Source organism: Canis lupus, chromosome 1 (genome assembly GCF_003254725.2).
Source record: "Canis lupus dingo isolate Sandy chromosome 1, ASM325472v2, whole genome shotgun sequence".
In the NCBI taxonomy this organism is placed as follows: Eukaryota; Metazoa; Chordata; class Mammalia; order Carnivora; family Canidae; genus Canis; species Canis lupus.
In genome coordinates this window covers 18,001,257-18,289,614 of record NC_064243.1, presented here as the reverse complement: position 1 = coordinate 18,289,614, position 288,358 = coordinate 18,001,257, and the positions used below count along the sequence as shown (strand labels likewise).

The following is a 288,358-nucleotide window of genomic DNA, read 5'->3' as shown; positions in this document are numbered from 1 at the left end:
GTACTCTTCCAGTGGGTTTTATGGCAAAGGAAGTCCAGACGGGAGCATAAAAGTCCTCTTTCCCCCTCAAAACTGGCCTAAATACAATTAGAGACATTACTTTCCTAGAAAAATTGCCCAAGGTGAAAAATCAGTGCTCTCTAAGATCTGCTGTAAGGCCAATTCCAGAGCCATGGGCAGCTTCCAAAACCATTTTCTGCCCACAAGTACTCATGCCTGGCCACCACCCCTCAGCCGCTTCTCTCCCGGCTGGGTCTCAGCTTGCTCAGGTCCTACAGCGAGTCCAGCAGAGGGGAAAGGAGATCAAGAGAGTAGGTCTGTGGCGCTTCTACTCCACTCACAAGGCAGAGCAGAGCAGAAGACAAGATGCAGTGCCCTCCATGGAAGGACAGCTCATGGCCCACTGTTCCAGAAGCACAGCTGCTCTCCCTTCATTTTTTTAAAGATTTTATTTATTTATTTATTTATTTATTTATTTATTTATTTATGAGAGAGAGGGAGAGAGAGAGCGCAAGCAGAGGTAGTGGCAGGCAGATGGAGAGAGAGAAGCAGGCTCTCTGCAGAGCTGGGAGCCTGACGTGGGGCTCAATTCCAGGACCCCGGGATCATGACCTGAGTATGCTCAACCAACAGAGCCACCCAGGTGCCCCGCTGCTCTCCCTTCAGAGAAGTAGCTGTATCTTCCAGAATAAATTTAGCCATGTCGTCCTCGGGATCAAGTCATGCTTGGGGTCTAAGAAGCAAAGAACAAGTCTGTCCCTCCTGCATGCACAGTGGAATGGACAGTGGCCGCTATGGCATGTGACAGGGGAAGTGCTGACTGCTCTGACACCCCACCAGGGACTATGTAATCTTTCAGGTTAAATATTGCCCTCTTTGCCTCTTCATTTTTGTTTATTTACTTTTCCCGTAAAGCCAACCTCCTGCATACATGTTTTCATTCATTCCCTTTTATCCTTCATTTCTATACCAGTGGTTCTCAGCCGGGATGGTTTTCCCCACCAGGAGGCATTTCGCAATGTCTAACTGGGAAGGAGGTGCTATTGGCATCCAGTGGGGAGGCCAGGGATGTGGCTACACATCCTACAAGGTATGAGGCAGCCCTGCACAGACAAGAATCCTCCAGCCTCAGATGTCAGCAATGTCAAGAGGTGGACACTTCGCTCTGTTCCCGTAGCAACCCTACCCTAGCTTTGTGTGTGTGTGTGTTTGTTCATATAAAATGTGTATTGTTTGGTGCATGAATTTTTAATTTATGTAAACGATATTATATTAGAGCTCTCATTCTGTTTCTTATAGTTTTCATTCATCACTAAGTTTTCATTCATCACTCAGTTTTCATTCATCACTCAGTTTTCATTCATCACTCCATTTATGTTGCTGTGTATACTCACCCATTGCTCTAAATGCTATATGGTTACCCACATAGGGCATCACCACATTTTACCCATCCACCACCCCCCAAATTGCCTCCCACTCCCAGCCACCGTAAACACCACTACAGTGAACATTCTTGTGCACGGCCCCATACTGCCCATGTGAAAATGTCTGTAGGGTCAATACCAGGAGTGGAACTGCTGGCTATAAAATAGGTGGATAGTTCATTTGAGCAAGTATAGGCAGACTGCTCTCCAGAAAGACTACTCCAGTCTACACTCACACCAGCAGCATGTGAGTCTTCTTAGAGCACTTCCTTTGAAAGGTATTTTCTTTGGGACGCCTGGGTGGCTCAGTGGTTGGGAACCTGCCTTCAGCTCAGGGCATGATCCTGGAGTCTTGGGATCGAGTTCCACATCGGGCTCCCTGCATGAAGCCTGCTTCTCCCTCTGCCTATGCTTCTGCCTCTCTCTGTGTGTCTTTTGTGAAAAAATAAATAAAATATCTTTTTAATAAAAGGAAAGGCTTAAAACAAAAAGAGGAGATGGGGTACCCAAAGTTAGATTTCCACCCCAGGAGAATTTCCTTCACTCATGAATGTGCTACCATCCAGTTTTGGTGGGCTGTGGGGTATCTCCTTTTATTTAACTTGTTTTCTTAACTTTTAAGATAATTTTTTAAAGATTTTATTTATTTGAAAGACAGAGAAAGAGAAAGATAACAAGAGAAAGAGAGTATGAACAGGGGAGAAGTGAGGGGAGAGGAAGCAGCAGGCTCCCCACCGAGAAGGGAGCCTGACCCAGGGCTCTATCGCAGGACCCTGGCATCAGGACTGGAGCCAAAGGCAAACCCTCAACGAACTGAACCACCCAGATGTCCCTAAAATAATTTCAACTTGAAGGATGTTTCCTTTTTCCAAAAACAGCTTCAAGTATAAATCAAGAGAAGAGAAACAGAAGCACATCGGAGACCTGACTCTTCTGAGAGATGCTGGTGCTCCACTATGGTATTACTCATACTTAAGTCATTCAGCTTGCCCATGGGACGTGGGGATCAATAAAGTGATATAACCACAAATAATAGGTGCCTATCAGTGATATACAAGCAAAGAGTCTTTAAGGGCAACTTTTAAAGAAGATTCAAAAACATTCCACACTGAAGATGGCCATCTCCAACGTCCTGCAGCTGAAGTCCATTCCCACAGAGTTAGTGAGTGCTGGACAATGGGCCCTGGCAGTCAGGCAGATGGAACTAAGCAGCCCAGAAGGCCATCTAGGGATGTCAAAGGGGCTGGCCAGATAGTGGAGAGCCCCCGGAGAGGGTTAGGTTAGGCTCCCAATAGCAACGGGAGGGCCGTTTGAAGGCCAAATGTTCTTGGAGGTGGGTGGGACAAAGTCTTCTTTAGAATAATAGCCCTTTCAGGTCAGAAAAGGGATTTTGCAAAAACTCCAAGTCACTTCCTAGTGAGTTTTTTCTCTCAAAATAAGGGATAACCCCTATGCTATCCCTTATCATCCACTCCCATGTGTCTATAGGCAACTGAACTGAGCCCTGGAAATCCCAATGGGCATTGTTGCATAGGAGTCCAGGTCAGAGGCAGAGGATGGGCTCTCTGCCAGGCCCCATGTCTAATTAGCAAAAACTCACATACATAAACCACTCCAGCGGGCCTAGCACAGGACATAAGCTGTGTAAATGATGGCCATTATGACTGTTTATCCACATCTTCATCATCATTAATATTATATTCTGAAGATTCAGAAGTAAATAAGACAAAGTCCTTGCTTCTAGGGAGCTGATAGACTGATATCCTGGAGATATTTAATAAATCACTAAGCTAATGAGCATGTAGAGTAATAACAGCAAGTTTCAATAAGTGCAGTGGCAGAAACAGAGGGCCAGGAGAGATGATGCAGAGATAAGATATTGCGGGCTCCTGAAACAGGAGTTCAGCAGCGGAGAAGAGCTCTTTGACAGGGTGCTAAGGTCCTGTGGCAGGTTGGAACTGTGTCTACTTAGATCTTTATTCCCCAGAGTTTCCTTACCTGCCTAATTCCGGTGTAGCCTGAGCCATAAGAGACATTTTGCAGAAGATCTAGAAGCCAGATGTAAAGCGGTACACCCCACACCTTTTTTCTAACACTAGGAAGGTTGATGCAGGGCTCCAGCGCTGTTGTAGGTCAAATATGGGGTCACCACTCTGCTGACTCCTCGCTTGTGTGGGGCAGCAGCCCATCCTGTGGCTCCTGCTCCACATCTTCCTTCAGCGGCTCTAAATCAGCCAGCGACTAAGCTCCACGGTGAAGGGCATGAGCTCTTCCCACACCTTCATCATGGAAGTTGGTCTGGAGACAGTGAGGGACAGATGTGGACTCCAGCCCACCCCAGGGGTTCCAATCTATTTTCACTCCCCCCACTTTGCACATCCTCTTCTTTGATTGTGGTTTTGATGTCATATCTAAGAAACCATTTCCTAAACCAACGTCGTGGAGATTTACACCTGTGTTTTCTTCTTCTAAGTTTTACCATTTTAGTTCTTATGTGTAGGTCTCTGATCCACTTTGAGTTAATTTTTGTATGTGGAGTGAGGTAGGGGTCTAGCTTCATTCTTCTACATAATCTTCTGGCACCGTTTGTTAAAAATTATATCCTTTCCCCATCAACTGTCTTGGCAGCTGCCTCGCCTCACATTCTCACGATCAACAGTGCAGGTTCCAGTTTCTCAACACCATTATCAACATCTGTAATGGTCTGTTTCTTTGATCCTAGCCATCCTACTGGGTGTGGAGTCACATCTCCTGGTTTTGATTTGCAATTCCTTAATGACCAAGAATGTTGAGCATCTTCTCATATGCACATTAATTTTTTTAAATAAACTTAATTTTTTAGAACAGTTTTAGGTTCATAGAAAAATTGCCAACACAGTCCTTAGAGTTTCCCCATACTTCGTAACTGGTTTCCACTATTAGTATGGTACATTTGCTACAATTAACAGAATAATTAATTAATACATTTACATACAATTAATGAACTCTTAATTAAAGCCCATATTTTATTCAGATTTCCTTAGTTCTTGCCTAATATCCTTTTTCTGTCACAGGATACCATTACATTTAGGCATCATGTCTCCTTGAGCCCCTCTATGCTGAGACAGTTTCTCAGACTTACTCTATTTTTGATGATCTTAACAGTTTTGAGGAGTACTGGCCACACATTTCATACAGTTTCTCTTTTGGGATTTGTCTGGTTTTTTCTTTATGATTAGACTAGGATTAAGGGCTTGGGGAAGGAAAATCACAGAAGTAAAGTGCCATCCTCCTCACATCAAATCAAGGGTTTATACAGCCACCGCGACTCCCCCTGGCAGGCCACCGTGACTGCCAACTTCTGGCTTCAATCACCTGGCTGAGACAGTGTTGTCACTTTCCCCCTGCTGCTTCCGACCCCCTCCCACACCATCCTCCTTGGAAGGCAGTCACTGTGTGCAGCCACACTGAAGGAGTGGGGTGCCTTTCTTTGTATCCACTCCCTACCCCCAGTTTCCCAGCTTTTCAGAATTGCTAGCTCAGCAAAAATCTAGACTGAGGCTACGAGTTGTCTGCCGTGTGACAGTGTGACAGTGACAGCCCGCTCCCCTTCCACCCTCAGGCTTTCCAAGCTTGGGCCTGAGAGGAGCAGCCCTGCCTTGGTGAGTAGTTACCTGTGTCTATTGTCTCCTGGAGGAAACAGTCCCAGAGTTCCCAGCAAAGTTCCAATCTTAGCAGTTTCGTACAACATGCCCTAAATATGCTTTAGTCCTCAACATAGGAAAAAACAAACAAGCAAACAGAAAACAGTCATCGGATCAATAACACACACACACACACGCACTCACACACACACGCACACACTCGCGCGCACACACAGTACGTATGCAGAGCAGGCCTTCAGCAAAATTCTGAAGCAGATGCAATTTATCCTTGATGCCCTTTCTCTGCTTTTTCAGGCTTTTCCCAAAGGTCCCTGGGGTCCTCCTACTGAGAGCCGCACCCAGGCCTGCTCCCCACTGGCCCTAGATCTCTTGGTGCTCCCCTCCCTCCTAAGCCTGGACTCCATCGCAAACCGAGTAGTCACTGGGCTTGCAAAACTCTGGCCGGGACAGGAAGGGTGGATAGAGAGAGCAAACCTCCAGGGGAAGAGAGAGGCCAGGAAGAGTGGTTTGGCAAAAGCAATGATTTTTAAGCCATTTACCTGTCTTTTTTTTTTTTTTTTTTTTTTTTTGAGAACTTTGAAAGTTACCCACCTCTGTGCTTTCAACATGTAGAAAATACAGGCACCACTTAACAGTGAGAAATCGATTCTGCCTCCAGGTGTTTCGATTTCACAGGGGATCCAGGAGCAGCATCAGATTTGCAGATTTGCATTTCTATCATTCCCTCTCCCAGCTTGGGTCAGGTATCCGCGCCTCCCAATTGCCCCATTATTGCTCGAAACCACCTTTGGCTTCTGGCATTCCTAATCAAACTCCACTTTGGAACTACCAGTCATTTTTCAGAAACTTGGGAAACTTTCTACTTTCTCCCTGTGTGAAGTTTCGGGGAAAAGGTTTATTTTCCCCTCTAGGCTTATTTTTACTTAGCTGAAGTCATTGGAGGCAGCGTACATAGACTTTGCATTTTGATCAGACTTCTTTCAAATGTGCTGGCCCTGTAGTTGAATTTCAATGACTGCGTTCAGTGATTTGCAAGAGACAATATAAAAAATGCCCACTCCTGGAGATTTCCTGTTGGTAAAAGTGCAGACAGCACAATATTTACTGTCTATTTATTCTCACTCAAGTATGTTTGTCTCCTTATTCCTTTCACGGAGAATTATGAGCCCTCTTCATTTGGGCCCAAGCATCTATGTTAGCAACCACAGCACGCGTGACGTGTAAAATGATCCACTTTCCTTCAGAAGCTCAAAATCCAACCGAGAGTCAAGGTACGTACATAATATGGTTAAATAACATTATAAAGTAATGTGAATGTGTTTTAAATGAATACTCTAAGATGTACTAAGAGTTCTATGCCCAAATTCCAATGCAGGAGGGGTTCCCACACATCCAAAAGCAAGCAATTCTTGGATGCCAGCTGGGCATCCTACAATCCAACTCATTTCTGACACTATCTTCCCAGAGACAGCATCAGACCCCACAGGTTAACGGCTCAGTCCTATATGACTACCCTCCCTTCACATGCCATTTACCACCTGTGCTTTTTTTTTTTAAGATTTTATTCATCATTCATCATCTTTTTTAAGATTTTATTTATTTATTTATCATTCATTCACAGAAAGAGAGAGAAAGAGGGAGAGACACAGAGGGAGGGAGAAGCAGGCTCCATGCCAGGAACCTGATATAGGACTCGATCCTGGATCCTGGGATCATGGCCTGGGCCAAAGGCAGATGCTCAAACCACTGAGCCTTCCAAGCGTCCCACCACCTGTGCTTCTAACCAATCAGCCATCGACTGAAGTTCTCCAACCCCCTTCTCAGATTTGATTCATTTGCTAGAGTAGCTCACAGAACTCAGAGAAACTTTTTACTTACTGGACTCAGGAGCAGCCTGGTGGAAGAGGTGTGTAGGGCAAGGTTTGAGGAAACAGAGCGGAGCTTTCCTGCCCCCTCCGAGCATACCGCTCTCCCTGAATCTCCCCATGTCCAGCAGTGTGGGAACTCTCTGAACTCTCTCCTTTTGGGTTTTTCTGGAGGCTTCATTACACAGGCAGGATTGACTAAATCACTGTCCGCTGGTGGTTCAACTTAATCTCCAGCCCTTTTACCTCCCAGGAGATCCGAGAGTAGAAATGAAAGTTCCAACCCTCTATTCAAGATTGGTTCTTCTGGCAACTAACCCTTATCCTTAGGTGCTTGGCAGTAAGAGCTGAATTGTATTCGTTTTTGTATCACCAGCATCTTATCTTGTGCCTAGTGGGACATGAGATCTAGAGGCAAGTGGGAAATAAGGTTAGGAAGAGTCAGGCCCAGGGGGCTAGAGGAGCCAAGAGCCAACCAACAAAGCAAGAAACGTGAGGTCAAGAACTGAGTCTTAGCAGCACATGCATTAGCAGAGAACTGGTGGAAGTAGAAAGCAGGCATGAACAGTGCTCTTTGAGAAGCGGGGCCCGGTGTCTCCGGTTTGAGCCATGACGAGCCAGCTTCTGGGGATGCTGATACCACCCCGTGGCTCAGGCAAGTGCCGGCACCTGTACAGCAGCAGAACAAGGGCTCCACTCCCCATGGGAAGGCTGAGAAGTGCCCAGATACTATGGCCTCTGATGACCATGCTACTGAGAACATTCAGAACCTACAAGCCTGATGGAAGAGATAGATTAAGGCAGATTTACTTGGAGCTGGGAGCATGAGCCCTGAGCAGCCCACAGAGCCCTTGGCTTTTCTCCCCTTTCCTTATTTCCCAAGGAAATATAAAAGGAGCCTGTGAATTTCCCCATCAGATTTTCTAGAGTCTCAGTGAAAATTTGTTTCCTCTCTGTGCCCATCTCTTGAACGACGACACACACAATGGCCATGACAAGAGTCCCTCTCCCATGAACTCTCATTTCTCCATACCATCCCCTGTGAATGTTGATACAATATTTATTACGGCTTAAATAGTGCTGTTGAGTGCATGCGTTGATTTAGAATGATGGAGAGCATCCGCACAAAGAAAAGGAATTCAGCCGCAGAGTAGAGACCCCCCAAAGGACAAGGAGATACGTCATTAGCTAAGGACTCGAGCTAGCAAATGTTACCATCAGGGAAAAACAATTCTTTAACTAGGGCTTTCTTTACACCGATTGTTAACACCAATTTTTTCGTAAATATGTCTATTTTTTAAATATTCTAAGATAATACATGCATAGGAGTTAAAAATTCAAACAACATGGGCTGGCATTAAATGAAAAGTATAGCCACCTGTCTCACCCTTCCTGCCTCTACCCAAGTCCACACTTTGGAAGAAACCCCTGTTAACCTTTTGTCTTTCAATCTTCCAAATTAGTACCATAATTCTAAACAATATGCCCAGATCTCAATGTTTGGACTTCCCACTGGTAGATAATATCAAGTCTTTTCTGTTCCCTTTGAGAGAGGAAGAATTTAGCTTACAATTCCATTCTCTCCCTCTTCTGAGTTTTGTCAGTTATGATAGTTTGTTTATTTTCTCGATCAGTTGCCTTTACACTATTTTTTTAGATTTTATTTTTATTTGTTCATGATAGACATAGAGAGAGAGAGAGAGAGAGAGAGAGAGGGAGAAGCAGGCTCCATGCAGGGAGCTTGATGGGGGACTCGATTCCGGGGACTCCAGGATCACGCCCTGGGCCAAAGGCAGGCACCAAACCGCTGAGCCACCCAGGGATCCCCTGCCTTTACACTTTTAAACATACACTTTTATACATCATCCTCTCTGTTCCACCTTCCCTACGCAACACCTCTTGCCTCATCCCAAAGTAAAATGAGAAAAGCTGCACCCCTATACTCGCCTTCCCACCCCCTTGCTGCCAACTTGAACTCTGCCAACTGGAGCATTACCTTTACCATGTCAATTATCACATGTACATTCTTTTTTATAACATTAAAGTTCTGTGTTGATTATAAAAACTGAAACTAGTAACCATTTAATTATGACTATGTGAAGGTGATTATATGACTGTTAGTCACTGTAGAAATCGTGTGATTAGGGACACATGGGTGGCTTAGTCAGTTGGCATCTGACTCTTGATTTCAGCTAGGGTCAGAATCTCAGGTTTGTGAGATCAAGCCTCAGGTCGGGCTTCTCCTTGGGCATTGAGCCGCTTGGAATTTTCTCTCTTCCTCTCCCTCTCCCTTTGTCCTTCCTCCCCCCATCCCACCCTTGCACTCTCTTTCTAGGAAAAAAAGAGAAAGAAAGAAAGAAAAGAAAGAAAGAAAAGAAAAGAAAAGAAAAGAAAAGAAGAAAGAAAAGAAAAGAAAAGAAAAGAAAAGAAAAGAAAAGAAAAGAAAAGAAAGAAAGGAAGAAAAAGGAAGGAAGGAAGGAAGGAAGGAAGGAAGGAAGGAAGGAAGGAAGGAAGGAAGGAAAAGAAAGAAAAGAAAGAAACCGTTTGATGAGATCCATTGAAGAAGAAATCTGCTACTGATTTTTTCAAAGGAGAAGGTCCCAAGGATTACGGTCAAATGGCTCCTCTTCTATTCCATCAAGCACTCAAGATCAGGCCACACTTTTGCTAATTTGTGTTTGAACCAAAAGTTTCTTCCCACGGGGCACCTGGGTGTCTCAGTCGGTTAAGCATCTGCCTTCAGCCTAGATCATGATCCCAGGGTCCTGGGATCAAACCTCATGTCAGATTCCCTGCTCAGTGGGGAGCCTGCTTCTCCCTCTGCCTATGTCTCTGTCTCTCATGAATAAATAAATAAATAAAATATTTTCTTAAAAAAAAAGTTTCTTCTTTAGTTTTTCAATAATTTTCTTGGCATTTCTAATTGTGCTTCTTTTCTCTTGCTGAGAGTAAAAAAAAACAGCCACATTAAGAAAGTTAAAAGTTATTTAGATATTTCACATTATTTTTCTCATACTAAGCCTTTGAAATCTAGTGTATGTTTTATAGTCACGCTGCACCTCAATCTAGACTAGTTCCATTTCAAGCGCTCGATAGCCACACGTTGTACCTGGCTACTCCACTTGACAATGGAGGTCTAGAACTTTCTCTTTATCTTTGTGCTGTATTGCTTCACCTATAGATGTGAGTGTTTTTTCACTTTCCTGCTCAGAAATTAGTATGACTTATAAATTTCAAAACTTGTGTTTTTCATTGTTAGATGCTCACACTATAACCTATGTCATCATTTCCTCTCTCCTCTTCTTTTTTTCTGGACCTCTCCTTACTCGAATGCTAGAACTCTTGTACAGATATTTTATGTCGAATTTTCCTCTCATAATTTTCTCCTTTTTTCTATTTTTTAAAATAAATTTTATTTGTTTATTTGAGAGGGCAGTGAGGAGGGGCAGAGGGAGAAGTACAAGCAGACTCTGTGCTGAGCGTGGAGCCCAATGTGGGGCTCAATCCCACGACCTTGAGATCATGACCTATGCAGATACCAAGAGGTGAACACTTAACCACTGAGCCACCCAGGCACCCCTTCCTCTCATATTTTTCATCATTTCCCCATTTTACTCTGCTCTGAGAGAGTTCGTAAATTTCCTCTTCAGCCATCTTGCTCGATTTTTATGCTGGTGGTCATATTTTTCATTTCCAATAATTCTTTTTACTTTCTATAGGCTTTTTTCACAGCAGCCTGTTCTTTCTTTATGGGTAGGAGATCTTGGATCTCTCTGAAAACTCTTATCAGATTGTTAAAACCTCTTTCATCAATTATACCTCAGTAAAAAAAAACAAACAAACAAAAAAAAACCTTTTCAGTCCTGAGGTTTTTTTTGAAATTTGGGTTTCATTTTTCACATCAGTCTTCTCTCTGCATACTGCCTGTCTCCTTCACTGTCTTGGATTCCCCGTTTGTATTTACTCATGAAACAGGGGACTAACACAGGCAGCCATGATGGGTTCCCTCCAAAAAGGTGTACATTTCCACACATGACCTGGGCTCTCACCTGAATGAGGGCAATGTTAGTAGTTGACGGTGAACTCTTGAGAACTGGCGTCTCCCTATACCCCTCCCTTCACTCACTGCCCAAGTTTTGGGGTTTTTAAAAAGATTTATTTGTTTGTTTGAGAGAGAGACAGAGTGTGTGTGCAGGGAGTGGGACAGAACCCTTCAAGCAGACTCCCTGCTGAGCAGGGAGCCCAATGCAAGTCCCATAACCCATGAGATCATGACATGAGCTGAAACCAAGAGCCCAACGATTCAACTGACTAAGCCACCCAGGCACCCCACATGGCCAAAGTCTTTAGAAGGTCTTATTATAAGGCCTCAGCATACATGTGAAGAGCCCTAGCCTTCTCCAGATATCTCTCACATCATTTTTGGATATATCTCTGTTTTGGTTTATTAATTGAATCTCTTACAGAAATCAGAATCTCTGGGCTGCAAGTGCAGCCACTTCCATTCTTGGTGCTGTTACGGATTTATTCATTTGTGGGTGTCTTCACTGTCATTACACTGGGATGTTGTGTTCATCTGCCATCTTGAATCCAAAGACCAATTATCTTGAAGGGAAATGTCCCTCCTCTTCTAAAGCCATCATTGCCCAAAAGATAATGAGCGAACTTTTGATTTTTGAATTTGATCTTCATGGTGGAACTTCTGTTAGCCAAGGCACAGGTTTTTCACACTGACAAATGATGATCTGACTCAATGGAACTTTAAACAGAGCCCAAGCACATGCCTTCCAATTTCCTCTCCAAAGTTCTTAAGTTGAAACATTTTTATGGGGTGTTTATGGGGCAGTATAGAGACACTGCCAACTCTTCCCCCCTCCTTCTCTAACAATGAGTGCTTTAGGAGAACTGAGGACCAAGTGCTTGTCTGTGTTTTGTCATCTAGTGTGAGATATGGTGTGAGAACACTGGCCTCATGGTGAAGGGACAGGGATCTCAGTCTCTGTGTGGTCCCTTTCAGCCCTAACACTTCTGAGCCTCCGCTGCCTCAGCTGTAAAGAGGCATAGACATCATTCTTGCATGTCTCATGGGGTTGATACAAGGAGGAGAAAAACTGACGTACTGACACATATGCTATCCTCAAGAAATTCTGCTGGATGATTAAATGAAGGTTTCAAAGCACGTGTCTTATCTTAAGGTCCTGAACACTAAAGGCCAAGAGGAGTGACCGACACCCCTGCCAGCATCCAGGCCGGCATGCGGAGTAGAGCAGGAACTTTCCAGAATGACCAGAGAATTTTCCAGAATGACTTTGATGATCACCACAAAAGCAAAGGAGGCACAGAAAGCTCTGGTCACAGCCTTCATGAGCCAACAGCTTCCCAGGTATAAAGTACTCATATGCCACCAGAAGACTGGCAAGAGGACAGGGGGCCTATGGGAAAGGGCTGGGAATTATGAAAGGGACATTAGATCTCACACTCTCCTTTTAGAGATGAGGGACCCCAGTGGCCCTGAATGGAAATAGGACCTGCCCAGTTTTAGTGACAGAGCCAAGACTAGAGTTTCTCATACAATTGTCACATGACACATCACCCAGAACCACACCCTAACCTATGAAAGTCTGATTTTGAGACACTTCTTGGAGGCAACTGCCTCTCTTCAACGATGCCAAGCTGGGTTTGGGGAAACTGGCCTAAACCTCAAGCCCAAGAAGGCTTTGAACCCCAAATCCATGCAAGCACTTTCTGGGACTCAGTGCTTTTAAGAGATGTCTTTGGGGGGCCAGTTGCACTTGTCCAGGGCCCAGGCCATCCTCCTTCCTGGTGACATCCAGCGTCCATTCGGCAGCGTCCCCAACTGGCAGGAGCGTGCACGTCCACACTCTGGGCCAAAGCCCCAAAGTGGCCGGCATATTGCAGACTTGCACCATCTCCAAGGGGCCCTAGGGCCCTGCCAGAGAAGGGTAATGGCAGGAAGCCATAATATATTAAAACAGTAGATTAAAACAAACAAGGGCATTTTGGATCGTATTACACATCACTTTCCTCACGTCTGACAACAGAAAAAAATCAAAGGCGGTAAAAGACAATCGTAGACCATAATGGTCTAATAACTTGGTGATAAAAGTGCTTGTGGGAGCAGCGTGGGAGTCGTCTGCTCCTGGTGCAGGAATCAAAGCTCTCCTCCAAATCCACAGTGGCGTGCTCAGAGGCATTACTGCTTAAGTGCTCGGTTAAGACTTCCTCCAAAATGCAGCACTCTCACTGGAGAATCATAATTAGGCCTCAATTGTGGCCCATATTCACACGTTGTGCATCATCCTTAAAAATGACAGAAAAAAAAATTACCCAGGGCCATGCGGAGGGGATATTAGCTCTTTCACCATTGTCCTCCTTGAAAAAAAATTAATAATACCCTGTCTAGACTCACAGCTTTCTGAATACTGAGCACCATGACTGCTTTGTATTGAAACGGAAGAGGAAACGTGGGGGCAGCAGGAGGGCAGGGAACCTGAAACCTGCGCTGTGGGGATGGGCGTGATCAAATCCACAAGCAAGTGAGGGTGTCGGAGATTTTCCATTCCTGGAGCACTGTCAAACCCAAGAGAGACACACAGTCCAGAAAACCCACAGATCAGGTCCATCAGGAGTGCTCCAGCCCAGAGCTGATTAAGCACCTGGAACACAGGATGTTTGGAAGACCCCTCTCAACTGAGAGTTTGTATGACGAGCTGAAGTGATGCAAAAATGTCCAGCCATTTGTCCATCACTCCTTCTTTTCTGCCCAAACCTCCCCACAAACCCACTCCCGTCCCTAAGTTTCTGCTCCTGGGGAACAGCTTCCTTTTGGAGATTGGAGAATCTGCCCGTGGCTCAGTGTGTCCGCGCGAGCCTGGGTCCCCGGCGTGTGGCTGCCTCCCCCACCCCCACCCCCACCCCCACTCCCACCCCACCTCCCCCAGGTAGGCCTGTTCTCGTTCAGAAGAAGCCCAGTCATTCCATCTGCTGCCATTTCTTCATGCCCTTCTCTTTTGTTGGTTATTTGAGGGGTTTCTTGGTTGTTTGTTCCTACTTCCCAACACCAGGAGCACTTACAATTCCCACCGGCTCTTCTGTGACCCCACCTGGACCTGGGCCGTGTATCGCCTTAGTTCCCTTGGCTTTTCCAGGAGCTAGCCCGCCTTCCTTGAGCAGGTGTCTCTCACCAAGCCCCAGAGCAGTGCTGGCGGCAGCTCCTCGGTCCATCCTGGCGTTGTTGACCCATCCGTTGAATCCAGCCAGTTGTCATCTGGAGACCCGGGGCACGTGGACAATGAAATCTCTAGACAATGCCTGAATTTAATTTCCGCTGTTCATTTTTTCTTGTACCGTAACCTCCCACCCTTTCTCTCCCCATCTTTACAAGACTTGGGTGCCTGGGTGGCTCAGTTGGTGAAGCGTCTGCCTTTGGCTCAGGTCATGATCTCAGGATCCTGGGATCAAGCCCCACATCGGGCCCCCTGCTCAGCGGGGAGTCTCCTTCTCCCTCTCCCTCTGCCCTTACCCCTGCTTGTGCTCTCTCACTCTCTATGTCAAATAAATAAATTTTAAAAAAAAATTTTAAAGACTTGAGAGAAAAACAGCCCACCTTTTCTTCTCCTGGCTTTGGCAAGATGTGAATATGAGCCAAGAGAGACACAACTATGAAACAGGAAAATACAAAAGGCCTTATAATCCTCACAGTGGTTCAAACCCTCAGTAATCAATAGCTGCCTGGCCATTCTCCTGTGTGTTTTCTGTACAGAAACGGTGGGCACTTTGGCATCTACATTTGCTTTGTCTTTCTTTACTTTTGTGAGCCACCAAAGCATTTGTAGAATGTTTCAGAATTTGCGAAACCCCTTCACATAGATTTGTCTCATTCGATTTTCACGACAACGCTCGGTGCTCAGTAACAGGTTATTATTTCCACCTTGCGCTTCTCAAATCTGCATTTTAATAAGAGTCTCATAGCGAATAAAGGAGGTATCACAAGTCAGTGAAAAAGGGATATATTGTTCAAATGTGATTTTAGGAAAATTGGCTCTCCAGTGGCAGGAAACATCTAATTCCTCATTTCACATGACAAAATAAAATAAATTCCAGCCACGCCAAAATTACAAGACCCCAAAATTACTTTAAAAACTCTAAGAAAATGTAGGTAAATATTTATTTATCTGATCTCTGCATTGAAAGCATTTTCCAAGCACAAAACAATGCAGGGAGTCACAGGGAGAAAGACTAACAGATTGTGTCACACAAAGATTTTAAGTGTCCAGATATAAAAGATAAAAGCAAACAATAAACTGAAAAAATATAAGCCCTACACATCGCAGGGAAAAGGTTAATATTCTTACTACATAAGACATCTGAACAAATCAATAAGAAACCAAAATTTAAAAATGGGTAAAAGTTATGAATAGACAATTTACAAAAGAGAAAACACAAATGTCTGCCAAATCCACATAAGAAAAGCTATTCAGCCATAAAAAAGTAATCAAAGAAATTAAAAACAGTCACCAGATACAGCTCCTTGCTTATCAAATTGGCAAAAACAAGAGAAAGATTGATAGCACCAGATGCTGCAGGGGTGAAGTGAGAGAGGAATATAAATTATATGACCTTTCTGGAAGGTGGTTTGGCAACGTGTATCCAGAACCTTGAACATAATCAAACTCCCTGCCCTGGTAACTCCTCTTTAAGGACTCAATCCTAAAAAGTCATCAGAAATGTGGGCTGAAATGTCTGTAAAAGACGTTTTTAGAGAGTAATTTACAAAAAGAAAATACGGAAACGATGTCCTCCAAGAGGAGAGTGGTTTTAGTTATGACATGTCTACGGAACGGCGTATTGTAAAGACATTAATATTGTGGAATAATTTCAGTGGCAAGGAAGGCACTTACCGTAGAGCCAGAAAGAAAATAATAATTGAGATAAGCTTTAGTGTTTTTCATGAAAAAGTGTCAAAAATGCAAATGGCACAATGGAGCGCAACCTCTGGTCGCAGGATTCCACGTCCACCGTTCTGTCTACTCATCATGCTTTCTCATTTCATGGAGGAGAAAAGACCCTACACAACTGCAAAGCACACCATACTCTAAAATCATTCCAAGTTGGTGAATACACATAGTTGTAATTACATAGTTGTTAGTAACTAGTCCTCATTAGTGCTTCTGTGCCCTGCCTTTTCTGTTTAATATTAATTAATATTTCAGTTCCCATATGTCAGCAGAGTCCATGTGCAGTCATTGTGGTGTGTTCACCAAACCCTATCACCATTACTGTCTGGGCGTGTAGGGACACCACATTTCCCAGCCTCCCTTGCAGGTAGGTGTGGCCAGATGACTACACTCCGGCCACTAGAGTGTGGATAGTCCTAATGCTGCCCTCAGAACTCCAAATCTGGTCCGTGAATTCTCCCTTGGGGTTCTCTGTTGTCCCTCCTTCCCCCATGCACCTGCCAGATACAGGGAGAAAATGATGGCGCCAGTAAGTGGCAGGAACCGGGTCCCTGAGTGACTGCGTGGAGTAGACTCGACTGACCAAGGTGGACTGTGACGTGGGCAAGAAAGAAACATTTGCTGTGATAAGCCACCCAGGTCTGATGATGCTTGTTGAAACAGTTGCTCTGTCCTGACCCCAGACTTGGCTACTGTCCTTAGCTATTATCTTAACAGATCTAGCTGCTTAACTACTGTCCTGTCTTGGGTGTTTTCACTGTTGCTAAATAATGCCATGTTATTATCTTTGAACACATTTTGGTTTCTCGTTTGCTCCTTCTGGCTTATACTCATGGAGCGTATTCCCCAGAAAGGATTACCAGGGGACAATAGCAACGCACTGCCAGGACCAACCATCTCCCAGCTCCCGTGGCGCCAGGGTGCTCTCTAGAAATCCTGGAGCATATGAGTGCCACGTCGGCAACCCGTTGTTTCCCCACATCCTCGGTTGTACTGGGTTTTATTATTTTTATCTGTGTTTGTTAATTCCTTAGCCTCTATTTGAAAGTGCTTTTCGAGAGCTTTTACTGGAGTCATTTACACTCGCAACACTAATGGGAGCTCCTCTCTACACCGTACGAGGCAGATAGTGTTTTGCTGTACCAAAGCCACCCGGTTCCTCACCCCTTGGCCTGCCCTCTGGCACCGGCCACCACAGGGACCTTCACAGGCCCTGCCTTAGAAGTGATGACACTGCAAAACGCCGTAAGGAATCCAGCTTTCGCTTCTACGTTACAAAATAGGCTTTTGGAAACTCACAGCAGAGACTGGAGTTTTAAGGGGCGGGGGGAGCTTTATGTGTTTCAAAGCGTGGCTTTTGAGTGTAAGAAGCCTCGGGCCCGAAGGACTCTGGGCATACGGTTGAGGCATAAATAATAGATTTGGAACAATATGTGATCTGTGACAGCCAGACAGCTCTGCCCCAGGCTGGATAAAGTTTCTCTGGGCTGAGGCAGCAGAGAGGTAGAGGGGATGGGGGGGCTTCTACGGCGGGTGCCAAAGCAGAGGTGTGGGCTGCAGCCGGAGGGCAGGTCACAGCCAAGATCCTTCATTCAGCGAGTGTTGGGGCACACACACTGCTCCGAGCACGGGGGGTCCTAAGAGGCCAAGGCCCCAACCTCCCGGAGCCGGCACCCTAATGAGGGAAGGACAAGAAACAAAACTATAAGCCCCGTACCCACACGTGTTCACACATCTGTCATGTCGGTGGTGATAAGTGCTCTGAAGACAAAACAGGACAGACAGTGATAGATGGTGGTGTGATTTTACATCGAGCGTCAGGGAAGGCCCCTCTGAAAATGTTTAAACAGTGGGGTGGAAAGGGAACCGGGAGCGTATTTGGGCACCAAGCGTTCTAGAAAGTGAGAATGGCAAACGCAAAGGCCCTGAGGCAGGAGCGTGTCTTGGCCTAGACGGTTCTGCAAGGAGGCCACTGTGGGGGAGAGAGAGAAAGAGAGAGAGGGAGGGAGAGGGGGGCGGATGGTGGGAGAGAGAACTAGCAGGAAGCGGGGTGCAATCAGCCCCTCTGCATAGACAGGACGGAGGCAGCCTTACTCAACAGACGGCCTCTCTCCTCCTCTCCTGGAGTAGAGGTATCTAAGTTTCTGGCTATGAAGAGCCAAGGCGATGAGGATGGGGTGACACAAGAGGGCATGTCTTGGCTGCAGTCACACCGGCTGTGAGCGACGTCCCCAAGGCCCCCTCGGTACCCTCCTGGCTCCTCCCTGCCGGGCCCGCGCCCCCTGGCCTCCCCCCACCGCGAGACCTTCGCCAGCACGTGGAAGGCAGCTGCCCCCACCGCAACCGAGCCCTGCGCACGGCCCCTGGCGGGATGCCGGGCGCCCTCCTGGCCACGCTGCCGCAGGCCTGGCCGGCCAGGTGTAAGCACCAGTTCCGAGATCCCCACCCCATCCCGGAACTCCTTAGGCATTCGGGCCACAGCAAGCTCCGTGAAGAAACACCACGTACACCAAAATGGACATGGAAGGAGAGCATTTGGGTTGGGTTTTTCGGGTTCGTTTGGCGTGTGTGTGTGTTTTAGCAGTTTGTTACCTATTTTTCCACTAGGGCAGTTGGGTGTGCACGCACATGCACACCTGCATCCTCTAGAGAAACAGGGCTGGGGATCTGGCCCCCGCAGTCGACAGATTGCCACTCCTGCTCTAAATGAACTGCCCGCCTGGGCCTCCTTTTCATCTCAAAGGCCACTTGGCATAGGCCCATTCATCTGCACGGACTGTCAAATTCTCTCTCCCGGACTTCTCCTGTGACCTTCATTTTATTCTCTGCTCATGCCTGAGTGTGGCGGCTGAACCGGATTGATTAAAGTTTTAGCCCTGTCTTGTTTTAATTCAAGAGCTAAGCGGAGCATTTAAATGAACCCGTAGCCGGATCCACTGTCAGGATTCTGAAACCTGGTTAACATTCCCCCCTTGGATGCACCCCTTCCCCCCGCCCCCCCACTATCCCTGCTCTGTCTCCAGGTTGGCTTCTGGGTGATGTTCACGGTTGGTTAAAAATGACATCATCGGAGTGGCTGAGAGTAGATTAATGTTCATTTCCATCTATCCATCCATCACCGGAGTTCCTGGGTTCATTAAGGGTGCTCCAGTCAGGATTTCCGTCCATTTCCCATAATTCATCGAGGGGTCTAATGAACTAGCATGGAGTTTGTCAGTTTCCCCCAGTTCGGAGCAGAAGGGACAACGGTTCTTTGATGCCAAGCATCCTTCATCCTGGGGAGAGACTGTGAGGGGGAGAGGAGAGAAAGGCCTGGCACGGGGACGTAAACACACAGCATGCTCATCCATCATTGCCACTTGCAAACACCGTGACGGGCTCCCGCGTGGTCGGGGAGGCGCGGCTCACACCTACTTCTCCCGCCCTGGGTCTTCAGTCTGATTGCTCCTCTTCAGAGAGTCACCTGGCCCCTCCATTCTGCAATCCCGCAGTAATTGCCTACAGGTTCCTAGGACAGAGGCAAGAGCATGGGAGACGTAAGCCAGGCGTCCATCCCCTCGGGCTGGATCCTGCACAGGATGTCACAGCCCGGTCCCCACTGAATCCTCAAGGCTCTGCTCATGCACCCACCCACTTATGCCATTCAGCAAATATTTATCATTGGCCTTCTACGTGACAGGCCCTGTGCCAGGTGCCGAGGTGTTCTAAAATGAACCGAGGATCTTGGTTTTAGCCCGGCTTGCTGAGACCAACAGACCAGGCAACAAGCACCACCGAAGAGAGAGCTTGCTAGATTCCACCCGAGAGCCCGATAGGTCCCAGCCTGATGGGGGGGGGGGGGCACCACACAGCAACAACGACAACAACAAAAAACAAGCTATAAACACTTGCAGAAGCAGGGATGAGTCTCAGAGAACAATGACGAGCGTAAGAAGCCGGATGCAAAGGAGTTAGCTTTGTGCAAAGTTCAAGAACGTCTAAAACTCACAGAAGTCAAATAGATAGATAGATAATAAGTAAGTAAATAAATAAATAAATAAATAAATAAATAAATAAGTAAATAAAACTCACAGAAGTTCCAGAAGAGTGGTTACCCTTGGGTGGGTGGGTACTGACTTAGAAGGGGTACAAGGGACCCCTCGGGCATCCCAAATACATTATATAAGGCGCCTGCCTGCCTCTTACATGGGGGGATACAAACATAGGGGGGAAAAAAGGAAAAGAGAGTTCGTTATTTATAGCTGCTAAGAGGAGAGGGCACAGCAGGCCACATCACGCAGGGCCACGCAGAGAAGCACGGGCACCGGTCAGGAGACAGAAGGAGCAACTGGGAAGTCATGGGCAAAAGCCTTCATTGTGGTTTTCGTGGGAAGGAATGGGCGAGGCGGGGTAAGCAGCTGAGCGAGCTTGAGGTTGGACAGTTTCAAGAATTTCAGCAGGCTCTTGGCTTGGGTGGCTCCCGGTGGTCCCGTCGCTGGCCCTGGGGCGGATGATCTGGGGCAGGAGGATAGTGTCCTGGTGGAAGGAGGTGGTTGGAGTACGTGGACCTAGGATTGGTTGGTTTGCATATCAAAGGCGTGCCTGCAGATACATTATTTGTTATCTCTGGGAATTAGCTAACCCTGGGAGGGGTAGTCCTTCCAGGGTCTGCAAGGACTCAAGACATCAGAGCATCATAAAATGTAGGAAATTAAAAATATGATTAAAACCCTGGGGTCTCCAAAAATGACGGTCCCCTGCCCTTCAAGAGCTCACAGACCTCAAAACGAACAGTTGTAGTAAAGTTTGATACCATAATGGCACAAGGAGATGTCCCGGTCACCTTCGGGGACGTCTGTCTGCCCAGCTCACAACCTCCCACTCTTAGGAAACACACCCCAAACCTAAAGGAGTAGCAATAGCCAGGCTTGTAATTCATGCCTTCACCCTCTCCCTGCACCCACTGGCCATTGGCTAATTGGACCAAACTAGATAACTGGTCGCACGTTTAGCCAATCCGGGGTCCTCTCCCACTAATTTGGAATTGACAGGGCCGCCTGGGTGGCTCAGCGGTTGAGCGTCTGCCTTTGGCTCAGGTCATGATCCTGGGGTCCGGGGATCGAGTCCCCCATCAGGCTCATCAGGATCCGTGCAGGTGGGCCCAAGGGTCGGGGCCCCTGTTCCCAGGCTGACTCTCGCACACACTCCTCAAAACTGAACTCGCTGCACCCTCGGCCCCCCGAGAGCACCTCGGGGTACGGGTGACAAGGGACTGTGCTGGCATTTGCGTGGATATCTGAGGACTCACGGGACACTGCCAGTGGGGAAGCAGGGCGGCTGTGCCATCACTGTTCTCCCCCTAGGCGTCTCATAAAACGAACGTCCATTGGAGTAAGGTGCGTGGTGCACCCAAGAAGTCAATACGGCAATTAACCGAGAAAAGTCTTTAGAGAAGGGGACGAACGGGAGGAGAGATGAAGCCCCTGCTCTGGAGGAGTCGCTGACTGAGCTGCCGAGAGGCTGAACCGAGTCCATGCACACGCAGGGCGTGTGCAGCCTGCTGGGTGTGAGCAGGACTCGGAGCATCATACACACTGAGCACGCTCCACGCAATCAGCAAAGGAAGATCGCCCTGACACGGCTGGTCCAGGAAGACTTCCCGGAGGCGGGGGCATTTAACCTGGGCTTTTGAGTCCTCTGCCTCTCTCTCTGTGTCTCTCATGAATAAATAAATAAAATCCTAAAAAAAAAAAAGAAAGAAAAAGAAAGAAAAAAGAAAGAAAGAAAAGAAAAGAAAGAAAGAAAAGAAAAGAAAGAAAGCAGGACCTGCCAGAAAGTGCTCTTTGGCTCCTCCCCAACTGGCTCAAACGGATTGTCCGGTGATCATTAAGCTCTTGCAGCCTCAGACTTTCCCCTTTCCCATCAAACCGACCAGAAAACCTCCAGCATTTAAACTGCCACCAGCCCAGATCCAAGAAAGCCCAAGGACCCAAGTGCGGCCCCCTGACCTCTGGGAGAGCAGGTGTAGTGGGACGGGGCAGGTGACCCCAGGAGAGAGGAGACCGAGCGAGGGCTCACCCCTGGGCAGATGCCACCTTTCAAAACCACAGGTGCATCAAACACTTGGCACTCGGAGTCCCCGCCTTCAGATTAGCTCCTGGGAGACGCAGAAACAGACAGACCTTTTATTCCAGCGGCTCGGCTCTTCCCAGGAACTAATCCCAAGTGCTGGGGCCTGGAGTGAGTAGAACACCGAGGCGTTGCCAAAGAAAATGACTCCATCCCACATGCACTTTGCAAAGGCCTCTGCAGCCTGAGAACCAGCTACCCTGGTGAGAGCCATCTTCCCTCCCGGGCTCTCATTTCCCTCCCGCTGCACCCCTGCCCTCCGTCCTCCCTCGCCTCTCCCCTGCCTGGACCCCTCGCCCCCTGGCAGCAGCCCATTCTCAAGAATTTAGCCCCAAACTCTCAAATATGTGCCCGGGTTTCTAAGGACTTCAAACCCACAGCCTCCGTCTGAGTTTCAGATTGGGGGGTGTCCCCTTTCCGTGCCCTTGGTGGGGGGAGCTCAGATTTCTACACACCCTTAAAAAAAAGCCCTCCTTCCCTCTGCTCAGTTTGGGCATGAGAATAACATCTGGGGACAGATGTCTCTGGACCACCTTTGTCACGGGGCTCGGTTTCCCACTCCGTGCAACCCAGAGCGGACCCTGACCTCTCTCCAAGGACGACCCCTCCCCCTGCTCCTGATCCTGTTTATGGGCTTTTTTCCACGATGGCAGCTTATTTGCAGCTCTAGGCTTTCAGCCGCGCTCAGCTCTGCTCCTTTCTGCTGCTGTAGAACATTTCCCATGCCACTGGGGAGCGAAAATGCTCCTCACATGCATTTTTGAAAGACCTCGGAAACCTCTGCATAAATCAGTAGAAGTTCATTTATGGTTTTAGAATATTCTGGATAATTTATTTGGTGTCAAGGAACCCGAGCCCGAGCCTCCACTCTTCACCCCGCGCCCTGCAGGGCTCCGCTGCATTTCCCTTGCATGTTTGTTTTGGTTTGCCCTGAAATGCTAGCCAGCCACAAGGAGACCTTTATCATTATTCCAAATAGATTTTTCCCCTTTCTAATGACATACTCTTTGGAGGTTTGACACTGAGCCAGTGCTTCTTCCCCTTTTAAAAAAAACCAACAGCTAATCTAGAGCTCTTCCTTCCAAGCCACGCAGGCCGCGGCTCTCAGATTTCAGCCTGTCCTTCCTGAGAGTCTGAAGGCGCACAGACCCCCTCCCGGTGACTCCCTGCTGCCCTCGTTGCTGGCCAGGGTGGACGGCAGACCGAAAAGCGACCCAGATTGTGGTGACACAGTTGGAAAATGACATCTTACCCCAACAGTCTGCAGATGTGGCTTGCTCGACGTTCTCGGAGCTGTCCTACCAGAAATGGCCTGGAGAAACACGCAGTGGACACTTTTAGCAATTTGCACAATGTCTATCCCCCCTCCAGCCCCCCCCCCCCGAAGGCTTTTTCACATCCTTCCAGGCTATGGATTGACGTTCAGATGTCCGTGTTCCCTGCTTTTTGCTCTCTCAGTATTTCCTCTACCCCAAGTCATGTGATCAAGCCCTAAACTCCTGTCCTCGGAGGACAATCAGAATGACACCTTTAGTGTTTGCGCTTGATTTTATGGCCTCATGATCCTGTGCCCTTTGGAGTTCAAAGGTCATATCAGGCAGCAGGCAGGGAGGTTTTTGATGTAACCTCTGAACCCCAGAAAACAAAAGCACAGAGGCCCAGAGAGACAATCCATCTAAAAATGGTCATATAAAGAATGCAACTCAATCAGCCCAGAGCATGCAAATCACCCAACATTTTTATGGAGCACCCTGCTAAATTCAAACTGATGGTTGGAAGAAGGGACACAAACCCCGTGATCCCAACGCATAAATCAAAGCTTGAGAATAGCAAAGAAATTAGTTTACAACCGGTTCAGAGTGGAAGGATTTGCCAGATGTGATTTATAAATTGTTTTCCTGTCCTCCCCCCCTCACTGCCTCCATACGCGCACACGCGCACTCACAGATGCACACACGCGCACACTGGTCAATACCACGCCACTTTTTGAAAATCAAGCATTTTCTTTTCTGAAGGTTTGCCCGCTGCTAAGCTGGAAAAATGAGTGCGAGCCACCAAAGGCTAAGAGCCTTCTCCTTGGCCACCAGAACCATCCTCAGAAGCAGTCTCAAAGTCAGCAAAGCAGGCAGCCGTTAGGAAAGATGAGGACTTGTCACGTTCTGTAGAACAGCTGTCACCTCCCGTCCTACACACTGTGTCCTTCGGCGGTGCCTAATCCCTGGCACACATGCCCCCGGGCAAAGGTCAGACCCTTTTTTAATTGACGAGAAATTCTATCCATATAGTTAGGCTGTTGAGCAGGAGGGCCTCCTGTTTTTCACGACTCTTAAAGTCTTACTTCTCTAAAAAATAAGTCCCTACATGTGCCGTATCTAGCTTGGCGGGTAAGATGCGGACACTGGGAAACAGACCTGTAGAACTTTGCCAAGTGAGTCTGTATGAGTGAAGGTTGTGCTTAGAGACCAGACCGCGGGGCGAAAGGAACTAGATGTGCCTTACCCTTTAAAACAAAGATTTGAGGGGCGCCTGGGGGGCTCAGTCGGTTAAGCGTCTGCCTTCGGCTCAAGTCATGATCTCAGGGTCCTGGGATCGAGCCCCACGTCGGGCTCCCTGCTCAGTGGGGAGTCTGCTTCTCCCTCTGCCTCTGCTGCTCCCCTGGTTGTGCTCTCTCTCTCTCTCTCTCTCTCTGTGTCAAATAAATAAATAAAATATTTAAACAAAGACTTGGTTTGCAAATAAAATGCGTGTCCTCTTCCACAGCAAAACTGAAGACGTAGACAGAAGCACCCAGATTCCCGTCACAGGTCTTCCACTTGGAAGAAGTTCTCTCCACTGTCTCCTCCAGGCTCCTCCTTCGCTTCTACCTTTGCGTCAGATTGGAATTTCCCTGGGAGAAGGGAATATATTTTTGATTATATCTCAACAGTAGCACAGCTGTGTCTGATAAAGATGTGTCCCAAACACTGGAACCCAAAAGCAACGCCAGACGGAATAAGAATCCCAGAAAGAAGTCTAGAAAGGAAGAGGCCTGGTCCTACAGTTGGAAGTCCTCACCCAGGCCACTCGCTCTCCCTGAGCTTCCATTTCTTCCTCCGTGAGTTCAAATCATGCTCTTTCCAGCAGGCTGCTCAGCACGGGCCCTGCCCATGTGCTGGGACAGCGCGATTTCTGTCACCATTTTTCTGGTTCTGGACACTCTTAGCTGGGCACAGGAGAGCAGACTGTAACCCTATCCTTTCCCTCAGGGCTTCCATGAATTATTTCCTCCTCAGGGAAGAGAACTACAACCCACTGAAACCGTTTTCCAAGTGATAGCTCAGCAGCCAGTACTATCGCTAAGTGTCTGCAAAGGCCTCCAGGCTATTCTAGAAGTCCGGCCCAAGGAGTGTCTGTGAACTGGATGAGAGCTGGTGCACGCTGAGTTGCCCAAACCTCAGACTTCTGGACAGGGTCTGCCTGACCGAGGGCCCCAGGCCGCTGTGGCTGCAAAGGCCTTCGTTGGATCACCGCCTTTCCATACAGTCTGTAGACGCTCGGGCACCTTACCTGTCCCAAGGGGGCCCACAGGAGGCCACGTGGCTAGCTGGGAACAGTCTGGAAGCCAGGTCTCTCTATTCCCAGTCCATAGTGATGCCATGGTAGCAAGTGGTCACTCTGGTCCAGAGCATGTGCTTGTCACACGCCACGTCGGCTTGCCTCTATGACGACGTCACTCTCCTGGTCTCAGACATGAGGAACCAGAGTCCTGAGAGCTTTGACTGCTTGCCCAGGTCTCACACCTGGTACCCGGGGCACCAGGATTGGGTTCCAGGTTCTGTTGGATTCCAGGCCTGTGCTTGTCACCACCCACCTCAGCCCTGAGACCCCCTTTCCTTGCTCTGACCATGCAACGCTGCCTCATAAGGGGGAGATGTGAACCCAGCAGATCCTAAGGAGTGTGGGGGAGTGCTTTCTGGGACTGGCAAGAAGGGGGTACGGGGGGCATTGAATGGTGTCCCCCGGAAAGACATGTCTGTGTCCTAACCCCCAGAACCTGTGATGTGACCGATTTGGGGGAAAGAGTCTTTGCAGATTCAACTCAGGATCTCAAGATGAGAGCATCCTGGATCGTCTGGGTGAGCCCTAAATCCAACCACAAGCTTCCTTGTAAAAGACGGAAGACACCGGAGAGGGCCACGTGAAGACGAGGCAGCGGCTGAAGTGATGCAGGCACAAGCCAGGGGCACCTGGACCCGTGGGAAGCTGGGAGAGGCCAGGCAGGGGTCACCCAGAGCCTTCGGAGGGAGCGCAGCCCTGCCCACGCCCGGACTTTGCATTTCTGGCCTTTGGAACTGGAGAGGGCTCCCTTCTGGAATTTTTTTTAAAGCCACTCAGTCAGTAGTACTTTGTCACGGGGAACTCAGCCCCAAGGAAGGAAGACGGCGTTCCTGTCGGCAGGGCTGCCACGTCAGAGGCCACAGCAGAAAGTTCTGTCCGCAGGAAATCGTCCTTCCAGGGAGCGTGAGAGCTAGAAGGCCCTTAGGTAAATCAGCGCCAACCCCAGCCCAGGCCCGATGTGCTGTCCTCAGGCCCTTTACATCGTAAAGCTGCCAGGAATGGCTTTTTGGACTATCACTCCATGCACTTTTTGCTTGACGGCACCCAGTTTCTTTCTCTGGGTAAGACTTGGCAACTGCCCCCGGACGCCTCCTGGCCTGAGTCAAGACCCTAGATTTCCAAGGGAGCCAAAGGGCGGGTGGGTGTGGGAGGAAGGTTCCTTACTCCCCACAAGGGTTCCTTCAGATTCCAATCCCTCCCAAACACCTGAGAAGTGTCACTAGATTTGCAAAACTCCCCTACCCGTGCAAATTTTTAGGATAACGCCTCTAACATGAAGCGTGGTCCGCGGTGATGATGGCCCGCCTGTTCCTGCTGAACACTCAGGTCATGGGGCCAAGGGCAGAGGCCCGCACTTCCGGGGACACAGCTCTGGTCCCCGCTGCTGGACGGAAGCAGCCCTCCCTGTACCTGTGCTGCTCACCTGGATACTGGGAGGACCGTCTACCCCAAACGAGGGCGGGTGAGAAGAGATGGCACAGCTGACCCCTGCCACTGTGCCCTTGGACACGAGGCTCATTTGATTGTCGCCCCTTCAGACTTTCTTTCAGGTGATTCCCAACCTGTTCCGGATAGAATGCAGGCCAGATCCTGCTTTGCTGGCGCTGTTCTGGGCGGCCAGACGCAACAGGCCTGGGTGTCAGGCCACCTGAGGCCATACCTGGCCACCCTAACAGTGGGGGGGGGGGGGGGGGAGTAAGCAACCAGGACCCTGAGAAACCTGCCCAAACACACTAGCCCTGAGGATCTGCCTTGCAAAGCTTATTTTTTTTGCATGTATATATTTAATAAACCCAATTTTTAAAAAAGTGATAGACTTCCAGTCCTCAGAAGCAAATCTTAAGAAATACGGAAATATTTAAAGATGCCTCCCAAGCAGACAAAATGAGAGTAGAGGTTTTTTTCAAATAGAAGCTTACACCAAGGGTTTTGATAAAATGAGATATCCCCCACCCCATGCAAAAAAAAAAAAAAAAAAGAGATTCCCATGATAAAAAATTCCTCTGGGACTCTACTCCTACCTGTGACTCACGCCCAGAGTGAACCACCTCGCCTTGGATGCTGCAAAATCCTTGTGGACGTGTAGTTTGGGGAACATAGAAAAGCCCCACTTCCTTCCACTTTCAGAACGGAGACCCCCTTCCTTCCCGCCCCGACCCTCCCAGCCTTCGGGTGCACACACAGGCACTCGCACACTCACGCGTGCGCACCCACACACACACCCACCCACACACACACACACACACAATGAACCAAGAAAGGAAAGAAAAAGAGATCAGTAATGAGAGAGCCCACTAATGGATTGGCTTAAGTATAGAACAACATCCCATCACTGTTCTAGAAAATAATCAATCAAGCACTTAATTTTAAACATAAAAGTAAGCTGCCAGGAGACTGTTAATAGATAACCAAATAAATTAACAGTTGTAGGTGGGATTTGAAACCAGGTCAGCTTTTCCTCGCCCCCACGCTCGGAGCCCGTGCATATAAAGGGTTTCCGCAGCGTGGCACCTGATCGCACGCTGTTTCAAAGCGAAATCTCCTTTTAGCCAACATCCCCTCTCCGCGGGCTCGTCACTTCAGGGAATTGTCCTTTGTGCGTCTTCCATAAATTTCATAACACCGCTACTTTAAAATATTGATGGGCAACTTGGCCTTGGCCCAGCCCCGCAGTGGGCCGGGGTGGACGTGAAAACCTCCAGGACCGTAGAAGCGGGAAGGAACACCCCCCACCCGCCGACCTCTCCTAAAGGGACAATTGTGTCCATGTGGCCCATACCTGAGCTGGAGGCCTGCCCGGCTTTGAAGGCCGGTTCTGCCCCCCGGGAGCCTGGCTCAGAGCCACGCGGGGCCCGGGCCGTGCGGGACACGCGCAGGCAATGCTCGGGCACCTGCGGACCCGGAGAGGGTAAGTGAAGCCCACCCCACAAGCCCCCAGGTCATTTTAGCCCGAGACCTGACTTTTCTCTCAACATTCAAACTCTTGAGAAAGTTATCGATGAGTGGGCAGCCCGGGTGGCTCAGCGGTTTGGAACCTGCCTTCAGTCCAGGGCCTGATCCTGGGGTCCCGGGATCGAGTCCCAAGTCGGGCTCCCTGCATGGAGCCTGCTTCTCCCTCGGCCTGTGTCTCTGCCTCTCTCTCTCTCTCTCTCTCTCTCTGTGTCTCAAATAAAAATAAATAATAATAAATAAATAAATAAATAAATAAATAATAAATAAATAAATAAATAGAATCTTAAAAAAAAGGATTAAAAAAAAAGTTATCGATGAGTAAGGATTGACAGCTTTCCAGCCTGTCTCTTCTCCCTCTCCTCGTGACCTTCTCAGGGCAAGTGACCAAAAGCAAATGCAACAAAGAACATCAAAGGGAAGACTGGAGAATTGATCCCTGATTCCTGGAGGCTCTGGGAGCGCTCTGAACTTCTGGAATAACATCACGCTCTCTTCATGATGCCCCCGAACAACAGCACGGTAAACTTGCACCTCCTAGAATAAAGTCACCACTGAGAGCAGTACAGCGATAGTCTGCTAATCAAATGAATGACACAATGGTAGCTGGCGTTTAGGGGGCCTTTCTCACACACACACACACACGCACACATGCTGAGCATCACGCTCTACTAAATACGCTGTGCATGTGATCTCATTGAACCCTTTCCTAAAAAATCTGCAGAAAATATCCCTTGACTCAGAATGCCCGCATCTAGGAATTCTTCCCATGGAAGTCACTGAGGAGACACCCAAAGATTTTATCTATAAGGATGTTGATCAAAAATAAGCAAAAAATGAAAATAAGATAGAGTTGCAGTAATGGAGACGTGGCAAAAGAGCTATGTTATAGCCCATACAATATAATTCCGTGTGGCCACTTGACACCGCGTTGCGAGAGAATGCGTACTGACCCATAAAATACGTCTAGGAGATAGAATTCGGTAAACGGTCAAAGAGGAGGAACAGTGGGAATATTTCTAAGAAATCACAGTGTGTAAAACGTACGTGCATAAAGTGTGTGATGAAATTCATCAAAGCGTCCTAAGCTTCTGGGTGATTTTTCTTCTTCGTTGTATTTCTCTTGCTTTCTCATCTTTTAGGATTTCAAACAGGAGAAACATTTTTAAAAATCACGACCGAGGTACTACATCCCAACGTCGTAGAGCCTCACTAGCTTAGTCGTCGCCCACCCCGCAAAGCCCCCTCCAGCCTGCGATGTGGTTTGGCCGCAGGGTCTCGGCTGACGCTCACAGCAACACTTCCAGGTGGGCCGAGAGGTTCTGGAACTCCAGAGATTTTCAAACACACACACACACACACACACACACACACACACGCATGTGAAAGACAACGGTAAGAAGCAGCCGGCGCGTCCTCTCGCCCGCAGGCAGGCAGCACGCGCTCGGGCGGGGCAGGGCCTCGGCCGCTCGGGCCTGTCCACCGCGGGCAGCGCCGCGCCGCCTGCTGCGCCTGGGGCTCTCCACGCAACCTGCCTCGGGCCTCCTTTGGCTTCCCCGACCCCTCCCCTGCCGGGGCTCGGGTCCTCCAGCATTCTGCTCAGCTCAGGGGCCGGGGAACATTCCAGAACACTCCAGAACACCTGGGAAGCAGACTCTCTGGCCAGGATGAGAGGCAGCCGGGCCCGGGAGCTGCCTCTTACCCCCTTAGGAAAGCCAGTTACTGGCATCTCTTGCCAAGTCTGCCATCGGTGACATCGCAAAGGTGGCCTGGGACGGGCCGCGGTGGGAGTCTGTACAGCCTGGAGCTGAGCACCCTGGAAGCCAGGGCGTCTTCCTCCTCCCCAGGGAGCCGGGAGGGCAACACCTCCGGCCCGCTGAGACTGCTGGCGGGTCTCAGAAATCAGAATCCATCTGTAGCAGCGAAGGTCCGCCTCCCCACACCCCTGCTCCCAACAGGACTGCACGGGCAGACACCAAAGCAGGACGTGAACGCCGTTTTGTTTCGTTTTTTAGATTTTATTTATTCATGAGAGACACAGACAGAGAGAGGGGCAGAGGGAGAATCAGGCTCCATGCAGGGAGCCCGACGTGGGACTCGATCCCGGGTCTCCAGGATCACATCCTGAGCTGAAGGCAGACACAACCACTGAGCCACCCGGGCGTCCCTCATTTTGTTTTTAGATTTTATTCATGAGAGACACAGAGAGGCAGAGACACAGGCAGAGGGAGAAGCAGGCCCCATGCGGGGAGCCCGACGCAGGACTCGATCCCGGGACCCCGAAGGCAGACACTCAACCACTGAGCCACCCGGGCGCCCCAGCACCACTGCCGATCTTAAGACAGAGCAGGTCACGTTCCCTGAACAAGTCCCAAGTGCTGTGCGTGGCCCTCACTGGTGACAGCTCTTGGGGGCGGGGAGGGGAGCCGCGGAGCCAAGCCCTCCTCTTGAGACCCCCCCCCCCGCCCCCGACTGCAACTGCCTGGGAGAGCCACGCGTCCACTTTCCAGGGATGCTGGTGGGCTCGGGGAATTTTGTTGGACACCACTAGAAAGCCTACGACAAAGATAAAATTCCTACTCACCATGGGGTGGCCTCCACTCGGAACAGACTGCGACGGAGGGGACCGTCTAGGGGCCGTGTGTCCGAGGACAAGTACGCAGTCCACGGGGGGCATTCCCATCGCCCCCAAAAAGTTCCTTTCCGGGCACTAGTGTTTTGGTAAACGGTGGCCAAGCAGGCCTGTGGAACCATCACCTACGCGTCTGCGTGTGAGCGAAGGTTCACTGTGGACGTCAGCAGTGCGCCGCAGGTCAGGCACGCTTCGTACGAGTAGTGATAGACCACCGGCCACTCTTCACTGTAGGGTCCATCGCACCAGCTGCTCCTCAAGAAAGCGTTTTGTTGATTTTTACCAAGCTCCTGCCTCTGCAGCCAGCCCCTGGTTGCAATGGGTCCACAGGTAGAGTTCTGACAGGAGTGTCGACTTGTTTGTTTTTGTTGGACGTAACACACGTCAAACAACTTCTGTGTATGTCGAAACCTCACTTAGGTGAATCGGATAACAGTTTTTAAACAGTGGAAGGGTATTTCAAGTTTTGGGGCTATTCACAGTGTGGCTTTTCATCCGCATCACTAATATTTTTTCATCACTTTCTCAGGTCTAGATAATAATCAGCAAAACAGTCAAGACCTAATTTATAGTATTTGCTGATTTCACAGTCAAGTCCTAATTTATAGTGTTTGCTGACTTCCACGGTGGAAACAGCCCCATCACAGCCAATTGTGAGCCTACCATGACGTCACTGAACCAGCTTGGAAAGAGAAACGCGGTAACTCATCGTATACAGCATTTCCACGATACGGGCACGTTAAACGTAAATGATCGCGACCACAAACATAATAAAATGTGGCAAAAGAATTGAGAAGTGATGAATTTTGAATATTTGTTACTTTTGTTTTTAATATGGTTTAAGAAAAAAAATAATATGATTTAAGATCTAGAATTTTTAACAACTGCTGTTTAACAACCTGACATTTTAACAATTGGCCTGCGCACCCCTGCTTATATGCTTGTGCAGTCAATTCTGTGTGTGTGTATATACACTTTATACTTTGTACACTACATACTGTATATACACTATCTACACTATCTACCACAGAAAGGTAAAAATACAGACATCTTCACAAATTCTCAGGGTAAAATCTATTGCTTTTTTTTTTTTTAAAGATTTTATTTACTTATTCATAGAGACGCAGAGAGAGAGGCAGAGAGACCCAGGCAGAGGGAGAAGCAGGCTCCCTGCAGGAAGCCCGATGCGGAACTTGATTCCAGGACCCTGGGATCACGCCCTGAGCCGAAGGCAGATGCTCAAGCGCCGACTCATCCAGGTGCCCCAAAATCTATTGCTTCTTAACCTGCCAGGCAAGCTTTGACCCACAGGGGGAACCGCAAGGAGAAAGGCTGACCCGTGTGTTCCCACACCGGGAGCGGCAGGCGGAGTGTGCACCAGGCACGTCGGAGTGACAGCTGTCCGGCAACCAGAAACAGGACCTGATTCCTGCCCAAGGGCTTAGGACAAAGGCTCCAACCAGGCTTTTTTCCAAAAATGTTTTTAATTCCAACATCCATCTTAATGGCTTACTGTAGACTAATTTAGCCGGTAGTTTGTTATGCTAAAAATGGAAGCTAATGATTTCAGCTAAAAACAAGTAAGCCAGTACCATCAAAGTGTGTCGTAAGAAATGGATTATCACCGGCTACATTTGTTTTCCACATCCTTCCCCGGGTAGAGAGGCTTAATAAGATTCCCACAGCAAAAGCAAAAGGCTTTCTTCCCCCCTGGGGACCCTAGGTTACGACTGTGTTCCCCAGAGGGCACCTACCCCCCCACCCCAGGCCTCTCTGAAGACTCTTGTCACGCAGGGAGCGCCGCACGGCCCACTACTGCTGGTCATATTAGGGCCACGCGGCAAATACGATGTCACCTTATTTTTTTTCGAGCACCCACCTGTCCCCACGACTCAGGTGGGTGCCTATAGGTCGGCACGCTTTATCCTTTCCAAAGTAAGGGGGATTCTGGGGATCCCTGGGTGGCGCAGCGGTTTAGTGCCTGCCTTTGGCCCAGGGCACGATCCTGGAGACCCGGGATCGAATCCCACGTCAGGCTCCCGGTGCATGGAGCCTGCTTCTCCCTCTGCCTGTGTCTCTGCCTCTCTCTCTCTCTCTCTCTGTGTGTGCCTATCATAAATAAATAAAATTAAAAAAAAAAAAAAAAAGTAAGGGGGATTCTGAAAAGAGGCACGACTTTTAAGGCAAAGATCGGACGACGGTCATACCACACAGCTGTCTGGCTGGAAGAAATCTAGCAACAAAACAAAACAATCAAAAGTTTTCAGGTGCCACTATTCGAATTAACCAGGAACTCATCATGATTAAATATTTTAACGTGCTCCCCTCGAGTGTGACCCTTACCCATTTTGGTTAAATATATTACGACATGATTAAATATTTTAATTGGCAGCGATTCAGGCATAATGCAGGTTTCTTGATTCAGATTCAACCCATTTGATGTATGCGCTCTGAAACCTTAGGACACTAGTTTCTATAAAACGAAGCGTGGCGCAAAAAGCCACCTGGACTGGGACGCTGCGGAAGGGGCTTGTTACAAAGGAATCTCAATTATTAGGCAATTAGGACAAAACTTCTGAGAATATTTACAAAGCCTTTCTGGGGCATGACCCTGACGACGTGTTTTTAATTTTATAATTTTTAGAAATAAGCAAAGGAACGGTCAGCTCTTGTTTTCCTCTGAGGAGTCCCCATATTGCTACTGAGACTGAGAATCTGGATGGTTTTATAATTCGGGGCCCTAGTTTTAGCAGCCGTTCAGAATTTTATTTTCCAGCTTGTGACAGCTCAACCAATTTCCCATTTCCACCTAGTGTCGGGAAGCTTGTTCCTTTGCCATCTTCAGGATCCTGACCTTGAAGGGGTTTCTCAGGCTAGGCTAAGAGCCTAAAGACAAGGTACTCAACACGTGTCCCGAGGCCCCCGGCCTAATGCACCTGCACCCACGCCTGCGCATACCGACGTGCGTTCTTGCTACGGCTGCCAGCTTTCATTGCCGCCCGCCAGCTACAGCCATGCAAGCTGGCCCCTTCCCCCCAGGCCCTCCCACCCCCAGAGCGGAGGAATGAGCACAGCAGAGTTCTAGGACTGTAGACCCATGCGGTTCCCTATATTCTGGGACAGGAGCAGGTCTTACCACTGCCCCTCCTCGGTGGTGTGGCTCACCCTCATGGTTTAATAATGTATTTTGGATAAACACGGTGGCATCTGATGGAGCATATGGCCTCTCTTACACACCTTAGAGTTTCTTGGATTAAATACCCAATTGATGAGAACAGATGAGCCAAGGGGCGGAAAAATGCAACTAAGAAACTCATCCTACCAAATCAGTGTATTTTTCTCAAAGAGAAATTAAGAGGAAAACCATCTGTTTTCAAGATCAGCTTGAATCTGTAAATTACCTAATACGACTCTAGGGTTGTGGAGAGAATGCACCTTCTGACAGGCTTAATTTGGGCAACTTGGAGCAGGAAATCCACTTTCTCTTCCTATCTACATAGTCATCGTCTATAGGATTTCAGTCATAAAGAAAAACTTAACGGAATCCTAGAGAAATGTAACATTCTCTTCATGGGCTTCCTGAGCAAGGATGTGTACTCTGGGGTACCAGCGGACGTCAGGAGGGCTCACCGTGGGTCAGCACCAAAAAGTGACTGATGGGCATGTGAAGGGCTTTTAACAAGGAGTTCCATGTCTCCTGAAGCAGAAAGCCTTGAGTGCAAACATTTCTGTTAGCTTTAAGAAAGGTAAGTCGTGGGACGCCTGGGCGGCTCAGTGGTTGAGCGTCTGCCTTCTGCTCAGGTCATGATCCCAAGGTCCTGGGATCGAGTCCCGCGTCGGGCTCCCTGCATGGAGCCTGCTTCTCCTTCTGCCTGTGTCTCTGCCTCTCTCTCTGTGCCTCTCATGAATAAATAAATAAAATCTTTAAAAAAAAAGCTAAGTCGTTCAGGAATGCAGATTCCTGAGGAGCATTCCTTCCTCCTGGGCTATACCTGCAGGGAGCTGGGCCTCTAAGGACCCCTGGCAGGCTGCACTGCCTCCTTGTCACACGCCGGCCAGTCTCCTCTATAGCTTGATTCCTCAGTTAAAGCCAGGGTGTCGGTAGGCGCAGCTTGAAGGCACTGCCAGCGGCACACTGGATAATCACCAGGGCAAACGCTTGGATTTCAAAGTGGACAAGTAGCATCCACCGGTCTCCTACCACCTGCCCCCCTCGAGCCCTCGAGTGTGACCCTTACCCATCTTTGGTTAATAAGCCACAGGTGACCCTCCCCAGAACAACACATGCCATGAGCGGGGATCCCAGTACCACCCCCTTTGCTTCTCACTACAAGGGCCGCTCTGGTCCTGCTCAGAATCACGGATTTATTCCAGACAGCCCACTCACAGTTGAGTCAGAAGCTTCCTTAGCAAACGAGGGATTTCAGATATCCTAGCAAGAGCTCTTGGAGTTTTCTGTAACATCTGCATCATAACATGTGTTGTACCATGAAGCAGTGGCAGCAGACATGAGGACACATGGAGAACGGCTGCAAGCACATGCTGCCCTCTGGGGCCATCCACTAACCCAGAGCATTCACTTCACCGTGGGACAGTCACTCAATCTACTGCTTAAATCTAATCCCCCCGAAGCTGATGGTAACAGCCCACTACCTATGCCTTGTACCTCTCTCCGGAAACACAATCTACGAATAGGAAGACCAATTTGGAAAAAAAATGCACACCTTACTCAAATTTCAGAGCTGTTATCAGTGTGGGAAAATTATTAACTAAAACAGATGGCCTGTTTCTTTTCTTGCATCCCAAAGTAAATTCCCCCTATTTAATAATTTTGATTATTAATTGACTTGCATTAGTTTTCACTTCACAGAGAGCATGAATCAAATGGTTAAAATCTTAACGATGTGATAATATTTATTAATATAGTAAATCCCAAATATAGGAGATCTATGGCTCCTCTAATACTTCCACTTTATGAACCGGCTTTACAAACATCAAAGACACGCTCTTTTGAAGAACAAAGTTTTAGAGCCTAGAGGAAAGAGAAGGTAATCATTACAAATTCATTACGGATCCATCAGAGATTTTTTTAATCCATTTAAATCCAAGTATAGGAGATCAGATTCTGATCTCACATTATTTCTACATTTTTAGAGCAACCCTTCACTCACAAATTCAAGGTTAAAACGGCATTAAAAATATCCACAGGAAAAGACTGCCATAAGATATAATAATATGATTAGTAGCTGTTGCATTAGAGTGGTTATTTCTCTTTTCTCTATTTTTCAAACTTCCAATAGGAGGGTTATATAATTTTATGATAAAAACTATAAGAATTCAAGATTACAAAACATAGCTGACTTTATAAAAATAAGGCTTCACACAAATAGGCAGAAAGAAGACATTCAACCAAAATAAAGAAGATGCTCCATGGCAAGGTTCACTCGGGTCCTGGGATGAGCTATAAAGATGAAGCCCAATGTCAGCACATCCTGGGATCACTGGCCTTGCAGACAGGAAGCAGTGGGACCCAAGATCCTCACCAAGGCATGGATGGCAAATGCTGGGTTTCTACATTTTATCAGCCTTGTATGCCTGGGGACTCTCAGACCACTTTTGGAGTCTGCACCTGATTGGTTTTAGGGTGAAGAAAGTGAGGCTCACATGTGAGTACCCAAATGGCCAACTAACGGTGACATCACTGGCAAAAGCAGCCACTACAGGCAACCACACCACCTCACCGGCATTCTGGAACCCGTGGGCCGAGGGAAAGGTCGGGTAACAGTTCTCTTTCAAATTATATTTCCTTTACTTAACTACGTTCCCTTCAAAAACAAGGACAGCTCTATGCACAAGATTGTAAACAGATCGCATTCACACTGACAGCCCAGAGAGGGGACTCTCTATACCCTGGCAGGTTTTTTTGGGCAATAAAACCAAAATCTCTATTTAAAATATGGGTGCATCTATTAAGAGAAATTTTTAAAACTCCTTTTTAAAATAACCCAGTGGACATTCCCAACTGGTACCTTTACACGCAGAGGGGGCATACAAATGCTTACTGCATTGGTATAGAAAAACAGAAAACCCTAGTAAGGATTTCAGAGTCTGCTCCTCAAGAAATCACACAATTTGTGCCCAAAGGCTGTGCAGATCCCGATGTAACTGTCTTCCTTGGCCCCTAAATACAGCTCCTCCACAACAGGGGCATCTGGGGGTTGGGCATTTGCCTAATCCCGCGGGGTCCTCGGGCGGGGGTCACAGCTGCTGGCTGGTGAAGAAGGATTTAGTCTCCCTGCAGACAGGATTTACACAGAGCGGACAGCTCAGAGTCAACTGCTTGGAGCACAGCTCGTTTGACTGGATGTGTGAGAGCACCAGATCGGCCAGGGCCTGGAAGACGGGCGACAAGAAGCAGAGATTCCTCAGAAGCAAAACGTCTGCGGTCTCCCCATGCGTCTCCCCCTCCCATCGGCCCCAATAACCACGGGTGGCGGAGGGCAGCTTTTCATCTGAATTATGATTGCTTTGAACTGGAGTCTCTAATATCTTCATTTGCTCAGGATCCCCAGCTTAGAGGAAAGTTAAAATAGAGATTTTAGAGAAGAACATCCTCTTACCCCACCTGCTAAGGCTTGCCCCGGAAAGGCAGGTCTTAAATTAGACATAGTCAGAGGTGGGAGGAATCAGAAAATTGGGGCTATCTAAAGGAAAAAGGAGCAAGAGTATAAGGAATTCGATTTTATTTTTGTAATTAATTGGAACTCAAAATGTTCTAATATGTGAGAAAACCAATATTCTGTAAGAGTTTCTCAGAGGATTTCTCTCCGATATGTTCTACTAAAGTGGTTGTAACACTATAGATACCTTGGAGAACAATGGATTTCCATTAAGAGACTCTGCTCTTCTGATGTTTTCAACTCCACACTGAATCAGATGAGAAAAAAGAAGGAAAAACACATCCATGTTTTAGTTTCCTTTTTTTTTTTTTTTTTAAAGAAACCGCTATGACAAAATAAATAAATGAACTTAGATACATACCCAGCTTAAAGTCTGATTTCCAAAGTGTTCCCAGATGACTCAGAAATGAAAACCGTCCCGGGCTCAGACACGGATGTAGATTTTCACCTCCGTTATCATAAAATTGCTCTCAATTTCTCTTCCTTCCCCCCACCCTGTTATCTTCCCATAGGTTTTCAGTTTCCAAGTCGTTTTTGAGGCTGTATTTGACAGAACTCTCAAGTAATCCAAATCTGCTTATGATTCTTTTTTTAATTCCACCTTTCTAATGCACACTTTTACAGACTCTACCTAAGCACAATGTTGCCTTAATTAAATAAATCTTTATGCCTGTTTTGATTCCAACTGCCCAAAAGAGGTAGATGCATTTCATGTATATTGAACCTAGATGGGATCCAATGCAGAGTGGGGTTTTTAAATATATTCGTACGTAGAAAAATCCAAAATAAAGCCTGAGGACTGTTTTACTATCACCTTTGCTAATACGCAGTTGATTATTCCCCAAATAATTAAGGAGCACCTAATTATTGTTCACTCAGATAGTTAAGATCTTCTCTTTCCCTTTCTGAAATGCTGTGGCTTTTAGATTCATCTTTTAAGTTAGCTTTAACTGGCATGGGGAAAATGCAGAGATTCACCAAACACAGAGTTCTCAACCTAAAAAGAAACTGTATGCGGGGTGCCTGGGTGGCTCACTTGGTTAAGCGACCGACTCCCGATTTCAGCTCAGGTCATGATCTCAGGGTTGTGAGACCGAGCCCCATGTGAGGCTCCACGCTGACTGTGGAATCTGCTTAAGATTCTCTCTCCTTCTTGACGGGATGAACACTGGGTGTTATACTGTATGTTGGCAAATTGAATTTAAATTAAAAAAATTTTTAATTCTCTCTCCTTCTGCCTCCGCCCCACCCCCCTGCACACTGACTCTCAAATAAATAAATAAACAAACCTTTAAAACAAAAGAAAAAAAAACTGTATTCTAAAACTCCAGGTAGAAGTCAGTGACAGCAGGACAAGCAATGCTGGCAACATTCCTGAACACCGCAGGCGGGAGAGTTAAAGGATACAACTCTGTAGGGCAATCCAGTAAAATCTCTACCAATATTTAAATTCCATTTCTAGGAATTTTCCCTAAGAAAACAACTGGAAAAAGGAAAAGAAGATGATGCTTATTACAAAACAGTTCAGGAAAGTAAAAAATTGGAGACAGCTTAAACATATACTGATCAAGGATTTGTTAAAAATAATTATGTACATCTAATTACATTTATTGATTTAGAGCCATAAGATATTTTTAAGGGAGAACAGGTTATAAAATAATATGAATAAAATGCCATTTTTGTTAAACATGTAGAAGAATGCCATTTTTATTAAGGTACACACATATATTTAGAGAAAAAAGGGGACTTATTTTTATCAAAATATTAACTATCTCTCAGGGGTAAGATTCCTTTTTTTTGAAAGACAGAGAGAGTGGGAGGCAGGGGAGGAGCAGAGGGCGAAGAAGAGAGAATCCTAAGCAGGCTCCATGCCCAGCACACAGCTGGACACCGGGCTGGATCTCATGACCCTGACATCAGGACCTGAGCTGAAATCGAGAGTCAGACATGCAACCAACTGAGCCACCCCGGCCCCTCTCAGGGGTAAGATTCTGAGTGAGCTCTACTCTCTATGTGATCCTTCTCTGAATTGTCTGAGCTCTTTAGTATTTTTATTTTCGAAAAGCAGTAACTTCATCTTGGGAAAAAATTCAAACTACCTTTTAAAGAAAGTCATTTTAAACATATTCTCCCATCGAAACAATGAAGTAAACTGTAGCTACGTAGTTTTCTTTATTCTCTCTGTGGACTAATTTATTAGTCACCATTAACCCATTTGATTACTAAGGAATAAACTCATTTTAGTGATATTAATGAGTGTGAATTATTGTTCAATACAAACAAAACCTTATTTTCCAAACACACTGGTATGAACTATATCTGCACGTGAAGTCTTTTTAGGAAGTTCATGCGCAGCCAGAGTCAGGGTAGGCTTTGGAAGGCACCATTACATGAAATCCACGGACAACCCTGCAACCTCACTTTAGCCGATCACAACTGTGCCGTAATTCTGTATCAGAATTACTGACAAGTAATTTAGGCACCCTCTAACTTCCTCACCGTTTGATTGATGACCAGCTTGCATAAACAAAAACCTGTGGGCTTGGGTGCTGGCTAAAGCTCTCCCCAACCCACTCTCACCCTGCCCTGCACCTGCCACCCAGTCCCGGAGAGGGTGAAGCATCCTTTGAGGCCAGGCCTCCATCAATCACGCATGGGGGTGACCAGGATCGGGAGTTCTGGCAGAGGATGGGGCCAGACGGGCTCTTGGGTCCCAAGATTCCCAGGGTAACAATGCTATACACTGGATTCGGGTTTCAGGCCGGCCCTCCGAAGCCATAAGAAGGGTGAACAGTAAGTTTTTCTCCACTGTGAATGATAATTCACATCCATCTTACATTACAAGACACTAAGGATGGTATTTGCTATTTCGATAATCAGATTGATCACAACACCGCAGCTAATTGAGTGAGTATATGAAGCAGGTCAAGGGAATTACAACACACACCGCTTCAGTGTGGATTCTACGGTCTTCTCTTTCATGACAATGACTCTTCTACGCCTCAAAAGCCAGCAAGAAACTGTGTAAAAGCCCCAAATAAAGGGCACTATTGGGCCAAGAAAAGGAATGATAGCACAATACAGTTCTTTTCCTCCAAATTGGTGGAAAGTACAATTATTTTTTCTTAAGAAAGCACAGGGTTTTTTTGTTGCTTTTTTTTTTTTTTTATCACTTCCATGTAGTACAGGAACTCAAACTAGACAAAATGATGTTGCTCGCAGTGATGCCTGGGCATCTGGTTTCACAAAGGCACAAAAGTGCTTCCTGCTGACATGGAATTAACCTGATGTGCTCGGATTAACTCAGGTTAAGTATTATTCAGAACAGTGAGGCCATGTTACATGCAAACATATATATCGAACGATATGTTGTTTTTAATCCTTTCAAAATATTTTTTTAATTCCAGTATTGTTAACATACTGTGTTATATTAGTTTCAGATGTACAATATAGTGACCCCACAATTCTGCCTATTATTCAGGGCTCATCAAGACAGGTCGTACCCTTAAATCCTCTCTACCTGCTTCACTGATCCCCCACCCACCTCCCCTCTGCTAACCACTGACCGGTGTTTTTGAATGATACGATTACATCCTTGCAGAGCAAGTTTCCTCTCAAAACAAATCACAGTTTATTAGCGGGACTAATAATCACACTCACCTCGTTAGCTAGAACTTGAGAGTACTCGATGTCCAGTTCATACAGGGTCTCAATGTGATCGCTGGTAAATGCTATTGGAACCAAAAGGATGTTCTTCCTCCCCCTCTCACAAAGCCCTTTGATAGTCTCGTCTGTCTGAGGCCCCAGCCAGGGCATTGGACCAACCTGTGGGAAAGCAGGATGGAATGCACACAGGGACCCACTTCTCCCCCTGAGCCTCCGACACACCACAGCCCACTGCCCTGGACACACACACGCCTCCCGGTGGGAGGGAGGGCCACGCTTTACATCTGCTCTACTGGGCTTTGCTGTTTCTATATTAAGCTTGAATCCTTCTAGAAGTTGGCATAATATAAAGAAAAGATCATTTCTGTCCATACAACTAAAAATAATACATTGAGTCAATGACATTCAACTAGTCACTTGACTTCCCCTCCATTTTACCTGCTTGCAGAGTTCTTTCTGCTCATGGTGAGCCACCAGGTTATAGAACATTCTGCGTATATGAAAGAGCCGAATCTATCATTTTATAACAAAGTCCTAAAATAAATGTGCTCAGAATTGCTGACTGCTGGCAAACGAGCAGAAGCCACCTACCTTAGACTGCCAAACCAGCCGGTAAGGGTTGGAGTAACCCAGCTTATCCATGACTCTCTGCACAGTGGCGCCCACCTCCTGAGGATAGGGGTCCCCTCTGTTGACCACCTGCAGCAGAGACACACAGGTGTTCAGTCACCAACACTGCAAAGGGTTCCAAGAGCGTCAGACTGCGCAGTGAGGTGGCGTGAGCCGGGGACCGGAGTCCCCCCTTCTGTCTTCTACACTAATGATGATACAATCTGAGCTCAATCACCTTACTTGCTTGGATCTGTTTCCTCAAAGGCCAAAGGAGAACAATGCACTCACTCACCTCTAAGTACCTATGAATATGTCAAATTCTACGTCTATGTTATTCATGGGAGATTGACAATATCTAATGAGGGAGGAGGGGTCTCTCGGTTCCCCCACCTGAAATAGGGAAGGCAGGAATTGAGAGTATTGTATGGATGGCTCATGGACCTGCGGAGTCCATGGAGCCAGCTCAACACAGGGGCAAATGCTGGTGGAGTAAGATGGAGGGGAGAAGCAGCACATGGGTTCAGACTTGAGGCTCCTCGAGAATACCACCTGTGACTCCTGATCCCTGTCCTCCCCCCATGGGCCCCACAGCAACGGACTATAAGGTGAGTGCTCTGTGCACAGTGAATGTCTGATGGCTGATCCTGACCCAACAGCTTGTTGATACTCGTAAAAATGTTCAACAGGAATTTTATTTTCACTGCTTTAACATTTAGCTGTGTACTGACTCCCCAACTTCTCACACTGCTTTATTGCTTCTCATACCACCTGTGGCCTCCTAACACACCATACTATCTTCTCCTGTAGTGTGTTCATTATCTGTTTCCCACCCCCACTCTCTGGGGCAAAGACTTCTGTCTATGTTGTTCATTCCCATATGACAGAGGAGGGAACAGTGCTTAGAATATAGTAGATACAACAGTGCTCAATAATTATTGTTGAAGTGAAATATTGATAAACTATTTTATGATATTACTAAAAGTTAGTTTAAAAAACCATTAGAGGGCAGCCCAGGTGGCGCAGCGGTTTGGCGCCGCCTGCAGCCTGGGGTGTGATCCTGGGGTTCCAGGATCGAGTCCCACATCAGGCTCCTGGTGCATGGAGCCTGCTTCTCCCTCTGCCTGTGTCTCTGCCTCTTTCTCTCTGTGTCTATGAATAAATAAAATTAAAAAAAAAACAAAAACATTAGAAACCTAAATACAGAATGAATGAGGGAAATATAAAGTCGCCATTAGAACCACACAGAAATAATTTCTACCAGCGAGATATACTGAAGGCGTATATACTAAAATTAGTGGGCACAAGTCTAGGAACAAGACATTTGCATAGTCTCAAAGTATCTCACCTAAGATATTTTTTTTTTTTTAAAGATTTTATTTATTTACTCATGAGAGACACAGAGACAAAGGTAGAGACACAGGCAGAGAGAGAAGCAGGCTCCTCATGGGGAGCCCAACATAGGACTCGATCCCAAGACCCCAGGGACCACGACCTGAACCAAAGGCAGGCGCTCAACCACTGAGCCACCCAGGTGTCCATCACCTAAGATATTTTAAATTACAAAGAGAAAAATGGTAACTTTACAATATACAAATCCAGCAGATACCACCTTAGACAAATGACCAAGGATCACGTCCCCAGCAGAGAACATGTTGTCATCATGCAACCCAATATCATGCACTGAGACGGACGGATCACTCTGGGCTGTGCCTCCCAAGTACTACATAACCTCAACCTAATCGTGGCAAAATACCGACAAATTTCCATGGAGGAGCCTGCTACAAAATAGCAGACAGTCCACTAAATCACTCTTCAAAAACCTCAAGGTCACTGACAACAAGGAAAGCATGAGAACTGTCACAGATTGAGGGAGACTGAGAAGATACGTGGGACACTGGACTGGATCCCAGACAGAAAAGGAAAATTGTGGAAGAAGTGGTGAAATCTAATAAAGCCTGGCCTTAGGCTCACAGCACTGCATGCTGTTAGCCTCCTGCTCTGGGTCACTGTACTACGGTTACGGAGAGGTCAGCGCGGAGAAGCTAAGGGAAGGGCATATATATATAAGATATATATATATATTATATATCTTATATATATATAAACTCTCTGTACTATTTTTACAACTTTGCCTTAAGTCTAAAATTACTTCCAAATAATAAATCTTTAAAAAGTCACTAAGGGGCACCTGGGTGGCTCAGTGGTTGAGCGTCTGCCTTTGGCTCAGGGCATGATCCTGGGGTCCCCGGATCAAGTCCCACATCCAGCTCCCTGCAGGGAGCCTGCTTCTCCCTCTGCCTGTGTCTGTGCCTCTCTCTGTGTGTCTCTCATGAATAAATAAAATCTTAAAAAAATAAAAAATTACTAAGGAGGAAAAAGTCACTAGAAGCAAGTGCAGGGGAAAGAAAAGCCTAGAACAGTTGTCTTCCCTTCTCTGATTTGACTTATTTCACTCAGCATAATACCATCCAGTTCCATCGGAGAAGGACAAACATTATATGGTCTCATTCATTTGGGGAATATAAATAATAGTGAAAGGGAATAGAAGGGAAGGGAGAAGAAATGTGTGGGAAATATCAGAAAGGGAGACAGAACATAAAGACTCCTAACTCTGGGAAACGAACTAGGGGTGGTGGAAGGGGAGGAGGGCGGGGGGTGGAGGTGAATGGGTGATGGGCACTGAGGGGGGCACTTGACGGGATGAGCACTGGGTGTTATTCTGTATGTTGGCAAATTGAACACCAATAAAAAAGAAATTTATTATTAAAAAAAAAAAAGAAAAAGAGACCAGTCGTCTTCCCTGACTGTCCTGCTGTCTTCCCGGCCCTTCTCAGCCCTGCATGGCCCCTGCGCGGCAAAGAAACCTGGCAGTGGCATGCTGGGTCCCTGCGGGGAAGAAAGGAAGTGCAGCGGGTGGGGAGGGAAGGGAAGGCAGCACCTGGAATCGTTCATGTGCAAAAATGTGTTTCCTCGTCTCCCAGTTCAAGAGCTTCCCTTCTGGCACTTCAGACACGGCCTCATCACACCTAGGACAGCTATGAAAAGGATGCGGGTGGAGCAGCAGGATGGACATGTGAAGCGGATGTGCACGATCCCACAAGGGAGAATACGAACTTGTTAAAATAAACTCGGCAGGTTTCCAGCAGAGAGAGACTGGTCTCCCCGGGCTGCCTACTGCCTACAGCTGATGCAGCACCTGCTGGGTGGCGGTGGCCCAGCAGAGAAGCTGTAAGGGCTCGACCCCGGTGACCAGCAGGTGGCAGTAAAGACCCAGGAGGAGGAGGAGGAGGAGGAGGAGGAGAAGAGTGGCCCCAGCCATGCAGGTTAACTCCATTAATTCTGGAGTCAAACTCTTCCTGACACCTCCGAAGGCGTAATTCTCCACCTCTCTGGCTTTGAAAGCAAGGTTTTTAGGCCCAGGGATAGTTCTGAGCTGCTGAACCTGGCCGCTGACTCCAAGCACCTCATGTACCGCACAGCCCGATCATTCTCGTTGGCAAATATGCAGCAAGCTACGGCTCGGAGGTGGTATTTTAGTGAACACATAGTGTCACGGGAAGAACGCAGGAGCACCCAGGTCACACTCCACAGCCCCTTGCTAAATTAAAATGTGGGCTCAAGGCCTAGGAAATTAAACACTGTAATCATTTCCTGGAATTCAAACAGCCCCTGTTGGGTCTTGACAAGGAGTGGGACAGGAGGTGGCCTGGTGCGATAGGAGGCCCTTCAGTGCCAGGCGTGGACCGAAACAGCAGGTGAGCTCCTTCAACGGGGCAGCCAAAGGCAGCCTTCCTTTCCCTGTCCCACTTCCTGAAAACTCCTGTATGTGAACACACCTTCAAGTTATTTTAAAGGGGTTTATTAAGACAATATTTATTCACAATATTATTATTTGAACTCTTATTAGGTTTCAAGAAATGAGTCTAGTTAAATTAGCATGTACATAAGTCAGAGATGTTAGACCTCGTCCTTGCACTGGGCTCAGGGCACTCTAGAAGCTGGTTCCCATTGGCACATTCAGAAATCCTCTACCACTAGGTCATCCGACAAAATGCTCTTACTTACAGACATCGGCAGCGAGTGAGCAGAAAACAGAATGACCACCTCACTTCTCTTCTCAAGTGGAAAGTGGTCCAGCTCTTTCACTATGTGGTCTGCAAAGCACTGCGGGAATGGCAAGAAAGGAGGATTAGAAGGAGGTGGGAAGAAAGAAATGGAAGGAAATGAAAATATTTTTAAAATGAGAGCTGCGAAAAAAATCTCCTGGCAACCCTCAAAAACTTGGAACTCTCTTTAAAAAAAAAAAAAAAAAAAAACAAACTGCAAACAGTAGAGTCTCTTCTTGCTTTGGTTCATCATCAAAATGGCTCATAACGGTTTCAGGGGCCTAGGGAATTTGATGGGAAACTTCTAAAGCTCGCTAATGGCTCGCTGAAAATGAACGCTCTGGATCTGCTTCCCCTCGGGAGGAACAGGGCACACTTCCAGATGGAAAGAAGACACAGATGGGAAGGAGAAGTTGTTTTAAGACCTCTCATTTGCTCGGTTAGCAGGAAAACAGCTTACAGGCTCTTTCTAAATCTTCCTCAGTTTGGCTTTTAGGCCTATCACGTTAAAACACATTAGACACAAATAGTAGAGGAATAAGAAAATACTATTCTATTTTTACGACCTTTTCCTTCTGAGCCCAGTATCCTCCCTGAGTCGATCTTTGTAACAACCTTCATCACAACAGATGAGAGGTTGTACCACTCTCATTAAATTCACAGAGGGGGGATGAGCGGCCGACGTGGGGGCCCATTCAGTCACATCTGCGGGACCTGGGCTGCCAGGCAGGCCCTGCCTCCACCTCCAAAGCTCTGTCCACCAGACCAGTTAATTCCCTCCGTCTAGTTGGCTCTTTCCGATTTACATCAATAGGTGCTGAAATACCCGATCTGAAGAGGCTTTCTTTCATCTTACACTTTAATCATTCTTCGTCACTTAACTCAGAAAGCAAATGCTACAAAGGACATTAATGGGTCAATTGACAGAATTGGAATATGAATGTAGATTAGATGAATTTAAGTATCCATGTTAAATTTACTGAAGTTGAATATTGTACCATGGTCAAGGCAGAGAAGATCCCTGCCATTTAGGTGTTAAGGGTGATTTTGTAGGTAGAAGTTATTCTCAAAAGGTTCAGGAAAAAAAAATGTATACACACAGACATCTACACACAAATAATGCAAATGTGTGGAATAAATGCAAATAAATGCAAATAATATGTGAATCTAGGCAGTTGAGTTCCTATACGATTCTCAGTCTTGCAACTTTTCTGCATGTTTAAACTTATTCCCAAATAAGAAGGCTTTTTAAGGAATCATAAAGGATGATTTACCAGAACCACATACATCTGCGCTTCTTGGGATTTTGATACATCAGTGTTTGATACTATAAGAAGAGCAAATAATTCCCTAATCAGCACTGAGATATTATTGTTTCCAAACCCTCAAAATTTGGTGAATAAATGCACTAAGGCACAAGACGGTGCCTAGAGAGTTTCCTTTCCAAAATTTATAATTCATTTTCAGAGTAAATGTGGTAAGATTAGACATAAACAAAACCAGTATTTTCTGGTGGTCTTTGCAGTGCTTGGAAACTAAGGATGCTCAGGGAGGGCTGCATTTGGTCGGACAAGAGAGCGGCTAAGGAGGCCTGCTATCAAGTTCACAGAGGAGCCTGGAGCCTACGTTTACTCCAATTACCCTGGCAGCTCAAGAAGTAGCAGTACTTGGGTGGACGGTAGTAAAATAACGGTTTTGAGCAACCACTACCTGTAACCAGGAGAAAAGGCGCAGTAAAATGATATTTTTGGTGTTCGTTTTCAACTGTGTTTTTAGTTTCTGTTTAGGGTTTGACGTGTCTCTCTTTAAATTTCTGCTAGATAGCAAACCTCCTCACGTCAGCTACATGATGTGAAGAATAAAGCCTATCCGTAAATGTTTGTTTCCAGAGAATTTTAGCATTTTTCCTTTTCTCATCTCAACAAAAGTACGAGCAGAAACACAATTTGCTACGGCTTACGGCAGACGCTAAGCCGCCGTCAAAACTGAGGAGTCACAGGCGAGTAGAAGTGCTACTTAGATCATCCACAATCGGTCTGCGGTATTTTCTGTGTGCAATCTCTGTGCGGAATGAAAGGGGCAGGCGGCTCTCAGAGCCTTCAATCACGCCATCTAGAAGGGCAGATAAATGCCTCTAAAATGCCCTTTCATTTTGTGAACGGAGACTTCCTCAGTTAAGAGACCTTTCCATCTTTCTGCTTCCCCCCTTTTCAAAGGGCTGAATTTTAATGCAAATCTAATTACTCACTGGATCAGGGCAGGCAGATGCTGTGCAGATCCCTCGGTTCCCTGCTACCACATGTCAGTGCTGACCTGAAGCCCCAGGCTCCCGGGCCCAGGCGGCCCGGAGCAGAGCAGTGGGGGCACGCTGGGGCTCCCACAGGGCTAACGGCAGCACAGCCAAGGGGAGCGCGGCCCAGAGGGCAGAGCCCTAAGGGAAGGCACCTCCTTGTCATTTTCACTGAAGCCTGTGTTTCCACCCAAGTGTTAACCCACCCCCCCACCCCCGCCCCATCACCTCTGCGCCTAAGGAGCATCGCCTGCCCCGGGGAGGGGTGTGGGGGAGAGTCTGCGTTTAACGATGTCTAGCCCCACCTAGTGGTCAGAGGCTCTAAGTGACTCCAGGCTTAAAAAAAAAAAAATGTTCCAATTGGTATTTTGCCATAGAATGTCCACAGAATGAAACATAAACTGGATGAGTCCTAAATCACGTCCTATGTCCCCTACCTCAACTAGGAGCCCCCTCTGGCAGAACAAAACTATATGTGTATATTTTAGGGCAATTACCAATCCTACTCTCATGTAGAAATGGCAAAAGAGTCTATGTGACACCCATCCAAAACTATTGGCTTTTGAATTGTATTTTTAACAGATTCTCCAAAAATCAAGCATCTCTTAATGGAAATATTATAAGTATAATATAATATGGGGAAAATCTGAAATTTCTTATAATATGGCTTTCTCAACTGAAACATTAAATCTATTTTCATGTCACAACACATAGATTTGTCCATCCTTAGGATTCATAAAATACAGGATTCGTCAGTCATTCATTACATAAATGTAAAGTAATGGAAACATGCTGTGTAACCTTTCCCATCCTGGATATCGGGAAACACAAAACTCAAGATATAATTCTGCTATACTTTGTAACTAGCAGTGTTAATCCAAAGAAAGGAAAGACTCTCACCTTTCACCTTTAAATTTATTTTCTCTTGTCATAACAAGTTGAGTCTCTAATGACCTTTCCTTTTTTCAAATCCCAGCACACAATTTAAGCGAAGAGGAGGGTCAGGCGCGGAAGGCCAGCACCAACTAGGCAGGGACTAGAAGCTGACCCACTCCAGATGCTGGGCCAACAGAGCCTGCCGGCAGCCACTAGCTTACCTGAATGAGGAGGGGGTGTGTGGGCCACCTGTCAATGGTGCTCCACTTCATCGCAGGCTTCTTTCCCACCTTGTTATAGTATCTGTAAATGGCATTCAAGCTGCTCCCTGAAATATACAGGGGATCACTTAGTAGACGTGTGTTGATTATAATGAAAATGAAAAACAGACTAGTAAAGGCAGTAAGTGCGAAATAGGTAACTGCTTCCGTACTCAATCGGTCTAATTACAATCATTTCAACGCTCTAAAATGCAGATGGATTTAACTACCCTGCAAATGAAGATCACTAAAAAGCAATCAATTGCAATGGCCTTTCAAAGACTAGTGAGGCCATTTCTAGTGAGAAACACGATGGCAGAGGATTTATGAAATATAAGCTGCAGTGATTTGCAGGAACCTCGTCTCACATCTGAAAGCAGGTTAATTTTTTCCCCCATTATGAAGGTAATCAACCCCAGCAGAAAATGTAGAGGGTGGGGAAGAAAGAAAAAAAGAAACTGGCCATGATCCAGGATGCTATTACAGCCACCATTCGACTCTAGCATAGCTCTTTCCTATTATTTTCCTGTATGGCTGCTTTGTTTCACAAAGTTGTAATTTTAGCATGGGTGCAATTTTGTATCCTAAGTACTTGGGATATTTTTATTTAATAGTATGAGGTGCATATTTTCTCCCTTACAATAAAAGCTTTATAACCATGTTTTTAAATGACTTGTTGATAAGAAGACTAGTTTATTTAGGTCTGCATGAGTATTCTCTATTTTTATCTGCTTCTACAAGGTTATCATCGTTCCCCAGAATAAGTTAAATGGGTAACAAATTCTTACAAGTAATCTAACAAAACTTTTATTTTTAACCAGGAGGTCAAAATCACGAAAATTCAAAGATTGAAGGTAGGCAGATGATGCCAACCAAATGCAACTTCTTCCTGCCTAGGGGAGCTGGCATCCAGGCCAAGGCTAATCCTATGCAACTAAGCCTAACTCGGAGCCTCTTCCTCAATCTTAACATAGGGCAAATGTTCCAAAATATTTCCCTGCTTCCCAACACCAATCCACCGGTTTCTGTATCGATGAGGACTGCTTATCTGATATGTCCCCAGATTAAAATAAGAGCCCGGATACAGCCCATAGTTAAATCAAATGTATACTTAGCCTAAAACTTAATTTTCAAAAAGATAAATAAGTTCCATTCCGGAATACAATGAGTCAGATAAATCCAAATGGAGTCCACTGTGGGCTTGACAACAATCTCTCCAGAAATCACACAGTCACAGGCATATTCATACTGCAAGCCACACTGTACAGGCAATTATCATCTTCAGGACTTCTGAAGCCACAGAAGGACTTCCGGAAGCCACGTTAGTTCTTCTGGGTCACTTAGAAACATCTGATAAACTACCAGAAACAGTAATTAAGGGGAAAATAGAAATAAAAAATTACGTGTTAAAAAAAATTGCGTGTTATTGATACACAGGATATACCGGCTCTACCACAACAAAGTGTGCCCAAATGGTACAGCAGGGAAACAACACTCTCGTGGCCTCAAAGAAAGAATGTGCTTTCCAAAGGCTTTTGCATCCTTGAGTGAAGATGTACCTGCCCTTTCACGTGAGATGTACCAGGGAAAAGCCACACAGACAATGACACCTGAAACCCACTGGTAGAGTCAGTTGTGAAATGAAATCCACAGTCAATCCTCTGTCGTACCAATAACCATCTTCTTAACTTGTCTAATGTTGACAATAGATATCTACATTTGAGGTATCTTTTAAGATTTTATTTATTTATTTGAGAGAGAAAGAGAGTACGGGGGTAGGAGGGGGCAGCAGCAGCAGGAGAGGGACAAGCAGACTCCATGCTGAGCACAAGCCCGACACAGGGCTCAATCCCATGACCCTGAGACCATGACCTGAGCTGAAATCAAGAGTCAGACACTCAGCCAACTGAGCCATCCCCAAGTACCCCGACATTTGAGAAGTATTTTTTAAAGCAAGCAAAAGTATGCTTAAAAACTTATAAAATCTGATTTCTTCCCCAATAACATTATTAGCAGACATCTTGTGTTACAGAGATCCATTTCCAAAGGAAGTCACAACTCAAACTCTTGAGATGTCTGAGAACTCAGGCATTTTCATAGGAGCTCTGAACAAGCATTTAAGGCACACAACAGGGTTTGAACATTTCCTCCAACAACCTTTTATTTCTCTTGATAATTATAGAAATAATATGCCCTAACATCCAAAAGCAATTTGGAAGTCAAAATGTGCTGACTCCAATCCCTGAAATAGAACACAATGAAATGTATTTGTGGGCAACAGTAGAAGCTTTACCTATTACCAATGACATAGAGAGGGCAAACATGATTATTCTCCTGCTCCAGTTAAATCTATAGGAACAACACACAGTAATAATCTTCCAAAATCTAGAACACTGAGAGAAGTTTACAAAGGGAACCTCCAGCTGACTTTTGGTTTAACCAGTAAGCCAGCCCATAAATGAAGCATCACAAAAAAACATACCAATATTTCTCATGCTACCTGGGCACCTCTGCTTTCCAAGCGGAAACAGCTATCACCTTTGCTACATTACTAAGAATGTTACAGTTGCCATAAAAATAACGTTTATTACGCAAACAAAGGACGAGGCTTCAGGTTCATCACGGATCCATCACATAACTACATTAAGGTACCGAGCGCTAGCGACAACCACCTTCCACCCACCATTTGTAATTCGTGGCCGACTGGCCCATAACTCAAGGGACAGATGAACCATGAGATTTCAAATAGACTGACCTGAACCCTCATGTTTAAAGCAGCCAGGCTGGATTTGCCATTCAAATTGAAGATGATTTATCCTGTCCTTCCGCACTCAGGTTCCCTGGTGACTGCGGCTGGGGCCAGGCATTCCTCCCACCCCCACCCTCACTGTCAAGGTGAAGCCTCACCTGTGGTGGAGCAGCTGTACTGCGGATACTGCGTGAAGGCGATGGCCCTTTCGATCCCATCTCTCTCCATGTCTTCAATCGCTTCTTCTGTTAAAGGATGGACATACCGGAATCCAATATAGTATTTGTGAGGGGCTATTAGGAAGCATGTGTGGAAAGGAGAAAGTATTAATCTTTATATAGATCTCTCAGAGTCACCAAACATAAGGCAAAGCCCAGAACAAAGAACAGTTAACACAATTTCCTGTGAGGCTGATAATGTGGGTTAAGTTAAGAATATTCCTCGGATCTTATCCAGTCAGTGGATGGACATTTAACCACTATTTTCCGAGATCGACCTCCCCCCACAATCCTCCCCCTACCCACACACACACATTTGCTAAGCACAGTGGTTTTTAAAACTCAAACTTCTGTTCCGTATTCTCTGCCCTTGGCTGAGATAAGAGAGACTCAAAGGAAGGAAGGAAAGAAAGAACTAGCAATTATTCTTGAAGTGTAACCTCCTCTAACGTACCAGATACCACAGTGGACACTTTGCTTGTATTTCTTCTTTCATTGAAACCCCATTTTGGAGCACCTGGGTGGTGTAGTCAGTTAAGTGTTTGCCTTTGCTCAGGTCATGATCCCAGGGTTCTGGGATCAAGTCCCACATTCAGCTCCCCACTCATCAGGGAGTCTTCCTTTTTTTTTTTTTTAAAGATTTTATTTATTTATTCATGAGAGACAGAGAGAGAGAGAGAGGCAGAGACACAGGCAGAGGGAGAAGCAGGCTCCATACAGAGAGCCTGATGTGGGACTCGATTTCGGGTCCCCAGGATCATGCCCTGAGCTGAAGGCGGCGTTAAACTGCTGAGCCACCGGGGCTGCCCATCAGGGAGTCTTCTCACTCTCTCTCTCTCCCCTTCTGCCCCTCCTCCCTGCTTGTTCTCTCTCTTTCAAATAAATAAATAAAATCTTTAAAAAAAATAAATCCCATTTTTCAGGTAAAGAAACTGAAACCCTCAAAGGCTAATGAACCTGCCCAAAGTCACACCTAGCAGACAGTCAAGCTGAAGTGTCACATGGGTCTCACCACTCCTCAGCCCATGCCCCCTCCTGGACCCCCAACTACCGGGGTTCCCTCCTGTTCCCTCAGACCCCAAGTCACCAGCATAAGCTCTGGGATACTCAACAACCATCCATCAATAACCATCAACTGAAATGATTCTCCTCATTTAATAGATGAAAGAAACCCAATAAGCTTGAAGGACGCCTGGGTGGCTCAGTGGTTGTGCATCTATCTGCCTTTGGCTCAGGGCGTGATCCAAGGTGTGGATCGAGTCCCACATCAGGCTCCCTGCTTCTCCCTCTTCCTGTGTCTCTGCCTCTCTCTGTGAGTCTCTCATGAATAAATAAATAAAATTTTTATAAAAAGGAAAGAGAGAAAGCAAGCAAGCACGCTTGAATTGAATTGGAAGCACCAATTCAGATCGGAAGTAACAGCCCAAGTCGGCATATGCCCTTGTCTTCCCTCCCCGTGTGTTCCCTACACACCTCTTCTCCTATCCCTCCTTTGTCCTTCACCTGTTTGTCCTGGATCTTAAAAGCATGCACCACAACACAACTTCTTAAGCATTTCTAAAATCATAAAACTGAAAGTTTCCTGTCATTTCGTAGGAGAAGCCTGACTCCCACTCAGGGATGACGTTGAGAACCCGCTACATCAATGATAAGTCAGAGCAGAACCAAGATGATGCAGCTGCCGGGGCCTTAGCAGGGGCTGCCACTAAGTACAGACACAAGACAGCCATGAGAAACATTCGGTGAAAGGGAAGGAAAAGGTGACGTGTTTACCGGTTGTACATCTGTATGGAACGTTCTTCAGGGATGGGACATAGGGGATGGGCAGTCAGTGCACATATTCCCAAGGACGGGTGCGGACCAGGGCAAGGACAGAGGAGCGTGTGTGTGTGGGAAGGATGGGCTGCTCTGATACTCTCTGGTTGGGGACCCTGAAAAGAGTAAGGAAGGGGCACGCAGGGAGTCATTTTCAGCACTCTGTTCCTCCTCGACCATCAATTTTACGTTCTTCTGCGTAAAATGATGAACTGCAGTTAAAGTGGACCAAAGGGCATGATGCAGTAAGCAAACTCCAAACCGACTGAAGATTTTGAGGGTCATCTGAAAACTGTCAATTGTCATACTACCAAGTCCCTGCCTCAGGAGCTCCAGGGGACCCAGGCTGAAGAGGAATTTCTCTTCTAATCTATTCTGAGACAATTCTTCCACTAGATTGCTATGGGAAGGTCCTCCAAAGCTGCAGGCTAACCAGCTTCTGGCATTTTCTTTTCACCTTTGAAAAGCTGCAGCCTAAATGCCTGGGGCCTGGGAGTTCCTCAAACACTGCAGACAAGAGAGGTAGAGTGGCTGCCCCTGCAGATAAAGGCTGGGTGGTGACCTCACTTTGAAGTGAGGGAGGGTAAAACACTCTGGAAGGAACAGATAAGACTTGGTAAACTGTTCGATTAAAGGTGGCCCGCATAAACAGACTGCAGGAGAATAGCAACGTGCTCGGTCTCCAATCGGGCCTCGCCTGAAGAAAGAATAAACATTTCCCTGGAGGCCGCTCACCCTCCCGCCCTGTAGGGTTGGGGTGTCACACCGCAGGTGGCTGTCACCGGCAGGAGCCTGCTGATGTTAACCCATACCACAGCCGGCAGGCAGCACCTCTGCCGGGAGGACCGCAAAACACACAAGTCGCAGCCTCGCCTAGTCTACCCTTGGAGCCCCCGCAGCCCAGCCAAAAGTCTTCGGTGGCAACCAGGAAAAGAAGAAAAAAAGGAACTCAGAGTTGGATTTTTGAGCAGAGAAACTTCATGAGTTGCTAGCTCATTCATTTAGCTTGTACGACAGCTCAAATGTCTGATTTGTACATGACTCTGAGGGAAAGGTGTGAGGTATATAGCATAATGCTTTTTGAGGTGCATCACATCGTGAGCCCTAGGCCAACGGTGAGTAATAATAAACTCTCACATTTACTGAATTTTTATCATGCACCATGCACCAGGCTGATGCTTTTTGTGATTATCTTCTGTATTATTCACAATGATCCTAGAAGTGGGGTGCTGTTATCACCCCCATTTTCAAGATGAGGCTTAGTGTAGTAACTCATCTGCCTGAAGTCCTACAATCAGGACTGGGGAGACCAGCTCCATCTGAACAGAGCCCAGGTCCTCCCCACTCTGCCTCCTGTAAAGAACAACTGAGTTACTCGATGGAGTGGCACGCACTTACAGCTTCGTGAAAAGCTGTTCGTCGACATAATTAAACAATCATTTTTTAAATGCATTTTAGATTGAGACTCTCATGAAATGACTCATCCATTTCCTTCTGTATTCCCTCAATTCCTGTAATGGGGTGTGGCCATATGAAACCAATTCCAAGGTATATTCCCTCGTAAAACTGACCAGACGAGTTAATAGTCGATTCTACACAAAGCCAGTGCCAGCTGAAATTTCTATACGAGCTACTAAGCAACAACTACGTCCCTAAAAAATGAGAGTTTGGAACATTTCTGTTTGTAATCATCATACTCTAATGCCTAAAGAGAACTTTTTCCCAAAAGAAATAGACAAATGGTCTAAAAGTACACTTTATGGTTTGGGGTGAAAGTATGAGAAGGGAAGAAGGAGAAAGAAAAGAATGGAGGGAGGGACTGAGAAAGCAGGAAGAAAAAGCCACACCAAGAGGGTGTGGCACCTGGATCTTCATGTCTGGGTTTCAGGCCCATTCTGTGAAGCGTTAACTAGCAGGACAAGGAACCTTTTTCTAGGTAATGGGACGAGCCCCTAGCAGAGCCACAGAGCCACACCTGATAATCTTGGTTTGCAGCACAAAGCTCCCCCAAAGCACTTTCCAAACCTTGAGGCTATTTTATTTTTCCTCCATCGGCATTCTGTGTGATCACTGGTCCTCATACTCGTTTTGTATAGCATCTCTCCGGTAAGTCTTAAAAGATTTCCTTTCTGCCCCACAAGCAGACTAGGCTGCAAAAGCAGGTCCCACTGGACTGGAAGCTTCTCGTAAGTAGAAACCACGTCTTTTGACTTTGAAAAGCAGTATCGAACAGTGCAGGCCACTCAATGCACCACTGAGGAATGAATGAGTGGACAGTCTTGGCCTTTATCAAGCACCCATGCCATACCCACCAGAGCAGGTCTGCCAAAACCGATAGGTGGCCATCAACCAAGCAGGGTAGCAATTATTCAACTTGCCTGCTCAGAGGGTCCCAAGTGTGGCCACAGAGGACAGTGATAGGTCATCAGTACCAAAGCCCTCCCAAGACCAGACCCAGGACAAGCTTCCCAGATGCAGAGAAACTAAACGTAGCCCCTAAGACTATTTACTGCCTGCCTTCAGGAAACTCCAATCCATGAAGGTAAGGGTGTGACTTATTCACTACTTAGCCCTCGTCACTATACTGTACCTGACCTGTGGTCAGTGCTTATAAATACCTGGTGGTTGGCTGGACAGAAGTGGGAATTAATGCATGAAAGAGTAGGTATGTGAGGGATCAAATGGGCCAGTGAATGGAGTGAGAAAGGAGGAAAGTTGATATTTTGTTTAAATTGAGACTACTTCTCAATAATCAATAGTAATGATTTAGTGACTAGACAGGCAAACCACTGAGCTGATGGTGCTTTGGGGATACCCTAAACTTATCCCCAAAGTTATAGTGAAGAATAATAGACTTTGTTTTTTCATAAGTCTCTATAAAATAGAATGCTTATTAACTGATTTTTAAAAATCACTTCCAATTTGGACTATGAAAACATTTAATGGATATTACTATTCGTTGGTCCCTCAAAGCAGGGAATCTAGATGATGTAACTTCCTTTGTATTAGATGGCCACAGATTAAAATAATCAGATGGTTGATAGTAAGGGATTTAAATCTAGTTCATTCCATGGGACTCTCCAGGCCAACCCAGGAGGCTGAGGCCATAGCTGGCCCGTCTGATGAGACAACCCAGCAGCCTCACCATGGAGAGAGGGGAGGTAGGAAGGATGCCCTCCATCTGTATTCTTTTTTCAAAGTCTAACCTCTGCTGGGATCCTTTTTCTTTTTTCTTTTTTTTTTAAAGATTTTATTTATTTATTTGAGAGACAGACAGCAAGAGAGAGCACGAGCAGTGGGGAGAAGCAGACTCCCCGCTGGGCAGGGAGCCCAATCCCAGGACCCTGGGATCATGACCTGAGCCCAAGGCAGACATTTCACCAAATCAGCCACCCAGGTGGCCCTCTGCTGGGATCATTGATGGTGATGGGTATTGTACTACCAATGTCAACAGAAAAAAAATGGCATCTTGCCACCTCCCTTTTTCACCGAAGACAGCAACTGGAGATCTGATTCACACTAAACCTTTTATCATGATAAACTGTGAATGACTAGACGGTTTGTCCTCTCTCAAGCAGGTGTGAGTAGGGCACGGCCAAGTTTCCCCCCCTAACATTTTCAAGATATATTGTGGTACGAAGGCCTGAACTGTGTAAGAAATGTCCTTCAGGGATCCCTGGGTGGCGCAGCGGTTTAGCGCCTGCCTTTGGCCCAGGGTGCGATCCTGGAGACCCGGGATCGAATCCCACGTCGGGCTCCTGGTGCATGGAGCCTGCTTCTCCCTCTCCCTGTGTCTCTGCCTCTCTCTCTCTCTCTCTCTCTGTGTGTGACTATCATAAATAAATAAAAATTTTTAAAAAAATGTCCTTGAGCCACAGGCAAAGGCAGGAAGCTAACCCAATATTCAGAAGCATGACTGAACAATTTTCCAAGTGAGATGAGCTGAGCCAGAGCCTTTGTGCCTGTATGAGACAGGAAATGGTAGCTTCTGAGAACAGCTTGAGGTGACACTCAATGGTATTTTCTCAGAAAGGAGTGAAATGCTTTTGGTCCTGCCTGCAGGGGCTACTGCCCTGGGTGCCCGCTGTGTCACACTCCTCTCCTGACTCTGAAGCCCCAAAATGCATCTGCAATGAATGTATTTCATGTGCCTCACGTGCATATTTCTGGGTTTAACATTTCTCATATTGGTCCACGTCTACCGTCTTAAAATTACCTGGCGGAGTTTCTTGTTTAGCACATGTAAGAATAAGGGTGTGTCCTGCAATCTTGAACGTGTCTTGAACACAGTTAAATACAGCACTTACAATTCATTCGTGTAGTTAGTGCTCAATTCTGCACATTATTCTGCATATAATCCACATTATTATTCTGCATTAGAGGTTCTCAGAGGACGGTTACCAGCTGCACACAATCCTCTTTACGGCTGCACACTAGCCAGTATTGCTGACCGCGGAGAACAGTTGCTGAAAGTTGTTCACCACCCAATGGTTGCCGGGACAGCTAGCTAATTCTGCTGTGTTCTCTAATTAGCTTTCCACACAGAAAGAAAAGGCACTAACAGCACCCCCAATCCATTTCCCAAAGATTTCTTTCTGGGACAATGTGATCTGCATCTTTTATTCATGGTATGTGGCCTCTTCTTTATAATTTAGCTCAGTTTAACACACACCTCAAGCTTCCTCTTGAAACTAATGTTCCAAATCTCTAGCTCTTTCATCTGTAACATAAGGAAGTAACAGAGCACATGGCCAAGGACAAAGGATAATGCATCAAGAACAGAGTTAAGGGACCATGCATCATATAGGAACCCCCACAGATCAAGGGCGGCGGGTACTCAGAACTGCATCTGTGTTGAGACTTTCTATCTCCCTTGAAAGAACAAGCCAAGAGAGATGCTGATTAAGAAGCACTGTACCTGTGTGTGGGGACAACTCATCCAGCAGCTTCACCATGCCTTCTCCTTGCTTGGAGGTCCACATCTTGATGGGAGACCCGCCTCCAATCCTGCGGTACTGCTCCTGAATTTTGGGGGTTCGGCGTTTGGCGATGATTGGTGCCAGCTTGCTAAATCATTTAACAGGTAGGTTAAGTGGATTTTATTCCACTTTAGCAACCTCAGAAACTACTCAATAGAAAAGATGAGCAAAATTGTAAGAAAATCCTACCAAGATCAAGCCTTTAAAAACAGTAGCTTTGAGTGACAACAGTTAACTGTTTTGGCCTCAATTAGAGAGAGAAAACTAAAGCCACTGCTGCCCCCCATGTTATTCTAGCAACACACCCTGAAGATTCAGGACACTAAACACCCATGCACAGATCCTAGAGGTGTGCTAGTCACTCCTGTAACACTTCCTGATCCTACACCTATAGGAACTAGGATATAGAAGAAATTAGCAAGCATATATCCCTCTTACTTTAAGAAAATGCTTATTAATCACAGATATATTTGCATATGTGAGCAGAGATGTACACAAACCACATGAGTGTTCATTATAACATGTAAACAATCTATATGTCTACCAGTGAGCCACTGATTAAATAAATTAAGGTTTGACCAGACAATGCAATTCTATAGTCATGGAAAAAAAAAAAATAAACCAGATCTATCTTATCTGCTATGGAACAATCTCCAAGATACATTGTTAAGTTTAAAAAGAAAACAACAACAAAGTGTTAAATAATGTACATATTCACATTTGTGTTGAAAAGGAGGGAGGTATATACATATGTGCATATATACCTACATCTCTATAAAGATACATATATGCCTGCACATGCATGAAACTATTTCTGAATGTAACCAGAAATACATGTGTACAATTACAGATTTCTCTGTTTCTGGTTACATCTGTAACCTCCCAGGCAAGTGTTGGAGCCCAAAAAGTGGGACACTTGATTTTTACAGAACATTTTTTCTGCTATCTGCACTTTTTATCATAAGCATGTATAAATTTTTCATTACAAGAACCTATTTTAGAAGAGAAGGAAGGAGGGAGGGAGGGATAAAAGGAAAGAGCCACAGTCCATATTTACAGTACAAATGAATCGTAACCAATGTTTCCCTATTAATCAGCTGCTGAGTGCCAAGTACAAATATATGTGTAACAATCTTTAAAGGGACTACAGCTGTGTCAAGGCAACTGCAATTTGCCTTCCCAGAGCTCTGGGAAGGAAAGGGCTCAAAGAGAACCCTCCCCCCGCCCCCCAAAAAAAAGAAAAAGAAACCCCCCAACTTGCTTTCTCTCTCCCTCACAATTCTTTCATTATCACATCCTTCTTATACCTAATGGAAAATAATAATGCTGCTCTAACCAGTATCAGATATGCATTAAAACCATTTAGTTATTGGACTGAGGTTCAGGCAAGATGCGAGGCACAAGTTAGGAATAAGCGCAGGTGTTTATACGTGTCTTACTCCTGAATAGGAAGTGTCATGAGGTCTCGGTCCAAGAAGAGCCTCAGAAGGAAGTCGTGAACATCTCCCACGGTTTCAGGGCCTCCCATGTTTAGCATCAATATTCCCGTTTTCGGCTTCCTACAGAAAATAAAAAGCAATGGTTGATTTGTAACTTTCTTTCTCCTCCAGGTTACAATCTTGGTTCAGCTAGCAAACTCACATCCAATCTGTTCAAAGCAAAGGTACAAACCTACACAGCTGCTTGCTGGCATCACAGGGCTACCTATCTGGGAAAGTATCAGGCTTCTGATTCTGTACAGTCCCAGCTCTGACTCTGACCTCAGTCCCCTGGCACCATCGGTGACGCTGGTCTTCTCTGGGCTCCGTTAAATCATCAGGCCTGAACAAAGATCCCCTTCTTTAGGGACTGAGAGCCAAGGTGTAAATCTATAATTGTCCAGAGGCTGGAGCAACTGTTCATGTCAATGCCTTATGAATACACAAATTACTCGGTGTTTCCAAACTTTGGTTTCCTCATCTATAAAACTGAGTCCACCAACTATCTCAAAAGGTTGTTTTGAGAATTAAATAGTGTGCTTAGTTATTTAGCATGATCCAGAACATATACTTTCTATCACACACCAAGAAGCCGTGGGTTTCCCAAAGTTTAAACTTCCAGAGTATAATACCAGCCCACGTCTAATTCTTTCATTTGCTCCCTTCTCTTTAGTTAATTATTAAATTAAATTTTTACTGACAAATTATTTCTTGCTACTCTCCTTCCTTCTCCAGAGCCTGCCTTTACTACTTCTTCAGTGTCTCCTGGTACAATAAAGTACACTTCTCACTTGGCACTCACCTCTCCATCCTCCATGTAGAGCCACTGCTTAGGGGACTCCTGCAAGAAATTGCTCTAACTTATTCAGATAGGTCCCAGGCTGAAGAATCAAGCACTGAACCAGCAAGAAGAAGAGAAAAAAAAAAAAAAAAAAAAAAAAAAAAACAAGCAGTTTTGGGGAAGTTAAATAAACAAAAGGACTGTGCAAACCATAAACCTCTAACATCCAGAGTGACTCTGGAGCCTGCAGGCTAAGGAGAGCCAGGCCAAGATGAGTCTTCCATTCCTCAACACCTTCCAGGTGCAAGGTGGAGCCAGAGTGGGGCCAAGAGCCTCCCTCATGCTTCCTTGCCTACCAGAAGCTCAAGACTGGAGGCCTGGAACGATGAGGTCACAGCCAGAGATGAGACCCTGGAAAACTGGAGGCCTGTGTGCTCCCATGAACAGCAGCCCTGTGACGGCAGTGAAAATGTCTGTGGCGGGGCGGGTGGGGGGGGGGGGCACACACTAAAGGACAAGGAGTGTTTCTTCCATTCATGCTTTTTTTTTTGTATTTGTAAGAATTTAGATATAATTTACATACCATAAAATCTACTTTAAACAATTCAGTGGTTCCTAACATATGCACAAAATTATGTGACCATGACAACTATCTAGTTCCTAAGCATCTTCATTGCCCTGAAAGAACATTCTCACACACTAGAGCCATTCCCCTTCCTCCCTTCTGCTCACTCCTGGCAACCACTAATCTGCTTTCTGGGTCTATGGATCTGCTATTCGTAGAAATAGAATCACATACGTGACCCTTTGTGTCTGGCTTCTTTCACTTAGCATAAAATTTTCAAGGTTCATCCATGTGATAGCATGAATCAGTACTACTTTCCTTTTATGGCTGAATAATATTCCACTGTATCTATGGATGGATGTACTCTTTATTCATTCTTGATGAAGCAGCTGAAGAATAATCAGCCTGAGGTCAATTTAAAACACCATTATTGGGGCGCCTGGGTGGCTCAGCCAGTTAAGTGTCTGCCTTCGGTTCAGGTCATGATCCCAGGGTCCTGGGATCGAGTCCCACATTGGGGCTCCCTGCTCAGCTGGGAAGCCTGCTTCTCCCTCTCCCTCTGCCCTTCCCCCTCAACTTATGCTCTCTCTCTCAAGTAGATTCTCAAATACAAAAAAATAAAACACCATCATTACAAATACCGAGAGGCCCCACTTTCTTATTTATTTATTTATTTATTTATTTATTTATTTATTTATGATAGTCACAGAGAGAGAGAGAGGCAGAGACACAGGCAGAGGGAGAAGCAGGCTTCATGCACCGGGAGCCCGATGTGGGACTCGATCCCGGGTCTCCAGGATCGCGCCCTGGGCCAAAGGCAGGCGCCAAACCGCTGCGCCACCCAGGGATTCCTAAGGCCCCACTTTCTAACCGTCTTACATCAAGACCACCTCTAACTGCTGCAGTGACTGAGCCGATCCTGCCCAGATGGCTCTTGTTTGGAAGACCATTCCTAATCTAAAGCCAATGCGATCACAATGACATTTTAATTGCAATTTTTAAACAAACGCTAACAACATTTGGTGTAATGTGAGGCAGCAGAGTGTGTCAAATTTATACAGCCTTGAAAACTGTTTCCTTGAGCAAATACAGTACAGGTGAATGAGGAAGAAATCTGAATTCTCAGCCTAACTCTCAAAATAAAAACCAATTCCTGGGGTAAAGGGAATGTTGCATCCCGGTGAAGTGAGGGCTTCCAACGCAGACCCCATTATAAGGATGAACCAAGTTCCCTTTTCACATCATTGTCTTGGACCGGCATTTCTCTCCCTCGGCACTACTGACATTTGGGGCTGGCTGATCCTTTGCTGTGGAGGGCTGTGTGGTGCATTGCAGGGTTGCAGTAGCATCCTGGCCTCTACTTGCTAGATGGCAACAGCACACAACTCACCCTGAGTTGTGACAACCAAAAATGTCTCCGGACATTGCCAAATACATCTGGGGGATCTGAGGGGAAGCTACCCCCCTCCCTCTACTGAGAACCACAGATGGGGGTTTAATCTCCCTTTTACTAAACCAAGCAACTATATGTCCTTGTCCTACAACTTTTCCACTTCCTCTGACTAAAAGTCCTAGCAATGAATTTATAAGCTGATATTCAGTTTTCTTTTCTTGATACCTGAAAATTCCAGATTCATTATATTGCAAAATTGTAATACTCCCTTAATCTTTCTACTTAGACCACCAGTGTTCTGGGATCTTGTCTCTCACCCTCAAAATCTGTGACTCACAATAAATTAAGCGCATTTTTCCATGGACTGCTGCCAGTTAATAGATTACTGGTTAAGAAACCCCAAGCTAAGAGACTTACCTAAGCCACAGAGGGTATCAATGTGCAAACGAGATTTAGAACTGTTTTTCGTCTATGACACCTGAGCTCCAAACAAGAGTGGCTTTAAATTGGATGTTACTCTGCCCTGCAAACCCATGTTTTGTAAACCATGCTGATCTTACACATGAAAGAGATGCACACAATTTGAAAATACCTAAATACACATGCACTTAATTCAAAACTGTGTTGTGCATGATGAATGGCGCATTAGCTGTCCGAGTCTGACACCCTCTATTCGAGAATGTGAAGTGTAAAGCTTTAGCCAGTCTCTTGTCTCTCCTCCTCTCCAGACAGAGCCCACCTGAGACCAAGCTCTGAACGTCAATTTCCCTTTGTTTGAATGTAAAAGTGTAAATAGCATAACATATTTAAAATTTCTCACTTGAAATGGTTTCAACATTTTGCCATTTTTATATTCTGGGACTCTCCAAATATGAGCCTTTTCCTTTTAACTACTAATTATTCATAAACTTAAGATCATCAATTAATAAACAAACAGCTTCATTCTGTTACACTGTATAGAGTCAGCATAAAGATACATAAAGATAAAGAAACAAAATCTACCTCTTCGTGAAACCTCCAAGATGTAATCAGCCTGAGGATCTGTGCTGCTTCTAGACAAGGTTTGGCAAACTACAGCCGGTGAGTCAAATCACCCTGTTTTGGTAAATAAAGTTTTATTGGCAGCTCCACCCATTATTTCACAGATTCTCTATGGGCCACTCTCACATTATAACAGCAGAGTTAAATGGCAGCAAAGAGATTGAATGGCCCACTATGGAGCCCTTTGCAGACAAGCCTGCTGACCCCTGGTCTAGTGGAGGGTTAGTGCACCGTCTCGTCCACTCTCATCTGAGCACTAAGCAGCACAGGCCTTCATAACGTCTGGGACCAGAATGATACACAGAAACATTCATCATTTCTATTATTTCAACACCAGAAATAAGTGCCGTGTAACGTGGGAATGGATAAATTATGATCCAATAAAATACTCTTAAGAGGCGCCTGGGTGGCCCAGTTGGTTAAGCATCTGTCTTCAGCTCAAGTCATGATCTCAGGGTCCTGGGATCGAGCCCCATGTCGGGCTCCCTGCTCAGTGGGGAGTCTGCTTCGCCGTTTCTCCCCAACCCTTTCTGCAATCTGTCTCAAATAAATACAATCTTTAAAAAACAAAAAGTAAGAAATTAAATACTCTTAAGCTATTAAAGTAATGGTGAACATCTATATTTACATGGTGGATATTTATTAAATTTAAAAAGAAATTATAAAAACAGTATGTGCAGGATTGTCACATTTTGGTAAACATACACTGAATAAATATCATTAGTTATAGAGACAAAAATACTAGGTGGTAAAATTCTCAATCAGTGATTTTTTTTTATTTTATTTTATTTTTTTTTGCCTGTCTATAGTTCCTAAAATGAACTCATTTCTTTTGGGTAAATGTGATGTAAAGTTACTTAATGGAATTTATGTATTTTTTAGATTTTTATTTAATTTAATTTTAATGATTTTAATATTAAGGCTATTTATAAGGCTGCTGCTACTGGCATAAAACAGTAATGAAATAATGTTTCTCCCAGGATGCCACACTGCATCAAGTTCTTCAGGTTATACCAAATATTCACGCTAAACCCTAAGTACTTAAAGTACTTTGTACTTTGTATCATGGCTGAAGTGAGACAAAAGGCGCCAAGGAGGTATGGGGGAAATGGTGTCCATGTCAGCAGGACAGAAACAGCAACTGTGCTTTCTGTTTTCCTCACCAGATTCGATCATTTAGGAGGCCAGAGAGTTGAAAAGAGATGATCTGTGGCCCCACCCCTAAGGCTCTATCCCATCCAAAACCTCGGTTTACCCAGTATTCAATCAACGTACCCAGGATCACACAATAAAAAATAATAAACACGAAATAAGACTATTTATTTTCATAGCTGTATCGCTTCCATGGAACTTCTGGTCTAGAAGAAAGGCCAAGGAGTTAAGAGTTCACAGCTACCTTTCTTCTTCCGCTCTGCTAGTGCTGAAGAGTGCTACTGCTGTGTACTCATCTAAATGACCGCCTTTTAGAATCTTGTGTTGCTTCTGAACCAAGGAAGACTTAAGGAGCGCCGAGGCTCCTGTTATGGAAGGGGACACCCAACAACAACGCCATGCCTGCTGACATCCACCAGCAAACAGCAGGGGCAAAGTATGAAGCAGGTTTTCATTTCTTTAACAAATCACAAATCATATTACGTCATTTCTAATTACGTTCACTGTGTTAACAGTGAAAAACAATGGGTGGAGTTTACTACATAAATTCTTGACAGATTAGTTATTCTTTATCCTATACAGGACATACATTTCATAGGTGTAATTATGTTAGGTTCTTAAGTACATTTCCAGCAAACGTACAATTTGTGTTCCATGACATATTCCAGAACTAAATTGCTACATGATCTGCAGACTGTTCTGAGCTATGCGTCCTTTAACAAAAGCCTTGTGGGATTTTCATTTGTCAATCACACCTCAATAAAGCCAGAAAAAAAAAAAAGTTTTTTTTTTAAAAATGTTTAAATCTGTATAAACTTCCAAAAAAAATTTAAAATCTTAGGAGTGTATGAGTGTGTGTGTGTGTGTGTGTGTGAAATCTGTAGTCTTCTAGCTATTGAAAGAAAGCCAAGAATATAACACCCCATTCCTTATCTACTGGCATTCCCGGGCAGCTTTCCTCCTAAGGCAGCTTGTATCCACTCTCTCATTGTGTTTGCATCAACAATGAAGTTCTTATTAGTACCTAAAATTAGATTCATACCTCTTCCCCGGTTGAACTTGAGGTTTCAGGCTTCTGGCACGTTGGGCTGTTTCTGTGGCAGCCACTGCCGTGGCTCCAATCGACTGGCACCTCCATGGCTGGTGGGCCCTTGAGCCGCCATGCATCACTGTGACAAAATTAAAGTAGCAGCATGAAATCTAGCTGGGAAGTAATTTCTTTGGAAGAGGTCCTCAGGGTATCGGTCCTGGATTTCAAATTTAAAGAGATGCTGTAGCACAGGTGATTTTCCCAGCATTTCTCTGCATGTGGGTAAAAGCACTTAAGACTTGGGGGGGGCACCCCCTAGGGTGTTTCTCAGGACCCGCACCAGCCTTTTTAGAAACACACCTCACTTGGCCTTGGCAGATTTCGACAAGATCCCTCATGGGAATCACTGCACCTTTCTGGAAGTTACTGGCAGCAGCATGCTGCTCATATGAAAGGCGACAAGCCTGCAGGACAGGCTGAGAGCCACTGACTTGGGACTGGCAGTTGCATACACCTCATCTGTGTATAAGCCTTCTCCCAAAAAGCACCTGTCCTGAGAACCCCAGCACTGCCCTTGGACCCTGACGAGGGGTGAGAGCTCTACTTTAGAGGGCCCATTTGGCCCTCCTCCTGCTGCAGCTCCCCCCATGGAGTATGCAGCCAAGGATTCACAGACCCCGGAGTCCACGACCCACATTCCTGACCGGTCTCCCAGGACCCAGAACGCCAGAACTGCCTGTCCCCAGAGCCCCATACCCACTGCCAGGGTCTGCATAGGCCTCCCTCCTAGATCTAGCCTCCTGAGGTCTGACTGTGCCATCAGCACTAGCAATCCTTGACCAGAGGGGAAGCTGTTTGCAGGGGCAAGAACAGAGCCTAAACACACAGACTGGAGCGTCCACTCTGGTGTACGTGCAAGACCCTTCACTACACAGGGTGGAGCCGGCAGTGGAAAGAGAAGCAGGGAAGCCTACAAGCCAGGGGCAACCCTCCCCAGGCCGTGACGTTTCCGTAAGAACCCTGAAGTGCACCCTGCCAGGTGGTGAGGAAGGTCTAGTTGCCAGTAGTGGAGAATAAAACACATCTCACAGGTCGTCAGCTTGTTATCCCCACATATGGTACGTGGCTCTCCATGTGCATCTTGTCCTGGCCCCTCCGAGTTAGGTGTGGGCCTGGAGAACCCTCCTGAACTGGGGAGTCCGTGGCCATCCTTAGCTGCAGCATGAAGAATAGTCATCCTTAAACCACATTCAGCGAAATTAAACTGAACCTATGCAGGTATTCAAGATGGCAATGCGGGACAGTGGTGCCCGCTGGGCCCCACAAGGTACACATGCCCTCCCTTCCCCGTTCTCAAACCAGCTGCTTTGAAACCAGCTCGAGGTCAGACCCCTTCCACATATGAGTCAGAGGAGTCCTGGGGAGGAACGAGGGCTGTGGATCAGCAGATCTGACTGCATCCAGCTCTGCCACTTTCTAGTAATGTGACTGGGGCCAGGCTATACTCTGAGCTTTAGTTTCCCAGTAAAATGATGACACCTCACTATCAGGATCCATGTGATGATCACAACAGATAAGACCAGTGATGCACTCTGCACAGCACCTGCCACATAGGATTAGTGCTGGCAGTGGTTTCATTTGTAAGTGTCTAGAGCACAGGGACTACACCTGGTCCGATTCTTTTTCACCTGCTCTGTCTACATGATATAGGAGAATGGTATCTCCAGGCCCCTTAGATTTCCAACTATCCATATTGTGCACATTCCCAACAGAGCCAATTACGTGAACTTGTGCTGAATAGTCCTTATTAGCTCAAAGTGGAAGTGCAAAGATTGACATAAGGAAGTTCAATTCCGCTCAAATGAAGTCTCAAACCAACTCATATCCCCTTATTTTAGACAAGTTCAATTCTGAACTGCATGGGATTTAACCAGGTTCTCAATCATGCCCAAATGTCTGCAATGCCTTATATGAATGAGATTACACTGGACTCCATGGGGCATCGGAATAGAATTCGGGCATTACATGATTTGACTGCTCGTAATAAGATTTCCTCCTGTGATTCTCAAAAAGGAAGTGGTAAAAGGGAATCGGGGTGAGTTGACTAGAGTCGTCAACTAGTACTTTAGTATTCCCTAGTCCAATCTGGGAGCTGGTAACTTTTCAAGTTGCTGAACTATTGCCATGCCCTACACTTACAAAATCCTCTGTGGTTGGACAGATTCTCAGGGTAACGCTGCTAATAATGGGTCCTCTGTGCTCAGGACTTAGGGCTCACACAACCACCTCTCAAGAACTTCTCTATACCACTCCTCTCCCCTAATGATCTGAAGTTCCCAGAGAAACAAAGAGTAGTTTCTGACCAAACGATTAGTACACATGTAGCTAAAGGAGTTTAAAGTACTTATTCAGAGGGCCAACTGAGACTCTTGAATATACTCTGCTCACAGCTTAAGAGAAATCCAAAGGCAGGGGCCTTTGGGTGGCTCAGTTGATTAAGCATCTGACTTTGGCTCAGGTGTTGATGTCAGGATCCTGGGCTTCTCACTCAGCTGGAGTCTGCTTCTCCCTCTGCCCCTCCCCCAGCTCATGCTGTCTCTCTCTCTCTCAAATAAATAAATAAAATCTTTAAAGAAGGAAAAAAAAAAAAAAAAGAGGGACGCCTGGGTGGCTCAGCGGTTGGGCATCTGCCTTCAGCTCAGGGTGTGATCCCGAAGTCCCAGGATTGAGTCCCACATTGGGCTCCCTGCAGGGAGCCTGCTTCTCCCTCTGCCTGTGTGTCTCTCTCTGTGTGTCTCTTATGAATAAATAAATAAAACCTTTAAAAAAAAGAGAGAGAGAGAGGAAATCCAAAGGCACACACAGCACTGTGTGGCATAGAGTGTACTTTTTCCAGAGCCAGACAGATCAAGTGGAGATCCTGGATACAACCAAACAGGCTATACATGGGCAACTCAAAGAACTACTCCAAGCCTCACTTTTCTCATCTGTAAAATGGTGACAAGGCCAACCCTAAGGGCTGTCATAAAGATTAGGAAAAATGTTTAAATCTATGTCCAGCCCCAAGAACAATGCCTGGCACACTGCATGTAGTTAAACAAGACGTAAGAATACTCAATAGCAGGGACTTGCCCACTTATGACCCAAGACCAGGTACTCTAGTCCTACCTATGAAATGAACTTCTAGCCTACCTTTGGAAGGCCTACAAACCACAAAGGCGGTAAAATGAGGAGAATGCAGAAGAGAATGTAAAGAAAGCAGAACTTTGTAACTCCTGGACAAACTCAAAAGGTAAAGCATTCAAAAGTATATCTGTAACTTAAGTGCATGGGTAACAACTGTTTCTCCAAAACCAAATTATTTAATATTTTGGATGCTTAGAAGTGGGGCAGGGAGGGTATAAGGCAAGGCACACTAGTACTTAAATACATAATAGAGCCCTTTTCTATCACATAAGAGCTGAGGCTTATTTCAAAAGTTACTTATAAAAATACTTACCATTTTCAAAATTAACAGAAATAACATCCTACAGTGTGACTATTAGTAAACGCTTGTAGAGAGGAGGCTTGAAAAAAATAATTATTTCCTGGCATGGCACGAAGATGTTCTATTGTCCTTAATTTAAAACACGGATACAAAAAAATATAAATAAAAAAATAAAACACGGATACTCTTCTTTATTATTCCAGAAAATTTTTTCTAATTATGAAAGAGATATATGCTTAGTGTAGAAGATTTGAAAAGGCAAAAAGAAAAAACAATTCATTGATCTACCAATTTTCTAATTTAATAAAATATGTAGCATACATAGTATGGGGCCCACCCCAAGGAGCTTCTTATTGATTCTGTAATATGCTAAAAATATAGTGTAAAACTTTGCACTTTTACTCTCAGAATTCATTTCCAAACTACTACTCAATTTTTCTTAACCCAGATGTTAATTCCTTCTTCCCAACAAGATGATTAGAGTATTATAACCACATCTTAAAATCAGAGTCCATAATTCAACTGGACTTCAGATCCACTTTTGCTATGGTTTCTGAATCCTTCCGCTTACTTATTTATAACCTGGACAACAAATCTTTTAAAGTTTCTCAAATTGTTCTATGACCTCAAATATAGAACCTGTCAGACTTTGCCACAGAAAGAAAAGGCCAAAGAAAGAAAACACTAATTCAATTCATCTTTCAGCCCCATTATTGGCACGGCACTTTGTCTTCTTAGAAGATAATGCCTCTCGCTTCCAAAACCCTTAGTAATCTGACCCGCGATATAAACTGGGTCCTGGGACGCCTGGGTGGCTCAGTGGTTGAGCATCTGCCTTTGGCTCAGGGTGTGATCCCGGAGTCCTGGGATCGAGTCCCACATCAGGCTTCCTGCATGGAGCCTGCTTCTCCCTCTGCCTGTGTCTCTGCCTCTCTCTCTGTCTCTTGTGAATAAATAAATAAATAAACTTAAAAAAAATAAAAAATAAAAATAAATCTTTAAAAAAAATTAAAAAAATAAACTGGGTCCTTATTATTTTCCTCACAAAGGCACCTTGGTAATAAATATAATAATAATAAATACAATAAAACCATAGGCACCTGCAATAAGACATGGAAATTCAAAGTGGATTCTCTCAGTAGGTGCCAGAATAATGAATTAGGGAACTTCTTGGAAAAATAAGTCAAGGGATGCCTGGGTGGCTCAGTGGTAGAGCATCTGCCTTTGGGTTATGTTGTGATCCCAGGGTCCTGGGATCGAGTCCTACATCGGGCTCCCTGCATGGAGCCTGCTTCTCCCTCTGCTTGTGTCTCTGCCCCTCTCTCTGGGTCTCTCATGAATACATAAAATCTTAAAAAAAAAAAAAAAAAGCCAAATCTGTGTCCCGTCACCATTCAGATGCATTAATTAAGCATCTAGGTATGCCCCAGCCTTCCACCTAATAAAAATAAACACTTAGAGGGTCTCAATATTTCTCCTGGATGACAGGCACTGTGCTTTACCTGTATCCAGCTAACCTTCATGGCAAGCCTGTGAAGTATTAACCTTTCTCCTTTTACCTTTACCAAAGCTCAAAGCAGGTGAGTGCCCTGTTCAAGGGATCACAGTTAAAAATGCTGCAGAGCTAGTGTCCCAACCAGGTATTTCTTTTTTTTTTTTTTTTTTTAAGATTTCAATTATTTATTTGACAGAGAGAGAGAGAGAGCATAAGCAGGGGGAGCGGCAGGCAGAGGCAGAGGGAGAAGCAGATTCCCCCCAATGGGGGGTTCGACCCCAGAGCCCTGGGATAACGACCCCAGCCAGGGCAGACGCTCAACTAACTGAGCCACCCCGGCCGCCCCCAACCAGGTTATTTCTCCCGCAAACTCTCCTGGGCTCATCCTGCACACACCCTACACTCAAGATGTGCACCAGACACGGGTTGGGTGGGGCAGGTGGGTGGCTCAGGTCCTGATCTCAGGGCGGGATCGCGCTGGGTGGGGGAGGGCGGGGGGCTCCCTAGCCCAGCAGGGAGGCGGCTTCTCCCTTTCTCTGCTCTCTCTCTCTCTCTCTCTCTGTCTCTCTGTCTGTCTCAGATAAAGAAAAGAGGGCAGCGCGGGTGGCTCAGCGGTTTGGCGCCGCCTTCAGCCCCGGGTGTGATGCTGGGGACCCGGGGTCGAGTCCCGCGTCGGGCTCCCTGCGTGGAGCCTGCGTCTCCCTCTGCCTGGGTCTCTGCCCCTCTCTGTGTCTATATGAATAAATAAGTAAGATCTTTTGAATAAAGCAAGCAAGCAGGCCTGTTGGGTATCCAGTGCATCAATCAATGAAACAAACCAGCGTGTCGGTGGCCGGGGAGTCTGCCTTCTTCTCGAGAATCCCTAAGACAGCCGCGCACTCCGCCGGGCGGCGGCAGGTGAGGGCCGAGGCCCGAGGTGGGCGGGGCCTGGGCGCCGGGGCTGCGGACCTCGGCGGCGGTGCTGACACCCCTGCGGACACCCCTGCGGACACCCTGCGGACACCCCGGAGGACACCCCTGCGGACACCCCGCCCTCCAGCCACGCTCCCGGCGGCGCCGGACCCCCGCGGGCTCTGCCGGGAAGACTGCGGCGCTGAGGAACTCGGGCACGGCCCAGGCCCCCGCCGCCCCGCCGCCCCGCGCCCGAGCGCCCCGGGACCCGCGCGGCCCCTCTCCCGCCCCTGCCCCGCCGCGCGGAGGCGCTCCCGGAAGCCCCAGGCCGCGGCGGGGCGGGGGCCGGGGGGGACCGCGGGGGGCGGGGGGGGCCGCGGAGCGGCGGGGGCACGGGCTGCCCGCTGCGCCACCTCGTCCCGGGATCCCCGCGGGCGCGGCCGCCGCCGCCTCACTTACGCCGCTCGCGGAGCCAGGCGCCCGCAGCTCGCAGGCCCGCAGCCATGTTGGTGCCGCCTGACAGCACTCCCGGGGCGGCCTCGGCCCGGGGCTCCTCCCGCCGCCGCGCGACCGGGGTCGGCCGCCAACGCCGCGAGCTGCTGGCACCGCCACCCGCCGCCGCCGCCGCCGGGCCTCGCGTCGCCGCCCCCGGAGCCCGCGCGCGCGCCTGCTCATTCGCCGGCCGCGGGGGCGGAGCCGGGGGCCGGAGCCGGGGGCCGGGCGGGGGCGGGGCCTGGGCGGGGGCGGGGCCTTGGCCTCGGGGACGGAGCCCTAGGCTCGGGGGCGGGCCCTTGGCCTCGGGGGCGGGGCCTTGGCCTCGGGGGCGGGGCCTTGGCCTCGGGGGCGGAGCTCTTGCCTCGGGGGCGGGGCCTTGGCCTCGGGGGCGGGGCCAGAGAAAGACACGCCCCGCAGGAGCGCGCCCCGAGGGGAGGGGAGGGGCCCGCGCACCGCGCACCGCGCTACTGCGGCGCCCCAGCTCCCTGCAGTTCCCGGCACCGGAGCCCCCCACCCCCCGCCCCCGATCTCCCTGAACCAAGGCCGCGGCTGCATCTCCCAACCTAACCAAGGCAGGCACCGCAGTCACCACTCCGCAAAGGACTTGCCGGACATTTTTTCCCCACTCTTACTGAGCTTACGAGGATGCTTTTGCCTCAATTCTCCCGTTTGCTTTTGCGTCGTTACAAACTGTGCCAGGGGGATCCCTGGGTGGCGCAGCGGTTTAGCGCCTGCCTTTGGCACAAGGTGTGATCCTGGAGTCCCGGGATTGAGTCCCACGTGGGGCTCCCGGCATGGAGCCTGCTTCTCCCTCCTCCTGTGTCTCTGCCTCTCTCTATGTCTATCATTCATAAAATAAATAAATCTTTAAAAAAAAAAAACTGTGCCGACCCAGTTTTATATGCTCGGCTTTCCGAATAGGAAAAGGAACTGTTTTATAGGAGGCAGTCACGAATGACACATTCTTCTTCTTCTTTTTTTTTTTTCATATTCTTCAATTGCTCTGTAAACCTCTCTCTATGGCACAGTTTGACAAGGTGGGACCAGGAAGCAAACATTACATTGCTAAGATGAGAAGAAGGAAACTTAAGGGAAACTGTCTGGCAAATGCGTTTCTAGGAGGGATGGCGTGGTGAATTTTGCAGGTATATCTGCGCCCCGTTGCAAGGTAGCCCTCTGGCCCCAATCCCGGAGGGCAATGGGCACCTCATTTCTAGCCATCCCTGCATTCCCACACCTCCACCTGCCCACCCTGCCCCTTGCTCTGTGCATCTTGGAGTACAAGACCAACCTTGGAACAGGAAGGTCTCAGGCATTATTCATCCATTGAGCAACCATTGACCACCTACTGTGTGCCCTGGAAAGACAGTAGTGGACAAAGCAGGCAAGGGGGCCTACATGGGGGTAGACAAAATAATCAGAATATGTATTATTTTGGATGATGATGAGCATTAGAAAGAAGGAAGCAACATGAGGGAGATGGGAGAAGGGACGGACACCAGTGCCATTTGAAACTGATGGGTCAGAGATCTCACTGACATCTGGACAAAGGCCTGATGGAAGGAAGGGGACAAGCTTTGAGGAATATTGGAATCTAGATTGAGTTAAAAATCACTTATCTGTAGCATAAAATTTATGTTTCTGATTGAATTAGTTTATTATTGAAGTTGGTCCAGCTTATGGTTATAAGCTAAATGTAAAATGTCATATTAAATAGATTATCTTTCATATTACCTACATGATCTCCAGATCCAAGCAGGAGACATTCCCTGAGAAATGAACAGTAAAACTTGCTCCAAGTACCAACTGCTTTCCTATATATTTTAACTCTCTTCTCTCGTGATGAAAATTACATGCATTTAATTTTCCCTTTAGAGGTGATCTTTATAATCTACTTCTCTACCCAAAGCTTAAATCCATTTCTTTTAAGCAAGCTGCACAAAAAAACAAACAAGAAAAAACCAAAAAACAAAAAACACCTCCACATTTTGAACTGCTGTGCTGGACAAAGTGTAGACAGATCTAGGTAAGGCTGAGGGTGTTAGATATCTGATATGCATGGGCTCTTCTCAGCTACTCTGGAAGGCTCTGGATAAGTCACCCTTCCATACCCAGGGCTGTGCCCTTTCTGCTAGATGGAGATAACAGGGTTCTTCTTGCCCCTCCTAGAGAAATGCTGATGATTAGTGGCAATGCACCAAGGTGCCAAAATCTCACATAATCAACAGCTGGGACAGGTATCTGACCAGAGAGGAACTAGCAACACATGCTTTATTAAATATGTCAACTTAAGAACATTTTAAAGAATTAATTAGCACTGTTTCAAATACTGTATTTACATCTTTTATTTTCATTTTTACTAACTTGAAAAAAACTCATTCAAAATATCTCATATATAAAACCCCCTGATCCACATATTAAGACTCAAGGTCCAAAAATTAAAATGTAAATAAATAAATAAATAAATAAATAAATAAATATTCATGGGTCATAGATGGAAACAAATTCATTATTTTTCCAGAACATCGTAAAAAAAAAAAAACAGAACATCATAAAAATTATTTTTCCTTTTTTTTTACAGATTTTATTTATTTATTCATGAGAGACACAGAGAGAGAGGCAGAGACACAGGCAGAGGGAGAATCAGGCTCCATGCAGGGAGCCCGATGTGGGACTTGATCCCAGGACCCGGGGATCACGCCCTGAGCCAAAGGCAGACGCTCAACAGCTGAGCCACCCAGGTGTCTCATAAAAATTATTTCTAATCTATGGCTTATTTCTTACAAACATCAAATATAATAGCTTTCCAAAAAGTAAATGCTTATGTTTTTATGAAATGAAAGCAGATAAAATGTATTTTATGAAGGTCCTTTTAAAAACTAGAAAACACAGCTCTGGGCAGCCCAGGTAGCTCAGTGGTTTAGTCCCACCTTCAGCCTAGGGCGTGATCCTGGGGTCCAGGGATCCAGTCCCACATCGGGGTCCCTGCATGGAGCCTGCTTCTCCCTCTGTCTGTGTCTCAATCTCTCTCTCTGAATCATAAATAAATAAAATCTTTAAAAAGAAAGAAAACCCACAGCTCTTAACCCAGAAATGGTGAATTATAAATATTTATGTATTTATTTCAGAGACAGAGAGAGAGAAAGCACATGCACGTGCATGCATGTGAGCAGAGTGGGAGGTGAGCTTAGAGAGAGGGAGAGAGAATCTCAAGCAGACTCTAAGCTGAGCATGGAGCCTGATGTGGGGCTTGATCTCACAACCCAGAGGTCAGGACCTGAGCCAAAGCCAAGAGGTGGACGCTTAAGTGACTATGTCACCTGGAAGTTATGAATTCTAAATGTGGGTTTACTAAGAAAACCAGAAAAGTCCTTAAAGGGCTAAAGAAATGTATAAAATTATATGAGATTTATATGTGTGCATATGCATATGTGTATATATAAATGCCTATTTTCTGGCTTACATGTTTGTAACAAAGGTATAGACCACTTCCATTAGCAAGCAGAAGGCCAAAGGCAGAGTCTCTGGGCCACCTCGATAAGCCGCACCCCCACCAGCCGGAGAGGGTTTGTCCAAGCCCGGTGACTTAATTAGTGAAGAAAGCACTCGCCTGTCACAGACAACACTGTGAGTTCAGCCTTTGGTCCTAAAGCAAATGAACTTGTTGGTTTCAGCTCGATGCTTCGGGGAAGGGCAGGGGGATCACCTAATTCATTATTTGTCATGATTGGCACCTCTGAGCTGCACACACTAAATTTAGATTACTCAATTCTGTCTCCTAATCAGAGAAACAACAGGGCAAGGAGGAGTGCTGTGCAGTACAAGGGAAACAGTGGCTGTGTGAGGCAGACAAATGGTGAGCTATAATGATCACTCAGAGAAATCGGATCGATTGTCCCCACAATCGTTTTACAGCAAAGAGGCCACCAAATCCAGGCCAAATCCAGGCCACCAAATCCAGGTGTGCATTTTGACTTCCACGCTTCACCACGCAGAGTTGAGGCCCACGAGTGATGATGGGGTTATTAGCCCATCTACACATAGTTCCTGAGTCCACGATAAGCAGAGCGTTGTATCCGGCAACAGGAAGGCTAGGAAAGCAAAGGGTAAATTGTACTCTCAAGGAGCTCATGCATTTATGAAACAGGTAGGCATGGGGAGCTTGCCTCGTCTCCACTTCCAGGGAACTTACGTTTTTGAAGGCAAAGAAGACGACAATAAAGCAGAGGTATGCAATATAATGTCGGGTAGGACTAGGGACCATGAGGAAAAATAAAAGAGCCAAAGGAGTGGTGAGAGGCAGGACCTGCTGGTTTCGGTCGTGCAATCAGACATGGCCTCTGTGCACAGGTGGCATCTGAGCCAGCAATCCTGGGTGTTCCTTGGTTCGAAGCTGCATCGCTGATCTCTGCATCCGTCATCACATGACTTTGTGTATCAAAGGGGAAAGGGGAACCACTTTCCCCTTTTCAAGGACACCAGTCATGTGGGACTAAGGTCCTACCTTATTGACCTCAACTTAATTACATCCTCAGAGACCCTATTTCCAAATAAGGCCACATTTGCAAGGAGCAGAGGTGAAGATTTCAACATATCTTTTTAGGGGCACGATTCCCAACAAGACCTTTGAGGAACAGTAAGGAGACCCATGGGTCTTGAGCAGAGTGTGTGAGGCGAGTAGCAAGAAACTTGAGCCAACTGATGCAGGACTTTGTAGGTGATGAAAGATTGTTCTATGGGGTGATCTCCCTCTAGCAGAGTGATCCAGGCTTACGCTTCAGAGGTTCACTGTGTCGTGAGGAAAAGAAACCGCAGCTCCTGAGCCAGTGTTAAGACACTGCATGACCAAATGTGTTCATTTTCTCCTATGGGTTCGTTCATTTTCTCCTGTGGGTATTTTTTTTTTTTTTTAAGTTCATACTGGGCAAAGAGTGTTTTTTTTCCAGAGTTCTCTGCTCCCTGGGTGGTAGAAGGATCCCTAAGAGCCTTTCTGGTTGGCCTCTGCCCGGATCCAGGGATCCCACCGGTCGGTCATATATGGGGTTGGTGTTCTTTTATCAGCTTGGTTGTCCTTCCTTGCAGGTGTGTAAGAACCAGAGGAGTTGACTCTTTCCAGGAAGCTTTCATGCCCTATGCAGAGCCCTGGACAGATGGCAGGCTTCCTGGACCTTCCTTGGCCAATTTTCTAGGTCTCATATCACAGAGGAGCCAGCCCTCTGAGGCCCCACTTCATGCAAGCAGGGGTCTGGCCCTTTCTCTGCCTTTTTGTTCGGGGATAGGCATTCTAGGAGCTGGGTACAGGATGCATTCACTTTGTGGAAATTCATGGATTTGCATGCTTAAGATGTATGCCCTTTCCTGTATGAGTGTTAAAATTTTAATGCAACTTTTTAAAAAGTGCCTTCCCTGGGGCGCCTGGGTGGCTCAGTCGGTTAAGCATCTGCCTTCTGCTCAGGTCATAATCACAGATTTCTGAGATAGAGCCCCGAGTTGGGCTCTCTGCTCAGCAAGGAGTCTGCTCCTCCCTAACCCCCTTCCCAGCTCATGCTCTCTCTCACTAGCTTTCTCTCTCTCAAATAAGTAAAAATCTTAAAAAAAAATTAAAAAAAAAAAGTGTATTCCCTGCATCATCTGGGCTCAATTCTCACTGTGACCCTCAACCCTGACCTAACCGCCCTGGCTTTGAGAACCTCGGACCTCCCTGCCCTCCAATTTTGATGCCCCCTGTGCACCAGTGGCTGGCTGGAGGCGAGGGTACTGGGAGGCCACACAGGGCTCTGGGCCCAACGCATCAGGTGCAGGGCAAAGCAGGTGCACATCTCCCACCCACACACGCGGCAGGTAACTAAACACTACCCGCCAACTGAGGAAAGCCTCTAACAGGTGAAACACAGACCCAGTCACGCAGAAGACAACGTGAAGGAATCAGGGAAGACGCAGGAAGAAAAGCTGGATAAGAGATCATAAAGATGGAACTTTCTGAGCCCAAAATAAAAATTAAAAAAAAAATTTCCCCTTCATCTGCTAAGAGATGAAAAAGCAAAGGATTGGGGGAAAAGTTGAGGAAAACTCCCAAAAACTAGCAAGAAAAAAACAGGGGTCAGGGCACCTGCGTGGCTCAGTGGTTGAGCGTCTGCCTTTGGCTCAGGTCCTGATCTCGAGGTCCTGGGATGGAGTCCTGCATGGGGTTTCCCGCAGGGAGCCTGCTCCCCACCCCACCCCCGCCTCTGTCTCTCTGTGTGTCTCTCATGAATAAATAAATTTTTTTTTAAGGAAAGAAACCAAATCATTTAATTCACCAACGATGACCAAATTGTACAGTAATTGATTGTAATTGTACAGTATTTGCACATCGTGACATTGTTTTTTTCCCTAGAAGGGCTGAATGAAATATACTGATTCTAAGTTTAAAGTAGTTCAAGATTTAGAGTTGAGGGATCCCTGAGTGGCGCAGCGGTTTGGTGCCTGCCTTTGGCCCAGGGCGCGATCCTGAAGACCCGGGATCGAATCCCATGTCGGGCTCCCGGTGCATGGAGCCTGCTTCTCCCTCTGCCTATGTCTCTGCCTCTCTCTCTTCTCTCTCTGTGACTATCATAAATAAAAAAATTAAAAAAAAAATTAAAAAAAAAGATTTAGAGTTGAAAACTTTATTCCACTACTTACTAACTGTGCAGCTTTGGGCACCTTTCTTGGGGGTGAGGGGCGGGGGGGGGGGTGGAGCAGAGGGAGACTCTCAGACACCAAGCCCAATGTAGACTCGATCTCAAGACTCTGAGATCGTGACCTGAGTCAAAATCAAGAGCCAGATAGTTAACCAACCGAGCTACCCAGGAGCCCCATTTGGGCCTGCTTCTTGACCTTTCTCAGCCATTATGTCAAGGTCAACAGGGCCAACAGAGATCATCCCAGGTTATCATGAGGATTAAAGCACAGGATAGGGCATGGCCTGACACAAAGCACTCCTGCATTAGTGGCAGCTGTTGTAACTTTGAGAACTTCTCAATATGCCTTGAGAGCTAAATGGAAGGAAACACATGGGGTTTTTGTAGCCCTTGGTCGATATTGAACAGGTTTCACCTTGCCCAAAGTTTCCCGTTTCAACGACAGTGATTAATGGGAAATAAATGAGGACCTGCAGTGATAATAAGAGAGGTTTAAGGTTGAGTTTTTTTTTTTTTTAAAGATTTTATTTATTTACTCATTCAGAGAGAGCGAGAGAGAGGCAGAGACACAGGCAGAGGGAGAAGCAGGCTCCATGCAGGAAGCCCGACATGGGACTCGATCCCGGGTCTCCAGGATCACACCCCAGGCCGCAGGCGGCGCCAAACCACTGCGACATCAGGGCTGCCCTTAAGGTTGAGTTTAGAAGTAGCAGGGAGCTACTCAGTGATGGTCAACCTAGCTCTGCAAAAGCCTCCTGTGGGGAGCTTCTAAAAAAACATCATGAGCCCGTCCCTGAAAAGTGGATTCAAATTGGCCCGGGAAAAGACCCAGACAGTAGTATTTTAAGGTCCGCAAGTGATTCCAATGTGTTGGAAGGTTGCTTCTGATACAGTTGAACTGCTCTATACACTAAAGAAGAAATTATTAGGAAATGCTAGAGACAAGCAGGTGCGGGGAGGCGGGGGAGCAGGGGAGGCGGCAGTGCTGAGTACAAGGTGAAAGCCTGGGTGGCTGAAAGTGGTGGCAGGACCCTTAGGAAGAGGGAGTTAATACCCAAGTCATTCAATTTGCTGAAGTATTAGCCTCCCATGTGTCTCCAAAACGTCCAGCAGATCGGCTATATGAGTAGCAAAGGTAAAGGGAATTTTGGCGTGAGAATCAATTTTAAAGAGCCACATCAGGAAAGAGCTGTGGGGCAGCCCTGGTGGTGCAGCGGTTTAGTGCCGCCTGCAGCCCAGGGCGTGATCCTGGTTGAGTCCCACATCAGGCTCTCTGGGTGGAGCCTGCTTCTCCCTCTGCCTGTGTCTCGGCCTCTCATTCTCTCTCTGTGTCTCTATGAGTAAATAAATAAAATCTTTAAAAAAAAAAAAAACAAAAAAAAAAGGAAAGAGCTGTGAGGGGAAAGTTCCATAGGAGCAGGAACTCGGAACCGGGGTATCTGTGGCTGGACACATGCGGGGGCCACAGGACAGGGCCGTGACCAGCAACTACACAGTCAAGGGGGAAACACATTCCCTGCATCATGTCATCACCACCCAGGTGCTCTCATCCCCACCTAATTCCACAGCTCTCCCTCCATATTTACAACTTTTGATTCATTTACACAATTAAAATTTTGGCTAATTGAGTCCCATCTCTTCCTTAAATTCTGATCACATGAACTGGCTAGAGGAATCCAATTAGAGCTCATTCACATTCTTACAAGTTTTTGTTTTTTTTTAAGATTTTATTTATTTGTGAGAGACAGAGAAAGAGGCAGAGACACAGGCAGAGGGAGAAGCAGGCTTCCCACAGGGAGCCCGATGTGGGACTCGATCCTGGGACCCCGGGATCACGCCCTGAGCCAAAGGCAGATGCTCAACCACTGAGCCAACCACGCATCCCCTTACAAGTATTTTTTATTTAAAGATACAGACCAAATATGCTATAAATGCCCCATTTCCATTGGTCATTTCACTTAATTGAAAAATAGGATATAATTTGATGTGTCCAAAAACTCACACAAAAGGTTACAAGATGTGACTAGAACCCACACCTAATTTTAAAAAAATTATTCCTTTCCATTACCACGTGTTTTTAGTAATACCTGCTAAATTCAGTAATATCTAACTTTGCATATTACATCATGAAAAATGAAAAGATTTAAAAACTGCAAAACGCATGAACCAATGTAACACTGAGATGTTCAGCTTTAGAAAAATTAAAGCCAGCAAACAGTTTTCATGTGTGTCCATTTATTGATTGCTGGGAATACAGCCTATTGAGAACACATGACATGCATTTGGGGCGAGAAATGTACCAAATCTGAAATGAAGCCATTCCTGCTAGGAGTTAATATGGTAGCACAGATTAGATCTAGAGTCACAGTGTGGGGAGACTCAAACGGCCACATACAGTTGTCATTAAGATTCCAGCTGCAAATTCTTTTGGAACTTATTTATTCTTAATTACTTAGACACTATCAGGAAAGCGAGAAGATCACTCTGCCTCTTTAACTTAAACTAAAGCAAGGAACAACAACAAAAAGAATTTGCTGTTATTTCAAATTGTTTAACGCAAAATCCTCATTTTTTACAGCTTCCTCCACATCAATTTGTATGTTTTAGAACTATAAGCAGCTCTACAGATTAGAAAAGATTAATAACCAATGCAAAACTGTCTTTGATTCCAGTATCAATGAATTATAGTGTTCTAATATCAGCAGATTTCTACACATTACCAGTTTTTCCTCAAGATCTTTGTTCTAACTCACTCATACAACAAAATCATATAAAGAATTCCAGTTACACTTAACAGGACGGAAAGATTAAGTTACTGGAATGTCTTAAACCATAATTAAAATCTCTTTAATTATATATGAGGCAAAAATTAAATCCCATAATTGGATAAAAGGATGATATGGACTTACAACTGTAGTGTAACATGGCATGTACATATTTCCCCCAAGCTTTGTGATGGATAGTGTTTCTTAAAATGAGAACACCGATGTCATTTGACAGTCACATGATTTTGACTGCTTTTTGTGGGAAAAAAAAGAGATGGATATACATACAGCAGTGGAATAAAAAAGGGAAGATTTTGGCTTTCGTTTTTTGTTTTTTAAGAGGCAGTCTGTTCCTTTCATAAACTATCTTCTTTCCTTAATGCTTCTGGAGGAATCAGTTATGGCTTGCAACGCTGGACAAATCTTGGGTATAAGCATACATCTCGGATGTGATACCTATTCAGAATCCAGGTCAAGAATCGTTCCAAGCCCAAGCCATATCCTCCATGAGGACATGTGCCATATTTTCTCTGTTTAAAAAAAAGAGAAAGAAGAATAGATGTTTAAAATTTTGTCTAAAATATTTAAAATTTTCTACTGTGAAATGAGTTAGTTTATTGTGGTTAAGAACTCAACCCTTAATGTATATGTTTTCAGGGGCACCTGGGTGCCTCAGTAGGCTAAATGTCTGCCTTAGGCTCACATCATGATCCCAGGGTCCTGGGATCCAGCCCCATGTCAGGCTCCCTGCCCAGCAGGGAGTCTGCTTCTCGCTCTGCACCAGCCCCCCTCAACCACTCATTCTCTTTCTCTCTCTTTCTTGCTCTCTCCCTGACTGAAATAAAAAAATAAATCTTTTTTTTTAAAAAAAATCTATTATGTGAGGTGTCTGGGTGGCTCAGTTGGTTGAGTGTCTGCCTTCAACTCAGGTCGTAATTGTCAGGTCCTGAGATTGGCCCCTCAGCAGGCTCTCTGCTCAGCCAGGGGCCTGCTTCTCCCTCTACCTGTCCCCCTGCTCGTGCTAGCAAATAAATAAATAAAAATCTTAAAAAAAAATCGATATGCTTTCATGAACCACATATATTGAAATGATTTTATATGAAAAATAAATCAGGGAATAGGTGTCACCCTGGAATGAAGTCTATGTCTCTATCAGAGGAAAATGCAAAATAGCACTAGATATTGGTAGGATCTAATAAAATTTTTTTTTAAAGATTTTACTTATTTATTCATGAGCGACACAGAGAGGGGCAGAGACACACGTAGAGGGAAAAGCAGACTCCCTGTGGGGAGCCTGATGCGGGACTTGATCCCAGGACCCCAGGATCAGGACCTGAGCCAAAGGCAGATGCTCAATTCCTGAGCCACCCAGGCATCCCTTAACAGCAAATTTTTAAAAACTCAGTAGCATTGAGCAACGCCAGCAGCTAAGTACTTTTCAAATGAAGTTAACATGTTATTAAGATAAAGAGAAAACTAGCAATAGTCACATGCCACATTATAACCATGAAACTGAATATACAGCTCATTCAAACTCCAAAGTCCCGCACTGAACTCTCTTTTAAAAATTCTAATTTATACAGATTATAATGAAAAAATTTTAAAGAGTGTTAAAAAAAAAACAAAACAGTTTTTACCTGATCTGTGTACCAGTAATAGGGAGTGGGGTCAATTCCTTCCCTTTTATAACCTGCCAGTATTTCCTCACTATCCCAGATACGCATTGAGCCTCCCACAATCTCACCAACATTGGGCATCAACACGTCAACCTTTAAAAACAAGTAAATAAAATGCAGTTACTACCAGGCTACCAGGCATGGCACAGCTCTAGTTTCAAGGAAAATCACAATTAAACTCTTAGCTAAAGGAGCACTATGGTTGGTTATATAATATTCAAATCTTCAAATCTTGTTATTTAACAGAGTATTAAATACTCTGTTAATACTTCTGACTGGTCAGAAGACAAAAGCCACTTCTTTAAATACTGCTGTTCTAGATGTATAATGAAATGGTTGCTGTGAGCTTTATCTTACTCCACTGGCAGCCCCCACCCCCTTTGAAAGCAAAATTACTGATACTATTTGAATCACAAACTGACAGATTCTGTAAGGCGGGAATCCTCGGGACAGCGTTGCATATAGAAGGACTTGATCTCTACAGGAAATCGACAGAGCAAGATGGGCTCATTAATGGAGTCCGTCATCAGTCTCTCAGGAGCTTCTGGGATGTCCTGAGGTTAAACAAGACTTCATTAACATTTACAACTGGAAGGCAACAAGACAGAAGCAGCTCTCACCCCTAGCAGCCCCTCATCTTATTAATGTAACAAAGCAGAGAATACACACCCATCCACAACCCATACATATGGGTGGAAGTAACAATTTCTTCCAAAAACAGTAAAGATATTTTTAAAACTCACAAGCAGTTATTAATTAAACCAAGGGCAAAAAGATCTACTTCCTTCTACAGTAGATCTCAGGGGCCTGCTGCTGAAGGAATGAAACCTCCCCCCCCCCAAAAAAACACTCAAGCCATTATCACCAGGGCTAGATACTGCGTAGCTATTTTTTTTTCAGTGGCCAGTTTTATCTAGCTCTGAAGCAAGCATGGTCCACTTGGTCCCATAAGGCATAAGATAATCAGTGAATGCTCCAGAACATCATTGATCTATGCACAGAATATGTTATTAATAACACCAATCTTTAAACTCTCCTGTTATCTGTACTTCTTTCTTGTTAGAGTAAATCATTATGGCTTCAATGATAGTAAGACAGATTCATAAGACAAATAACCAGTGTGCAATTTGTTAAGTGTAACCACCCCTGGAATACTTAGCTAAGAAATGTTAGATGATAATGAACCAAGTTATTCTGCTTCTATCTCAAAACATCCTTCAGTAAACCACACATACCTTCAACTGAAAACTGAAAACTGTTGTCCCAGTACAAACCGATTGAGAGAAGTTGACAAGACTCATTGATTTGTTTAATCGAGGAACCAAAATAGAGCTTAGCAATCACATGGCACAGCTGTCATCAAGCCCCAGTCCCCAGAGGACTGTGCTCTCTCAAGCAAAGGAAGGAAATGGGAGATGAACGGGATAGTTCTGGTCTCTTAGCTTTTATCTGCTTCACCTACTAGAGCAAGATCTAACTGGCAGAAAAAGTCTTACTACACATTCCAAAAAGTCAGAAGACCACTTATCTACTCTGGTATTCACACGTGCATGCAATGACATCAACACACAGTGTATGTGGACCTGCATCCAGGGCTTCCTGAACGGTGTACCCTGCTAAGAATTTATTTAGCTTTGGGTCCTCACAACTTTGCAAAGCCGACGTTACCTCCAAGGTGGAGATAAGAAAGCAGAAGGAGGGGTCACTGGCCTTCCATTATTCGGCAGTAAGGACACAGGTGGGAGCTAAGCTGCCCAGGGGGGCTTCTTACTCTGAAGATTGTGCTCCTTCTGCTCCATCACACTACTTTGCCAAATTTTAGGTAATGACAATTCTTAAATTTTTAATACAAAATTGTGTTATTTTACACCACCAAATGAATTTATGAGATGGTCAGAATAATTTATATAGGCCTAATATACTGTTTGTTCTCTCTGTAAATTCCTTCTAGAAATAAAAACTACAGTTAGCAGTAGTTGCTCCTATTTTACCTATAAAATGGATTTGCAAATACTATGTAAGAAATGGTTAAATGCACAGAGAAGAGGGCTTGAAAGTGCTAACAACCCACACTTCCAGATATATCCGCTCAGTGTATCTGGGACACGAGACCACCTTCCCCAGCAAGGTCTTCTCTCTAGGTTTTGCATTTTAACCAATAGCTATTTTATTCTTTGACTCTTCTCCATGTGAAGGAGTTTTAATACACTCCTTTGGGGGGAAGCATCCTTTTTGAAAGAACCAGATATTTTCTCCAGACCAATAAAATGAATATATACACATCAACATTCTGCATAGAATTTTCAAATGTACAGCTTTCTGAAGCATCCTGCCAGCCCAGAGAATTGCCACTAGAGTAAGTCAAGAGCATGGATTGATCGTGGAAGAAGAAAAAGGTAAAAGACGAGCTGTGAAGGCTAACACAGAGCTAATATTTACCGAACACTACAGAAACGTACTGTTCTGAGGCTGACTACGTCTATTGACTCAGTGAATCCTCAGACAACCCCAAGGAGGAGGTTCTGATGTTACCATTTATTTGACAATAAGCAGCTTCCTCCTGCATTACCAGTTCATTAACCAAAGTAGCAACCCACTTAATAAGCACAATGCTACCCTGGAAACAACAAGCAATGCATACCTCTCCAAATTCATAGAAGGTTCCATCTTCTTTCTTTATATTGTGTTCTTTCAGCCACACAATAGCATCTGAATAGTTCATCCGCTTAAAAGGTCGTTTGGGAGGCTTGAAGTTCTACAATAGAAAGAAAAAAATGTATATAAAGAAACCGTAACACTAAAATTTCCATTTTAAGGAAAACTATTCGTCATTACTATAAAATGCTTTTCAAAAAAATAATAAATAAAATAAATAAAATGTTATTTCAGTCTAGAACACAAACAGGACATTCCTAAAAATGGAAAGTATACATGACCTCTTCCTATGTAAATTAAAATATAAAATTATTGGCAATGACTGGTGTCAAATTTTACTCTTAAAAATGAGTAAAGGTGGTCAAAAGGTACAAACTTCCAGTTATAAAATAAGCCAATTGTAAGGAATATAATGTGCAGCAAGGTGACTACAGCTAACAATACTCTAAGAATTTGAAAGCTGCTAAGATAGTAGATCTTAGGAGGGTGCATTTAAGAAAGAACAAATATATCAATGTCGGGTAATGGAGTTTTTTTTTTTTTTTTTTTTTAAGTATATGTGCTGCTGAAGCAAGTACGGATTTTTTTTTTTAAAGATTTTATTTATTTATTCATAAGAGACACAGAGAGAGGCAGAGACACAGGCAGAGGGAGAAGCAGGCTCCCTGCAGGAGCCCGATGTGGGACTCGATCCCAAGACCCCAGGATCATGCCCTAAGCCAAAGGCAGATGGTCAACCGCTGAGCCACCCAGGTGTCCCTAGTAATGATGTTAACTAGACTTATTATGATAATCATTTCATAATATATACAATCATCAAATCATTATGCTGTATACCTGAAACATGCTACTATATATCCATTTTATTTAAAAAATCAAAATGTGTATGTACACACATACATATATATATGCACGTATATATATTAGTTCCTTATTTCAAAACTTGTCAAGCTACTAAATCTACAAAAATTGAGGGTGAAGACATCATTTCCTTCCAAAAAAAAAAAAAATCATGATTTTGCATTTCCATAAAACAGTACACCTACCGGGTTGAGGTCACGCACTATGCTTCCTGCAGGTGATTTCAAGACTCTATCCACCACGTCACAAACCAAGTCCTCCAATCGGTTCAGAAGCTCCTCAAAGGTCAGGAAAGGGCACTCTGCTTCCACATGAGTGTATCTGAAGAACAGGACACTAGCTGGGAGGCACTCTACTTTTCCACCAAGTTTCTCTCAAGCAAGGATTTTAACATTGCAAAACTGCCCAGAAATGTAAAATTGCAGCGCCGCCAACCAACTCCCAAGTCGGCAAATTAGTTTTACAGCCCCTACCTTTCCCTCTTGAATAGTCATTTCTTGTTTATTCCTTAACACATGAAGGATCAAGGCAAGTGAAATAAGAGACCATTGCTCCCTAGGAGGCAAGACTTCATACACGGCCTTCATTAATTTGTTCAACTGCCCTCCCTCTACATGCCTTCTTAGTATACCAAGTTTTTTTTTTTTTAAATGTAGTCATCATCTGTCTACATAAAGATTGCTTCTCTAAGCATATTTTCTTAAAAATTATTTTTTTAATAAAAATAAGAAGACAATTCCATACTCAGCCAGGTGCCTTCGTGTTCTAGATTGTTCTGCCCTGTATGACTGTGCGATACAAAACACATCTCCCAGAGCTGGAATGCAGGTCTCCAGGTACAGCTGCGAGGACTGAGTCAAAAATGCCTCTTCCCCAAAATAGTCAAGCTTGAAGAGTGTAGCACCTCCTTCTACTTGTGTTTGCACTAACGTTGGAGGAGTAACCTGTTCAAATGCAGAGGAGGAGTAAACAAAGGCCAATTGTGAGGGCCACTATTCCAGTTTAAAAATGCCAGAAGGTATCAACCGTTTGCAAATGATGATGGATATACACTTACTTCATAGTACCCCCTATCAAAGAAGTGATCTCTAAAGCACCGGGTGACCACAGAACGTGCTTTCAGGATCTTGGACATGTTTTCTCCCCGGATCATCATGTGTCGGTTGTTGAGCTGGACATCCACGTCGGACTCCTCGTTAATCAAGTTATCAGCTCCTCCAGCAGGGGCAAGCCCAATCAGTTCCCAGAAGTCACAGCTCAGCTCATGGCCCCCGGGGGCCTACATTTTACAAGGCGGGAGAAGGCAGCGGGGAGAAAGGAGGAGACAAAAAAACTAACATTACTGGAGATTCTAATTTATGTCAAACTTGTTGGTAAGTTATTTTTAGACTTGACCATTATTAGCCTACCCTTTGAAACACTAAGCCCCAAAAATCCGATTTGGTATTTAATCTTCCTTTCAGAGTAAATGCACACAAATTTTTAAACAAAAGAAAAGCACAGACTAGAAAATAAATGATAATCTCACAAATTGGAGTAACTACTAACCACGGTTATCATTCCATGTATCTTCCTAGTCTTTGCCTGATAATTTAAAATGACATTTTATTGACACTGAAAATCCTTAAATGCAAAGGTTTTACTGAAAGTTGTTTCTCTTTGGAACAGATATATGAGAGAAATTCAAATTCTCCCAGTAATTCCATTAAAGCAATTCATTTTAGAGGCTACACAGCACAGAATATACAATTATCTTGGTGCCAAACCCTGGATAGCAAGTAACACATTGTGACAACTAAATTTTGCAAATCACATTACTTCCGTGAACTTGAATCAGATATTCATACTTAATGTAGGTTCCTTTCCATGAATTCTGGGAGACTCTCCAATGTTGGTATTTCTAATCTATTAGGAAGACTCTAAGGGCTCCCTCTGGTGGTTAATATGTCACATTTGTTTTTCTTTCCCAGCCAACAAATATAACCACAGTAATTATTTGAACAGTAATTACCAACAAGTAACTGTTGGCTAGAAAAGAAACAGCTCTCTGAATATCAGAATTATATTTACCTTTTTCTAAAAGAGACTTTCAAATTCTATTCAGAAAATTTCAGATTTAGATTACACTTCTCTCCTGAAATTTTTTGGATAGATTGTTTTACTTCAATTTACTGGCTGAAAAATGATTCATGCATTCACAGCAAAGCGGCTATACTATGGCCCATGAAGATTACTTGAGGAATTCCATAAGGTTGGAAATCTCTGAATTTGTATCATATGAGTTGTACAGTGTACATTTTTTCCACTGGAAAAGGCATACTAAACTTAGCAATTATATCACATCTGTGTATTAATTTGCCAAATACCAGAAGTTTAAATAAAAACACTGGAGAACAAAGAAACATTTACCCAGTAAGAAATTCAACCTACTAAAAAAAAAAAAAAAAAAAAAAAAAAAAAAAAGAATTTCAACCTACTTACCTGCTTGCCCTTTGGGGTCAGATTTAGAGTCCCGTACACTGCAACACTGCTCTCAGTGGCCAAGACAACTCCATTGTAACACTGACACTATAAAAAGATTAAAGTTCAGATTTACTTACATTGACATTAAAAATGTATGTTCTGCTGTACAGAAAGCTAAGTGGATTACTTACATGCAAGTTCCCTGGTATAAAACTAGTAAAACAAGATAGCCATCAATTTTTTAGTATTAATAAAGAATAGCTACTTTTGGGATCCCTGGGTGGCGCAGCAGTTTGGCGCCTGCCTTTGGCCCAGGGCGCGATCCTGGAGACCCGGGATCGAATCCCACGTCGGGCTCCCGGTGCATGGAGCCTGCTTCTCCCTCTGCCTGTGTCTCTGCCTCTCTCTCTCTCTCTCTCTCTGTGACTATCATGAATAAATAAATAAAAATTAAAAAAAAAAAAAAAAAAAGAATAGCTACTTTTGTGGAAGAAGGATTCATCAACAGAAAAATATGTATGTAAACAGATATTTTACGTAAATACATATGCAAAAATTACAGTAGCCCACATCTCTTAAAAATATCTGAGCAGCTCATTTTATTTTAAAATTTAGACAGTTGGGCAGCCCGGGTGGCTCAGCGGTTTAGCACTGCCTTCAACCCAGGGCCTGATCCTGGAGACCTGGATCAAGTCCCACGTAGGGCTCCCCGCATGGAGCCTACTTTTCCCTCTGTCTCTCTGTGTCTCTCATGAATAAATGAATAAAAATCTTTAAAAAAATAAAAATAAAATAAAATTCAGACGGTTAGGGTAGCCCGTGGCTCAGCGGTTTAGCGCCATCTTCAGCCCAGGGGCCTGATCCTGGAGACCTGGGATAGAGTCCCACGTCGGGCTCCCTGCATGGAGCCTGCCTCTCCCTCTGCCTGTCTCTGCTTCTCTCTCTCCATGTCTCTCATGAATAAATAAATAAAATATTTAAAAAATAAAATAAAATTCAGACGGTTAAAAAAAAATCAGACAGTTAAAATAATAAACCATCCACCTAGACTATGATCCTCAACACTTGCTAAAATCATTAGGATTAAAGTCATGAGTAACTTTATAATGGAGGGACCACTTATCGGCACTTTAACCGACTATCAAAAAATCATAAGAAAAAGAAAAGAGAACATTATGTGGCCTTGATGTGAGGCAATGAGAAGTACATAGCTTTGCCCAGGAAGTAGTTGTGCCAAAAAAATCAAACCAAACTAAATTAAAAAACAAACAAACAAACAAACAAAAAAAAAACCCCAAACCTGAATTTGATAAGCTTATAAGAAATACAGAGGATAGAGGAATGTGTTAGATGACCCCTCAGCATGCAACCACGGAAGTAGCTATTCTTTTTTTTTTTTAAAGATTTTATTCATCCATTCATGAGAGACACACACACACACACAGAGAGAGAGAGAGAGAGGCAGAGACACAGGCAGAGGGAGAAGCAGGCTCCACGCAGGGAGCCCGATGCGGGACTTGATCCTGGGTCCTCAGGATCATGCCCCGGGCTGAAGGCAGGCGCCAAACCGCTGAGCCACCCTGGGATCCCCACGAAGTAGCTATTCTTTATTTGATACCCTGGAATGGAGGAGTCCCAATGGACAACCAACTAGGTTTTTTCATACAAATTGCTATGGGGGGGTGGGCGGGAGGGAGTGGAAAAAAGACGTAGCAGCTCAATGCCATAATGCAGATCTGGTTTGGGTTCTCATTCAAACCAAACAACTGTAAAAAGACATGATGAATAAAGTGGGAGAATCTGACTGGATACTTGGAGGAGCTGTCTTCATCTGCGGAGAGTGTGATTCACATGGGCATGGTTATATTAAAGCTATTTTTTCTTGGAGATGCATATGTAAGTATATTTATACGAGATGATATGATGTCTAGAGGGTCAAAGCGGTGAGCAGTCAAACAGAATTGGCCAGTACATCAGCTGTTACTTGTTAGGGACTTGATGTTTTTATCCCTTCAAAATCCTTCTGTTGAAATCCTATGCCCCACTGTGCCCATATGAGGAAGTGGGCCCCTGGAGAGGTGATTAGGATGAGATGAGGTGGTGGGATTAGTGCCTTTAATAAGAGGTACGAGGGGTTGCTCCCCCTCTCTGCCCTCTGCCATGAGAATATGCTCTAGGAAGCTGGCAGTGTGCAGCCTGGAAGAGGACCCTCACCAGAACATGACCATGCGGACACTCTGCGCTCGACTTCTGGCCTGGAGAACCATGAAAGATAAACGTTCTGTTGTTTACAAGCCACCCAGTCTATGGTACTTTATTATAGCAGCTAAAACTAAGACCTCACCGAAGCTGGGTGATGAGCACACAAGGTTTCTTTATATTGAATAATTTGGGGATTAGGGATGACCATCTAAAATCCATGCATAACTTGAGTCTCCCACAACTTAATAGCCTAGTTAACATATATTTCATACATTATGTGTATTATACTATATTCTTAAAGTAAGCTAGAGAAAAGCAAACGTTATTAAGAAAGCCACAACAAAGACAGAATTCACGTACAGTACTGTAAAAACAATCCCCACACAAGCAGACCCATGTAGCTCAAGCCCATGTTGCTCAAGGGTCAACTTGCACCGTTCTATTTTTTACGTGTTGGAAATTTTCTATAGTAACAGTTTAAAGTATATATACAGATCCTAAAGTTCCCAAAACTAACAATAAAGGAACTTGGGGGGGGGGGGGGGAGGAACTTTCAGCTACAGGTAAGAAAAAATATTTACCAAATCATCTGACAAGACACACTGAAGATAGCCTGTACCATCCCGCAACACCAGAAACATTAAATTCTTTCCTAAAAATGAGAAAGAAAAATTTAGCCTGACTGTTCTCAAGGCACTTACAGTACTTTCTCATAATTTAATCTTGTAACAGGTAACTCCACAGTTAGATGTTAAGAGTTCAAACCTCCCTGAGTGACCCCTTCCTCTCGAGTGACCATCAGAAACATTACTACTCAGTATCTGTAGATACTTCCAAATCCTGTGTGAGCTTCATGGTCCATATGATAATGGGGAAGCAAAACCATTATTAACATGAGACGAGGGATTACATCTCATCCACCACTGAATCCTCTGCAATGCCTAGCATAGTACTGTGAGCTCAGTGGGAGATGCATAAATATTGCTGCACAGAATCACTTTTTATTTATGCCCCATCTCTTTTTATGAAGGATGTGATAACTACATACAATAAAATACAGGTAATAAAAATAGTAAGAGAAAGCAAAAATTCAGGACTGAGAGAAACAGAATACAAACACACTAATTATAAAAGCCAACACCACTGCCATAAATAAATCAGATTTGACTCTGCACTTCCTGTAATACATCCCCTGCTTTTCATTAAATAATTAAATTCAACTAGACAAATATTTACTGGATACTCCTGATTTCTGTGATTGCTTACAGTTAAATATTTTAATAATTCTTTAAACCTATAATAGTCATATAAGAACAAATTTAGGATATAATCCACTATCTTCTTTTAAAAACTAGCATCGCAAACGAAAATATTCCCCACCCAAGTAAATGTTTTTATGTCCTTCATCTAGCCCAGGGATGTTTAAAATTAGAGAGAGAAAAGAAAAGCTATACCATTTACCTTGCCTACGCAGCCTGTGGACCCAGCCAAACACCTTTACTCTTTGGCCTCTGTACTCTTCTAGTGCATGAATCTTCACCTGTGAAATTGAAATCATTGAAATGAAAACAAGTGACCAATCACGTAATTTATCACATACCAACTTCTCCACTAATACTAGATGGATGGTAGTTAAGTGTTAAAAATTTACAAATGATGCAAAACTGCAGTCTTCTACAAAGGTTTACCATATTGGAGGGGTTAAAAAAAACCAAACAAGTCTTCTTTCTCTTACTGCAAAACTGATGATACTGAGAACCATCTGGAATTTCAGATACTGCTATATAAAATCAATGAATAAACAAATTCATAATAGCAAAAACACGATTCTGCTCAGAGCCCTTCGACCCTCACAGTCCCTCCCGACACCATATGGTAGAAGCTAACCAAGGCTAGCTATTGGATTGGAGGAGTAAGGACACGGGAGAGGAGTACAGGACGGGGAGGGTGAAGGCAGCTAAGACAACTTCATCACTAAGGACACAGGAAAAAGATGACAATATATCAGCAGTAAGAACTATTTGAAATCTAAGCATGGGGCACCTGGGTGGCTCAGTAGGTTAGGTGTCTGCCTTTGGCTCAGATCATGATCCTAGGGTCCTGGGATCGAGACCTACAGTGGGTTCCCCGCTCAGCGAGGAGTCTGTTTCTCCCTCTCCTTCTGCCCCTCCTCCCCAGCTCGTGCTCTCTTTTTCTCTCAAATAAATAAAATCTTAAAAACAAACAAACAAACAACTAAGCATGTCCACTCGCAGCCCAGCATCTGTTCTAGAAAAAATACAGTGGAATCCAATTCACAAAGCCACAAAACATTTTATCTTTTTTTTAAAAAAATCATGAAAATCATGGATTTTGACCTCTTCATTTTACGGTGAGGAAATGGACAGATAGAGAGGGAGGACACTTAACTTTTAGGCAGGACAGGAATCACTCAACACCTCATTATTAAACTCTTTAATAAAATAAACCCCTGAAAGGACTAGCCTCATGGGATGCCTGGGTGGCTCAGCAGTTGAGCACCTGCCTTCAGCCCAGGGCCTGGTCCTGGAGTCCCGGGATCAAGTCCCACATCAGGCTCCCTGCATGGAGCCTGCTTCTCCCTCTGCCTATTTCTTTGCCACTCTCTCTGGTCTTTCATGAGTAAATAAATAAAATCTTAAAAAAAAAAAAAAGAACCAGCCTCATAACTCTAAAATGTTATTTGTCTCTATCCCTTCTAAAAGAAAAAGCAGGGAGAACAGTGCGAAGGTGCAAGCCACACGGCACGGCCCTCAAATACAGAACTGACAGTCCAACGGGGCACATCTGCGATATTTGGGGCAGTATGTAGTATCACACTCACACATTTTGGCTCTGGGAGACTTGGATCATTTTTAATGGTAATCTTCTTTGCTTCTTCCAGGTTCTTTTCTCTTCGCAAATTATCTTCTGCCTAATTTTAACAATAAAGCAACGTGTTAACGTGGTTTCTAGTATTCTATCTTAAAAAACATTCCACAATGGCAAAGTCATTGCTCACCTCTTTCTTTTCCCGGGATTCACTCTTCATTTGTTCCCTATGCCACATTTTTTTTATGTTCTTCATCTGTGATTTAGAAATAACATCCCACCTCTAGAGAAAAAAACAGGTGTTTAATTTTTTTCAAGAAACTATGTTCTGATGAAAATTTATTTACAAAATATAATTCTGTAGAGTTTTTGACTCATCCTACCTCATTTTCTTTCTGGGAATCTATGTAAATGGTGGGAAACGGTTCTTTTCCCACTGTCATCAAAGCCTTGGGTAGGAAGGGAGAAAGAGAAAATTTAACATTGTACAGTATTTGAAATCAAAAGAACATCCCAATTATGAGGGAACTTTAACCACCTAGAACGTATCAAGAGGCAAGAAGAAAAACATACTGACCCCAACAGCCAAAAGTGGATGTTGAAAAAATGACTGTTTGGACATACTAAGAATATTTTGCTTAAAGTAAAAGCCCTCAGGTCTTTTCACAAACAATTCTAGCAAGTGCAGCTACACAATACAGTTGATCCCTGAACACGGGTTTAAACTGCGTGGGTCCACTTACACACAGATTTTTTCCCCCCATGGATATATTACAGTGCTATAAAGGTATTTTCTCTTTCTTATAATTTTTAACATTCACTGTTTTCTAATTAACTTTTTTGTAAAAATATAGCATAGAATACATACAACATTCAGAATATGTGTTGACTGCTTATGTTACTGGTATGTTATTAGGAAGTCAGAAGCCATACACAGATTTTTGACTCTGCAGGGGTCAGTGCCTCTAATCCTGTGTTGTTCAAGGGCCAACTGTATACAGTTTCCCAAGACAAGCACTAGAAGCAATAGATGTTAAGTGACTGTGGGAACAGTAGAAGCCAATTACAGATCTCATCTAAATGGTTAATCTTCACTATGAAATCAGGGAAGTTGTTTCTGAAACTCTTTCAGAAACAAAAATAATGGTTAAGAACATAAAAGGCTAAGCATCATTTAATTTGAAAAATTCCTGTATCTAGAATACCTCTCTTCATAAATCAGAGAACATGGCAGGTACTGCTGTGCCACATATACCATACAGTTTGCATTACTTGATTAAGTCAGCCAAGAACCCTAACAGTTGTAGGATCTGAAGCTTACGGAAACTAAAGGTCTAGTTTCTGGACCTGGAAAATACTTTTCACTTGTTTTAACACTAATGCCAATTCAATGATCACTGCAGAGGAGGGAACCTGGATCTTTTAAACACATCTAAGAGAGTTCTTCTTTTTAATAATTAGGCTTTGGACAGATGTTTATAAATCATTAGGAATTTGCTCCTGACACACTCTATTGATCTCTCCTTTTTTATCACTGAAATTTAAAGTTTCAAGCCAAACTGTAATTCCCTAAGTCAGAATGGCACACATTTACTAATAGTGACATTCTGCAAACATTCACCTACCAGTGTTGTCAGTTCTCAACTGGAAATGAGAGGGAGAGGAAAAAGGTAAGACCCAGCTTCCCCTAGTCCCACTAAGTTCATGACCAGATTTCTTCCAAACGGACTCCTAAGGGGCCTCTTAGTGAATTTAGCACTGGAATCCAGATGTGATCCTGAGCCTTGACCTGAGTCTTGAGACTCAATGACCTAATTGGGATCAGTGCAGTAAGAATGGACCCATTTTTCAGAGCAGACACTTGTAACTTGTGAGCCCGGAGCTTAAACATAGAATGCTAATTTACTAATATACTATTGTTTCTCAGGATCTAAAATTCTCAAGTGAGTTTAGCCTATCGTCTCTTAGCATAGTAAGAAAGGAAATATGACACCTTTTAAAAGTGCTCGAATATAAGTTTAGACTTGTTCATCCAATACTCTTAAAGCTACATAGCTGTATACGTTCCTCATTTTTGCTTTCCTGAAAATACTCTTCAAAATCTAGTCCTTGAAATAAAGTTACTGACAAGCCAAATAACAATAGACACGAGTCACTAATACATGTAGTCATTTTCCTAATGAGAAGAGACACTACCTTTAGGCCTGTTTTAAAAGGCTTCTCCTTGGTTCCATCACCTGTAGCATCATTTCCCTCTCGATCCGAGACATACAGCTCTGCTGTTTTACAAAAGGAGAATAAGTTACTCGTTTGGACAGTAATTATTAGTCACTTCACACTGCAACTACTTCATTCACTGTTTATCTTTTATTTTTCTTTTTAAGATTTTATTTATTTACTCATGAGAGACACAGAGAGAGAGAGAGGCAGAGACACAGGCAGAGGGAGAAGCAGGCCCCATGTAGGGAGCCTGACGTGGGACTCAATCCCGGGTCGCCAGGACCATGCCCTGGGCCAAAGGCAGGTGCTAAACCACTGAGCCACCCAGGGATCCCCAACTCTTTATCTTTGTGAATAGAACACACATCTGATTAGTAAAAATGACCACAGTACAAAAGAAATCATAATTACTTTCCCACACCTCTATTTTAGTGACATCTATCAAGCGACATGTATCACATAAAAATACTGTAGTTACAAACTCAGCTTTTCAAGATAACCTTGATGATTTTAATTTGTGATACTGTTTGTATATCTGCTTGATAAGGGCTCTGAAGTTGGCCAGACCAGACTGCAATGTTGGATGTCCTTGTACCTTAAAAGCCAGGTTGACCCTAGGGAATTCACTTAACCTGTCGTTACTGTACAAAATGAGTGGGGGAGGGAAAAAAACTATACCCGTCTTGAAGGGTGGTACTGAGGTCGAGGTAAAATAACACATACAAACTAGATATCCCAGTGAGAGTGCGCTGATGCCAAATAAACATCAGGTCTTTCTGATCTCTACTTTTTTTTTCCTAAAAAAAAGATCTTATTTATTTATTCATGAGAGACAGAGAGAGAGAGAGAGAGAGAGAGAGGCAGAGACACAGGCAGAGGGAGAAGCAGGCTCCACGCAGGAGCCCGACGTGGGACTCGATCCCAGGACCCGGGGTCACGCCCTGGGCCGACCGCAGTCGCTCAACCGCTGAGCCACCTGCAAACATTCTGCAAACATTCACCAACCATTGAAGGTAGGTGAAGGGGTTCCCTTCATTTCCTTTAAAGATCAGAAGGAAGGGCAGCCCGGCTGGCTCAGCGGTTGAGCACCTGCCTTGGGCCCAGGGCGTGACCCCGGAGACCCAGGATGGAGTCCCACATCAGGCTCCCTGCATGGAGCCTACTTCTCCCTCTGCCTGTGTCTCTGCCTCTCTGTGCATCTCATGAGTAAATAAATAAGATCTTTAAAAAATAAAAATAAAAAAAATAAGCTCTGGGCCTGGCAAACCGCAGAAGGCCTCGCGCCTACTGTGAACAGTGACATCAATCTGGGGCCCCTCTCCCTTTGCAGCCGCAGCAGGCGGCCTCCCCGGAAGCCTCCGTGGACACGAGCATGTGTGGGAGCGGGTCCTCCGCGGACGGCCGCTCGGAAGAGGTGACGTGTCTGGGGGACACTCTGACGTCACGTCGCGGCCGGCGCGGCCGGCAGCCCAGGCCGGGGCCGGGGACCGGGCGGCGCACAGCGAGGGGCCCCTCCCCTCCATTCCCCTCTCCCTCCCCCCTCCCCCGCCAATGTTTCCCCATAACCAGCGGGGGGACCCCCCCCCCCCCGGGGGCCAGGCGGCCGGCCGCAGCTCGGCTCCCGCCCCGCGTCGCGCCCCCACAGCCCGGGGTCCCCGAGCCTCGCTCACCGAGTACCATCCCCGCGGTAGGCCCGGTCGCCTCCAAGGACATCGTCCGCCACACTCTGCCGCCTTGTCACCGCAACGTGCACCGGCGGCTTCCTCGACTAGGACGTTGCATCAGAACGTCATGCATCGGTCGCCCCAGTGAGTCACCCGAGCGCCGCCGCGCCATTGGTCACAAGAGGACGCGACAGGCGGGCAGGCGTCGCCGCTGCCGCCATCTTTGCGCCGGGCAGAGGCAACTTCCGGGTCTGGCGCCCCGCCCCCCACGCCCCCCGGGCTGCCTGGCCGCCTACGCCGGGAGGGGCTGCGCGCTGCTCCGCGCTCCCTGCTGAAAGCTTCGGTTCCGCCCCAGCTGTCGGTGCCCTGGCGCCTTTTTGGAAACCAGATGAAAAATTTCCTTCCAGGGACGCGTGGATGGCTCAGCGATCTGCTTGGAGCTCAGGGCGTGATGCTGGGGTCCTGCGATCGAGTCCCGAGTGGGGCTCCTTGCAGGGAGCCTGCTGCTCCCTCTGCCTGTGACTCTGCCTCTCTCTGTGTCTCCCATGAATAAATAAATAAAATCTTTTTTAAAAAGTTCATTCCACATCCCCCAGTGTTGGAACGCTGTTGGAATTAATGTCCTCATTAAATGTATTAAGCAACAACCACAAGGGGTGGGGGTGGGGGTGGGGGTTCGGGGCACGGGGATAGGCCTATCTCACCTGCAGTGCCTGTTCTGAACCGTGAAGGTGATTTAACTTCGTAACTTAAATGTATGAGCGTGCAGTGCTTCTGTATTGAGCATTTGGATTATTAGTATTTTTATTTAAAGTTCTAAGAATCGCTAATAGGGAGGCCACCATGATGCTGTTGGAAAGAATTAGGGGTTCAAACCTGGTTGGAAATCTGGCTCTGCCTTTTACTAACTGCTTGGGGATAAATTACCTAACCTAAGCTTCCAATTCCCCTATTTGTGGAGGAGGATGTAAGTTCATGGCCCAGCACCTAATAGATAATTAATAAAGGGTAACTAACACCATTCTTCAGTTAAGTGGAATACCAGAGTTTGTCCTTCAGTCAAAGGAAAACTGAATTGTGTTATGAAAGAAAATAAACGTAACTCCATGCATAGGTTCCGACTCTAGGAGAATATGAGCCAAACACTTTTCTTCAAGAGCATTTCGCCCAATTTCATGGACTTCCCCTTTTCCCTCTTTGCTGACGTTTTGTGTTTGCCCGCACACATACTCGTTATCTGTTGCTGCAAAGCAAATTGCCCCAAACCTTTGGAGCTTAAAGCAAACAAACATTCACTACTTCACAAAGCTTCTGAAAGTCAGGAACCCAAGGGTGGCTTTGCTGGGGATCCGGTCTCAGTGTCTCCTAAATCACGCTGGGGGCAGGGACTGCGGTCTTCAAGTTTGGCTAGGTGAGCATCTGCTGCCAGGCTCACTCACAGGACTATTGGCAGAAGGCCTAGGTTATTTGCGGGACAGGCTCCCCATGGCGCTTCTAATGACAGGACAGCTGACACCTCCCAAAGCAAGTGATCAAAGAGCGAGAAAGCTGTATTAGTTACCTATCTTTGTATAATAAATTACCCTCAAACTTCAAAGAACATTTGGCTTCTCATGTTGTCTGTGGACCAGGAATCTGGGGCCTCCAGCTCTGGGTCTCTCAAAAGGCTGCAATCCAGGTGTCAGCTGGGACTGCAGGCATCATAATTTAAGATTCTTAAGTGTCACCTGCGGTGGATCCTCTTCCACACTCACTCAGTTGAGTGTTGGCCTCGGTTCTTTGCCATGGTGAGCCTCTCCATCAGCAGCTTGCTTCATCAGAGCAAGCGAGCAAGAGGGAAGTCACAGTCATTTGTAGCTTACTCTCAGAAGTGACATCCTTAACTTTGGCCATATTCTGTTTGTTAAAATCTGGTCACCTGGTGCAGGCTACACTCAAAGAAAGGGTTTTATATCAGGGCATGACTATTAGGAGGTGAGGATTGAGGTGGCCATCCTAGAAAGCTGCCTTCCATGGCAACCAACACCCAAGCTGCAGTGCCTCTTTTTTTTTCTTTCTTTCTTTTTTTTTTTTTTTTAATTCATGAGCGACACAGAGAGAGGCAGAGTCAGGCAGAGGGAGAAGCAGGTTCCCTGCAGGGAGCCTGATGCAGGACTCGACCCCAGGACCCTGGGATCACATCCTGAGCCAAAGGCAGATGCTCAACTGCTGAGTCCCTCAGGCGCCCCTGCAGTGCCTCTTGTGACCTGATTAGCGAGATAACATTTCATCATTTCTACTTATTCTGTGGGTCACACAGACCAACCCTAGTACACCAGGGAAGAGGACTACCCCAGGGGGTGAGCACCAGGAGATGGAGCTCGGTGGGGACCATCTTGGAGTGCCTGCCGCAGTCCAGCCAGGTGAATTCCTCTTCTTCACCCGCCCTGCCTGGGCCCCCAGAGGCTGACGAATGCTCTCTGCCTTCTGATCCGTACAGCAGGCGAGGAGCAAAGGCAGGAGAGCAAAGGGAGATAGTAAGGTTGCCCTACTTATTCTCGCAGCCCCCTCGCTGCAGGCTGGCTGTACCTGGCTCCGGTCAGGCGGCACCAAGAAACTATCGACCGGATGCCCTTCGTGCACTAAGTGGCCCACGGCCTCCCTTAGTCCAGCCTCCCTCCAGAAGCAGAACTTTCCTTGCAGGATCGCTGTAAGGGTCACTCCCAAGAATAAGCAATGAATGCAATGCAATGCTCCTCTGTGTCCTCATCCGCCTCTGGCCAGCTGGGGCGCCCCCCATCTCCTGGTCCTCGATGGTTCCACCACTGCACCCACTCAGGGTTGTCCCACTCTGGGTTGACACCCCTTTCACTCCAGCGGGCTCCAGCTGCGAGTTGCTATCCGACACCCTAATGGCCCTCAGGGGCCACCGTAGCCGACTGCCCGTTTGAACTCAGGGCCCGCGACGCCGGCGCCGCCATGTCGTCTTGGGGCATTTCCGCCGTGGGCTCGCCGGGTCCCGCCCTCAGGCTCCGCCCATCAGCTGCACGTGCGACGGAAGCTCCCGGGCGGCCCGGCCCTGGTGTCTGTAGTGGTGTCTCATGCTCCTAGCGATGTGCTCCTCAAAGCCGACTCCGGAGAGAGAAGAGGTGGACGTCCCTATAAGCGCCCCCAGGTTCCTTTACCCCCATCCCGGGGCGGGGAGCGGGGAGCGGAGGTCCAGGCATCTCAGCCCTGTATAAAACCATTTTTGGGGGGCAGCCTGGGTGGCTCAGCGGTTTAGCGCCGCCTGCAGCCCAGGACGTGACCCCGGGACCCCGGGATCGAGTCCCGCGCAGGGAGCCTGCTGGTCCCTCTGGTCCCTCTGCCTCTCTTTCTCTCTCTGTGTCTCTCATGAATAAATAAATCTTAAAAAAAAAAAAAAAGTTTTTGAAAATGCAAACAGAAAGTGGAGTCCGCATTACAGTGAAACTCTGCAGTTTAAGGAATCGTAAACGTAGCTTCCCTTTCCGTTGTAAAGTTGAAGCACGCAGGTCTGCTCGTTAATTTCAGTGATTTCCAGGCTCCTTCATGTTTGTGAACTGCCTGTTTATGAGCACGTAGTATATACTGTCTCCTAAAAAAAAAAAAAAAAAAAAGGAAAGAAAAAAGAAAGAAAGTGAAGTCATTCTGAAGCCCTGCTGATGCTTCCTGGTAAGGAGGTAGATGAGGCTGCAAAGCCACCCAGGTACATAGGAGGCCAGACTTCTGCCTCCCTGACCCTCACCAGGTTTCTTCTCCTCTGTGAGCCGCAGAGTTCTCCACTGTAAAATGATCATCTTTTGGAAAGGTTGTGGGGTTTAGGTGAACAAAAATGCCTGCTCTATGCTTGGCATCCTGTAAGTCTTCTGAGTTAGGGTGCCACGGGCATCAGTAGTCATTGTTAATTAATCTCCTGTTTCATGATTCAGCCCAGATCAAATCCTCAGGCTTTTGACCCGACTGCTGAGGGATGTCGGTGGACCTGCCCCATTTCCACGTTCACCCACCTCCTCTCTTCACCTCCCGAAGGTCTCAGGAATTCAGCACTCAAAGGTCTGGGAATCTGCAGATCCCTCTCACTGCCCCACCTCTCAGTATGTGCCCTGTTTCAAGCTGTTAAATAAGAGCTCTCTGCTAGTCCTCCCTTACAGCCCTCTAACTGCCCTGTGCTCTCTCTCTAGGACCCTTCAAGTCGTATCCTCTGTCCTGCCAACCCCTCTGTCGATCTCCTGGATCCCCCCTAGCTCTCCAGTCTACTCTCCATTCTGGCTCCGGAGAACACTTAAAAAACATAAACCTAACCATTTCATTCTCTAGTTGGGAACCTTCCGTGATTACATTTTGCCCTCTGGAGGCACCCCAGTGCCGGTACAGACTTACCAGGCTGTGTATGCTCCAGCCTGCCTTTTCTTTCTAAAATTTTAAAAAGTTTGTATTTATTTATTTATTTATTTATTTATTTATTTATTTATTTATGACACAAAGAGAGAGAGAGAGAGGCAGAGATACAGGCAGAGGGAGAAGCAGGCCCCACACAGGGAGACTGATGTGGGACTTGATCCCAGGTCTCCAGGATCACACCCTGGACCAAAGGCAGGGACTCAACCACTGAGCCACTCAGGTGTCCCTACCCTTTTCTTTCTAAAAGCACAGTGAGCATCAGCTTGGGCTAGTTTCTTCACTTAATTGTCTTGGGTATGATGGGAACTTGGGAGAGCCTTTCAGAAAGGTGAAGACAGTAAAATGGAGAGAAGGTGCTGGGTGCACAAGCAGAATCGTGTCCTCGGGAAAACAACCGCTCTATCAGTTCAGCAGAAGTTGAGGTCCTAGTGAGTCTCCAACGGGTCTCAGCTGGTGATTTCTTAGTTTATCAGGCAGGGTTTCTTGTTCTTTTGATTTGGTTTGGTTTGTTTGTTTTTGTTTTTTGCCTGTAGGAGCAGGTCATGAAAGTATTTTCACCCCAAGGAATCCTGAGAAATATCCAAGTCTTACACAAATCCAGTCAATCTAAAAAAAAAAAAAAGGACCTTCTGGGTCTATATTTTTCTTTAAAGATTTATTTATTTATTTATGATAGACACACACAGAGAGAGAGAGGGGCAGAGACACAGGCAGGCTCCATGCCAGGAGCCCGACCCAGGACTCGATCCCAGGACTCTAGGATCGTGCCCTGGGCCAAAGGCAAGCACCAAACCGCTGAGCCACCCAGGGATCCCCTTTTGGGTCTATATTTATTCAAAGTGTTTGCTGGGATGGAATCTTGATTCAAATTTTCCAGAAACTTAAACCAAAACTTTCCCTTTATTTTTATTTTTATTTATTTATTTATTTATTTATTTATTTATTTTTAAACTTTCCCTTTAAAAAGGGCCCGTTTTGTTACCTTTATTAAACTCTTCAATAAGTATACATTTTTGTGGGGGGTCACACAAAATTTAAATAAGGAAGCTGAAGGTAGGTGGGAGTTCCCAAAGCTGATGGTAACTGGAAACCTCCTATAGGATTTCCATACATGGGCTTATTCATTCCACAGTTGGCTAAGCAGAACCATTTTATAATGAAAGTGCAAGGCAATTCCCAGTTGGCAAATTGACCGGAAACAAAGCTGGGACCCCTATTTGGCCTCTGGTCAGTTTCTATTGTTCAGAGAGCCCAAGAACCTAATTCATTGTCCTTCTTCTTTGGGGACTACAAAGAGGCCCCAGGGGATCTTTCACCTGCTAGGGGAGAGGGTCTGGGCCCCACTGGGGCAGCTGGATGCAATCCCTTTGTGGCTGCAACAGTGTCCCTGCGCCAAGTCAGTTTCCAGTGTCCTGGGGTTCCCACTACTCTCCTTCAGGCAGTGATTTTTCCCTTTCCTTCCCAATTCCCTTTCCTCCTCCTCTAACCTCCCTGCTCTTTTCCATACTCCTTTCCCTCCTTCTTATACTTTGTGGGGCCACTACCAGACAGCTACGGCTTAGCTCCTCTCAGCCTGCCTCCAACGGAGCAGACCTTGGTGGAACCGGCTCCCCCTGATAGGGACCAAGTGAACTTGGTGGAGGTATGCATCTGATAGTCACAGAAAGCTATTATTTTCTCTTGCTCCTCTTGTTCTGTGGTTCTGAGTTGCCTGAACAGGCGCCTCCCCCAGCCTGATCCACCCATGGGCAGTGGGCAGAGTGCCTCCCGCAGCCCCTGCTTGGTTTCCTTCTTCTCTTCTCCAGTTCCTGCTTCCAGCTCCCTCCTTCACCCACTCCCACTTTCAACCTCAAGACTCCCTGTTTTGTCTTTAAAACTCCTGGCTGCTTCTCCATCCTCTGTCCCTGTCTGTGGGGACAGGATCTGTGCCAGTTTCTTCGTTGCCTTGCCAGTCAAGAATTTGTCACCAGATTAGATCTCGTTGTCCTCTGAAGATGGCCTAAATAATACACGGGCACAGGTGTTCTCTGACCCTAAAATCTGTTTGCTCTCTTTCTGCCTGTCTGGTTAGCCATTTTATTATTTTTCAGCCCAAAGAAAGTTCAGGTTAAGATTGAGCAGGATGGGACACCTGGGTGGCTCAGCAGTTGAGCATCTGCCTTCATCTCAGGGCATGATACCAGAGTCCTGGGATCAAGTCCCACATTAGGCTCTTTTCGTGGAGCCTGCTTTTCCCTCTGCCTGTGTCTCTGCCTCTCTCTCTCTCTCTGTCATGAATAAATAAATAAAATCTTAAAAAAAAAAAAAAAGATTGAGCAGGACATGGACTTGGTGTGAGATTGAGGAACTCGAGGAGGTTGCTGGGACACATTTCAGAACTGTGGGACCCTCTGTACTTGCTTGTCTCTCTCTCTTCTCCACAGCCTTTATTCCCATAGTAACTGGGCCTGGGAGTAGGCATGTATCCCGAAGATGCTCAATCTTGGAAGCCCTAATCCAGTGTACTTCCTTGATAGTAGCACACCAGAAAATTACTTGTGAATATAAGAAATGCTCAGAGGATTCCAAAAGACTTCCCCTTGGGTTGCATGCTTAATAATTGGACCAATTCAAATTAGATGGCTCGAAGAAAAAGAAATTAGTTTTCTAGCTGGGCCTGGCCCCAGTACACTTTGGGTAATCAAAAAAAAAAAAAAAAAAAAAAGCCACTAAATGGATCCCTTAATTTTTTTTCAATTGCATCTGCTTGGTAAATGGTTTCAAAAGTGGGGAGAAATCCCTTATGTGCAGGCCTTTATGAAACGGTACTGAGACCCTGGCTGGCAGGACTCCTGGGGTATATGTGTGGCCTCCATTTCTACCCCACCCCCAAAGGATTTGAGCCAGATTTGCTCATGGATCTTCCAGCTACTTCCAAACCATCTCCATTCAGAATCTCCTTTTCAGGTCCCAGTGGGCTCCCCTCAGCCTCCTGTTCCAACACCCCCTTCAATCCCTAAGCCTGTACCTTATCCTAGTTAGGTTCCTAAAGCACCAGAACCCCCCACACTGGAGCACTATCCTTGATGGGATTCTAGGAAGACTCCAAGCTGGTTCACTCCTTTACCTTGCCACCACCCCAGGGTCTTTCTCCCCTTTGGGAGGTGGTTGATGAGGATGGGGCAATTACTGGAGTGCATGTCCCTTTTTCTGTGAGACACCTAGGGATGTGCAAAGAAAGGCATGGTAGATTTTCAGAAAATCCTGATAAGTTTAGGGATGAGTTTGTCAGACAGGCTGGTGTTCTTGCTGACCTGGCAGGCATCAGTGTCATTCTGGCACAGTTGCACCCCTGATGAAAGAGGTCGCGTGAGGAGAAAGGCCAGAGAGTGTGCAGATGGTCCAGTAACCGCTAATCCTTACCACCAAGTCTGCTGGGTAGGCAGTGAAGTGGTCCCTGAAAAAGACCCTTCTGGGATGCTGTGAACAATATTGACCAAACTAGAATGAGGCATTATACTGTTTGTCCAAAACTTGCAAATTAGGATAAGTTTAGAAAGATTACTCATGGGAAGGATGAAAACCTGGTAGTCTTTGAGTTGGGTAAGAGAGATATTCAGAAGAAGGCAGACCCAGACCTGGAGTGTGTGGACAAAGGGCATTGCTGGCATGCATTTGTTTTGTTTTGTTTTTTAATTTTTATTTATTTATGATAGTCACATACACAGAGAGAGAGAGAGAGAGAGAGAGAGAGGCAGAGACATAGGCAGAGGGAGAAGCAGGCCCCATGCACTGGGAGCCTGACGTGGGACTCGATCCCGGGTCTCCAGGATTGCGCCGCTGGCATGCATTTGTTACCCAGTCTGCTCCAAACGTTAGGAGAAAATTATAAAAGTGGGAGGTTGGCCCTTGGATTCCACTGTCAAATTTGGTGGAGGAGGCCTTCAAGGTCTATGATATAGTAACAGAGGCAGAGTCTGGTGGGAGTACTCCACAGAATGGTTCTAGGTCCAAAAACACCCCATTTACAGAGACCACAAATCTCATACGAACCCAGTCTCTGCATCCACCCAAGACCCGTTAACATGACCACAACAAACTGTTTTAATCCATCAGCCCTGACCTGGTAAACCAATGTAGATCCCAGGTTACCCCCACATAATACCTCTTGTGCTTCTTGTAGGACCCTCATCTATAGCCAGATTACAAGAGGAACCTGCCCACCAAAAGGTATAGTTAACCCTACCCCGGATCCCTTTCCTCCTTTATGTACAATATTACCATCTGTAGTTCCGACACCTTGTGAGATCCAGAAGATATGGCCGTGGTGGTGTAGTTACCTGGGCTGTTACACAGGGCCACGGATGTGCTGGACTGCCAACACTGAAAACCAATGAGACAATGACAAATAGTCCTTGTGACTGCCCCTAATGCTCATCCCTGGGTCCTTCAGAACCACCGCCACCCAGGACTCTTAGGTTTAGCTAAAGGAATAATGTTCCTACAAATGGTAAATGGGAAGGGAATAGTGGTTCAGTACCTTGATACTAATCATAGTAGAGGTGATGGGACTGTGGGGTATATTGCACTCCCTGCCCTGAGGATATTAAGGTATTCTCCAATAACCCCTATACAAATCCGCTATCACCAAAGGGATCCAGACAAACAGTGGGTCTACTGATTACCAAAATAATCATCTTGGTTGGTTCCTTGATAGGACTAGGTAGGGAATTAATTTACAACATCTCATACAAAAGGTCATAGCCACTGTGTCCATGATATTAGCCAAAACTGGACAGGATTTTATTATTTTTATTTTTTTAAAGATTTTTAAAAAATTTATTCATGAGAGACACAAAGAGAGAGAGGCAGAGATACAGGCAGAGGGAGAAGCAGGCCCCATGCAGGGAGCCCGACGCAGGACTCGATCCCTGGGTCTCCAGGATCACACCCTGGGCCGAAGGTGGTGCTCAGCCACCTGGGCTGCCCCAGGACAGGATTTTAAACTTCTACAAAAATCATTAGATTCTCTGACTTCAAGGGTCTTAGATCACCAATTAGCCTTGGATTATGTACTGGCTGAACAAGGAGAAATAGGTACTGTCACAAATACATCTTGTTGCTTCAGCAGTGCTTCTGGAAAGGTGGAACAAAAGGCTGACATCATCCTCCAACAGGCTACACAGATTTAACAACCCCACTGCCCAAGCCACCTGGGACTCCATTAGAGGGTACCTACCAAATGTTACTTGGTTCTTGCCTTTCCTTGGACGCTTAGTGACATTTTTATTGCTGTTACTCTTTGGGTCCTGGGTTTTTAACCTCCTGGAAAACTTTGTGTCTTCCAGCCTTCAGTAATTCCAAGTCAAGCTAGCAGTGGTGCAAGGATTCCAACCTACACCACTACAGGAGGATCTGAGTCCTTATAAATCATTAGAACAGTCAGTGAGACCCCTCCATGGTAGGGTAGGGACAATATCCCTGACCCAGCAGGAAGCAGGTTTTGAAGATGAGTCCTTCAGCCCCTTCTTCATAGGAATAAGGAGGGTCACAACACTCAGAGTGGTAATGATGAGGAAGGACTGGACTGGGGTCCCCTGACCACAAAATCCAGCGTTGCTTGACTGCCTCCATAAGGGGGGTGGGGGAAAGAAAGTGAAAACTCCGCGCCTCTTGAATAGTATATCCTGCGGGAATGTGGAGGGAAGTTGTTTACTACAAAAGCTGTCAAAGACCAGCCCAAACCAGTCTACACCAAGAGGGACCTGACTTTCTCATTATAATAAAAATCCTGCCCAAGGGTAGAGATTTAATTTGCTAATTAGACATACCCTGCCTGAAGAAGTGAGACCTTTAAGTGCAGAGCTGCAGATTCTCCACCTCTGCATGTTCAGATATCACCCTTTTCCTGCCTACGGCTCTTTAAATATCTTTTTTTTTTAACTTTTATTTATTTATGATAGTCAGAGAGAGAGAGAGAGAGAGAGAGAGGCAGAGACACAGGCAGAGGGAGGAGCAGGCTCCATGCACCGGGAGCCCAATGTGGGACTCGATCCCAGGTCTCCAGGATCGCGCCCATGGGCCAAAGGCAGGCGCCAAACCGCTGCACCACCCAGGGATCCCCCTACGGCTCTTTAAAAGCTCTCTCTGACCTGTCTCCAGGGAACCAGCCTGAAAAACCTAAGGACTCTTCCCTCCGTGCTGCTGTTTCCCTGGTGCTGGAGCAGAAGCCCCAGTAAAGCCTTGTGGGAACTCCCATTTGGCTGCTTGTCAGTTTCTATTGTCAAGAGCAAGCCCAAGGGCCCCCTCCGGTGTCAGGCCTCTTGTTTTCAAGGTTGAGTTTCAGGACCTGGGAGAATGGATTCCTGATGGGAAATACTCAGGAGTAAAGAACCCTCCCATGTTGGCTTCGCAAGCCACATCCGAGATCTTTCATCCTCTAGTGAAAAAGAAACAGGGAGGCATTCCAGGGCTGTGACCACATTTCCAGAAAGGCTGCTGTTGCTTAATAGAATCAGGAGCCAAAAGAGCATTGATAATCACCCCCAGCTGGAGATCATGAGCAGGTTACCTGGAGTGAGTGACTTACATCCTGAATTTGGCAGGAGCACCCTGGGTTTTTAACCACAAAGCTTGGTCAGGAGGTTGGATTTCTCTCCACAGGCAGATCCTCTTCCTCTAATATTTATTGTCAACAGCTGCATCCTAATGTTACTCACGTTTTGAGGCCAAATTCCTGATGATTGGAAAACTGAGTTATTTCTTCCCAAGCATCTTACTTACTGAGGTCATCTTAGCTGATGATTGAATAGTGTAGAGACAAACCTACACTGGTCTTAGGTGTTGTTTGATTTTTTTTAAATATACAAACTATATTCAGTTTCAAATTATTTGCTGTGTATAATATATATTTACTGGTCTTTGAATCTGGCACATTCTTATAAATTCTATTGGAGCTTCTGCTTATTTGCCTGTCCTTAGGATGTTATCCAGACTCCTCTGTGGGCAGAGAAAACATTTGCATATAAATGACCTAACAAAACACACCTCTTAGTCCTTAACATTGAACAGGAAACTACCTGTCTGTCATCCAGGAGGAATAAAGAGCTCAGGATTGCTGGTCTAATGGGAAATGTGTATGCTGGGGAGACTCTCTTTTTGAGAGGATTTGTAGCTTAAGCAGGAAAAATATGAACTCCAACCACCTTTCCTTGGCTTGAAAAGAATGTTGATTTTTAGTTTCATTTTTGGAGTAGATAAAATATTCATATGGTTCAAAGACAAACTTTTTAAAATGAAAAGATAATTCCATTTTTAAATGTCACTTCCTAATTTCCTTTTTTTTTAATTTAAATTCAAGTTGGTTTACGTTTAATGTAGTGGTTTCAGGAGTAGAATTTAATGATTCATCACTTACATATGACACTCAGGGCTCATCCCAACTCCTTGATTTTTTAAAAACAGCTTCTTTTGAAGTATAACTGATATATAACAAACCGCACATATTTAAAATGTTTTGTATATTTTAACATATTTGGTATATTTTAACATATTTATATGCCTGCCAAACCATCACCACAGTCATGATAGGATATCCATCACCCCAAACAATTTTCTCATGTTCCTTTGTATTGGTCCTCATGCATTTCCCTAATGACTAATAATGTTGAGCATCTCTTCATGTGTTATTTTGCCATACGTATATCTTCATTTTTTATAGTTTTGTTGAGTTATGATTGATGTACAGCAGTGTATAAGTGAATGATTAACATGTTTTGTGAAACGATTACCACAATAAGTTAACATCCATCATTTCATATAGACACAAAATTTTAAAAATCATTTTTCTATAATGAGAACTCTTAGAATTTCCTCTCTAAACACTTTCATATATTTTATACAGCAGTGTAAATTGTGGTCTCCATTTGTACATGACATCCCTTGTACTTACTTGTACCTGGAAGTTTGTATCTTTACACATCCTTCATCCAGCTCCCCCACCTCTCCATATCCACCTGTGGTAACCACAAATTTGGCTTATTTTTCTATGATTTTGGGTTTTTTGTTTGTTATTAGATTCCACGTATAAGTGAGATCATACACTTTTGTCTTTCTTTGCCTGACTTAATTCATTTAGTATGATGCCCTCAAGGTCTATCCACATTATTGCAAATGGAAGGATTTCCACATTTTTTATGGATGAATATTATTCCATTGTGTATATATACATACACACAATACACCACAACTTTTTTTTTTTAAGATTTTTATTTATTCATGAGAGACAGAGAGAGAGAGGCAGAGACACAGGCAGAGGGAGAAGCAGGTTCCATGCAGGGAGCCTGATGTGTGACTCGATCGCAGGTCTCCAGGATCATGACCTGAGCGGAAGGCAGACACTCAACCACTGAGCCACCCAGGTGTCCCACACCACAACTTCTTTATCCATTCATCTAACAATGGACACCTAGATTATTTCTATGTCTTGGCTATTATAAATAATGCTGTTATGAACATGTGGGTACAGGTATGTCTTTGATGTAGAGCTTTTATTTCCCTCAGGTATATACTTAGAAGTAGAATGTGAGATCACATGGTAGTTCTACTTTAATTTTTTGAGGATCCTCAATATTGTTTTCCATAGTGACTGCATCATTTCACAATCCTACCATCATTTACCAACCTTACCAGTGCACAAGGGTTCCCTTTTCTTCATGTATACACCAGCATTTGTTATCTCTTGTCTTTTTGATGGTAGTCATTATAATAGGTGAGAGGAGATACCTCATTGTGATTTTATGGATTTTTTTTTTAAGATTTTAAAAATTTATTCATGAGAGACAGAAAGCAAGAGAGGCGGAGACATAGGCAGAGGAAGAAGTAGGCTCTTCGCAGGAGCCCAATGTGGGACTCGATCCCAGATCCCTGGATCACGACCTGAGCCGAAGGCAGTGGCCCAACCTCTGAGCCACCCAGGCATCCCCTTCCTTGTGATTTTAAAATACATTTCCCTGATTAGTGATGTTGAGCATCTTTTAATGTATCTGTTGGCCATTTGTATGTCTTCATTTGACAAATGTCTGTTTACTCAGGTCCTTTGCCCATTATGAAATTACATTATTCATTTTTTTATTATCAAGTTATATGAATCCTCTGTATATTTTGGGTATTAACCCCTTATCAGATACATATATGATTTGCCTTTTGATTTTTTTTAATTTTTATTTATTTATGATAGTCACACACACACAGAGAGAGAGGCAGAGACATAGGCAGAGGGAGAAGCAGGCCCCATGCACCGGGAGCCCGACGTGGGATTCGATCTCGGGTCTCCAGGATCACGCCCTGGGCCAAAGGCAGGCGCCAAACCACTGCACCACCCAGGGATCCCTGATTTGCCTTTTGATTCTGCAAATTATCTTTTAATTTTTTTTGATTTTATTTATTTGGCAACTTGGGGTCTTTTGTGGTTCCCTATAAATTTTAGAATTGTTTTTTTCTACATCTATAAAAATTGCCATTGGAATCTTGATAGTGATTGCATTGAATCTACACATAGCTTTTGGTAGTGTAGACATTTAAAAAATATTAATTTCTCCAATTCATGAGCACAGGATACCTTTCCATTTATTGGTGTCTTCTTTGATTTCTTTCATCAATGTCTTGTGGTTTCCAGAGTAGAGATCTTTTACCGCCTCGGTTAAATTTATGCCTAAGTATTTATCGGTTAAATTTATGCCTAAGTATTGTGTTTGATGCTATTGTAATGGGGTGGTTTTCTTTATTTCTTTTTTTGGGTTATTTGTTGTTAATATATAGAAATGCTACTTTTAAAAAATGCTATTTTGTATTTTGCAACTTTACTGAATTTGTTGATCTAACAGTTTTTTTTGTGGAGTCTTTAGGACTTTCTCTGTATAAAATCATGTCATCTGCAAAGGGAGACAACTTTACATCTTCTTTTCCAATTCTGGATGCCTTTTACTTCTTTTTTCTTGCCTGGTTATTCTGGGCAGAACTTCCGATACTGTGTTGAACAGAAATTTTAAGAGTGGGCACCCTTGTCTTGTTCCTGTTCTTGGAACAAGGAAAAGCTTTCTTTCAACTTTCACCATTGAGTATATTAGCTGTGGGTCTGTTTTGTATATGGCCTTTATTATGTTGAAATTCATTCCTTCTACACCTAATTTTTAAGCTTTTATCATTAATGGATGTTGAATTTTGTCAAATGCTTTTTTTGTGTCTCTGGATATGATCATATGATTTATTCTTTCATTTTATTAATGCAATGTATCACAATGATTGGTTAGCATATGCTGAGCCATCCTTGCTCCCAGGGATAAATCTCATTTGATCACAGTGAATGATATTTTTAATGTCCTGCAGAATTTGATTTGCTAGTATTTTGAGAATTTTATGTCTGTCTTTGTTAGGAATATTGACCTGTAGTTCTCCTCCTCCTCCTCCTCCTCCTCCTCCTCCTCCTCCTCCTCTTCCTCCTCCTCCTCCTCCTCCTTCTTCCTTTCTTTTTTCTTGTGGTGTCCTTTCCTGGCTCTCCTGTCAAGGTAGTGTTGGCTTTATAAGATAAATTGGAGATGTTCCTTCCCTTTCAGTTTATTGGAAGAGTCTGAGAAGGATTGGCATTAATCTTTCTTTAAGTGTTGGTAAAATTCATCAGTGAAACCATTTGATGTTGGGCTGTTCTTTGCTGGGAGATTTTTGATTACTAAGTCAATCTCCTTACAAGTCATCAGTCTGTTTGGAGTTTCTATTTCTCCTTGATTCATAATTAGTAGACTGCATATTTCTAAGAAGTTTTCCATTTCTTCTAGGTTGTCCAGTTTTTTGGCATAGGTTGTAGTAGGTTCTAATGATCCTCTGTATTTCTGTGTTATTGGTTGCAATATTTCCTTTTTCATTTACAGTTTTGTTGACTTGAGTCCTTTTATCTTCTCAAAGAACCAACTCTTTATTTTATTAACCTTTTCTATTTTTCTTCTGTCCTCTGTTTATTTTTCTCTTTTTGAAGATTTTATTTTATTTTATATTTGAGAGAGAGAAAGAGAGGGAGAGAACGAGCACAGAGGGAGAGGGAGAAACAGAATCCCTGCTGAGTAGAGATCCTGATGTTGGGCTTGATCCCAGGACACTGAGATCTTGACCTGAGCTGAAGGCAGATACTTAACTGACTGAGCCACCCCGGTGCCCCTGTTTGGTTTACTTCTGCTATAATTTTTTATTATTTCATTTTTGGCTCAGTTTGTTCTTTTTCTTTTTCCTTATGGCTTAGAGTTAATTTGTTTATCAGGGATTTTTTTTATAATTACTGTAGGCACTTAATATTATGAAGTTCCCTCTTAGAACTGCTTTTGCAGCATCCCATAAGTTTTAGTATGTTGCGTTTCCACTTTCATTTGTCTCAAGATACTTTTTAAATTTTTCCTTTAATTTCTTTTTTGATTTGTTGGTTGTAAAAGAGAGTGTGTTTAAATTCCAAATATTTGTGAATTTTTCAGTTTTCTTTCTGTTATTGATTTCTAGTTCCATACTACAATGGTCAGAGAAAATATTTTGTATGACTTTAGTCTTCTTGAACTTGCTGAGACTTATTTTGTGGCATAATATACAGTCTATCCTAAGAAATGTTCCATGTGCACCTGAACTTTGTGTGTTCTGTTGTTGGATAGAATGTTCTGTATGTCTGTTAAGTCCATTTCAAATCTGTTTCCTTATTGATTTTGTATCTAGAAAATCTATCCATTGTTGAGAGCGGGATCTTAGAGTCCCCCAACTGTTACTATATAGCTGTTTATTTCTCCTTTTAGCTTTCTTAGTTTTTGCTTTGTATATTTAGGTGCTCTGATATAGGGTGCATGAATATTTATAATTGTTATGGCTTCTTGATGGATTGACCCCTTTGTCATTGTATAATGACCTTCTTGGTCTCTAATTACCATTTTTAGTTTGAAGTTTATTTTGTCTGATACATACATAGCTACTTCTGTTTTGGAATGTTTTGAGGAGTTGCTTTTTGATTACTATTTTCTTGAAATACTGTGTTTTATTCCTGCACTTTTAGTCTTGTGTATCTTTAAGGGTAATCTTTTTTTTTTAATTTTTATTTATTTATGATAGTCACAGAGAGAGAGAGAGAGAGGTGGAGACATAGGCAGAGGGAGAAGCAGGCTCCATGCACCAGGAGCCTGACATGGGATTTGATCCCGGGTCTCCAGGATCGCGCCCTGGGCCAAAGGCAGGCACTAAACCGCTGCGCCACCCAGGGATCCCTCTTTAAGGGTAATCTAAGTCCCTTTTATGCAACATATCTTTGGGTCTATCATTGGTCTTGTTTTTTGTTTTTATTTTTTAAATAAATTCAATCTATGACTTTTATTTGGAGAATTTGATTCATTTACATTTAAGATATTATTGATAAGTAAAGACTTGCCATTTTGTTCATTGTTTTCTGGCTGTTTTATAGATCCATTGTTCCTTTTTTCTTATCCTACTGTATTTTTTTGTGTTTAATATCTTTTGGTATCAGTATGCTTTGACTTCATTATCATGTTCTTCCCTTGTGGTTACAATGAGGCTTAAAAAATTATCTTAAAATTATATCACCCATTTTCAAGTTGAGAAGAACTTCCATAGCATTCCTAAACTTTACACTTTTACTTCTCCTCCCCCTCACAATTTAGGTCATGATGCTAAGGTGTACATCTTTTTTTTTTTTTAATATATTGTGTAACCAATAACAGATTATTGTAGTTAAGGAAATTTTTTACTATTTTCTAAAAGATTTTATTTATTTATTCATGAGAGACACAGAGAGGGAGGCAGAGACATAGGCAGAGGGAGAAGCAGGCTCCCTTTGGGGAGCCTGATGTGGGACTCGATCTCAGGACCCTGGGATCATGACCTGTGCTAAAGGCAGGTGCTCAACCATTGAGCCCCCCAGATGCCCTTACTATGTTTTATAACTTTTAATCTAGAGTTGTAAGTGAACTAAAAACCTCTTTACCATATTATAGAAGCTAACTTTGACTATATATTTACCATTACCAGCAAATTTTATGTTACCTTCTTATGTTTTTATTATTTTTATTCATGTCTTTTTTACTTCTACTCAAAGAACTCCCTTTAGTATTTTTTTTTTTTTTTTGTAAGACAGGTACAGTGGTGATGAGTTTCCTGAGCTCTTGTTGGAGACAAGAGCTTTATCTCCTTCATTTCTGAAGGACAGCTTTGCTGGGTATAAAATTCTTGATTGACATACTTTTCTTTCCACATTTTTGAATATGTTATCCCACTTTTTTCCTAGCCCAAAAAGTTTCTGTTGAAAAATCCAACAATCGTCTTATGGAGATTTTCTTGTATGAAACTTCCCTATTTTCCCACTGCCTTTAGAATTCTTTTTCTGTCTTTGACATTTGACAATTATAATTTATCTCAATGTAGCTCTATTCATGTTCAACTTATTTGGGGTCTTTTGGACCCCATGGATCTGGATGTCCCATTTCTCTACAGAAGTTTGAGAAATTTTTAGCATTATTGCTTTAACTATGTTTTCTATCCCTTTCTCTAATTCTTCTCCTGGCATTTTCATAATACAGATATTGTGAAGGTGTTTTAATTGTGTTCTGTAAGTACTGTAGGCTTTCTTTATTTTTTTCATTCTTTTATCCTTTTGCTTCTCTGATTTCAAATGTCCTCTTTTCTAAATTAGTGATTCTTTTGCATTTCTTTAGGTTGAGTCTACTTTTGAAACTATTAAATTCTTTGGTCATTGCATTTTTCAGCTCTAGGATTTATGTTATGGGTTTTTTTTTGAGGCTTTCTATTAGTGTACTTCATTGTCTTCCTAATTTTGTTTTGTTGTGTTCTTTCTGTGTGTTCTTATAGTTCACTGAACTCTAAGAGGACTCCTAAATTATTTTTCTGACAGCTCATAGATCTCCAATTCTTTAGGATTAGTTATCAGAGCTTTATTGGTTTCCTTTGTTAGTATCATATTTACCTGATTTTTCATCATCCTTGATTCCTTATATTTGCATGTGTGGATTTGAGTGAGCAGTTTTCTCTTCTAGACTTTATAGGTTCACTTTAGTAGGGATAGTTCTTTACCAGTCAGCTTAATGTAGGTTACTGGACATGCCTGCTGATAACATCATGGGGCAGATGGGACCTGCTATCAGGGTATGTTCTTTGTTCGAGGCCACTGCCCAAGCTTTGAGGCTGGGGTGGTGGGATACCCAGGCTCTACATTTGTCCTGGGTTTTCTGGTCAGGACTGGGTACTATACTCAGCAATATATAGAACTATGAATTAGCTTCTCTGCCCTGGTGGAGCAGCAGGATGGGCCCCAGGTGCTACGCAGCTCATTGTTTGTGAACCTTAATCAGGCAAGACTGCACTGAATTCCTGGCCCCATCACTGATTTTGCTCTACAGATGGGGAAAGCCACGGGTGCGAAGGCCAAGAAAATTAAAGCCATTCCACCTTAAGTTCAGTGTTAGCACAAGTACAGCCATCTCAGGCTCCTGTGAATAAGAGCTGAACTTTACCTTACTTCAGTTAAGCCCCCTATTAGAATGAGAACAGAGCTTAATGCTCTTGAAAGCCCCATATCAGAATATAAACAGAACTTGAGAAATTCCTCCACCCCTTCTGAAGGTCCCCTAGACCAGCCCATAAAACTAAGCTGGAACCCACCTCGGAGTCCAAGCCCCTGCTCTGCTGTGTCGAGCTTGGACCCAAGCTCGAGCTTGTTAATAAGCCCTCCTGTACTTGCATCAGTGTCAGCTCCTCGGTGGTTTCTCGGATTCAGCAATCTTGGGCACAACAATGGGCTGTGCACTCTGTTTAAAAGCCACTGTAAGCAGGGCTGTTTGGGAGCTGTGTGGGTTCCTGTGTGCAGTGGTTGGGTTCTCCGGTTGGGCAGGCTGAAGGCTATTCAGCAATGGGCAGGGTTATGACTTCTGCCCAGGCTAGTTCCAAACAGCGTCATAGGTGAACCAGATCAGGCTTCCTGATCTGGAAGAACCAGGAGTTACAGCCAACTGTGTGTCAGGCTGTGACTCATTCATCTGCCTGTGTGGGACAGGGCTTCCAAAGGTCCTTGTTTGAGGACCCTACCATCAGGCAGACCTGTATCCTTTTGAGTTCCCTGGTCAGATGGTGCTACTAGCTTGGCTCTGCACAAGCAAAAACCACTGATTGGGATTGCTCCGTGGATGCTGCGGGTAGGAATTTGATCTAACAAGATCTGAGTGCTGGTGGTTGCACGCCACTCCCCATTCTTTGTTGCAGATCTCCAGTAGTTGAGCCTTCTATTTTTTTTTTTAATATTTTTTTCTTCCAGTCCATAAGCTCGGAATGTCTTTTTTTTTTTAAATATTGTATTTATTTATTAATGAGACACACACACACACACAGAGGCAGAGACACAGGCAGAGGGAGAAGCAGGCTCCATGCAGGGAGCCTGATGTGGGACACAATCCCGGGTCTCCAGGATCAGGCCCTGGACTGAAGGCAGCGCTAAACTGCTGAGCCACCGGGGCTGCCCTAGTTGAGCCTTCTAGATTCCTCTGTGATCCCTGTTGGGTTAGTCCAATTAGAGGCTCCCAGGAGGCAGCCCCAATGCTGGGGAGCTAGGTGTCCACCCTGAGCTCTCTCTTCCCCCTGGAGGAACTAGAGGCTCAGTAGAGACCTCTCAGCCTGTTGCTGTGCCAGCCATGGGGAAAGGTAATGAGGTCAGTGTGTAACTCTCCTTTTACCCTTTTAATGAGGTCTGTTTTAGCCTCTATGTTGCAGGGAGTGCTTTAGCCTCTCTCTAGGATTCTAGGATTCTCTCAGTGGTATCTTGTTTATGAATAGTGTTAGTTGATTTCCTTGTGAAGGAGGAGTAGAGTCAAGAACAGACATTGTTGCCATCTTGATGACATCATTCTTATATCTTCTTTGTTTTTAGTATATGTGCTGCCAAAGTGAGCACTATCTTCTTTGTTGAAGTGTCTGCTCAAGTCTTTTGCCTGTATGAGGTATGGATCTAAGTTTTGTGGGAGGTTTTGTTTAGGGTTTGTTTGTTTTTTGTTTTTTGTTTTTGCATATGAGTATCCAAATGTTCCAGCATGATTTGTTGACAAGTCTGTCCTTTCTCCACTTCACTACCTTTGTACCTTTGTCAAAAATTGATTTTTTCATATATGTGTGGGTTTGTTTCTGGACTTTTAATTTTGTCACATTAATCTATTTGCTATCTTTAGGCCTATACCATGCTGTTTTGATAAAAATAACTTTATGGTAATTCTTGAGATCAAGTAGTATTAGCCCCTCCAACTTTATTCTGCTTTCTCATTTTAGTTATTTTAAATCCTTTGCATTTCCATTTGAATCTTAGCTTGTCAGTTGAATTGAAATTGAATCAGGTTGTCAATTTTTATCAAAAAATCTTGTGGAATTTTGATTGGGATTGCATTAAAACTGATTGGGATTGCATTTCTTTAGTATAAGTTTATTTTTTTTTTTTATTTTAAAGTAAGCTCTACATCCGAAATGAGGCTTGAACTCATGACCCCAAGATCAAGAGTTGCATGCTTCACTGACTAAGCCAGCCAGGCACCCCTCGTACAGGTAAGTTTAAACATCTTTTCACATATTTAGGAGCCATTCTTTTTCTGTGATTTTTTTTTTTTAATTCATGTACTTTGCCCATTTTTTTTCTATTGGATTATCAGAATCTTTCAGTTCCAAAGAAGTGTTTATGTATTAGGGAGATTAGCCCTTTGATTTGAGCTGCAAATATTTTTTCCCATTTTGCTGTTTGACGTTGTTTATATCTTTTTTTTTTTATTTCCATAAGGAATGTTTTCATCCTTATACATTTGAAATCATTAGCCTTTCCTTGGAGGCTTTGGATTTTTTTTTAAGATTTTATTTATTTATTTGAGAGAGAGCGAGAGCGAGAGAGAGAGAGCGAGCATGAGCAGGGGGAGGGGCAGAAGGAGAGGGAGAAGCAGATTCTTCCCACTGAGCCTGAAGCCCCAGGCAAGGCCAATCACAGGACCATGATATGGTGACCTGAGCTGAAGGAAGATGCTTAACTGAGTCACTGAGATGCCCCCAGGCTTTTTTTTTTTTTTTAAGATTTTATTTATTTATTCATGAGACACACAGAGAGAAAGAGAGTCAGAGACACAGGCAGAGGGAGAAGCAGGCTCCATGCAGGAAGCCTGATGTGGGACTTGATCAGGCTTTGGGGTTTTAATCTTAATTAGAAAGGCTTTCTCTTAGTCTATATTTGAATTTCTAATGTTTTTCTTCCAGTACTTTTTTGAGTTGTTTTTCTTGTTTACATTTAAATCTTTTATTTGGAGTTTATTCTACTACCTTGTATGATAACCAGTTTGTTTTCTTATGGTTCCAACACCCTGTATTAAAGTCTGTCTTTACCCCCACTGATCTTTGATACCACCTTTATGTGTAGTGAGCTCCTATGTGTTTGGGTCTATTTCTGGGCTTTCTGTTCTGTTCCATGGACGGTATAATCATGCATCAGAATCACACTGTTTAAACTACTTTTTAGGGATGCCTGGGTGGCTCAGTGGTTGGGCGTCTGCCTTTGGCTTAGGGCCTGATCCCAGATTCTCAGGATCGAGTCCCACATTGGGCTCCTTGCATGGAACCTGCTTCTCCTCCCTCTGCCTGTGTCTCTGTGTCTCTCATGAATAAATAAATAAAATCAAAAAAAGTAACACAAACTACTTTTTAAATATGATTTATTATCTGGTAGGGTAGTCTCCTCTTGTCTTTTATCAGTTTTCTGGCTCTTATTAGTTTTTCTGTATAAACTTTACAATCAGCCTATGAGAGGAAACTGTTGTCATTTTTATGGGGATGATATTCCACTTATAAATTAGGGAGAATTGACTCTATGTGGCATAAGATCTTGGAAAAGAACATAACATGCCTTTCATTTGCTCACCTCTCCTGAATATGCTACTGTTTTAAAATTGTTCACATAGGTCTTATAATGTTTATCCCTAAGTAATTTGTCTTTTTAATTGCAGTTATGATCTTTTCCCCATCATGTCTTCTGTTTGTTGTTTGTAAGATTGCAAGCTATCTTTGTATTTATTTTGTTTCTACTATCTTGTTGAATTATTACTGTACTGTTTTTTTAGTTGAATTGCTTAGATTTTTCCAAGAATACCACCATATCCCCTTCAAAAATGATAGATTTGTTTCCTTCCTTGTGATTTTTATGTCTCTAATTTATATGAGGGTTTTTTGGGGGTCTTTTTTTGTCTAATTGTTTTCAAATTATTTTCCCTCTTTAAATCTCTTGTTTTTCTTGGATTTGCTTCTTTTTCCATGCATTGTATCATTTAGAATTGCTTTCAGCCACAAATACCAGAAAACCTAACACAGTTCAAACCAATAAGACTTTATTTTTCTCACATAGAAGTAACCTGGAGGTAGGAAGTCAGAAGTTCAGTCACGTCAGTAACCTAATTTTTTTTCCCTCTGCTATCTTAGCAGGATGGCTTCTTGCCTCATGATCACAATATGGCTGCCAGACCTCTGGGCATCACATTCGTATCCAGTGGAAGAAGTGAGGTGAGGTAAGATGTGGTCAAAGGCATAGTAAAGTAAGTCTTCCTATCACACTTCTCCTTTTGTTTCATTGGCTAGAAGTAGGTCATGTAGCAATCCCTAGCTACAAGGGAGTTTGGGAAAGCAGGTATTTACACTTCCGGCCTGTAGTGGAGGACAGGCAACAAAGAAGGGGGTTGGAAATGGGCAGTGAGTTATCCACCCATGTCTGTTGGAGGTATCATTACTTCTTCTTGTTTATATGTAGGAGTAAAGAAAGATCTTTGAAGTGATCCTAAATAATCACTATAATCTTGAAGGTTTACATGGTTTTTGCATTGTTATTATTTTGTACAAAGAGAAAATCAAGTGTTCTAGTAGTTTATGTGACATAAGATTAACCATTTTAAAGTGTACAACTCAGTGGCATTTAGTACATTCACAGTGTTGTGCAACCATCACATCTATCAAATTCTGAAACGTTTTTATCCCCCCTCACACACAAAAAAAACCCCTTACAATTGTGATGGTTAATTTTATGTGTCAACTTGGTAGGCTATGGTGCTGAATTCTTTGGTCAAATACAAATCTAGGGGTTGCTATGCAGGTATTATTAATATTTGAATCAATAGAATTATTTATTTATTTGTGAGAGACACAGAAGAGGCAGAGACATAGGCAGAGGGAGAAGCAGGCTCCCTGTGGGGAGCCTGATGTGGCACTTGATCCCAGGACCCTGGGATCACGACCTGAACCAAAGGCGGATGCTCAACCACTGACCTACCCAGATGCCCCGAATCAATAGACTTTGACTAAAGCAGATTACCCTCTATAATGTGGGCAGGTCTTATCCAGTTGAAGGTCTTAAGAGGAAAGACTGAAGTCCCCCAAGGAAAAAGGAATTTGGCCTCCACACTACAGCATAAAAATTCAGCATTGGTTCCCAGCATTTCGACTCAAAACTGAAACATCAGCCTCTTTTGGAATTTTAGCGTGTCAGGCTCCTGCCCTGCACATTTCAGACTTGGAACCCCCACAATGGTGTGGGGTTAACCAATTAACCAGTCTCTCTCTGCTCACCCACCCTTCCCCACTGCACGTACATGCATATGTACATCCTTCCTTTGGGCACTGTTTCTTCTCTGGGGAACCCTGACCAACAGACCCATTAAATTCACTCCCTGCCTCTGTTGTGTGATGATCTCAGCCTATAACCAGTGTTATGGTTGGATCTACTCTTGTAGTTCTTATTATGATTATAAACTATGCATCAGAAAACTGAAAAAAAAATTATTATCTACAGGACCTGGAAATTATACAGCATACCTGGGGCTACACAGCAAGGGGTTCTGCTTCTATTGGGGTGTAGAGTTGGGGGTGGTCTATGATTTCATAGGCTCCCACTGCTGGCAAATTTAATATAGAAGCATGTGAATTTAAAGTGTGGAAGGAAAAAAACAAGTGTGGAAAGAGAAAAAGTGAGTGGCTCCAATGTTTATTTATCAAAATCAACCAAGATCTCTCAAACAAAAGAGCCTAAGTTGAGATAGGCTCGTTTTTTTGTTTTTTGTTTTTTGTTTTTTTAAGCTATAGCTAGTCGGGGATCCCTGGGTGGCTCAGCGGTTTGGCGCCTACCTTTGGCCCAGGGCATGATCCTGGGGTCCCAGGATGGGGTCCCAGGATCGAGTCCCACATCGGGCTCCCTGCATGGAGCCTGCTTCTTCCTCTGCCTGTGTCTCTGCCTCTCTCTCTCTCTCCATGTCTATCATGAATAAATAAATAAATAAATCTTAAAAAAAAAAAAAAGCTATAGCTGGCCATGTGTTTATTTGAGATCTCTTCTTGAAGTGAATGATGTCTGGGGCAACTGAAGCTCAAGTCAGGTGTTTGCATTACAAAAACAATAGCAAAAAACTGTCAAGGCTTATACTATAATTCCCTTTTACCCTTAGCCACTGACTACCATATAATAGCTGTCTCTATACGTTTAACTATTCTGGGTATTTCAGAGAAATGGAATCATAAATATGTAAACTCGAATCTAGTATCTTTCATTTATTTATTTTTTTTAAATTTTATTTATTTATGATAGTCATCACAGAGAGAGAGAGAGGCAGAGACATAGGCAGAGGGAGAAGCAGGCTCCATGCAGGGAGCCTGACGTGGGATTCGATCCTGGGTCTCCAGGATCGTGCCCTGGGCCAAAGGCAGGTGCTAAACCGCTGCGCCACCCAGGGATCCCTCTTTCATTTAGTATAATGTGCTGGAACTTCTCCCACCATACAGCATGTACTAGAGCTTTAGTTCTTTTTTTTTTTTTAGATTTATTTATTTATGAGAGAGAAAAAAAGCGCACGTACATGCTTACACATAGGGAGAAGCAGAGGGAGAAGGAGAGAGAATCTCAAGCAGACTGCACTGAGCACAGAGCTCTGCTCGGCTCTTGATCTCAGGATCCCAAGATCATGACATGAGCTGAAACCAAGAGTCAGCTGCCTAACTGAACTGATTCCCCTAGGAGCCCCAGCACTTTATTCCTTCTTAAAAATAATTTTTTTTATCGATGTAAGTGACATATTGGTTTCAGGTTTACAACATAAAAATTTGATATTAGTATATATAGTGAAATGATTACAAGTCTAGTTAACATCCATCACCACACATACTTACAAATATTTTTTCTTAGGACAAGAACTTTTTTTTTTCAAGATTTTATTTATTTAATTGAGAGAGAGAGAGCAAGAGAGAGAGCACAAGCAGGGGCAAGTGGTAGAAGCAGGCTCTCTACTGAGCAGGGTGCCGGATGTGGGGCTTGATCCCAGGACCCTGGGATCAGGACCTGAGATGAAGGCAGATGCTCAACCAACTGAGCCCTATGATAAGAACTTTTAAGATTTACTGTCTTAGCAATTTTTAAATATACAATATAGTAGTAACTATAGAACAAATAGACATTTTGTTCATATTATATCCCCATGACTTATTTTATAGCTGGAAGTTTGTGCTTTTTAACCCCCTTTATCTTTCATTCTCTACCCTTCATCCTTTGCCAACCACCAGTCTATTCTCAGTATCCACGAGGTCCAGGGTTTTTTTTGTTTTTTTGTTTTGTTTTGTTTTAGTTTTTAAAATTTTTTTAAGATTTATTTATTTATGAGAGAGAGAGAGAAAGAGAGAGGCAGAGACACAGGAGGAGAGAGAAGCAGGCTCCATGTCAGGAGCCCGACGTGGGACTTGATCCCAGGACTCCAGGATCATGCTCTGGGCCAAAGGCAGGCGCTAAACCGCTGAGCCACCCAGGGATCCCCTGTTTTTTGTTTTTTGTTTTTTGTTTTTTTTTTTTGCTTTTAGCCTCCAAATATAAGTGAGATCATATTATATTTGTCTTTCTCTGACTCATTTCCCTTAGCTTAATGCCTCAAGGGCCATCCATGCTGTTGTAAATGTCAAGGTTTTATTTTGGTGTGGTCCCAATAGTTTATTTTTATTTTTGTTTCCCTTGCCAAAGGTGACATATCTAGAAAAACGTTTCTATAGCTGATGTCACAGAGCTTATTTCGTATGTTTTCTTCTAGGAATTTTACGGTTTCAGATCTCACATTTAGGTCTTTAATCCATTTTGAGTTTATTTTTGTGTATGATGTAAGAAAATGGTCCAGTTTCATTCTTTTGCATGTAGCTCCAGTTTGCCCAGCACCATCTGTTGAAGAGACTTTTTCCCATTGTATATTCTTGCCTCCTTTGTTGTAGATGAATTTACCATATAAGCATGGGTTTATTTCTGGGTTTACTATTCTGTTCCATGGATCATTGTGTCTATTTTTGTGCCAGTACTGTATTATTTTGATAATTACAGCTTTGTAGTATGTCTTGAAATTGGAGATTGTGATACTATCACTTTTGTTCTTATTTTTCAAGATTGCTTTGGCTAGTTGGATTCTTTTGTAGTTCCATACAAATTTTAGGATTATTTGCTCTACTTCTGTGGAAAATGATGTTGATGGTTTGATAGGGATTGCATTAAATCTGTAGAGTGCTTTGGGTAGTATAGACATGTTAACCAAATTGATTCTTTCAATCTTTGAGTATGGAATGTCTTTCCACTGGTTTGTATCATCTTTAATTTCTTTCATCATTATTTTATAGTTTTTGGTGTACCAGTCTTTCATCTTCTTAAGTTAATTCTTAGGTACTTTTAAAATTTTTGGTGCAATTGTAAATGGGATTGTTTTCTTAATTTTTCTTTCTGCTACTTCATTATTAGTGTAGAGAAATGGATTTGATTTCTGTATATCAATTTTGTATCCTGTGACCTTACTGAATTATTTATCAGTTCAAGTGGTTTTTTTGGTGGAGTCTTTAAGGCTTTCTAAATATAGAATCATGTCATCTGGAAGTAATGAAAGTTTTACTTCTTCCTTACCGATTTGGATTCCTTTTATTTCTTTTCCTAGTCTGATTGCTGTGGCTAGGACTTCCAATACTATGTTGAATAAGAGTGGTGAAAGTGAATATCCTTGTCTTGTTCCTGATCTTAGGGAAGAGCTCTCAGGTTTTTCACCATTGAGTATGATGTTAGTTGTAGATTTTTCATATATGGCCTTTATTATGTTGAGGTATATTCCCTCTAAACATACTTTGTTGAGGTTTTTATCATGAATGGATGTCTGGATGTCATACTTTGTCAACTGCTTTTTCTGCATTTGAAATGAAGCAGAAGTGATCATATGATTTTTGTCCTTTGTCTTGTTGATGTGATGTATCACACTGATTGATTTGCAAATGTTGAACCACCTTTGTATCTCTGGCGTTTTGTTTTTCTTTTTGTTTTTCATGTATTGTTGGAATCAATTTGCTAACATCTTGTTAAGAAATTTTGCATCTATGTTGGTCAGAGATACTGGCATGTAGTTCTCTTTTTTTTTTTTAAGATCTTATTTATTTATTCATGATAGTCACACAGAGAGAGACAGAGAGGCAGAGACACAGGCAGAGGGAGAAGCAGGCTCCATGCACCGGGAGCCCGATGTGGGATTCGATCCCGGGTCTCCAGGATCACGCCCCGGGCCAAAGGCAGGCGCCAAACCGCTGCGCCACCCAGGGATCCCTGTAGTTCTCTTTTTTAATAGTGTCTTTATCTGATTTTGCTATCAGGGCAATGCTGGCCTCTTAGACTGAATATGGAAGTTTTCCTTCCTCTTCTATATTTTGGAATTGTTTGAGAATTATTATTATTAACTCTACTCTTATGCGTTTGGTAAAATTCACCTGTGAAGCCATCTGGTCTGGAATTTTATGCGTTGATAACTTTTGGATTATTGACTCAATTTTACTGCTAGTAATTTATCTGTTCAAATTAGGTTTATATGTAATATTCTGTACATATAGCAGTCTATATTAGGCTGATGGTTACTTAAGTTTGAATCCATTCTAAAAGCAATAAATTTTTATCCCCTCCCCCACACACAAACACACATTTTATGTATATGATATCACCACACTTTACATGCTTTTATTTTGTGGATCCCTTGACTAATTTTTATAGATATCATTGATTTTACTATTTTTGTGCATTAATCTCCATATTGGTTTTGTAAGTGATTGATTTATTACTTTTATTATAATAAAAGTTTGTATGTACCTGTGAATTTTTTCCTTTACTAATTTTCTTACTTGTGATTGTGGCATTTCCTTTCCACTCAAAGAAGTCCTAACATTTTTTTTTTTAAGATCTTATTTATTTATTTTACAGAGAGAGTATATATGCCAGTGGGGGGAGGGACAAGCAGGTTCTGCACTGAGCATGGAGTCCGATGTGGGTTTTGACCCCACAACCCTAAGATCATGAGCCAAGCCAAAGTCAAGAGTTGGCTGCCCACCTGAATGAGCCATCCAGGTGGCCCTCTAACATTACTTGTAAGGGTCTTTTAGTGATGATTAATTCCTTTCAGTTTTGTTTGTCTGAGAAACTCTTTATCCCTTCTTCTATTCTGAATGATAGTCTTGCTGGATAGAGTATTCTTGGTTTTGTTTTGTTTTTTTTTTTCCCTTTTAGCACAAATCAGCACCTTCTTCTGGCCTGCAAAGTTTCTGCTGAAAACTAAGCTCACAGCCTTAGGGGGTTTCTCTTGTATGCAACTCTTTTCTTTTTTCTTGCTGTTTTAAAAAATTCTCTCTTAATCACTACTTGTTGCTATTTTAATTATTATGTGTCTTGGCGTGACCTTCCTCAGATTGATTTTGTTGTAGACTCTCTATGCTTCCTACATATGGATTTTTGTTTCCTTCCCCACATTAAGGAAGTTTTCAGCTATTATCTCTTCAAATAAATATTCTGCCCCCTTTTCTCTCTCTTCTCCACCTGGGATCCTTGTAATGCAACTATTATTACACTTGTTGGTGTCACTGAGTTCCCTTAACCAATTCTCATTTTTTATTATTTTTTCTTTTTTCCTGTTGTTTGGTTGCTTTCCATTACTCTGTCTTCCAGGTCACTGATCTGTTATTCTGCTTTCTCTAGTCTAGTATTTATTCCTTGAGGTGTATTTCTAATTTTAGTTACTGAGTCCTTCACCTCTGATCTTTTTAAAAATATTTTTTCCTGTCTCTTTGCTAATGGTCTCCTTGAGATTCTCCACTCCTTTATTAATCCAGTAAGTGTCTTTATGACCATTACTTTGAATTCTCTATCAGGCACATTGCTTATCTCTGTTTCTCCACCCGCCCCCCCCCCCCTTTCTTTTAGCACTTTGCCATGATTTTTGTCCTGATCTTTCATTTGGGAGATATTCTGATGTCTCCTAATTTTTTTCTGACTTTTAGGGAAGTTTGTTAGAAATCTCAGAAGGTTCTAAAGCACATGCCTAAATAAGATCATAGATCATTTTAAACTTAATATTTAATTATTTATTCAAACAAGGTGGCAACAAAAGATTCCAAAGGCAAATACATAGGGTTATGTAGTTGTTAGCAAAACTTAACTCCTTTAATGTTGAGAAGATTTCATTTTCTTAAGTAATCAGGGACCTGATAAAAACAAATATAAAAACCTTGTTCTTTTTTTCTGGGCAGATAAAGGATAAAAAAAATTGGTTTATAATTTATCAAGAGCAGACCAACAATCCAGGAAAACTTTGCTTTTTTAAGAGAAAGAAAAACCAAATTTAGTCTCATATTAGTGTACTTTTGAGACTCATTCATCCCAGTCTTAGTCTTGGGCACTCATAATATTTTTTTTCTAAAGATTCCCCTTCACAAACCTACAATTTTCTTTTCCATTCAGATTTTGTCCTAAGTTTTTTTCTCTCTAAGCAACCAGTGTCATCTCAGGACTGAATGACCTTCTTTTCCCTCAACAAAAATGTATTTTTATCCCTTATACTCTATCTTACCAAAAACATATCTGTAACTTTTCCTACATACAGAGATATTTTCCTTATTATTTCCAGTATATATATATATATATATATATACACATATGACTACTGGACTACATATATACATATATATGTATATATGGTTGTATATATATGTATATATATACATATATCAGTATTTTTAATGCTTAGAAACCTTAATTTGTGGTAGAAACTAAGTAGTAAGCAATTGAGAAGCTGTTATACCCACATTCTTTAGATTGGCACATTTATAAATACATTTCATAATTTCTAAAAACGTGTTTCTTCATAGTACAGTCTTTTAATAAAGCACAAAACATATTTACTAAGAAACCCAGATTATCTTTAGTTTTCCTGTAAGACAAAAGTAGGTAAACCTATGTTTAGTATTTAATGTTTTATTATTTTATCTTATTTGGAAAAGACTTAGGTATCCAATGAGTTTAAACCAATTTATCATTTTATCTAGCAAAACTTCAAAGTTTTAAACTACCAAAGATATTGAAAGCTGTAAACCTTTTAATATATTTAACCTACTTGTTCTTCTGAATTACCCATGTAAACTTCATGTGACAAAATCAATCATCATTTAAAGTCATTATTGTTGACAAATCACAACAGATACAACACAAATTTAGCTAATGAATTAAGGTAGAATAAAAGCAGGTTATCTGTATTAATATTTGATGTTGACAACTCTAAAAGACATGTCTATTTTAACTAAATGAGCAACCTTGAAATAGTTTTAATATTGAATATGTTGCACCTGGTTTACTAAAAAGTCGATCTGGGCACCTAGCTGGCTTAGTCAGTAGAGCATGCGACTTGATCTCCAGGCTGTGAGTTCAAGCCCCACATTGGTGTAGAGATTACTTAAAACTAAGATCTTTTTTAAAAATGTCAATCAATTTGTTCCCCACCGTCAATTTTGTCTGGAGCTGTTGTGGGGAAATCTGAGGTGGGCCATTTAAGGTCAGGGGAGCCTTTGGGCCCCTCATGCCACTTTTGGAGGTGCTCCAGTTTGAGCTTCATCAGGGGTATCCTGCCAGCCTGCAGTGCCTTTTGCTCCTTGATAGTAGGGGTAGGAGGAGCAGGAGCTGATGCTGGAGGCACCGAGGATTGTATAGGAGCAGCCCAGGTGCTGGAACAGGAGGAGGAGGAAGAGATGGAGGGAGGGAGAGGTGCCAGGGGAAGCCCTGGCAAGGCCAGAGGCAGATTCAGAGTTTGGACCAAAGTCTTTCTGTTTCCTATCTCTCCCTCCTGTGAAACAGGCATTTTTTTCCCCCTGGCTGCTTTTCAGCCCTTCTGGCGAGGCAGAGGAGCAGGCAGCGGGTTGGACATTGGTTCTGATGCTTGTGCTTGGGTGGTGGATTTAGGGTTTCCAATGTCTGCCTGTCTTCCTTCTCCTCCTCTTCTAAGTGCTGGGAAGGGGGTCAGGTGTCTTAGATTTTTGTCCATACTTCCCTCTCTGGTCCATCAATTGGGTTCCTTCCCTGGAGGCCCTGGAGGCATCTTTATTACGGAGACACATCAAAGCTTGTGGTGCCGCTTTGAATGGACTCCCACTGAGTGGGGCAGTTGGATGGGGCAGTCCCCAGGAGAATGCAGGGGCAGGATGTGGTGTGAGCACGCTAGGTGGCAAGAGCTCACGTTGGTTCCCATAGTAATCCTGTATCTAGGCTGGGGTAAGGGGAGAGAAACGGTGCCCAGCAGCTCTTTTATATCTTTAGGGGGAGTCTCTGAAAGATCTCTGCCCGCCCAGTGCATGTTTTGAGATTAGTAAATGAACCTTCTCCCCAGGGTCTCCTGACATTTTTCAAACTGCTGCTTCTGCTGTATTTCTGAGGGGTTGTTTATTCTCTCTCTTTAAGAACAGAGACTTTCCTATGGCCCTTGTCTTCTGACTCTCCCACAGCCAGCCTGCTGATTTTTCAAGTCCCCGGTGTTAAGCGCCTTCAGATTTTCCAAGGCAGATGTTATGGGGATTTGTCTTCCCAGAGCAGGTCCTTTCTGGGGGGTCTGGTGTGGGGTCTGTTCTCCCTTTGTGCTTGTGATGCCCCAAACCCACCAGTCGCAGGGGTGGGTTTGGTTTCTGATCGTCTCTACCCTTTCTACCATGTTTGAGGTAGCCTCCTCTCTCCAGTTACCTCTGGAGAGCCATTTTGCCAGTCCTTGGGTCACTTTCTGGCTTAGTTGCACGAATGTGGATGATGTATCTGTGGGACAAGATGAGCTTCGAATTCTACTCCACCATCTTCCTTGGAGTTTGTGTGTATTGTGTAACATAGGGGTCCAGCTTCATTCCTCCGCATATGGCTGTCCAATTTTCCCAACACCATTTATTCATTTTATTTATTTATCCATGAGAGACACACACGGAGAGAGGCAGAAACACAGGCAGAGGGAGAAGCAGGCTCCATGCAGGGAGCCCCATGTGGGACTCGATCCCAGAACCCCAGGATCACAACCTGAGCCGAAGGGAGATGCTCCACCACTGAGCCACCCAGGCACCCCAGCCCCAACACCATTCATTGAAGAGACTGTTCTTTCCCCATTATATATTCTTGGCTCTTTTTCTGTAAATTAATTGGCCATTTATATGTGGATTTATTTATTTATTTCCCTGTTCTATTCCATTGATCTATGTATCTGTTTTTAGGCCAATATCATTCTGTTTTGATTATTGTAGCTTTGTAACCTTGCTACAAATCAGAGAGCATTGGGAAACCTGGGTGGCTCAGCAGTTGAGCCTGCCTTTGGCCCAGGGTGTGATCCTGGAGTCCCTGGATCAAATCCCACATCAGGCTCTCTGCAGGGAACCTGCTTCTCCCTCGTCTGTGTCTCTGCCTCTCTCTCTTTGTGTCTTTCATAAATAAATAAAATCTTATATTAAAAAAAAAAAAGAAACGGGGAGTATGATTCCACTAGCTTTGTTTTTTGTTCCTCAAGATTGGTTTGGATATTCAGGGTCTTTTGTGGTTACATACAAATTTTAGGATTGTTTGATCTGTTGCTGTGAAAAATACCGCTGAAATTTTTATTGGGATTTCATTAAATTTATAGATTGCTTTGGATAGTATGGACATTTAAGCAATACTAATTTTTCCATTCCAGGAGCACATAATACCTTTTCCATTTATTTGTGGTATCTTCAATTGCATTTTTCAGTGTTTTATAGCTTTTAGTGCACAAGTCTCTCAACTCCTTGGTTAAATTTATTCCTAGGTATTGTATTCTTTGTGATGCAGTTGTCAATATGATTTTTTTAAAGTTTTTATTTATTTATTCATGAGACACACACACACACACACACAGAGGGGCAGAGACACAGGCAGAGGGAGAAGCAGGCTCCAGGCAGGGAGCCCGATGTGGGACTGGATCCCGGGTTTCCAGGATCACACCCTGGGCTGAAGGCGGCGCTAAACCGCTGAACCACCCAGGCTGCCTGTCAATATGATTGTTTTCTTAATTTTTCTTCTGCTACTCTGTTATTAGTGTAGAGATATGCAACAGATTTTTCCGTATTGCTTTAATACCCTGCAACTTCACTGACTTTTTTAAAAAAGGCTTTTTTAATGATGTCTTTAGGATTTTCTATATATAATGTCATGTCATCTGCAAATAGTTACAGTTTTACTTTTTCTTTCTTGATTTGAATGCCTTTTATTTCTCTTTCTTGCTTGATTTTTCTGGCTAACATTTCCAACACTGTATTGAGTAAAAGTGGAGAGAGTAGTGGGCATCTGTCTTGTTCAGATATTAGAGGAAAAGCTTTCAACTTTTTATCATTAGGTATTATGTTACTTGTGGGTCCATATATGGTTTTTATTATGTTGAGGTACATTCCTTCTATACCCACTTTGTTGAGAGTTTTTATCATAAATGAAGATTGAATTTTATCAAATGCTTTTTTTCCCCATCTATTGAGTTGATTGTATGATTTTCATCATTTATTTTGTTAGTGTGCTATATTAAATTGACTTGTGGGTGTTTTACCATCTTTGCATCCCTGGAATAAATCCCACTTGATCATAGTGTATGGTCCTTTTATTATATTGCTGAATTTTGTTTTTTTTGTTTTGTTTTTTGTTTTTAAATATTTTATTTATTCATGAGAGACACACAGAGAGAGAGGGGCAGAGACACAGGCAGAGGGAGAAGCAGGCTCTATGCAGGGAGCCTGATGTGCGGGACTCCATCCCAGGACTCCAGGATCACGCCTTGGGCCGAAGGCAGATGCTCAACTGCTGAGCCACCCAGGCATCCCTTGTTGCTGAATTTTGTTTGCCTATATATATATATTTTTTGTTTGTTTGCCTATATTTTATTGAGGATTTTTGCATCTACATTCATTAAGTATATTGCCTATAATTTTCTTTTTTTGTAGTATATTCATTTGTTTTGCTAACAGGGTAATGCTGGCCTCATAAAATGAATTTGGAAGTTTTCTTTTTCTTCTGTTTTTTGGAAGTGTTTTAAAGGATTGGCATTATTTGGTAGAAATGACCAATGAAGCTCTCTTGTCCTGGACTTTTGTTTGTTGGGAGGTTTTTGATTACTGCTTCAGTCTTCTTATTAGAAGATTAGATTTTCTTTTTCTTTATGATTCAGTCTTGTAGTTTGTAGGTTTCTAGGAATTTACCCATTTCTTTTGGATTGTTCAATTTGTTGGAGTATAATTTTCATAGTATTCTGTTATGATCAGTGGTGCCACTTCCTTTTGGTGTGTCTAAAGATTTGTAAATTTTATCTTTTCAAAAATCAGCTTTGTTTTGTTGACCTTTTGCTATTGCTTTTTTAGTCTATATTTCATTTATCTTTGCTTTGATCTTTGTTACTTTTTTCTTCTACTAAATTTGAGCTCAGTTTTTCTTTTTCTGGTTCTTTGATGTGTAAAGTTAGATTGGGTTTTTTTTGTTGTTTGTTTGTTTTTGAGATTTTTCTTGTTTCTTGAGGTAAGCATTTATTGTGCACTTCCCTCCTAGAACTACTTTTGCTGCATCCCATAAGTATTGGTATGTTGTATTTTCATTTGTTTCAAGGCATTTTTTATTTCTCTTGATATTTTTTTGACTATTGGTTGTTCAGTAGCATGTTGTGTAACATGTACATATTTGTGAATTTTCCGATTTTCTTGTAATTTCTCGTTTCATTCATTGTGGTCAGGAAAGATGCTTGATTTGGTTTAAGTCTTCTTAAATTATTAAGACTTGTTTTGTGGCCTAAAACATAATCCGTCCTGGATAATGTTCTTTGTACATTTGAGAAGAATGTGTATTCTCTTGTTTTTGGATGGATTGTTATATATATATATATATATACATCTGGTCTAATGTATTTTTAAGAGCCAGTGTTTCCTTATTGATTTTCTGTCTGGATGATCTATCCATTGATGAAACTGGGGTATTAAAATATTGTAGTTATTATTGTATTGCTGGTTATTTCTCTCATTATGTCTGTTAGTATGTCCTTTATATATTTTGTTGGTACTATTTTTGGGTGCATAAATATTTACAAATGCTATATCCCCTTGGAGGGTGACCCTTTCATCATTATGTAATGACCTTCCTTGTCTCTTATTACAGCCCTTGTTTTTAAGTCTATACTGTCTGATATAACTGTAGCCACGCAGCTTTCCTTTGTTTTCCATTTGAATGGACTATCTTTTCCTATCCCTTTACTCTCTGTCTGTGTGTGTCCTTATATCTCAAGTGAATCTGTTGTAGGTAGCATATCGATGGGTCTTTTATTCATTCAGACACTCAGTGTCTTTTGATTAAAGAATTTAGTTCTTTTACATTTAAAGTAGTTCTCAATATGCATATACTTACTGTCATCTTGTTAATTGTCCTTTGGTTGTTTTGAAGTTCTTCTGTTCTTTTTATTCTTTATTCCTTTATTCTCTTCCCTTGTGATTTGGTGATTTTCTGTAGTGGTACACTTGATTCTCCTCCTCTATATATTTTGTATATGGACTCTAGGTTTTTGCTTTGTGGTTACCATGAAGCTTACATGTAACAACTTAGAACAATGTATTTTAAGTTTATCATGACTTATATTTGAATACCTTCTAAAGCTCTACACTTTTAACCACCGCCCCTATTACCAGTTTTATGTTTTTGTTCACAGGTTAAGTCTTTTTATTTTGTGTATCTGTCACTAAAATATTATAGTTACAGTTATTTTCACTATGTCTCTACTTCTGTGTTTTAGCTCTCACACAAGCTTTTTATGCAACTAATCTACCACCTTTACATTCGATTCTTTTTTTTTTAAAGATTTTATTTATTGATTCATGAGAGACACAGAGAGAGAGACAGAGACAGAGACACAGGCAGAGGGAGAAGAAGGCTCCATACAGGGAGCTCAATGTGGGCTGAGCCAAAGGCAGAAGCTCAACCACTGAGCCACCCTGGCGTCCCTTTACATTAGATTCTGATTTCACTATATATTTATTTTCACTAGTTAGATTTATACTTCTGTGGTTTCCTGATACTAATTAGCACCCTTCCATTTAAGCTTGTAGAAGTCCCTTTCAGATTCCTTCTAAGGCCTGTGTAATGGTGATGAATTCATTTTTGCTTTTGCTTGTCTGGAAAACTCTTGATCACTCCTTAAATTCTGTATGAAAACACTGGCAGGCACCATATTCTTGGATGAAAGTTTGGAAGATGTTTTTCTTCCAGCACTTTGAATACATCCTGACACTCCCTTCTGGTCTGCAAAGTTTCTCCTGAAAAATCTGCTTATTGTATTATGGGGGGAAATCTCTTTTACACAACAGATTGTTTTTCTCTTGATGCTTTTAAAATTTTTTCCTTATCTTTAACTTCTGACCTTTTAATTATAATGTGTCTTGGTTTGAGTCTTTCAGTTCTTATTTAGAACTCTCAGGGCTTCCTGGATCTGGATGTCTGTTTTCTTCCCCAAGTTAGAGAAAATTTCAGCTAGCTGTTCTTTCTTCAAACGAGCTTTCTGCCACCTTTCTTTTTTCTCTTTCTTCTGGAACTTTGTAATGCAAGTTTTGGTGGTTTATAACCAATATAGTGATGTTGTTTCATAAGTCCTATAAGCTATCTACTTTTTACATTGTTTCATTTCTTTTCTTTTTTTCTGCTCTGATTGGGTGAGTTCTACTGCCCTATATCTGAGTTTACTCATCCTTTCTTCTTCTTCATCTAGTTTACTGTTGAACCCCTCTGGTTATTTTTCAGTTCATTGATTATATTCTTTGGCTGTCTCATAGAGGAGAATCTAAGTCAGTACCTAGATTCAGGCAGATTGTAAGTCAGACCCCTCAGACAGCAGCTTTTGAACCATAGAAATATATATAGTCCTATAGGACTGTAAGCAGTAAGTCCACTGGCTACTTATACTGGGCATCGTAGTAGTGTCCCCTGAGTGTCAGTCACAAAAATTGGGGTGCCAGACAACTATATGAGCTCCTTTCTGGGAGATACCAGTAATCTGAAGCAAGGCAGATGGAATGCATAGGATGGCATCTCCTGACTTTTGTCCCAGTACAGAATCTTAGTAGGTCCCTAGATATATGTCAAACCAGAAGCCTACCCCTCAGGCCAAAGCTTCAGGACAAGCAAATAGTCCTTTATCACAAAAAACCTGGGGGAAGAGGGATGTTTAGCCTTATATCTGTATTGTATCCTGGAGTTTGTAGCAGGCCAAAGATGGCCTCCCCATTTGTTAGAGTCTTATGGAATACAAGAATGCAGAGCCTGCTGGCCATCAGAGCTAGGCAGTGAAGGGCCATCTATAGATGGTAAGCCATAGAAAAACCGGGCTCCTTGGACTGCTGCCTCTTGCTGTGCTCTGGAAATGGTAGACATTTTAAAACTCTTTCTCTGTTGGTTACAGTCCTATGTGACCTGTGATAGGCAATCTAGAAGTGTTACCTCATTGCACCTGCAAAAACCTGGGCACCAGATGAGGGTACAAACTCCTTTCTGGGAGATACCAATAAGCTGGAGGGAGGCAGAGAAAGAGGGTAAACATGACGTTCACCAGCCTCCCTGCCCTGAGAATCCCTCTAGATGTGTGCCATGCCAGAGGCCTGCCCTTCAGGCCAAAGCTCCGGGACAAGTACATAGTCCTTTATCACATAAAGACTAGGCCTATATTTTAATCTGCTATCTGAGCAGTCCTCTGGTGGTGGTGGCAGGCCATGAACTTGTCTCTGCAATGGTTACAGTCCTGTGGGTCCCCAGCATGCAGGCTCTGCTGGCTTCCAGAGACAGGTGATCAAGAGACATCCACTGGGTGGTCAGTTGTAAAAACTGGGGCGCCAGGTATAAAAACGGTACCCCATGCATGTAAAACCTCCCTTAGGGAGATACTGGTGCTTTGGAGTGCAGCAGGGGGCATGCGGAAAGATGGTGCCTAGATTAAAAAGTGTCCACTGGCCTCCATCCTTGGTGGGTACCCCAGCCGGCCCCAGATGTGTGTTAACTTAGATGCCTGCCTCTTAGGTGGATGGTTTAAGAGAAGTACGCCTCTTTGACATCAAGTCTGCTGCTTCTGCCCCAGGGCTCTGGTGTGCAGGGGAGGCCCAGGGCCCGATCCCGTTCTGAGCCATTTCTTAGCTTGCACACTAGCCCTCCTGGCCTCATGGATACAAACCCTGCTGGCTTTAAAAGCTGCAAGTTTTAGGGGTTTATCTCTCAGGGGTAGGCCTTAAAAGTTGGGGTTCCCAACATGCCGTTCAAGCTCCTCACTCCTGACGGAGAGGCTCTGGATTTTGAATGCTGGAGGTGGGGTTTTCAGAAAGGTTGCATCTCTGTCTTGCCTACCCACCTCCGTGTGGGCTGTTTGCCCCACATTATGGGTCCCTCCGCATTTGTTTTCGTTTTCAGAGGAAATTGTTCTGTATGTAGCTGTAGATCTGGTATGTCCATGGGAGGAGGTGAGTTCAGGATCTTCCAAAGTCTCCATCTTGAACTGCCCTTATTCCTTTTTATGGCTAAATTATATTCCATTATATGTATATACCACATTTTGTGTATCCACTCAGCTGTGGATGGGATATTTAGGTTGTTCCTACCTTTTGGCTGTTGTGAGTCAGGCTGCTGTGAACATTCACGTATAAGTATTTGAGTACCTGTTTTCAGGGGTTTGTGGTATAGACTTTAGAGTATTGCTGTTTATATAGCAATTCTATTTAACTTATAGAGGAACTGCCAAACTCTTTCAACAGTGGGCGTAGCATTTGACATTCCCACCAGCAATGGATGAAGGTTCCAGTTTCTCCACAGTGTCCTTGCCAACACTTATTTCCTTTTTTTTTTTTTTAAGTTCTACACCCCATGTGGGGCTTGAACTCACAACCCTGAGAACAGGAGTCATACACTCTACTGAGCTACGTAGGCGCCCTTCCTTTTTTATTTATCTGTGATGTGGTATCCCATTGTGGTTTTGATTGCATTTTTTGATTTGCATTTCCCTGATGACTAATGTTGAAGATTTTTTTTTTATATACTTGCTGGCCACTTAATATATCTTCTTTGAAGAAATGTCAATTTAACTCAAGAAAGTCATTTTTACAGTGGTTTTTTTTTTTTTTTTTTGGCAGGCCTTTTTGTAAAAATGCACCAGAAGTTTTATTGTAACCAGAACTTCCTAGTTAATTTTGATGGGACTTTTAGAAGCTGTCTTACAATTTTCCCAGATTTCATTCACATCACATGAAGGCAACAGTTGCTGAAACAGAGTCCATTGGGGTGCATTTGGTTTTGCTATCACATTGGAGTTTTTTTTTGTGTGTGTGTTTTTTTTACATTGGAGTGTTTTAAGAACTATTTTATCCCCATTGGATATCATTACTGAACAGTTTCTGGTACTGATCATCAGTAAGAACCTTTAGGTGGTGCTCTTTGATTAAAAACATATATTTCTCAACCACTGTAAATATAGTAGGACATCCTAGAGGAAAGAGTGGCCTCTTTCTTCTTTCTTTTCTTTCTTCCTTTTTTTTTTTTCTCTTTTCTTTCTTCTTTCTTTCTTTTCTTTTTTTCTTTTTTTCTTTTCTTTTCTTTTCTTTTCTTTCTTTTCTTTTCTTTCTGGGACTTTCAGGTCTGCTCAGAACTTTTTCTCAATTTCTCTGGCAGAGTCTAATCTGTCCTTTGTCCTTTCACCCCATTTCCAAAGGATTGCCCTGATATAGATAGACCTGTCTGAATTACTGCTGTGGAAGCCAACTGTCAGTTGGGAATAGCAGAGGGAGGTCCTAATTTCCCACCTTATAAAGCACCCCCGCCCCCCAGGCTGTGACTCTCTCATCATCTGCTGGCAATTATACCTCCCAAACAAGTCCCCCACTGATGTCCTTCTACAGAGAAACTCCATCTCTGAGGCAAAGTCCTGGGGCACCTGAGTGGCTCAGTGGGTTAGGCATCTGACTCAATTTTGGCTCAGGTCATGATCCCAGGATCCTGGGATCAAGCCCTATATCAACTCTGCACTGAGCACTGAGTTTGCTTAAGATTCTCTCTCTCCCTCTTTTTCTACCTCTCCTCCCCAACACATGTTCTCTCTCTCTAAAAAAAAGTCTGTGGCATAGTTCCATTTCTTTAGTGAGGTCATGGCATACTGTTGGGGCGCTGACTGGCCTGTCCGGCAGCCGGCTCATCACACTCAGCCCTCCCCCAGCCTCAAGTCTCAGGTACCGCTCTTCTTCTCATCAGTTCTCCTGCTCTTCAACATCCTAGTTTCCCTTTGATCATTTGCTCACTTCCCAGCCCCTACTTTTGTTCAAAGGTTACCTTTGCTTTTATTCTACCCTCAGAATTGAGTTCTAAAATTGTGCCTTATCTAAGTATCTGAAGATGCACCCTCCCTGGACACAACTGCTCTTGCCACCTATAGATCCATACCCTCTACCTTTCAAAGTCTGCTGGCCTTTTCTCACTCACTCCTCCCCTGATACATAGTATCCTGCCCCTGACTTTTATTTCTCACCACCAGGGGACCCCTTTTCTTTAAAAACCTTGCAGGCCTAGCTTCTGCCATATATCCTACTTAAAAGATACTTTCCAAAGATTTTACTAAAGCATTTATTTTTTAAACAAAAATATACATTAAATCTCAGATTTACAGAGTATAGAAATAATTTATCCAAAGCAATTTGCATTTTAAAATTGTTAATATTGCACCCAACAGTGTAAGTCTTTGACACATTTGAATTGTCGACCTTTCCCACAATTCACAAAACAGGAGAGAAAACTGAAATTATACAAGCAAACTTTGCTTTACCAAAAAAATAAAATAAAATAAAATAAAAAGAGAGAGAGAGAGAGAGAGAGAGGGAGAGAGAAAAGAAAAGAAAAAACAATTTAGTTTTTTTTATTTACAAGATAAAGTTGTAAACTTCCAGAAATTTACTTCCATAGAAAAAAGAGCCATACATTCTTTTATCATACCTAGAATATGAACTATGTACATGTTGTGATTTTCTCATAAGAATTCAAAGGGACAGATACTGTGAACATTCACAACCTAATGGTAAAGAACAGAATTATTGAAAACACTTCTGTATCTTCACTAGAATATGGAAACTGGTATGTGAAAAACACAGAAGAAAGCCTCTAGAAAAAAAACTTTTGCCTCTTTGAGGATAGTTTCCATAATCGCTTAAAATTATTTTCAATTATAAAGGATACAGTGTTAGGTCTTCAGAGAAAAGGCTGTTGGCAGCCACATTTCTAAGACTAAGATGAGTGAAAACGTGAGGCCTCTGTTTAAGTCCCTTTTTTTTTTTTTTTGTTCAAGTCCCTTATAAAATATACATAGGCAGGCACAGAGTTTGCTTTTCAAAAGAAAGCTTTACCAAGAAAAAAAAAATCACAATTTATCACTGATGTCCTTAGTTTAAGAACTTTTTTTAAAAAGCCCATAAATATTTCAACACATCTTTTAAAAATGGAAGTAGGGAAGGAAGCGGCTAAAATAGTATGCAAAGTAAGAATAAACCCACATGATGCACACTTTTAACCTGGTAGTAAACCGAGCAGATGGAAACCTTGTACTGATGAAATGTGAAGTAATGTATGAGAAGAGGAAACCCTGCAGCTCATTATCAACTCTGAAAAAGTTATTGGACCACTTAGCTTCCAGGTGATGAACTTTCATGCATGTTTTTGTCCTTGCCCTTATAAATAAAAGATCTTTGTTAATAAGGTAGCCTATGGGGAAGAAAGCAACCTCTGGGAAATTCATGTTGAAGATCCCAGGTAGGAATGATCTAAATGTAATTTTACGGTGAGTACCATTTGAATTGAAATATAAGACATTTTGTGATTCTGTCGTCCTGGGTGGAGACTGATTTAAAACGTTCCCTTTGAATCAAAATGAACACAATCAGTTGAAGAATAGGACTTCTGAAAAGGTCTTCTTCGCTGTTGCAACAGTCCAGCCAGCCCAAGTAGCTTGCTTATAAAGCTAGTGTTTTTTTTTAACATCCTCGTGACAAATTCAGTTTGTTTGTTTTAAAGTCCTGAGAGTCTTTCATAAAAAAATAGACATTTGTGTGTGTGTGACTGTTTTGCGGCAGCCACGGGGCAGGTGCATCAGCTCTCCACTGTGCGCCTGTACTCCGCGGTCCCGTCGGCTATGATCGCATCCAGGGGAGAGCGCTTCTTGCGGATGCTGCGCCCCGAGGAGATGAGGTCCGCGTAGCCCCGCTGGTGGGAGAAGGCGTAGGCCGAGCGCCTGGACGACACCCCCCGGCGGAACACCTGCCGCCGCTTCCACTGCTCTTCTGCTTTCAACCGCTTGCGGTGCTTCTGGATCTACAGAGGGGACAGAGGGGACAGGGTGATGGTGACACTGAAGGTCTGTGATGGGGGAGCAGAGAACTGGCAAGGTGGAGGTGGGCAGGTGCTAACATGCAGGGGTTACCTGTCCCAAATGTCTCATTTAATTAAGGGGCATCACTAGCCTGCTTAGTAGATGGGGCAACACAGAGAGGTGATGGAGCTCTTCCACTGACAAGTTAGAGGGGTACAGGTTCCAGAGAACCCTTATTGCCACTGCATCGTGTCAGTGGAAAAACATGATCTAGGGGACGCTCCTTCCTGATGAAAACACAGTTAAGTACCCCCTTTCCTGCATTCAGCCTCGTGCCTCCTGGGATGTGGATGGCACTTCCAGGAGTGGGACTGGTGGTCCTGCCTTGCTCAGCACAGTCTAGGAGCTGCCGTGGGAGCTCAGCTGGCTCAGGAGGCCTGCGAGAAGTGGGCCCAGCCCTCCCATGCGCAGTTCCCCAGCTCCTAAGAGAAAGCTCCTGTCTGGGGATCCCTGGGTGGCTCAGCGGTTTAACGCCTGCCTTTGGCCCAGGGCGCGATCCTGGAATCCCGGGATAGAGTCCTGCGTCAGGCTCCTGGCATGGAGCCTGCTTCTCTCTCTGCCTGTGTCTCTGCCTCTCTTTCTCTCTATCATGAATAAATAAATAATCTTTAAAAAAAAAGAAAGAAAGAAAAGAAAGAAAAGAAAGAAAAGAAAGAAAAGAAAGAAAAGAAAGGAGGAAGGAGGAAGGAAGGAAGGAAGGAAGGAAGGAAGGAAGGAAGGAAAGAAAAGAAGAAAAGAAAGAAAGAAAGAAAGAAAGAAGAAAAGAAAGAGAAAGAAAGAAAAGAAAGAAGAAAGAAAGAAGAAAGAAGAAAAGAAAGAAAGAAAGAAATAAAGAAAGAAAGAAAGAAAGAAAGAAAGAAAAGAAGAAAGCAAGCTCCTGTCCTCCCCAGGACAGTCCTGTGTTGGGAGGAGATGCCTAGAACTGCAAGCTGACCCCCAGCTCCAAGGTGAAGCTATGAGACTAGCAGATGAAAGAATCCCAGTTCTTTTTGACGATTAAGGTCTTAGTCACTGAAGCCTACTAATCAGTATGCAGTTGAAGTGATACATTATCATCTGCACAACTTATAGCCCAGAGGATCCTGCCAGAAGTAACATTCTTCTTTAAATGAAGAAAAACCTCAACCTCTTTGTAGGGAAAAATGTTAATATTATAAGTTGAGAGTATAGATCTATAAGGAGTCATTATATCATTCTCCTTTTCATAATGTTTAAAATAAAAAGCACACAATAAATTAAATAAAAAAATTAAAAGCACGTAGACAAAAATCCCAGTCCCAAAGGACTTATTTGCAAGATGGAGTTAAAGTAGTATTAAAAAACATTCATGCCAAACTTGCCATGAACTTAGAATTTTGCAGGAAAGCTGCCTTGGGGACATGCTTTGCTTTCAGTGAGGGGCACTCAGAATGAGGAGAATACTATTTTTTTCTATACCTTATCACTTTCTGATGGCCAAATGGTCATAGACAAGAAACGTATGGCAACGACGGGCAGCAGGCACACTGCAACAGTCAGGATGATGGTCAGCCAAATGTAGGGCTGTCTCAGGGCATTTGACGCTGTGCCTGTAAAAACATGGAGAATAAATCACAGGGGTCCTTCATCCTAAGGGCGGAGTGAATATTCCATGATTATCTATGGTCAAGTTTCACAGATTGGCCTCCCCAAAACATCCCATCACTGCTGAAGGAATGAGCATTTAAAAATAGGGCTAAGCAAAGCAGAATTAGGAAGGCATATGTACATTATTGAACAACCAGAAAAGGGAAAAGAAAGTGTCAACATTGCATTAGGAAAAAATACAAAATTAGGCAATTTATACTAATAAATTTTTCTATGAATTCACTTTACAATTTATAGTTTTAATTTGAAATTCCAAATAACAGTAGCAACTAGCCCTGCCATTAGTTTGACAGACCTTATGCTAGGTGTTTTATACAGGTCATGCCGTTTAATTAGCTCTGAGGCATGAATAGTATCCTCCTTGCCACACAAGGAAATTGAGTTGTGGAGAAGTAAAAAGATTTTCCCAGGGTAACAGAACTAGCCATAGCAAATCCTGAATTAAAACCCATATCCATCTGATTAGAACCATGCTTTTCCACTGCAGGTCAGCAGCTAGTTTAGGTCAGAGGAAGTAATAATTCATACAACCAGGTAATCAATCGTATATAACTACCCAATTTTAAAATATTTACAATTAACATCCCCTAGAGCCAAATCTATCACAGTGTTTTCTGTACTTACATTATAAGTTTATAAAAATAATGGCCTTTAATATCGAACTCCAATAAAAAAATATACAAAAAAAAATAATGGCCTTTATTTTTAAATGTGCTTTCACAGTGCTAAATGTGTGTTTAAAAAACCCAGTCCCTTTGGGAATATTCTAAGTAACTGGGTACAAAGTTTTTTAAAACACAGAGTCAGTAAAGAAAAACAATCATCAAAAAAATGAACTCAATCCCAAGAAAACGGTTACCATAACAACTGTCTTTTACAACTGGTTGTAAAAAACACACACAAACAAACAAACAAAAAAAAACCCAAACTAATTTTTTACAGGGAAACTAGTTTATGGGGACTTTTTTCCCCATTGTGAATCCAAGCTACTCTATTTAATAAACTAAGAAATTTGTAAATTCCAATTCGTGATATTTTAAAATTTATAGTATGTATGAAATAGTTCAAATTCATTGTAGCATTTATCATTTGTCTGATTTTATATAGCTGTAAACTATTTCTGTAAATTTACTTATTGCTCTGCATACAGTTTTCTAAAGATGTGACAAGTTTTCCACTTTTGAATTCTAGAATTTCATCACATGGGACTCATACCTTGATTAGCTAATATAATGTTATTATTATGTCTTTGAATTATTTCCATTTTTAAACAATTAGAAGTGTTGTGGTAGTATAATCTTTGTACAAATTGACTTTTCCAAAAATTGGTATGTTTTATTTTTAGGTGTTTTCTCTAAGTGGAAATCCTGGGTCTAAATGTATGAGAAGTTTTATAGTTTGTTACATATTTCCAGATAGTGCTTTGGAAAAATTATAGTGCTACCAGCAATACACGTATACTCAATTTCCCAATAATCTACCATATTAGATTTTGTGTGTGTGTGTGTGGGTGGGGTGGGGGGGTGGGTACTATCTAACTAAACAGATACACGTTGTAACAAAGTTTTTAATTTTCCTTTCTTCCTGTCACATTATCCCACTTCCAGCCTACCACTGTCATTCAGTTGCCAGTCAGGACATTAATTTTCACTAACAATAATTTACACTTTGTGTTTTTACTTAGAGGTTATGTCAGAATCTAAACTAGTAACATTTTTCTATACCTTTATTTATGGAATTTAGAAAATACCAACCTGTAAATTGAAATGCAGATGGAAAGAGAACATGTATTCCAGCACTATGAAAGTCAAACATGATGCCAAAATAAAGTGCAATGCTTCCAAAAATTGAAAAAGCATTCACAAAAGTCCAGTAAGAAGTATCCAAGCCAATCTGTTGGGAAACCAGAGAAAAACAGAACACTCATTTTGGGGAGTTACCAAGAAATAAAGGATCTCAGGGTTCTGAAAATAGAATTCAAATTCAACAATTTAGACATGATTTGGCTTGATTACTCAACATTCAGAAACTACCCTTGGCTCAGGCGAGAAGTAGGAAATGTGCTTGGTGTAAGGGGTGAAGATAGCATTCATATTTTATAAGATGGCAGAGGCTCGATTGGACAGAGAGTGGGAGCCAGGTGGATGCACACACTGCTCTGTGTACAGAAAACAGATAACTAACAGATACTGAAAACAGTTGACAAAAGCCATGTACCTGGAAATTGACTGTTATTATAAGGGCAGAAGCAATTGTCACAGCAAAAGATTGGTAGTCTGAAGGTGCCTCTCCATCCTGTCCCACAGTTTGTAGATAAGCTCCAAGAGGTATAAAGAAGAGGATCATCGATGTTAAAATTCCATGCACCAAGCTTACGAAGAACTTCTTATAGTTGAATAGTAAGTCTCTTTGTCCTACTACATACAACCCGGGGAAGCGGAGGCTCAGTTTGTCACTCACATCCTTTAAGGGAAAACACAATTAGTTGTGTACCATCCAGAATCTAAGAACTCCAAGATGTATTCCAATTTAGATCTCACGAAGAGTTTCAACTTAGTTTTAGGAAAGCAAAAACTCAACAAGATAAGTCCTGAGCAGTTTCGGCGTGGAGATCAACCTCTTTACTTTAGTCCACCAATATTTGATATCTAATTAAGAAAGGGACTAGATACATTGGAAGTTACAGATACATTGCTGCTTGTAGAAAGAGAGCAAAGAGTGATGTCAACAAAGTGTAGGGAGGCTTTTTTACCTCCTGGGAGAATATATTCTAATTTTTTCTGTAAGGTATTTTTACGTACAAGTTGATGGGTTAATTCCAAATTATTTTTAATCATTAACGTACTTTCTCTAAGAATTGCTACTAGATAGAATGTGGACTAATTTGGGAATGAAACATCTAAGTTTAGAGAAATATTAAAATAATTTTAAAGTAAGTTATTATTACATAGACATACTAAACTGTCAGGTGTCTTAACAGGAAACTCCTAGTGTCCGAAAGGAAGACAAGAAAACTTTTTGGCAATGAATTCAACCCAGGCACAGAAATCCTCTTTTGTTACTATAATACAAGAAGCACAGCAGTTAACTCTGGTTGAGCCTAACAGGACAATAATAGGGTTTTCTCAGGAAGAAGTAAAAACTGAAAAGAATGCATTGAAATAACTGCTTTTAACTTCTCAGACAGGTGCTCCGTGTGTCCCACGGTGACATGAGGCGCCTACCTGGTCAAGCAGCCCCATGAGGAGCACGGGCAGACTGGAGTACAGCACGTTGTAGAGCGTGATGAACCAGTCTTCGTACGCCGTCTGCGGGGAGATTACAGAGTCTCATAAACCAAGATGTACTGCCAGCCTCGTCAACATGCATTCATCTCTCTCAAAGTGGGGAAGGCCCCAGGATGTGTGGGACTCCTGCCAGAGTAAACACCCCTTGTCTACATCTGCAGAAGATGTGAGTTGGGTTCAGTGGAATGGGTGGAATCAAAGACCGTTCCACAGAAACAAACCTTCCTTCAAAACGGAGAACAGACACCAAAAAATGTTTTGGAGAAGGAGTCCATTCAGTTTGAATAGTGCTGGAAAACACATTGGTGCTGAGCCTTTTTATATCCCTTTATTAATGAATTAGAATACATAAAACAAAACTGGTTCCAAAAGCCCTTAAGGTATCATTCACATTTTTTTTTACTTTGCAGGTCCTGCATTTCCATGTAAACGTTTTGTGAGGCAGAATTTGAATATTAAAAATATGCTTCTGAAAGGGATAAGCAGGGTTGTGCGCACATCAGTCCTTAGGGTGGCAGAGAGGGAATAAGCTTATCACCACCAGTTCTACACAGTCCTACGCGGGAGCAGAAGGAAGGCCCTTGGTCTCTGAGGCTCCTCTGATACCATCTGTCTGTGACAAAGCACCAGAAGTTTGGACAACCACAAGCACTGACTTAGGTTCAGTTTTACTAATGATATTTTTCTGCTCTATCATGATTTCAACACTCCCATTTCAGCAATAACTCAAACAAAAATCAACAGATTAAGATAACAGATCTGTCTTGATGGGATGAGCACTGGGTGTTATGCTATATGTTGGCAAATTGAACTCCAATAAAAAAAAAATAACAGATCTGTGATCAACCAAAATTTATATAATCCCTTTAGCCTTGGTCACAATATCTCTTTATACATTCAATGCCGAATAATTTGTCCCCCTCCCCTTTTTTATTGTTGTTGTTGTTACTCTTAATGGCAAGGTAACTTAGGAAAAAAATCTAGAGTGAAGGCAAAGACACATAACAAAAGCCAGAAGACCAGAAACAAAATCCCAACTTCTTAAAGGCAAAATAAAGTATTTTTAAAGCACCAGAAACCTTTTAGATGAGTCATCTATAATCTCAACCTGTGCCTCAACTATTAAGAGATAGAGCATCAAAACTGCAAGTATGTGGGGCAGCCTGGGTGGCTCAGTGGTTTAGCACCGCCTTCAGTCCAGGGTGTGACCCCGGAGACCCAGGATCGAGTCCTCTCTCTCTTTCATTCTCTCTCTCTCTATGAATAAATAAATAAAATCTTAAAAAAACCCTGCAAGTATGGAGGGGAAATGTTTTTTTCAGAAATAGGGTTTTACTTATGTAAGATTTTGTTTTAAAAGATTTCATTCATTTATTCACAAGAGACACACAGAGAGAGGCAGAGACACAGGCAGAGAGAGAAGCAGGCTCCATACAGGGAACCCGATGTGGAACTCGATCCCAGGACCCCAAGATCACTCCCTGGGCCGAAGGGAGGCGCTCAACCGCTGAGCCACCCAGGTGTCCCATTATGTAAGATTTCTTCTACTCATCAGATAATAATAATTATTATTCTATTACCTGTGCAGAGTACCCATTGAAGAAGGAGTACCAGAAATGAACCAAAGTAAATGCAAAGTTTTTGTAAAAGAAGTATCGTAGGAACTTGCACATCCTTATGTAAGACCACCGGCCATGCACCAACAGCAATCTCTGCAAGTATCTGAATTGGGCAAAGGAGTAGTCACTTGACATGACAGCTTGCATGCCTTCTTGTCCACTTATTCCAACACCGATGTGGGCCGCTGTGGGGCAGAGGAGAAGACGTTGAGAATCATAAGCTAATTTTAAGGCAAAACCCCAAGGTGATAAAAATGTTTCCACAACAAAACAAACCATTCATGGAGCAATACATGTGAAAACTCTCACTCACCACCCCCACCCAGCTTCTGAACTCAACTTAATGTCAGAGATAGAAGTTGCTAAAAAGAGCACATGATGGGGCCTCATAAAAGTACTTATGGAAGATCTCAGGTAGGTGTTTAGTCCACCTGGATTATCGGCCCAGCTCATAAGCTATCCTTCCCACCCATGTAGTGAACCCAAGGAGTCCATGCATGCTGTGTGGCCCTGCCTCCCCGGCCACAGCTCAGTCAGCTGTGGGCAGATATGTCCTCAGTAGTAGATACTACAAATTGGCTCTGTCAACCTTCATTCCACCCTTGTTCTATTGGAAGGGTGGGAAAGCAAATAAAAACCTTATATTGCTCAGACTCCCTTGCAGCTAGGTTCTGTTAGTGAATTGGGTTCTGTTGTTCTGAGCCACTGGAAGTGGAAATCAAAGCAAGCACTGGAGCCCAGCACCCCTTCCCTTCTTGGCATTTCTGCAGCAGAGTTCATATCCTCTCTCCAGCTGCCTGGATGTTGATAGACAAAAGCTTCTCAACTCAAAAGCCCTTCAAAGGAGTCTCAAAGCTAGAAGTTCCTCTGGTGAGTGACTAGGGTGTTAGAGACTCAAGCTAGCACCTACTTCTTCGATCCATCCAGAGTTTTTATGAGTACCTAGTCCCTTGTGTTAATCACTTCCTCCTTAAAGTACCCAGTGGTGTCTGTTTCTTCTACTATCCTTGACTAAAAACCCAAGCTGGGGCAATTAGAATCCCTTTCACATTTTGGAATTAAGATTCGGGTATATTTGTGTTTGGAATTTTAACCTATACATTTTTGAGTTGTGGGATGGATGTATATTTTTTTTCTTTTTTTTAATTTTTAAAAATTTATTTATGATAGTCACACACACACACACACAACACACACACACACACACACACACACACAGAGGCAGAGACACAGGCAGAGGGAGAAACAGGCTCCATGCACTGGGAGCCCGACACGGAATTCGATCCCGGGTCTCCAGGATCGCGCCCTGGGCCAAAGGCAGGCGCTAAACCGCTGCGCCACCCAGGGATCCCTTTTTTTTTTTTTTTTCCTGAGGGGCAGAGAAGTAAAGTAGTATAGATAGAGGGAGAAACCAGGAACTGGATTCTTGGTGCAGCTTCAAGTCCTGGTTCCAGCATCTTCCTGAGGCCTGGCTGCTTGGGAGGCGCAAAACATCATCTTTTTTTTGTTTTTTGTTTTTTTATAATTTGGGAGAGAGAGAGAGAGAGAGCAGGAGCAGAGGGGAGAGGCAGAGGGAGAAGCAGGCTGCTTGCTGAACAGGGAGACCAACATGGGGCTGGATCCCAGGATCCTGGGATCGTGACCTGAGCTGAAGGCAGACACTTAACTAACTGAACCACACAGGCACCCCCATCTTTATATATTTTAAAATAAATATCTTTTTGTCTTAAGCTTACTTTATTATTACTTTAGTTCTCTAATATTCGCAATCAAAAGTGTCTTAACTGGGATACTATTAAACTTGTAGCATTTAATCATGGCCCACCATGACCTTAACTGGCACAATTTTTTGTTGTTGTTGTTGGGAAAGGTTCCAGAAGGGATAAAAATGAAAGTCACAATTTTATCCATCCTTCCAATAGTCATGTAGTCAGTTTCAACTTAGAGAATTACGAATTTTACCTAGGTCTTTAAAGGCATAGAAGTAAAGACCTACTGAGATCAGTTAGAGAACGTGTGTTGGAGAACACAACCTATTATTACTTAGACCCAGGGAGTGACTGCCAACTCAGCAAGGTTTTCAACTAAAAGAAGCCATAGTGGTAGGATCCAAGGTCTGGCAAATACAAAGCGACACAGTGACTTGGCCAAACCTAAGTTTTCAGCAACATTTTGCAATTCTAAAAAAATAGAATAAATTGCATGTCTCATTCAATATTTACGACTTCTTTCAAAACACATAAATAATTCTTATGACTAGTCACAGCTGCCAAACTGCTCTTTCCTACCAAACCGTGGCCTTCTTTCCTGAACAAGCAACAAAGGGAAATGTTGAGATTCTCTTGGAGCCCAGGAGAAGGAACCCCTGCCACAGGCCCTGACGTCCAGCCCAGCAGAGCACACCAGGGACAGTATGTGAAGTGAACACTGCCACAGCTCGCAGGGGATTCAAGGCAACTAAATAGATGTACTTCATAAGGCCACACTTTTTTTCCCCTATTATCTAAATATAGACACCTGGATTTTCCTAAAGCTTCAAAATTGTGGTTTCAGATGCTTCACTGGTAGGCTCCGTCATGGTTGCTTAACAAACCCATCATTTCCTCAAGTCAGTTCTGCCTCTGTCTCCTTGTTCATTCTTAGCATGTTAGACCAAGGAAAAACACCCACCAGCCAACAGACATCTTCAGACCTAAGAGAGGGAGAGAGGGCAGGCAGTCCAAGAGGGTCCCTGGATCCTTGCTAGCACAAAAACATGGCGGGTTGTAATTCCCTCAACTTGTAATGGGCTACAGTACTAAACATGGAACATGCTAACAAACGGACAGAATTTTGGACACTTAAATTTCATTCTACTTCTTTATAAACAAATATAATTTCTGTATATTGTCTCTTATGCAGATGAAAGTGATGCCAGTCTTTCTAAAAGGCACTATCAATACTTGGATAAAGCTACTGACTTCCAAGGAGACCTGCGTTTCTTTGATTTTCATCCCAAATGGATGTTCCCTGTTGTATTTTTTTTTTAAGATTTATTTATTTATTAATGAGAGACACAGACTGAGAGAGAGAGAGGCAGAGACATGGGCAGAGGGAGAAGCAGGCTCCTCACAGGGAGCGTGATGTGGGACTCGATCCCAGATCCGGGGATCACAACCTGAGCTGAAGGCAGGCGCCCAACCACTGAGCCACCCAGGCGTCCCTTCCCTGTTTATATTAAAGACCTGACATATAACAGAGCTTAATAAAATTCTTGGAAAAACTTCAGAAAACAAGTCTCTATAAGGTTACTTATGTTGACTCTTTGTGATCCTTCTCATTATCAATTGGTAAATTCAGAGGAACAAAAAAATGTTCAAGTCTAAGTCACATAGTCACATGGTAAATCTGCAAGGTAACCTCTCTCTCTCCAACATCTAGAAGTCTACATTGTCACTTTATATAATTTTATAAAAATAATGTTTGAGTTACTTGCCCTTTTGGAACAACTATCTGTGTCAAGGGTATACAATGGAAAATAACCTAGAACTGGCTGTGAAGAAATTGATGTATTAAGAAATGTTAGCCCTATGGTAGGGTGAGCACATGCACAGCACTAGAGAGGAATTAAACTGGCAGCGACCACAGACATACACATGATAAAGAAGCAAGAAGACATACGTCATATAGCTGACTCCCGCTGAGGAAGATAAAGTTGGAATATTCTTAGTATAGATCAAGGAGGAGGAGGAAGAGACGCTAAGAAAAGAAAGAGACACATGAATTACAAAATAGGCTGAATGAACTCTGGTTATACATTATACAGTTAAGGTACTCAGCATAGCAGGACACGTGTGGTCATGTGACGGTTCATCTTAATAATATCACAAAACTGGAGATGACATCAAAGATAATATTCTTGTTTTCAGATAAGAAAGCTGAGGCCTGAGCATGAGCCCAATGTGACACAGCATGTTGGCAACAGAACGAAGTATTCAGGTCTCACTAGTTGGGGCCTTTTCATTACAAGATTCTCCTGGACAGTTATACCAGGAGGAAAAAACAACAAAAATCCAGGATTCAGACATGTTGATGAGGATTTGGTTCTGCATGCTTTAATTCTAGCACAGTGTATTTCTGCACAATGGGACTGAATTCTTCACCTTGAGAAGACCTAGGATCCTCCAACCAGGGAAAAGACCCTTCACGGTCTTCTAGGAAGGTAGGAGGATGGTGAGACCATGTTGAAGCTTTGTTTCAATGCCACATGTATTACCCTGAGCTCATACTAGGTCCCCCAATTTACCAAGGGCAAGAAGAAAGCCCCAGAAAAAGATGCTTAAATGAAAGAAAAATACTCTCCAACAGATACCAAAGAGAATTCAGCAATTTAAGCTGAGCAGAGATTTTTGCAAAACTTATTAAATAGCAGAATTTTTTTTATACACCTTAAGGAAATAAGGAGGAGAAACAGCAAGAAAGGGAAAACAAACCAAATCACATGTACATAAAAGAGGGAAACAAAGAAGGCCAAGTCACCCATATGAAACTCGACTTCTATTTGGCATTCTCCAGTGGCACTGACCAACCTGCTCTCTCCTAGTGGGTAGCCTGAGCTTCCTGAGGGCAGGGTAACAGGTGTCGTCATCATGGGTAAGTGCCTTTGTCAGACATCGGCTTTATGAAAGCCTAAGCAGTGACATTTGCAAAAACTACCCCCCAAACACCCCTGCCATTTCTTCTCTCTGGTAATTCCAGGGGCATTGGCCGTGGGCAAGACTCACTTTTGATCATGTTGACATCATTGGCCCCGTCTCCAATTGCCAGCGTGATGGCCTTCTTGTACCTCTTCACCAGGTCCACCACCATTGCCTTCTGCTTGGGGGTGACCCGGCAGCAGATGACTGCACTGCACTCACAGGCCAGGTCGACAAAGTTCTTCTGTCGCTGCTCTTTCCTAGCTTCCAGACGCCTTTTACTTTGCGTCCGCATCCGTCTTTCTTCTTCTGTCCTTGGGAACTTCAGCTTCAGAATCTTACTTCTCTTGGTCTTTTTCTCCAGAAGAATTTCATTCTGTGAAATGAGAGGATTACAACCATTTTAGTTTTTATATGAAGAGTACCATTCCCTCGGGGCACCTGGGTGGCTCAGTTGGTTAAGCATCTGCCTTCAGCTCAAGTCATGATCCCATGATCAAGTCATGATCCCAAGTCCTGGAATCAAGCCCCACATCAGGCTCCCTGCTCAGCATGGAGTCTGATTCTCCCTCTTCCTCCTTCCTATCCCTTTGTGTGCTCAAATTCTCTCTCTTTCAAATCAATCAATCAATCAGTCTTAATAAAAGCACCATTCCCAAGACCTTAATCATGTGAAGGATGGTTCTTGGGTTATATCATTGATGATACTGTTTGTTTATAAAACCTATTTACTGTAAAATTCAGAAAATACAAAAATGTACAAAGAAGAAAATTTTAAATTATCCACTGATTGACAAACCACGGATAACCACTGTTACCAGTCTGATACAATTCCTTTCATAGATCATATAATATTAAGTCTCACACTTGGGAAATTGCCTGTTTATTTATAGGCTAAGAGATTTTTAAGCTGCCAGTTAATATGGGAAAACCATCTAAAATCAGTCCACGGTGAACTGCTTTAGTTTAAGCCAAAGGCACAGACAGAGTAATAATACGCACCAACCAAGAACCAGTGATTATTAAGGCACGGTTTTCACAAGATGGAAAGAAAGGTTCGTGCACCGGGGGTGCAAATTTTGCATAGACTCCACCTCTATTCCTTTGGTTTTCCATCCTTGTGTGAAGAAGAGCACTGGGGGAAAGATATTTAAGTGTTTAAGCATACAAGACTATAAATAGGCCCTTTATTGTGAGATACTTTTGATATTATAATATCTTTTTTTAGTTGTGGTTAAAAAAACATAAAATTTCTATTAAACTTAATTTCTAAAGTAAGTATTTCTAAGTGTACACTTCAATAGTATTAAGAATATTGACACTGTTTTGTAACCAATCTCCAGACCTTCTTCATGTTTCAAAACTGAAACTATGGTGATTTTATTTAAATTCCCCTTATCCCATTTCCCCGGACCCCTAGTCCGTGGTAACTACTACTTTATTTTCTGTTTCTATGAATTTGACCACTCTAGATAACTCCTATAAGTGGAATCACACAGTATTTGTTTTTTTGTGATTGGCTTAGTTCACTGTCCTCAAGATTCATTCCTATTATAGCACATTTCAGAACTTCCTTCCTCTTGAATAATATTTCATTGTATGAATATACTACATTTTGTTTATCTATTCATCCATCCGTCAACGGACATTTGGGTTACTTCCACTTCTTGGGTATTGTGAATAGTGCTGCTATGGACATGGGTGTGCAAATCCCTCTTTGAATTCTGGCTTTCAATTCTTTGGGATATATATCCACAAGTAGAATTGCTGGATATGGTAATTCTATTTTTAATTTTTTTGAGGAACCACCATACTGTCTTCCACAGTAGCTGCACCATTTTATCTCCTACCAAAAATGCACAAGAGTTCCAATTTTCACATGCTTGCCCATACTTGTTATTTTCTGGGTTCTTTTTATTTGTTTTTTGGGGTTTATTTGTTGTTGTTGTTGTTCTTGTTGTTTTATAAGAGCCATCCTAAAAAGGTATAAGGTGATATCTTATTGTGGCTTTAATTTGCATTTCCCTAATTTTTAGTGATGGTGAGCATCATTGCATATGCTTATTGGCTATTGGTAGATTTCTTCAGAGAAAAGTCTGTTCAAGTCTTTAGCCCATTTTTAAACCAGATGACATAATTTTATTAAGTTTAATTCCTCTCCCATAGGATACCATGTTTTTGGTGCTTCATTATTTGCCAAAGACAGCTAAAGGAAGATACAGTTGAAAATGTGTTCATGAGCAACAGAAGGAAGGCAATTTTGATCTGAATTTTAACACCTGGCACGAACTCCCAGTATATTATAAACAGTGGCTACTATTTGGCAAAAATAAGATTACTCCTACATAAAGTTATGTTTGCTTTTGAGAAATTCTCAGTACTATCTATATATCAACAAATAATTGAGAAGACCGTATATATCACATTCGTGTGATAGAAAAATGAGTCATGGAATTTTGGAGTAGAAGGGTCCATAAATATCTCATCTAAACTCTTCATGTTACAAATAAGAAATTCAAGTCCAAGGGAGATGATGTGATTGCCTGCACCAAGATGATGGGAAAATGGCAATGAAAACTCAGGTCTCCTTACTCTTAGCCTAGAGCTTTCCTTGTTACACACACACAGCCACTATTCTCCACCTTAGTACTACTGATGTCTCGGGCCAGGTACTTCTTTGTTGTATATGGCTGTCCATTGTATTGTAGGGTGTTTAGCAGCATCCCTGGCCTCTACCTACTAGAAGCCAGTAGTAACCTGCCTCCACTATTATGACAACTAAAGATGTCTCCAGATATTGTCAAATGTTCCCTGTAAGGCAAAGTCATCCCTGGTTGAGAACCACTGCATGGGGAATCGCTGGGTGGCTCAACAGTTTAGCGCCTGCCTTTGGCCCAGAGCATGATCCTGGACACCCGGGATCAAGTCCCACGTCGGGCTCCTTGCATGGAGCCTGCTTCTCTCTCTCTCTCTCTCTCTCTGTGTGTGTCTCTCATGAATAAATAAATAAAATCTTAAAAAAAAAGAGAACCACTGCACTAGAGGATTAGGCATCTAGTATTCTTTTTCTACATTAATTGCTCATTTTCAATAATGAAAATAAGCTTGAAAATAAGGAGTGATCGAGACAAATCACTAAAAGGCTGGAAGAGAAAAAATAGAAAGTTACCAATTCAAACCATTCTATAGGAATCATCCTTTCAGGAACCATCTAGAAAGATGGATGGAATCATTCAGCCCTCTAGAAAGGTAAATCTAGCCAAGAGCATGATCATAAAATTTGCTACTTGCATAAATTTTACCTTTTAATTTAGCTCAGGGCCCAATTTTCAACACTTTAGAAAGAGAGACCAGAACCTATTAAGGCCCTCCATCTACAGGAAATAAAACCATCTGGCAATTAGCCAAGTCACTTGAAACCAAGAAACTATTTAAGTAAACACATTAGTATTTATTTGTCTAAAGCTAAAAGCAAAAAGGGTCATGGTTTATGCAGTCAAACAGAACTGATCTATTCAGATGTTAGAGCTACTGATTTTGTTTGTCTAACTTAGCCAAGTGCCTAATGTATTGGAACAACTCACAAAAGCTCCATCACCATCATTAGAAAGAAGACTAACAACCACTTTCAACTCCCTCATCATCTTATCACTTCTCAGCCTTTGGGCTAAGATCAAGTGTAACTCCCTCATCATCCCACCAGCTTTGGGCCTTTAGGATAGCCTGGGGGAGGTGTTGTAAGGAAAAGACTTGAGAAATAAATAGAACAGCCTGGTCAAGATAGCACAGCCTGGTAACTTGTGCAACACACATCTAGCTTTATAATAGGACAGAGCTCTTCCTTATACGTGTCCAGGTCCACTGTGACTCGGCTCTGGAGTGTTTCAGGATAGGCTACGCCTTGAAATATCCCGCCCCATCCAGACAAGACCAGAAGTGCATCCCATCCAAATGTTTCCTTCCAAGCAAAATCGTGAGGTTCTTTCCTTCTATGTTTCTTTCAAAATTACAATTTCTAGAAAAGGCAGCACATGGATAGAATTCATATTAATTGGCTAGTGATGTGCTGGTCTCACTTTTTTAGTCAGCAGGCAAGCACTTAGGACTCTGTAAGAACTGTGGAGAAATGGCCCCTGAACGAGCAAATGAAGGCCCCTAACACTAAAATCAGCTCAAAATAAGGTCAAACCATGATAACTTGGAACTACCTGGGGTTCCTTTGCTTCATTTAAATGTGAGGAAAACTGTCTGAGGTAAAGTCTAGCTCCCATTTCTCCACATCTGCTGTGTCTACTGCATCGAGTTTGCCTTTACTTACTTTATATCCTCCCCATAGCAAATAGTGGTGTCTTCAGTCAGAAGTTCACAAGCAAATCCTATATTTTCAGCAGTTTCTACAACAGAAAAACATGAAGTGTTGTCGCTATTGATAAATAATTGACTTTGCTAGTCATGAGCATTTTTTTCAAGTCATGAAATAGCTAGATTCAAACAAATACGCTGTATTTTTCCGTAACATTATAGAAATCACAAAGCGGGGAAAAAAGTCCTTTCTCTGTGGCAGAATAAGTAGAAATCAAAATCTGGTTTGAGATGTTTTCAATTATAAAAAGTACTATATTATCAAATACATGAACTGGTTATTTAATAAATCAATATTTATTGAAATATTAAGCACAGTCGGTTCCTGTGGTTTCATCATTCTGTTATGGAAAAAAAAAAACGATAACTGCTTCCATAAACCTTCACATGGGGCCCCTACTGGAGATTTTTTTCCCCTTTTTCCATCACCACCCATTGTTATTTGTTTAAGGTCAGGACTTCCCTTGGCTTATCAGAGTATGTAACCCATTAACCAGGTCAAAGTAAGAGAAATGATCTGGTTTTCCATGGGAGGCTTGTAGGGTGAGGCAGCAATGCCAAACAACTCCTTGTAGAGCTCTAAATTTAAAAATTAAGATCATCCCTTGGGTATAAAATTTAATTTATAGTTTCCAAGCAATAAAATAGGCAAGAAAACAAAAGTTGATGGTCAGCATTCTGTATTGTTCCATTCTGCATCCAACAAACGGCAAAGTGCTGGGGAGGACAGAAGGGGCAAAAGGGGTCCTTTCACGAGAGGAGCCCACGCCTGGCTGGAGAGAGAGGACTGGTCACAGTCAGCATGGCACAACCAGGACCTCAATTATAAGACATAAAGTCTTGTTACTGAGAGGACTTCCAGAAGGATACTGTCAGTAAGAGCTGGAATAATGGAGAAGGTTTTCTTAAGAAAGCATCTCTGTCTCAAAGAAATGGTCAGTATTTGTGTAGGATGCAAAGTCTGAGAGTGTCATCTGGGGCAGGGGAAATAGGAGCTATGAATATTTAAGGAGTTAACAGATATGCTTCCCCACAAATTGAATTACCCTTTTTATCTCCAGTGAGCACCCAGATCTTAATGTCAGCTTTTGCGAGTTTTGAAATGGTTTCTGGGACTCCATCCTGTAGCTTGTCTTCAATTGCTGTTGCTCCCAATAACTGGAATGTACATTAAAAAAAAAAAAAAAGGATTTAGCAAATAAGCTCAAAATGTTCTGTAATTGCAGTTTGCCAACCTGTAAACAGAAGAAGGGCTAATTATCCACCCCCTTTGGTACTCTACTGGGGCTGCTGGCCAGCACTGACAGGGAAGGCTGCTGTGTTTCACACTCACCAAAAACCAAAGCATTCAAAAACTTTTTTCTTAAGGTAGTTTACCAAGACAAAAATGTAAGTACAAAATTAAGGACGTTAAAAATGTACTTTAATTGTATACATACTACTTGGACACAAGTGGCTTGGACACAAGCCACTTCCTTTCACTAAAGGTTGATACTAGCTAGTTGTTGAACATTTCTGTCTAATCTAAACTCTACGGGCAATATGTATTTAATTTTGAGAAATTTCATTTATAAACTATCTTATTTCAAAGTTTGCAAAATAAAAATCATTTTGGTGATTCTCAAAATGTAATATGTAGTTTGTTATGTAAAAATTATAACGCATTTTAATGAGTGATATAAAAGTAATAGAATTGGGTTAGAATCTCAATGTTTTCTGTCTTTTGGTTTCTCATAATGGCAAGTTCTATTTTGCTTGCCGAACAAAAGAAATTCAAATGACGGAGTTCCATTGTACCAATTTGAAATGCTGAAGTTGGAATGATCTTTCAAGCATAAGATTAAAAATATAACAAAACTTAATAAAACTTCCAGTTCTGTTAGAATACCACGTTATGAAGGTGAAAACTCACAATTAAGTCTTTTTCAATCTCTTCATACACTTTATCCAGAGCTTCATCCCGGTTGGTGGAGGCTATACTGGCAGCCATAAACTTTTTATTCCATTCTTCATATTCTTTTTCTTCAATTTCCTTGTAGCAAAGGCACAGAGTTCTAAGAGTCTCACTTGCAAAGATCTATTTAAAAGATAATCCATCCAACAAACAACAGTTAATTTTATGTAATTCAAGATCAAGTTTGAAATCTTTCTTTGAGGTAATACAATAAGAGAATTTAAAAGAGTCATGAAAGATACTGAATTCTGAATAAATACATTCTGTGGAGGAGATTAACCAATACTTTGTCTAAGTATTCTCAGAATCCTATTTGTAGTTCCCAAATTAGAGAAAAAAGTATACATTTCTTCTAAATCAAGTCACTAGAATGAAGAAAACTTTTTCTCATGATGACTCAGAAAATAACAGACAAGGGAGCTGCCTTGGGGTGTAATGATGTAAACACAGACCTGTGTTTACACAGGTAAAGTTAAAAACACAACTTTATAACTTGTTCCCACAAACTGTTACGAGACCAATCAACTATGAACTCTCAACCAAGCATTATTTCCTCAAACCAATTCTGAAATACCTGAGCCACTGTTAAAGCTAAGATAAAACATTTTACTGGAAAAGAGCATCTGGAAAATTTAATCATGCTGAGCAGATTTAAGCTATTTTAAAGAGCTGAAGTTTGAGCCAATAAAAATGGTTTATTACTTCACAGCTGCATCTTGTCTAGCCAAGATGGCAGAACTAGTTCACCCAACTGAGTATGTGCTTTCAAAGATTCTTTGGAAGGTTCTGCATCTGTTTGATTAAATTGCCATTGTTCATATGCTTAAGAGAAATTATCCACTGTAACTGCTTCAACAACATATCTAAACTTAAAATGCAACCCCAAGAAGTAAACATCATATACAGCCTTCTTCCTGAAGGACCTTTGGCTAGCCCCAAAACTCAACCATACCCTTAAAATGAAGGGAAAAAATTACCCTTTACTAAATGCTGGGAATCGTGCAAAAATGCTTTCCCTTGTAACAACCTTCTAGGTGGGATGTACCCACTTCCTCTTCCTCTTTTACATGAGCAGTTAACGCTTCAGTTTCCCCCAAGGACACAAAACAAATAAAAAGGCAGAACTGGAATACCAGGTCTGATGGATATTCTCCATACTTCATGAACCAAAGCAATATAAGGATTAGTAGGCAACTCCAAGAGAGAAATTTCCAGAAGCATTCTGAATGACTGCAAATTATCACTGGACTAAGTTTACACTCCCCTCAGATAACAAATTTGTAGTGCAGACCAAACTGATTCACTGACAAAGGCATCAGAACTCAATTATCCACCGCATTGCTTTGTCATTCCCCATCATACACGAATGCTTTCTTTCCTTCATTGTACACTAGGAGGTCGGTGAGATTCTTGGAGGCCACGCAGCTATGGTTCTGTAGCTTGTTCAAGGTCGCTGAAGAGAGACCAATCAATACCCTGGGCCTGTCCTACAGATGCTGTTAACCTGGATGCTAGAAAGGACACCATGGTCATGTCCTAGGAGGTCAGCAGCAGGAGCAGAACCAGAACCAGCCTGCTGTATTCCTACATTCACGCCCTTTCCACACAACTACACCGAGACAAGGAAGGGTCAACAGTTCATACAGAGCTTTCATTTGAGCTTACAAGATAGTTTCAAAAAGGAAGTTCGTAATCTGCGGCAGAAAGAATAAGAATGACACTTACATCCAGGGCGTCCTGTGTCTCTTGTTTTGTTGGACTCATCTGATGTAACCGTTCATAAATCACTGTGTCAGCACCTTTACAATAAAGCCTGATGTTGCCTTCTGGGGTTCTTACTGGTAGCAAGGGGAGGAAAAGCAAATAATAAAGGTAGGTTTGATTTCTCAATAGAAAACTACATTTATAAAGTTAATTTGAAGTGTTGCTCTGCTAGTAATTCACCCTTAGTTTAAAATCATGAATGCTCCTAGAAAGATTTCACTCTCAACAAAGTCGGTAGGCTTACCATTTACATATAATGTAACAGTGAAATAAATATGAAAAGATTTCTTTAGTCAGCTGAGTTTTTCATATTCTTACTTGTTCTTACAGCCTCATTGACTGATTTCTTACTGTGTGCTATGCCCTGGGCTAGTTCCTTCCATAATGCCTTCTTTGTCTATGTCATAGGAATCTTACCTATAAATCTGTTAACACTTACTACCTTTAATACTCAGACCATAACATGACTCCCATGGCCATTTTTTTTCTTAGGTTTTGGGATCTGTGTGGTCATGTAATAATAGCATGTGCCTCGTAGCTAACTCGATTTTGAATTCTTCAAGGTAAATGCCGGGCATGATAATCAGCCTACATCAGGGCTAGGCAGAGAAAGCACTCAGCAAAATGTGCCTACTCAGAGTTCAGCAGACAGTTGAACCCATATATTTTCACTGGTTAAAAATTCAATCTCAGAGTAGAGAAAGCTCGTCAACACTTTCTGCGTGATCGAAGCTCACATCACTAATAATCACGTGGCCTCCAGATGTGATAGGCTGGGAAGGACGCAGCACCAATCCACGTACTCCTCCTGCCAACAACGTATAACGTGAATTCAATCATGAGGGGATATCAGACAAATCCAAATCGAGAGACTTTTGACAAAATAATGGGCCTGTGCTTTTCAAAAATGTCAATGTATGAAAGAAAACAATTGGGAAACTGTTCTAAATTAAAGGAGAGCAGAGTTAACAATCGCCTAATGCACCGTGCAATCTTGGGTCTTGAACCAGGAAGGGAAGAAGAAAGAAGAAAGAAAATTTCTGATAAAATCTGAAAACATCCTGTAGATTAGATAACAACATTGTTTCCTGTTAAATTTTCTGATTCTGGTCATTTTGTTTATATATAAGTGGATGTTCTTGTTCACAGGACATACCTGCTGACGTATTTAGGGGAAAGGAGCATTAGCTCCCTAATTTACTCTCAAATGGTTCAGGAAACAAGAACCTGTATATGATGAAAATGATGACGGACATGTGGCCAATGCTAATAGCTGGTGGATATGGAAGAGAATAAAAGAGTTTTGTTTTTTTAAAATTTTTATTTGTATTTTATTTATTTATTTATTTTTAATTTTTATTTATTTATGTAGAGAGAGAGAGAGAGAGAGAGGCAGAGACATAGGCAGAGGGAGAAGCAGACTCCATGCACTGGGAGCCCGACGTGGGATTCGATCCCGGGTCTCCAGGATCGCGCCCTGGGCCAAAGGAAGGCGCTAAACTGCTGCGCCACCCAGGGATCCCCTGGTTTTTTTTTTAATATTTTATTTATTTATTCATGAGAGACACACTAGAGAGAGGCAGAGGGAGAAGCAGGCTCCATGCAGGGAGCCCGACGTGGGACTCAATCCTGGGTCTCCAGGATCACACCTCAGCTGAAGATGGCACTAAACCGTTGAGCCACCCGGGCTGCCCAATAAGAGTTTTTTAAACCATTCTTGCAGTCTTTCTATAAGTCTGGTATTGTTTAAAATTATAAACTTAAGAATCTCAATATTGGGAAGCAGTCATCCCTTCCACTTGGTGGCCTGTTGTCATGTACCTGGACTGGAGGTACATTTTCGCTTCATTAGCACAGCCTCGCTTTTCTCTGAACCCCTCTCTTGCTGCCTCTCCCTTCCCTAATGTCAAGTATAAGGCAGCAGCGCTCAGAGGGCCTCACAAAACACAAACGTGTGTGTGGATCTAGCGCCCACTGTATCACCACCCTCACTCCAGCAGCTCATGTCGTGGAGTCAAAATTGCAAGATTCGGATACACTTGCAGTTGTCCCCTGAATGATGGACACCAAGCCAGTCCCCGGACATCTCCCAGGAGCCAATGGTTCCTCCGTTGCCTGTTTTATTTGGGTGTCATTAAATAAAATATGCAAAAGGCAGCATCTAAATGAGTGATACACGGACACACTCTTGAGGGCGACCTACCGATTATAGACATTCGCTTCCGGTCGCTGTTGAAGTCCAAGATGGCAAGAACGTCGTAGGTCCTTTCGGTCCCCAACTCACTGATGGTGATCGTGTTCTGGGTCCTCGCAAGGAAGGCAAAGCCAAAGTTCCTGGCAGCGCTCACTAGGGCGCCTTCGTCGGGAGAGGCTGCCTGGTAGTTGAGCTGACCTGACAGAGGCAGGAGAGGAAACCAGAAAAGCTGTGAAACCAGGCACAGGCTCCCCACCCAGGGCTCGCTTGAGGTGCACGTGGGGGGTAAGGAAGCTCTGCAAAGTCCAAGATACCCTCCAGAAAGGAGATCGTTGATTTTTAAGGAGTATGCCAACATTCACACTTTTCAAACTTTAAGGTTTTATTTCTAATTATAAACAGTAATATAAAGCAGTAGTTAAAAGAAAAAAAAAAAACTGGCCAGGAATAGGAGGCAAAATTTCCCATAATCCCACCATCTGGAGGAAAAACAACACTATTGACATTATGTTATAATTCTTTCCAGTCCTTTTGAAAATGCCTGTTTCTGTAGTAGTTTCTATCATACTGAATATACATTTGCATCCTGGTGATTTTAACCTTATATTCTGAGCATGTTAACATAGCTTTAAAAGTTCTTTCTGAACATTATTATAATGAATGTAAACATGTCACCATGTTCCAGTTACAGGCACTTGGCTTTTTTTCCAAATTTTTCTGCGCTCAAAAATAACATGGTAAATAACAATTTTGTCTGTGTACGGAGGTTTTGCTATTTTCTAAGAATAGCTTCCTAGTAGTGAAAACACCGAGCTGACAAATACTGATAATTTTTAAGTCTGTTGGCAAACATCACTCATTTATTTCCTAAAAGGGTTGTGCGCTTTATCTTCCCTCCAGAAGAGTGTGCTTACTTCACCACAGCCATATTCCCGTTTAAAAAAAAAAAACCCTCAAAATGCATCAATCTGTTCAATCTCCTGATGTTTAATTAATGGAAAGTTGCCTTCTGTTCATAAGCACATGTCGACAACTGGAATAAATCTCACCAAGTTGAGCCAAAGAAGCCAGACATGCAAGTCTATGCTACGTGACTGCATTTTACAGGCCACAAGACCGACAAAGCTAACCTGGGCTATTCCACGTTAGGGCTATTCCACGTTAGGACCAGTCCCCTTGGTGGGGGCACCAGCTGGAAGGGAACACAAGGGTCTTCTACGGGATTCATAATGTTCTGTTTTTTTAAAATCTGGTGTTTATGACAAGGGAGGATTTGGTTTGTGCAAACTCACTGAGCCATATGCTTGTCTCCATACACGGCTGTGCTTCGGTAAAGAGTTGAAAAATATTTTCCATTTTGCTACTGAATTTATTCTGCTTTAAAGCAGAAAGAAAAGTACTTCTATGGCCAGGTGAATTTTCACAGGAAGAGGCATTTTGTGTTCCCACCACGGTTCGAGCCAGATGCAGACCATGGATGGATGGGCAGCTTTTTCACACCATCAGTCTACACGGACGGGAAGGATGTTCCAGGGTGAATCAGCTACCAGTTATAGGGATGGTTGCACCTCCACACACCTGCTTCCTTCATGGACCTGCCTCCTTCATGCACCTGCTCAGATGGCTCACTAATTAAATCAGTACAAATCAACTCCCAATTAGTAATTGAAGATGACAATTTAGGTTGTTTCCTGCTCATCCAGAAGGTCATATACCAGCGTTACAAATATACACACTAAATCTGTCCATTCTGGACACACACACACACACACACAGAGGCACACACTCCAGAGGGCAAAATATTGAAGCAGAGCTAAGCAAGCAGCAGCAGGAACACAACCCCTCCCTTCGACAAGGGGAGCTGGCACAGTGTTCTACTGCATCGTGCTGATGGCAAGCTTATTCCAACAGAAAAAAAAGCAATGATAAAAGGTGGTATAGTTCCCATGACTAAGACAATCATATCTGAAACAAACACTGATATCGTTATCATTATCCAAAAAACCCTTCCATTTGGTTCTCGTAATAGAGCCACAGAACTGCAGACTTAGACAGACAGGAAGGAACTTGATGAGCTGGTCCAAACTCCAACTTGATGTCTGCAGGAAGAAAACTAAAAAAATAATCCTCGGAAACCATTTCTGAAGAAAACTCTTGGTTTACTGTACACCTCGGGGCAACCAGGGAGACGTTCTTTTCTCCCAGAAACTAAGTTGTGGATCATAAAACCAGCACAAATAAAAAAGATGCTCAAACTGCAAATCCTGCCACCTTGGCTTCCTCTTGCGGGTACCAGCCCTGAAACAAGTTACCTCTCCAACGACTACCCCCCCTCCCCCAACAATCTCCCCACCAGCAAATCATCTGCCGAATGCCTCCTGCCTTTGTGACTCACTCATCCTTCCCACAGATGGCACCCTAACCCAGGCCCTCAGCTTCCCTGGGGTCTAGGGTCTCCCCACTCCAACCTCCTAAAATGTGGCCTCTGACCACAGCACATCATGACGTCAAGGCCTGCAGGGAGAGAAAGGGCCTCTAAGCCTTCCACCCTCCACTCTCACACAGCCTCTGCAGGAGGCAGGAATCAAAGGTGACCCTACAGTTCCTGCCACCCCCCTGGCATACACATGTACCTCCTCTCAGTTATTCAAATGCTAATCTCGGTACTGCTGGGGAGGGATTTTGCAGGTGTAATTAAGGTCCAAATCAGTTGCCCTCAAGATAGGGAGATTATAAAAAAAAAAAAAAAAAAAATGATAGGGACATTATCGGAGTATTCCCGACCTAATTAGGTTAACCCTTAAAAGGGACAGGCCTTCTGGGGAGAGAGATTCGAAGCGTGTAAGGGGTTCTTGGAAGGGAGATTTTCTTTTGCTGGCCTTGAAGATGGAAGGGGCCATGTGGCCAGGAAGCACGGAGGCTCCTAAGAGCAGGGAATGAAGACCCCAGGCCTTTGACTGCAGAGAACTGAGTCCTGCACCCCCACATGAGCTTGGAAGAGGACCTGGAGCTCCAGACGAGAACATGACAAGGCTTGCCCTTGATTTGAGAGGCCTTGAGCAGAGAGCCCCATCATGCCATGGCCAGACCTCTGACCTACAGAACGCTGGGCTAATGAATGGGAACTTCCAGCTACTGAGCTGTGGTCACTCATTACAGAGCAGTAGAAAACCAAAGCCATCTCTCCATGCTTTGTCCCCATGTGTCTCCACAGGGACTCAACACTCAGGTCATACAAACTGCCTGCTGAGCTAGTCTGTTGTATACAGCAACACATATGGAAGGATTTCCTCCCCTCTCCTGTTGATGTGACACATCATAGAAGACTGACTAGTCTCCATTATTCTTACAAACGAGAGAAAATGCACAAGCAAGAGCAGAGGTGTCGCAGCATGGGGGATGGCAAGGGGACCCCACTAGAAGGGGGTCTGACCTGCTGCATGGGTCAGGCAGGTCCCTGCACCTTCTGGGTCTGGATTATCCATCATATTTGGAGGAGGGGTTCCCAAGGTCCTTCCAGATGACCCTTTTGAGGTACCTCATGTATCAAACCCAAAACCAATTGATCTTTAACCTCCAGCCCCTGGAGATCAGCTGTCATCCAGGCACAGTGGCTAGACCAAGCGTCTGTCACAGACTGTGCGAAAGAAGTCTCCTCCAGGTGTACAACTCTTTGCCTCAGCGGACAGTGGGACAAAGGGCTGCACGATATTAGGCTGGGAGGGACCCTGGGTGCCAACCGTCTGCCTGCAACACCGAGGTCGCTGGCCCTCAGGCCAAAGACCCGGGTCTGTGCCACATGCTGTGGCAGGGACCCAAACTGGGCTGGCCCACCTCTAGCAGAAAGGGGCTCTTCCCAGAACACTCCAGGGAGGAGGGAAGAAAGCACAGGCCATAAGACCAAAGTGTGTTTGCCCAGGTCGGCTGGTTAGTTCTCAAGATACCACCACACACTTTGGGGCAGGGGGTGGGGTGGGTGCAGGATACTTTTATGCAGGAGTCAAGGCCTAAGAGGATCAGGTCACAGCTAGAAACAGACTTTGACCTCTGCGGTGGTTACTCACGGCCTGGCGTGCCTCCTGCCCCCGCCCCCCCCAACCCAATAACCTTCCAGGCATCTGGACTATCTCGTGAACTCTGTGGCTATCTCGCTTGGTGGGGCGGTACAGCCATCCTTGGAATGGGCTTCTTGGGGATCTGCTGCACCACGGCACACAGAGCTGCACACATTCAGTTTCTCTGAATATTCCTCACCTGGAGAGCTCACACCTGCCACACATGACGCCGCAGGGGCAGAAAACAGGCCCCTTGCTATGCTGCACTGATTTGAGCGCAGGCGGGACGGGCAGACGGTGCTCCGTCACCGAAGGGCTGGCAGGGCTCCTTTTGCACGTTCCACAAAAAGCACAGGTGTGTTGACAGAACTAATCATAACGTGCATGCGTGAAAGAACGGCTCGCTCTCACCGACACGGGACACAGCTGCTGCACAGCTGCATTTCAGAGCTCGGGAAGGAACCTGCAGGTCAGCTTTGTGGGCTCCCATGCAAAAATACACGTTAATTATGCTCCTTCCAATGAGAAAGGCCCCTGAAGTCAGCCCAGGCTCTGGTGGGTGCTCTTGCTTCCTTTTCTTTTTTTTTTTTTAAGATTATTATTTATTTATTTGACAGAGAAGAGAGAGAGAGAGAGAGAGCAGAAGCAGAGGGAGGGGCAGAGGGAGAGGGAGAAGCAGACCACCTGCTGAGCAGGGAGCCCAATGTGGGGCTCTAACCCAGGACCCTGAGGTCATGACCTGAGCCGAAGGCAGACGCTTCACCGACTGAGCCACCCAGGTGCCCCTGGTAGATATTATTTCAAACCCCAAACACATCTGAAGCTAGAAAATAAATTCCCTCCGAAATTATTCTGATTGTTCAAGCTCAAAGTTCCCCTTATGCCCCAGATAAGGCTTGACTCTTCCCTCTCAATAAACGTCAGGTCACTGCAGGGTGGGAAGACTGGGATTCTTCTGGCCTAAGGCAAGAGTCCATCATTTCTCCTAATGATAAGATTTTGCTTGCAAAGTGATAAACACATTTGGAGCTGTTAACTGTGAAGAAGGTGTGCATTTTCAGAAACTGAGAGCTGGTCTCCTCCTTTGCTCCCTCACACCATCAGGCTCACTGACACTCACTGCTCACTGACACTCACTGCTTGGGTAAAGACGGGCTCGTCAAGCCTACCGCTTTACATGCATCTGCACGCCAGGTGAGAGTTACCTGTAAACCAAAGCACGGGGCCCCCGTGTCCGTGATGCCAGAGAAACACTCACCATCAATTCTATCCACCATGACCGTGTGGCAAACTGCAAGCAGGAAGAAAAACTGTCGAACTTCCGACTCTTTCCCTGAGTGGATTTGCTCAATAAGATAGTGGTCATAAAACGCAAGCTTCCCATCAGCAAACATGTTCCAGCTAAAATCAACGGGCTGAAAGCAGTGGAGAAAGGAAACAAAGATGTGATTTGGAAAACGTCCGTGTGGGCTTACCAAATGACAGGGGCTTGTCTCTGAAGCCAAGTCTTTATGGAAAAGCTATCTTAGGAGTTTAACACACTCGTAAGTGTCAAGAGGCTCACACCTGTCTTAAAACAAAAAGACACCCTATTGTGGGTTGGAATTTTGGAAATAGGATCTTTGCCGATGTAGTCGAGTTCAGAGGAGGTCCTATTGGACGAGGGTGAGCCCTAATCCAATGACTGGTGTCCGTGGAAGAGGAGGGAGATCTGGACCCAGACACCCAGACACCCAGCGAGAATGCCATGTGACCGGGGAAGGTGGCATGGGAGTGTAAGCCGAGGAACACCACGGATTGCAGGCAAGCCCAGAAGTGAGGAAGAGGCAAGGAAGGAATCTTCCCCAGAGCCTCAGAGGGAGAGGGGCCCTGCTGGCAGCTGGATTTCAGACCTCTGGCCTCCAGAGCTGTGAGAGAATGCATCTCTGTTGTTTGAAGCCCCCATTTTCTGGGGCAACTCCTACACACCCCCAAACGCTTCCTTAAATGAAACGACTCACCTCTATTTTGCTGTGGTTGTTTTGAGAAGCATCTCGATGGTCTCCTGAGAAACAAACAGGACAAAATCAATTGCGTCTCCTTCTGTGTACAGAGGTCCCTCCTCACCTTGCTTTGGTTCTATCGGTCTCAGCCTGTTTCTGAACAGCCTTCAAGTTTAGAATGATGTTGGGGGATCCCTGGGGGGGGGGGCTCAGTGGTTGAGCGCCTGCCTTCAGCCCAGGGCGTGATCTTGGAGACCCGGGATTGAGTCCCACGTCGGGTTCCCTGCATGGAGCCTGCTTCTCCCTCTGCCTGTGTCTCTGCCTCTCTCTCTCTCTCTGTGTCTCTCATGAATGAATAAATAAAATCTTAGAAAAAAAAAAAAGTTTAGAAGAATGATGTTCATGTTTTTCAAGAGTTGTGAAAACAAAACAAAACAGAACAAAGAAGAAAATCTGATGCAAACAATATATGCAAACAATATATGGCCTGCAAAGGCTCCAATGCTTTCTATCTGGCTCTTGACAGAAGAGGTTTGCTGACCCCCTGGTCTAGAGGTTCAAGTACTGCGGTGCCTCTGTCCTTCTGTGCTACATCCTTCTCTGGGGCCAGACTCATGCCTTTTGAAGTGCTTTCCTTACCCCCCAGCTGGAAGGGGACTGCTGCCATGTACATGAGAAGCACTTCCTTCACCCTCGGTGCCCCACCACTGTCCTCAGGGTGCCTCATGTCTGAGATGCTCCTTATGTGAAAACACATTTGCAGTATAGTTTTCACATTAGGAAAAAGCACTCAGTGTTCTCATAGCTCTTTTTAAAAATTGTACTAAGTGGGGCACCTGGGTAGCTTGCTCAGTTAAACATCTCTCTTTTTTTTAGATGTGCTTAGATATTTGGGGGAGAGCGAGCGAGCACCCATACATGAGGAGCAGGGGAGGGGGCAGAGGGAGAGAGAGACTGAGACAGAGACTTCTCCAGCAGGCTCTCTGTTGAGCGCGGAGCCCGACACAGGGCTCAGTCCCAGGACCCTGAGATCATGACCTGAGCTGAAACCAAGAGTCAGCCACTTAACCAACTGAGCCACCCAGGACCCTGATTCCGACTCTTGATTTTGGCTTGGGCCATGATCTTGGGGTGGTGGGATGGAGCCCCCACACTGGGCTCCACACTCAGCTTATCCGTCTCCCTCTGCTCATCCCCCCACTTGTGCTCTCTCTCAAATAAATAAATAAAATCATAAAACCCCCCCAAAATCATATCAAGTCTTTATTTAAAAGTTAGAGCATTCTAACTGAATATAGTATTAGACTTAATATTTTTATAAATAATACAGCATGTTTCAGAATATTAAAATGGAAATCAACTTTTTCAAAATAATTATGGGGAGATACATATAACATAAAATTTTTTTTTAAAGATCTTTCAAAAATATTTTATTTATTTATTTGAGAGAGAGGGGGACAGAGTGCCCACGTGAAAGCAGGAGCAGGGGGAGGGGCAGAGGGAGAAGCAGGCTCCCCCAGCTGAGCAGGGAGCACGACCTGGGGCTCCATCCCAGGGCCCTGGGATCATGACCTGAGCCGAAGGCAGACACTCAACAGACTGAGCCGCCCAGACACCCCCACCCCCACCTCAACCATTCTTACAATGTACACAGTTTGATGACATGGAATACAGTCACACTGCTACGCAGCATCACCACTGCCACCTAGAGCTCCTTCATCTGGTAACTCTGCACCCATCAAACAGTAACTTCCCATCCTCCCTGCCCTCCAGCCCCTGGCATCACCCATCCTACTTCCTGTCTCTGTAAATCTGACTGTTCTACCTCATCCAAATGGAATCATACTATACGTGTCCTTTTGTGACTGGTTCACTTCACTGAGCATAGCGTCCTCCAGGCTCATCCACAGAGTAGCGTGTATCGGAACCTTTTCCTTTTCAAGACTGAATAATATTCCCGTGTATGCGCCTCCACATTTCATTCTCTACTCCTCCCCCAACTGACCCTTGGGCTACTTCCACACTTGAGCTATTGTGAACACCTCTGGCATGAACGTACCCGTGCAACTACCTCTCCCAGGCCCTGCTTCGGGTTCTTTTGGGTTTACCCCAAGAAGCAGAACTGTTAGATCACACGGTGACTTTATGTTTAATTTTTTGAGGAATGTGTGCCTATCTCTGACAGCTGACCTCTCCTGTGCACGTGTTCCCGATGCCACCAGCAAAGCCACTTCAGAACTCGGCCACCAGGGTTGTTCATGGGGAAGGACCAGCAATCCTGGGAAGGCAGGCCCTGCTCACACATTCCCTGGGACCAAGCAACGGCTTCCACTCACCATATATCTGCCCATTGATGCAGCACTTCTTAAACGTCATGATGTTTTGTGTGAGTGTCCCTGTCTTATCAGAGAAAATGTAATGGATCTGCCCCAGCTGCTCATTCAGTGTGGTGGTTCTCGCCTTGGCAGGGCGTGTCCTTGTCAGGATAGTACATCTGCAGGTCCCAGTTTATGAAGTAACTCTGTCCAAGACGGATCACTTCCACACTAGGAAGACAGGACAAAGGATTACGCTGGTTGGCGCTCAGATACGACAGGCAGGTGGCAGGCTTTGTCTTCACCTGCGTGCACAGAATCGAGCTGCTTATCTGCAAAGAGACAAGCTGTGCAGCGGCTCATGTGCCCAGCCTCTGGGTTCTCCTGACCAGACCCCTCTTTCTCCAGCTCAGGGTCAATGCACCTTGTTCAATGTGATTTCCTATTCACTCCTGTGTACATCTGGCCACAGTGCCCCATGCTCAGCACATAGCCCTGTGGGACTGTGACATGGTGACTTTGTGGTGGTCCCTATTCCCTCTTCTCTCATTCCCATCACCCCCAGGGACAACTGGAATGTTGCCCTCTAACTGGTGAGGGTCCACTAAGTTACAGACCCTGTGTACTCACAAAGTAGGCTCTAGGGCTTTTGGCAAATAACTCCTACATTGTGATTCCACACTGTGAGAAAGCAGTCTTTTCTTCCCCTAAATTCTTAGAAGGTTAAAGAATGTCCCAAATAAGATAGTCTAAAAGAATCATCTCAATTTTAAAATTCTAAGGGATTAAATATATCTCAGTTATAAGGAAGCTGTTTACATATCCAGCAAACGTTAAAAGGGCAAAAGATGTCTTTATAATAAATTAAAGAGATGGAAAAACAACTCCCTCTGTCACCCTACAAATATTTCCTGAGGGCCTACTGTGTACAGACACTATTCTAGGTAAAGAGGACGCATCGATAAACAAAAGAGACAAAATCTCTACCCCCATTAGGTTATGATCTAATGAGGACAAATAAATAAACTTGTAAATATATTATGTGGTGAAAATTCCCTGCGGAAAATCAAAGCAGGGTAAGGGAAGATGGAGACCGATAGGGAACGGAAGTGACATTTAAAATGGAGTGTGTCAAAAAAAATAAAAATAAAAAATAAAATAAAATAAAATGGAGCGCATCAGGAAAGGCCAGCGTGATGAGGTGATGTTCAAGCAGAGGCCTGAAGGAAATGAAAGAGCAATTATGTAGATAGGAGGGAAGAACGTCCTAGGCAGAGACAAGAGCAAGTGCAAAGGCCCTGTGGCAGGTATTGGTACCATACTGAGGAGAATCAAGGGAGCCTAAGGACGAGGAGGAGGTTACGGGTGGAGGAGGGGGAGAACACCAGACCACACTGGGCCTCGTGCCTCATAGTGTGGCCTCAGTAATGAGTTTATTCTAAAACGGAAAGCTACCGCAGGGTAGAAAACAAAGCAGAATGACCTGATCCAACTTATGCTCTAGAAGGACCTTGATTTCCAAGAAAAATAAGGAAATCATATTAGTCACATGACATGACTTTTAAAACTAAAAACAACATATGTAGCTTACTTTACAATATACGGTTTTAAACAAAATAATCTGTTCAGCAGCTCCCCCAACAAAGGTAAAACTCATCTCAGTTTTTTGTTGTTTTTTTTAAGTGACTGCAAACACATGGCTCCCCAGGGCTCCCCTTCATGGTGAAAGAACAACAGTAATGACCTGTAATCAAATTAAAAATAAAACAAATGCACATGTAATAAAATTAAAATAAAACAAGTGCTTCTAATTACAGAAGTGTATGTGATCCTGTGGGTCTCTGGGCTGTTACTTAATTGGAACTCAGAGTAGACTTTGGCTGCTGAGTATATTCCAAGGCACAATGCCCCTTCCAGTTGTCTAACATCCAACCGGTGAATGACAGCAAACTTTGGTATTAAGGAAAGAAAAAAGTGAAGAAGGAATCTCACCAAGCAAGGTGATAACCATTTGTCAGGGCTAGAACTCTGACTCCTCTATCGTGGTTGAGCCTGAGATAAGAAACAGAACATTTCGGGAGGCTGAATGAGGGCAGGGGTAGGGGTGTGCCCCGTGGAAAGCAGTGGCCAGGAAGCATTTTACAAGCGATGGATATGCCAGGTGGTAATAAGGAAGAGCCAGCTAAGAGGTTGAAAAGGCTTCTGAAAAGGAAAAGAACTAAGTTTTCCCATGACGTTTGAAATCTCCACCACCTCCCAAGGCCCGTTCTGAAGCTTGGGATTTGAAGTCCACTGAGAAGGAATCTTACCAAGGGAGTGACTTCTGGACTCTGGGAGTCTCATCTGCAGAGTGGTCAAGGTACAAGGTGCTGTGCCCGGCACCGAGCAGACACTCCAATGTTAAGTTCCTTCCCCTATATTACTCCTCAGTCCTGAAATGAATGTTATTTTCTTACCTGTTCCTTATGGCCTCCAAGGCCAACAATTATTGATAGAAATAAAGGTGCGAAGTTGAGAAAATGTACTACATTCTTAAAACAGAAGGCCAAAGAGAGGACAGCCTTACCTGACATAGAGAGAGATGGGCACCATGGTGTTTAGAATAATGATGTAGCCCCAGAAATTTAGGAATCCACGGTAGGAGGGTGTATAGTCTTCTCCATCGTAGAGGTACCAAGAATTATTGCCAATTTGAGCTTCCCAGTAAGCATGGCCGATGGCAAGACCCGCAGACACCAGGATGAGAACAACAAAGATCTAGAAGACATGAAAGTTTTAAATGGATTCGGAAGGCAGATTGCCGACCCGCAGAATGCCACAGGTGCTAATTAACCTTCCTCAATATTTCGCATACTGATGATAATTCAGTAGTCTGCAAAAACAACACGTTTAAAGGAAAGAAAGTGCCATTGAGATGCTTTGAGAGCCTCTTTGTGTTCCACCATTGACTGATTCATCCTATGTAACACAGGGAGGTGCAGTTTTGTTCCCCAAACTATAGTTCAAAAGAGAAGGTGGTGTCTTATATTCAAATTCTTAAACAACCTCATATTACAAGGCATTCGATCAATGGCTTTTACTTTGAATAATATACTGTTTAGGGCAGGTTAGCATGAAATAGTTTCAAACAATGCTGACTTGGGATGCTTATAGAAAATATTTGACGGAAATAAGTTTTTAAAAGAGAAGCTAAGGGAATTTCACCCAGATTTGGGTAATTATTCTTGAAGGTTTAATCATCACTTAAAGTTTGGGGCACCTGGGTGGCTCAGTAGCTCAAGCGTCTGCCTTCAGCTCAGGTCATGATCTCTGGGTCCTGGGATTGAGCCTTGCATTGGGCTCCCTGCTCAGCGGACAGTCTGCTTCTCCCTCTCTCTCTGCCCTTCCCCACCACTCATGCTCTCTCTCTGTGTCATTAATTAATCAATTAATTAATTAAAAGAAATTTCATTTCAGGTTTAAAATCACTTAAGAAGTGGGCACAGTAAGTATTTTGTTATGGAAATGATGAGGATACACTTAGGAGATAGAAAGTCCACTGTCTTGTGGTATTTGATATTTGTGGGTAGAAATAGGGCAAATTTAAATTTCTAAACACACACCAAAAAAAAAAAAAAAAAAGGAAAATAAATTTCTAAACACAGATTCCAGAAGTGCTATATCTCAAAACCATGAGGCTCAGAAGGAGAGACAGATTCGTGGTGAGTACTTTGGCCATAACCTGGACAATGACATGGAAGATGCATGTGAAAAGTTCAAATAAAGTTTTCATGAAATGTGGGATCAGAGAAAAAAGAATTCTTAAATTAATATATTATTTTTATATGAATTTAAATATGCATATGTAAAGTATTCTATTAGAAGTCCCTAAAAGTTTATGTATTCAAATTAAACTTGGGGAAAAAAATAATTCTCATTGAGAAATCGGAAGACTGCTTAATATTTGGTACCAGGCCTGAGATGCTATCCTTAAAAGACCTGCTTGCAAGTTGGCCTTTGGATGGCATCTGGGAATGTAGGTTTTGGATGTGTTTCCTTATTCCTTATGCTGAACTGTATAAAACAATATGGTTTATGCCGACCACCTGCATTCCTTCAGAGAATCTGGAATTTTGGTTACATGCCTGGCAGGTGGTGCCTAAGTGACCACATCCCAATAAAACCACAGGCACAGAGTCTCTAATGAGCTTCCCTGATAATAAACAATGTTTCACATGGGCTGTCACAAATTGTTGCTAAGGGAATTAAGTGTGTCTCGCTGTGTGACCCTACCGGGAGAGGACTCTTGGAAGTTTGCACCTAGCTTCCTCCAGACTCTGCTTCATGGGCCATTTGCCTTTGCTAATCTTACTTTGTAATAAGTTACATTAAGTCATTGCTATGAGGGCAACTAGATGCTCTATTCTATGAGTCCTAGTGAATCACCAAACCTGGGGGTGGTCTTGGGCACCCTCAACACACCTTCTATGGAGCCTTGCCTTATATGTAGACTTATACGGTATATACATCATGTGTGTGTGGGCGGGGTGGGGGGGGAGTTTGTTTTTAAGAGAACTATGCTTTTGGGAAACTAATAGCAATAAAATCAACCCTACATTGACTCTTGGAGTCCAGCCCCACTAACTTATCTCAGGCTCCCTGGTTTTCCAACTGGTCACTCCAGTTAACAAAATACTCAACCACCCAGGGGCCCCTATAACTGGAATTTCCATCCCGAAAAGGATTCTCCTATTAGAAATATGGATTTCTGAGAAAAAGTAAGAGAGTCCTCTCTTTCCCATCCAGCCTTGGAACACCTCATGCATTCTTCTACTTGGCTTGGAGAGGTTAGATTTCTCTGCATAAGAAAAGCATACAAAAAATTACAGCAAAAGATGGCAGTCTAGTCACTTATCTACTGAAATAGAAAACAAGTACCGTATAAACCATGTAGTTCATCAAGTAATCAATTTTAGTTCTTTTAAATCTGGTTTTCCCACTATTCTTCATTATTTTAGTGTCAGCACCTAAAAGTAGAAAATTCAATATTATCAGTAGTTGGGAAAATCAATTCAGGGTAATGTCAATAAAATTACTCTTTCTTTTGCTTTGATGGAGAATGAACAGAGGAGCAATCCCCTCCTTTAAATCTTAAAATATCAGATCGATTTCCCAAGAAACTCTGAAATTACCTGCAAAAATGACCATCCCATGGCAGAAGTCAGTGTTCCTAATTACACAGCCACGTAACAAAATTTTATCGGCATCCAGAGGAAAACTTGTGTTTCTCCAAAATAATGTTCCTGTAAACTTATCTAGTCGATTATTGGGTTCTTCACATTCAATAAAACCTTTGAAAAAAATTTGATTCACATAAGGATTCACATATGAAAGATTTTTCTGGTTATAATTAATTGGGACAGAGTTGGGCAACTAAAAATTAAAACAAAGTAAGACGTGTTTGCACAAACCATCAAATGTTGTCAATGCATTTTCTCTTTGGAGATACTGGTGTGTGATTTCAAGCGCCATTTTGAACTTTAGATTGGTTTCTCTAAAGGGAGAGGGAAAAAAAGAATTAAATGAACAAATCTTGGAGCTTGAGAAGGAATAGAAGGAAAATTGTACCAAGTAACATTACGTATACCTAGAAGCCAAAGCTAACTCATTAGCTTTTCCGATTTTCAAACTGTTTGCCTTGGAACTTTGGGTTTAGTGAGGTTATTTCTCAAGCTACAGAAAACCTTCTAACTTGGGAAATGTTGGTCCCCTTCGCCATTTGTTTTTGTGGGCCAGTATGGTTGGGACAGAGACATCTACAAGCTTCCTATCCTCTTTCTTACTAACTTAGCTTTCACCACCAGCCTAAACTATCAAACTGCTATTTAAAAACTTAGCTCCTAGGAGCTCCTGGGTGGCTCAGTCTGTTGAGTGTCGGACTCTTGATTTCCGCTCATGTCATGATCTCTGGGTCCTGGGATCGAGCCTTGCGTTGGGCTCCATGCTCAGTGCAGAGTCTTACTTGAGATTCTCTCTCTCCTCTGACTTTCCCCTCCCCCTGCTCGTGTTCTCTCTTTCTAAAATAGAGAAAGAAAATCTTTTTTCAAAAAAAACAAAAACAAAAACAAAACTTAGCTTCTAATATTTAATCACACTAAGATGATTCTACAAGACATACTTGTTTTCAAAAGTGTTTGGACTCTGTCAACCTATTATTTTCCAGAGTGAATAACTGGATCCTGTATCTCTGAATGATAATTCTACCTAGGAAAGGAGGTGGGAACCTTACCCCCCAATACTTGGCATTTCCCCCCACAGAGCAAGGAAGGTGCATGCTCTGGAATGAGGAATGTCAGGCTGGGCATTTGGGTTCTGGATGGCAGTGCTGCCCTCACATGATGGACGTCCTTTTGTGGGTTGACAAACACTGACTCTGGGGTTCCCATATATCCAGAAGTTGATCTGTGGCCTTCAACCTTCCCATTCTGCTTTTCTGACAGGTATGTTTTGCTACCTTTGCTACCTTTGGAAAGCTTCAGAATCTCTCACTCATGGGAATAATGGCAGTTTTATACGTAAGATTGACCAACGGACTCATTTATAGAGCAGACCTAGTTTCCCTGAGCTGATTTCAGCTCTCCGTAAAGAAATTATGCACTTGTAGGGTATGAGGAAAGGCGTTCACAGCTCAGGGGAGAAATGCAGACACCAGCCTGGAGAGCCAGCACAGGGGAGCAGTGTCCGAACCCTGCCACTTCCTGTGTGACCCTCGACAGGCTATGTCACCTCTTTGGGTCTCATTTCCCTCATGGGTAATGACAAGGTACCAATAATACTAGTCTCATAAGGTCGCTGAAAAGATTAAGGTAGCTAATACATAATGCTAATGAAACATCGTAGGCACCCAATAAATGCATTCAAAAATAGCCAGAAGGAGAACATTCTTCTCTTTAAGTGGTAGCATAGTAACAAAGCCAACACAGGGAAAATTCAAAATGGTCTGTTGACAAATACTTTAAAAAAAAACAGTTTTTTCTGAAATAGATTAAATTGATAGTCACTTGTATGTGTCTGGACACTGCTCAGCTATTTACAAAGGGCTCAGGCATCGATCATTTTACCTTCCCTCAAAGTGCAAGGAAGGGCAGGTTTGAGAGCCCCACTTACAGATGAAATTAAAAAAATAAATCTTTAAAAAAAAAAAAGAAGAGACGCCTGGGTGGCTCAGCAGTTGGGCGCCTGCCTTCGGCCCAGGTCGTGATCCCAGAGTTCCAGGATCGAGTCCCACATCGGGCTCCTGGCATGGAGCCTGCTTCTCCCTCTGCCTGTGTCTCTGCCTCTCTCTCTCTCTCTCAATCTGTGTCTCTCATGAATAAATAAATAAATCTTAAAAAAAAAAAAAAAAAGGAGAAAAAAAGAGAGGCTGGTCTGCTAGGAACACCATTAGACAGCCCGCAAATGCTGGGGGCAAGGCCAGATCTCAGAGCTCCTTTTCAGATGCAATTTTCAATGGAATGACTGTGCCCTCCGAGGTCAGTCTTAAAACAGGCCCAGCGAAGACCCACTTACCCATCCAGTTCAGCTGTTTCGACATAGCAGAGGCTGTTAGGCTCAGAGCTGGACAGTAGCAGGATGTCAGCCTGTGCAAAACAAAACACACCAATAACAGAGATCTCCAAGGCAAACTGACCGCCAGGGCGGCAGGGAGGACATGGGGTGAGGAATGCAGGGCTTATTCACTTACTGGAATAAAATCATTTTTTTTCAGACGAATGATATCTCCAACTTGAATCTCTTTCCACTTGGTAACTTTGAATCTAAAATATTGAAAACAATGATGGTTTATTTATTGGCTTTCTTAAACTGACTGGCAAACAATTGGGGATTCTTCTTTCTAGAAGCCAGCAATTCTGGGGAAAACGTGGATATCACAAAGAAGAGGTTTCCTAAAAGTTCAGCCATTGAATGATGAAAGCACATTAAGTGGTCATGTGAATCGCGGTTCTCTAAAGGAAGTGGTGGTGGTGGTTCTCGAAAGGAAACGGTGACCACTTTGACGTGTGCTTCCAGCCTACATCATGTAACGGAGGCTTGAGCTACTTAAATTGTGTGGCAAGGAGATAGCAGATTGCTCCTTTGTTTTTACTCACGGACTCTGCTCCTACCTCTCCTGTTCTCTCTTCTGGGTTATCCCTCACCTGCTCAGGATGCAGGTCCCAGGTGGTCTGAAGGTAGGAATGCATTCTTGTTCCCCCACAGGCCACCTGGGATCCTCCTGGCATTTTATTTTATTTTATTTTATTATTTTATTTTATTTTGTTTTATTTTATTTTATTTATTTTATTAAGATTTTATTTATTTATTCATGAGAGACAGAGAGAGAGAGACAGAGACAGAGAGAGAGAGAGAGGCAGAGACACAGGCAGAGGGAGAAGCAGGCTCCATGCAGGGAGCCTGATGCAGGACTCGATCCCAGGACTCCAGGATCACGCCCTGGGCCGAAGGCAGGCGCCAAACCACTGAGCCACCCAGGGATCCCCCCCACTGGCATTTTAGAGCATGGCTCCTCCCTACTGTGTAACAAACCTTTCCAAGGAGTGTGTAGCACTTTTATAAGTCCAATAAGGACACTGATAAAATGCAAGATTAAATAAAAAGATGACTGTTTTCAGGCTTAAATTTCCTAGGAAATACCCATTTAAATGTCTAACAAATAAACATCTTAAAAAGTTTTAAAATACATAGTCTGTTTTAAAGATTTTCATACATAGAAAAGATAATCCCTAATAGCATGAATCTGTCACAACTAATAGACTTAACCGTTTTTGGAGGCAGATATCCAATTACCATGTTTGTCCTCCCATTACTTTATGGATAAAAGAGACCTGGAGTTGAAAATATATTTTGGGGTTGTTTTTTTTTCCATTTAAAATACATTTTAGATATATGCCTACGCATCAATTTCACCAATTTTATTAGAATTGAAGACACAATTCTTTAGGATTTAAAAAAACTTGGCTCATCTTTCAATAAATGAAATTGCAGTTGGTTTACATTTCAGTATCTGTAAACCTGTAAATTGGAATTTGCATGTGAGTGTCAAATTATAAATGAACAAGTTAAGAACCTCGCCACAGCTCTTTGGGGTATTAGAGGCAATTCTGTTGGGCCCTTCCACTATGACATCTGGTTTCCCCTTGGAGGTCCTACTGTTTCCCCCCAAGTGCCCACACAGGCTTGACTCCACTCCAGCGGGAGCTGGGGCCATTGCTCTATCAGATATGCATCCTGACCCCCACATTCTTTTTTTTTTTTTTTTTAAGATTTTATTTATTTATTCATGAGAAACACAGAAAGAGAGAGAGGCAGAGACACAGGCAGAGGGAGAAGCAGGCTCCATGTAAGAAGCCCGACGTGGGACTCGATCCCGGGTCTCCAGGATCACGCCCTGAGCCAAAGGCAGACGCTCAACCACTGAGCCACCCAGGCGTCCCTGACCCCCACATTCAAGGCCACTCAGAGCTACTCTTTATGAGTGAGTTAGCCAGGTTGTGAGCTATTGCCAGAGTTGTGCAGGCTGGCTGTGAATCTTACCACTCTCATTACAAAAATTCTGAATGATTTGTTGAAAGGTAACCTTCAGAACAGAATCCATTTGTTTGGAAAGGAAACAAAGCCATCCAAACAGATTTATAGATTGACATAGTCTATATGCAAATTAGACACAGTAGAACTATGCCTATAAATCACCTTATTTTTCTCAGGGTTGACACAGAAGAAGTCTTTGTATTAGGCCCTCACACTATTTTTTTTCTTTCTTTTTTAGTGAAGTAGAACTGATAGAAAATCTCCTACAGCTTCAGGTGTACATCATAGTGATTTGGCATTTTCTTAGTCACTATTTTTAGCACTTGACTTTGTGGTTCTGCCTCTAGGCGCTTGCTCAAAAAACCACTCATTACTGCTCTGTGAGTTGTCATGCTGGTCACAGTTGACAATGTTTATTTAACATTTGTTGAGCACTTTCTGTGTGTTGGAGGCTCTGTCGGACCAAAAAACAAAACTCAAACAACAACAACAAAAAAAACCTAACCAAATACCATTAGGACGGTCTCCTTGAGAAACTTCCAGTTCAGGACAGAACATGAGACACAGACACCAATAATTCTAATAAAAGTCCCACCATAATAAGAAAGAGGAAAGCAAAAATGCTCTGAAAGTGCAGTGAAGGGAGCGGTCACCTGAGCTGGAGAATCAGGAAAGGTGTCAAATGTTTGAGCAAAGTCCTGAACACACAAATCTGGGAACAGCAAAGGTAGGAGGCTCCAGGCTGAAGGAGCCGTGCAAACAGCAGTGCTGGGGTGCCGCGGTGGCTCAGTGAGTTAAGTGTCTGCCTTTGGCTCAAGTCAGGATTCCGGAGTCCTGGGATCAAGCCCCACATCAGACTCCCTGCCCAGCGGAAGTCCTCTCGTCCCTCTCCCTCTGCCCCTACTCCCCCGCTCCCACTTGTGTGCTCTTTCAAATAAATAGCAAATAGAATCTTAAAAAAAAACAAAAAACAAAAAACACAAGAATGCTGACACCACAGGGCCCAGTGGGCAACCACGCTCAATCCAATGCAATCCGATTTGGCTATAGCCTCTGGGTCACCAGGAGGGGACCGAGTCTTGGGGAATGAAGAGAGACCCTTACAGCGAAATGGCTGGTGTGCTGACACCTGTAAGTTTGGAGTGGTGATCCCTAAGCATGTTTCTAGACATGGTTATCCATTCTGTCCTTGTAACCCAGTTGCAAATTAAGGCAGGCACAGTACCTGCCATCCTTAATGACTTCACACGTCCTGTTATTGATTTCATTATCCATTTTATGGCGAGCCTTAGAAGAGAGAAGGAGAAAGGTTATTTTAATAATCTCAAAATAGAAGGTATTCACGCCACCGCAGAGAGGAGACAGTTGCACGAGAAATCCTTACCACATCGTCCACCAGGTCCTTCATGGCCGTGATGCCCAGCACCACGAGCAAGGGAAACAGGGTGGTGTACCAAGCCAGGGTCGAGATTTGAGGGATTGCCTGGAAGACACACAAGGTAGACACGTGGGCCCAGGATCTACACATTCCTGCGGATCCCAACCTCCACCATCAGCCAAGACTACATCCCGCAGAGCCTGCAGGAAAGGCATCTGAGCCTCCAGCCGACCCCCTTCTTGCCTCCCTCTCTGGCTTCTGGCCTCCTGGAACAGACCCCAGAGGGGGGTTGCTCCTTAGATTTGTTTCATTGTGGCCTTAACTGGAAATCGAGGAGGCTGAAAGAGAATAGCTCTAAACTTCTTGTGAAAACCATAATTCACAGGAGGGTGGGCAGTGTAGGCAGCTGGAGCAAGCAGCCCTTTACCTTTCAGGGGGCGTGCGTATGGCAGGCTCGCCACTGCTGGTGGCTCAGACTGGGGTCTCGGAGGGTCTCAGGATGGAGGTGAGGGCAGCAGTAGGTAGTGAAAGCTAGTGATTGCACGGGGCATCTCTGGGGGTCCTCACTATTGATCCAGCCCAGAAAGAGGCTGGCCCCCTCAGGAAGCCTTGCCCCCCACTCACCCCATTAAGATAGGCTTCAAGTTGGAACAAAATACTGGGATGTAAGTTTAGTAAAGCTCTCTTGTGATCATCCTAAGGATCGTCAGGCCATATAATGTAGTGGTTAAAATGATAGGCTTTTTGCAGTGAAGCTCCTGGACCCAAATCCTGTCCTGCTCTCTCACTTAGGGCTTTGGGATTTTGAGCAAGTTCCATACCTTACCAGGCCTCAGTTTCTCTGCAAAACAGAGGCTAGGACAGCCCTTCCAACACAGAGTACAAGAATTCAAGGAAGTAACAAGGCAAGCACATGGCCATCTAAGGTTATACCTATTATTCTAATTTAAATTGCTCTATCTTAAGAGGACTGGGTGTTGGTTGGGAGAGAGAAAGATCATTTGCCACATTGTTATCGATGCGAGTAACATCGCATTTTCCTTGCTAGAAGGAAGGAAGGAAAATAGCTCACTTATCACATAGCAGCATCTTCAATTATTTATTTATTTATTTATTTATTTATTTATTTATTTATTTATTTATTTATTTAATTTTCACCTTCCATTTTTAGTGTTTGTGTCTACACAGGCCTGTTTCAAAGGCCCCTCTTGATAAGAGGACCATCCTATACTATCAAGCCAGTGGATTTCATATTCTACTAAATCTGTTCGGTATCCATGTCTCCCTCACGCTTCCTCTCACTCCCTGCATCCCCGACCCCCACCTGGACACACTCAGGCTCTTAGCTTCACGAAGCCTTCCTGAGGAAATCCCAGCAGATGAGACTGTTTTCCAAATCCAATGCTTGATGCAAAGAATCTGATAAAACCAAGTGGCTATGCTATCCTTTGTAGCCTGCACATCAGGTGCTAAAGGCTGATACTCTGGTACCCAGAGGGTGTAGAGTTCCTTTGATTATAACAGCAGTTTCTAGAAAGGTGAAATTAACACTCTCCAGATAAGTGAATCCTTTGCCACGATTGAGAAAAAGACTCAGGAAAAGATTAGGCCTTTTGCCCACAAAAAAAAACAGTTTGCAAAAATAATTAATTGAGGAACTACGAACAAAATATTAATACAAATAAATAACATTCTTGAGGAAATCAAGCATCTGAATAAAAAACCAAGGGCAAGCACACACATAAAAAATAGAACTTTAAGGAACAAATAATTCTAAAGTGAAGGTTTTAATTGTATTCATTTCAGGGAAACCAGTTCTAACATTCACACCAGGATGAAGTAGAATTTTTAAAAAATATAGAATTAAACTATTTCCGTTTGCTTCCTTTCCCTGTTCGTTTAACACCAGGGAGCTGGTTCTGTACGAGGCATTATTCCCTTACTTGCAGACCCCTGAGGTTAATATAACAACTTGCAAGATTACACATGTCCACGACTTCAATGTTACTGAGTCATCATAATTCAAAACAGATTTAAGATATCAAAGGGCATTACCTGTAAGATAAGAAGGATCAGGAAATAGAAATTGGCTGCTCTCTTAAACTGTTCAAACAAATTCATTGGTAGAAAGGAAAATGCATTATACTTGTATGTTTTAATTGCATTATTCTGTTGGAAAAAGAAAAAGAAAAAAGCAAAGTCATTCTACGTGAGGTCACACATTTATCCCAGTGCATACACACCTGCAAAAATCCCTAAAGCCTGATGGCCTACAGTGACACAGGGACATCGGCCAGAAAGACACTAAGATTTCCTTTATGCTTTTAATTCTAACCAGGCCTCCATGACTCCTTAGAGGCTTAGGACAGAGACAGTAACAAGAACCAGACATTTCCCGTCAAAAGGTCTCTGTGGCAAATTTGGCTGTGACCCAGTGGATGCTGCTGGCAGATTCCTTGACTCCTCGGGGCCTCTTAGAAAATGGGGCAAAGAGAGATGTCAACACGGACCGCAAAGCTGGAAGAGGAGGATCCTTTTACTTAAAGAGGGATGGAGGCTGCTGTGTAAAGTGTTGCATTGTGTGCCCCCAAAGATATGGTCAAATCGTAATCCTGGGGCCTAATCCCAGGACTGCCATCTTCTTTGGGAATGGGGTCTTTGCAGAGGTAACTGAGTTACAGTGAAGTCACACTGGATTAATAGGGGCCCTGGATCCAATGACTGCTGTCCTTAGAAGAGGAGGACAACTGGACACAGACACAGAAACCCATAGGGACAAGGCCATGTGAAGATGTAGCCAGGGACTGGAGGGACGCATCTACAAGCCAAGGAACACCAAGGACTGTCAGCAACCTCCAGAAGCTGGGGGAGAAGCTTGGAACAGACCCGCCCTCAGGCCCTCCAGAAGGAACTAACCCTTCTGACACCTTGATTTTGGACTTCTGGCCCCTAAAATGTAAGAGAATGAATTTCTGTTGGCTTAGACCAGCCCATTTGCGGCTCTGCTGTAGTTGTCCTAGCCAACTAAGAGATACATTATGACATGCAAGCACACACTTGACAGGGACCATTTCTCACACAATATTCTAAAGGTAATAAGGATTTTTGAGGTAAAAATATCTTCAAAGTCTCTAAATCTATCATAGGCAGAGAAGGGGGAGAGAGGTATTAAGACTCCTTTCAAATTCTTTTTTTTTTTTTTTTTGTTTAAGATTTTATTTATTTATTCACTAGAGACACACAGAGAGAGGCAGAGACACAGGCAGAGGGAGAAGCAGGCCCTGCAGGAAGCCTCATGCAGATGCTCAACCACTGGGCCACCTAGGCGTCCCCTCCTTTCAAATTCTTATCACTTTCAAACATAAGGCTTCTGTGACATTATTATAAATTCTTATATAAAACATTAAGAGAGCTCTGTGCATACATAGGGACAATTCCAATCTACGTAATTTTGTTTGGGTCTGTGTCAAGCCACCCCCTTCATGAAAACTAATGTGATGAATAAAAACGATATTCTATAGAACTGACAATGATTATCAAAGGCCCAGGCCAGGGATTATCTGGAACGTGGGGAGGGGGTCTCATGAAGCTGGTAAGCATAAAGGCTACCAGAAAAAAACTGGCTTTTGCTAAAGATGATTTAGAAAATTAAAAGCAGGGCAGCCCGGGTGGCTTAGCGGCTTAGCACCGCCTTCAGTCCAGGGAGTGATCCTGGAGACCCGGGATCGAGTCCCACATCAGGCTCCCTGCAGGAGCCTGCTTCTCCCTCTGCCTGTGTCTCTGCCTCTCTCTCTCTCTCTCTCTGTGTGTCTCTTATGAATAAATAAATTAAAAATCTTTAAAAGAAAAAAAGTTAAAAGCAACTTACCGCATACTTGCTCTCCTTAATACAAAAGAACTTAGTGTTCATAAAGTGAGGCTGTTCGTGGAAGCTTCGATCATTAGCTTTGACTTGCCACGTACAATCTTTTAAAAAAGAAAGAGAAAAAAGACTGTCAAGCAGAAAATTAGCAATATATGGTTATGGGCTGAATTGCATCCTTCCTGGGTTCATCTGTTAAAGTCCGAACTCCCGCTCCGTGCCATGGAATATGATCTTATTTGGAAACCGGGTTCTTGCAGATGTGATCAAGTTAATGTGAGGTCATTAGAGTGGCCCCCAACCCAGTATGACTGATGACTTTCTAAAACAAAGTAAATTTGCACACAGATACGCATAATGGGAAGACGAGACAAAGTCACAGGGGAAACATGGCCACCTAGAAGCCAACGGGTGAGGTCTGGAACAGACCCTTCCTTCCCTTACAGCCTCCATAGGAACCAACCTTGCCCACACATTTTTTTTTTTTTAAGATTTTATTTATTTATTTTAGAGAGGGAAAGAAAAAGAGCTTGAGTGGAGGGACAGAAAAGGAGGGAGAGGGAGAGAATCTCAAGCTGGCTTAGCACTAAGCACAAAGCCCAACACTGGGCTCGATCCCACAACCCTGAGATCATGACCTGAGCCAAAACCAAGGGTTAGACACTCAACCAACTGAGCCACCCAGGCACCCCCCTGCCTACACCTTGACTGCAGACTTCTAGGCTCCAGATCTGTGAGATAATAAGTTTCTGCTGTTGAAGCCATCCAGTTTGTGACACTTGGTTACAGCAACCCTTGTCAACTCATGGACATGTCATAATTTGGCCAACTATTCACAGAACATGGGAGTTCTAAAAGAGTAATCCTCGGTTAAACAGGACCCAAGCAAAATGCCAGAGCCCAGGAAGGTCACAGCTAAATTAAATCAAGTTATTGTTTTCAAACTCATCTACTTGGTTTGTAAAGTCTATAACCCATTAAATATTTAGTGAATGGGTAAATCAAAGAAAAAGGCCACCACCAGCTAATTCAGCACTTTTGGGTCCTGATCACAGATCAGCGCACACGGACTTACCTTATGCACTTAGGACTGAGTGGACTCGTCCATTCAATCGACATGTCCAAATTCCAGGGAACTTGAGAAAGTCCACAGCATCTCTACTGCTGGGGGGACCATTTCTCACGCAGTAGGTGCCTCATGAAACCCTTCTGCCTAGCCACCCCCGACCGCCCAGTACTAACTCTTTCTAACCTGATTCTCCTTGGGGTTCTTCTGTCCCATGATGCTATATAGCTCAATAGCTGACATTTGTTCAGTGTTTACTATGTATAAGGCCTCATGCCAAGTAATCCAGTTTCTCTGTCCACTTCGCTTTACTGACTGGGTCTTCTTTTGTGACCAATGCTCCAAACCGTCCTGAGAAGTCTCCCCATGAGCTGATGTGGGAGGGTTGCTTATGAGCATAGGGTTGACCTTTCCATCAGGAAAGGTGGAAGCCAAGTATCAGGCTGTGCTTGGTTTTGTAACAGGAAGGCATAAGCATGCTGCTGCTATGAAGGCTCAAGACAAGGATATCATCAATTAGGAAGGAAAGTTCAGGAAGCACCTCTTTGGCATCAGGTTCTCCACAGACTCGTGTTTGCATGTGCACACCGGATGAACTTCCTTTGTAGGATTTACATGAATGGGTAAACACGGTTTTGATAGGCCCCTCTCTCCCCTGCCACCTGGTAAGGGAGGGATATTAATAACTGATGGGACTCAACTATTTCTGGAGATGGGAACATATTAAAGAACATTTACAAGTAAAGAGTTCTGAAGTTATCCATCTTATACAATATCAAAATAAAGACATACTTTTGAAAATACTGTATTTCATTTTTTTAAATGATTCATTTTCTAGACCTTTCCCTCATAGGAAGTACAGATAATACTGCAAAAGGGACAAGTGTGAACTAATGAAGAATGCAAATAACTAACCTTGTTACTTTTTAAAAAAACACAATCCTATTACTGAAAATTCCTCTTGCATCGTTTTGGCTGCCATTCATTGGGTCATCATAATGATTGTGTCATTACAAATAGAACTGCTCCCAGCCTCTTACTAGCTGAGGTGCAAATTTATCAAATGGGAGAAATTAAATTAAATGGAACTATAAGACAACTCATAAGCACTGTTGCGATGTGCATTACCTGTTACACAATCAGAGTATACTGCACCCAATCAGAACATTTCCTTCCCACTCACATAGGAGGTCTAAATAAAAGTAGGTTAAAAAGGATATCTTATAGGGTAATCTCAAATCCTTTCTATGTTATGGTCATTTGAAAATATACGTGCTTTTAATGGTTTACTTCAGCTCGCAGATGATTTGTGACACACCTCCTGCTACCAGTATTCCAGAACTTCACTGAGCTGCTGTTCTAAAATTCAAGAATCCTGAGAAGGAAAATAGACAGGACTCCTCAAGAAACAAGAAAAGGCCAAGGGGAAGGGATAAAAATATGAATCTCAGAAAAACTCGAGAGGAAAAAAATAAGTTGCCTGGTTAGTTCATGAGCTGGATTCTTTGGTTCCCACTGTGGCTCTTTTTTGTTTCAATTTTTTTACTTAAATTCAATTTAGTTGGGGTGCCTGGGTGGCTCAGTGGTTGCGCACTGGCCATCGGCTCAGGGCGTGATCATCGGATCCTGGGATCAAGTCCCATATGGGGCTCCCGGGGGAAGCCTACTTCTCCCTCTGCCTGTTGTGTCTCTGCTTCTCTCTCTGTGTGTGTCTCATGAGTAAATAAAATCTTTTTTAAAAATTCAATTTAGTTACCATGTAGTGTATTATTAGTTTCAGGGGTAGAATTTAGTGACTCATTAGTCGCATACAACACCCAGCGCTCATTATATCACGTGCCCTCCTTAATGTCCATACCCAGTGACCCCATCCCTCCACCTCCCTCACCTCCAGGGAACCTCGGTTTGCTTGAAATTTCCCTCATAATTAAGTCCCCCAGCCAGTGGTTCCTCTGTCTGTCCCGCGCTACATCTCATCCCCAGCCCACGTGGATGTAGATGCCTCCGACAGAAAGTGGTACCTGACCTCAAGCAGGGGCAGGGAAGGGTCTACCGGAAATGACCTTGGTCTCTCAATTCTGCACTGTGATAACACAGTGGGGAGGCTGGAGAGAGTATCCAGTATGTCTTTATCTGCAACATGCTGACCTTAACCACAGGAATTTTCTAGTTAATTTTAGAAATCTGATTGCAGTCAAATAATCAATAACCCCATTTCCAACAAGGTTCCTTGTTTGGCATAATTCAGATAAATCAGAGGCCAAACCAATTGATGTCTTCTGATTCTCCTCTAAGTGTCATGCTAATTGCTTGAGGAATATTTCAAGCAGAGACCATTAAAAAAAGTGAAAACAGTGTTCTGTGGTCAAATACATTTGTAAAACACAGCATGTAGTACTGCATCCCTCTTTTGGACATTCAAAGGACTACTGGTATATTAAAGGCTCTGAGAAGAAATTTATTTAATTTTATTTAATTCAGGCTTTTCAAAATTAATGTGACCACAGGCACATTTTTAAAAAATCATGGAACACCTACTAACATGGTTTGAGAAATGCTGTGCTAAAGCACATGCCTTTAGGATGGGCAGCAAAACAGCACTTGGAAATATTTGTCTTTCTGATCAAACATTTACTAATTACTCACTTGGAACAGAAAACTTTACTAGACATTTGGACCAGTAGGCTAATTTACAGAAAAAGAAGATCTCTTGTCCCATTTTCTAGAATGAAAATACTAAGAAAAGAGAAGAAATAATAAATTTACCAGCAAAAAATGCACATATGACCCTTTGGTAAAAAGCTATGAAGAAATCAACTAACAGCGTTGCATAAAACCATCAGTGCATATGTCCAGATACGTATTTGACATCAGCTAGATATGGCCCCAAATCATCCCCAAATTTGGTAAATGTGTATTCAATACATCTAAACATTGTTACATGATGTTCAGAGTGCTCCCACTGTCACCCAAACCTTTGATCACTGCCATCTGGAAAAGAAAGTAAGCTTCCCCTGGCCCCTCTCATCCTTACAGCCAGTTCTGAATTCTTGCTGACAAACATGCCAACAACCAAACAGCTACACAGGTTGGTATGAACTACAACAATCCAGCAGAGCAAAAAGATCAAAAGTTGAACATCAAAAAGAAAAACCAACAAACCACAGAAGAGAGAAATGAGTAAAGGACACGAAGAGACATTTTATACAAAGGGAAGTTCAAATGGCTAAATATGTGAAACAATACTCAAGTTCTTAAAAAAAAGTGCAGTTCTTCGGGGAGATTATTTTTAGCATATAATGCTAAAACTATTTTTAGCATATAATGACAAAATACTGGCAAAGAGGAAAGATTCTGATGACACACTGGTTTGAAAAGAGAATGGAGAGTCAGGCCCTCTTACATGGTCTCTGTGGACGGTAAAGAGTACATCTGTCGATTTTAACACAAACACATGCACACACACACACATGCACTAGCTGACGCGGCAATCCCACTTCTAGGAATTTGCCCCCCACGGATATATTCAGACACAGGATAAATGACATGTCTCAGCGTTATGCAGTGCAGCCCTGTTATCAGGAAGATCAGAAACAACCCAAATGCCACCACAAGCAGCTGGTTAAACATCTACACAATAAGTCTATCCAGTCTGCAAAAAAGAATAAGGCAGCTGGGGCGTCTGGGTGGCTCAGTAGGTTAAGAGTCTGATTTCAGCTCAGGTCATGATCTCGGGGTCCAGGGATCCAGCCCTGCGTTGGGCTCCCTGCTCAGCAGGGAGTCTGCTTCTCCCTCTGCCTCCGCCCCTCCCCCTGTTCATGTTCTCTTTCATATAAACAAAAGAAGAAGAAAGAAGAAGAAGAAGAAGGAAGAAGAAGAAGGAAGAAGGAAGAAGAAGAAGAAAGCAGCTGTCCGTGTACTCCTAAAGATCTCCAAACTACACTAAGGGGCCAAAGCAGGTGTTGTCGTTACTGTGCTTTCAGCTACGGGACACACAGAAGTAATGCAAAATAGGGATGCATGCAAATTCACGTGCTGGCACAGGTTATGTTTATGTATCTGTAGGTATACAAGGATGTGCATTTGTTTTTTTTGTTTTTTTTAAGGATGTGCATTTATAAGTATTCTTTTCACATATAAGTGTGTGTATATCTCCAGAAGGATGTTTGAAACACTGACATTAGTTTCTTTCTGGGAAAGGACACCGCACGGCTGAAGGACAAAGAGGGCAAGGAAGGAGACTTCATCTTCACTGTCCCCTCCTAGAACTAGACCTATAGGTATGTATCACCTTCTAAAACAACATGCTTACAATTCAATTCCTTCCCTCTATAGGTTTACATATAAAGCCAATGTGTAAGTTGCTTGATTTTCTTACGGTCATTACACAATTCTATTTACTATTTTATTTTATTTTATTTTATTTATTTTTAAGATTTTATTTATTTATTCATGAGAGATACAGAGAGAGAAAGAGAGAGAGAGGCAGAGAGAGAAGCAGGCTCCATGTAGGGAGCCTGCCGTGGGACTTGATCCGGGTTCTCCAGGATCACGCCCAGGGCGAAAGGCGCTTAACTGCTGAGCCACCCAGGGATTCCCATCTATTTACTATTTTTAAAAATATTTTTCTAGGGACGCCTGGGTGGCACAGGGGTTGAGCATCTGACTTTGGCTCAGGGCGTGATCCCGGAGTCCTGGGATCAAGTCCCATATCGGGCTCCGGGCATGGAGCCTGCTTCTCCCTTTAACTATGTCTCTGCCCCTCTCTCTGTGTCTCTCATGAATAAATAAAATCTTTTTTTTTAAGATTTATTCATTCATTCATGATAGAGAGAGAGAGAGAGAGAGAGAGAGAGAGAGAGAGAGGCAGAAACACAGGAGGAGGGAGAAGCAGGCTCCATGCCAGGAGTCTGATGTGGGACTTGATCCTGGGACTCCAGGATCGCACCCTGGGCCAAAGGCAGGCACCAAACCGCTGAGCCACCCAGGGATCCTGAACAAATAAAATCTTAAAAAAAATTTTTTTTTCTAAAGGCAGTGGGATGACAGGTGGGAATAAATCAAGTGAGAACAACATAGGAAAAGACAGAAGTCTATGGGGTCATGGGTTCTGACGCCCAGCCAAGCCACAGGGCTTCAGGACAGGAGTGGCACGGAGGGATCATAGTTTGCCCCGGTCACACTCGCAGCAGGGAGCAGGATGGATATGAAGGGAACACATCGGAGGCCAGAAGACCACTGCAAGCATCAAAGGGAGAGTAGATATGAGCCTGAGCCAGACCTAAGGGACTGAAAAGGGAGAGAAGCCAGATTCAAGAACAACTGAACTGAAGCCAGATTCAAGAACAACTGAAGGACAACTGTCTGAATGTGGGCCAGAAAGAATGAGAAATCAAAACGAAATCAAAATGAGAGAAAGGTGACCCCGGGATGCCAGCTTGGGTGACTGGGTGGACAGAGGTGCCATGGACGAGCTAGAGGATACAGAGGTAGAAGTCTAGCTGGGGGGACTGGTGAGCTGAAGATACCTCTAGAATGTGTGGGGGGAAGGACCATCCGAGAGCCACAGAAACAGATCTGGACTCCAGATGGAAGTTGAGGGCAGAGAGATACAGATCACAAGGTGCTGGACGTGCAGATGTGGGTTGAAACCAGGAGCGGGAATGGACCACGTAGGAAATGAGGTGGAGGAAACAGAGCTAAGAGTAGATATTTAAGTAGGAGGAATCCAGGAAAGAGACTACAAGGAGGAATCAGGAGAACTCGTGTTACAAAGTGAGAGCTCCATGAGCCACAGCAAGCAGAGCTGTGCCAGGTAAGCAGGGACAAAAGGTGCCCAGTGATTTGGTGATCAGAGTCCCGCTGGTAGCCTTCTAGAAATAAGAGAATTTTCTTCTGCATAAGAAACTAAAGGGGGGCTGGGCTCACTGGGGGGTGGTTTCAGGACAGAGAGCCTGAAGGAGGAGGAACAGAGGAAGAGAGCGGTGATGGCTGGAGTGCAGGAGGCTGGGGTGCAGGAGGTGGCTGGCCAGGCTCCTCGTCCCAGGTGAGGGGCACAGAAGGATGAGTGAGGGTTTGCACAGCCTGGAGTGTCTCAGTGTGTGGAGATGAGGTGGCTGCAAGTGGGCGCCCTCAGAGGAGCAGGGACAGTTTGAACAGCTCTCGAGAAGAGGAGAAAGGCACTAACTACGGGCAGGCAGGAGGTTGGCGTCAACAACCCATCACGTCCATCTGCCTGTTTGTGTGGCGTTGGTAGCATTCAGCTCTGTTGCTCCCTTAGTCTACCCCATCGCCCTCCCCCCTCCAAAAAGAACTCAAAAATGGATAGAATGAAAGCAAAGCAAAAAGCCAAATGCTGCTGCTTGCTTATGAAAACACATACACGCAACGTTGCCCCTTGTTCTTGGCACTTGCTACACAGAGTGTGGACAAGCTGCATCACCAAACACCCAGTTAGAAACACAGAATCCCAGCCCCGTGGCACCAGAATGGCATCTTAACAAGATCCCAGATGGATTCCTATGCACCTGGACTGTGAGACGAGTTGCTTCCAACGTTACTGGAATCCCCAAGAGGGGCTTTTATGGCCCCCGATGCTCAGGATTCCAGCTCCAGGGATTTCTACTTTAGTCTGGGCGGAGCCCAGTGAAGGTCCCAAGTGATCCTAATTTGCAGGCAAAGTTGCCGTCTACTGCTCAAGGACAGCATTTGCTCTCAGCCTTTTCCTGCCTCCAACCTGCCCGAGGGGTACAAGCCCTCCCCAGAGCCCTCCCTTACCCCTGAAGCAACACGGCCCAGGGTTTGAGCAAGGCAGGACTTCGGGTTTTGGACGGTCTTCAGAAATAAATGTCTCTCTCCCTCAGAGAACCATTATTCCCAGACCTCATGTGCGTGCTCATCACCTTGTTACCAGATTCTGACTGGCTGGTTTGGGAGGAGCCCAGGGCTCTGCATTTAATTAGCACCAGGTGAGGCTGGCTGAGAGACCTCACTCTGAGGAGCAGGTGCAGTAGAGGAGTCAGACGATTGTCCTCACGTAAGGCTGAACCTGGTGGGATTCACCTTATTTTTTAAAAAGATTTATTTATTTGAGAGAGAGAGAGCACAAGCGCTAGGGGAGAGAAGCAGACTCCCCACTGAGCAGGGAACCCGACAGGGGGCTCCATCCCAGAACCCCAAGATCATGAGCTGAAGTCTGACGCTTAATGGCCTGAGCCAACCAGGCGCCCCAGAATTCATTTTAAAATATGGATCGACCCCCCTTGTCTCACTCTTAGACCTACCCTATCAGCATCTCCAAGGACTGAGCCCAGGCACCTATGGAGTTTAATAGCGCCCCACAAGATTCTCTTGGGACAGCAGGGTCCAGAAGCCCCAGTCGGTGCAAGTGTCTTCCTAAGGGAACATCGAGCATAAAAAACCGACTTTAGAGAATCAGGTTTCAAACTGGCACTAAGAAAAACCACCACCACGTAGGTCTCTATGACCAAGAGCTTCTTGCTGGACGTTCAGTCATAAATGACATTACTCAAAAGCAATTCTATAAACTGAGATAACACAGTCTCATCACCTCCTCCCCCATCACAACTCACTCAGCCAGAAACAGCCCCACACGTTGTTCATTTTACAAGCTGACAGCACCTGGGGTATTCATAAAGCTCAAGTGGTAGAAGGCAGCCCACAGCTTCCTAGACACAAAAAGTAAGTAGCCACAAAGTGGAATTTCCACATGGAGTATGTGTCAAAAAGTCAAAATCCACTCGAGTGGAAACTACAGCTCCCCAGCATGTTTCATGGATTTCCTATGACTTACATATCTCAATGAGCTAATCTGTTTTTTGACCCCAGGTAAAAATTAATTTATGGATGCTCTAGAAATCCACATCCTTAATTCCAGATTCTTCTTGGAAGATAGCACTTTCATCAGGTAGCCAGCTGACCTCGTTTTGTTGACGCCACACCCAATCCAAAATCACGCCGCGCAAGGACAACTTCCTCCATATATGTCCTTGATGAATCGAACATTCCATTTTGAACACTGCCAACCGTTGATCATTTCACCCCAGAATGGAATTTTGAACAACAGAAGTCTGAGTTGGAGAAGAGTTTTAAAGAAATGCAGTTTGGGAGCACTTGGCTGGCTCAGTCGGTAGAACATGTGACTCTTGGATCTCAGGGTTATAAGTTCAAGATCCATGTTGGACCTAGAGCTTACTTTAAAAGAAAGAGAAAGAGAGAGAGAGAGAGAGAGAGAGAGAGAGAGAGAGAGAGAGAGATAAATGACATTGGTGCCTCTGTGTGAATTGGCTCCAATTTCAAAGCTGTAGAAGCAGAATTAGTTCTCATACACAGTGGTCACATGTCTTTGCTAAGCTCAAGCGCAAGAAGGTATGAAACCAGGCAGGTGTGTGGGCGAGGAGCCCAGGTGCTGGGGGACAGCTGTGCCGTGTGGGGGGGGTATGTGCCCTTATGGAAGGGGTGGCGAGTACACACTGGAGAGACTCCTCTCCTAAAGCCATTACCTGTTGTCACCCTCTCCCTAAGAACATGCCACTTACATGGGTGCAGCAAAACCCAGAGGTCAACCAACGCCTCTCACTGGGATGGCAGCCTGGGGACTGCAGCTCAGTGCTAGCTATGACCTCGTGGTTAAGAATCTGAAATGCTACCATTTCCCGGCAACAAAGAAGAGGCTCTATTCCAGGTCATTTCTTACTATATATATTTTTTATTTTTAATTTTTTTCAACTGCCAGGTAGCCAGCAACACAAGTGGCTGTCCTACCGATACCCCTAACTAGTGAGGTTCAAAACAACAACCCTCTCTCTTCGACCTCCAAAGGTCAACCCTCTCCCCCCCCCCCCCCCCGCCTTATATCATCCCTACAAAAGGCTCCGTTATCCACGGAGGCAGAAAGCACTTTCCAAAGGTGGCTGCAAGAGTATCTCCCAACCTGCAATGTGACCTTCTTACCCCTCATCAACAAATGGCATCTAATTTCCCCTCCCTTGAATCAGCTTCAGTGACTCTTGTAACCAAGGGATGCTGAGTACAAGTGATGCTGCCTCAATTCTGCAGCCAGCTCCTGCTCTGATCTTGATCTTTCGGGATGCTAGTTCTTCAGACCCCACCCCACCCCGTAGGACACTCCCATGGCAGCCCAGTGCCATGCGGGCAGAAGCCCAAGCCATGCAGAGATGCTTCCATCTATGGACCCAATTGCATCTTTGAGTTACCCAAAGGTGCCAGATATGAGTGAAGCAGCTTCCAGAGGATTCCAGGCCCCAGTGGTTTAAATCACCTCAGGTCTTCACAGCTGAGGGCCTAGACATCCTAGGGCAGAAACAAACCACTCCTGCCATGTCCTGTCTAAATTCCTGAGTCATCTGTGAACATGATGATGATTTTATGCCAATAAGTTGGGGAGGTTTTCATGCAGCAATAGATCCCTGGAATATCCACGGGGACGCCCAAGCCAGCAGTTACTTCTCTTGACCCTCAGATCTAATGGGATTTATGAACGTCAACCCCCTGACATCGATCGTGATCTGTCGCCCTTCTCTCCATCCTGACCATCATGCTTTAGGCCCTGACCGGTTTTTACTTGGATTGCTGTCTACTCCCTTCTCCCTTCTCTTGCCAACATGAGATTTCTCAAATAAACCCATGTACCGGGCATATTTATGGAGTGCCTTTTATGTGCTTTGCATGGGATGAACATGGCCCCGAGGCTCATGAAGCCGCCAGTCTAGTGGGAGTCACACTGTCACTCAAGGACGTAATCCTAAGTGCCCTGAGGGGTATGAAGGAAAGCACAAGGTGCTCATCCAACGGGGCTCTGCTTCAGGCTGGGCTGGGGCACACAGAAGACTTGGCAACTCCACTGATTGCTGAAGGGTGAGAAGGAGCCCCCCACAGGGAAGGGGCTGCCCTAGGCATCGGGAAAGTCAGGGGTTGGGGCACCTGGGGGGCTCAGGTCCTGGATCAAACCCCACATCAGGCTCCCTGCTCAGCAGGGGGCCTGCTTCTCCCTCTCCCTCTGCCTGCAGCTCCCCCTGCTTGTGTTCTCTCTCTGTCAAATAAATAAATAAAGTCTTTTTCTAAAAACAAAAACAAAAAAAAAAAAAAGGGAAAGTCACAGGCTGGGGTGAGGGTGTGTGTGCACGAACCAGAAACTGAGGGTAGGACTGGGTGAAGGTGCACAGTGAATAAGGCCGGACACCAGCAGCAGGCAGCCGGGAGAGGACAACAGAACCAGGTTCCGTGGGCCTGAGCAGCCAGGGGCGGAGCTGGAGCCCGATCCCAAGAGCAGGGAAGTCATCTTCCCCGAGGAAGACTGGACGGGGAGGAGCAAGCGGCCATGGAGCAGCCATGGGGGGAGGAGGCTCCTGCCCGTCTCACGCTTTCGGCCTACGCTGCATTTGGGGCTCTCTGGGGCCTTCAGGAGCAGCCTGTTGCCCCACTCACCACCTAGGCTCCAAAACGGACTCACTGTGCCCTGAACGTGGGCTCAGCCTAGAGCACCCTGTTCCTGATTCCCCTCTCACACTCACTGAGCACTGGGCTCAGGTGTCCGCACCTCCAGGAAGCCTTCCTTGACCCGGGCAGGCCGCCGGGGGCTCCCCTGACTCCCTATCCAGCCCTGTGCTGACCCCCTGATGCGCGCAGCCACGGGTCCCCGCAACCCACTGGCCACTGTACCTGGTGCCCTGACGCCCGCGTGGCACAGGACCCATTAGATGGAAGACAGGGCAACAGAGAGCCAGTCACCCGGCCTCTGATCACGCTGTGGCAGCTGCCGGAAAGGGGGTGAGTTGGCCCGAGTGACCCCACAACAGCCGCGTTCCTTGGTCTCCCCCCGCACTGCAGGCGGGCTGCCTTGCTCGTGGTCCCTGATCCAGGACCCTCCGGCCCCTCTGCCCTCTCCCCCGGGGCTCCCCCCACCTCCCACCCGCAGCTCAAGCGTGCCAGCCCTCGGAGCAGGACACAGAGGTCAACCCATTACAAGACCGAGTCACCGCGTGAGTGGGGCTCTTTGGCTTGGCCCCTGTGGTTTTCCCGTGTGCATGCCTCAACTCTTCCAGAACACGAGCTCCCCGCTTCCTCTGTCTGGAGACATTTCTGCCCTGAGCTCCTGCGGGGGCGCTGAGCTACCCGAGGCCAGGTGCAACGCTTCACCTGAGAAGTCACTGGGGCCTGGGAAAGCAGGCGGGTGGCAGCGGCTTGAGTGACCAGAGGTCTGCAAACGAAAAGGCTGAAGAGGGCTGTGTTCATGGGAAAGGCTTACAGGATGGCAGGGGCCGGGGTGACCCTAAATCACCCCAAGTTTCCTCGATCTGTGGGCACACTCATTGCTGGGAAAGCAAACTGTTCTGGATCCCATCCATCTCTCCAAACATTCATCGTATTTGGATTTGGGGACAGAAGGAGCTGTTTAAAAGAATGAGTCCATGGGTGCCTGGGTGGCTCAGCGGTTGAGCACCTGCCTTTGGCCCAGGGCGTGATCCCAGAGTCCTGGGATTGAGTCCCACATCGGGTTCCCTGCAGGGAGCCTGCTTCTCCCTCTGCCTATGTCTCTGCCTCTCTGTCTCTCATGAATAAATAAATAAAATCTTTAAAAATAAATAGATAGATATAGATAGATAAAAGAATGAATCCACAGCTTCAGCCTGTGGAATGTCCAGGAGAATCTGAGCACCCCTGAGTAGAGGGGTCAAGAAAGTGGTCCAGTGATGGAAAGATGAGAGGAGATGATGGGGAAGGGTGGACACTTTCAGTGTGATGTGAAAGACCTTAAGGGAGGAACTGGCTGCAGGGGGCTGAGGGTAAGAGCACTGACTGAGCACTTGCCCTGTGCCTGAACCTGATTGAAACTCTTTACATCTATTTTCCGATTTAATCTTCGCAACTACCCAATGAAGTAGGCACCGATATTATGCCCATTTCCCAGGTGGGCACACTGAGGCATAGAGAGGGGCCGTCCTCCCTCCTCCCCAGCATGTACCTGGTCCGTGAGAGCCACAGAGGTGAGGCAGGTGAGCAGGTTAAAGGGAGTCCGCTCGCCGAAGGAAGGCCCGGGGAGAGAAGGCAGTACGAAGGGGGATGTAAACATTGTCCAGAGGAAGGACAGACAGGAGGAGTGCTGGGACAAGAGGGCGTTGCCACCTCCCGAGCTATTACAAAGGTCAGGCGCTCCGGGGAGACCAGGTTGGAGTGTGACGGCTGACAGTGCTTCATGCTCAGGGTGGAGGGGCACCTGGGGAGGGGACGAGCCCAGGGGACTGGGAGGGGGTGTTGCTCTAGGATTGCATTTCCAGAAGCTTGGCCATGAGAACAGGAGGCAGGGCACCAGCCAGGGGCAGGGGCAGGAATGTGCTGCAGGCCGTGGAGCCTGGGGAGGCGGAGAGGGGGTCCACGGGGTCCACAGGGCAGTGTGGCCGGGGAGGCAGGAGACCGCCTTCCCCTCCATCCCCAGCTCACAAGGAAGAGCCAGGGTGCACCCAGGAACCTCTCCCGAGCACTTATGTATTCCCAGGGACTTCACCTCGAGATCGGTCCAGAATTACTCAAGGAGTTGGCCAAGGGGACACCAGAATGGTGGGATGGAAAAAAAAAAAGCAAATTAAAAAACCCCACAGCATTTTAGAGTCGAGGAGTTTTAGGAACCTATGGTTGAATAAAATTAAACCGCTTTCTTAAATGCCTAAGCTTCTTGGATCCTTTTAAGCTAATGGACAACCTTAACCTCCAGGAAGTTCAAGGGGGTGCCTGGGTGGCTCAGTGGTTGAGCGTCTGCCTTTGGCTCAGGTCGTGATCCCGGGGTCCTGGGATTGAGTCCCGCATTGGGCTCCCTGCATGGAGCCTGCCTCTCTCTCTCTGTGTCTCTAATGAATAAATAAGTAAATAACCAAAAAAAAAAAAAAAAGATAAAAAGAAGAAGAAGAAGAAGAGATTCAAGAATTCTGAGTTTTCGGTCTCAGGGGCCACAGGTCTTGGTGCCCTGGAGCATTAGCCAAAAGCTGTGTTTCCCAGAATGCACTCTGGGAAATGATGCTCTCATGTACTCATCAGGACATGAGGGTTCAGCCCGTAGGAGGCGGGGAAATTCCCATTTGTTTTTGCCAATCCTTGTTCAAAGCAAATGAAGGATTAAATTATTTAGTAGAATCTGCCGGATTCTCTCCTCTGTGGCACGTTCTAACAGCATCTACTAAGTTTACTGACGTTCTCCCAGCACACAGTTAAATAAAGGTCCTTCAGCTGAAAAGCACTCATGGTACGTTTCTCGAAACACCTGCTTAACTGACTTGGGCTGGGGCATCTTTAAAAAACCAACTTCATGCACTAAGATGATACTTTCAAAGAACTGATGGTGGTTCGTACACTTCTAGGCCTGCTCTGTTGTGATGGGCACTGGCCCCCGGCATTCCTCAGGCCGACAGCACTTCACAGACTGACTCATGCTCTGGTTTCTTTCTTTCTTTCTTTCTTTCTTTCTTTCTTTCTTTCTTTCTTTCTTTCTTCTTTCTTTTTTTTTTTTAAAGATTTTATTTATTTATTCATGGGACACACACACACACACACACACACACACACACACAGAGAGGCAGAGACTTAAGCAGAGGAAGAAGCAGGCTCCATGCAGGGAGCCCGACGTGGGACTCGATCCTGGGTCTCCAGGATCATGCCCTGATCTGAAGTCAGGCGCTTAACCACTGAGCCATCCAGGCATCCCCATGCTCTGGTTTCTAAACAACTGAATTCCTTTTTTTTTTTTTTTTTTTAAGATTTTATTCATTGATTCATGAGACACACACACACACACACACACACACAGAGGCAGAGACACAGGCAGAGGGAGAAGCAGGCTCCATGCAGGACCTCGATGGGGAACTCTATCCTGGGACTCCAGGATCATGACCTGAGACGAAGGCAGAAGGCAGATGCTCAACTGCTGGGCCACCCGGGTGCCCTTAAAGAACTGAATTCTTTGAAGAAAACTGTCCTTCAGATCAAATGTCAAGACAGAGGATGGTTAAAATGAAGAGTCAGAAGGACACAATCTTAATTGGGGAAATGGCCAAGTGGGAATATGCAAAAAGAAATGAACAAGGGAGGAGGAGGGTGTGGAGGAAAAAAAGGGGGGGAGGGAGGACGGGGAGCAGATCTGCAGTGAGGCATGCAGGGCACAGCGGGAATGCAGGGGGAGAGGCTCAAGCACTTACTGAGTGTCCTCTGTGTGTCTGGGAAGGGCAGGTGGAGGTGTTAGAATAATAATATTTTCCAAAGTCACAAGCAAGGTCATTTGACAGGAATTTTAAGAAATAAGAACCCCCGGGGGGGTGCCTGGCTGGCTCAGTCCACAGAGCGGGCAACTCTTGATCTTGGGGTCGTGTGTTTGAGCCTCAGGCTGGGTGTAGAGATTACTTAAAAATAAAATCTTAAAAAAAAAGATGGGGGACACCTGGGTGGCTCAGTGGTTGAGCATCTGCCTTTGGCTCAGGTCATGATCCCGGGGTCCTGGGATCGAGTCCTGCATCAGACTCACAGCAGGGATCCTGCTTCTCCCTTTGCCTGTGTCTCTGCCTCTCTCTCTCTGTGTCTCTTGTGAATAAGTAAAATCTTAAAAAAAAAAAAAAAAGTGTGTTGGGAGCACCTGGGTGGCTCAACTGGTTAAGTGTCTGCCTTTGGCTCAGGTCATGATCTCGGGGTCCTGGGATCAAGCCCTGTGTTGTGCTTCCTGCTTAGGAGGGAGAAGCAGACTCATACTTACTCTCTGCTGCCTTTCAAAAAAAAAAAAAATCTTTGAAGGAAAGAAAGAATGAATGAAGCACTTGACTCCCCTAAAACTATTACCCACAATTGGACATGACTATGAGGAGGCAAGATTGAGTCTGGGCTCCCTGGAGACCTTGATTCTATAAGGAAGATGACTTGCAAACTGAATGATCAGGAAAGGGCTCTGAGCACCAGGATGTGAAGGCGGACTGGAAAAAACCAGAGGTGAGAGTTTCCACCCACTACGTGCTTCCCCGACGTTTCTGCAGGCACCCAACCCCAGGCCTGGGTTGTTCTGGACCGCGCATCTTATAGCGTGGCACCTGGCACCAACAGCTCAGTTCACCTTGAACCCCACTAAGCCGGCTCTCCGCCAACTCATCAGATACCCGCATAGGATAGCGATTCCGAGATTGTGCTAGCAAACTGAGAGGTTCAGTGGGGGAAAGAATGAGGAAGAAACATGGTATTCACCACTGGCCCAGTCAGCTGCAACTCCTTGGCTGACCTGTCAGGCTACCTCGGCTTGATCGCCCTTCGAGCAACATCCAGTCCGGACCTGTTATGCAGAGGCCACATTCCTGTCCAGATTGGCAGTGTTTCCATTTTAATTCAGCCCAATTATCATGATTTTAGTATCTTCTGCTTCCAGACAGAAAGCCCTAAGCTTAACACTCGATAGCTTGAAATTATGCCCAGAAATCCACAGCAAGTTCTGGTCATCCTAAATGTTGCATACAGAGAAACCGAGGATAGCAAACAGCATACATGGGTCGACGGCCTGCCAGGTGTCGGAGCCCACTGCAGGCTGAGGCCCGTCTGGACACGTGCCCTTGCCCAAGGAAAAGCTCCCCACACAGGAGAGCTGGAGAGCGACAGCCTCCGGCCCTAGCAGGAGGAATCCTCCCCTAAGCGGCATTTCACACCTGTTGCTCTTCCTACAGGTGAAAATGGTTTGAAAAAGAAAAAAAAATTAAAAAAAAACAAAACAAAACAAAACAAAACAACCCTCACATCAACCAAGGAGCAGAAGCCAGGAGGAAAGATGAGGGAAGCAGGGAGGGACACAAGGTAAGCAGACTTTGGGGGACTTGCAAGGACAGAGGGGTAGTGACGGGGACCTTGGAGAAGAATAACCAGAGGTTACTCTGCCCGAGGCTGTGGAGGCAGCATCCAGAGAGTCAGAAGCAATAATTTACTGGAAATATCTGTAAATGAGAAACTGAAGTTGGTTTGTTGGAATTTGAGGACCAGTGGAAGAAATATTTTCAGCCTGAGATCTGGGGCCCAAGCAGGAAAGGATCGGCTCCCTGGGGGAGCGGGGAGCTACAGGAAAAGCCCACGTGTGCTTGCCAGGGTGGGAGAAGCAGCAGAAAACAAAACGGAAAAGCCACAGGGGAGAGAGCTTCATCAGCCCCAATGACAGACTGGCTCGGGCTATTTTTAGCATTGAGAGCATGTGACGGAGTCCACGTGGCACACAGAGCCTGAAACGGTTGCTGTCTGGCCCCGGCCCCTGGTCCAGACACAGCCCGGAAGCCCCCCGATTCTGGGCAGGTGGCGCCGTCTGCTGCATGTATGACAGGCCCCTCATAGCAGGCGGAGCCCAAACCATCTCACGGTCACAAGTGGCTAAGCAAAAGACATGGTGACTCTAAGCATCCTGGGTGCAGCAACTAGCAAATTCCAAATCAGCAACAACCTGAATTTGCCAATTCGTCTAAACGTGCAACTCCCCACTTCCCATCCTCCGGGCAGACCTTGTCGGGTGGGTCAAGCAGCCCAGCAGGCTGAGGGCCACGAGCGACCAGTTGTCCCAGCCGCATCCTTGGAGAAGGGAGACGCCCCCTGGACCATCTAAGTGGACCGGCCATCCTGTGCACCTGTTGCCGCCGCCCCACAGGGACGGACCCGGACAGGACCCAGCAGCCAGCCCCAGGGAGGTTACCTTTCCGGGGTGGCTCCCGCTGCTCCTCTGCCTCTCTGTTGACTCGGTTCTGTTCTGGCTCAACTGCAGGGCCTTGGTCTTCCAGCTCGTCTTCTGTTTCATCATCACTGTAGGGAACCACCTCGTCATTGGGCTGAGAATCCTCCTCAAAGGTTGTCTCTGAGTCTCTTTCTGAATTCATGCTGCTGGCAAACTGGAGGCACCTGGCTTATAGTAAAGAGAAACCAGGGTGAATTATGACTCATGCCCAGTGTTTGGCTTAATTCTGGCTGCATCCTGTTACGATGCCCTTTTAACAGAACATCATCTCGCTCACAAGCAAATACGTCCCGAAAAGTGACCCAAAGGTTCAAATCATCACGCAAATAAGAACAAAACCATTCATTAGTGATTAAATGCTTTGGTAAGAACAACAACAAAAATGTAGCTGCAAACTCTTTCCTAAAAGCGCGTGCAAATTTAAGCTAGTATTTCAAATTGTGGGTCTCTACCCAGCAAAATAAATTTAACTCATAACCTACATTAAAGTAACATGAAACAGCCGAGAAAATATCAGCGTACAGCAGGCATCCCGAGAGTCAGAATTCCTTGCTGAAACCGTTTGACAAAACCAACACATACACACATTTATTTGCATTGTGGGTCTTAATGCAATTGCATCTCTCACTGTGGGTTGTCGGCAAAGTTTGAGAAACACCGCCGTAGGATACCTGGTTTCTGCTAATGCTGATATTCTGAGACTTTACTCTGTGATACATTTTATTTTTTTTTAAGATTTTATTTATTTATTCATGAGAGACAAAGAGAGAGAGAGAAGCAGAGACACAGGCAGAGGGAGAAGCAGGCTCCATGTGGGGAGCCCGATGTGGGACTCGATCCCGGGACTCCAGGATCACGCCCTGGGCTGAAGGCAGGCGCCAAACAGCTGAGCCACCCAGGGATCCCCTCTGTGATACATTTTAAATATAAGTTTAGGTCCTCACATTTTACTAAGGACTTCCTGGGAGCCCTCCCTAACCTCTCTTCCTACCTACCACCACCCACGCCCTGTAATGTAGGCTTTGTGTGCACACCACTGTTTAAAGTGACTGCAGAAGTGACAAGCACAACCTTAGTTATATAAGGAAAATATTTACACAAAGACCACGGGTTACACGATGACAGACATACAGCCTGGCATTATTTATCTAAACATCACACTGCTGTGTGCTTGACATTGTTAAAAATAGCAGCTCACATTTATTTAGTGTTAACTGCACACCAGGCCCTGCACAAAATGCTGAGAGGCATTGGCTCCTTGAAACTTCCCACACTACCCCGCTGAAGGTATTATTGTCATTCCTGCTCTACAGAGGAGAAAACCAACACTCTTTGAATAACTTGCGCAGTGATTATTAAAATTTTGCAGCAAAGGGGCTCCTGGCCGGCTGAACGGGGAGGGCATGCGACCCTTGATCTCAGGGTCATGGGTTCAAGCCCCAGGTTGGGCGTCTAGCTTACTTAAAAAAAATTTGCAGCAAAAACAATTGCTTTCCTAGGAGAGATCTTCTATATCCTACAGTTTCTTATATGTTTTAATCAGGTCTCAGTTGCCTTGCGTGGAACCACTTGGCTGATTGCATGCTTCGTATCAAATCTAGCATCTTCGACATTTAAATTTGTACAGCCATAACTGAACATGTAAGAAATACTTAATATTTATAGGAGAGGTTTGCTTAAAACAGTAAAACTCAGAAGCAACGTGTGTATCCAGTGATTGGCAACCGTGTAAATAAATTGTGATACCCTCCTATTATGGGACAGTGCACAATTTAGATCATGATTGGAAGAGTTTTTGCTTTTTTTTTTTTAAGATTTATTTATTTGAGAGAGAGAGAGAGAGAGCATGTACGTGCAGAGCAGGACAGGCAGGGGGAGAGAGAATCTCAAGCAAACTCCCAGCTGAGCATGGAGCCCAGCGTGGGCCTCAATCCTACAACTGTGAGATCATGCCCCAGGCAGAAACCAAGAGTCAGATGCTTAACTGACTTGCCACTTAGGTGCCCCGATCAGAAGAATTTTTAACGACATCACAAAAGTCCACACGTGGTAAATTAAGAGGTGAGTTAACAATCCATATGTATAATATAGTCTCAGTTACTCACACATTTAGTCATTTTCCAAAATATCAACAATTGCCAGGCATCATGTGTGCAAAGTGCTCAATTCAGCACTTAGCCTCCAGCAAGTAGCAAGTACCCAATACAGTCCTTCCAGTACAGTAAGTACACACACGTGAAGTCATTGTTGCTGACATGATCTCCATAATTAGAAATAATGTTATTTATAATAACAAATGGAAGGGTGTGGGGATTTTTCCCTTTTAGGTTTTTCCATCTCCCGAAATCTCTTCTAAAATGTACCTGCCCCTGACCAGGAGGTAAAATATTAGACTATCACATGACCAGACTTAAGCATAGGCGAATTCCGTTTTAAAACCTTTTAATTGCAGTGTAAAACATTTTCCTGCTTTCCCAATTTTCTGTGGGCTAGTGAATAACTATTTCTTGGAGTTTAATACATGTTTCATTGGCCTTATTTGTGGTTTTTGTAATATACTGCCACCATTATTTAAATTTAATACATTCTCTTTAAAATTCCCAGACCCTTAAAGGCAAAACTTTCACCAGCAACCTTTCAGAACAAAAGTAATGAAACTGGTTACCATTTATTTGAGCACCTGCTGTGTGTCAAATAGGACCACTGGGTGAGAGAGATAATATTAGTTCATCTTACGGAGAAGGGCTCTCAGGCTCAGCTGCTACGTAGCAGAAGTTAGGACCTAATCTCTCCATCATGGGGACGTATACAATATTAACAAGTCTGGAAGCACCATATAGGAACAGCTTTTTATTATTATATTACGTAACATAAAATAAGCCACTGTGACCATTTTTAGGTGCCCAGGCCAAGAGCATTAAGTGTATCCTAGACCCATTCTGTAAGAGATCATTTTCTCCTCCTCATTATTATTGCCAAGTGTGTCCATGCTGACGTCCCACATTCAGACAGGATTCAGTCCTTCGAGGTTGAGGGACAAGCAGACAAAGGGGAATGGATTCAACAACCACAAGGATGTGATCCAGAATAAGCAAGGCGTTGCATAACCAGCCACCTCAGCATGGGAACATCCACCCCAGGCCAGATGGCGTGGGCTGCTTGGAAGGCAGAGCTCTGAGCTGAGTGGAAGTTCTCTGCGGGGTGTGTGTGTGTGTGTGTGTGTGTGTGTGTGTGTGTGATGCAGACATGCATGGGAATGGTTTAGCTCATCACCTTACCACTACCAAAGAAAAATTAGGAAGAAATAATTCCCTTGAAGCCCTCAGTGACATGAGCAGCTCTCTGGGTGGAAACCATGACACCTCTAAGGCAGGCACTACCTAGAAGATGAATTTGTACCTAGAAGAACGTTGTAATGTCTCTTACCAGCGCGGCCGCACATGGCAGCCATGTGTGCTCTTACTCAACCTTCATTAAGCGCTTGCATGGTGCAGACTACCACACCTAGTACTGGAAACAGACCCTCTGGAGGCTTCCAGGTTATTCACGGGGTACAGGTAAGTACACTGGGCATTAGAGCCACAAGACATAGCAAGGCCAGTCACTTCCACTGCAACACACACGTCCAATCCATTCCCTCCTCTCCGTCTCCATGGCCGCCACCCCTTTTTCAGATTGACATCAACTCTCTCCTGCAACGCTGCAAGGGGACACTAATTGGACTTCCCGTGATCAACTTCCACGTACCCCGCGCGTCTTGGCGCTTTCCTATGTGTTATGGACAGAGCTGTGTCCCCTTAAAAAAAAATCACAGGTTGAGGCCCCAACCACCAATGTGACATGGGAGACAGGGCTTCTAAGAAGGTAATAATGGCTGAGCAATTTTATAAGGGCGGGACCCTATTCCGACAGGTCTGGTGTCCTCATAAGACAAGAAAGAGACATCCGAGAGCTCTCTTTCCATGTGTGCATGGAGGAAAAGCCACAGCAAGATGGTGGCCAACTACAAGCCAAGAAGAGAGGCCCTACCAGAAACTGACCCTGCTGGCACCTCAATCTTGGACTTCCAGCTTTTGGAAATGTGAGCAAATAAAGCCTGGGTGGCTCAGTCAGTTAAGTGTCTGCCTTCAGCTCAGGTCATGATCCCAGGGTCCTGGGATCGAGCCCAGTGTCAGGCTCCCTGCTCAGCGGGGAGCCTGCCTTCTTCCTCTCCTGCTCTTCTGCTTGTGCTCTCTCGCTCTGTCAAATAAATAAATAAAATCTTTAAAAAATAATAACAAATGCTTGTGGTTTAAGCCAGCCAGCCTGTGGCACTTTGCTATGGCAGTCCAAGCAGATTAATACACTATGGTTTTCTACTATACTTTAAAGTAAATCCAAACTTTGCCCCAAGTCTGAGAGGTTTGCACACTTCTAACTTCCTTCTTGCTCACTAATCCTCAGCCCCATGGCCCTGCTTTCAGCTTAAGCAAGTGCGGGCTTTCCCGCCTCAGGGCCTTTGCACATGCTCTTCCTACCGCCTGAAATGCTCTTCTCCCACTTGTCTGCATGTCTACTATTTCTCATTCTTTAGATCAACTCGACTTCAAGAGCCACTTCCACTGATGCTATTGAAGAAGCATCTGCCCTCTTCATCCTGCTACCACTAGCTTCTCAAACACCTCTCTCTCTTCCTGGCACTTACCACAGTTTCTAAATATGCATTTGCTTTTCCTTATCTGTCCTCTGCCTCTCGCACCAGGCCACAAGCTGCACAAGAACAGAGTCCCATCTGTGTGAATACTCCGTGCCTATCGTCCGGTTGCCACACAAAGATCTGGGGAAGGAACAGATTAGCTTTCGGTAAGGCCCTCAAGGACATCTCTGCCATCTCTCCACAGTCCCTCCCCAGCACGCACTGAAAGGCTTCAGACAGCCGCTGGATGAAGGAGGAGAGCTTTGACAGCCATGGTAACAGAACAGGAACTGCCCCGTGCAGAAGCTGCACACCCCGGAGACTCTTCAGGAGTCTCACTGTTCAAGCCCATCCAGAACTTACTGCCTGAGATTTTACTACATACACAGAACTAAAGCAGCCCGAGGTAAGGTAGTGGAGTACGGATGGGGAGCCCCGATCTTCCGTGTTTATCACTATGACCCCAGCATCTGGCAAGTGTCTGCCACACAGGAGACGCTTCTGCCTCTGTCCTGAGGGGGCTCACAGCAACCGACAGCCTGCAGGCCAGACTCAGCCGGCCACCTGTTTTTATAAATCCAGTTTTGTTTTTTTTTTAAGATTTATGTATTTATTTATTTATGAGAGAGAGAGGCAGAGACACAGGAGGAGGGAGAAGCAGGCTCCATCCAGGGAGCCCGACGTGGGACTTGATCCCGGGACTACAGGATCGCACCCTGGGCCATAGGCAGGCACTAAACCGCTGAGCCACCCAGGGATCCCTATAAATCCAGTTTTATTAGAACACCACCTTATTCGTTCCTTTACGTACCGTCTAGGCTGCTTTGACCCCACGGCGGAGTTGGATGGTTATGATGGACCCCACAGGGCCTCAGAGTCTAAAATGTTTACTATCTGGCTCTTTACTGAAAAAGTCTGTTGACCCTTGGACTAAAACAAAAGATAATAAGAGTCAGCAGCAATGTGTGGTCGATGTCAAAGGCCCACAACCAGAGGATATCCGTATCGCCCTGGGTAAACCATGCAGGCTTGGGGGACACGGGGTAAACCACCAGGTGTGGTGGTCGAACAACATCCCTAACAGAGGTGTCCTATTGATCGGGGACGGTAGTGTCTCAGGTGCTGCCAGCTGTGTGACTGCAGAGGACACACGCCTGCCCACGCCCTCGGCCCGGGAGGAAGCGGTGCACCCAGTGCGGGACTTTGTCATGACTCCATGTGCTTACGATCATGGTGTCCAAGCCAATGTGACCAGGTGTTAGAGCACGAAGGCAAAAGATCGATCACAATTTTTTTTTTTTTTAAGATTTTATTTATTGATCCATGAGAGATGCAGAGCCCGATGCGGGACTCGATCCCAGGACCCCGGAGGTCATGACCTGAGCTGAAGGCAGATGCTCAACCACTGAGCCACCCAGGTGCCCCATCATTACTCTTTTTTATTCACTGAGGGCTTAGCATTCCAGGACTTTTCTGGTCACATGATCATTAGAAAACAGTCTTATTCAGCTTCTGGTCAAGCAGAGAAACAACATTGTTTATTTGAAAGAATATGGGTCTGGATTCAAATCCCAGGTCTACTAGTCACTAATTTATGACTTGGGTGGGTTATTGGAAGCTTATTTCTCCCATCCTTTAAAGAAGAGAAAGGGGTGGGGGGTAGTTACCTTCAGATACTGTGAGGGTTTGTCTAGATCCCTCCTGGTGGTAAAGGCCCCAGTTGCAGCCCACAGGGCGGAGATACAGGTATGCGTGCTGGTTTCCACTGGGTTCTTTTCAGAGTCCTTAAGAGGCAGGGATTTGTACAAGAAAGACTCAAAGACTATCCCTACCACAGAGGAGGACTCTTCAGCCCCCGCCTCTTCCTCCCCAGCCACCTGCTCCTCCCAAGGAAGGGGCTTGATACCATAGAGCTCAGAGCCTGCAGCCCTAAGGGAGGTCCTGTTACTCTGCTACCTGGGTTTGAAGTTCAGCATAGTGTGTGGGTTGTTTCCTCCTTACCACCTCTGTGAGAGCAACAGCCAGGAGGGGCCCTGCCTTCTGGCAACAGTCCTCCTCTCTCCCTGTTCTGTCCCTGACCAGACAGCTGTCTGGTTAGCAGACTCCAGACTTTCCTGCAGGTCTTGCCTAAAAACGAGTGCCGGGTACAGGGGGAGGGGAGCAGTAGGAACCGAGAGGCATCATTTATACCCGAGCTTGATTTGGGTCTTTTCCTGCTCTGAATAAAGTGGGGCTTCATTTTCCATACTGTTCATTCAGCCCTCTTGGTCATAAACCCCCAAAGACCGAACGGGTAAAGAACAGTTTCCAAACATGAACTAACACCCATCATTTGTCACCTTTATAGACCTAGCTACCAACTACCTACGAAGACAATGAATGAATGATACCCTCTTTCCTTTGTGGGGGAGGCAGTAAGGGAAAGAGAGAAAGGGAGCCCAGGTGAAAAGAATTCTTTCTGCCCTTGTGATTAAAGTCTGAAGTCAGTAATAATAAAAGCACAAAGTTTTGCTATCACAAGGTTTCTAGATTTCAATGAAGGAAAGCCAGGGACAAAAAGCTGAGTTTTGTCATGGCTCGGGTGGGATCTGTGTGCAGACACAAAGGGAACTCAGAGGCTGGCAAAGGCCAAAGGTCCCCAGTCAATGACAGCTTTGTTTTAGGACTTGATTCATGTCCAGCTTAGAAAGGAAGATTCACAAAATTCATCTTTGTTCATTTTACATCATTGGTTTCATGGCTCTTAAAGCCCTCAATAAGAAAGGGTATTTCTAACATGTGTTTTTCCTCATTTCCTTTGCCTATTATTATCTTTTAAATATTTTATTTATTTATTCATGAGAGACACAGAGAGAGAGGCAGAGACACAGGCAGAGGGAGAAGCAGGCTCCCCGTGGGGAGCCCAATGCGGGACTTGATCCCAGGACCCTGGGGTCACAACCTGGGCCAAAGGCAGACGCTCAACGACTGAGCCACCCAGGTGCCCCTCCTTTGCCTCTTAATATATTACTATGGCTGTTGTTGTTGATAATGCAAAGTATTTAACATGATATAATAAATTTGTGCATTAGATTTCTTTTTTTTTTAAGATTTTATTTATTTATTCATGAGAGGCAGAGAGGGAGAGAGGCAGAGACACAGGCAGAGGGAGAAGCAGCTCCATGCAGGGAGCCTGATGTGGTACTCGATCCCGGGGCCTAAGGCAGTGCTAAACCACAGAGCCATCCAGGGATCCCATGCATTAGGATTCTATGTGTCCTATACTAGGCATGTTTTTATTATATGTTCTATACTAAATATAATAAACTACAACTCCAGCCGGAGAATCCACGATGCTATCAGTGATGCCACTACCTGGTATTCTTGCTCTTGTGTAACTCTCTCCCCATGAGAGTGGGCTGGACATAGTATCTTGCTTTTCTTCCCTCCTCCCCCCATAATACCTTGCTTTTCACCAACCTAATATGACAGAGGTAATGGGATGTTTTATCCATGATTAGGTTACAAGAGGCTATGACTTCCTTCCAGCCAGCCAGCTTGCTCCCCTTCCTGGCTTTGATGAGGCAGCTGTCCTATGGAGGGAGGGGCTCCCATGGCAAGAAACTGAGTGGCTTTCCAGGCAACAGTCAACAAGGAACTGGGGTCTTCAGACCAACAACCCTCAAGGAAATGAATTTTGGATATGTACAGCATGGTGACTAGTTACCAATACATACTGTATATCTCAAAGTTACTCAGAGTAGATCTTAAAAGTTAGCACAAGAGAAAAAAAATTCTAAGTATATGAGGGTGATGAATGTTAACTAAGCTTACAGTGGTGATCATTTTACAATATATGCATATATCACATTATATTGTACACCTTAAACCAATACAATGTTACATGTTAATTATATCTCAGTGAAACTGCAAAATAAATTTTTTTAAGGTGGGGGAAAGGAAATGAATTTTGCCAACAACCACGTGAACTTGGAAGTGGATCCTTCCTCAGTCCGGCCTTCAGATGACACCCCAGCCTGGGCTAATGTCTTACTTGCAGCCTTGTGAGAGACCCCAGAACAGAGGACACCGTCAAGTGGTGCTGGATTCTTCACCCATAAAAACTGGGAACTAGAGCAGCCCGGTGGCTCAGTGGTTTAGCACCACCTTCAGCCCAGGGTGTGATCCTGGAGTCCCAGGATCGAGTCCCACGTCAGGCTCCCTGCATGGAATGGAGCCTGCTTCTCCCTCTGCCTCTGTCTCTGTCTCTGCCCCTCTCTCTCTCTTTCTCTGTGTCTCTCATGAATAAATAAATAAAAATCTTTTAAAAAACAAACAAACTGGGGACTAACAAATGTGTTTTTTTGAGCTGCGACATTTTGGAGTAGTTTGTAAGGACAGAGAACTAACACACATGTTATTAATTATGAATAATAATGATTCTGTGGCAAGATTATCTCCAAGTTATTTTGAAGAAAAGCCCAATCTAAGAGGCAGCAGAAATCTTCTCTGTAATCCTAGTGAGTCCAGATACCTGTCACACCCTGCTTGGAATCTGCCCAATACTCTGCAGAGTAAATCCAACAGTTGTAATTAGACAATCTCATGAAGCAATAGTAATAAAACATATCTAAGATCTAGATTAAATTTAAACTTTACTCAGTTACCGAAACATGACTCTACTGCCCCTAGGACAAACAGGGTTATATTTTTTATTTCCTCCTAAACCGAAACCTAGGAAGCCTAGAAGCCTGCGCTAACTCCCATAAAACTAAGGATGTCACCATTGTGGGGACAATCAGCCAAGACCTTTCCTCAGGACAGAAAAGGCTGGGTCACAGCTTCCTCCTCGGCTCCTCTGATGGCCCACCACAAAGGAAGCCAACGACCACGTCGTGCCATACAACTCTGATAGCTACTGTTGAGAGGTGCAGGGAAAGCCCAACACTCTGACTTCGCAGAGCAGGGCAGGTTCCTCATGGTCCTGGTGAAACAGAAAGGATTTCTTGGTGCTATGGTCCCAACTCTCTATGAGCTCCCCAACATCGTCTAGCAAGGACGATGACTTCTTGTTAATAAGAAGCATCCCCTGGGATCCCTGGGTGGCTCAGCGGTTGAGCCTTGGGCCCAGGGTGTGACTCCGGAGACCTAGGATCGAGTCCCACATCGGGCTCCCTGTATAGAGCCTGCTTCTCCCTCTGCTTGTGTCTCTGCCTCTCTGTGTGTCTCTCATGAATAAATAAATAAAATCTTAAAAAAAAAAAAGAAACCTTTAAAAAAAAATAAAAGAAGCATTCCCTTACAGATCACTAGGCATCTTTCACACTTCTCGCCTCTCACAATCGTCGTGCACTTATTCTGAGACACGTAGCCAGGCACTGTTGTTGCCATGCTACCAAAGAGAAAAGAGGGGCGTCGAAGCCCCAGGTTATTCAGCTTGGTAACGTCAGGTTGGATCCAAGCCCTCCGACTGCAGAGCCGAGGTGTGCTATGTGGATTGTGCGGTACAGTCAACACGTGTGCAGTCGGACTGGAAGCACCTGCGCCTGCTTCCCTGCTACAAGCATCCATTGCTTTCTCCTGCCACACACCAGCTTAGAGCATCATCAGTCCTGAGAAAAACCAAAGCGCAAGAAATGGGGGATCTGGCAAGCAAAATAAAGCAAACTTCGTGATCTACAGATGGATCTACCCTAGGCTGAGGAGTGGGGAAACTTTACATGCTCCCCAGTATAGATCATGTGAGAGAGTATTTAAATCAACAATTATTTCCTCTGTGTTTTGAGCTGGGAACATGAGAGTCACAGGGGTGACTGAGCCCTTGGGGTGGATGGAGGGGGGGAGACTTTCAGGAATGAGGAACAGCTGAGGTGAAGATGGAGCAGCAGGCAGTGTGAGGCACCCACCCACCCGAAAGATTTAGGGGTGCCCGAGAAGAGCTGGGGCAGGCAGGTTGGGGTCCTCCGCCCCGGCCCACGAGGGCTTGGCCAGGCTCTCTGTCAGGGAGTGGAAGGCACCAGGAAAGGTGTCTACAAGGAAGGGACATGATCTGCACGGTGCTTCAGGAAGATTAACCCGACAGAGGGGGTGTGTGGGTGGCCCGGAAGGTGAGAGCCAGACAGGGAGACCAGCCAGAGGTCACCCTGGACACCGAGCATCGCCCATCATGGTTTTGTCATCTGTAAAACCAAGGAGTTCGGGTCATATTACCTCTGCAGCCACATTCAGAAACAACACCCCTTGTGGGAACAGAGCTGAAGAGCAATACAGGCCCGAGTTAGGGTGGTGGCAAAATGTGTTCAAAATTAAGACCGGGTGGGGCTGCCATTCTTTTGTCTGGAAAACTAAGGAAAAAAGTAAACAAAAGACTAGAACTTGTTCCCATAGGATAATAATACCAGAATTCCCCCAGATGTTTACTTTAGAGACTCAGCCTCAATCTACAGCATATTTTATAATAAATACTGAAAGTCACCAGGGAAAAAGCATTGTTGTTTGTGCGGTCATGCTTCATTCTCAGTTGGTGGGGACAATAGCCTTATTTTTACTTCATTACTACTGCCTCTATGATTAGGTTTAAAAAAAAAAGATTTTATTTTTTTATTCACGAGAGACACACAGAGAGAGAGGCAGAGACACAGGCAGAGGGAGAAGCAGGCTCCATGCAGGGAGCCCGACGTGGGACTCGATCCCGGGACTCCAGGATCACACCCTGGGCTGAAGGCGGGAGCCAAACCGCTGAGCCACCCGGGGTGCCCATGATTAGGTTTTTAAGTTATATTCATGCTTGCATAATATAAAACCATAGGGGTCTTACAATTGATAGCTGCCTGAAAGGTGAAAAAAAAATAAATTTGTCGAGTTAAATTAATTTTAATGTTTGAAGAGTCACCAACCTACTGATAAATTGGACACATTTAACGTAACGTGTCCACACAGGGGCACCTGGGTGGCTCAGTCGGTTGAGCATCCAACTCTTTTTTTTTTTTTTTTTTTTTTGAGCATCCAACTCTTGATCTCAGTTCAGGTCTCAATCTCAGGGTTGTGCGTTCAAACCCCACGTTGGGCTCCAGGCTGGGCATGGAGCCTACTTTAAAAAAAAATAAAAAGTTAAAAGACTACACTACAGAAAGACATAAGCATCGGCATAATTTTTCAGAAATAAACATAAACCTTAAAACTTGCGATCTACAAAGAGACAGTTTATATTCTCCCATTAAGAGTCATTAGGATTGCTTGTTTGAGTAGAAGGGGAAGTAGAAAGGGCAGATACAGGTCACTGGAATAATAAACACACAGGGAAAAGAGTACTCTTACTAGAAATCAAAGAAAGGCACACAGATGAAAACCAAGACACCATTTCATGCTTTTAGGTTAACAATATTCAATTACTACATCTAGGCGTTGGCTAAGGTTGAATCAACGAATTCTCTCTCTCTCACACTCATACACACTCATACACACACACACACACACACACGGCTGCTGCTAGCACTGAAACTGGCACATTCCTTAGGCATGAAAACAATATAGCAACATTTTACACACCAAGAACACTAAAGAGATATGTATAACATTTGACCCAATGATCTCATTTATAGAGACTCTTCCAATATAAACAAACAAGTAAAAGAGCTATTCACACAAAAGTTTTAATTGTCATGGTAAACTATAAAAAGCAGGAACAGAAAACACCTGCAAGCCCAACGGGATAATGGTTCTATAAATTACAATTTTAGGGTGGCCCTTAAAAATGACAGCCATAGAAACATAGGAAATGTTTTCAATACAACTTCCATTAATTTTTTTAACTGAACCATTTCTTTTGTTTTTTTTTTTTGAAGATTTTATTTATTTGAGAGAGAGAAAAATATATATATGAGCAGGGGGGAGGGGCAGAGGGAGAGGGAGAAGCAGGCTCCCCGCTAAGCAGGGAGCCACAGACATGGGGCTCCATCCCAGAACCCTGGGATCATGACCCGTGCCGAAGGCAGGTGCTCAACCACTGAGCCCTGCCCCCAAATTTCTTAAGATTTGTCATGGGGGTGAAAAATTGCATCAGGGTTATGACTATGCCCACCCACACTTCCCTTATGATCATTCTGTCTTTGCAAATGACTACAAAACCAAAAACAGCAGCATGAGAGCCAGTGGTTGGCTTCATCCAGAGATGGTGTCTGTGGCCAGAGAAGGGATGGCTTGCATGTCAGGGCAGGAAAGATGAAACCTACCATGTTTACTCCTTTGCGTCATTGTACCTTCCACATTGGTAAACGCAAGATTCCACTTCTCTCCTAACGATCATGAGATGCCATGAAATCTGGTCTATGTCCATTCTCTTCCCCTAAGAGCCCTTGCTGACCTACACTACGTGTGGAAGGAGACCTCAAGCCAGTGACCTTCATGCACTAAGGACAACAGACCTCAAGAACCCTGGGCACAGGCCCAGTGACAAAGTGATTTGCGAAGCTCGTAGTTCCTCATCCCTTGCAATCTGCATCTTAAAGGTCTGGGGCTTCTACTGAAAATCTGAACCCTCATAAGACTCCCTCATGGCACTCTTATTATACGTACATATATTTAAAATTTTCCAAATATTCATATATAAACATATGCCAAGGTTCAAGTGGGCACTATGTAGGATTGATACATCAAGTATGATTGGGGCACCTCGTGGATATTTTTCTAGACACTGTCATGGTTTCATGAATGCCTGCAACTGGTCAACAGAACCTTACTTCTCATTCCATTTGAAAGCACCTTTGCAAGTTCTGGATCCCGGAAGTCTAAGAGATGAGGGCCACATTTCATATTTAATCACTGTCTCCTCTGCTGTATTTAAAGTCAGCTTAGAGGATTCAACTTAGATTACAAACTCTTCCCAGACAGCTGAATTCACACCCAAAGTTCTGGACCAAGACCATACTGCAAACATGTGGTTAATATTTTATATGTCATTTGGTAACACATTTGGCTTGAACCACCTCCAGAGTTTCCTATAGACAGTGGGTAATTCTAACGATCTGTTCTGGCTTTCAGATTTTGTGCCCAACGTTTCTATGTATCTAACAGGAGTGCCCAACGTTTCTATGTATCTAATAGTTATAAGAACTTATGATAACACTTATAATATAGAGCTTCTGAAGCTCCCAGGGTTTTCATGGGATGATGTTGGTAAGCGTTCACAAGAGAAGAGACTGAGCTTGATATGCGTTATCTTAATATCATTTGTTGAGGGTCAAATTATCATCCCCATTTTACAAGTGAGGAAATGGAGGTTGAGAGATTAAGATCTTTGCCCAAGCACATATGGGTGGTAACCGGGATAAAATTCCTTGTCAGTAGTCTATGCTTTTTTTTCTTTTCCCGAAGAGTGTACTTATTTATTCATGAGAGACACAGGGAGAGAGAGGGAGAGGCAGAGACCCAGGAAGAGGGAGAAGCAGGCTCCATGCAGGGAGCCCGACGTGGGACTCGATCCCAGGACCCCGGGATCATGACCTGAGCTGGAGGTAGACCCATAATCACTGAGCCACCCAGTAGTCTATGCTCTTAGTCACAACACTCTGTGCCTGAACTGTACCTATTAATATCTCTGTAGCGTGAACTGGGGAAGAGACGGTTAATGTAATTTAATTTGAAGAAACAAATAACTAAAAGACATACAGTTAAATCTGCACTGGAGCTAGAATGGGTGGGCGCCCAGCCATCTGACATCATCCCCTGATTGTGACACTCGGGGTAGAAACTGCGAAAGGGGAGGGGCATGAATCAGACACACCATGAGCTGAGCAAGTGTGTGTTACCCTCTCAGGAGAATTTCTCCACCCTTACCTAGAGTCCAGGTCTCTGACTTTGTAGGAAATGCCTTTTGCCCTCTGATTGCCCTGTGCTTCTCTTCCATCTGATTGCATGGAGAGCAGCAGTCCTTAGGGCTCCCTGGTTTCCTCCTGGCCTCCACCCTGCTCCTTCCCCACCCAGACTGGTCAGGAGGTTTTCCAGAGATGCCTTGTGGCAGTGCTCTTGAGCATAGCTCCTAGGACAGCAGGACCCAGCAGTTCAGCTGCCATCTCTTTTAAATCTGACTATGGAATACTAGAGAATTTTTATTTAAAGATCTTTGGGGGCAGCCCGGGTGGCTCAGCGGTTTAGCACCCCTTCAGCCCAGGGCCTGATCCTGGAGTCCCAGGATCGAGTCCAGCCCGCATCAGGCTCCCTGAGTGGAGCCTGCTTCTCCCTCTCCCTGTGTCTCTGCCTCTCTCTCTCTCTCTGTGTGTGTGTCTCCCTTGAATAAATAAATAAAATCTTAAAAAAAAAAAATAAAGAACTTTGGCTTTCAAAACAAACAAACAAACAAACAAAACAAACAAAACATATGACCACTGCCTAGCCCATTCTCCCAAGGAACTAAGAATGAGAGCTCATGTATGTGATATTGTGATCTATGAGAAAAAATATGTATTTGATCATCCTGTTCTTGGCACAGAGCTCCTTGGAATTTCCCTGGGTGATGAGAGTGATAAGGTTCTTTTGTTATGTTAATGAGGTGACTTTTGGAAAGCACCAGCTAACCTAAGGATGAGGGGGAGCAAAGGGACTGGAGATTGAGTTCCATCACCAATGGCCAGTGAGTTCATCAATCATGCCTCTGTAATGACGTCTTCATGAAAACCCAAAAGGAGAGGGTTTCAAGTTTCAGGGTTGGTGAACACAGGAAGTTTCGGGGAGAGTGATCCGCCTGGCGAAGAAGGCAGAGATCGCCCTGTGCTTCTCTTCCATCTCGCTGTTTCTGAGTCATATCCTTTTGTAATAAACCAGTGATCTAGTAAGTAAAATGTTTCTGGGTTCCGTGAGCAGCTCTCGCGAATTAATTGAACGCAGAAAGGGGGGCGTTGGAACCTCCAGTCTATAGCCTGTCTGTCATTAGCACCAGGTGCTAAGCCGGACTGGCAGTTGGCATCTGAAGTGGGGAGTGACGCAGTCTTGTGGGACAGCCCCAAACCGGTGGGATCTGATGCTATCTCCAGGTAGCCGGTGTCAGCATTGTGCTAGGCTGTCCGACACCCAGCTGGTGTCACAGAATTGCTCGTTGGTGCAGAAAACCCCCACACAGTCGGGACTGGGTGCAGAACCCTTAATGCAACTCACCCAAATGCCCACAGCTACTGCAGCCACGGACCAGGGGGGCAGGAGGGGCTCACTGGCTCAGCTTGCAGGTAATAAGAAAGTGCATCCCCCATAGAAGATTTAAACCAACCAAAGAATGATAGTTTTTATTACTTTATTATCACCATAAATGGATAATGTCAGTGATAAAATACTCCTCTCAAAAATCTTTTTTTGCTGTAGTTACCGCTCAGTTTTCTGCTTTGTTTTCTTTTACCACTCCGTTCTGGTAACATTAGAAGTGTCAAATAAGCACTTTAGAAAATAACTGATCCTATAATCAACACTGGATTCTATGGAAGCTAATTCTGAGTACTTCTAGTCACAAGGCGTCCCCCACCCCCTTACCGAGGATGGTGAAGTCAGACACCGCTTACTGTCTACAAACTCAGTTCACCGCCCACCACCATGACTGTGTACCTAAAAGGGAAAGCTGTGGCTACTTTTTGTTAACACATTATATTATATAATTAAGACATAAAGGGCCAGGAGGTGCCTGGGTGGCTCAGTGGTTGAGCGTCTGCCTTTGGCTCAGGTCCTGATCCCAGGGGCCTGGGACCAAGTCCTTGCATTAGGCTCCCCTGCAGGGGGCCTGCTTCTCCCTCTGCCTGTGTCTCTGCCTCTCTCTCTCTCTCTCTCTCTCTCTCTCTCTCTCTGTGTCTCTCATGAATAAATAAATAAGTAAAATCTTAAAAAAAAAAAAAAGACATAAAGGACCATATTTTCTTCTCTCTCTTCTAATTTCCCAAAGATAAAACGTGCTATTTTTTGCTACTTAACTAGAACATAAAAATTATTTGAGGAAATACCCAGAAGATACTAATGTTTAATGCAAATAAGGACAGGCGGCTCAGATAGGGATGACTAATGCAGGCCTTGCACAAACACATATTTTGATTTGCATTTTAAGAGAAAACGTTAAAAAAAGAGAGGAAACACAAACCCGTAGAAGTATACAACACTGATGAAAACATCAAACTGTTTTGAGGTTTTAAGGAAGTACCAATTAAATAAGCTTTCCACCCCATTTCTTAAAAAACATGACCCCAGGAAAAATGCCAATTCATCCCAGAACTTTCTTCTTCGGGTGACATTTTTTCTTCTTCATCAACATTTGCTTCCCTTTAAGGTTGGGGTGCCTTTTGGGAGTTTTAGCTCGGTGGTCAGGTCTTGGGTTTGGCTTGGCAATGCCTACCCCACTCTCAAAGCCACGATAAAGGGAGAACTTTTGCCTCAACTCTGAAGTGAAATAAAATGTAAGCCAACCAACCAAACCGCATTTGAATATTTTTGTTCTTCTGCATACCTCCTTTCTCCAGAGACCCAGACATCAACCCCCATTTCTTGCATGGACTTTCTTGAATCCAACTGGACCCATGACACAGAAAAATTACTTCTTCAACCCCACTGTAATCACCATACTATTTATAACTTTTATCCTACTATTACTAATGCTTATATACTTATGTAATATTTAACATGTGATTTAGGTGAAGGTGTACTGTAGAACTCTGAGTTGAATTAGGAAGATCAGTCCTGTACTTAGGAAACAGAGCTCACTGTAATTGTCCCTTATAGTTCTGGGGAGGAAACAGGCTCTGTTGTTCAGAGGACTCTCTCCTCATCTTCAGCCAATCTACCTCCCATTCCACCTCTATTCCCGAGAACACTCTATTTCCTCAACTGGCCATCACAAACCAATGTTAGGGATAAATTTCGAAAGGAGCAAATCAACCTGTCCTAAACTTTGATATTTCAGCAAAATAATCCTCCTGACTTCCCAGAACTCTTTAAGAAAGACAGACAGGCAGGCAGGCAGAAAGAAAGAAAAAAATTAATAGAAGAATAAAAAGAAGAGCACCAGGAATAAATGAGGGGCTTAAATAACCCATAAATCAATGTAACCAAATCAGAAATCAATATGTATGTATAGTGCACAACCCAAGAAGAAACTACTTACAAGCCTTTAAACACCACATAGATTTGAACTTCACATATTTGGAGCTAATTAAAATCTTTTCACAGCATGTGTTTAAAAGCAGTCTGAAAAAACCATGCTCTGGATTTACCTAATATTTCAAAGTTGTGATACAGGCCTTGTCATCAGTCAATGAAAAGCCAAATTATGTAAGACCCAAAGTTAGTTTTTTGGCCACAAGAGAGGCCACCTCTGAGCACTCCTCAGCCAGACTTGCCTAGCAGGTCTGTCCCTGGGCTCACTACTGGGCAACACCCCAACCCAAACCCAAAGGCTGCACCCTCCCTTTTCCTCCTGCACCTTAGAGCTCTGGCTATGGTGAATTTGTCTCTTGGCTTTCCCAAGTCTAAACCTCAGGCACAGAAAACAATGCTGCCCCAACCCCGACGCAGCTACTTCTGCGTATGTTATCACATGAGATTTACAGATTACGGATGCTGGTCCCTGTTTAAACTCTTAGGCTGCCAATAAAAGAGGCCTCCTTGGAATGACATTCAAAATTTGCAGTCTAGACCAGATACAAAATACACGTAATGTTCAACACATTCTGACCTCTGAATTCATGGCTCTCGAGAAATGGCTGTGGTGGGTCAAATGAGAAATCTGTGAGACTAGTCAGGATGTCACGAGCTGTGACAGATGGCATGTGTCGTGTGCTGCTGCTGCGGAAATTATGAGTCGTACATGGCACTGGAAACTGGCCTGGTCTCCCTGTTGCCCACCCCTCGTGGCAGGTGGCTCTGCTCCCCATCCGCTTACAGGACCGTGCTCACACACTCGCCAGGGCAACGGGGCCCTCTGGCCCTTTCCTACAGCCTCCTGCAATGGCTTTTTCATTTGCACTGGAACTTACTGTCTGCCCAACCCGTTCTTTGTATTATTCTCCCTTGGTTGGTGCTTGGTGTTGTAGAAAATAGTAAATTTTAAAGGCCCAGGACTCTCACTTCCCAAGTGGGGGAGAATCACTTACCACTTACAACCTGGGGCACCTTGGGGGAAAATTATCCTCACTAAGCCTCCTCATGTACAAAATGAAGGTAATGCCATGTCAAAATTCTCCAGTTGCCAAGGCCACGCCGCTGCGCTGGGTCACGGCATCCCTAGCACGCCCACAGCTCATTCTGGTGCAGGGGGAAGAGGCTGGAGCCACAGTCCCTGCCAGATGGGGGGCCTCGGGAAAGCTCCTTAACACTGCTGTTCCTCAGCTTGCTCATCTGCAAAATGGGTAAAATAGTAATGCCTGTGGCTTAGGGTTGAGTGTCTGCTTTGGCTCAGGTCAAGATCCCGGGGTCCTGGGATCGAGTCCCACAACGGGCTCCATGCTCAGCTGGGAGCCTGCTTCTCCCTCTGACTCTGCCCCTGCTTGTTTGCTCTCTCTTTCCAAAAACAAAAAAACAAAAAAACCTGGTATCAAGCTGGGCCCCTGGGAAAGGCACAAGAAATATTAGCCATTGCCCATCCTATGTGGAAGGATTAAACACCAAGAGAAGAAATGTGTGACCAAACTGACACTTCAGGAACAGCTGAGAAGCTACTACGGCCCATGCCTGGGCTCAAATTCACCTTCATCTGAATCATTGATGGCCAGGGAAATACCTAGCTCGTAACCTGCTGTGTCACCCTAGTCGTGAGAGAAACATTAAATATTTTACTCTCCCAGCTGCTCACAACAAAGCAGCCCGGGTGTCTCCATTACCTCCTTTTGCAGATCTCCTGAGCAAAGAGGAAACCAGTTACAAAACTCAGGCTCTGGAATTGAAAGTATAATATTAATAGAACACCTTACGGTCCATATTTTTGTATAACGGATAAAAGCAGGGTTTTTTTTTCTTTCTTCTGAAAGAGAAAGTGTTATTTTCAGAAACAGAAACCGTCTTTACATTTGACACCTCCGCCACAATATACGGTGTGGATCTTGCCAACAAGAGACACGCTATACCTGCCAGCCCAAAATAGTCTCTGTTGTTTATCAACAATGTGTAATTGTACATTGGAGAACCTCGAGCCGAACGTAGTCTTCTGTCCACATATTACACGTCCATCAGAACTGCTTTATTAAACTCTCCCTCTGAAAGCCTCCTGTTTAAGTAGGAAAACTCACATATTACACAACCACGTCAACATCTGGGAAGGGAAAGGTTACAAGACCCTGGAATTGTCTCCTTTCTTTCCTACCGAGATCAAAATTCTTGATAAAATTTCCAATGCTTTTGGAAATTTCACATCGACTGCTTAATCAAGTTAATCCTTGATTATTTACACGTTTAATGATTGATTTCTTCGCTATCTGTGGATCCCAGGCTGGGCTCCCTCCCTGGTCAGCTGCTTGGCCTCACCTGTTTACACAGGCAAGCTCCCAGAGGGAGTTTTTAACTTTTAACCCTTTAAAGAATGGGCAGGAGTGGTCAATACCCTAATCTTTTCCAGGGCTTTAATACAGAGAATCCTTCCATATGCTTTTAGGTACTCTGGACAGGGTCGCGGTGGCGCTCAGCCCAGAACCCGGGAGCACCTTGCTGGGAGTGGATGCCAGATTCCTGGGCACCCAGGCCAGCTCCTGACCCCGCTGGGGTTGGAGCAGAAACCACCCCCTGGCCGCTGAATGCAACCTGCAGCCCTGTGCTGTTTGGCTCACTGAGGGTTTCTTGTTTGTTGAAAACTTTAATTAGTTGCATTTAAAAATCCGTTCATTTTGCATATAAATCCAGATTTCCAAATTTCCTTAAATCGGGAAATCTGGCAACACTTGGGCAAAACGGCTCCCAGTGGGGGCAGAGTAGCAGCTCTCCTTCTGAATGATGCGTACTGCACCCCTCTTGCTATGGTCCTCACCCAGCCAGCCTGACCCTCCCCGGTCCTTGCAGGAGTTGAATTTGGGAAAGGCAAATACCATCACTCTTCCCATTTTACAGAAAAGGATACCGAGGCTTGGAGGCTGGCGATTTCCTCAATGTGCTTCAACTAGTAAGCGGCAAGCTGGAGTTGCAATCACAGTTGGCTTCACTCCAGAACTGGTGTTTGTAAGGACCTCGCTCCATTGCTCACTTGTCCCCTTTTAGCAAGGGAATTAGCATGTCAAAGGGCAACAGGGACACATCTGGGTAATTTTCAAATTCTCTATCTGCAAGAGAGAAAGCACCCTCTAAACTTAATCCTTAGGGGGTGCTCTGAATTCGAATACAGAAGGGAGCCACAGATTTGCCACAACTTCTTAGAAAAGTAAAATTATCTGCCAAACTACAGACTGGTTCCACATTACCAGTCTTGGCTGTGGTTGACCCATATCCACCTGCCAACTTTTCACTCCATTTGCTTTACTCTTACCTCACTCTGGGTGTGTTTCCCTCTGAGCAATTTGAGGATCAGCTACTCCACATCTCTGTACCCCTACATGCTTTAGGCGTAAACTCTTTCATTCCCTTACATAATCACAATATAGCCATCAACTTCACACAATCCAATATTAACATGCTAAAATATTCTCATTTTATTACTGACTCAACAATGTCCTTTACAGTATTTTTCCTCCAGGCTGAGATCCAGTCCAGAATCCAGTCCAGAATTACTTTAAATGGCCAAGTCCTTTAATCTGGACATTCTATTTTTTTGGTCACTGATGTCATTCATTGATGACTGAAGTCTTTAAAGAATACAGTCCCCACCCCACCCTTTTTTTTTTTTTTTTTTCTTCAACAGAGACTTCCTCTTTTGGGCTTTGAGGTTTCCTCACCATTGAATCCAGGTCATGCACCCTTGCTGGAACAATAGCATAGGTGATGCCGGGTCCTTCTCAGGACCTCGCATCTGGAAGCGCATGATGCCCTCCACCCTTCACTGGGGATTTAACTTTCATCACTTGGGCAGAGTGTTGTCTGGTTTCTCTAGTGTATTTTTTTTTTAACTTGTAATCTGCGGGGAGACACTTTAAGATGACGGGAACATCCCACACTCTATCAAAATTTCTTCCTAGTTATGGCATCCATTGGGGATTCCTGCCCAATCCCATCTTGGCTATAATGGCTACAACAGCATGACTCCCCACTTCCAGCATGCCCTTCACCTTCCTCAGCCAGCCTGAACATTCCACTGTCAGCAAAGGCTCCCCTCTTCCCACTTACTTGTCTATCAACTGGTTATCAGTATGGAAGCCTATTTTTCCTAATGGTTTCTAATTCCTTACAATCAGTGTTCAAAATTGCCCAAGGTGGGCAGCCCAGGTGGCTCAGCAGTTAGTGCCGCCTTCAGCCCAGGGCATGATCCTGGAGATCAGGATTGAGTCCCACATTGGGCTCCCTGCATGGAGCCTGCTTCTCCTTCTGCCTGTGTCTCTGCCTCTCTTTGTCTCTCTCATGAATAAATAAAATCTTTAAAAAAAAATTGCCCAAGGTGTGGCCAGTGGGAGTCCCTTCTAGCTGGCATGTATGTCTTTGGGAGGCCGCCATCATTCTTGGAGCTTTTCCATACTTTGCAGCAGTAACAAGATGTTCTAGGCTCACTGCCCCTGTCCCACTGCAGCCTGTTCCTTTCAGTGGCGGAATGACTTTAGAGACCAAAGTCTGGGCTCTAGATGCACTCACTGCTACTGGGGTGTCTTTGCTTCTTGGCACTTTGGTGGACAGAAGACATATACACACATATGTACACAAATACACCTACAAACACGGGCATGTTACAGGAGAAGGCTTCTGCATGTACATATTTCAGAGACTGAGCTTGTGCCAAAACCTCTAATCCCACCTGATCTCCACAACTTCTCTCACCTCTTACCTGGATGTTCCTTCTCCCTCAGTGAGAAACCTGGCTCCCCAAACAACACATCGACTCATCTGCTCAACGTTAACATCTAAAAATGGTCTCGGAATTGCTCTGCCAATATCGCTACATAAAGCCACTAAAATTATTGAGGATGTTTTTGGTCTTTCTCCCACATCTTGTCTAAGACTCGGTATTTATGGCAAAATCCTGTGTTCATAGCTCCTTGGATTCTTCCTCTTTTCTTCCCTTTTCATCATGCTTGTGGTATTCACTTGAAAAGCAATTGGGTTCATTCATCTCATTTCATTTTCCATCTTAGGGTTTTTTCCTCTTCATTTTTTATTGATTTAAATTTAGTTTTTGAATACGTAGAACATTAACATGCTCTTGAAAGTCAAAACACCGCAGAAAGGCATACTCAGCCAAGTGGCTCTCCCTCACATATCCTCTTCTTTTCCCCACCCACTCCTTGTTGGTAATTAACTTCATTGATTCCTGTTTATTATTCCTGTGTTTCTTTTCATAAAAATAAGCAGATATATGTAGTTCATATTTCTCTCTCTCTTTTTAAAAATATCTATTTATTTATTTGAGAGAGGAGGGAGGTGTAGGGAAGGGACAGAGACAATCTCAAGCAGACTCCTCACTGAGCGTGCAGGCTGACATGGGACTTGATGCCACGACTGGGAAATCATGACCTGAACCGAAATCAAGAGCCAGATGCTCAACTGACCAAGCCACCCAGGTGCCCCCATATTCATCTTTCTTGTACAGAAGCAGAAGACATATATTCTCCTTTGCACTTGCTTCTTTTATTTACTATCTCCTGGAAATCACTTAGAAGCCACTTTTCATGCACTGTTTACAAGTAGAGAAACATTCATGTATGTGTACAAATCATTTCCCTGGAAGAAATCCATAGGGGCACCTGGGTGGCTCAGCAGTGGAGTGCCTGCCTTCGGCTCAGGGTGTGATCCTGGAGACCCGGGATTGAGTCCCACATCGGGCTCCCTGCATGGAGCCTGCTTCTCCCTCTGCCTGTGTCTCTGCCTCTCTCTCAGTGTGTGTCTCTCATGAATAAATAATAAATAAAATCTTAAAAAAAAGAAAAGAAAAGAAATAGAAATGTCAGCCACAGAATTATTCACTATAGTAATATCATTAATAGTCTCAGGGGGTTCACATTTCAAAAACAATCACTATGGGGTAAGGCCTTGGGTGGATGGACCATCTGAGGAGCTTCTACCTCTGTACCTGTCCTAGGTCTAGCCAAAGGAAAAGTCCTGTCCCCAGGACCCCGCCAGCTGGGAGCAGGGCATGCTGGGTGGTGCCCACTCCAGAAATGCCTGATGACCCCCTCCCATAGCCAGCCTCTCTCTACCTTCACCTTTTCTCTCTCACCTTCCCCAAGCTGAACACTGTTGTCCCTTGCGGGAAAAGAGAAGCCAGTGGCTTCTGCAAGATACAGCTCATGAGTAATGCACATCCTAGAGTTTTATTTCTCGACCTCCTGCAACAGCTTTTCCCTTTCATGAAACTCTAACAAAATACTGTCATCCTCCCCTTGGGGTTCACCACTATATCACAAAAACAAAAGTTTAGTGCCCAGAAGTGGTTTCTTAAGAGAAATGTACCTAACAGAAATAGGTATTATTCACACACCCCATATCTGGATTGAATGGATTCTAATGCAATTGTTCCTCTACAATTGAAACACTGCTTCTGTCCTAGAGAAAGCATTTAAAAGGATCAGTATGTCTAACTGGAATAACATGCTCCAGAATCAGTCATCACTGAGAATTTTTATTACCATAAGTGGAAGAAGTCATAAAAATATCTACACCTTCCCAGATGGGCAGTTTGCGGGAAAAGATTTTCTCCAAACAAGAGAAAATATGACGATTATCCAGCCAAAGGGTCAGTTGAATCATCCCTATCCTTGCCTTTTTTTTTTTCTTTTTAAGAGACCAGAGTAACTGTGCTGTCTATGCTTCAAGCAATTGTTAAATTAAAATGAATGGCCTTTCTGGGGACACCTGGGTGGCTCAGCAGTTGAGCATCTACCTTCAGCTCAGGGCGTGATCCTGGGGTCCCGGGATCGAGTCCCACATTGGGCTCCTTACATCTCTGCCTCTGTCTCTGTGTCTCTCATGAAAGAATGGAATAAAATCTTTAAAAAAAAAAAAAAAAAAAAGGCCTTTCTGGAGGTCCTTGAGATAGTACAAAGTAGTGGAGAAGGACCTGCACTCTGGTGTAGCCAGCACCAGCTGTATGGCCTTAGGCCACCAGGGCTCAGATTTTCCATCTGTAAGCAAAGGTTCTTGACCAGATCGCTCATTCTGAAACAGGACCACACAGAGAATCCCATGGAATGCTTCTAAAAACAATAGATTGCTAACCCAGACCTGAAACTGGACTGAGAAGCAGGGGTAGACTGACCTCAGGCTTTTCTAGAAAATGTCTGAGATCCCTTCGGGCATTACACTTCCTAATTTCATCAAATTAAAAACATGCTTTTCCCAATTAGACTTTTTAAAAAATAGTTTTAGGTTTATAGAAAAATGGAACAATAAGTACAGAGAATTCCCATCTACCCTCTTAGCCCTTTGCCTTGTTGCCCACGACTAACATCTTGCTTAGTACCATATATTTGTTACAGCTGAGAAGCCAATATTGATACATTATTATTAACTATTAACTAATGTCTATAGTTTATGTGACAGTTCAGTCCCTGTGGTGTACATGCTATGGGGCTTGACACACACACGTACAATGACATGCATGTTTCCTGATTTAAATAACCCCTTAAGGAAAAATTAGAGACACAAACCATGAGAGATGCTCAACTCTGGGAAACAAACAGGGTTGCTGGAGGGGAGCGGAGGATGGGGTACCTGGGTGACAGACACTAAGGAGGGCACTTGGTGTGATGAGCACTGGGTGGTATACTATACATTGGCAAACTGAATTTAAATAAAAATAAGTAAATAAATACCCCCTTGAATAGGACTTGCTCTTGAGAGGGGGCACACAATAAAAGGCAGCAGGAGAGAGGGAAGTCGGCTGATACGCACTGATCCTGAAGTTAGGACAAATCAGAAATATTTACACAGAACATGGGTGTAATGGCCATAAACACACCATAAACAAATCTACTTTTTTGCTTTTTCACTTTTCCCTTTTAAAAGCACTTAGCTTTTTCATCTTTTCCGACTGGGTGGATCGCTGTCACTTAAACTACCAAACCCATAGGTATTTCTGGATACGTAATGTGCTTCCCAGATTTGATCAATTACAATGACTTTAGAGCCTTAAATTAGTTTTCTTAAGAACTCTAAGAGATGAAAAAAAAAAGAAAAAAAAAAAAAAAGAAAGAACTCTAAGAGATGACAACCAGGCATTGATAGAAATTACTTCCCTTGGTCCAAAGATAATTGGTACTTGAAATTCTATGAAATTCGGAAGCCAAAACAATGAGAATCTTAGGGGAAATGAAGCTTCTTGAACATATACTTTTGTAGTCATTCAGTCATTTCCAGAGGGATAAATGCCAAGGACAGAAGAGTTGTCAAAAAACCATTCTTTAAAGATGGAGTTCTGTTTCCACAAATGGTATCAGGAGCTATAACATCCCACCATTTAAGTTTCCATATGCTTCCCCCCGACACACCCCATCAAATCCCAACAAACCTTTTCATGGGCCAAAAGGAAGAAACTCTATTGATTTTCTTTTAATACAACTTCTTGTACAGTAAGTAGGTCCTCAGTGTACAGGTTTTAACTGATTAAAGTAGTACATTTAAGAAACTTTGGAGCTCTTTCTCTGATATTATCCTCAAGTTAGCTTTTCTCTCTTAAGTGCTTGGTTGTCAAAAACAGAAAATAACAACTGTTGTTAAGGAGGTGAAGAAGCTGGAATTCTTGTGCACTGCTGGTGGGAATAGAAAGTGATGCAGCCACTGTGGAAAAACAGTATGGTTGGTGTTTCCTTTAAAAAAAAAAAAAAAAAAATCAAAGGAGCACCTGGGTGGCTCAGCTGGTTAAGTACCTGACTCTTGATTTATTTCAGCGCAGGTCATGACCTCAGGGGGTTGTGGGATCCAGCTCCATGCTCAGTGTGGAGTCTGCTTGTCCCTCTACCCCTGCTCCTCCCCCCTACTTGTACCCTCACTCTAAGTAAAATTTTTAAAATTTTTAATAAATAAATAGTCAAACAGAATTACCATATATTATAGCAATTCCACTTCTGGGTATATACCCAAAAGAACTGAAGCAGGGATTTGAGTAGATATTTGTACACCCAGGTTCATAGCAGCATTAATCATAACTGCTAAAAGCTAGAAACCACTCAAATGTCCATCAACAGGTGATTGGATGAACAAAGTGTGGTACATGGACGATCCTTGAGGATTTTATGCCAAGTAAAATAAGTCAGTCACAAAAGGACAAATACACTATGATTTCACTTATACGAGGTAACTAGAGTTGGTCAAATTCATAGAGACAGAAAGAAGAATAGTGTTATCAGAGACGGGGCACACCGGGCAATGGGGAGTTAGTGTTTAATGTGTACAGAGTTCCAGGGTGGAAAGATGAAGTTCTTGAGATGGCTAGTGGTGATGGGTGCACAACAATAAAAATGTTCTTACTGCCACTGAAATGTACATTTAAGAATGGCTAAAATGGGAAAAAAAAATTGTCAAAATGATGAATTTCGTTGTTTTCATTTTACCCTAATTCTTTTTTAAGTACTCAGTTGTTCTTTTTTCCTCCAGAGAACAAAGAGATTTAAATAGATTTCAGCTAAAAAAATCTCTGAAGTGGACAAGTTGCCCAGAGAATAACAGAATATTTCTGGAGATATTTCTTGAGGATCTATGACTCCGAGCCAGGCAGTGTGCTAGGGACACAGTGGCAAATAGCAAGTCAGAGATCCCTATCTTCACAGGGCTATGGTTTAGCTCAGCAGTCCTCTAACCCAACCGCAGCCGACTTAGATGGAGGGCTTGTTACATGCAAATTGGTTGGTCCCACTCCCAGAATTTCTGATTCAGGAGGTCTTAGCTGAGGCCTCAGAGTCTGCATTTCTAGCAAGCTCCCAGGTAATGCTAAGACTGCTGGTCCAGGGACCCCACTTGGAGACCCCCCCTCTAGTAGAAAGGTAGAGATGCATAGGTAAATAAGCAATTTCAATCAAGTGTGGTAGAGACTATCATGGGGCTCTACCTAGGATGCCTACCAGCGGGGGCACCTATCAGTCCTAGAAGAGACCAAGAAAGCCTTTCCTAGAGGAGGTGCTATAGGACTGGGCCTCTAAGCCAAGACCTATGGGACATGTTGGAGAAAGGCAGGTGAATGGGAAGGAAAGGGAATTGCAGGCAGAGGGGACAGGACTTACAAAGGTTGAGAGGGGAGAAGGCACACCACCTGTTCTTGGAACACAAGATAGTCCCTGTGCTAGGAAGTTAGGGGCTAATAGGGAAGGTGATAAGTGAGGGTGTGAGAGGTAAGCAGATAGTAAAGGGCACTGAGGATCTTAAGAGTTTATCCTCACGGCAACACAGAGTCTCACAAAGGGCTTTCAGCGTTGATGGCTTTAACTCTAAGACCAAAGGCCAGATCATGACGTCTCCAGGAGGGCTCATGTCCAACACAGGCATTGCCTTGGGAGGTTAGTGAAGAGACAATGGCACTTGTCCCTCTGATTCTAGGTTCATCCCACCCGATCCAAGCTCTAGCTTCTCAGAAAGCCAACTGCTGCCTGAGTTACAGGCTATTCAGGTGAGAACAGCCTCGGTCCACTGTGAGATCCCATACAAGGAACCCACGTGAGGCTATTCAATCAACTAAAATTAAAGCCAGTTCCTCCATGGCACTAGCCACATTTCAAGTGTTCGTGTGGCTAGTGACTAGATACAGAACATTTTTTATCATCACTGTAAGTTCTATTGGACAGTACTGGTCTGGGAGATAAAAGCACAACTGGCTTGAAGACGTGACAGGCATCTTGGTTTTACCACATTAAACCAGCACGTAACTGGTTTGGGACTCTATGAAGGAAAACACACAAATACACACAGAGCTCTAAAATAATTTTTTTAATCACATAGTAAAAACCTAGACAATTGGCAAATCCTCATAATATATATCCAAGCTATAAATACCCTAGACAGACGTCACTTATATAAGACCTATAAGGACTATTTTCTCCAAGCCACTAGGAACAATCCTAGCATCACACTCACTCTCCGAAGTCACTTCTAAATCCTCCAAATAACTGGCCAGGGGAATTGAGGGAGGACAATAAACCCTGGATTAAAATTCTACAAGGCCATTTTACTGCTTACATGCCAAAAAAGCTAAGCTTTTAAGGCTTTCTCTCTACTGTATAGTCTACCTAATTCAATACACAGGATTCATAATATTACATTGCTAATCCTTACTCTAAGTTCTAAAAATAAAAGGCAAGAGACTTTGCATGCCAAGTTGGTAACAAACCCCAAGCGAGGACAACTGGAAGCTGATGCAAGGAGGAAATGAGTTATGCTCTAAAATGAAACACACGCCCACGAGAGAGATTTAACCCTTGGGCCGACCACACCAGCCACCGCTTTTAGCCAGTTAAAAAGCCCAGGAAGCCAGAGGTGGGTGAGGACTTCTGCAAATAAAAATCCAGAGATTTTTTTTCTTTTCTGCATTTCTAGCAAGCTCAGAAAGTAATTGAGCAGCCTGAGTAAGGTAGGCAAGACCCAAGAGCCACCCCTCACTGCTCCTTGAAGGACCTGGTGGGCAAGTTTCCAAGGAGGAGAAAGACTGTCTGAGCGTTCAGGTCCCCATGCCAACGGAGGTGCCTTTGGGAAGCAAATCAAGGCTGACCCCACGTTGCCTTTTTGCTCAACATTCTCCTGACTCGGGCATTTTAAGGGGCGGGGGCATCTCAGACAGAAAGGATGGCTGAGTGTCTACACTGCTCAAAAGCCCTGGAGCCCAGGGGAGCCCAACCAGCCCTGTCTCCTGCCGGCCTGCAGTCCAGCGGCCTGCTCGCTGCGCTTCATCTCTGCCCAGATCTGCCCTGCAGGGCTGGAAATGAAGATCTAATTGGCTCCCTCCTCCGTGCTCTGATTAGAAGCCTTCCTCAGGTTAAAACCAGTTTCTCTAGAGCCTTTCCAGGGATGCCCATGGCCTTTCCACACCGAACCACCACCACAAGCGGAAGACCATTTGTTTACCAATTCCTGGTTTGGCCAAAATCTGCAGCGGCTAGCAAGAAGCAGCGTTAGGGCCCTTGGGGCGCAGAGCAAAGCAGGAAGCAGTCTGGGGATGATCTCAAGAGCAGGAAACACCAACGTGGGCCCTGGAACAGTCGAGATGGGAGTGTGGAGAATGGAGAAGAGCTCAACTCATCGGGCCCAGACACACAGCAAACAGCACAGATATCCAAGAAACGTTTGCTTGTCATTCTGACTTAGTAGCATATTGATGACAACACCAGCCAGAGCTTTCTGAGCTGACACCACGTGCCAGGAACCCTCCGAGCACTCAACACGCGGACATGCCCGTGGAGCTCACAGGGGCCCAGTGAGGCGGTTTCTGTGGTTCCCACTTTACAGGCCCAGCAGCCCTCCCCGGATCTCACGCCTGGTAGGCCACAGAGCCCGGGTTCAAATCTGGGCCCTCGGGTTCCAGCATATCCTGCTCACAAACTGTCGTACCCGGAACTCCTTTCTCTGCTCTCAGGTGGAAGCACAGCAGCTCAGCAGGCCTCCCAGGCGCCCCCTCACCCCAGGCTGCCGATAGGAATCCAAAGATTTTAGTCTCTTGTCTGAACGTCAGGGTGGATCTTTCCAGAGTCGTCCACAAAATGCTCCTTTGCGGGCAGCCCAGGGGGCTCAGTGATTGTGTGTCTGCCTTCGGCCCAGGGCGTGATCCTGGGGTCCCGAGATCGAATCCTGTGTCGGGCTCCCTGCATGGAGCCTGCTGCTCCCTCTGCCTGTGTCTCTGCCTCTCTCTCTCTCTCTGTGTGTCTCTCATGAATAAATAAATAAAATATTTTTTAAAAAAATGCTCATTTGCCTGGAGAGGCCTGTGTTCTACACAAGACAGAACCATGGAAGCTGGTCACCTGGCGCCCTGCCGTCCCCTCCCCACCCCTCACCAGGCTCACCTGTGGCCTGCGGGTGACCCAAGGCTTCTCCCTCCAGAACCAAACCACCGACACAGGAGCGACACGGGGAAGGAAGGGTCTAGAGAAGCAGAGAGGGGACGGGGACCTCGTGATTAACAGCAGGCCAGCAGGCTCAGGTCAGGGGCACAGCAACCTGTCCACGGGCCGAAACCTCTGCAGGTGCCCTCCTGCTGAAGGGAGCTAGGAGAACAGAAAAGGGACAGTCCGACGTGGGTTACTTAATGTCCCCTCTCTAGTAGGGGCGTGGACTTTAATTTTCATCAAGAGGAAATTTGGATTTAGCGCCAGTATAGCTGATAGGAAAATTGAGAGGGTCATTTTTTCTTTTTTTCCCACAGCCGCTTCATAGACTCCCCATAGAGCCATTTCTCTCGGAGACAACCCCCTGCTTTGGAGGCGAGGCTGGCAGTCCTTTGCACAAGCAGATGGCATTTCATCGTTCGTCATACAGCCCACCCCTCGGCAGTGGGCTTTGTGCATCTCTTATTTCTAGACAATTCCCTCCTCTGCTCTACCTCTGACCCTTCTATTCATCCTCTTCGTAATTCCTAAGTAATCTGAGATTATCAAGTTTCCAAGTTTCTAAAAATCAGGCTGAGTAGTTATTTTTAGGCATTTGCACTTTAGAAGCCTATTTGTAGGGGATGCCTGGGTGGCTCACTTGGTTAAGTGTCCGACTCCCGATCTCAGCTCTTGATCTCAGGGTTAGGAGTTCAAGCCCCGCACTAGGCCCCATGCTGGGCACACAGCCTAATAGAAAGTAAGTCAATAAGTAAGTGTCCATTGCAGGGTTTCCTTTTTGGTACGTGATGAGCCTTATGAGTCAGTCACACAGGCCACACATAGAGCGGCTCTGGGGCACTGCCTCGGGTCTAAATTTTATGATAATCCCCAACATTGGAAACCAGTGATCTGATCAGAACACGTCCAGTTTCCAAAGATCTGAGTAGTGTCAAACAAGGGAAGTTGGTTTTCGTGTAATGTCTACGGGCATCCCCAGCATTTTTCTTGGAACAGCCAGGACAACTTCGTTCAGGAGAGAGCACAGCTTGAGGCCCAGAAACCCATGATAAAGACTCAGGAGGAAAAAGGCAGGCTCTACTTTTAGCTTTGAGATGAATAAGCCACATTATCAAGCCCCGAATTCCCGCCACAGGAAAACCTTCCTACGCTGAGGTCAAACTGTAATTCTATTCTATCAGCGTGTTCCCAAAAAAAGTTAAGATTAGTCACAAGGAACAAGCCTCCTAAGATGTAAAACTCCGCCATCTCATCTATTAATCCCAAACACCACGTGATAAACAAATTAGAGATATTAGCATGAAGTATATTAAAGATATGCACAGCTATAAAGATAAAAATCGATATATTGAAAGCATACAGAGACTGTATAAAATAGGAGCCCCGTCCTCATACACTTGCAGTCTAGGCAGCCACAGAGACAAACACCCATCTCACCGTGATGTAGCACGACAGGTGCTAGGAGGAGCCACAGGAGGCAGCAGGGACTTCAGGGAAGGATGAGAGAGGAGGGGAGTTACGGGAGTTGGGCCGTGGAGAAGGAAGACCGTGGAGAAGGAAGGCAGTTGGGGAGAGGAAACCACAGGGTGCCAGGATGTAGGCAGGTTACCAGAGTGTAGGCAGGTGTAGGAAGATGGATTGAGGACAAGACTAGAGAGGTAGACTGAGGCTAGGCTGGGGAGTCCTTGGAGGTGAGAGGCACTTGGAATTCGTGTGCTAAGCAAGGAGAGGCCTTTTGAGGCTCCTCGTGCTTTGGACAGGTGTCTCCAGGCCTTCTGACAGGTACTCGGTCAGCGGCTGGTGGGCAAGACACACCTGTCCTTCTGACCCTTCCGTCTCCGGGTAGACAGGCCCACTGTGCCGGAGAGGTTACTGAGGACAGTGAGAACGTGGAGACACAGGAAGGGGCAGGGACATCCCAGAACAAGCAAGGATGGCTCTGGGGTTTGAAGCCTCAGCAGAGCAGGGAAGGTGGGGGAACAGTGGTCACGGAACCATCTGTGTAAAGAGCCTGGGGCCTCTCCAGATAGGCTGTTTAGAAGCAAGATCCCTGACCAGGGACTCCAGAGAGCAGTGAAGTCAATCTGTGGCTGCGACAAGCTGGCAGGAAGCTCCTACGGTCCTGTGGCTTGAAGATGATGGACGGAGGTGAAGGCAGGGCAGGCAGGGGCCTCACTGGAAAGCCTTTCAGAGGGAGAAGCAACAGCTTTCACTAGATGCTGAGGATAGATCTGAGTGGAAGAAACAAAACCCCCTTCCCCCAGGAAGCGTACATTCTGGTGGGAAAGACAGATGGCATGTCAGGACATCGTAGGGTCTGTTAGCAGCTGGGAAGCGGTATGGAAAACAGTGTAAGGGAAAGCCAGGGACAGCTGGGGCGGGGGTCGGGGGGCTACAGAGTTTAACCACTGGGGTTAAGTGGGCAGCCAGGGCACAGCCCAGCACACAGTAGGCAGCTCATAGGTACCTGGTGATTGGATGAACGCGCACCTTGTGATAAAGGCCTCCCTAGCGACCTGTGCAAGGCCCTAAACCCTCACCTCCTTCACTGTCACTCTTTACTCCTTGCCCCAACTTATTTTTCCCCATTGCACTCATCACCAGCTCAGATATGCTTGCTCCCGTGCTTATTCTCACTGTCTCCATATGAGAATGTAAGCTCCACGAGGGCAGGGTCATGGTTTCTTTTTCTGTCTGATGAATCCAGAACATCTAGAACAGTGGCACACAGGAGGTTCTCAAATGTTTGGTGGAAGGAAGAAAGGAAAGAGATGGAGAGAGGGGAGAGGAAGGAGGAAGGGGGCGGGAAGGAAGGAATTCTCACCCTATACCACTGGGTCACAGAGGAGTGGCCTCAACTGAAGAAACTTTAACTGGCTCTCAGATTTCTATGTGTAGAGAAAGAGCCTGTCAGACGGCAGCGACATAAGTAAGCATTGATTTGAAACCTATCCATTCCTGTGTGCCTTATTCCAAATAAAAAGAAATATCTACTAGGGACGCCAGAACAAGGAACAGACAATACACTGGATTCCAGTCAAAGGAACCATGAGTCACTGAACAACCACCATCACGGTTGTTTGTAGGATGCTTTCTCCTACTGTTCTCTGAACAATAAATGCAGAGCATTGGTTGATCTTGTGATAACGATCCAGGTGAGCATATTTTTTTATTCAATTCAATTCAAAGCTGAAGCTACACATAAAGGAAACAAAGCTAACATCTGTGTTCAGGCGAATTCCGTGCAATTACTCTTTTCGTCTCTGTTGTGACTTGTCTGGCACGCTGCCTGTGATTGTAAAGGTAGTGGTTGTAATAAGAATAACCACCTCGAGGGCGCCTGGGTGGCTCAGTCGGTTAAGCGTCTGCCTTCGGCTCAGGTCGTGATCCCAGGGTCCTGGGATGGAGCCCGGCATCCAGTTCCCTGCTCAGCAGAGGGCCTGCTCCTCCCTCTCCCTCTCTGCTCACTCTCAATCTCAAATAAATAAATAAAATCTTAAAAAAAAAAAACCACCTCAAATTCATAAGGCATCTTTCTTCTAAGGCATTTATTGGTCTTCAAATACCACGTGAAGTAGGCTGCCACCATCCTTGAAAGCTACAGCTTCATCCCCTTCACCTTGCAGAGAGGAAAGGGAGACACAAAGAGGTTAAGACGTGTGACAAAGGTCGCGGGGCCAGCCGTGGAAGGAGTTAGCACCTGTTCCACCGCTGGGGACACAACCCACACAATTAACAACAGTTACCCAGAGTCTCCACCACTGGGACAGTACAAAAAAGTAGAGGGAGAAGAGCAAGAGTGAGCCTTTCTCTTCATATCTACTCTGAGAACTCTCTCCACAGCTAACCCGGAATCATCTTAGTTTCCCAAAAGTGACTTGTTCCCAGAAGCAAATCCCACCCACCCACAGCCCTGAGTTTTCACAATATGAAGAGCTCTTAGGGAGAAAAGTCTAGAGCCACCGTCTGGGACATATTCTGATATGGAGAGCTATTTTCATCTCCCCATCTCCCCCAAAGATCAAGAAGATATTTCATGATGGAACTCTCTTAAAAGCAGCTCACCTGGATGTTTTAAATACTACCCTGCCCAAGGCAAGTGGACAAACCAGATAGCTTTCCTGGGCCCAATCATTACACAACTTGTTATCTTTCTCTCAAAGGTTTTTTCAACTGTTTCCTTAAGTTAATTTCTTATCTGTTAAGTTCAGGGCAGACTCCATTGGCAGAAATTACGTAAGTCTTCAATCGGTTGTGTATCAACCATATTCCTGATTTCGAGTCCAAGTGGAAAGTCAAATTTCACAGCCACGTGGTTTCTTTGTGGGGGCGGGATAGGTCTGTACACATGTGTAGTGTACACACTGGTAAAGGCAAAGACTCTCTGTGGAAAGGTAACCAATAAACTGGTAACAGCTGTTGACTTTGGGGAGGGGAAGGGGGGCACTGACGCGGAAGGAGGAGGATTGACTTTACACTTTATATCCTTTCATACCTTTCGAAGGTTATATCATTCACGTGTTTTCCTTATTCAAAAAATTAAACTGAAAGACAACAAATACGTGAGACAAAACTGAAGCTTGGAAACTATTTTTGTTGGAGTCCTTCATCAGAAAATAACAATGGTGAGTTCACATCTTGGTTTACCAGTGATGCCCAGAGACTCTAGCGCTTACTAGACAGATGGCGAATGCCCCAACAGCAGAGGACATTTTAATTGAACCTTAAATCTGTGTCCTTGTATGAGCTACCTACTGCTGCATAACAAATGACCCCCAAATTTAGCAGTTTAAAACACAAGTATTATCTCAGTTGTAATAGGCTCAGGATCTTGGACCTGACCTGAGGCTCTGCTTCCCAGCGTACCCACAGTCCTGCTGGCAGGATCTGGCTCCTCGTGGGCTGCTGGCTGGGAGCCGCCCTCAGTTCTGTGCCATGCACATCTCTCCACAGCGCAGCTTCCAACAGGGTAGCTGGGCTCTCTGAGAGCAAGTCAAAGGAGGGTCTTTTTTGCACCCTAGCCTTGGAAGTGACCTCCCATCCCTTCTGCCACATTCTATTCATGTCAAGTGCATTCCCAGGTCCGGCTCCTACTCAAGGAAACAGCAGAAGCCACAAATTACACTTATGAGAATCCTGAGACATTTTAGCAGGGCCCCAAATTTGGCAAAAAGTCCCTCGAGACAGCTCGCATGCAACAAGCATGAGAAGCCTAGCAGTAAAATGGAAACCACAACTTCCCACCAAAGAACGCCGGCAGATGTGAGCACTCACAGAACTGGAAGGCTCCAGAAGGGGCAAAAGTAAAATTCAAATTTTTTAAAATCAAAGAGGTATCAGCCCTGGTGTGATATGTTGATTTTTTACATTTTAGCACCATTGAACATAGTGTTTATATCCTATTTGGGGGGGAATGATTAGCAATTCTTAGCCTGTGTTATGCAACAAAAGAGAAATGAAACATGCAGGTGGGTGATCACATTAAACATTCTCTTTTCGCTGAGCCCACTATAAATCACTGCAGCATATAAATGCCAGAGTCGAAAAGCCAGATAAATCAATTGACCCCTAAGTCCATGTCTCTGATCCTATTTGATTATTATGAATCTCCTACTCACAAGTTTGTCTGTAGATGTAAAACTGTCTTGGAGATGTCAATAAACGGAGACTTTTTTTTTTTAATCCGAAGTTGGAAAAGGTAAAGGATGAGGCCATTTTAATCTTTTACTCACTGAAGTAAATCCTTGAAAGGATTAAAAAATATTTAACTTGTCAATTTCCTTAAAAAGTCCTTTTACAATGAAAATTCTTGCATTCACAATGGCTATAAACATAACTGAAGGTTTTACAGGATTTACTCTGCAAGTGGCTCCCTTTGGCCTGGCTCCCAAGTCCTGATGTGCAGCTGTAGGGAACATCCTGTTGCATGTTGACATACATTAACAGCTTGGGAATTTAACAATTAGGAGTCAGATCTTATCACACTGCTGAGCCCAAGGTAGGCTCCCTTCCAATTCAGAGCTGGGGGTGGGGGTGGGGGTGGGGGCGGGGAAGGAAAAGAAAACTTCTCAGAACCAACGTGTATGTTGGGCCGGGGAGAGCCAGATTACATTGGCGATGTGGATTTTCAATCGCCTGCCAGTCATAAGCAAGGCCAGAGAAATGATCTCATTTTACAACTCTCAAAGTTTTTTAAGAGTCATTTATCTGAGAAACAGAGACAGAGAGAGAGACAGAGAGAGAGAGAGACAGAGAGAGCAAGCATGCCCGAGAGCATGGGGTAGGGGCAGGGGGAGAGAGAGAGAAGCTTCAGCAGACTCCCAACTGAGCACAGAGCCCAACGCAGGGCTTGATCCCAGGGCCCTGAGATCACCAGCTGAGCCAACACCAAGCATCAGACACTCAGGGGACTGAGCCACCCCAGTGCCCCAAAGCTCAAAATTTCATTGGCTTTACCCAAAGGAGTTGCCTGATGCAAATAATACTGTACATCATAGGTGAACAATTTATTTTTTCTTGAACAGTTTTGCCCAAGAGAAGGAAGATGTGGTTTCACATTTCCTCTTCTCTTCTGTTTGCCCACACTAAGCCCGCCTCCTCCTCCCTGATTAGGAAGGGATTTCTAAGTGGTCAGGGGTCAGGTCTCAGTAGCCACGTCCCTAACTCCATCATGACCTGGACAGACGACCCCCTTCCTCATCTCAGCAATGGGTGCACTATGCTGGCCAATGCTGGCTGCACAATGGGACTCTTTTGGGGTCAGCCAGCTGTTTCGAATTCATAAAAACAACTGAACACTACATCCAAAGCTAATGATGTACTATATGTTGGCTACTTGAATTAGAACTTAAAAGAAGGAGGGGATATTTGGGTGGCTCAGTCAGTTAAGCAGCTGCCTTTGCTCGGGTCATGGTCCCACTATTCTGGGATGGAGCCCCGCATTGGGCTCTCCGCTCAGTGGGGAGACTGCTTCTCCCTCTCCCCCTGCCCCTCCCTCTCCACTCAGGCTCTCTCACTTTCTCTCCCTCAAATAAATAAGTAAAAATCTCTTTAAAAGTAAATAAATTTTTAAAAGAAAAAAAAATATGGGCACCCAGGTGGCTCAGTGATTGTCTGCCTTTGGCTCAGGTTGTGATCCCGGGGTCCTGAGATTGAGTCCCGCATTAGGCTTTCCACGGGGAGCGTGCTTCTCCCTCTGCCTGTGTCTGCCTCTCTCTCTGTCTCTCATGAGAAAATAAATAAAATCTTTTTTAAAAATTAATTAAAAAAGGAAAAAAAGGTAAATTTTTAAAAATATAATTCATAAAAATGGACCTGGAAGTTCATTCCTATAACCACTGCTGGTCATGGGAGCAAAGTTCAGAATAGCAAGCAGTGGTCCTTGAGTGCCCATTGGTCTACTTCAAAATCACTTGGGGAAGGTCAGAAAAGGGTAGGACACAGGGGTTTCTGCTTTCTCAGCCTCCTGAGGGGATTCTATTCCACAGCAGTCAGGACTGGGTCACCGGTCCGGGCTGAAGTGGAATACAGATTTCTTTTCCTGCCAGTTGATGACTTACCTTGATCATACCTTTACTCTTTCTTCTTGAGACCATGTCACACCCGCCTAGAAAGCTTTGTTGAGTTTTTGCAACGAAGAGTTAAAATTATAAAACAGAACCACCTATTTTAGAGCTCTAAGGGATGTTAGAGAAACTTCCCAAACTCTTCATTTTTGCGAGTGGAATTTGGGGCTCAGGTTAGGGGAGGTGAGCACTGAACGGTATTTCATCTCCCCAGGCCTGGTGTCCCCACCTGAAAAATAGTGATGGATGATGAATTAAATCATCGGTTAGACACCCTCAGGAGAAATAGGATATGATGACCCTCAAAGGGAGAGAAACCATAAGAGTTCCATATGGGAAGTGTCAGGAGAGCAGAACATGCTCTGGCTGCAGTGGGAGGCTGGTTCCTAACACAGTCTAGGAAGGGCCCGGGAGGGGCTCCAGGCCAGGAGAACACTGCAGCTGAATCTCGAATGATAAAGAATCATGTCCCTCGGAGAAAGGGCCAAAGGGACAAAGGTAGCCTGCCCTCTCTTTAGAATTCTTGTGAATATAAGATACTGCAGGTGAAGGTGCTTTGTCATCAGCAAGTCACTACACAGATGTGAGCTTTGGGGTGGTGGACTCCACGAAGGCCACCCACAGGTGATGCATCACAGAACCCAACTGGGCATCTGAGTGACACTGCTCATTTATTTCAACCCTTTGTCCCATATGCCAAGATTCCCGGCATTTCCATAAACCCAGGTGAATTTTTGACGCCCTCAAAGACATCCCATAGAGGGCAGACTCCTACGGTGTCTATTCTCTGCCTCCGCTATGCACCAGAATCCCCCCAGGTGTACCCCACTGGGGTGACCCCTGCCCCCCCCATCCTCCCAGGGGGGACTCACAGATGCTCCCCAGGTGATTCCATTGTGCAGCCAAGTTTGAGAACTTCCTTTATTACAACCCCAAGAACACTGAACAGCCCCCCAACACACACACACACACACACACACACACACACACACACACACACACCCTCCTCAGCCATTGCTGATTTATACATCTTAAGGCAGGTTCCAGATCATGTGAAATCCATTTGTTTCAGCCTGGACTGTGATGTGCCTCTTTCAAGAAAAACAGATGCACCCTCTGAATGATGACTGGCCTGGATTAACACTAGTTTGCCTTTTCTTTTTTTTTTTTTAGTTTGCCTTTTCTAAAGATACACAGGCTGATAGGGGAGGCGGTGGGGGCGGGGGTTGCCCAGAAGTATGACAAGTGGCAGAGAACAGACTGTCCGAGTAACAAATGTGCTGCAGAGAAACCATAAAATAGATAACGTGCAGATTACAGGCGAGCGCACCCAGAGGAATGCAGGCTGAGTAATAGTTCAGCAGATTTATATTTAACAGAGTACTAACATGCTCACCGTGGTCCCTTGACGACAGGTAACAGTATTGAGCATAGGGACTCAGAAGCAACCCTGCTTAGGTCTCTACTTCCTTTAATAACATAGGTAAGCCAAAAAATAAAAAATAAAAAAATAACCTAGGTAAGCCCAGGGAACCAGAACTTTAAAGTCATCAAATACAGCTGGTAGATGCTGCCTAAAATGAAGCCAACAGATGCCTCTCTTTGTGTTCCATGGGAAGGTCTAGAAGAAAATTAAGCATCGGAGAGAACACAGAAGTCATGTCTCCTACCATTACCAAAGGGCACGTGAGGACAGGGCTGCCCTTCAACACGAAGCCAGCCCCGCAGGCCTGCAGCATCGCATCACCCAGAGCTTGTGAGAACTGCAGAATTTCACCTTCCAACCAACCCTGAAATCACATTTTCATAAGATCCCCCCGGAATCCACACGCACCATAACGTTTGAGAAGACAGAGGTCTACACCGTGGAAGTAGCCACTTTCCCGATGGCCTGTCGCAACCACGTGTGGCCAAGTCAGAGGCCAGAATTTCTTTAGGCTCCATTTACTTTCAAGTATTTTCCCCGGCCCAAGTGAAGCTTTTCATCACTTCCTGAACCTGGGGAAGCCCCAGTCATTCGCCAAGACTGTCCTCCAGTGTAAATACCATCCTGGGAAGCTTCCTGAACATCCGAGAACTGAGTGAATGACTCCCTTCTCTGTGTTCCAGCCTGACATTTTTCCACCCCCTCCCTCGCCCCTGCAGGCTGGTCTCCCTTCACTCACCCAGCCCCCCAGGCAGCAACCAAGCCCACCAGCATCCCCCAAATAGTGATCAGACAACAAGCCTCAGCCATTCCCTGGGCCCCTGAGCTCTAGAGAGCAGGACAGAGGTGGTCCCTTCTCAGGAAGCTTCCAGACTCAGGGAGCAGCACGTCAATCATCCCACAAGCAAACGAAGGGACGAGAAAGAGAGCGAGGGGCTTACCCCGGGACAGCCCTGCTTTGATAGGGGGTGGTCAGAGATGAGATGAGATGACCCCTGAGCCCAAACACAAAAGATAAGGCGTCCTTGCGGGGGACAGCTTTTCAGGCGAGAAAGCAACAAATGTGCCCGGCCCGGGGCAGGAAAGGGCTCCTTATGCTCCAGAAGCTGAAGCAGGACAAGCGTGAAGCCGGCAGGAGCACACAGGCTGGGCCTGCTAAGCCTCGGGACAGAGGTGAATGTCACCAGTGCAATGGTGATGCAGCCGGGCACACACGTGCTCCAGGACCTGCGTGGCCGCAATGGTTGGGAATGGAGACATCATTAGGGGACTCTGGGGGGATGATGGCCCAGGAGGGGGTGGCACTGGAGACAATCGGGTGGACTCAAGACCCTATGGAGGTAGAAGCAGCAGATCTAAGAGATGGATTGGAATGGAGATCGAGGGGTGCCTGGGTGGCTCAGGCAGTTAAGCATCTGCCTTCGGTTCAGGCCAGGACTCCAGGGTCCTGGGATGGAGCCCCACATCAGGCTCCCTGCTCAGGGGGAAGCCTGCATCTCCCTCTCCCTCTGCCTCACCCCCCGGCTCATGTTCTATCTCAAAGAGATAAATAAAATCCTTAAAAAAAAGGAAATGGAGGTGGAGGCATACAATGTGGGGGAGGAGGGTGTCACGATTCAAATCTCGGTGTCTGGCTTTAGCACCAGCTGGAGAGGAGTCCTCCTCTGAACAGGTTGGGGGGTGGGGGGCGGTCAGCCCTAGATGCCCTGTGACCGTACTGCTCTGGCGATCCACAAGCGGAGAGCACAGGCTAGACACTCCGCAGGAACTGGCGTGTGGATGGTAGTGAAAGCCACAGAAATGGGGAACATTTCCCCAGGGAAGCAGAAGCACGCTGGGACTGAGTCCTGGGGAACCAGTGTTTCGGGAGACTCCTGTCCATGGTGTGGGGAGAGACTGCTCAGCCCCAGCCTACACGTTTCGGGTGGGACACCTTGTCGTGCAAGCAGCCCTGTGCGTTGTGGGGTGTTTAGCAGCGTCCCTGGGGTGTTGTCAATGTTAGTAGCACCCCCTGAGTTGTGACAACCTAACACATCCCCTAGGGCCCCAAATCGCCCTGGTTGACTAGGTTAGGGATGCTTTTGCAGTCCTTAATAAAGCCAGGGCCTGGTTTGGGTCTTGAAAGTTCATAACCAACCCGGGGTAAGAGTCTCATAAATCGCTTCGACTTTCTCACGTTCTGGCTTCGTGGACAAGCATCTAGAATTGGCTGAGTAAAACCAGACCTAGGAGACAACTGTCGTTGTCCTAACCCCAATATAGTCTACAGATCTTGAAAACCTATTAGCTTTTTTTTGTCTTTTGATGATAAAGATAGAACCCCCAGCAGTGAGTGGATATTGGTGTTAGCTGTTTTTCCTTCGTATGCAAGTACATGATAGCTCCGAGTTATGGAATGGTCTAGAAGCTTCCAAGTATCATTAGTAAAAAGATCTCTTCTCCAAATCAAGATGTCATAAGAGCCCACTTTTCCCCAAGTGGGAGCTAACTAAAAATAACTCCTGGTATTTTGTGGCATTTGCAAAGGATGGCAATATGTACCAGAATTCGGTGCTAAGCATCTTAAATACCAACTTTTGTTTGTGACTGTTTTAATAAGTAATACGATCCAAGGACATGGTTATTCTCTCCTGGCATCTTACCAAAGCACTGAAGCCATAATGTTCACTTGATCAGGCCGCCGGTGGTTCTTCTGACCCTAGATCACTACAAAAACAACCAGCTTCAACATTTGCTCTCAGAGAACATCTTCCAACGATGGCAGCTAATTCTCGTGCCTCTAAGTGTGGAAAAAGGCGTATGTCTGAGACTCTCCCTTTTCACACATCCTTGTAGAACAGCTACTACACGGTAAACACTGTGCTGGGGGCTGGGTCACATCTGGGAGCAGGTGTCTTCTCATGGAGGTGACAGCCGAGCGAAGAGACACATAGACCCGTGATTACAACACCCTTAAGGATGGCACCACCTCGGGCCCACACCTGTCCTGCCTCTCACCTGCTCAAGGTGAGGCAGGTCACTAGGGAATCCTATCGTGGCCTGCCCTGCCCTGCCCTGCCCGGACGTGACTTCAGAATTCTACTCACCAGAAACTTCTAGGTCAACAGTGCTCAACCTAGAGCCAGCGTCAGAATCACCTGAAAGTTCTGTTCAGACACGATGGCTGGGCCCGACCTCCCGAGTTTCCAATTCAGTAAGGCTGTGGCTGCTACTGCTGCTGCTGCTGCTCTCGGACGGTTCTTTGAAAAGCAGTGTCTAGGTAACCACCACTAAATCAAGCGGAGATGGCACAGGAAATCAAAGCTAGCTGCCATCTCTGTGAGGTGGCGAGTTCGGGGTCAGGAATGTACAGCAACGGACCAGAACAAACGGGGGGGCCTTCACTTTGACCTGGGAGGTGGAGGATCCGAAGTCTTCCAGGAGGAAGTAGCACCTGCTCGGCAGGTAAGGGGGGAAGGGAGTCACGGGCAAAGAACACGGTACATGCGGGGACACTGAGACAGAGGCTTGTGCTCGGTCCCATTAGAATTTCAGCTAAGGGCAGCCCGGGTGGCCCAGTGGTTTAGTGCCTGCCTCAGGCCCAGGGTAGGACCCTGGAGTCCCAGGATCGAGGCCCGCATCGGGCTCCCTGCAGGGAACCTGCTTCTCCCTCTGCCTGTTTCTCTGCCCCGCTCTCTCTCTCTCTCTCTCTCTCATGAATAAATAAATAAAATCTTAAGAAAAAAAAAAAAAAGAATTCCAGCTAAGAGGGAAATGACATTTCAAATCAGGTAACATTAGTAGAAGCGACTGCACCATTAATCTCAGGAATGAAAACATTCCTTTCCTACTGAAAGTATTTTAATAATCAAATACATCATTGTCAGCCTTTCTCTTTGCATTAAGTGCTTTCCTCCTTAAACAATAGCCTGGACTTTATAAGAATCTGTCACAGCGGCACCTGGTTGCCTCAATCGGTGGAGCATGTGACTCTTGATCTCGGGGTTGCAAGTTCAAGTCTCACACTAGGTGTAGAGATTACTTTTTTTAAAATCTTTTTTTAGGGGACCATGGGTGGCTCAGCAGTTTAGCGCCGCCTTCGGCCCAGGGCCTGATCCTGAAGACCCAGGATCGAGTCCCACATCAGCCTCCCTGCATGGAGCCTGCTTCTCCTTCTGCCTGTGTCTCTGCCTCTCTCTCTCTTTGTGTCTCTTATGAAGGAATAAATAACATCTTTAAGAAAAATAAAATAAAATAAAAATCATTTTTAAAAAAAGATTTTATGTATTTATTTGAGAGAGAGAGAGAGAGAGAAGCACGAGCAGAAAAAAAAAAAAAAAAAAAGAAAGCACGAGCAGGGTGGGGAGGGAGAAGCAGGCTTTCCGTTGAGCAGGGAGCCTGATGGGGGGCTGGATCCCAGGACCCCACATGACCTGAGCTGAAGGCAGACATTTCACTGACTGAGCCACCCAGGCGCCCCTAAAAAAGAAAATCTTTAAAAAAAAAGAATCTATCCCAACGCCAGATCACAAAGTACTAATCACTCTGCCATTTTAATTTCACTACTAAGGAAATGGGCAAATGTAGGCTGCTCAGAGTCGGTCTAAAGATCGGACGGGCACCCGTCCAGGAAACAAGCAAAGAAATAAAATAGAAATCTCAGGGTCACTTATTAAGTGGAGGTCAATGTGGGCAGAGGTCGGGGAGGGAAGGATCCAGTAAACGTACCATAAATAGGAAGAGCTGGGAATTTTGCTCATTTTCCCTCTCCCTCCCCCTGTTTGCTCTCACTCTTGCTCTCTCAAATAAATAGAATCTTTAAAAAATACATTGTTTTGAAAGATTTGACGTTTTCTAACGTAAAAATTGGAAGACCATGAACTTTGTGACATTAATAAATTGTAAGAGCACTCTAAGAATCATTGTACCACTCCTAAGACACTGCAGCAAACAAAATTTTACTTGATGATCAGATGGACCTTTGTTCTTGCAGCGGTCACCAACACTGATGCTCCTAGTCCTCTGACAAGTACAATTAAAGCCATATTATGCTTACTGATTTCCTTATGACACATGCCAAGGAAACGATATATAAAATACAACTTTATCTGATAAAAAGTAAGCATAAAGTCCCACCAGAGCACTGATGCTGGGTAGCAGGGGACACACCATAGATTTCCTTTTGTTATTCTGGCTGGGTCCTGCTAGGAGCTTCTTTTTCTTTTTTTAAATTTTATTTATTCATTCATGACACACACACACACACACACACACACACGGGGCAGGGGGGGCAGAGACACAGGCAGAGGGAGAAGCAGGCTCCATGCAGGGAGCCGGACGTGGGACTCGATCTGGGGTCTCCTGGATCACACCCTGGGCTGAAGCCGGCACTAAACCGCTGGGCCACGGGGGCTACCCTGGGAGCCTCTTTTTCAAAACTGGTTTAATGCCTTATTGATTGTACGGCTTTACCAATTTTTAACTTTAAAAAAAAATATTCCTTTCATTTAAAACCTCTTCAAATTTTGTCAAACTTCAGTGGTTAGGTACATGAAGGTTGGTATTATTTTTTTCCATTGATTTAAATTTTCTCAAAATATAAGGAAAAACATTTAAAATAAAAAGGGCCTCATTTCTAATTTGAAAAATATTCTAAAGGGATCTATAGTATTTATTGCATAGACATAAAAAAATTCTTCATAAAAGTGAATACGGAAAACAGAAAAACAGGACCTGCTGCACGTACCTGCCATCAGAAAGGCAGGTGTCTTATTTCTTACCTTGTGTGAAAACCATCACTTCCTTGTACTTTAGATCTGTTTTTGTAGGATTCCCCCACTAAATAGTCAATATCTGAAGGGCAACACTATTTCTAACATGGCCATAGCTCTGTAAAGTCAGCATTAAAAGTGAAAGTAATGGGGACGCCTGGGTGGCTCAGTGGTTGAGCATCTGCCTTTGGCTCAGGGCGTGATCCTGGGGACCCAGGATCGAGTCCCACATCTGGCTCCCTTCAGGGAGCCTGCTTCTCCCTCTGCCTGTGTCTGTCTCTGCCTCTCTCTGTGTCTCTCATGAATAAACAAATAAAATCTTAAAAAAAAATAAAAGTAAAAGAAATTGACCTTCAAAGGTGTCATTAAGGACAGGGTCCACTATAGCCATACATTCAAACATGGTGCCAAACTGTGGTTAGTACAGGCCGCATATAGCAAGAGTACATTCCAAGAGAAACGGAAGAACTCCTCAAAATCTGGAGTATGTTCTGGAATATGTATTGTCCAGGTTTGGGTCTATAGATATTGGAGGTGTCCATTGGGACTGTGACTCTTTAAACATCAGGGTTTCACTCATATTACAGCGTGTGTGAGATTTTATTTTATTTTTTTAAGACTGAATAACATTCCACTGTAAGGATACACCACATTTTGTTTATCCATTCAGCCATCGACAGCCATCTGGGTTCCTCAGGGGCTTTTTCAAGTAGGATCTCATTTTTTTTTTTAAGATGTTATTTATTTATTTGAGAGGGAGAAGAGAGAGCATGATCACAAGCAGGAGGAAGGGGTAGACAGAAAAAGCAGACACCAGAGCCTGATGTGGGGCTTGATCCCAGGACCCCAGGACCATGACCTGCGCCGAAGGCAGTTGCTTAACCCTAAGCCACCCAGGCACCCCAGATCTCATTATTTTCTTAATAGTGTCTTATTTTCCTTTAAGTGCTTATTGTAGATTATAATTCTGGTATCAGTTTGTTTCATATCTCTTTTGTCCAATATTTTACTTAATATCTACTCCTGCCATCCCACGCCCCATCGACCCTTATAAGCTCCACACAGAGGAGGACCATGTATGCCTTTTTCATCCTTCTATTAACCACCGTTTCCTGGCACAGGCCCTGGAACATAGTGAGGATCTGATAAGTAATTGTTGAATCATTGAATGAAAGAAAACCATTAGGACACCAGAAAGCCACTGGTCTTTAGGTGCATTCACAGGTTCCAAATGGTTTGTATTCAACTGTGAAAGAGAGCAAACTAATGCATGCACATGTGTGTGCACACGCACACACACACACACTTAGCTGTCTGGACACAAACAATTCCCTTGTAACACGAGAGTCAATCTGTTTGTGACTAACATTTCCATTTCCTGTGTTTTTCTTCAAGAATGCATCATGTACAAAAGTAGCTTGTGTGTTCAGCAAAGGAAAAGGAATTAAATACTGATACACGTTACAATGTGGTTGATATGCTAGGTAAAGCATTATGAAAACATTTTGCTCAGGGGCGCCTGGGTGGCTCAGTCCATTAAATGTCTGACTCTTGGTTTGGGCTCAGGTCATGATCTCAGAGTCATGAGCTCAAACCCCAAGTCAGGCTCCATGCTTAGTGTGGAGTCTGCTTGTCCCTCTCCCACTCTGTTCCTATCCCTGTGTGCTCTCTCATGCTCTTGAATAGATTTTTTTTTAAATCCTTAAAAAAAGAAAATATTCTGCTAAGCAAAAGGAATCAATCACGAAAGAACAGATGTTATATGATTCCATTTATGCAAAACGTCCAGATAGGTAAATACATTGAATCCAGAGTTGGAAAACAGACTGGAGGTTGCCAGGAGCTGAGGGGAGGAGAGAACATGGGGGCTGCTAACAGGTACAGGATCTCTTTTTTTTACATAATGAAAAGGTTCTAAATTAGACTATGGCGATGGTTGCACAACTCTGTAAACATCCTAAACACCACTGGACTGAACCCTTTAAAAAGATGAATAATATGATATGTGATTTATATCTCCATAAAGCCATTTAAAAGAAAGACAACGTGGTGAGGGGTGGGGGCACCTGGGTGGCTCAGTTGGTTAAGCCTCTAACTCTTGTTTCTGCTCAGGTCATGATCCCCAGGGAGTAAGATGGAACCCCGCCTTGGGCTCCACACTGAGTGGGGAGTCTGCTTGAGGTTCTCTCTGCCCCTCACCACCCCACACTTGCTCTCACTCTCTCTCTAAAAAAAAAAAAAAAAAAAAAAAAAGACAACATATAGATGGAGATGGAGGCAGCTACCTGCATTGGAGGGTTGGGAAGAGCTTGCCTTCCCAAGTCATCAACACACAGCAAGGGGGGCAGCAGCTTTGACAGCAGCCCTGGAGGCACAGACTTCCCTCACAGCAGAGGCTCCCTGACCCCACAAATCCTGTGGATTACAGACCATCTCCTTCCAGTAAAGGCCTCTGCTTTGTGCAAATCATTTCCTTTTTCTTTTTTTTTAAGATTTTATTTATTTATTCATGATAGACATAGAGAGAGAGGCAGAGACACAGTCAGAGGGAGAAGCAGGCTCCATACAGGGAGCCTGATGCAGGACTCAATCCCGGGACCCCAGAATCATGCCCTGGGCCAAAGGCAGGCGTTGAACCACTGAGCCACCCAGGGATTCCCCCATTTCCTTTTTCTAACACCAGTCCTCTGCCTGCACCAAAGTAGGAACACATGCTCTGAGGATAAGCAAAGGTAATGCTCTCTGGACCAAAACTTTACATAAATATACATATATTTCTGAAGAGCTTCTTTATAACTTATTGTGAGTGACCTGAACACAGCCCACTGAGTTTACAGCACTTTGAAACTCAGATTTCCATCTGCAGCCCAGGCTCTGCCAAGAAAGTTATCTTTGGTTCCTCTTTCTCTAGCACCCCATAGCCAGTCTGTCCGGAAGTCCTGTTGGCTCTACCTGTTAAGTATACCCACAGCTTTCTCTTTCTCCCGCAGCTCGCTCAGGTCCAAGCCTCCATCCACAGTTCACCTGGGTCAGCTTCCTACCTGGTCTCCCTGCCTGGGACCACCTCCTCCATCATCTCCGCACAGCAACCACAATGACCCTTTTAAAATGCAACCAGCCCACAGGTCACGCTACTCCAGTGAGCAACATCCTGCGCCAACCGCCCCCCAACCCTGCGCAACGTCAAAGCCAAGGTCCTCACGCACCAGGAAAGCCCTGCATGGTGGGGGCTCCCCTTCCTGCTGCTCTCAGCTTCTCCTCCCATACCCCTCGCACTCACAGGTTTGAGGAACAGCCAACCACCTGTTCACTGGCTTCATCAGACAAATCAGGAGTCAAGTGCCTGGACATTAGGGCCTCTGCGCAGAGAAATCGGTCCCTTCTGTCCAGGACACTCTGCTCCCAGATCCTCATGGTTCCCCCTCTCCCTGCTAAGCCTTTGCTCAAATGTCACCTTCTCCATGCTACAACTGCATCCCGTTCCCCAGACCCCCTCCCCCAAACCCCTCTACTCTGTTCAGCTTTCTCTTTTTATCACCACTAGTGCTTATCTTCAGATATACCATATCATTTACCCCTTTACCACTGTCAGTAGCTATGTTCTCTCTCTCTCTCCCTCCTCTAGAAGGTGAGCTCCAGGAGGGCAGGCTCTTCGTCTACTGGATTCACCGACGGATGCCAAGTGCCTGGCACACAGGATGTGCCTCTTAATATCTGGTGGGCAACTGGCAGGATGGATAAATGAGGCCTCTGAGGCTAAGGAAGAGGGTCCACTCTGTGGAATGCCCGAGGAGACAGAAAGCTGTCTAGGAGAAACCAGGAGTGTACGTCTTTGGCCAGAGAACTCAGGAAGGGAGACCATGAGTTAAGCAGGAGACAAAGCCTGAGCAAATGTCCTTCGGCTTCAAAAACAGTGTTGGTCCAAGTGATCTTAAAGGACACATTAGTTGCTATGTATCCACCATTCGCACAGTCTGAGATTCTCAAATTGACTTTTGAGAATGTTCACCATGTTTCTCTATGGAAGGGTTGAAGTCTAAGATTGATTTTTAAAAAAGTCTAAAAATCTTAAGTTGAGCTAGACCAAAAAAAGTTTTGAAGCTCGGAGAAATCAGCCATAGTAGGGGATCCCTGGGTGGCTCAGCGGTTTGGCCCTTGCCTTTGGCCCAGGGCGTGATCCTGGAGACCCGGGTTCAAGTTCCACGTTGGGCTCCCTGCGTGGAGCCTGCTTCTCCCTCTGCCTCTCTCTCTCTCTCTCTGTCTCTCATGAATAAATAAATAAAATATTAAAAAAAAAAAAAAGAAATCAGCCATGGCAGCCCCAATACCGTTTTTGTGACTGTGACCAGCATAGGACAGGAAGAGGGAATATACCTAAGGATGGTGGTATTTGGGCTTAGTCTGAAGAATTTTTTTTTTCCCACTTAGAAAAGAAAACCTGGTTTCAAAACATGAAAATCCTTTTTTTTTTTGGCTACCTTTTCACAGTCTGAACATAAACTGAGAGTCTGTTGATCCTTAGAAAATATAGATTAAGATACCTTTAACCTAATAGACTGATTCTAATCATCTAAGAAAAGCTTCTGTTCTTGCTGTGCTATTATTACAAAGATGCAACATGGGAAAATTCTGAGTAAATGTCCTTGGGCTTCAAAAAGAGTGTTGGTCCAAGTGATCCTAAAGGACACATTAGGTGCTATGTGGGGCCAATCCCCAGTCTATAACTGACCTTTGGCCTTGAAGCTTATCTTGAAAACCATGGATTCTACTCCTAAGGTCGAACTGTACTCTATTAAGTATTCAATTTTTCAAACATTTAAATATCAGTTTCTCTCACCTTCTTCCACTCCTTCCACCAAAAAACCCCATTCGTTTTAATCCAAGTCAACTCTGGGGGAAAGTGAAGGATTTTTTTCTCTACTACAGAATGTCGTCCTGGAAGACAGCTGTGGTCTGCAGAGGCCTCCAGAATGTAGAGCCAGGCCTCCTGAGATTTTTATGCCTGCGCTGGCACAGGGCAGAGTGTCGGCCACTCCATGGACCAGCTTCACGAGAGCAGCTGCAGGTGAAAAGGAGAAGCGTGTCATGCCCTTCACACGCCCTCCATGCAACCATCCTCCCTGCAGTTCCGCACATTATCTCCAAGCTGGTATGGGAGGAGGTGTTTGGGAGGAAATCGGGCCTGCCCATCCTAGTCACTTTCATAGAAAGATAAATGTCACAAAACCAAATAAGATCTCAAAAACTCCTATGAACGAACAAATACGTATTTGCCTATGTTCATAGCAACATTATTCACAATAGCCAAAGGTGGACCCAACCCAAGGGTCTGTCAATGGATGAACAGATAAACAAGATGTGGTGTATACACCGTGATTATTCAGCCTTGAAAAGGAAGGGAACTCTGGTATCTGCTAAAACACGGATGAACCAGGAGGACATTGTGCTGGGTGAAATAAGCCAGTTGCAAAAGGACAAACTTATTTTCATGGGGACAAAGTGGAATAGAGATTATTAGCTGTGGGGAGAGGAAATGGGGAGCTACTGTTTATAAGGTACGATGTATCAGAATGGGATGATGAAAAAATTCAGAAATGGACAGTGATGATTGTTGCCTGATACTCTGAAGATGCTTAATGCCACTGAATTCACATTTAAAAATGGCAAATCTGGGCAGTCCGGGTGGCTCAGCGGTTCAGCATCTGCCTTCGGCTCAGGGCCTGATCCTAGAGACCCAGGATCAAGTCCCACATCAGGCTCCCTGCATGGAGCCTGCTTCTCCCTCTGCCTGTGTCTCTGCCTCTCTCTCTCTCTCTCTCTCTGTCTCTCTCATGAATAAATAAATCAATAAAATCTTAAAAAAAAAAAAGGCAAATCTACCCCAAAGATACAGATGGAGTGAAACACCAGGACAACTGCACCCCAATGTTCACAGCAGCAATGTCCACAACAGCCAAACTGTGGAAGGAGCCTCAATGCCCTTTGACAGATGGATGGATAAAGAAGATGTGGTCTATGTACACAATGGAATATTATTACTCAGCCGTCAGGAAGGATGAATACCCACCATTTGCTTCAACATGGATGGAACTGGAGGGTATTATCCTGAGTGAAGTAAGTCAATCGGAGAAAGACAATTATCATATGGTATCACTCATACGTGGAGTCTAAGAAATAGTGAAAAGGACCACAAGGGAAGGAGGGGAAACTGAGTGGGAAAAAATCAGAGAGGAAGAAAAACCATGAAAGACTCTTGACACCTGGAAGGAAACAGAGGGTCACAAAAGGGGAGGTGGGTGGGGGATGGAGTCACTGGTGAAGGGCACTTAGGAGGGCAGGCGATGTGATGAGCACCAGTATATACATTTGCCAATATATAGTATATATAGTATATATTTTAAATTTAAAATTTAAAAACCTTAAAAGATAAAAACTAAAACTAGCAAAATTTTTAAAAAAGATTTTATTTATTTATTCATAGAGACACACACAGAGAGAGAGAGGGAGGCAGAGACACAGGCAGAGGGAGAAGCAGGCTCCATGCAGGGAGCCTGATGTGGGACTGGATCCCGGGTCTCCAGGATCACGCCCTGAACTGAAGACGGCGCTAAACCGCTGAGCTACCCAAGCTGCCCTAAAACTAGCAAATTTTATAAATATTTTGCCACAACTAAAACAAAATTCCCTTGAAATAAACTTCTGCACTAAGGTGAGATCATGAAGTTCTGTTACCAAAAATAGACTACATATTTTCACATAATCCTCACAACCTCTCCTGTCTGATGAACCCTACACACCTCCTTTGTTTTATAAGGTTCCAGAATTTGTTTTTTAATTTTATTTATTTGACAGAGAACGCGTGCGCAAAAGCGGGAGGAGTGGCAGGGGGAGGAGAGGGAGAGGCAGGGAGCCTGATGCAGGGCTGATCCCAGGACCTGAGCCGGAGGCAGATGCCTAACCAACTGAGCCACCCAGGCACCCCCAGATTTTTTTTATATAACATTTGCTAGAAGCCTGGAAATTGACTCCTGATGTGGCGGTAAGGCCCATAGTTTCCAGCATGAAATATATAAACTCTGACCCATCTTCCCATGTAAGTGAATATTTAAACCACCCAAGACAGTTATCTATTTTCTTATAGAAATCAGCAAACATTTCTTCTGGATCCACAGATCGTATATCCATATGTCTGGGGATGGTCTCAGTAGTTCAGTGCATCCCTAGAAGACACAGTAAGAATCTCTCAGGCCGTGCTTTATAAAATACATGATGCACCCAACTTGTGGGAGCTTCCCCAACAGCAAGAATGGACAGTGGGAGACCGTGGGAGGACAACGCTTGCTGCTCAAGGAGTTCCAATGAGGCTTTTCCAGCTCAACTTGAGTAAAGGTCAGAAAACTGATTTCAAATACTGTGTGCTCTAAACCAAACCTCAAGTCCGGTGGAACGAAAGTCACTCAGCAAAGAGGCAAAGCCATCAACGACAGCCCTGTAAATAAAGACCAAAGCTACTAGCCAAAGGTCAGGACACACATGTACTCAATGCAGAAGTGACAGGATTCTCCGTCTCACAAATGGGAGGTGGCCATCCGACACTGAAGGGCTGCCCCAGGCCAAGGGTGACCTCCGCACCCCCACCCCAGGAGTCAGTGCCTTTTCCCACACTGACAGCCAACTTTGGGGCACAGCTCTCCCTTCTTAAATGCAAATTCACTAGTCTGGAGACTGATAAGGAACACAGAGCTTGGGGGCTGGAAGTGGGCTGGGCCACCCTCCAGGGTCTTAGGCAACCGCCTCCCCTTGCAAAGGACAACATCCAGAGAGCAGAGGGGAAGAGAACACCAGGGCTCCTTTCTAACCAAAGAAGGAATTAAACAAACCACCCACAACTCAGGCCCTCTGCAAAACTCACAGACTTCAGTGAAGCAGGGAGGAAATCCAGGACAGTGCCTGGAGAAGATCCTCAGGCATTTTGTAAATGAATTAATGAGATTGTACTAAGGGTCTCTGATTAGCACTGCTTACTAGGTGCTGCAAATGAGAGACACCGGCAGAGAGCACAGATCCTTTCAGGAAGACTCAAGTTCCAGAAACTCCTGAGTTTTGAACACGGAAGAGTAATTTTTTTTTTTTAATGGACAGAGGCTGACAGGAGGTGCAGCGGGGGGGGGGGGGGGGGGGGGGGGGGCGGTGGTAAAGAAGGCACAGAAGTGCTTTCTGTATATGTCCCAAGAGCCTCCACCGTGCAGAAGGAGAACCCAGGACCTCGTGACTGTGACTGAGTGGCATGTCTCTAAGCCACCAAGGACCACGGAACTTCATGCTGTCCCCAGACACTTATGCTCCAGAAGTCAAGCCTTGGATGTGGAGGTTCAGAATCTCGCCCCTATCCTAGGGGACTCTTCCTTGCCAGTGCCTGGTGCAAATAGTCACCTATGTTTGCTAAAGAAATACTAACATGCAAAGTGATTCCTGGTTCCTACACAGTCTAGGAGAAATGCAATTGCTGGATGAGCAATAAATATTTACTGAGCACGATAACAATGACAATAATTTTTTTTGTTTGTGTTTTGTTTTGGAGAGCAAGCACATGCAAGCAAGGGCAGGGGAACGAGCAGAGGGAGAGAGAAGGAGTCTTAAGCAGACTCCACACTGCGTGTGGAGCCCAAGGCAGGGCTCAGTCTCATTCACCTTGAGATCAGGACCTGAGTTAAACCAAGAGTCAAAGGCTTAACCAACTATGCCACTTGGGCGCCCTGACACAATAGTAATATTAATGATTATGTCTTATTGAGCTCTGCACCAAGCTAAATTCAGCTAGACTCATTTTCTCATTTGAAACTCATCACACAACTATTATTATTCCATTTTACAGGGGAAAAAAAAAAACAAAACTGAAGCCCGAAGGATTAAGTAACTTGCCCTAGGTTATATGGGCTAAGAGAGCAGTGAGACCGGGATTCCATGCTAGTTCAAAGGACTCCAAAGCACATGTCACCAGGGTCTGTTTTACTGCTGCTTCCGGGTGCCAAGGGCACCATTTACTGAACATATTTCCTATTGTGTGTGTTTGGGAAACAATTTATTTAAAAGCACAATGCATTTAGAAGTATTAGGGAAGGGATGCCTGGGTGGCTCAGCGGTTGAGCGCCTGCCTTTGGCCCAGGGCATGATCCCATGGTCTCAGGATTGAGTCCTGCATCGGGCTCCCTGTCTGGAACCTGCTTCTGCCTCTACCTGTGTCTCTGCCTCTCTCTCTCTGTGTCTCTCATGGATAAATAAATAAAATCTTAAAAAAAAAAAAAAGTATTAGGGAAAGTACTAATGTATTTCTGAGTGATCAGATAATAATTCCTGTTTGCTAAGAACAAGAAACAAGACTTCTATATATACATGCTTTCTAGATTCTTCATCATGCCAGGTCTTTGGTAACATAGGACCTCAAAAGATCTTAGATTGGGCATTCTTTTTAGCTGGGCACAGGAATGGGGTTTCAGGAGTAATTTGGTTAACAAAATAAAGGATAAGCTATCTTCTTTTTATGTTATTAAAACTCTCTGACAGCAAATTAATTTTTACTTATCTTAATAAGTAACAAAACACCTACAGGTATTATGAATAGAATTAAACTAATTGGTGCCAACAAACACCTAAAAACTCACAAGACTCCCCCTGCCCCCCAAAAAACTTCTCAGGAGAGGAATCTAGGAACAAATACAGAAGCAAATCTAAAATTATGTGCTTGGGACGCCTGGGTGGCTCAGCGGTTGTGTGCCTGCCTCTGGCTCAGGGCCTGATCCCAGGCCCGGGATCGAGTCCCGCGTTGGGCTCCCTGCATGGAGCCTGCTTCTCCCTCTGCCTATGTCTCTGCCTCTCTCTCTGTCTGTCTCATGAATAAATAAATAAATAAAATCTTTTAAAAAAATAAAATAAAAAATAAAATTATATGCTTAAGGTACTTTAAAGGCACTTTCTTTAGACAGACGTGACACGAATGGACCCCACAAAACTTGTTCTGGTAACTAAAAAGCAAGTTCCTCTGCATTCACAAGAGCAAAGGTAAATAGTAGATTCAAGTCTCCCTAGAGTTATAAGCATCATCTGGATTTCATGAACGTCCTCTATGAAAAACTAAAAAGGAATTCAAACCAGCAAGGCAATAAAATATTAAAGATACACCAAACACCTGGGCATTGTACTATTTTTAAAATATCAGTTTAATGAAGAAAGTAAGAACCCTGGAACACCAATACTGTGGATAAGGGACAGTCACCTGTTCTCTCATTTAATTCTCGAAACAACTAAAGGAAGTTGATAATACCCTTATTTGAGGAAATTGAGCTTCAGAAATTTTAGGAATTTGGGCAGCCCCAGTGGCCTAGTGGTTTAGCGCCCACCCTCAGCCCAGGGCCTGATCCTGGAGACCAGGGATCGAGTTCCACGGGCTCCCTGCATGGAGCCTGCTTCTCCCTCTGTCTGTGTCTCTATCTCCCTCTCTCTCTGTTTCTGATGAATAAATTAATAAAATCGTAAAAAAAAAAAATTAGGAATTTATCTAAGGTTAGTCGATTTTAAGAAAGTAAATATAACTTAAAAGCACATACAATCTCAAATAAGTAAAAGAACTGAATGAAACCTGTGGGAACCTAAGTTCACTTGTTTTCCACTACTCTTTGCTTTCAGAAGGAAGGAAAAGAAAGGAAGGATGGAAAGAAAAAAAGAAAGGCAGGCAGGGAGGGTGAGAAACCTCTTAGAGCAGGAGCTGGTTGGTGCCATGAAGGCTAAGATCCTAGAGACTAAAATCCAGGTGAAACACGGAGCCAGCATTAAATTTGCCTTCACTGGCAGACTTTTTCGTTAAGCCACTTGCTTTACCAACTCATTACTGTATTTATTTAAAGATTTTATTTATTTATTTACTTGAGAGAGTGCATGCACGTGCATGGATGAGAGAGAGAGTGAGCAGGGGAAGGGGAGCAAAGGGGGAGGGACAAGCAGACTCCCAGCTGAGCACAAAGGATGTCCTGCTCCATCCCAGGACCCTAGCAGAAGCAGGATGCTTAGCCCACTGAACCACCCAGGCACCCCACCAAATCTTATTGTAAAGTCTCCATTTAAAAACAAAATCTATAAATTGAACACCAATAAAAAATAAATTTATTTAAAAAAAATAAAAACAAAATCTAAAACAAACAAACCAAAAAACCCACCTCCTCGTTCTGTCACTAAGAGAACAAGTGCACACTGGCAAGCATCTTCTTTAAAATAAAAAAGCCAGAAGCAAAGCTTAAAAACGGCCAGAGCTGCTGTCACACAGATGGCATTTTTGTTCACCACCAGTATTAAGCCCTATGCACCTCTGTCACCCCCCGTAACAGATGCCCAGAGCCACCAAGAATTACCAGAGCACCGCCACCAGCAAGCGGCAAAAGAAGACAGTGGTTAAGGTTTCCTTACCTAAAATTAAAACAAGGAAGCCTCCACTACATAATGAAAGTCATTAAGAAAATTCAGAGAGTAATTGCAGGCAGACTTCTCCCCCAGAAAGCAATCAGCTAATAAGCATCAATTATCTTTTGCACGTAAAGGTATTTATAGGAGGTTCAAATAAAGCCTCCACCAACGGGCCCAGCATTAAGGAAAGGCATTTTACATCTCACACAAAAGTACTCCCGAGACGACTTCCCATTTTCTGTGCCTTTTTTTTTTTAGATGCTCTTGTATTTACTATCCCTGGAGATTAGATCACACACGTGCAGTCCTGCTTCCTAAGGGCAGCGTCCTTCGCGCGTGCCCTACTGTGTGCCCGGTGCCCTGGCCGAGCTCCCGGGAGCAGAGGCCGGACCCCGCTGCAGGCCCGCGCACCGCGAAGCTGCGGAGAATCCTTTCTGGGGCGCAGGCCGGGCGGCCTCCGGGAAGGGAGCGAAGCCGGGAGGACCGGGGGGGGGGGGGCGGTCCGTAGGGGTGCAGGGCCCCTGCCTCGCGGCCCGCATCCCCTCTAACCGCCCGTCCCCCCCCCGCCCCCCCACAACCGGCCAATTGGCCACGCTCCGGGGCCCGGGCGCACCCCCCTCGGAGAAGTTGGGCGGACGACTAGACGCTTTTTCTTCCACTTGGGGAAGACGTGGGGGAAGTGGGGGGAAGCACCCCCCGCCCTCTGCACCCCCGGCGCCGCCAGGCTGCACGCACGCCAGCCCAGTGACAGCGCGGGGCATCCCCCGGGGAGGGAAGGAGACGGCCCCGGGCAGTGCCACGGGAGCTGCGGGGACGTCCCTGCCATCCCGGGGGCCAGTGTCCCCCTTCCTCATCACCCGGGGCCTGCAGCTCTCGAAGGCGCGGGGAGGGCAGCTGGTCCTCCCGCAGGCGCGGCGGAAGCGATCGCGCCCTCCATCCCCGCCCGCAGGTGCGCCGCGCGCATTAGGGGCTAAGTAAGGTCTTTTCCGGGCACCTTGGCATCGGCTCCCTAAGGGTCAGGGTTAGGGACTTCGAGAGGGGCGGCCGACCCTGCGGGGAAGCCAGAGCATCCCGCCCGCCCCCGGGAGGACCCGCAGGTCCTGCCAGGCTCGCCCCCCAAAGCTGAACCGCAGACAGGTGCGCGGCCAACCCAAACCACCCAGACGCCACCTGCGAGCCCCGTGTGCTCCCGGCAGGTGAAGCCTCCCGGCCTCCTGCACCGCGCTGCCAGCCCCGACGCGCCCGGTGTCCCGGGCCCCCGCCTGGTCCCCCCCACCCCGGGGCGGGCTCCGCAGCCGCAGGGCGCGGACAGCTGCGGCCACCGCATCCCGGATCCCGGGAGGCCGCCGGCTCGGGGGCACCGCGGGCCGGGCGGGGGGGGGGCAGCCGGGGGGCCTCCTTACCTGGCGCTCTCCGGCCCCGGCTGGGACATCCGTCGGGGGCGCGCCCCTCCGCGCGCTCGCTGCGCACCTGGCCGCCGCCACCGCCGTCGTCGCCCGGCCCCGGCCCCGGCCCCGGCCCCGGCCCCGGCCCCGGCCCCGGCCCCGGCGGCCGCGCTAGCGCTGCATGGCGCACGGGGGCTGGCCCCGGGCCGGGCAGCGTGTCCAGTCGGCGGCGACTCCTCCGGCTCCCGCCCGTCGCCAGGGGCTCCCCGCCCTCCCCCGCCCCGCGCCCTGCGCCCGGGCGCCCGTCCTCCGCGGCGCCCTCGCCCTGCGCACGCCCGACCGGCCCAACTGGTTTCTCCGCTCCGGGGCGGCGCCTGCAGTCGCTCTCGGCGGCCGCGGCCGGGGCCCGGGCCGGGGCGGGGGCGGTGCCGGGCGTCTGCCCTCCCTCGGTCCCTCCCGGGGGCGGAGAGGGGCCGGGCGGGCGGGGAGCCCCGGGGCGGGCGGGCGGGCGCGCCACGCCGGGTCCGGACCCGCGCCCTCCGTGCGCGCCCCCGGCAGGGACCCCCCCCGCCCCCCGGCCGTGCCCCGAGCGCGCCCCCGGCAGTGACCCCCGCCCCCCGGCCCCGCCGGGCCGGGACCCCGCAGCCTCGGTCGCCCTGGGCTCCTCAGGTGCACCCCCCGCACTGCCCCCCGCCCCCCGGCAGGTGCCCCCCGCCCCCCAGCAACTACCCCCCCCCCGCCCCCGGCCGTGCTCCGAGCGCGCCCCCGGCAGGTGCCCCCCCCCCCCGGCAGGTGCCCCCGTCCCCCGGCAGGTGTCCCCCCCACCCCCCAGCAAGTGCCTCCCCGCCGCCGGCAGGTGCCCCCCCGCCCCGGCCGTGCCCCGAGCGCGCCCCCGGCCCCGCCTGGCCGGGCCCCGGCAGCCTGGGTGGCCGCGAGCTCCTCGGGCGCCCCCTCCCCGGGCCCGCCCCGCCCGCCCCGCGCCGCTTTGCCGCTTTGCCGCTTTGCCGCTTTGCAGCCTCCCGGGGTCGGGGAGCTGGCGGGCTCCCTCGTAAGCGGAGCTGTGCCCTCCCGACGCCGAGGCACGTCCCGGGCGCGGTCGCCTACCGCGCCTGGCGGTGCACAGAGGGGGACCAGGCCAGAGCCCCGAGGGTCCGGCGGAGAGCGGACGGACGCCCGCGCCTCGGGCCGGGGTCGGGGTGGGGGTCGGGGCGGGCAGCGGCGGGCGAGAAGGCCCCGGCAGCGGCCTTGCGGGGCGAGTCTACACCGCAGCCCCCGTTCCGCGGACTCTATTGCTCACCCGCCGTGGAAGAGCCACTGCGGAGAACGGAAGAAAGTCAAAGAGGAATCAAAGAGGCGGCTTAAAATGTAGCAGGGGAGATAGAATTCGTGGGTGAATATCCAGTTACCTGCAGATCAGAGAGTTCCGGGTCACTGGCCTGAGTTCCGACGCCCACCTGGGGGCTCGAGGAAGGCTTCTCCGAGCGGGCCACGCCTAGGATGGGGCTCAGAGGGGCGCCTGGGGGGCTCAGTGGTTGAGGGTAGGGATCCGGGGGTCCTGGGATCCAGCCCCCCACTGGGTGCCCCGGGAGGAGCCTGCTTCTCCCTCCGCCTGTCTCTGCATCTCTCTGTCTCTCAGGAATAAATAAATAAAATCTTTAAAAACAAAAAAACGAGGGGGCTCAAAGTTCCAACCTTTTAGGATTCAGAGTTGGGTGGAGAGGATAGTCAAAGACTAGGCCACTGTTTCATCTCTAGGTATATGTAAGATTCAACCCATATTGTTAAACCCTAAACTGTGCTGAATTTTTCATTTTTCATTAGACCAGCTTGATTTTTTAAGTATTTTTTTAGATTTTTAAAAAAGATTTTATGTATTTATTCATGAGAGACAGAGAGAGAGAGAGAGAGAGAGAGAGAGGTAGAGACCCAGGCAGAGGGAGAAGCAGGTTCCATGCAGGGAGGTCGATGTGGGACTCAATCCCGGGTCTCCAGGATCACACCCTGGGCTAAGGGCACGCTAAACCACTGAGCCACCCAGGAATCCCTTTTAAAGTAATTTCTAAGCCCAACGTGAGGCTTGAACTCACCACCCTGAGATGGACAGTCACATTCTCCAATGGCTGAGCCAGCCAGGCGTCCTGCCACACGTGACTTCTGACTAGGTGGGCTGGTCTCTCTGGGCCTCAGTTTGCCCATCTATACAATGAGACTGGACTGGATGATCTCAAACGTTTCCTTCCATTTTCTGAACCCAGCACCACAGCAAAGGTACAGAAGCCAGAAAACACGGGGCCCGGCGAGCAACGAGGGGGAACACCAGGTGGCTGGCAGGGCGGTGGTAATCCGGAACGCTGGAGAGGGAAATGGAGCCTTTGAAGGCAGGTTAGGGAGTGTGGGCTTCCTTTGACAGCACCTGCTAAGCACTGAAAGCTCTTGATCACAGTGGTGACATGATCCAGGTTGTGTTTTAGGGGAAGTAATGGGACTCGTTTGAAAGAAGATAGGACTGAAGATGAGGGTACCACTTAGGAAGCTAGTCAAGCAATGTAATGTCCCGAAGGAGTTGCCACTGAAAGGAAGAAGGAGAAGGAGCCTTCAGGGACAGCAGCGGAGACGTGGCAGGGCGCAGTGTGGCCAGAATCTGCAACTGACTGGCAGACAGAAACGCAGACATGAGCCAAGTGCTCCGAGGTAGGTGCTACAGTCAGAAGGAAGGAAGGCCTCTGAGGAGACCTCTGCCCTACCAGGAGAAAGGCCCTAGTAAGCTGAAGAATCAAGAGATGACTCTAGACTAAAGGAAAGATTCTGTTCTTTCTTACAGATCTACCAGCCAAGGGCTCAAGCTGTCCAGGAAAACCTTGCATACAAGAGAGACCACACTAAGACACCTCCAGTGCGGCCTACACTCAGATCTGATCAATAACGTCGCTGTGGCTGTATTTAACTCCCCCGGGGACACACTGAAGGTTTCCAGCTAGTTTGTTTTTCCTACAGGTCACACAGAGTGGGGAAAGGTGGAGATAAGGGGACATAATGGGCATTATTTTAAAGATTCATTCATTTAACAATAGCACATAGTAGGCACTGTTCTAGTTGCTTGGATACATCAATGAACCAATCAGGCAAATTGTATCTTAGAAGGTGACAGATGTTCTGGAAAAAAAAAAAAAAAAATAGAACAGGACTGGCTGGGAGGAGGCCGCTGAGGGAGACTTCTAGGATGCTATGAAAATCCTATATCTTGGGATGCCTGGGTGGCTCAGTGGTTGAGCATCTGCCTTTGACTCAGGGTGTGATCCAGGAGTCCCCGCAGGGAGCCTGCTTCTCCCTCTGCCTGTGTCTCTGCCTCCCTCTGTGTGTCTCTCATGAATGAATAAATAAAATCTTAAAAAAAAAAAAAAAAAGTAAGCCCTATGTCTTGATCTGGGTGATGGTCATATGAGTGTACACATATATAAGAGTTCACTGACCTTTACATTTAAAAATAAATAATAAAAATAGAGCAGGGCTAAGAGATTAAAACAGTCCTCTCCCCTAGAACCCACCAAAGCATGTTCAAACCGTGTCCCACTGAGTTTCCCTCCCATGTCACCTTCCCTGTCATTGAGAAGACAACTCTCAGATCATGTCAGCTGCCATGGCTGAGAAAGGAAATAGATGACCTGGACGTCCTGACTTTTGTCCTCTCTGAAAGAACCATGCCAAATTTCAGGGTGCCTTGCCAGGTCAATCCCTGGAAGTGTTTAATGAATGCGACAAAGATTGATTTTGAAACGTATCTTACATGAGTCACTTCTTTGTCCTGGCAGCAGCCCTGATCCCACCAGCCTCTTCGTTTCTTTCTCAGCGCACCTTGATGGGATTAAATAAGCATTCTGGTTTTATTTAGAAGCCACTCCCATTCCCTTTACCTTGCAAGGGGAAAATAATTCCATGCAGGGGAAAATAATTAACAGAAACCATCATTTCTAAATAAGGGTAACAATGCTTTTCAGCTTTTGTAATTTCCTGTTTCTTTTTGGGATTTTTTTTCTCCTCTCTCTCTCTCCTCTCTCTCTCTCTCTCTCTCTCTCTCTCTTCCCCATTTCTTGGCAACACTCCTGTGCATTTTCATGATGTGGGTAGGAAGGCTGGAGAGGTTGCCAAAAGATCTAGCTCATTTTACTGAAAATTCATTTCCTAGAATCTTTTTCTACAAGCTAGGAGCTAAAGAACAAAAGAAATGTTTAAAGGGAGGTGATACTGCCTGTATTCAGTGCTTTACTAAGCTCAGTGGTCACTGAAATTAAGTATTTAATGCCAGCGGAAAGGTATTTATGCCCCACTAGGTGCTATTGTAACCTGTGCTTGGCAGTCAGGATCAACTCAGTTGGAAGGCAAATTCTTCCCAGCCGTTTTCTAGACCAGCTCCAGAATTCTAAACATGGTAAGAAGGTACCTCGTAGGTGAGCCTGTCTTTGCAATAAGTGGAATTAGAAGCTTCAAATAGGGTGTCCCACTTTCTTTTAAATGATATTTAAGACAACAGATATTAATGATAAAGTCTGTTGTCTCTGCAAAGATAATTTTCCAAATTCCTTCTGATTTAATATGCTGGAATTCCACCTCCTTTACTACTTACTGACTTCTTTTTTTCTGACCACCGTTTTAAATGAAAAGTTGGATTGCAAAAGAAACCTTAAACATCAGGGAACTAAAACAAAACAAAACAAAACAAAAAACAGGTAACTAAGTGTGTCTCGGTTATTTTGTTACTGCCCATGCTTAACAGGCAAGAGATGTCAGGGAGGTAATATTTCTCAGCACTTTATTAAAATTCACGTCTCTTTCTTTCATATTCATGACTATCTAAATATATAGGGTTAGTCTGCAGTTATTTTTTTTCTACAAGGGGATGTTAGTTACCTACTGTTATATATGAAAATGTCATGAACATTATGTTGAACTGAGCTGATAACACCAGTTAAACTTAATCCATATAATTAATCAACAATTATCCAAAATACCATTGTTGGTATATGTAGCCATATTTTTGTGTGATTGAAAGAAGTTTGTGTGTATCGCCTTATGTTCTGTTTTCATAATTTACCGTTGTGTCATGAAAACAGTTCACTTCCCAACTTCATCCCTCATCTCTCGCAAACTAAGCTCCAGCTATCCCAAGCTGCTTGCAGTTCACTGAATTCTAAATAGCACTTGATGGGGGCGCCTGGGTGGCTCAGTCACTTAAGTCTCTCCTTTGACTTTGGTCATGAACTCTGGGTCCTAGGATTGAGCTCCCCCACCCGGCTTATACTTCAGTGGGGAGTCGGTTTCTTCCTCTGCCTCTGCTCCTCCCTCCCTCCCTCCCTGCTCCTCTGGGCTCTCTCTCTCTCTCTCTCTCTTTTTCAGTCTCAAATAAATAAATGCAATCTTAAAAAAAAAAAAAAAATAGCACTTGATGTTTCCTCTGTACTCCTGATTCATCTGCCTGGTCTCCAGCTCCAAAGTAACTTTCTCGGGGTAATCCTTGCCCCAGACACCCCCAGACAGTAGTTCCCATAGCTATGGAAGCTATAATCCATTGTATTTTAGCTACTTACCTGTACTCATTCCCCACTGCACAGTGAGCCCTTTGAAACCCGGCACTGGGTCCTTATTCTTCTTGGTCTCTCAGAACATTGTTCTGGCACCTAAGTGTCTATCAGTTCTTGTAGAATGGTGTGCATAGTCATCACTCTCAACAGTTGTATTTTCTTCTGCTCACAATTTATTTAATCATTGCTATTCTTTTTTTTTTTAACTTTTAAAAAATATTTTATATATTTATTTATTTGAGATAGAGCTAGTGAGAGAGAGCAGGACCCCGGGCGATGGGTAGTGGGAGGGCACAGGGAGAGAGAGATGCAGGCTCTCCGTGGAGCAGGGAGCCTGACATGGGGCTCTATCCCAGGACCCTGGGATCACAACCTGAGCGGAAGTTGGATGCTCAACTGATTGAGCCACCCAGGTGCCCCCTAATCATTGCTATTCTTGAATATTTATGTATTAACCAGATTGGCTTCCAGAAATATCTGACCAACTACAACCCACCACTATTTAAGAATCTTTTAAATATCTTCCTTTTCTCTAATTCTTATTATTTAGTGGTTGTGATTTGCCCTTCTTTAATTGCTTCTAGGAACAGCGTGTTGCCAGTACAAGACAAGCTTGTGTTTTATTAGAATTAGGACATGATTAAGCCTTTGTTGCCATCACTGGAGCAACAAAAAGAACGGTATTCAAATTCCCCCATAAAGTTATAGCAGCCTATGCTGTGTATGAATACTGCCTTTTTATTTTTCCTAAGCTGCCAGCCAGCAAGAATGGTTGTCCCTCCCAATTAAATGCAGAAACAAAACAGTAAGAAACAATTTTTCACTGATGACACTGGCAGACAAAAAAAAGTCTGCACTTGCCCTGCATGGACGGTGTTTTTGAGGAAACAGGCATTCATAGGCTGTTGGTGGACACGTACACTGTGCAACTCTTTTGGGAGGAAATTCAGAAACATATATCAAAACATATGTGACTTGTGCCCCAAGAATCCACATCTCAGAATTTATCCTAGAGATGTATTTGAGCATTTATACAAAAGTAAGTGTACATAAATATTCATTGCACCATGCTTTTCACTGCAAGAGTCCAGAGGTGAGCTCAATGTCCATTAATAGTGGTTGCAGCCATATAATGGGATAATAATCAGCCTTTTCTTTTTTTTTAAGTTAGAGACATCTACTTGTGCTGCTGTTTGGAACATCTCCCAGATTTATTTTTATATAAAAATGCAAAGTACAGAAGAGTGCGTGTGTATAAATAAAATATACGTGTGATGTTTACAGGTTATCTCCATTTGTGTAACATATAAATAATACACGTGTGTTTTATATGTGTGTGATAGGTAGGTAGATGGATGGATGGATGGATGGATGGATAGATGATAGATAGATAGATAACCTGTAGGAATGCACAGGAAATTGTTGACAATGCTCATCTCTGTGGAGGAGACTATTTTTTTTCACAAATGTCATTGTACAATTGAAATTTTTTTTTTTTTGCTATATTCCTGTATAATTTTTGAATTTAACTCAGTTTGGTCAAAGTAATAAATACCTATAGTTTAAAAGCTCAAGTAACAACTACAAAGTTGCTAATGAAAGACAATAATCCCCCTGCCCCACCACTTCTCATGCTCAATGATGTTCTCCAGAGAACTTCTGGTTGGTTCTTGCATTTACTTTCATAATACCAGTAACATACTTATATTGCCATTTCTGATGTTTTTCTGTCTTAGACATCATCTATGGCCTTCCTGCTATAGGGGAAGAAGAGTTAACTGTCATGCATCCTATTCCCAGCACCCTCACTCACTCTCTCTCCCATCATAAGTAGATTGCCATTTATAGTTAAATTGTGTTCAGTAGATACAGTATTATGACTATGGAAATATTGTTGGCATCTAAGCCACATGGTATTCTATGATTACATTCCCTTTCTCATAAAGTTTTTGGTTTTGACCTGGGTTAAGTATTGCCTCCCCTCCCCAACCCCCCATTTACTACCCCTCATCTTTTTCCTACCATTAATTCAGGGCCCAAATTGCTCACATAACCACAAGGCTCCTCCCAGGACTGTCAAACACATAATTCATCAGTTTACATTCTTCCCCCTTGGGATATCCCCTGCTGGAGCCTTCGGTCCCCTGTTCCTGTGTAAATAGATTGTTGTTCTGCAGGACTTCCCTTCACCATCCTTCTAAGACGTCCTGTTGCTTCACGTTTTCTTTTTTGTTGGACCTGCTAATTCTGGTGGAGCACATCTGAAAAAGGAAACATTGGAGAGGAATGTGTTGAGGCTTACTATGTCAGTTAGGATGGCTTTAGTGTTCTGGAATACAGATGGGTTGTTTTATCATCATCATCATCATCAAATCTGTAAGTGTCTGGAGAAGAAGGATTCACAGTGTGATTAGTGGCTCAGTGATTCCATCAAAGCCCAGGTATTTCTCATATTTCTGCTCTGCTCTCATCACAGTGGTGGCTATGTCCCTCTTTCAGGTCACAGGTGGCTGCCACAGCTAGCCAATTACATTTGCCAGAAACTGGCCACCTGGATGATCCTAGCTTGGTAGGAGACTGAGAGAATGAGTATATGGCATTATCAGTACTCATTGTGGGAACTGGTCTCCATCAGTAAGAATGGAGTTATGGGCGAGTAACTGGGATAGGCAATCCACGGGGCCTGTACATTTCCACTTCTGGAAATGTCTTTATATTACTTTCATAGTTTAACTGAGTATAGAATTCAAGGTTGAAGGAGGGTTTATTTTTTTATTTTTTTTAAGACTTTATATATTTATTCATGAGAGACAGAGAGAGAGAGAGAGAGAGGCAGAGACACGTACAGGCAGAGGGAAAAGCAGGCTCCATGCAGGGAGCCCAACATGGGACTCGATCCTGGGACTCCAGGACCATACCCTGGGCTGAAGGTGGCATCAAACCGTTAAGCCACCTGGGCTGTCTGGAAGGGCTTTTTAAAGAATTTTTTAGAATTCCTTAGAGTCAGAGCACCCAAAAGTCTCAGTGGTTAAGCACCTGCCTTTGGCTCAGAGTGTGATCCTGAGGTCCTGGGATCCAGTCCCACATCAGGCCTCCCGCAGGGAGCCTGCTTCTCCCTCTGCCTGTGTCTCTGGCTCTCTCTGTGTCTCATGAATAAATAATTAAAATCTTTAAAAAAAAAATTCCTTAGAGTCTAGACTCCAGTGTTGTTGTTCAGATGTTTGATGTTATTCTGATTCCCACTTCTTTGCGGGGGATAAGCTTTCTACTTTGGGGGAAGTTTTTCTCTAGTTCTAAACTTTTACTGGAAAGTGTCTTAGTGTGGAACCCCAAATTCAGTCTCTTACCCTCCACTGCCTCACTCCAACCTGTCCTCATTGCCTTTTATTTGTGTGCAAAACTAACCAAAAACCAATGCTTACCTTTAGAATCAGGGTAGCAGCTTTATAAATTAATTCAGAGAGGTATCAAGAACTTGAAATACTTCAATGAGCTGTCTTTCCATCAAACATATAGGCCTTTGTGGTCTTCAGTATTTTTATCCCATATGAATTGGTAAAAGGTGGGAATTTCACAATAATAACTGATGATTAAGAGTTCATGTTTCCCTCTGAAACTAATTTAAAAAAAGTTCATATTTTTTTACTCTTCAAATCATATCTCCTAATCAGCTTCTAACACACCCTTCCTTCCTTCCTTCCTTCCTTCCTTCCTTCCTTCCTTCCTTCCTTCCTTCCTTCCTTCCTTCCTTTCTTCTTTCTTTCTTTCTTTCTTTCTTTCTTTCTTTCTTTCTTTCTTCTTTCTTTCTTTCTTTCTTTCTTTCTTTCTTTCTTTCTTTCTTTCTTTCTTTTCTCTCTCTCTCTTTCTTTTTCTTTTTCTAAGATTTTGTTTATTTATTTATTCATGCGAGACACACACACAGAGAGGCAGAGACACAGGCAGAGGGAGAAGCAGGGAGCCCAATGTGGGACTCCATTATGGAACTCCAGGATCACACTCTGAGCTGATGGCAGACACTCAACCGCTGAGCCACCCAGGTGTCCCTCTCTCTCTCTCTTTTTTTTTTTTAGATCCCTGATGCATTTGGAATTTATGTCTTATGTATGATATAAAGTATTACTCTAGGGATCCCTGGGTGGCTCAGCAGTTTAGTGCCTGCCTTTGGCCCAGGGCATGATCCTGGAGTCCCGGATCCAGCTCCTTGCATAGGGCCTGCTTCTCCCTCTGCCTTTGTCTCTGCCTCTCTGTGTCTCTCATGAATAAATAAAATCTTTTTTTTTAAATGTATTACTCTAATTTTATTTTTTCAAGTGGCTAACCCACATCCCCGATTCATTTTTTTAAGCCAACATGTGCCTTGGTTACTTGTGATAACACTTTTATCATATACTAATCAAACAGTTCCATCTGTTTCTCTTCTACCTCTGTTTGCTTCTGTACACCAGCACCACACTGTGTTAATTAGAAAGCCTTTCTAGTTTTATTTCATATCTGTTGGAGCCCATGCTCTCTCATAGCTTTTCTACCCCCTGCAACCTTTTGGAAATATAATTGACATTTGCACTGTGTACATTTCAGGTGCACAGTGTGAGGACTGGATACGCATATATATTACGAAATGTCTTCCACAATGAGGTCAACTAACACAAGTTCTCCTTTTCTTTTTACAAATTAAAATTGGGTATCAAGAAAGGGTTGAAAGGGTGGAAGGACGCCTGGATGGCTCAGTTGGTTAAGCGTCTGACTTTTGGTTTCAACTCAGGTCATGATCTCAGGGTCGTGAGATGGAGCTCTCTATTGGGCTTCATGCTCAGCATGGAGTTGGCTTCGGATATTCTCTCTCATTCTCTCTGCCCCTCCCACTTGTGGGCGCATTCTCTCTCTCTAAAATAAATAAATAAAATCTTTAAAAATAAATAAATAAAAAGATTCTCTCTCACTGTCTCTCTCCCTCTGCTCCTTCCCCTGCTCATGCTCTCTCTCTCTCAAATAAATACATAAATAAAATCTTTTTTTAAAAGGTTGAAACAAAAAAAATAAAAATAAATAAAAAATAAAAAAGGTTGAAACATGTTACACACCTTTATTCAAAGATACTACACATGGGAATGATACAAAACACATATTTTTCTCACCATACCAACAGTTGCCAGAGCCTATTTGTTGTACATTTGACGTTTATTTCTCCCATGATTGATGCCTCTGACTCATCCTGCAGCCTTAAGACACCCAAGCTTACTGAGGGTTACCAGGAATTGCTCATTGAAAGGCTCTATGGCACGGGACACCAGGGTGGCTCAGCGGTTGAGCGTCTGCCTTCAGCTCAGGTCATGATCCCCGCTCCGGGATCTGATCTGATCTGATCGGCCTGCATCAGGCTCTCTGCTCAGTGGGGAGCCTGCTTCTCCCTCTGCCTGCCCCTCCCCTTGCTTGTGCTCTCTAGCAAATAAATAAATAAAATGTTAAAGAAATAAAATAGGGGCACCTGGGTGGCTCAGTGGTTGAGCATCTGCCTTCGGCCCAGGCGTGATCCTGGGGTCCTGGGATCAAGTCCCACGTTGGGCTCCCTGCAGGGAGCCTGCTTCTCCCTCTGCCTGCGTCTCTGCCTCTCTCTCTGTGTCTCTAATGAATAAATAAATAAACTCCTTCAAAGAAAAAAAAAGAAAAAGAAAGGTCCTGTGGCAGAGCTCTGTCTCCTGATCAGCATAGGCCTAAAGCTTTGGGGTTTTGGTAGTGTTTCCTTTCTTGTTTCCTTTTGGAACAGGATTTGACTAGTGGAAATGAAACCGGAGGTGTCAGAAAAATCATCTCTCCTATGTTTTCCCGGTTGTGACCCTCACCCACTAGTGCAGATCCCGCAGATTGTATACCCCACCCCACCCCTAGCCCCCAGGGGCAGCTCGTGAGAACGCATAGGCGGACCTAGCAAAGTACCTTCCGTTTCTTCCCTGCTGCCACCAGTGGCTTGAAGTATACTGCGTCCACTGAGAACTGCTGTCTGCTGAGAACTGCTGTCTGCTATCAGGCACTTCCCGGCCCACCCCCCACCCCCCCAGGCCCTGGATCCCAAGCAACGAAACCTGCCCCCTAGTCTGTAAGAGAAATACAATCACAGAGGAAAGGCCTCTCCTCCCTCCACCTTGTTCTACTCAAAGGAGGGTGGGAGCATTGACCTGTGGACTCCAATATCTTTTTTATTTTAAAAGATTTTATTTATTTGAGAGAGAGAGAGAGAGAGAGAGCATGGGCAGGGGGAGGGGGAGGGGGAGGGGCAGAGGAGAAGGGGCCTCTCCGCTGAGCAGGGAGCGGGATGCATTGCTGATGGGATGCATGGTGCATGGATGCATAGGACCCTGGATCATGACCTGAGCCCAAGGCAGCCACTTCACCCTCTGAGCCACCCAGGTGCCCCATGGACTCCAATATCCAACAGCGTTGCAGGATTTCTCTGCCTTTAGTGCCCACAGTTCTTGGTCACGCCACTTTGAAGAATGAAGAGTGGTGGGCAGCAAAGCAAAGTTTATGGAGCGATAGTACAAAGCTCCCAGAGAGGGAACCCCCCACCCCCCCCAAACCTCCAGGGTTGCTCCTGGAGTTTCTAAGTTTAAAGGGTTTTAGGAGCTCTTTTGCGGAACTATCTTAAGCTATCAGGGTGCGCTGAGTCGTGCCAATCAGGGCTCTGGTCACATGTCTGTCTACCTGTTAGGTTAAGGTCCACATGCTGATGGTCTTTTTTGCTGGCACCTAGGGGCTCATGTCTTAACCGCCCCTTGCCTGTGAGATCAACAAATGCCTTGTGGTTAATTGCCTTATTTTGGGAGCTTTTGCCAAAGTCATTTCGGCAAAGGCTGCAAAGCAGAACCTTAGCACGGTCCTGTCTAAGCTGCAGAACAGGATGTTGGTGCTGTTTTATTTTGGCCGTCCTGACTCAGGGCCGTATTTTCTTGTTGGGGACCCTGGCCCTGACACCCTAACTGTCTGACTCACTCCTAACAGCAGTAATTTTAGAACCCAAGAATGATCCATAAGGTCAAAGCCTAGAGCTACCTGATAAAACCCATGCTACCCTCAGGACAGCCTATCCTCTAGATTATTAAGGACTTGATAGTACATAGAGCCTGTTGCTCCAACTTTCCTTAGGGTGAGGACCTTCCCAAGATGTCCCTCACATTCTCATGCATTAAGATTTCGAGCTGACTTTCCCTCCCCCATCCGCTAATGAAAACAAATGCCAGTATTTAGAACACATGCCCCGCCCCCACAAAAGACTTTTTAAGGTATGCTTCACTTAAAAGTAATGTTTAAACGCCTGTGTATTAAAATCTAAATAATCTATGACATCTGATTGTGGGGCACGTGATAAAAAATTACTCAAATTCCATCTTGTGAGTCAAATGTTACTGTGCTTCTCTAACTCTCAGCACTTAAGTCCTACACAAGCATATGTCCTATGACTCACTTAAAATTAATTTCTCAAAAATGTTGACAATTAAACATTGGCAGGTGATTAGGTCTATGCCTACTAGTCCTAAGCAATGCCAAGTGAACCTAACACAGAGTGGTGATTTTCTGTTGTTGTTTTTTTAAGATTTTACTTTTTTTTTTTTTAATTTTTATTTATTTATGATAGTCACAGAGAGAGAGAGAGAGAGAGAGAGAGAGAGGCAGAGACATAGGCAGAGGGAGAAGCAGGCTCTATGCACCAGGAGCCCGATGTGGGATTCGATCCCGGGTCTCCAGGATCGCGCCCTGGGCCAAAGGCAGGCACCAAACCACTGCGCCACCCAGGGATCCCAAGATTTTACTTTTTTTTTAATGAGAGACACACAGAGAGAGGCAGAGACATAGGCAGAGGGGGAAGCAGGCTCCCTGTGGGGAACCCGATGTGGGACTCGATCCCAGGACCCTGGGATCACACCCTAAACCCAAGGCAGCCACTCAACCCCTGAGCCACCCAGGTGTCCCAGGAGCAGTGATATTCAAACTTTTTTTACAAAATTTTCTCTCTCTCTTTTTAACTGTAACACCTTAAAGCAGGAGCATCATGTGAGGAGCTGACCTGTTTACATCAATGATGGGACCCCAGTGGCGGGTGTACCATGAAGTTAATGGCTCTCAGACATCAGTGATCCTCAAAAGGCCTTGTGCCTAATTTTGTATTTTTAATTTTATAGTTTTTTTAAAGAACCCATCCCTCCACCCACTGTGTATAAACCTGAGGCCCACCCCTCAAAACCTGGTTCCACCCCTGGCCAAGCCCCTGCCCTGGAACCCCAAGCCTCTGGGGAACAAAATAAAAAACCATCCATGAGACGGTACAATTCCCAGACTGTGAATGAGGCAGACGGTCTGAGGCCTGTACCTGCTACGGGCTGCTTGTGCGCCTTTGTCAGGCCCCCGACCTTTCTCAGACTGGGTGTCACTGCACATAAAATGGGGGGGGGGGGGTATGGCCAGATGACCATCAAGGTACCTTCTTGATCCAAAGTCCATGTGCCCTGCTCACACAAGCATCCATACTCAGGCTTGTACTTCCTCCCTGGGATGCTAGAAAACCTCATCCCAGTCTGCTAACATCCCAGGCTTGGCCCAGGCTCGGCCCAGGCCCACCTTCTGCAAGCAAGGACTTCGGAGAGCATGATGGGACTTCAGAAGAGCTTCCTCTTCTCCTGCTAAATGTCAGTTGAAAGAGAAAAATGACAGATCACAGACGCACATGTGAACTCTTCAGGATTATCTTCATTTTACATAGAAGTTAATGTTTTATCTCCATGACATAACTCTTGAGTGGTGAGACTTGAGGCAGCGGTGACAGCCAAGTCTGAGGAGAAGCGATTCTTCTTGACCTCTCGGAGCAGGCATTCTTTCAGAACTCCTTAGTCACAAGAGGCCACCTGCCGTTGTTCCGGAAGCAAGAGACCAACCCAGGTTGAAGGACACAAGAGTCCTGTCAACATGGGTAGAAGGAGAACTTTATCTCCCTTGGAAGGTCACATGCACTAACACAATTGTTGGGGCCACGTACTACTGCGGTAGAGACTGCACTTGCTGAGCTGAACGTTCATTCCTCACTTTCTCCAGAGTCACACAATCTGACATTACTTGGGGCAGAAACGTGTTGGCCAAAGGACCCAATATCCCCAGCTCCTTTCAACTAGATGTGGCCATGTGACTAGGTTCTGGCCAATGACGGGGAGGCAGGCTGTTGGATGGGACTTCCAGGAAGGCCCTAACAGTCAACACTCAGTTCTTCTTCCTCTTCTTACCTGCAAGCTGGTCGCAATAACTGCTGAGCTGGTTGCCTTCTTGGATCCGAGGGGAGTTTGAAGATGGAAGCCATTTGCTGAGGAGGGTGGACCGGGAAGATGCGAGGAGCCTGGGTCCTTGAGGACATCACGGCACCACCTCACCAGCCCAGACTGCCTCCCTCTGGACCTTTTTATGTGAGAAAAGAAGACTTTCTATGTTTCAATCATTATTTTTCACTTCTCTGTCACTTATAGCTGAATACAATTCCTCACTGAGGTAAGATAAGACTAAAGTTTCCATTTTTTTGAAAAAGAGGCCAGCAAGCAAAACTAGAATGTATCCTATTGATGAGGGAGCAGAAAGCAAGTGGAGGGCAAAGCACAGGCTGATACCCCGCAGCCCCCCATAACCCCTACTCCCAGGTGGCATATGTGTGACATTCCTCAGGCACTACTGGCTGCCCTAGAACTAAGGGAAGAAAAAAAACAAAAGGTTAACCAATAGAGATCACAGTCCTGCAAGATATGAGTCTCCATCAGTTGACAAAGGTCTTACTGATTTACAAAAGAAAAAAAAAAGCATTCTTATGGGTTTCTGGAAGTTAGGTTTCTGGTAGACCCATAACTCAATTTCCTGGAGCCCTAATGTCACCCTCTCCCTCCACAGTGACGTGGGAAACAAAAGTAGAAGGGAAGGTAAATAAAATAAAATTTCCTAATAACCTGAAGCCCACTGACAAGTACTGGAGGCAGACAGAGTATAAAATTCCTCCAGGAAACTCCCAACTGTCTTAAGGTTAATGCTTTGCTAGAGGGAAACACAACCTAAGCTTGACAATAGCCAGGCCCTCAGGTCCCTTGCGTCTTCTTTAACACATCAAAGTCCTCTGGGACCCCTCCCTTACCTTCCCTGGCTCCCCAGTAGGTAATCAGCCACCCCTCACAACCCGCCTGCAGCCGCTCATCCTGCCCAGAAGTCCCGCCCCTGTGCTTTTAATAAAATCATCTTCTTGCACCCAAGATCTCTCAAGAATTCTTTCTTGGTATTCAGCTGCAGACCATTCAAAAATCGGCGTCACTGTGAGATGGGTCCTGGGGGGCTCAGTTGCTTGAGCATCTGCCTTTGGCTCCTATTGTGGCCCCAGCGTCCCAGGATCGAGCCCTACATTGAGCTCCCTGCTTGGAGTCTGCTTCTCTCCCTGCCCCTCTGCACAACCTGCCTCCCCCCCAACCCCACCCTCATGCTCTCTCTCTCTGAAGTAAATAAATAGGGCAGCCCGGGTGGCTCAGGTGGCTTGGCAGTTTAGCACCGCCTTCAGCCAAGGGTGTGATCCTGGAGGCCCAGGATCAAGTCCCATGTTGGGCTCCCTGCATGGAGCCTGCTTCTCCCTCTGTGTCTCTCATAAATAAATAATAAAATCTTTTTTAAATAAATAAATAAAAATCTGAATTTAAAAAAAAACCTAACAAACAAAAGAACTTACATCACTATGAGACGTAGAAACAACCTTAAAACCCTCAACCAACCAGCCATTTTATGGAGGAGAAACTGAGGCCTCAGGGGACGGGATGGAAGAGCCCAGCACAGTTCACTTGCTCTAGGCAGGTGCAACTTGTTCCATTAAAACATCAATGAGTTTTATTTATTTTTTTTATTTTTCATCAATGAGTTTTAGCCATTAATAAGCCAAAAGACACTTTATTGAAAATGGGGGGGAGGGGTGGGCATTTTGAACATCCGCAGCTCTAAAGAAACCAAAATAGGTTGGTATATACCGTATTCCTAGGAGAGGGGAACCACTCAAGGAGACCAGGAATTTAAACCTTGAGTCCCAGAACTTCAGCCTGTGTGTTATGGAAAGGAAAAAAAAAAAGGAATGGAAACACCTTTGTATCAGCACTGACGGTTTATTGTTCCTCCCCCACAGGGTGGAAGAGGAGAAGTTGGTCATACAAGTGTCACCTGTGTTCCAACCTGGAATTGTTTGGGGAGCAAGAGAGATTCCCAAAGCTTGAGCAACGCCAAAGCGAGCCCTGCTCGGGGAAGCATGAGGTCACCGGCACGCGTTGATTCATGCTCTCATGGGGCTCCGGCGCTTCCCTCTCACCAAGCTGTCTTGGCTGCTGTGGCTGCAAAACCTTTCTGCACGGACTCCGTGCACCTGCCCCAGCTCCGGGAAGCTGGGTTCCCATCCTCTCAGGAGTGGACTCAGGGCCGCGTGCGTTTCATTCCTTCCCCAAAGGCTCCCCGGACACGTCTATGCACGAGCCCCTGCAGCTGAGCTGGGGGTAGAGCCAGGCACAGGCCCCAGCCCGGCCCTGCAGGAGGTGACAGCCCAGGGGGACACGGGTAAGGATACAAGGGATCTGAACCCACCTGTAGGTAAGGTGGGTAGGATGGCAGGAGTGGCCCTGACTCCTCAGACATCACAGAAGGCTTCTCGGAGAAGGTGACATCTCAACAGAGATGTAGAGGGCGAGTAGGAGTTTGTGTCCTCCCCTTAGTCACTGTTGAGTGGCAGCTGCTGTCATGGGACAGCTCCTCACTCCAGGTCCATAGAGCCAAGTTGCAATGCGGTGGCTAGAGACCTAAAATGCCCTCCCTCCTCCTTCCCTTGAGGTCTGCAGACAGGACCATTTCATTAGCTCCGGAAGGAGCCAGAAGCCGGGGCGACAGTGGGGCTAAGGGCCAGGGATGCTTTCCTCCTCCGAGGACACGGAGTCAGAAGTGCCAACCTGAGCACCGGGGAGCTCGTGCCCTGGGCTGTTCTGGCTGTGGGCAGCGGTGTGTGTGCCCACGGGTCCTCTTCCCCCGTCTTGCTCCCACGTGCCCGTGTCTGTGACTGCAGCCGAATTATACGCGTATCACCTTGCATGAGCTTCAGATTAGCATCTGGGCCAATCATCAGTCCTTTTTTTGTTTTTTTAAAAGATTTTATGTATTTATTTATGAGAGATGGAGAGAGGCAAAGATACAGGCAGAGGGAGAAGCAGGCTCCCTGCAAGGAGAGCCTGATGTGGGACCCGATCCCAGATCCCAGGATCACGCCTGGAGTTGAAGGCAGATGCTCAACTGCTGAACCACCCAGGTGTCTCCAATCATCAGTCCTATACAAAAAATGCCACTGATTCATTGAGTTATTCTACAAACATGTGTAAAGCACATACCATGTGATGCCTACAGCTTTATGTCCCCAAAAGGTTTCCAACTCCTGCCCATGTCACCATCTTGATCACCACCACTGCAGTCTACCACCATCTGCCTGGCAAGAGAACCTGCCCAGAGTAAAAGGTTAGCCTTCAACAGTGGCCTCTTCACCCGCAATGGCTTCTCCTGGTCTCAGAATAAAGACAAAACTCCTGGGTGTGACCGAGTACCACCCCCAGCCCCAGGCTGGGCCTCCCTCACTGCCATCTCAGCTTCTCCCTGTAGGCTCCAGCTCCTATCTTCCCTGACTCTCTTACTTGCCAAGGACCCTCCGCCTGGAGGCCTTTCCCTGGAACAGTATTCTCCTGCCTAATACCTGCTCATCCTTCAGATCCCAGGCTGGTCGTCCCTTTCAAGAGAAACCCTTCCTTACAGTCACCTCCACACCCTGATAATTCATCTGATAGCACTCTGTATCTTTCCTTTGTCACAGAGCTTAATCCCAGGTCAACTGGACATTTATGGTTGTTCGATGAAGATCTGCCTCCCTTCTAGACTTAAGCTCTTTGAGGTCTAGTTTTGCTCACCTTGAGTCCCTGTGACTTAACAGTGTACTAGAAACACAGAAAGGATGTAGGTACCAAAATTTATAAAGTATGCCCTATAACCAGAAACTTCTACCAACTGTATCTCATGTATCCTTACACTAACTCTATTAGGAGGTATTGTTAGTTTTGTTTTACCGATGAGATCAATGAAGCTGAGACAATACAGATAAATAAGCTGCCAAAAGCTGGTAAGGGGCAGAGGATTCTCTCCTGGGCCTACAGAATTTTCAGTTCTAAGATTTTTTTTACCGGGTTGTTTCTGGAATCGAGAAGACAAATCCCTCCCATCCAAGAATTATTTAATAAGCCCCTGTTCACAAATACCAGTTAAACACAGAAAGAGAGCAACAGGGCAAAATGTACCCTCCAAGGAAAACATAAACCAAGGGTTGCAGAGCTCCCAGGGATATTCTATGAGGGCCTTCAGGGGGAAAGCTTCCTGATACTTGAGACTCAAAAAGAACCTCCCCACTGTTTGTCAGTTTTGTTCTTATTGGCTTACTGGAAGTCTGTTTTCACATTTCTAAATGGAGCTGAGTATTTCCTTTGGAATTTTCTTACATTGTTTTATTTTTGGGTGTCAACCTCTTTCGTTTTGGTCCGGCAAAGAATTCACTGTGCATTTCCTTTGGGGGATGTTTTTTCTCTTTTTTTAGGGAGGCATTACCACCACCAGGAAAAACTGGTTACCAGAGCCAGCCCCAGAGGTTGGCTGTCTTTGCATAGTTGTCACTGAGGCATGTAAAGGTTCTCCATCATTTTGATGTGGCCTCAGAGCATGTGACCCAAGGTTCATCCTTGATCACACCCTGCTGGACCTGGTCCAGCAGCTGCAAGCTTTGTCATCATAACTCAAGTGGCTGACTTCTTGATGACATAGTTATGTCATTAATAATTCTTTCAAATCAGGAATTTCTCAATTAATGTTAAATGGGCAGAGGATGGTCAGGCGAGGTCCTTGGCAGTAGGCCATCTTCCTACTACAAAGGACAGACAGCCCATTTAAGGGAGTGACTTTTGCCCAACGTAACAGGTTCCTTTTGCTCTGAGGCATGTTCTGGGTATGTTCTTCTGCAGCCAAAACTGCTGTTTCCAACAGAGATAAATTTACTAAAAAATAATGTGTCTGCACAGACAATTGAATATTATTCAGAAGCCTTAAAAAGGAAGGAAATTCTGACACATGCTACAAGATGGATGAAACTTAAGGATATTACGCTCAGTGAATTAAGCTGGTCGCAAAGGACAACTACTCGGGTGCCTGGCTGGCTCAGTCGGTAAAGCATGGGCCTCTTGATCTTGGGGTCATGAGTTCAAGTCCCACATCGCGGGTAGGGTTTACTTAAAAAAAAAAAGGACAAATATTATAAATATTATATGATTCCACTTACAGAGATTCCCAGAGTTGTCAACTTCACAGAAAGAGAAATCAGAATGGTGGTTGCCAGAGGCTAAGGGAAGGAGGGGAAATGGGGAAATGGGCAGTGCGTTTTTAAATGGGTACAGATTTTCAGTTTAGGAAGATGAAGAAGTTCTGGAGGTGGATGATGTGACAGTTGCAAAAACAATGTGAATGTACTTAACGCCACTGAAGTGTACATTTAACATGATAAAAATGGTAAATTTCATGTTCATGTGGTATATTTTACCGCAAAAAAACAATGTGTCTGCGAATTTTTTTTTTGAAAGTCTTGGCTGTTGTCTTTCTAATTGTTCATCAGTTGCACTCTGGTGTAGCGTGCCTCCTACCGCCTTGAACCTTGTTTTTCAGAGTGAGGTCCCTGGACCAGCAGCCTCACCGTCAGCTGGGTGCTCAGGCTCATCCGGGACCTACTGCAGTGGACTTTGCATTTAACAAGATCTGTGGGTTTTGGGAGGCACTGCACATTGGAATCACCGGGGGAGCTTAAACATACTGATTTCCCTGTTGAGTATGGCCAGGCAGCAGGGTTTGCAAGTCCCCACCAGGGGATTCTAATTTGCAGCCAAAGCTGAGAAATACCCAGCCGGACTCTCTTCTAAGACTGAGCACTTCAGCATTTTCCTGATTTTCTTACCTCAGCCCTGGGACATTATTTCTGAAAAGAAAACTCTGAGATTCTGTTTGGAAAGTCTTATCATTTTGAGTTTTTTTTTCATAATCTAAATTCATATGACAGAAAATCCTTGTGACCTCTTATCTAATTGAACTTATCAGTGGGGCATGAAAAATTTTATATTGCTCAGTTTTCTAGATAACCAAAACTTACCCCTTTTGTGACAACATTTTTCTAAAGATTTTAAATCATTTGGCTATAAATATTTCTCTCTTTTTAGAAAAGATTTTATTTGAGGGAGAGAGAAGAAGAGTACACAAGGTGGGGGGGCAGAGGGATAAGCAGACTCCCTGCTGAGTGGGGAGCCTGACTCTGGGCTTGATTCCAAAACCCTGAGATCATGATACAAGCTGAAGTCAGATGCTTAACCCACTGAGTCACCCAGGAACCCCTGGATATACATATTTTTAGAGTGAACCTATGTTTCCCTGATAGAATTATTTTCACTTATTCAATTATTTGTGGGTATGTTCAGGTCTTATTCAATATTTCTGGTGGTATTTTTTCATTATTAGCATTCCTAGGACTCTGAAAATCAGGAAAATCAGTGCTAATTAATAGAAAATATTCGGTAACAGAGATGTCATATTCAATGAGGACTTCATCTTGCTAGGAAAAAAATCCTGGGCAACTTTTAGTTAGCCAAATGCATTTGCCTCATTTGTCATGCCTGACAGCTGAGGTTTTCTCCAGGAAAACACAAATAGACCCATCTACTCCATGATAGTAAAGATCAAGGGGTGTATTGGTGAATTAGGAAGTCCTTATCCTCACCAAGATGCACTCCAGTTGGAGAGATGGACAATAAACAAGTTATCAATTCATTATCAGTATGTGTGTGTGTGTGTGTGTGTGTGTGTGTGTGTGTGTGTGTGTTGGGTATTAATAAGAGTCATGAAGGAAAATAAAGTAAATTAGGGCTGGTTTGGCGGGTGCCTGGCTGGCTCAGTCAGAAGAGCATGCGATGCTTGATCTTGGAGTTGTGAGTTTAAGCCCTAGAAACTGGGTGTAGAAATTACTTTCATAAATAAAATGTAAAAGAAAAAAAAAAAAAAGAACAGATTTGAGAGCTGCCATCCATCAGTGAGTCTCAAACTATCTGTGGTTAATTTTTCTTTTTTTTCCCACTCTGTTTTGGGCCAGTTCTTTAACTCATCAGCAAAGATCAATTAATAGAAAAATTAAAAGTGGGAAACTCAAAGACATTTAAAATACAGGCTCAAAATCTGATTAGGGTCAGACATAAAAATTTTTTTTAACATTTTATTTATTCCTGAGAGACATAGAGAGGCAGAGACATAAGCAGGCTCCCTGCGGGTAGAGCCTGATGCGGGACTCGATCCCAGGGCCCGGGGATCACGACCTGAGCCAAAGGCAGACGCTCAACCATTCAGCCACCCGGGCATCCCATAAAATGATATTTCAATAAAGAAAATCAGACCAGGGGAATCCCTGGGTGGCTTAGTGGTTTAGCGCCTGCCTTCAGCCCAGGGCATGATCCTGGAGACCTGGGATTGAGTCCCACGTTGGGCTCCCTGCATGGAGCCTGCTTCTCCCTCTGCCTGTGTCTCTGCCTCTCTCTCTCTCTCTCTCTCTCTCTCTCTGTCTCTCATGAATAAATAAATAAAATCTTAAAAAAAAAAAAGAAAATCAGACCATAACATAAGGATAACAATTAGAAAAACAATGACATTTGTTGCTCCTTGAAAGGATGTGAGCAGGCATGATGGAGAATATGGAGAATCATCATTAAATCCAAAACTTGTTCTGCAAATATAAAACACAAAAAACCACAGGGGAAATAGTGATTCGGAATATCAAATGTCTGTCAATAACCACACTTTGAATATAGATCATGGATATCTATCTGCTCTTAGAGTTTCTAATGGGACTAGTGAGATTGTTTCTTGTGTTTCAATTTATTTAATCTAGATGGGACGGATGCAGGAGATAATATGTTGAGATTGTTTCTATGTTTTGTATTGAGGATATTCATGGGAAACCATCTCATAGATGTATGGTGAGGGGGATAGAAGAAAAAATTTTAAAGCAACTTTATTAGGCTTAGGATATTCATTTTTAACTTTACTCCAGAAAAAAGATAAACTGTATTTTAAAATTTAGTTTTGAACACTTATCAGTAGACAATTCCAACAGCTCATCTTGTAAAGTTATAGGTCAGTTTAAATGATCTCTTATGAAAGAATTAGGTTCTAGACCCAAGTATTTCCTATTTGTGTGCCTTGATTTGATAGAAAATAAAATTCAAATCATTTTGTCAAATTCATAAACTATTTGGTGACACTGTTTCCCAGATGTGTAACATCAAGATGATCACCTATTTTATTGATAAATATGGACCACATCATCACAATGTATCATCATAACATCTATGGAAACTTGGTGCTGGGAAGCATCTAGCTTTCACTTTTGCCTTCTGCTGAAAAATATGTTGCATTCCTTTTTTTGCATGAAAGCATTAAAATTATTAAAAATCCTGAAGATATGGGGCGCCTGGATGCCTCATTGGGTTGGGCGGCAGACTATTGAATGCGACTCCTGGTCCTGATCTCAGGGTCCTGGGATCTAGCTCCTCAGCGGGGAGTCTGCTTCTCTCTCTCTCTGCTCCTTCCCCTGCTCTCTCATGCTCTCTCTCTTTCTCTCTAAAATAATAAGTCTTCAAAAAATGTTGAAGATATCAGACAAATATACATGTTTCATGTTCTAATTCTTTAAAAAAAAAAAAAAGATTTATTTGAGAGAGAGAGAGAGAGAGAGAGCATGAGCAGAGGGAGGAGCAGAGAGAGAAGCAGCCTCCCTGTCAGGCGGGGATCTTGAAGTGGGACTGGATCCCAGGACCTGGAGATCATGACCTGGGCCGAAGACAGACACTTAACTGACTGAGCCACCTAGGCGCCCCCTAATTAATTCTTTAAAATTTTGAGACCTACCTAGTTTCTCATCTTTCAGAGGCACGAAGTTTGTTTCTTAGTTCAAACATTTTTGACATAACTCCTCCTCTTGATAAGACTAATCTCAGTTCTTATTTAATTCATAATTTTCACTATGACACTAGTCATGCATTTTTTGTTTTTTTTTTGTGGAAAGACTTTGATAAAGGAATGTAAATGTCAATTTACATTGTGGAGTAAAACTCTTAATCCATAGAATACTCCAGAAGTTTTCTGGTCATTACAGCTATGCCATCAAAACTCATTCCTGCATAAATCTTAAACTCCAAGCTTCATTTAATTGCCAATAACTCCCTCAGAGTTTTATATAGTTCAGAGCTAATTGTGTCTGTAGCCAACGAAGCTGAAAGAAATAATTCCCTTACAATACCATTGTGTTCAAAATATATTTTAAACATTATCATTAGCAATTTCTGTTCATTTATCAAGTTGCAATGAAAACATGAGCTCTACTTGTTCAGTTACTTGGTTTATAGTATTAGTTCCTGAAAACATTGAGCTATGGTAACCTAGAAAAATGGTTCTTGAACTATCTTCTTTGCCACACATTCACCTATTTCCAAGCAAACCTCTTTGATTCAGTCTTTTGCTAGCATCTCAGCAATTATAGTTTTTGAAATTTTATTTTATTTTAAAGTAACCTCTATACAGGGGCACCTGGATGGCTCAGTTGATTAAACTTCTGTCTCTTGGTTTTAGCTCAGGTCCTGATCTCAGGGTCATGAGATCAAGTCTGCTTCTCTCCCTCTGCACCCCCACCCCCACCCCAATCACGGGCTCATGGGCTCTCTCCAATAAATAAATAAATCTTAAAAAAAAAAAAGTAGTCTCCACACCCAGTGTGGGGTTCAAACTCATGACCCCAAGATCAAGAGTCAGATGCTCCACAAACTGAGCCGGCCAGGCACCCCAGCAATCGTATTTTTTGATCTGAGTAAGCCAAAGTGCTACTTCATAAGACATCTGCAAAGTACCAGTGTTTTCAAGTGAAATACTGTGCAGCTACTTCCAACAGCTTTTTAATCTGTTACTCTTTCCTTAAAAGGGTTTTGAACTGTTCATGTTTTGCATGTAACTGCTGCTTGTTTGGGTGGTTCCATTGGTTCATCAGAATGTCCATTTCTACAAATAACACATCATCGTTTCAGCATTTTCCCGTCAATGATGCCTACAAAATCAAAACCAATAGACCAACAAGCATATCTGAGCCAAATTAGTATTACTATTCCAGTTCTCCTTTCTTTGAAGTAACTTCTGTTTTCATCATTTGGTTTCCTACTGCCACCGCTTTGGGAAAAAGTGTGTCTTTCCTTGACAGAAATAGTCCAGTGAGCTTATCTCACCATCAGTAAATTCAAGTTAAGAAATCGTACTCTCACACCAAGATCCTCAACTTAATCACATCTGCAAAGTCCTCTGT

General features: G+C 44.6%; 3 protein-coding genes and 1 long non-coding RNA gene across 5 annotated transcripts; 1 reads left to right on the top strand and 3 right to left on the bottom strand.

Annotated features, from left to right (window-relative positions):
* Positions 1-36,085: 36,085 nt before the first annotated feature.
* On the bottom strand, positions 36,086-73,400 carry FECH (ferrochelatase). Its single transcript, XM_025422166.3, has 11 exons — positions 73,221-73,400; positions 66,901-67,027; positions 60,888-61,007; positions 59,388-59,536; positions 52,595-52,729; positions 49,649-49,755; positions 46,221-46,319; positions 42,135-42,242; positions 41,538-41,702; positions 38,065-38,124; positions 36,086-37,590 (listed from the first exon to the last, which is right to left on the bottom strand). Exons 1-11 carry the CDS (start codon positions 73,264-73,266, stop codon positions 37,456-37,458), a joined length of 1,251 nt encoding a protein of 416 aa, XP_025277951.1. The 5' UTR covers positions 73,267-73,400; the 3' UTR covers positions 36,086-37,455.
* An 8,736-nt stretch (positions 73,401-82,136) lies between these two features.
* On the bottom strand, positions 82,137-99,419 carry NARS1 (asparaginyl-tRNA synthetase 1). Of its 2 annotated transcripts, none has more exons than XM_025422164.3 (15): positions 99,260-99,419; positions 97,566-97,648; positions 95,753-95,818; positions 95,560-95,652; positions 95,383-95,472; positions 94,002-94,080; positions 93,122-93,192; positions 90,357-90,443; positions 88,933-89,154; positions 88,620-88,819; positions 88,061-88,196; positions 87,001-87,114; positions 84,782-84,913; positions 84,321-84,452; positions 82,137-83,213 (listed from the first exon to the last, which is right to left on the bottom strand). In XM_025422164.3, exons 1-15 carry the CDS (start codon positions 99,300-99,302, stop codon positions 83,082-83,084), a joined length of 1,680 nt encoding a protein of 559 aa, XP_025277949.3. In that variant the 5' UTR covers positions 99,303-99,419; the 3' UTR covers positions 82,137-83,081. The 2 variants fall into 2 exon arrangements, with proteins under 2 accessions (XP_025277949.3, XP_025277950.3); XM_025422165.3 differs by having other exon boundaries at positions 97,566-97,645; positions 99,260-99,406.
* Positions 99,420-119,601: 20,182 nt separating this feature from the next.
* Positions 119,602-147,426, top strand: LOC112644069 (uncharacterized). The gene is made up of 4 exons (XR_003126105.3): positions 119,602-119,673; positions 120,171-120,265; positions 122,171-122,256; positions 147,289-147,426. It is a non-coding gene; the product is annotated as an uncharacterized LOC112644069 (long non-coding RNA).
* On the bottom strand, positions 140,674-263,562 carry ATP8B1 (ATPase phospholipid transporting 8B1). Its single transcript, XM_049111557.1, is given in 29 exon segments — positions 140,674-142,421; positions 143,917-144,047; positions 145,860-145,998; positions 146,323-146,568; positions 147,330-147,413; positions 148,973-149,196; positions 153,775-154,063; positions 154,690-154,822; positions 158,006-158,081; positions 159,096-159,207; positions 159,962-160,126; positions 161,729-161,841; positions 163,971-164,159; positions 169,275-169,431; positions 170,017-170,060; positions 172,335-172,467; positions 172,469-172,544; positions 174,880-175,070; positions 177,231-177,319; positions 177,485-177,643; positions 177,764-177,846; positions 179,862-179,932; positions 180,037-180,109; positions 183,106-183,167; positions 183,265-183,363; positions 185,314-185,427; positions 187,127-187,224; positions 204,913-205,119; positions 263,309-263,562. Coding segments are annotated over 28 exon segments (3,753 nt in total). The 5' UTR covers positions 205,094-205,119; positions 263,309-263,562; the 3' UTR covers positions 140,674-142,199.
* Between the last annotated feature and the right edge of the window lie 24,796 nt (positions 263,563-288,358).

Bases quoted from the DNA above. Each gene is read 5' to 3' on its own strand.
- FECH (XM_025422166.3), bottom strand. From the start codon at position 73,266: ATGGCTGCGGGCCTGCGAGCTGCGGGCGCCTGGCTCCGCGAGCGGC. The intron at 67,028-73,220 runs GTAAGTGAGGCG...ATTTTGTCACAG, and splicing joins CGCCTGGCTCCGCGAGCGGC to TGATGCATGGCGGCTCAAGG. The intron at 49,756-52,594 runs GTGAGGCTTCAC...TGTATATTTCAG, and splicing joins GTACAGCTGCTCCACCACAG to GGAGCAGCTTGAATGCCATT.
- NARS1 (XM_025422164.3), bottom strand. From the start codon at position 99,302: ATGTCCTTGGAGGCGACCGGGCCTACCGCGGGGATGGTACTCG. The intron at 94,081-95,382 runs GTGAGTGTGATA...TCAATTTCACAG, and splicing joins GTCTCCCAGAGCCAAAATGT to GTGAAGATTCATGCACTAGA. The intron at 84,914-87,000 runs GTATGCATTGCT...GTTTAACCTCAG, and splicing joins CCTTCTATGAATTTGGAGAG to GACATCCCAGAAGCTCCTGA.